Source organism: Strix uralensis, chromosome 19, assembly GCF_047716275.1.
Source record: "Strix uralensis isolate ZFMK-TIS-50842 chromosome 19, bStrUra1, whole genome shotgun sequence".
Classification (NCBI taxonomy): Eukaryota; Metazoa; Chordata; class Aves; order Strigiformes; family Strigidae; genus Strix; species Strix uralensis.
In genome coordinates this window covers 311,276-591,400 of record NC_133990.1, presented here as the reverse complement: position 1 = coordinate 591,400, position 280,125 = coordinate 311,276, and positions in this window count along the sequence as shown.

The window sequence follows — 280,125 nt, the reverse complement described above, 5'->3', positions numbered from 1 at the left end:
CAGGCACAGAGAAGGTGCTAGCAGGGAATTCTCTGCCTGCTTTTCCCCAGTACTCTGCAAGCTCTCCAGCACAACATAAAATATGGGGCTCTGTGCTTTCTTTCCTTCTGAACAAGTGTTACTGTTTTCTGCACAAAAGCGATTCTGCGAAGCAATGTGAACACTTCTGTTTCCCAGGCACAGAGAAGGTGCTAGCAGGGAATTCTCTGCCTGCTTTTCCCCAGTGCTCTGCAAGCTCTCCAGGACAACATAGAATCTGGGGCTCTGTGCTTTCTTTCGTTCTGAACAAGTGTTACTGTTTTCTGCACAAAAGCGATTCTGCCAAGCAATGTGAACACTTCTGCTTCCCAGGCACAGAGAAGGTGCTAGCAGGAAATTCTCTGCCTGCCTTTCCCCAGTGCTCTGCAAGCTCTCCAGGACAACATAAAATCTGGGGCTCTGTGCTTTCTTTCGTCTGAACAAGTGTTACTGTTTTCTGCACAAAAGCGATTCTGCGAAGCAATGTGAACAGGCACAGAGAAGGTGCTAGCAGGGAATTCTCTGCCTGCCTTTCCCCAGTGCTCTGCAAGCTCTCCAGGACAACATAAAATCTGGGGCTCTGTGCTTTCTTTCGTTCTGAACAAGTGTTACTGTTTTCTGCACAAAAGCGATTCTGCGAAGGAATGTGAACAGGCACAGAGAAGGTGCTAGCAGGGAATTCTCTGCCTGCCTTTCCCCAGTGCTCTGCAAGCTCTCCAGGACAACATAAAATCTGGGGCTCTGTGCTTTCTTTCGTCTGAACAGGTGTTACTGTTTTCTGCACAAAAGCGATTCTGCGAAGCAATGTGAACAGGCACAGAGAAGGTGCTAGCAGGGAATTCTCTGCCTGCTTTTCCCCAGTATTCTGCAAGCTCTCCAGCACAACATAAAATATGGGGCTCTGTGCTTTCTTTCCTTCTGAACAAGTGTTACTGTTTTCTGCACAAAAGCGATACTGCGAAGCAATGTGAACACTTCTGTTTCCCAGGCACAGAGAAGGTGCTAGCAGGGAATTCTCTGCTTGCTTTTCCCCAGTGCTCTGCAAGCTCTCCAGGACAACATAAAATCTGAGGCTCTGTGCTTTCTTTTGTTCTGAACAAGTGTTACTGTTTTCTGCACAAAAGCGATTCTGCGAAGCAATGTGAACACTTCTGCTTCCCAGGCACAGAGAAGGTGCTAGCAGGGAATTCTCTGCCTGCCTTTCCCCAGTGCTCTGCAAGCTCTCCAGGACAACATAAAATCTGGGGCTCTGTGCTTTCTTTCGTCTGAACAAGTGTTCCTGTTTTCTGCACAAAAGCTATTCTGCGAAGGAATGTGAACAGGCACAGAGAAGGTGCTAGCAGGGAATTCTCTGCCTGCCTTTCCCCAGTGCTCTGCAAGCTCTCCAGGACAACATAGAATCTGGGGCTCTGTGCTTTCTTTCGTTCTGAACAAGTGTTACTGTTTTCTGCACAAAAGCGATTCTGCCAAGCAATGTGAACACTTCTGCTTCCCAGGCACAGAGAAGGTGCTAGCAGGAAATTCTCTGCCTGCCTTTCCCCAGTGCTCTGCAAGCTCTCCAGGACAACATAAAATCTGGGGCTCTGTGCTTTCTTTCGTCTGAACAAGTGTTACTGTTTTCTGCACAAAAGCGATTCTGCGAAGCAATGTGAACAGGCACAGAGAAGGTGCTAGCAGGGAATTCTCTGCCTGCTTTTCCCCAGTGCTCTGCAAGCTCTCCAGGACAACATAAAATCTGGGGCTCTGTGCTTTCTTTTGTTCTGAACAAGTGTTACTGTTTTCTGCACAAAAGCGATTCTGCCAAGCAATCTGAACACTTCTGCTTCCCAGGCACAGAGAAGGTGCTAGCAGGGAATTCTCTGCCTGCTTTTCCCCAGTACTCTGCAAGCTCTCCAGCACAACATAAAATCTGGGGCTCTGTGCTTTCTTTTGTTCTGAACAAGTGTTACTGTTTTCTGCACAAAAGCGATTCTGCGAAGCAATGTGAACACTTCTGTTTCCCAGGCACAGAGAAGGTGCTAGCAGGGAATTCTCTGCCTGCTTTTCCCCAGTGCTCTGCAAGCTCTCCAGGACAACATAAAATCTGGGGCTCTGTGCTTTCTTTCGTCTGAACAAGTGTTACTGTTTTCTGCACAAAAGCGATTCTGCGATGCAATGTGAACAGGCACAGAGAAGGTGCTAGCAGGGAATTCTCTGCCTGCCTTTCCCCAGTGCTCTGCAAGCTCTCCAGGACAACATAAAATCTGGGGCTCTGTGCTTTCTTTCGTTCTGAACAAGTGTTACTGTTTTCTGCACAAAAGCGATTCTGCGAAGCAATGTGAACTCTTCTGTTTCCCAGGCACAGAGAAGGTGCTAGCAGGGAATTCTCTGCCTGCATTTCCCCAGTACTCTGCAAGCTCTCCAGCACAACATAAAATCTGGGGCTCTGTGCTTTCTTTTGTTCTGAACAAGTGTTACTGTTATCTGCACAAAAGCGATTCTGCGAAGCAATGTGAACACTTCTGTTTCCCAGGCACAGAGAAGGTGCTAGCAGGGAATTCTCTGCCTGCTTTTCCCCAGTGCTCTGCAAGCTCTCCAGGACAACATAGAATCTGGGGCTCTGTGCTTTCTTTCGTTCTGAACAAGTGTTACTGTTTTCTGCACAAAAGCGATTCTGCCAAGCAATGTGAACACTTCTGCTTCCCAGGCACAGAGAAGGTGCTAGCAGGAAATTCTCTGCCTGCCTTTCCCCAGTGCTCTGCAAGCTCTCCAGCACAACATAAAATCTGGGGCTCTGTGCTTTCTTTCGTCTGAACAAGTGTTACTGTTTTCTGCACAAAAGCGATTCTGCGAAGGAATGTGAACAGGCACAGAGAAGGTGCTAGCAGGGCATTCTCTGCCTGCCTTTCCCCAGTGCTCTGCAAGCTCTCCAGGACAACAGCAAATCTGGGGCTCTGTGCTTTCTTTCGTTCTGAACAAGTGTTACTGTTTTCTGCACAAAAGCGTTTCTGCGAAGCAATGTGAACACTTCTGCTTCCCAGGCACAGAGAAGGTGCTAGCAGGGAATTCTCTGCCTGCCTTTCCCCAGTGCTCTGCAAGCTCTCCAGGACAACAGCAAATCTGGGGCTCTGTGCTTTCTTTCGTTCTGAACAAGTGTTACTGTTTTCTGCACAAAAGCGATTCTGCGAAGCAATGTGAACACTTCTGCTTCCCAGGCACAGAGAAGGTGCTAGCAGGGAATTCTCTGCCTGCCTTTCCCCAGTGCTCTGCAAGCTCTCCAGGACAACAGCAAATCTGGGGCTCTGTGCTTTCTTTCGTTCTGAACAAGTGTTACTGTTTTCTGCACAAAAGCGATTCTGCGAAGCAATGTGAACACTTCTGCTTCCCAGGCACAGAGAAAGTGCTAGCACGGAATTCTCTGCCTGCCTTTCCCCAGTGCTCTGCAAGCTCTCCAGGACAACATAAAATCTGGGGCTCTGTGCTTTCTTTCGTTCTGAACAAGTGTTACTGTTTTCTGCACAAAAGCGATTCTGCGAAGCAATGTGAACACTTCTGCTTCCCAGGCACAGAGAAGGTGCTAGCAGTGAATTCTCTGCCTGCCTTTCCCCAGTGCTCTGCAAGCTCTCCAGGACAACAGCAAATCTGGGGCTCTGTGCTTTCTTTCGTTCTGAACAAGTGTTACTGTTTTCTGCACAAAAGCGATTCTGCGAAGCAATGTGAACACTTCTGCTTCCCAGGCACAGAGAAGGTGCTAGCAGGGAATTCTCTGCCTGCCTTTCCCCAGTGCTCTGCAAGCTCTCCAGGACAACAGCAAATCTGGGGCTCTGTGATTCCTTTCGTTCTGAACAAGTGTTAGTGTTTTCTGCACAAAAGCGATTCTGCGAAGCAGTGTGAACAGGCACAGAGAAGGTGCTAGCAGGGAATTCTCTGCCTGCCTTTCCCCAGTGCTCTGCAAGCTCTCCAGGACAACAGCAAATCTGGGGCTCTGTGCTTTCTTTCGTTCTGAACAAGTGTTAGTGTTTTCTGCACAAAAGCGATTCTGCGAAGCAATGTGAACACTTCTGCTTCCCAGGCACAGAGAAGGTGCTAGCAGGGAATTCTCTGCCTGCCTTTCCCCAGTGCTCTGCAAGCTCTCCAGGACAACAGCAAATCTGGGGCTCTGTGCTTTCTTTCGTTCTGAACAAGTGTTACTGTTTTCTGCACAAAAGCGATTCTGCGAAGCAATGTGAACACTTCTGCTTCCCAGGCACAGAGAAGGTGCTAGCAGGGAATTCTCTGCCTGCCTTTCCCCAGTGCTCTGCAAGCTCTCCAGGACAACATAAAATCTGGGGCTCTGTGCTTTCTTTCGTTCTGAACAAGTGTTACTGTTTTCTGCACAAAAGCAATTCTGCGAAGCAATGTGAACACTTCTGCTTCCCAGGCACAGAGAAGGTGCTAGCAGGGAATTCTCTGCCTGCCTTTCCCCAGTGCTCTGCAAGCTCTCCAGGACAACATAAAATCTGGGGCTCTGTGCTTTCTTTCGTTCTGAACAAGTGTTACTGTTTTCTGCACAAAAGCGATTCTGCGAAGCAATGTGAACATTTCTGCTTCCCAGGCACAGAGAAGGTGCTAGCAGGGAATTCTCTGCCTGCCTTTCCCCAGTGCTCTGCAAGCTCTCCAGGACAACATAAAATCTGGGGCTCTGTGCTTTCTTTCGTTCTGAACAAGTGTTAGTGTTTTCTGCACAAAAGCGATTCTGCGAAGCAATGTGAACACTTCTGCTTCCCAGGCACAGAGAAGGTGCTAGCAGGGAATTCTCTGCCTGCCTTTCCCCAGTGCTCTGCAAGCTCTCCAGGACAACATAAAATCTGGGGCTCTGTGCTTTCTTTCGTTCTGAACAAGTGTTAGTGTTTTCTGCACAAAAGCGATTCTGCGAAGCAATGTGAACACTTCTGCTTCCCAGGCACAGAGAAGGTGCTAGCAGGGAATTCTCTGCCTGCCTTTCCCCAGTGCTCTGCAAGCTCTCCAGGACAACATAAAATCTGGGGCTCTGTGCTTTCTTTTGTTCTGAACAAGTGTTACTGTTTTCTGCACAAAAGCGATTCTGCGAAGCAATGTGAACATTTCTGCTTCCCAGGCACAGAGAAGGTGCTAGCAGGGAATTCTCTGCCTGCCTTTCCCCAGTGCTCTGCAAGCTCTCCAGGACAACATAAAATCTGGGGCTCTGTGCTTTCTTTCGTTCTGAACAAGTGTTAGTGTTTTCTGCACAAAAGCGATTCTGCGAAGCAATGTGAACACTTCTGCTTCCCAGGCACAGAGAAGGTGCTAGCAGGGAATTCTCTGCCTGCCTTTCCCCAGTGCTCTGCAAGCTCTCCAGGACAACAGCAAATCTGGGGCTCTGTGCTTTCTTTCGTTCTGAACAAGTGTTACTGTTTTCTGCACAAAAGCGATTCTGCGAAGCAATGTGAACACTTCTGCTTCCCAGGCACAGAGAAAGTGCTAGCACGGAATTCTCTGCCTGCCTTTCCCCAGTGCTCTGCAAGCTCTCCAGGACAACATAAAATCTGGGGCTCTGTGCTTTCTTTCGTTCTGAACAAGTGTTACTGTTTTCTGCACAAAAGCGATTCTGCGAAGCAATGTGAACACTTCTGCTTCCCAGGCACAGAGAAGGTGCTAGCAGTGAATTCTCTGCCTGCCTTTCCCCAGTGCTCTGCAAGCTCTCCAGGACAACAGCAAATCTGGGGCTCTGTGCTTTCTTTCGTTCTGAACAAGTGTTACTGTTTTCTGCACAAAAGCGATTCTGCGAAGCAATGTGAACACTTCTGCTTCCCAGGCACAGAGAAGGTGCTAGCAGGGAATTCTCTGCCTGCCTTTCCCCAGTGCTCTGCAAGCTCTCCAGGACAACAGCAAATCTGGGGCTCTGTGATTCCTTTCGTTCTGAACAAGTGTTAGTGTTTTCTGCACAAAAGCGATTCTGCGAAGCAGTGTGAACAGGCACAGAGAAGGTGCTAGCAGGGAATTCTCTGCCTGCCTTTCCCCAGTGCTCTGCAAGCTCTCCAGGACAACAGCAAATCTGGGGCTCTGTGCTTTCTTTCGTTCTGAACAAGTGTTAGTGTTTTCTGCACAAAAGCGATTCTGCGAAGCAATGTGAACACTTCTGCTTCCCAGGCACAGAGAAGGTGCTAGCAGGGAATTCTCTGCCTGCCTTTCCCCAGTGCTCTGCAAGCTCTCCAGGACAACAGCAAATCTGGGGCTCTGTGCTTTCTTTCGTTCTGAACAAGTGTTACTGTTTTCTGCACAAAAGCGATTCTGCGAAGCAATGTGAACACTTCTGCTTCCCAGGCACAGAGAAGGTGCTAGCAGGGAATTCTCTGCCTGCCTTTCCCCAGTGCTCTGCAAGCTCTCCAGGACAACATAAAATCTGGGGCTCTGTGCTTTCTTTCGTTCTGAACAAGTGTTACTGTTTTCTGCACAAAAGCGATTCTGCGAAGCAATGTGAACACTTCTGCTTCCCAGGCACAGAGAAGGTGCTAGCAGGGAATTCTCTGCCTGCCTTTCCCCAGTGCTCTGCAAGCTCTCCAGGACAACATAAAATCTGGGGCTCTGTGCTTTCTTTCGTTCTGAACAAGTGTTACTGTTTTCTGCACAAAAGCGATTCTGCGAAGCAATGTGAACATTTCTGCTTCCCAGGCACAGAGAAGGTGCTAGCAGGGAATTCTCTGCCTGCCTTTCCCCAGTGCTCTGCAAGCTCTCCAGGACAACATAAAATCTGGGGCTCTGTGCTTTCTTTCGTTCTGAACAAGTGTTAGTGTTTTCTGCACAAAAGCGATTCTGCGAAGCAATGTGAACACTTCTGCTTCCCAGGCACAGAGAAGGTGCTAGCAGGGAATTCTCTGCCTGCCTTTCCCCAGTGCTCTGCAAGCTCTCCAGGACAACATAAAATCTGGGGCTCTGTGCTTTCTTTTGTTCTGAACAAGTGTTACTGTTTTCTGCACAAAAGCGATTCTGCGAAGCAATGTGAACACTTCTGCTTCCCAGGCACAGAGAAGGTGCTAGCAGGGAATTCTCTGCCTGCCTTTCCCCAGTGCTCTGCAAGCTCTCCAGGACAACAGCAAATCTGGGGCTCTGTGCTTTCTTTCGTTCTGAACAAGTGTTACTGTTTTCTGCACAAAAGCGATTCTGCGAAGCAATGTGAACACTTCTGCTTCCCAGGCACAGAGAAGGTGCTAGCAGGGAATTCTCTGCCTGCCTTTCCCCAGTGCTCTGCAAGCTCTCCAGGACAACATAAAATCTGGGGCTCTGTGCTTTCTTTCGTTCTGAACAAGTGTTAGTGTTTTCTGCACAAAAGCGATTCTGCGAAGCAATGTGAACACTTCTGCTTCCCAGGCACAGAGAAGGTGCTAGCAGGGAATTCTCTGCCTGCCTTTCCCCAGTGCTCTGCAAGCTCTCCAGGACAACATAAAATCTGGGGCTCTGTGCTTTCTTTCGTTCTGAACAAGTGTTACTGTTTTCTGCACAAAAGCGATTCTGCGAAGCAATGTGAACATTTCTGCTTCCCAGGCACAGAGAAGGTGCTAGCAGGGAATTCTCTGCCTGCCTTTCCCCAGTGCTCTGCAAGCTCTCCAGGACAACATAAAATCTGGGGCTCTGTGCTTTCTTTCGTTCTGAACAAGTGTTAGTGTTTTCTGCACAAAAGCGATTCTGCGAAGCAATGTGAACACTTCTGCTTCCCAGGCACAGAGAAGGTGCTAGCAGGGAATTCTCTGCCTGCCTTTCCCCAGTGCTCTGCAAGCTCTCCAGGACAACATAAAATCTGGGGCTCTGTGCTTTCTTTTGTTCTGAACAAGTGTTACTGTTTTCTGCACAAAAGCGATTCTGCCAAGCAATCTGAACACTTCTGCTTCCCAGGCACAGAGAAGGTGCTAGCAGGGAATTCTCTGCCTGCCTTTCCCCAGTGCTCTGCAAGCTCTCCAGGACAACATAAAATCTGGGGCTCTGTGCTTTCTTTTGTTCTGAACAAGTGTTACTGTTTTCTGCACAAAAGCGATTCTGCCAAGCAATCTGAACACTTCTGCTTCCCAGGCACAGAGAAGGTGCTAGCAGGGAATTCTCTGCCTGCTTTTCCCCAGTACTCTGCAAGCTCTCCAGCACAACATAAAATCTGGGGCTCTGTGCTTTCTTTTGTTCTGAAAAAGTGTTACTGTTATCTGCACAAAAGCGATTCTGCGAAGCAATGTGAACACTTCTGTTTCCCAGGCACAGAGAAGGTGCTAGCAGGGAATTCTCTGCCTGCTTTTCCCCAGTGCTCTGCAAGCTCTCCAGGACAACATAGAATCTGGGGCTCTGTGCTTTCTTTCGTTCTGAACAAGTGTTACTGTTTTCTGCACAAAAGCGATTCTGCCAAGCAATGTGAACACTTCTGCTTCCCAGGCACAGAGAAGGTGCTAGCAGGAAATTCTCTGCCTGCCTTTCCCCAGTGCTCTGCAAGCTCTCCAGCACAACATAAAATCTGGGGCTCTGTGCTTTCTTTCGTCTGAACAAGTGTTACTGTTTTCTGCACAAAAGCGATTCTGCGAAGGAATGTGAACAGGCACAGAGAAGGTGCTAGCAGGGCATTCTCTGCCTGCCTTTCCCCAGTGCTCTGCAAGCTCTCCAGGACAACATAAAATCTGGGGCTCTGTGCTTTCTTTCGTTCTGAACAAGTGTTACTGTTTTCTGCACAAAAGCGATTCTGCGAAGGAATGTGAACAGGCACAGAGAAGGTGCTAGCAGGGAATTCTCTGCCTGCCTTTCCCCAGTGCTCTGCAAGCTCTCCAGGACAACATAAAATCTGGGGCTCTGTGCTTTCTTTCGTCTGAACAAGTGTTACTGTTTTCTGCACAAAAGCGATTCTGCGAAGCAATGTGAACAGGCACAGAGAAGGTGCTAGCAGTGAATTGTCTGCCTGCCTTTCCCCAGTGCTCTGCAAGCTCTCCAGGACAACATAAAATCTGGGGCTCTGTGCTTTCTTTCGTTCTGAACAAGTGTTACTGTTTTCTGCACAAAAGCGATTCTGCGAAGCAATGTGAACACTTCTGTTTCCCAGGCACAGAGAAGGTGCTAGCAGGGAATTCTCTGCCTGCTTTTCCCCAGTATTCTGCAAGCTCTCCAGCACAACATAAAATATGGGGCTCTGTGCTTTCTTTCCTTCTGAACAAGTGTTACTGTTTTCTGCACAAAAGCGATACTGCGAAGCAATGTGAACACTTCTGTTTCCCAGGCACAGAGAAGGTGCTAGCAGGGAATTCTCTGCCTGCCTTTCCCCAGTGCTCTGCAAGCTCTCCAGGACAACATAAAATCTGAGGCTCTGTGCTTTCTTTTGTTCTGAAAAAGTGTTACTGTTGTCTGCACAAAAGCGGTTCTGCGAAGCAATGTGAAGACTTCTGCTTCCCAGGCACAGAGAAGGTGCTAGCAGGGAATTCTCTGCCTGCTTTTCCCCAGTGCTCTGCAAGCTCTCCAGGACAACATAGAATCTGGGGCTCTGTGCTTTCTTTCGTCTGAACAAGTGTTACTGTTTTCTGCACAAAAGCGATTCTGCGATGCAATGTGAACAGGCACAGAGAAGGTGCTAGCAGGGAATTCTCTGCCTGCCTTTCCCCAGTGCTCTGCAAGCTCTCCAGGACAACATAAAATCTGGGGCTCTGTGCTTTCTTTCGTTCTGAACAAGTGTTACTGTTTTCTGCACAAAAGCGATTCTGCGAAGCAATGTGAACACTTCTGTTTCCCAGGCACAGAGAAGGTGCTAGCAGGGAATTCTCTGCCTGCTTTTCCCCAGTACTCTGCAAGCTCTCCAGCACAACATAAAATATGGGGCTCTGTGCTTTCTTTCCTTCTGAACAAGTGTTACTGTTTTCTGCACAAAAGCGATTCTGCGAAGCAATGTGAACACTTCTGCTTCCCAGGCACAGAGAAGGTGCTAGCAGGGAATTCTCTGCCTGCTTTTCCCCAGTGCTCTGCAAGCTCTCCAGGACAACATAGAATCTGGGGCTCTGTGCTTTCTTTCGTTCTGAACAAGTGTTACTGTTTTCTGCACAAAAGCGATTCTGCCAAGCAATGTGAACACTTCTGCTTCCCAGGCACAGAGAAGGTGCTAGCAGGAAATTCTCTGCCTGCCTTTCCCCAGTGCTCTGCAAGCTCTCCAGGACAACATAAAATCTGGGGCTCTGTGCTTTCTTTCGTCTGAACAAGTGTTACTGTTTTCTGCACAAAAGCGATTCTGCGAAGCAATGTGAACAGGCACAGAGAAGGTGCTAGCAGGGAATTCTCTGCCTGCCTTTCCCCAGTGCTCTGCAAGCTCTCCAGGACAACATAAAATCTGGGGCTCTGTGCTTTCTTTCGTTCTGAACAAGTGTTACTGTTTTCTGCACAAAAGCGATTCTGCGAAGCAATGTGAACAGGCACAGAGAAGGTGCTAGCAGGGAATTCTCTGCCTGCCTTTCCCCAGTGCTCTGCAAGCTCTCCAGGACAACATAAAATCTGGGGCTCTGTGCTTTCTTTCGTCTGAACAGGTGTTACTGTTTTCTGCACAAAAGCGATTCTGCGAAGCAATGTGAACAGGCACAGAGAAGGTGCTAGCAGGGAATTCTCTGCCTGCCTTTCCCCAGTGCTCTGCAAGCTCTCCAGGACAACATAAAATCTGGGGCTCTGTGCTTTCTTTCGTTCTGAACAAGTGTTACTGTTTTCTGCACAAAAGCGATTCTGCGAAGCAATGTGAACACTTCTGTTTCCCAGGCACAGAGAAGGTGCTAGCAGGGAATTCTCTGCCTGCTTTTCCCCAGTGCTCTGCAAGCTCTCCAGGACAACATAAAATCTGGGGCTCTGTGCTTTCTTTTGTTCTGAACAAGTGTTACTGTTTTCTGCACAAAAGCGATTCTGCCAAGCAATCTGAACACTTCTGCTTCCCAGGCACAGAGAAGGTGCTAGCAGGGAATTCTCTGCCTGCTTTTCCCCAGTACTCTGCAAGCTCTCCAGCACAACATAAAATCTGGGGCTCTGTGCTTTCTTTTGTTCTGAACAAGTGTTACTGTTTTCTGCACAAAAGCGATTCTGCGAAGCAATGTGAACACTTCTGTTTCCCAGGCACAGAGAAGGTGCTAGCAGGGAATTCTCTGCCTGCTTTTCCCCAGTGCTCTGCAAGCTCTCCAGGACAACATAAAATCTGGGGCTCTGTGCTTTCTTTCGTCTGAACAAGTGTTACTGTTTTCTGCACAAAAGCGATTCTGCGATGCAATGTGAACAGGCACAGAGAAGGTGCTAGCAGGGAATTCTCTGCCTGCCTTTCCCCAGTGCTCTGCAAGCTCTCCAGGACAACATAAAATCTGGGGCTCTGTGCTTTCTTTCGTTCTGAACAAGTGTTACTGTTTTCTGCACAAAAGCGATTCTGCGAAGCAATGTGAACTCTTCTGTTTCCCAGGCACAGAGAAGGTGCTAGCAGGGAATTCTCTGCCTGCTTTTCCCCAGTACTCTGCAAGCTCTCCAGCACAACATAAAATCTGGGGCTCTGTGCTTTCTTTTGTTCTGAACAAGTGTTACTGTTATCTGCACAAAAGCGATTCTGCGAAGCAATGTGAACACTTCTGTTTCCCAGGCACAGAGAAGGTGCTAGCAGGGAATTCTCTGCCTGCTTTTCCCCAGTGCTCTGCAAGCTCTCCAGGACAACATAGAATCTGGGGCTCTGTGCTTTCTTTCGTTCTGAACAAGTGTTACTGTTTTCTGCACAAAAGCGATTCTGCCAAGCAATGTGAACACTTCTGCTTCCCAGGCACAGAGAAGGTGCTAGCAGGAAATTCTCTGCCTGCCTTTCCCCAGTGCTCTGCAAGCTCTCCAGGACAACATAAAATCTGGGGCTCTGTGCTTTCTTTCGTCTGAACAAGTGTTACTGTTTTCTGCACAAAAGCGATTCTGCGAAGCAATGTGAACAGGCACAGAGAAGGTGCTAGCAGGGAATTCTCTGCCTGCCTTTCCCCAGTGCTCTGCAAGCTCTCCAGGACAACATAAAATCTGGGGCTCTGTGCTTTCTTTCGTTCTGAACAAGTGTTACTGTTTTCTGCACAAAAGCGATTCTGCGAAGCAATGTGAACAGGCACAGAGAAGGTGCTAGCAGGGAATTCTCTGCCTGCCTTTCCCCAGTGCTCTGCAAGCTCTCCAGGACAACATAAAATCTGGGGCTCTGTGCTTTCTTTCGTCTGAACAGGTGTTACTGTTTTCTGCACAAAAGCGATTCTGCGAAGCAATGTGAACAGGCACAGAGAAGGTGCTAGCAGGGAATTCTCTGCCTGCCTTTCCCCAGTGCTCTGCAAGCTCTCCAGGACAACATAAAATCTGGGGCTCTGTGCTTTCTTTCGTTCTGAACAAGTGTTACTGTTTTCTGCACAAAAGCGATTCTGCGAAGCAATGTGAACACTTCTGTTTCCCAGGCACAGAGAAGGTGCTAGCAGGGAATTCTCTGCCTGCTTTTCCCCAGTGCTCTGCAAGCTCTCCAGGACAACATAAAATCTGGGGCTCTGTGCTTTCTTTTGTTCTGAACAAGTGTTACTGTTTTCTGCACAAAAGCGATTCTGCCAAGCAATCTGAACACTTCTGCTTCCCAGGCACAGAGAAGGTGCTAGCAGGGAATTCTCTGCCTGCTTTTCCCCAGTACTCTGCAAGCTCTCCAGCACAACATAAAATCTGGGGCTCTGTGCTTTCTTTTGTTCTGAACAAGTGTTACTGTTTTCTGCACAAAAGCGATTCTGCGAAGCAATGTGAACACTTCTGTTTCCCAGGCACAGAGAAGGTGCTAGCAGGGAATTCTCTGCCTGCTTTTCCCCAGTGCTCTGCAAGCTCTCCAGGACAACATAAAATCTGGGGCTCTGTGCTTTCTTTCGTCTGAACAAGTGTTACTGTTTTCTGCACAAAAGCGATTCTGCGATGCAATGTGAACAGGCACAGAGAAGGTGCTAGCAGGGAATTCTCTGCCTGCCTTTCCCCAGTGCTCTGCAAGCTCTCCAGGACAACATAAAATCTGGGGCTCTGTGCTTTCTTTCGTTCTGAACAAGTGTTACTGTTTTCTGCACAAAAGCGATTCTGCGAAGCAATGTGAACTCTTCTGTTTCCCAGGCACAGAGAAGGTGCTAGCAGGGAATTCTCTGCCTGCTTTTCCCCAGTACTCTGCAAGCTCTCCAGCACAACATAAAATCTGGGGCTCTGTGCTTTCTTTTGTTCTGAACAAGTGTTACTGTTATCTGCACAAAAGCGATTCTGCGAAGCAATGTGAACACTTCTGTTTCCCAGGCACAGAGAAGGTGCTAGCAGGGAATTCTCTGCCTGCTTTTCCCCAGTGCTCTGCAAGCTCTCCAGGACAACATAGAATCTGGGGCTCTGTGCTTTCTTTCGTTCTGAACAAGTGTTACTGTTTTCTGCACAAAAGCGATTCTGCCAAGCAATGTGAACACTTCTGCTTCCCAGGCACAGAGAAGGTGCTAGCAGGAAATTCTCTGCCTGCCTTTCCCCAGTGCTCTGCAAGCTCTCCAGCACAACATAAAATCTGGGGCTCTGTGCTTTCTTTCGTCTGAACAAGTGTTACTGTTTTCTGCACAAAAGCGATTCTGCGAAGGAATGTGAACAGGCACAGAGAAGGTGCTAGCAGGGCATTCTCTGCCTGCCTTTCCCCAGTGCTCTGCAAGCTCTCCAGGACAACATAAAATCTGGGGCTCTGTGCTTTCTTTCGTTCTGAACAAGTGTTACTGTTTTCTGCACAAAAGCGATTCTGCGAAGGAATGTGAACAGGCACAGAGAAGGTGCTAGCAGTGAATTGTCTGCCTGCCTTTCCCCAGTGCTCTGCAAGCTCTCCAGGACAACATAAAATCTGGGGCTCTGTGCTTTCTTTCGTTCTGAACAAGTGTTACTGTTTTCTGCACAAAAGCGATTCTGCGAAGCAATGTGAACACTTCTGTTTCCCAGGCACAGAGAAGGTGCTAGCAGGGAATTCTCTGCCTGCTTTTCCCCAGTATTCTGCAAGCTCTCCAGCACAACATAAAATATGGGGCTCTGTGCTTTCTTTCCTTCTGAACAAGTGTTACTGTTTTCTGCACAAAAGCGATACTGCGAAGCAATGTGAACACTTCTGTTTCCCAGGCACAGAGAAGGTGCTAGCAGGGAATTCTCTGCCTGCCTTTCCCCAGTGCTCTGCAAGCTCTCCAGGACAACATAAAATCTGAGGCTCTGTGCTTTCTTTTGTTCTGAAAAAGTGTTACTGTTGTCTGCACAAAAGCGGTTCTGCGAAGCAATGTGAAGACTTCTGCTTCCCAGGCACAGAGAAGGTGCTAGCAGGGAATTCTCTGCCTGCTTTTCCCCAGTGCTCTGCAAGCTCTCCAGGACAACATAAAATCTGGGGCTCTGTGCTTTCTTTTGTTCTGAACAAGTGTTACTGTTTTCTGCACAAAAGCGATTCTGCCAAGCAATCTGAACACTTCTGCTTCCCAGGCACAGAGAAGGTGCTAGCAGGGAATTCTCTGCCTGCTTTTCCCCAGTACTCTGCAAGCTCTCCAGCACAACATAAAATATGGGGCTCTGTGCTTTCTTTCCTTCTGAACAAGTGTTACTGTTTTCTGCACAAAAGCGATTCTGCGAAGCAATGTGAACACTTCTGTTTCCCAGGCACAGAGAAGGTGCTAGCAGGGAATTCTCTGCCTGCTTTTCCCCAGTGCTCTGCAAGCTCTCCAGGACAACATAGAATCTGGGGCTCTGTGCTTTCTTTCGTCTGAACAAGTGTTACTGTTTTCTGCACAAAAGCGATTCTGCGATGCAATGTGAACAGGCACAGAGAAGGTGCTAGCAGGGAATTCTCTGCCTGCTTTTCCCCAGTATTCTGCAAGCTCTCCAGCACAACATAAAATATGGGGCTCTGTGCTTTCTTTCCTTCTGAACAAGTGTTACTGTTTTCTGCACAAAAGCGATACTGCGAAGCAATGTGAACACTTCTGTTTCCCAGGCACAGAGAAGGTGCTAGCAGGGAATTCTCTGCCTGCCTTTCCCCAGTGCTCTGCAAGCTCTCCAGGACAACATAAAATCTGAGGCTCTGTGCTTTCTTTTGTTCTGAAAAAGTGTTACTGTTGTCTGCACAAAAGCGGTTCTGCGAAGCAATGTGAAGACTTCTGCTTCCCAGGCACAGAGAAGGTGCTAGCAGGGAATTCTCTGCCTGCTTTTCCCCAGTGCTCTGCAAGCTCTCCAGGACAACATAAAATCTGGGGCTCTGTGCTTTCTTTTGTTCTGAACAAGTGTTACTGTTTTCTGCACAAAAGCGATTCTGCCAAGCAATCTGAACACTTCTGCTTCCCAGGCACAGAGAAGGTGCTAGCAGGGAATTCTCTGCCTGCTTTTCCCCAGTACTCTGCAAGCTCTCCAGCACAACATAAAATCTGGGGCTCTGTGCTTTCTTTTGTTCTGAAAAAGTGTTACTGTTATCTGCACAAAAGCGATTCTGCGAAGCAATGTGAACACTTCTGTTTCCCAGGCACAGAGAAGGTGCTAGCAGGGAATTCTCTGCCTGCTTTTCCCCAGTGCTCTGCAAGCTCTCCAGGACAACATAGAATCTGGGGCTCTGTGCTTTCTTTCGTTCTGAACAAGTGTTGCTGTTTTCTGCACAAAAGCGATTCTGCCAAGCAATGTGAACACTTCTGCTTCCCAGGCACAGAGAAGGTGCTAGCAGGAAATTCTCTGCCTGCCTTTCCCCAGTGCTCTGCAAGCTCTCCAGCACAACATAAAATCTGGGGCTCTGTGCTTTCTTTCGTCTGAACAAGTGTTACTGTTTTCTGCACAAAAGCGATTCTGCGAAGGAATGTGAACAGGCACAGAGAAGGTGCTAGCAGGGCATTCTCTGCCTGCCTTTCCCCAGTGCTCTGCAAGCTCTCCAGGACAACATAAAATCTGGGGCTCTGTGCTTTCTTTCGTTCTGAACAAGTGTTACTGTTTTCTGCACAAAAGCGATTCTGCGAAGGAATGTGAACAGGCACAGAGAAGGTGCTAGCAGGGAATTCTCTGCCTGCCTTTCCCCAGTGCTCTGCAAGCTCTCCAGGACAACATAAAATCTGGGGCTCTGTGCTTTCTTTCGTCTGAACAAGTGTTACTGTTTTCTGCACAAAAGCGATTCTGCGAAGCAATGTGAACAGGCACAGAGAAGGTGCTAGCAGTGAATTGTCTGCCTGCCTTTCCCCAGTGCTCTGCAAGCTCTCCAGGACAACATAAAATCTGGGGCTCTGTGCTTTCTTTCGTTCTGAACAAGTGTTACTGTTTTCTGCACAAAAGCGATTCTGCGAAGCAATGTGAACACTTCTGTTTCCCAGGCACAGAGAAGGTGCTAGCAGGGAATTCTCTGCCTGCTTTTCCCCAGTATTCTGCAAGCTCTCCAGCACAACATAAAATATGGGGCTCTGTGCTTTCTTTCCTTCTGAACAAGTGTTACTGTTTTCTGCACAAAAGCGATACTGCGAAGCAATGTGAACACTTCTGTTTCCCAGGCACAGAGAAGGTGCTAGCAGGGAATTCTCTGCCTGCCTTTCCCCAGTGCTCTGCAAGCTCTCCAGGACAACATAAAATCTGAGGCTCTGTGCTTTCTTTTGTTCTGAAAAAGTGTTACTGTTGTCTGCACAAAAGCGGTTCTGCGAAGCAATGTGAAGACTTCTGCTTCCCAGGCACAGAGAAGGTGCTAGCAGGGAATTCTCTGCCTGCTTTTCCCCAGTGCTCTGCAAGCTCTCCAGGACAACATAGAATCTGGGGCTCTGTGCTTTCTTTCGTCTGAACAAGTGTTACTGTTTTCTGCACAAAAGCGATTCTGCGATGCAATGTGAACAGGCACAGAGAAGGTGCTAGCAGGGAATTCTCTGCCTGCCTTTCCCCAGTGCTCTGCAAGCTCTCCAGGACAACATAAAATCTGGGGCTCTGTGCTTTCTTTCGTTCTGAACAAGTGTTACTGTTTTCTGCACAAAAGCGATTCTGCGAAGCAATGTGAACACTTCTGTTTCCCAGGCACAGAGAAGGTGCTAGCAGGGAATTCTCTGCCTGCTTTTCCCCAGTACTCTGCAAGCTCTCCAGCACAACATAAAATATGGGGCTCTGTGCTTTCTTTCCTTCTGAACAAGTGTTACTGTTTTCTGCACAAAAGCGATTCTGCGAAGCAATGTGAACACTTCTGTTTCCCAGGCACAGAGAAGGTGCTAGCAGGGAATTCTCTGCCTGCTTTTCCCCAGTGCTCTGCAAGCTCTCCAGGACAACATAGAATCTGGGGCTCTGTGCTTTCTTTCGTTCTGAACAAGTGTTACTGTTTTCTGCACAAAAGCGATTCTGCCAAGCAATGTGAACACTTCTGCTTCCCAGGCACAGAGAAGGTGCTAGCAGGAAATTCTCTGCCTGCCTTTCCCCAGTGCTCTGCAAGCTCTCCAGGACAACATAAAATCTGGGGCTCTGTGCTTTCTTTCGTCTGAACAAGTGTTACTGTTTTCTGCACAAAAGCGATTCTGCGAAGCAATGTGAACAGGCACAGAGAAGGTGCTAGCAGGGAATTCTCTGCCTGCCTTTCCCCAGTGCTCTGCAAGCTCTCCAGGACAACATAAAATCTGGGGCTCTGTGCTTTCTTTCGTTCTGAACAAGTGTTACTGTTTTCTGCACAAAAGCGATTCTGCGAAGGAATGTGAACAGGCACAGAGAAGGTGCTAGCAGGGAATTCTCTGCCTGCCTTTCCCCAGTGCTCTGCAAGCTCTCCAGGACAACATAAAATCTGGGGCTCTGTGCTTTCTTTCGTCTGAACAGGTGTTACTGTTTTCTGCACAAAAGCGATTCTGCGAAGCAATGTGAACAGGCACAGAGAAGGTGCTAGCAGGGAATTCTCTGCCTGCTTTTCCCCAGTATTCTGCAAGCTCTCCAGCACAACATAAAATATGGGGCTCTGTGCTTTCTTTCCTTCTGAACAAGTGTTACTGTTTTCTGCACAAAAGCGATACTGCGAAGCAATGTGAACACTTCTGTTTCCCAGGCACAGAGAAGGTGCTAGCAGGGAATTCTCTGCTTGCTTTTCCCCAGTGCTCTGCAAGCTCTCCAGGACAACATAAAATCTGAGGCTCTGTGCTTTCTTTTGTTCTGAACAAGTGTTACTGTTTTCTGCACAAAAGCGATTCTGCGAAGCAATGTGAACACTTCTGCTTCCCAGGCACAGAGAAGGTGCTAGCAGGGAATTCTCTGCCTGCCTTTCCCCAGTGCTCTGCAAGCTCTCCAGGACAACATAAAATCTGGGGCTCTGTGCTTTCTTTCGTCTGAACAAGTGTTCCTGTTTTCTGCACAAAAGCTATTCTGCGAAGGAATGTGAACAGGCACAGAGAAGGTGCTAGCAGGGAATTCTCTGCCTGCCTTTCCCCAGTGCTCTGCAAGCTCTCCAGGACAACATAGAATCTGGGGCTCTGTGCTTTCTTTCGTTCTGAACAAGTGTTACTGTTTTCTGCACAAAAGCGATTCTGCCAAGCAATGTGAACACTTCTGCTTCCCAGGCACAGAGAAGGTGCTAGCAGGAAATTCTCTGCCTGCCTTTCCCCAGTGCTCTGCAAGCTCTCCAGGACAACATAAAATCTGGGGCTCTGTGCTTTCTTTCGTCTGAACAAGTGTTACTGTTTTCTGCACAAAAGCGATTCTGCGAAGCAATGTGAACAGGCACAGAGAAGGTGCTAGCAGGGAATTCTCTGCCTGCTTTTCCCCAGTGCTCTGCAAGCTCTCCAGGACAACATAAAATCTGGGGCTCTGTGCTTTCTTTTGTTCTGAACAAGTGTTACTGTTTTCTGCACAAAAGCGATTCTGCCAAGCAATCTGAACACTTCTGCTTCCCAGGCACAGAGAAGGTGCTAGCAGGGAATTCTCTGCCTGCTTTTCCCCAGTACTCTGCAAGCTCTCCAGCACAACATAAAATCTGGGGCTCTGTGCTTTCTTTTGTTCTGAACAAGTGTTACTGTTTTCTGCACAAAAGCGATTCTGCGAAGCAATGTGAACACTTCTGTTTCCCAGGCACAGAGAAGGTGCTAGCAGGGAATTCTCTGCCTGCTTTTCCCCAGTGCTCTGCAAGCTCTCCAGGACAACATAAAATCTGGGGCTCTGTGCTTTCTTTCGTCTGAACAAGTGTTACTGTTTTCTGCACAAAAGCGATTCTGCGATGCAATGTGAACAGGCACAGAGAAGGTGCTAGCAGGGAATTCTCTGCCTGCCTTTCCCCAGTGCTCTGCAAGCTCTCCAGGACAACATAAAATCTGGGGCTCTGTGCTTTCTTTCGTTCTGAACAAGTGTTACTGTTTTCTGCACAAAAGCGATTCTGCGAAGCAATGTGAACTCTTCTGTTTCCCAGGCACAGAGAAGGTGCTAGCAGGGAATTCTCTGCCTGCTTTTCCCCAGTACTCTGCAAGCTCTCCAGCACAACATAAAATCTGGGGCTCTGTGCTTTCTTTTGTTCTGAACAAGTGTTACTGTTATCTGCACAAAAGCGATTCTGCGAAGCAATGTGAACACTTCTGTTTCCCAGGCACAGAGAAGGTGCTAGCAGGGAATTCTCTGCCTGCTTTTCCCCAGTGCTCTGCAAGCTCTCCAGGACAACATAGAATCTGGGGCTCTGTGCTTTCTTTCGTTCTGAACAAGTGTTACTGTTTTCTGCACAAAAGCGATTCTGCCAAGCAATGTGAACACTTCTGCTTCCCAGGCACAGAGAAGGTGCTAGCAGGAAATTCTCTGCCTGCCTTTCCCCAGTGCTCTGCAAGCTCTCCAGCACAACATAAAATCTGGGGCTCTGTGCTTTCTTTCGTCTGAACAAGTGTTACTGTTTTCTGCACAAAAGCGATTCTGCGAAGGAATGTGAACAGGCACAGAGAAGGTGCTAGCAGGGCATTCTCTGCCTGCCTTTCCCCAGTGCTCTGCAAGCTCTCCAGGACAACATAAAATCTGGGGCTCTGTGCTTTCTTTCGTTCTGAACAAGTGTTACTGTTTTCTGCACAAAAGCGATTCTGCGAAGGAATGTGAACAGGCACAGAGAAGGTGCTAGCAGTGAATTGTCTGCCTGCCTTTCCCCAGTGCTCTGCAAGCTCTCCAGGACAACATAAAATCTGGGGCTCTGTGCTTTCTTTCGTTCTGAACAAGTGTTACTGTTTTCTGCACAAAAGCGATTCTGCGAAGCAATGTGAACACTTCTGTTTCCCAGGCACAGAGAAGGTGCTAGCAGGGAATTCTCTGCCTGCTTTTCCCCAGTATTCTGCAAGCTCTCCAGCACAACATAAAATATGGGGCTCTGTGCTTTCTTTCCTTCTGAACAAGTGTTACTGTTTTCTGCACAAAAGCGATACTGCGAAGCAATGTGAACACTTCTGTTTCCCAGGCACAGAGAAGGTGCTAGCAGGGAATTCTCTGCCTGCCTTTCCCCAGTGCTCTGCAAGCTCTCCAGGACAACATAAAATCTGAGGCTCTGTGCTTTCTTTTGTTCTGAAAAAGTGTTACTGTTGTCTGCACAAAAGCGGTTCTGCGAAGCAATGTGAAGACTTCTGCTTCCCAGGCACAGAGAAGGTGCTAGCAGGGAATTCTCTGCCTGCCTTTCCCCAGTGCTCTGCAAGCTCTCCAGGACAACATAAAATCTGGGGCTCTGTGCTTTCTTTCGTTCTGAACAAGTGTTACTGTTTTCTGCACAAAAGCGATTCTGCGAAGCAATGTGAACAGGCACAGAGAAGGTGCTAGCAGGGAATTCTCTGCCTGCCTTTCCCCAGTGCTCTGCAAGCTCTCCAGGACAACATAAAATCTGGGGCTCTGTGCTTTCTTTCGTCTGAACAGGTGTTACTGTTTTCTGCACAAAAGCGATTCTGCGAAGCAATGTGAACAGGCACAGAGAAGGTGCTAGCAGGGAATTCTCTGCCTGCCTTTCCCCAGTGCTCTGCAAGCTCTCCAGGACAACATAAAATCTGGGGCTCTGTGCTTTCTTTCGTTCTGAACAAGTGTTACTGTTTTCTGCACAAAAGCGATTCTGCGAAGCAATGTGAACACTTCTGTTTCCCAGGCACAGAGAAGGTGCTAGCAGGGAATTCTCTGCCTGCTTTTCCCCAGTGCTCTGCAAGCTCTCCAGGACAACATAAAATCTGGGGCTCTGTGCTTTCTTTTGTTCTGAACAAGTGTTACTGTTTTCTGCACAAAAGCGATTCTGCCAAGCAATCTGAACACTTCTGCTTCCCAGGCACAGAGAAGGTGCTAGCAGGGAATTCTCTGCCTGCTTTTCCCCAGTACTCTGCAAGCTCTCCAGCACAACATAAAATCTGGGGCTCTGTGCTTTCTTTTGTTCTGAACAAGTGTTACTGTTTTCTGCACAAAAGCGATTCTGCGAAGCAATGTGAACACTTCTGTTTCCCAGGCACAGAGAAGGTGCTAGCAGGGAATTCTCTGCCTGCTTTTCCCCAGTGCTCTGCAAGCTCTCCAGGACAACATAAAATCTGGGGCTCTGTGCTTTCTTTCGTCTGAACAAGTGTTACTGTTTTCTGCACAAAAGCGATTCTGCGATGCAATGTGAACAGGCACAGAGAAGGTGCTAGCAGGGAATTCTCTGCCTGCCTTTCCCCAGTGCTCTGCAAGCTCTCCAGGACAACATAAAATCTGGGGCTCTGTGCTTTCTTTCGTTCTGAACAAGTGTTACTGTTTTCTGCACAAAAGCGATTCTGCGAAGCAATGTGAACTCTTCTGTTTCCCAGGCACAGAGAAGGTGCTAGCAGGGAATTCTCTGCCTGCTTTTCCCCAGTACTCTGCAAGCTCTCCAGCACAACATAAAATCTGGGGCTCTGTGCTTTCTTTTGTTCTGAACAAGTGTTACTGTTATCTGCACAAAAGCGATTCTGCGAAGCAATGTGAACACTTCTGCTTCCCAGGCACAGAGAAGGTGCTAGCAGGGAATTCTCTGCCTGCTTTTCCCCAGTGCTCTGCAAGCTCTCCAGGACAACATAGAATCTGGGGCTCTGTGCTTTCTTTCGTTCTGAACAAGTGTTACTGTTTTCTGCACAAAAGCGATTCTGCCAAGCAATGTGAACACTTCTGCTTCCCAGGCACAGAGAAGGTGCTAGCAGGAAATTCTCTGCCTGCCTTTCCCCAGTGCTCTGCAAGCTCTCCAGGACAACATAAAATCTGGGGCTCTGTGCTTTCTTTCGTCTGAACAAGTGTTACTGTTTTCTGCACAAAAGCGATTCTGCGAAGCAATGTGAACAGGCACAGAGAAGGTGCTAGCAGGGAATTCTCTGCCTGCCTTTCCCCAGTGCTCTGCAAGCTCTCCAGGACAACATAAAATCTGGGGCTCTGTGCTTTCTTTCGTTCTGAACAAGTGTTACTGTTTTCTGCACAAAAGCGATTCTGCGAAGCAATGTGAACAGGCACAGAGAAGGTGCTAGCAGGGAATTCTCTGCCTGCCTTTCCCCAGTGCTCTGCAAGCTCTCCAGGACAACATAAAATCTGGGGCTCTGTGCTTTCTTTCGTCTGAACAGGTGTTACTGTTTTCTGCACAAAAGCGATTCTGCGAAGCAATGTGAACAGGCACAGAGAAGGTGCTAGCAGGGAATTCTCTGCCTGCCTTTCCCCAGTGCTCTGCAAGCTCTCCAGGACAACATAAAATCTGGGGCTCTGTGCTTTCTTTCGTTCTGAACAAGTGTTACTGTTTTCTGCACAAAAGCGATTCTGCGAAGCAATGTGAACACTTCTGTTTCCCAGGCACAGAGAAGGTGCTAGCAGGGAATTCTCTGCCTGCTTTTCCCCAGTGCTCTGCAAGCTCTCCAGGACAACATAAAATCTGGGGCTCTGTGCTTTCTTTTGTTCTGAACAAGTGTTACTGTTTTCTGCACAAAAGCGATTCTGCCAAGCAATCTGAACACTTCTGCTTCCCAGGCACAGAGAAGGTGCTAGCAGGGAATTCTCTGCCTGCTTTTCCCCAGTACTCTGCAAGCTCTCCAGCACAACATAAAATCTGGGGCTCTGTGCTTTCTTTTGTTCTGAACAAGTGTTACTGTTTTCTGCACAAAAGCGATTCTGCGAAGCAATGTGAACACTTCTGTTTCCCAGGCACAGAGAAGGTGCTAGCAGGGAATTCTCTGCCTGCTTTTCCCCAGTGCTCTGCAAGCTCTCCAGGACAACATAAAATCTGGGGCTCTGTGCTTTCTTTCGTCTGAACAAGTGTTACTGTTTTCTGCACAAAAGCGATTCTGCGATGCAATGTGAACAGGCACAGAGAAGGTGCTAGCAGGGAATTCTCTGCCTGCCTTTCCCCAGTGCTCTGCAAGCTCTCCAGGACAACATAAAATCTGGGGCTCTGTGCTTTCTTTCGTTCTGAACAAGTGTTACTGTTTTCTGCACAAAAGCGATTCTGCGAAGCAATGTGAACTCTTCTGTTTCCCAGGCACAGAGAAGGTGCTAGCAGGGAATTCTCTGCCTGCTTTTCCCCAGTACTCTGCAAGCTCTCCAGCACAACATAAAATCTGGGGCTCTGTGCTTTCTTTTGTTCTGAACAAGTGTTACTGTTATCTGCACAAAAGCGATTCTGCGAAGCAATGTGAACACTTCTGTTTCCCAGGCACAGAGAAGGTGCTAGCAGGGAATTCTCTGCCTGCTTTTCCCCAGTGCTCTGCAAGCTCTCCAGGACAACATAGAATCTGGGGCTCTGTGCTTTCTTTCGTTCTGAACAAGTGTTACTGTTTTCTGCACAAAAGCGATTCTGCCAAGCAATGTGAACACTTCTGCTTCCCAGGCACAGAGAAGGTGCTAGCAGGAAATTCTCTGCCTGCCTTTCCCCAGTGCTCTGCAAGCTCTCCAGGACAACATAAAATCTGGGGCTCTGTGCTTTCTTTCGTCTGAACAAGTGTTACTGTTTTCTGCACAAAAGCGATTCTGCGAAGCAATGTGAACAGGCACAGAGAAGGTGCTAGCAGGGAATTCTCTGCCTGCCTTTCCCCAGTGCTCTGCAAGCTCTCCAGGACAACATAAAATCTGGGGCTCTGTGCTTTCTTTCGTTCTGAACAAGTGTTACTGTTTTCTGCACAAAAGCGATTCTGCGAAGCAATGTGAACAGGCACAGAGAAGGTGCTAGCAGGGAATTCTCTGCCTGCCTTTCCCCAGTGCTCTGCAAGCTCTCCAGGACAACATAAAATCTGGGGCTCTGTGCTTTCTTTCGTCTGAACAGGTGTTACTGTTTTCTGCACAAAAGCGATTCTGCGAAGCAATGTGAACAGGCACAGAGAAGGTGCTAGCAGGGAATTCTCTGCCTGCCTTTCCCCAGTGCTCTGCAAGCTCTCCAGGACAACATAAAATCTGGGGCTCTGTGCTTTCTTTCGTTCTGAACAAGTGTTACTGTTTTCTGCACAAAAGCGATTCTGCGAAGCAATGTGAACACTTCTGTTTCCCAGGCACAGAGAAGGTGCTAGCAGGGAATTCTCTGCCTGCTTTTCCCCAGTGCTCTGCAAGCTCTCCAGGACAACATAAAATCTGGGGCTCTGTGCTTTCTTTTGTTCTGAACAAGTGTTACTGTTTTCTGCACAAAAGCGATTCTGCCAAGCAATCTGAACACTTCTGCTTCCCAGGCACAGAGAAGGTGCTAGCAGGGAATTCTCTGCCTGCTTTTCCCCAGTACTCTGCAAGCTCTCCAGCACAACATAAAATCTGGGGCTCTGTGCTTTCTTTTGTTCTGAACAAGTGTTACTGTTTTCTGCACAAAAGCGATTCTGCGAAGCAATGTGAACACTTCTGTTTCCCAGGCACAGAGAAGGTGCTAGCAGGGAATTCTCTGCCTGCTTTTCCCCAGTGCTCTGCAAGCTCTCCAGGACAACATAAAATCTGGGGCTCTGTGCTTTCTTTCGTCTGAACAAGTGTTACTGTTTTCTGCACAAAAGCGATTCTGCGATGCAATGTGAACAGGCACAGAGAAGGTGCTAGCAGGGAATTCTCTGCCTGCCTTTCCCCAGTGCTCTGCAAGCTCTCCAGGACAACATAAAATCTGGGGCTCTGTGCTTTCTTTCGTTCTGAACAAGTGTTACTGTTTTCTGCACAAAAGCGATTCTGCGAAGCAATGTGAACTCTTCTGTTTCCCAGGCACAGAGAAGGTGCTAGCAGGGAATTCTCTGCCTGCTTTTCCCCAGTACTCTGCAAGCTCTCCAGCACAACATAAAATCTGGGGCTCTGTGCTTTCTTTTGTTCTGAACAAGTGTTACTGTTATCTGCACAAAAGCGATTCTGCGAAGCAATGTGAACACTTCTGTTTCCCAGGCACAGAGAAGGTGCTAGCAGGGAATTCTCTGCCTGCTTTTCCCCAGTGCTCTGCAAGCTCTCCAGGACAACATAGAATCTGGGGCTCTGTGCTTTCTTTCGTTCTGAACAAGTGTTACTGTTTTCTGCACAAAAGCGATTCTGCCAAGCAATGTGAACACTTCTGCTTCCCAGGCACAGAGAAGGTGCTAGCAGGAAATTCTCTGCCTGCCTTTCCCCAGTGCTCTGCAAGCTCTCCAGCACAACATAAAATCTGGGGCTCTGTGCTTTCTTTCGTCTGAACAAGTGTTACTGTTTTCTGCACAAAAGCGATTCTGCGAAGGAATGTGAACAGGCACAGAGAAGGTGCTAGCAGGGCATTCTCTGCCTGCCTTTCCCCAGTGCTCTGCAAGCTCTCCAGGACAACATAAAATCTGGGGCTCTGTGCTTTCTTTCGTTCTGAACAAGTGTTACTGTTTTCTGCACAAAAGCGATTCTGCGAAGGAATGTGAACAGGCACAGAGAAGGTGCTAGCAGTGAATTGTCTGCCTGCCTTTCCCCAGTGCTCTGCAAGCTCTCCAGGACAACATAAAATCTGGGGCTCTGTGCTTTCTTTCGTTCTGAACAAGTGTTACTGTTTTCTGCACAAAAGCGATTCTGCGAAGCAATGTGAACACTTCTGTTTCCCAGGCACAGAGAAGGTGCTAGCAGGGAATTCTCTGCCTGCTTTTCCCCAGTATTCTGCAAGCTCTCCAGCACAACATAAAATATGGGGCTCTGTGCTTTCTTTCCTTCTGAACAAGTGTTACTGTTTTCTGCACAAAAGCGATACTGCGAAGCAATGTGAACACTTCTGTTTCCCAGGCACAGAGAAGGTGCTAGCAGGGAATTCTCTGCCTGCCTTTCCCCAGTGCTCTGCAAGCTCTCCAGGACAACATAAAATCTGAGGCTCTGTGCTTTCTTTTGTTCTGAAAAAGTGTTACTGTTGTCTGCACAAAAGCGGTTCTGCGAAGCAATGTGAAGACTTCTGCTTCCCAGGCACAGAGAAGGTGCTAGCAGGGAATTCTCTGCCTGCTTTTCCCCAGTGCTCTGCAAGCTCTCCAGGACAACATAAAATCTGGGGCTCTGTGCTTTCTTTTGTTCTGAACAAGTGTTACTGTTTTCTGCACAAAAGCGATTCTGCCAAGCAATCTGAACACTTCTGCTTCCCAGGCACAGAGAAGGTGCTAGCAGGGAATTCTCTGCCTGCTTTTCCCCAGTACTCTGCAAGCTCTCCAGCACAACATAAAATATGGGGCTCTGTGCTTTCTTTCCTTCTGAACAAGTGTTACTGTTTTCTGCACAAAAGCGATTCTGCGAAGCAATGTGAACACTTCTGTTTCCCAGGCACAGAGAAGGTGCTAGCAGGGAATTCTCTGCCTGCTTTTCCCCAGTGCTCTGCAAGCTCTCCAGGACAACATAGAATCTGGGGCTCTGTGCTTTCTTTCGTCTGAACAAGTGTTACTGTTTTCTGCACAAAAGCGATTCTGCGATGCAATGTGAACAGGCACAGAGAAGGTGCTAGCAGGGAATTCTCTGCCTGCTTTTCCCCAGTATTCTGCAAGCTCTCCAGCACAACATAAAATATGGGGCTCTGTGCTTTCTTTCCTTCTGAACAAGTGTTACTGTTTTCTGCACAAAAGCGATACTGCGAAGCAATGTGAACACTTCTGTTTCCCAGGCACAGAGAAGGTGCTAGCAGGGAATTCTCTGCCTGCCTTTCCCCAGTGCTCTGCAAGCTCTCCAGGACAACATAAAATCTGAGGCTCTGTGCTTTCTTTTGTTCTGAAAAAGTGTTACTGTTGTCTGCACAAAAGCGGTTCTGCGAAGCAATGTGAAGACTTCTGCTTCCCAGGCACAGAGAAGGTGCTAGCAGGGAATTCTCTGCCTGCTTTTCCCCAGTGCTCTGCAAGCTCTCCAGGACAACATAAAATCTGGGGCTCTGTGCTTTCTTTTGTTCTGAACAAGTGTTACTGTTTTCTGCACAAAAGCGATTCTGCCAAGCAATCTGAACACTTCTGCTTCCCAGGCACAGAGAAGGTGCTAGCAGGGAATTCTCTGCCTGCTTTTCCCCAGTACTCTGCAAGCTCTCCAGCACAACATAAAATCTGGGGCTCTGTGCTTTCTTTTGTTCTGAAAAAGTGTTACTGTTATCTGCACAAAAGCGATTCTGCGAAGCAATGTGAACACTTCTGTTTCCCAGGCACAGAGAAGGTGCTAGCAGGGAATTCTCTGCCTGCTTTTCCCCAGTGCTCTGCAAGCTCTCCAGGACAACATAGAATCTGGGGCTCTGTGCTTTCTTTCGTTCTGAACAAGTGTTACTGTTTTCTGCACAAAAGCGATTCTGCCAAGCAATGTGAACACTTCTGCTTCCCAGGCACAGAGAAGGTGCTAGCAGGAAATTCTCTGCCTGCCTTTCCCCAGTGCTCTGCAAGCTCTCCAGCACAACATAAAATCTGGGGCTCTGTGCTTTCTTTCGTCTGAACAAGTGTTACTGTTTTCTGCACAAAAGCGATTCTGCGAAGGAATGTGAACAGGCACAGAGAAGGTGCTAGCAGGGCATTCTCTGCCTGCCTTTCCCCAGTGCTCTGCAAGCTCTCCAGGACAACATAAAATCTGGGGCTCTGTGCTTTCTTTCGTTCTGAACAAGTGTTACTGTTTTCTGCACAAAAGCGATTCTGCGAAGGAATGTGAACAGGCACAGAGAAGGTGCTAGCAGGGAATTCTCTGCCTGCCTTTCCCCAGTGCTCTGCAAGCTCTCCAGGACAACATAAAATCTGGGGCTCTGTGCTTTCTTTCGTCTGAACAAGTGTTACTGTTTTCTGCACAAAAGCGATTCTGCGAAGCAATGTGAACAGGCACAGAGAAGGTGCTAGCAGTGAATTGTCTGCCTGCCTTTCCCCAGTGCTCTGCAAGCTCTCCAGGACAACATAAAATCTGGGGCTCTGTGCTTTCTTTCGTTCTGAACAAGTGTTACTGTTTTCTGCACAAAAGCGATTCTGCGAAGCAATGTGAACACTTCTGTTTCCCAGGCACAGAGAAGGTGCTAGCAGGGAATTCTCTGCCTGCTTTTCCCCAGTATTCTGCAAGCTCTCCAGCACAACATAAAATATGGGGCTCTGTGCTTTCTTTCCTTCTGAACAAGTGTTACTGTTTTCTGCACAAAAGCGATACTGCGAAGCAATGTGAACACTTCTGTTTCCCAGGCACAGAGAAGGGGCTAGCAGGGAATTCTCTGCCTGCCTTTCCCCAGTGCTCTGCAAGCTCTCCAGGACAACATAAAATCTGAGGCTCTGTGCTTTCTTTTGTTCTGAAAAAGTGTTACTGTTGTCTGCACAAAAGCGGTTCTGCGAAGCAATGTGAAGACTTCTGCTTCCCAGGCACAGAGAAGGTGCTAGCAGGGAATTCTCTGCCTGCTTTTCCCCAGTGCTCTGCAAGCTCTCCAGGACAACATAGAATCTGGGGCTCTGTGCTTTCTTTCGTCTGAACAAGTGTTACTGTTTTCTGCACAAAAGCGATTCTGCGATGCAATGTGAACAGGCACAGAGAAGGTGCTAGCAGGGAATTCTCTGCCTGCCTTTCCCCAGTGCTCTGCAAGCTCTCCAGGACAACATAAAATCTGGGGCTCTGTGCTTTCTTTCGTTCTGAACAAGTGTTACTGTTTTCTGCACAAAAGCGATTCTGCGAAGCAATGTGAACACTTCTGTTTCCCAGGCACAGAGAAGGTGCTAGCAGGGAATTCTCTGCCTGCTTTTCCCCAGTACTCTGCAAGCTCTCCAGCACAACATAAAATATGGGGCTCTGTGCTTTCTTTCCTTCTGAACAAGTGTTACTGTTTTCTGCACAAAAGCGATTCTGCGAAGCAATGTGAACACTTCTGTTTCCCAGGCACAGAGAAGGTGCTAGCAGGGAATTCTCTGCCTGCTTTTCCCCAGTGCTCTGCAAGCTCTCCAGGACAACATAGAATCTGGGGCTCTGTGCTTTCTTTCGTTCTGAACAAGTGTTACTGTTTTCTGCACAAAAGCGATTCTGCCAAGCAATGTGAACACTTCTGCTTCCCAGGCACAGAGAAGGTGCTAGCAGGAAATTCTCTGCCTGCCTTTCCCCAGTGCTCTGCAAGCTCTCCAGGACAACATAAAATCTGGGGCTCTGTGCTTTCTTTCGTCTGAACAAGTGTTACTGTTTTCTGCACAAAAGCGATTCTGCGAAGCAATGTGAACAGGCACAGAGAAGGTGCTAGCAGGGAATTCTCTGCCTGCCTTTCCCCAGTGCTCTGCAAGCTCTCCAGGACAACATAAAATCTGGGGCTCTGTGCTTTCTTTCGTTCTGAACAAGTGTTACTGTTTTCTGCACAAAAGCGATTCTGCGAAGGAATGTGAACAGGCACAGAGAAGGTGCTAGCAGGGAATTCTCTGCCTGCCTTTCCCCAGTGCTCTGCAAGCTCTCCAGGACAACATAAAATCTGGGGCTCTGTGCTTTCTTTCGTCTGAACAGGTGTTACTGTTTTCTGCACAAAAGCGATTCTGCGAAGCAATGTGAACAGGCACAGAGAAGGTGCTAGCAGGGAATTCTCTGCCTGCTTTTCCCCAGTATTCTGCAAGCTCTCCAGCACAACATAAAATATGGGGCTCTGTGCTTTCTTTCCTTCTGAACAAGTGTTACTGTTTTCTGCACAAAAGCGATACTGCGAAGCAATGTGAACACTTCTGTTTCCCAGGCACAGAGAAGGTGCTAGCAGGGAATTCTCTGCTTGCTTTTCCCCAGTGCTCTGCAAGCTCTCCAGGACAACATAAAATCTGAGGCTCTGTGCTTTCTTTTGTTCTGAACAAGTGTTACTGTTTTCTGCACAAAAGCGATTCTGCGAAGCAATGTGAACACTTCTGCTTCCCAGGCACAGAGAAGGTGCTAGCAGGGAATTCTCTGCCTGCCTTTCCCCAGTGCTCTGCAAGCTCTCCAGGACAACATAAAATCTGGGGCTCTGTGCTTTCTTTCGTCTGAACAAGTGTTCCTGTTTTCTGCACAAAAGCTATTCTGCGAAGGAATGTGAACAGGCACAGAGAAGGTGCTAGCAGGGAATTCTCTGCCTGCCTTTCCCCAGTGCTCTGCAAGCTCTCCAGGACAACATAGAATCTGGGGCTCTGTGCTTTCTTTCGTTCTGAACAAGTGTTACTGTTTTCTGCACAAAAGCGATTCTGCCAAGCAATGTGAACACTTCTGCTTCCCAGGCACAGAGAAGGTGCTAGCAGGAAATTCTCTGCCTGCCTTTCCCCAGTGCTCTGCAAGCTCTCCAGGACAACATAAAATCTGGGGCTCTGTGCTTTCTTTCGTCTGAACAAGTGTTACTGTTTTCTGCACAAAAGCGATTCTGCGAAGCAATGTGAACAGGCACAGAGAAGGTGCTAGCAGGGAATTCTCTGCCTGCTTTTCCCCAGTGCTCTGCAAGCTCTCCAGGACAACATAAAATCTGGGGCTCTGTGCTTTCTTTTGTTCTGAACAAGTGTTACTGTTTTCTGCACAAAAGCGATTCTGCCAAGCAATCTGAACACTTCTGCTTCCCAGGCACAGAGAAGGTGCTAGCAGGGAATTCTCTGCCTGCTTTTCCCCAGTACTCTGCAAGCTCTCCAGCACAACATAAAATCTGGGGCTCTGTGCTTTCTTTTGTTCTGAACAAGTGTTACTGTTTTCTGCACAAAAGCGATTCTGCGAAGCAATGTGAACACTTCTGTTTCCCAGGCACAGAGAAGGTGCTAGCAGGGAATTCTCTGCCTGCTTTTCCCCAGTGCTCTGCAAGCTCTCCAGGACAACATAAAATCTGGGGCTCTGTGCTTTCTTTCGTCTGAACAAGTGTTACTGTTTTCTGCACAAAAGCGATTCTGCGATGCAATGTGAACAGGCACAGAGAAGGTGCTAGCAGGGAATTCTCTGCCTGCCTTTCCCCAGTGCTCTGCAAGCTCTCCAGGACAACATAAAATCTGGGGCTCTGTGCTTTCTTTCGTTCTGAACAAGTGTTACTGTTTTCTGCACAAAAGCGATTCTGCGAAGCAATGTGAACTCTTCTGTTTCCCAGGCACAGAGAAGGTGCTAGCAGGGAATTCTCTGCCTGCTTTTCCCCAGTACTCTGCAAGCTCTCCAGCACAACATAAAATCTGGGGCTCTGTGCTTTCTTTTGTTCTGAACAAGTGTTACTGTTATCTGCACAAAAGCGATTCTGCGAAGCAATGTGAACACTTCTGTTTCCCAGGCACAGAGAAGGTGCTAGCAGGGAATTCTCTGCCTGCTTTTCCCCAGTGCTCTGCAAGCTCTCCAGGACAACATAGAATCTGGGGCTCTGTGCTTTCTTTCGTTCTGAACAAGTGTTACTGTTTTCTGCACAAAAGCGATTCTGCCAAGCAATGTGAACACTTCTGCTTCCCAGGCACAGAGAAGGTGCTAGCAGGAAATTCTCTGCCTGCCTTTCCCCAGTGCTCTGCAAGCTCTCCAGCACAACATAAAATCTGGGGCTCTGTGCTTTCTTTCGTCTGAACAAGTGTTACTGTTTTCTGCACAAAAGCGATTCTGCGAAGGAATGTGAACAGGCACAGAGAAGGTGCTAGCAGGGCATTCTCTGCCTGCCTTTCCCCAGTGCTCTGCAAGCTCTCCAGGACAACATAAAATCTGGGGCTCTGTGCTTTCTTTCGTTCTGAACAAGTGTTACTGTTTTCTGCACAAAAGCGATTCTGCGAAGGAATGTGAACAGGCACAGAGAAGGTGCTAGCAGTGAATTGTCTGCCTGCCTTTCCCCAGTGCTCTGCAAGCTCTCCAGGACAACATAAAATCTGGGGCTCTGTGCTTTCTTTCGTTCTGAACAAGTGTTACTGTTTTCTGCACAAAAGCGATTCTGCGAAGCAATGTGAACACTTCTGTTTCCCAGGCACAGAGAAGGTGCTAGCAGGGAATTCTCTGCCTGCTTTTCCCCAGTATTCTGCAAGCTCTCCAGCACAACATAAAATATGGGGCTCTGTGCTTTCTTTCCTTCTGAACAAGTGTTACTGTTTTCTGCACAAAAGCGATACTGCGAAGCAATGTGAACACTTCTGTTTCCCAGGCACAGAGAAGGTGCTAGCAGGGAATTCTCTGCCTGCCTTTCCCCAGTGCTCTGCAAGCTCTCCAGGACAACATAAAATCTGAGGCTCTGTGCTTTCTTTTGTTCTGAAAAAGTGTTACTGTTGTCTGCACAAAAGCGGTTCTGCGAAGCAATGTGAAGACTTCTGCTTCCCAGGCACAGAGAAGGTGCTAGCAGGGAATTCTCTGCCTGCTTTTCCCCAGTGCTCTGCAAGCTCTCCAGGACAACATAAAATCTGGGGCTCTGTGCTTTCTTTTGTTCTGAACAAGTGTTACTGTTTTCTGCACAAAAGCGATTCTGCCAAGCAATCTGAACACTTCTGCTTCCCAGGCACAGAGAAGGTGCTAGCAGGGAATTCTCTGCCTGCTTTTCCCCAGTACTCTGCAAGCTCTCCAGCACAACATAAAATATGGGGCTCTGTGCTTTCTTTCCTTCTGAACAAGTGTTACTGTTTTCTGCACAAAAGCGATTCTGCGAAGCAATGTGAACACTTCTGTTTCCCAGGCACAGAGAAGGTGCTAGCAGGGAATTCTCTGCCTGCTTTTCCCCAGTGCTCTGCAAGCTCTCCAGGACAACATAGAATCTGGGGCTCTGTGCTTTCTTTCGTCTGAACAAGTGTTACTGTTTTCTGCACAAAAGCGATTCTGCGATGCAATGTGAACAGGCACAGAGAAGGTGCTAGCAGGGAATTCTCTGCCTGCTTTTCCCCAGTATTCTGCAAGCTCTCCAGCACAACATAAAATATGGGGCTCTGTGCTTTCTTTCCTTCTGAACAAGTGTTACTGTTTTCTGCACAAAAGCGATACTGCGAAGCAATGTGAACACTTCTGTTTCCCAGGCACAGAGAAGGTGCTAGCAGGGAATTCTCTGCCTGCCTTTCCCCAGTGCTCTGCAAGCTCTCCAGGACAACATAAAATCTGAGGCTCTGTGCTTTCTTTTGTTCTGAAAAAGTGTTACTGTTGTCTGCACAAAAGCGGTTCTGCGAAGCAATGTGAAGACTTCTGCTTCCCAGGCACAGAGAAGGTGCTAGCAGGGAATTCTCTGCCTGCTTTTCCCCAGTGCTCTGCAAGCTCTCCAGGACAACATAAAATCTGGGGCTCTGTGCTTTCTTTTGTTCTGAACAAGTGTTACTGTTTTCTGCACAAAAGCGATTCTGCCAAGCAATCTGAACACTTCTGCTTCCCAGGCACAGAGAAGGTGCTAGCAGGGAATTCTCTGCCTGCTTTTCCCCAGTACTCTGCAAGCTCTCCAGCACAACATAAAATCTGGGGCTCTGTGCTTTCTTTTGTTCTGAAAAAGTGTTACTGTTATCTGCACAAAAGCGATTCTGCGAAGCAATGTGAACACTTCTGTTTCCCAGGCACAGAGAAGGTGCTAGCAGGGAATTCTCTGCCTGCTTTTCCCCAGTGCTCTGCAAGCTCTCCAGGACAACATAGAATCTGGGGCTCTGTGCTTTCTTTCGTTCTGAACAAGTGTTACTGTTTTCTGCACAAAAGCGATTCTGCCAAGCAATGTGAACACTTCTGCTTCCCAGGCACAGAGAAGGTGCTAGCAGGAAATTCTCTGCCTGCCTTTCCCCAGTGCTCTGCAAGCTCTCCAGCACAACATAAAATCTGGGGCTCTGTGCTTTCTTTCGTCTGAACAAGTGTTACTGTTTTCTGCACAAAAGCGATTCTGCGAAGGAATGTGAACAGGCACAGAGAAGGTGCTAGCAGGGAATTCTCTGCCTGCCTTTCCCCAGTGCTCTGCAAGCTCTCCAGGACAACATAAAATCTGGGGCTCTGTGCTTTCTTTCGTCTGAACAAGTGTTACTGTTTTCTGCACAAAAGCGATTCTGCGAAGCAATGTGAACAGGCACAGAGAAGGTGCTAGCAGTGAATTGTCTGCCTGCCTTTCCCCAGTGCTCTGCAAGCTCTCCAGGACAACATAAAATCTGGGGCTCTGTGCTTTCTTTCGTTCTGAACAAGTGTTACTGTTTTCTGCACAAAAGCGATTCTGCGAAGCAATGTGAACACTTCTGTTTCCCAGGCACAGAGAAGGTGCTAGCAGGGAATTCTCTGCCTGCTTTTCCCCAGTATTCTGCAAGCTCTCCAGCACAACATAAAATATGGGGCTCTGTGCTTTCTTTCCTTCTGAACAAGTGTTACTGTTTTCTGCACAAAAGCGATACTGCGAAGCAATGTGAACACTTCTGTTTCCCAGGCACAGAGAAGGTGCTAGCAGGGAATTCTCTGCCTGCCTTTCCCCAGTGCTCTGCAAGCTCTCCAGGACAACATAAAATCTGAGGCTCTGTGCTTTCTTTTGTTCTGAAAAAGTGTTACTGTTGTCTGCACAAAAGCGGTTCTGCGAAGCAATGTGAAGACTTCTGCTTCCCAGGCACAGAGAAGGTGCTAGCAGGGAATTCTCTGCCTGCTTTTCCCCAGTGCTCTGCAAGCTCTCCAGGACAACATAGAATCTGGGGCTCTGTGCTTTCTTTCGTCTGAACAAGTGTTACTGTTTTCTGCACAAAAGCGATTCTGCGATGCAATGTGAACAGGCACAGAGAAGGTGCTAGCAGGGAATTCTCTGCCTGCCTTTCCCCAGTGCTCTGCAAGCTCTCCAGGACAACATAAAATCTGGGGCTCTGTGCTTTCTTTCGTTCTGAACAAGTGTTACTGTTTTCTGCACAAAAGCGATTCTGCGAAGCAATGTGAACACTTCTGTTTCCCAGGCACAGAGAAGGTGCTAGCAGGGAATTCTCTGCCTGCTTTTCCCCAGTACTCTGCAAGCTCTCCAGCACAACATAAAATATGGGGCTCTGTGCTTTCTTTCCTTCTGAACAAGTGTTACTGTTTTCTGCACAAAAGCGATTCTGCGAAGCAATGTGAACACTTCTGCTTCCCAGGCACAGAGAAGGTGCTAGCAGGGAATTCTCTGCCTGCTTTTCCCCAGTGCTCTGCAAGCTCTCCAGGACAACATAGAATCTGGGGCTCTGTGCTTTCTTTCGTTCTGAACAAGTGTTACTGTTTTCTGCACAAAAGCGATTCTGCCAAGCAATGTGAACACTTCTGCTTCCCAGGCACAGAGAAGGTGCTAGCAGGAAATTCTCTGCCTGCCTTTCCCCAGTGCTCTGCAAGCTCTCCAGGACAACATAAAATCTGGGGCTCTGTGCTTTCTTTCGTCTGAACAAGTGTTACTGTTTTCTGCACAAAAGCGATTCTGCGAAGCAATGTGAACAGGCACAGAGAAGGTGCTAGCAGGGAATTCTCTGCCTGCCTTTCCCCAGTGCTCTGCAAGCTCTCCAGGACAACATAAAATCTGGGGCTCTGTGCTTTCTTTCGTTCTGAACAAGTGTTACTGTTTTCTGCACAAAAGCGATTCTGCGAAGCAATGTGAACAGGCACAGAGAAGGTGCTAGCAGGGAATTCTCTGCCTGCCTTTCCCCAGTGCTCTGCAAGCTCTCCAGGACAACATAAAATCTGGGGCTCTGTGCTTTCTTTCGTCTCAACAGGTGTTACTGTTTTCTGCACAAAAGCGATTCTGCGAAGCAATGTGAACAGGCACAGAGAAGGTGCTAGCAGGGAATTCTCTGCCTGCCTTTCCCCAGTGCTCTGCAAGCTCTCCAGGACAACATAAAATCTGGGGCTCTGTGCTTTCTTTCGTTCTGAACAAGTGTTACTGTTTTCTGCACAAAAGCGATTCTGCGAAGCAATGTGAACACTTCTGTTTCCCAGGCACAGAGAAGGTGCTAGCAGGGAATTCTCTGCCTGCTTTTCCCCAGTATTCTGCAAGCTCTCCAGCACAACATAAAATATGGGGCTCTGTGCTTTCTTTCCTTCTGAACAAGTGTTACTGTTTTCTGCACAAAAGCGATACTGCGAAGCAATGTGAACACTTCTGTTTCCCAGGCACAGAGAAGGTGCTAGCAGGGAATTCTCTGCTTGCTTTTCCCCAGTGCTCTGCAAGCTCTCCAGGACAACATAAAATCTGAGGCTCTGTGCTTTCTTTTGTTCTGAAAAAGTGTTACTGTTTTCTGCACAAAAGCGATTCTGCGAAGCAATGTGAACACTTCTGCTTCCCAGGCACAGAGAAGGTGCTAGCAGGGAATTCTCTGCCTGCCTTTCCCCAGTGCTCTGCAAGCTCTCCAGGACAACATAAAATCTGGGGCTCTGTGCTTTCTTTCGTCTGAACAAGTGTTCCTGTTTTCTGCACAAAAGCTATTCTGCGAAGGAATGTGAACAGGCACAGAGAAGGTGCTAGCAGGGAATTCTCTGCCTGCCTTTCCCCAGTGCTCTGCAAGCTCTCCAGGACAACATAGAATCTGGGGCTCTGTGCTTTCTTTCGTTCTGAACAAGTGTTACTGTTTTCTGCACAAAAGCGATTCTGCCAAGCAATGTGAACACTTCTGCTTCCCAGGCACAGAGAAGGTGCTAGCAGGAAATTCTCTGCCTGCCTTTCCCCAGTGCTCTGCAAGCTCTCCAGCACAACATAAAATCTGGGGCTCTGTGCTTTCTTTCGTCTGAACAAGTGTTACTGTTTTCTGCACAAAAGCGATTCTGCGAAGCAATGTGAACAGGCACAGAGAAGGTGCTAGCAGGGAATTCTCTGCCTGCCTTTCCCCAGTGCTCTGCAAGCTCTCCAGGACAACATAAAATCTGGGGCTCTGTGCTTTCTTTCGTTCTGAACAAGTGTTACTGTTTTCTGCACAAAAGCGATTCTGCGAAGGAATGTGAACAGGCACAGAGAAGGTGCTAGCAGGGAATTCTCTGCCTGCCTTTCCCCAGTGCTCTGCAAGCTCTCCAGGACAACATAAAATCTGGGGCTCTGTGCTTTCTTTCGTCTGAACAGGTGTTACTGTTTTCTGCACAAAAGCGATTCTGCGAAGCAATGTGAACAGGCACAGAGAAGGTGCTAGCAGGGAATTCTCTGCCTGCCTTTCCCCAGTGCTCTGCAAGCTCTCCAGGACAACATAAAATCTGGGGCTCTGTGCTTTCTTTCGTTCTGAACAAGTGTTACTGTTTTCTGCACAAAAGCGATTCTGCGAAGCAATGTGAACACTTCTGTTTCCCAGGCACGGAGAAGGTGCTAGCAGGGAATTCTCTGCCTGCTTTTCCCCAGTATTCTGCAAGCTCTCCAGCACAACATAAAATATGGGGCTCTGTGCTTTCTTTCCTTCTGAACAAGTGTTACTGTTTTCTGCACAAAAGCGATACTGCGAAGCAATGTGAACACTTCTGTTTCCCAGGCACAGAGAAGGTGCTAGCAGGGAATTCTCTGCTTGCTTTTCCCCAGTGCTCTGCAAGCTCTCCAGGACAACATAAAATCTGAGGCTCTGTGCTTTCTTTTGTTCTGAAAAAGTGTTACTGTTTTCTGCACAAAAGCGATTCTGCGAAGCAATGTGAACACTTCTGCTTCCCAGGCACAGAGAAGGTGCTAGCAGGGAATTCTCTGCCTGCCTTTCCCCAGTGCTCTGCAAGATCTCCAGGACAACATAAAATCTGGGGCTCTGTGCTTTCTTTCGTCTGAACAAGTGTTACTGTTTTCTGCACAAAAGCTATTCTGCGAAGGAATGTGAACAGGCACAGAGAAGGTGCTAGCAGGGAATTCTCTGCCTGCCTTTCCCCAGTGCTCTGCAAGCTCTCCAGGACAACATAAAATCTGGGGCTCTGTGCTTTCTTTCGTCTGAACAAGTGTTACAGTTTTCTGCACAAAAGCGATTCTGCGAAGGAATGTGAACAGGCACAGAGAAGGTGCTAGCAGGGAATTCTCTGCCTGCCTTTCCCCAGTGCTCTGCAAGCTCTCCAGCACAACATAAAATCTGGGGCTCTGTGCTTTCTTTCCTTCTGAACAAGTGTTACTGTTTTCTGCACAAAAGCGATTCTGCGAAGCAATGTGAACACTTCTGCTTCCCAGGCACAGAGAAGGTGCTAGCAGGGAATTCTCTGCCTGCTTTTCCCCAGTGCTCTGCAAGCTCTCCAGGACAACATAAAATCTGGGGCTCTGTGCTTTCTTTCGTTCTGAACAAGTGTTATTGTTTTCTGCACAAAAGCGATTCTGCGAAGCAATGTGAACACTTCTGCTTCCCAGGCACAGAGAAGGTGCTAGCAGGGAATTCTCTGCCTGCCTTTCCCCAGTGCTCTGCAAGCTCTCCAGGACAACATAAAATCTGGGGCTCTGTGCTTTCTTTCGTCTGAACAAGTGTTACTGTTTTCTGCACAAAAGCGATTCTGCGAAGCAATGTGAACACTTCTGCTTCCCAGGCACAGAGAAGGTGCTAGCAGGGAATTCTCTGCCTGCCTTTCCCCAGTGCTCTGCAAGCTCTCCAGGACAACATAAAATCTGGGGCTCTGTGCTTTCTTTCGTTCTGAACAAGTGTTACAGTTTTCTGCACAAAAGCGATTCTGCGAAGGAATGTGAACAGGCACAGAGAAGGTGCTAGCAGGGAATTCTCTGCCTGCCTTTCCCCAGTGCTCTGCAAGCTCTCCAGCACAACATAAAATCTGGGGCTCTGTGCTTTCTTTCGTTCTGAACAAGTGTTATTGTTTTCTGCACAAAAGCGATTCTGCGAAGCAATGTGAAGACTTCTGCTTCCCAGGCACAGAGAAGGTGCTAGCAGGGAATTCTCTGCCTGCCTTTCCCCAGTGCTCTGCAAGCTCTCCAGGACAACATAAAATCTGGGGCTCTGTGCTTTCTTTCGTTCTGAACAAGTGTTACTGTTTTCTGCACAAAAGCGATTCTGCGAAGCAATGGGAACACTTCTCTTTCCCAGGCACAGGGAAGGTGCTAGCAGGGAATTCTCTGCCTGCTTTTCCCCAGTGCTCTGCAAGCTCTCCAGGACAACATAAAATCTGGGGCTCTGTGCTTTCTTTCATTCTGAACAAGTGTTACTGTTTTCTGCACAAAAGCGATTCTGCGAAGCAATGTGAAGACTTCTGCTTCCCAGGCACAGAGAAGGTGCTAGAAGGGAATTCTCTGCCTGCCTTTCCCCAGTGCTCTGCAAGCTCTCCAGGACAACATAAAATCTGGGGCTCTGTGCTTTCTTTCCTTCTGAACAAGTGTTACTGTTTTCTGCACAAAAGCGATTCTGCGAAGCAATGTGAAGACTTCTGCTTCCCAGGCACAGAGAAGGTGCTAGCAGGGAATTCTCTGCCTGCCTTTCCCCAGTGCTCTGCAAGCTCTCCAGGACAACATAGAATCTGGGGCTCTGTGCTTTCTTTTGTTCTGAACAAGTGTTAGTGTTTTCTGCACAAAAGCGATACTGCTAAGAAATGTGAACACTTCTGCTTCCCAGGCACCGAGAACGTGCTAGCAGGGAATTCTCTGCCTGCTTTTCCCCAGTGCTCTGCAAGCTCTCCAGGACAACATAAAATCTGGGGCTCTGTGCTTTCTTTCCTTCTGAACAAGTGTTACTGTTTTCTGCACAAAAGCGATTCTGCGAAGCAATGGGAACACTTCTGTTTCCCAGGCACAGAGAAGGTGCTAGCAGGGAATTCTCTGCCTGCCTTTCCCCAGTGCTCTGCAAGCTCTCCAGGACAACAGCAAATCTGGGGCTCTGTGCTTTCTTTCGTTCTGAACAAGTGTTACTGTTTTCTGCACAAAAGCGATTCTGCCAAGCAATGGGAACACTTCTGTTTCCCAGGCACAGAGAAGGTGCTACCAGGGAATTCTCTGCCTGCTTTTCCCCAGTGCTCTGCAAGCTCACCAGGACAACAGCAGATCTGGGTATCTGTGCTTTCTTTCGTTCTGAACAAGTGTTACTGTTTTCTGCACAAAAGCGATTCTGCCAAGCAATGTGAACAGGCACAGAGAAGGTGCTAGCAGGGAATTCTCTGCCTGCCTTTCCCCAGTGCTCTGCAAGCTCTCCAGGACAACATAAAATCTGGGGCTCTGTGCTTTCTTTCGTTCTGAACAAGTGTTACTGTTTTCTGCACAAAAGCGATTCTGCGAAGCAATGTGAACACTTCTGCTTCCCAGGCACAGAGAAGGTGCTAGCAGGGAATTCTCTGCCTGCCTTTCCCCAGTGCTCTGCAAGCTCTCCAGCACAACATAAAATCTGGGGCTCTGTGCTTTCTTTCCTTCTGAACAAGTGTTACTGTTTTCTGCACAAAAGCGATTCTGCGAAGCAATGTGAACACTTCTGTTTCCCAGGCACAGAGAAGGTGCTAGCAGGGAATTCTCTGCCTGCTTTTCCCCAGTGCTCTGCAAGCTCTCCAGGACAACATAGAATCTGGGGCTCTGTGCTTTCTTTCGTTCTGAACAAGTGTTACTGTTTTCTGCACAAAAGCGATTCTGCGAAGCAATGTGAACACTTCTGTTTCCCAGGCACAGAGAAGGTGCTAGCAGGGAATTCTCTGCCTGCTTTTCCCCAGTACTCTGCAAGCTCTCCAGCACAACATAAAATATGGGGCTCTGTGCTTTCTTTTGTTCTGAACAAGTGTTACTGTTGTCTGCACAAAAGCAATTCTGCCAAGCAATGTGAACACTTATCCTTCCCAGGCACAGAGAAGGTGCTAGCAGGGAATTGTCTGCCTGCCTTTCCCCAGTGCTCTGCAAGCTCTCCAGGACAACATAAAATCTGGGGCTCTGTGCTTTCTTTCCTTCTGAACAAGTGTTACAGTTTTCTGCACAAAAGCGATTCTGCGAAGGAATGTGAACAGGCACAGAGAAGGTGCTAGCAGGGAATTGTCTGCCTGCCTTTCCCCAGTGCTCTGCAAGCTCTCCAGGACAACATAAAATCTGGGGCTCTGTGCTTTCTTTCGTTCTGAACAAGTGTTATTGTTTTCTGCACAAAAGCGATTCTGCGAAGCAATGTGAAGACTTCTGCTTCCCAGGCACAGAGAAGGTGCTAGAAGGGAATTCTCTGCCTGCTTTTCCCCAGTGCTCTGCAAGCTCTCCAGGACAACATAAAATCTGGGGCTCTGTGCTTTCTTTCCTTCTGAACAAGTGTTACTGTTTTCTGCACAAAAGCGATTCTGCGAAGCAATGGGAACACTTCTGTTTCCCAGGCACAGAGAAGGTGCTAGCAGGGAATTCTCTGCCTGCCTTTCCCCAGTGCTCTGCAAGCTCTACAAGACAACATAAAATCTGGGGCTCTGTGCTTTCTTTCGTTCTGAACAAGTGTTACTGTTTTCTGCACAAAAGCGATTCTGCGAAGCAATGTGAACACTTCTGTTTCCCAGGCACAGAGAAGGTGCTAGCAGGGAATTCTCTGCCTGCTTTTCCCCAGTACTCTGCAAGCTCTCCAGGACAACATAGAATCTGGGGCTCTGTGCTTTCTTTAGTTCTGAACAAGTGTTACTGTTTTCTGCACAAAAGCGATTCTGCGAAGCAATGTGAACACTTCTGTTTCCCAGGCACAGAGAAGGTGCTAGCAGGGAATTCTCTGCCTGCTTTTCCCCAGTACTCTGCAAGCTCTCCAGCACAACATAAAATATGGGGCTCTGTGCTTTCTTTTGTTCTGAACAAGTGTTACTGTTGTCTGCACAAAAGCGATTCTGCCAAGCAATGTGAACACTTCTCCTTCCCAGGCACAGAGAAGGTGCTAGCAGGGAATTGTCTGCCTGTCTTTCCCCAGTGCTCTGCAAGCTCTCCAGGACAACATAAAATCTGGGGCTCTGTGCTTTCTTTTGTTCTGAACAAGTGTTACTGTTTTCTGCACAAAAGCGATTCTGCGAAGCAATGTGAACAGGCACAGAGAAGGTGCTAGCAGGGAATTCTCTGCCTGCTTTTCCCCAGTGCTCTGCAAGCTCTCCAGGACAACATAAAATCTGGGGCTCTGTGCTTTCTTTCATTCTGAACAAGTGTTACTGTTTTCTGCACAAAAGCGATACTGCGAAGCAATGTGAACACTTCTGTTTCCCAGGCACAGAGAAGGTGCTAGCAGGGAATTCTCTGCCTGCTTTTCCCCAGTACTCTGCAAGCTCTCCAGCACAACATAAAATATGGGGCTCTGTGCTTTCTTTCCTTCTGAACAAGTGTTACTGTTTTCTGCACAAAAGCGATTCTGCGAAGCAATGTGAACACTTCTGTTTCCCAGGCACAGAGAAGGTGCTAGCAGGGAATTCTCTGCCTGCTTTTCCCCAGTGCTCTGCAAGCTCTCCAGGACAACATAGAATCTGGGGCTCTGTGCTTTCTTTCGTTCTGAACAAGTGTTACTGTTTTCTGCACAAAAGCGATTCTGCCAAGCAATGTGAACACTTCTGCTTCCCAGGCACAGAGAAGGTGCTAGCAGGAAATTCTCTGCCTGCCTTTCCCCAGTGCTCTGCAAGCTCTCCAGGACAACATAGAATCTGGGGCTCTGTGCTTTCTTTCGTCTGAACAAGTGTTACTGTTTTCTGCACAAAAGCGATTCTGCGAAGCAATGTGAACAGGCACAGAGAAGGTGCTAGCAGGGAATTCTCTGCCTGCCTTTCCCCAGTGCTCTGCAAGCTCTCCAGGACAACATAAAATCTGGGGCTCTGTGCTTTCTTTCGTTCTGAACAAGTGTTACTGTTTTCTGCACAAAAGCGATTCTGCGAAGCAATGTGAACAGGCACAGAGAAGGTGCTAGCAGGGAATTCTCTGCCTGCCTTTCCCCAGTGCTCTGCAAGCTATCCAGGACAACATAAAATCTGGGGCTCTGTGCTTTCTTTCGTCTGAACAGGTGTTACTGTTTTCTGCACAAAAGCGATTCTGCGAAGCAATGTGAACAGGCACAGAGAAGGTGCTAGCAGTGAATTGTCTGCCTGCCTTTCCCCAGTGCTCTGCAAGCTCTCCAGGACAACATAAAATCTGGGGCTCTGTGCTTTCTTTCGTTCTGAACAAGTGTTACTGTTTTCTGCACAAAAGCGATTCTGCGAAGCAATGTGAACACTTCTGTTTCCCAGGCACAGAGAAGGTGCTAGCAGGGAATTCTCTGCTTGCTTTTCCCCAGTGCTCTGCAAGCTCTCCAGGACAACATAAAATCTGAGGCTCTGTGCTTTCTTTTGTTCTGAAAAAGTGTTACTGTTGTCTGCACAAAAGCGATTCTGCGAAGCAATGTGAAGACTTCTGCTTCCCAGGCACAGAGAAGGTGCTAGCAGGGAATTCTCTGCCTGCTTTTCCCCAGTGATCTGCAAGCTCTCCAGGACAACATAAAATCTGGGGCTCTGTGCTTTCTTTCGTTCTGAACAAGTGTTACTGTTTTCTGCACAAAAGCGATTCTGCCAAGCAATCTGAACACTTCTGCTTCCCAGGCACAGAGAAGGTGCTAGCAGGGAATTCTCTGCCTGCTTTTCCCCAGTACTCTGCAAGCTCTCCAGCACAACATAAAATATGGGGCTCTGTGCTTTCTTTCCTTCTGAACAAGTGTTACTGTTTTCTGCACAAAAGCGATTCTGCGAAGCAATGTGAACACTTCTGTTTCCCAGGCACAGAGAAGGTGCTAGCAGGGAATTCTCTGCCTGCCTTTCCCCAGTGCTCTGCAAGCTCTCCAGGACAACATAAAATCTGGGGCTCTGTGCTTTCTTTCGTCTGAACAAGTGTTACTGTTTTCTGCACAAAAGCGATTCTGCGAAGCAATGTGAACAGGCACAGAGAAGGTGCTAGCAGGGAATTCTCTGCCTGCCTTTCCCCAGTGCTCTGCAAGCTCTCCAGGACAACATAAAATCTGGGGCTCTGTGCTTTCTTTCGTTCTGAACAGGTGTTATTGTTTTCTGCACAAAAGCGATTCTGCGAAGCAATGTGAACACTTCTGCTTCCCAGGCACAGAGAAGGTGCTAGCAGGGAATTCTCTGCCTGCCTTTCCCCAGTGCTCTGCAAGCTCTCCAGGACAACATAAAATCTGGGGCTCTGTGCTTTCTTTCCTTCTGAACAAGTGTTACTGTTTTCTGCACAAAAGCGATTCTGCGAAGCAATGTGAACACTTCTGTTTCCCAGGCACAGAGAAGGTGCTAGCAGGGAATTCTCTGCCTGCTTTTCCCCAGTGCTCTGCAAGCTCTCCAGGACAACATAAAATCTGGGGCTCTGTGCTTTCTTTCGTTCTGAACAAGTGTTACTGTTTTCTGCACAAAAGCGATTCTGCGAAGCAATGTGAAGACTTCTGCTTCCCAGGCACAGAGAAGGTGCTAGCAGGGAATTCTCTGCCTGCCTTTCCCCAGTGCTCTGCAAGCTCTCCAGGACAACATAAAATCTGGGGCTCTGTGCTTTCTTTCGTCTGAACAAGTGTTACTGTTATCTGCACAAAAGCGATTCTGCGAAGCAATGTGAACACTTCTGTTTCCCAGGCACAGAGAAGGTGCTAGCAGGGAATTCTCTGCCTGCTTTTCCCCAGTACTCTGCAAGCTCTCCAGCACAACATAAAATATGGGGCTCTGTGCTTTCTTTCCTTCTGAACAAGTGTTACTGTTTTCTGCACAAAAGCGATACTGCTAAGAAATGTGAACACTTCTGCTTCCCAGGCACCGAGAACGTGCTAGCAGGGAATTCTCTGCCTGCCTTTCCCCAGTGCTCTGCAAGCTCTCCAGGACAACATAAAATCTGGGGCTCTGTGCTTTCTTTCGTTCTGAACAAGTGTTACAGTTTTCTGCACAAAAGCGATTCTGCGAAGGAATGTGAACAGGCACAGAGAAGGTGCTAGCAGGGAATTCTCTGCCTGCCTTTCCCCAGTGCTCTGCAAGCTCTCCAGGACAACATAAAATCTGGGGCTCTGTGCTTTCTTTCGTTCTGAACAAGTGTTACTGTTTTCTGCACAAAAGCGATTCTGCGAAGAAATGTGAACACTTCTGTTTCCCAGGCACAGAGAAGGTGCTAGCAGGGAATTCTCTGCCTGCTTTTCCCCAGTGCTCTGCCAAGCTCTCCAGGACAACATAAAATCTGGGGCTCTGTGCTTTCTTTCGTTCTGAAAAGGTGTTATTGTTTTCTGCACAAAACGATTCTGCCAAGCAATGTGAACACTTCTGCTTCCCAGGCACAGAGAAGGTGCTAGCAGGGAATTCTCTGCCTGCCTTTCCCCAGTGCTCTGCAAGCTCTCCAGGACAACATAAAATCTGGGGCTCTGTGCTTTCTTTCGTTCTGAACAAGTGTTACTGTTTTCTGCACAAAAGCGATTCTGCGAAGCAATGTGAACACTTCTGTTTCCCAGGCACAGAGAAGGTGCTAGCAGGGAATTCTCTGCCTGCTTTTCCCCAGTGCTCTGCAAGCTCTCCAGGACAACATAAAATCTGGGGCTCTGTGCTTTCTTTCGTTCTGAACAAGTGTTACTGTTTTCTGCACAAAAGCGATTCTGCGAAGCAATGTGAAGACTTCTGCTTCCCAGGCACAGAGAAGGTGCTAGCAGGGAATTCTCTGCCTGCCTTTCCCCAGTGCTCTGCAAGCTCTCCAGGACAACATAAAATCTGGGGCTCTGTGCTTTCTTTCGTCTGAACAAGTGTTACTGTTTTCTGCACAAAAGCGATTCTGCGAAGCAATGTGAACACTTCTGTTTCCCAGGCACAGAGAAGGTGCTAGCAGGGAATTCTCTGCCTGCTTTTCCCCAGTGCTCTGCAAGCTCTCCAGGACAACATAAAATCTGGGGCTCTGTGCTTTCTTTTGTTCTGAACAAGTGTTACTGTTATCTGCACAAAAGCGATTCTGCGAAGCAATGTGAACACTTCTGTTTCCCAGGCACAGAGAAGGTGCTAGCAGGGAATTCTCTGCCTGCTTTTCCCCAGTACTCTGCAAGCTCTCCAGCACAACATAAAATATGGGGCTCTGTGCTTTCTTTCCTTCTGAACAAGTGTTACTGTTTTCTGCACAAAAGCGATACTGCTAAGAAATGTGAACACTTCTGCTTCCCAGGCACCGAGAACGTGCTAGCAGGGAATTCTCTGCCTGCCTTTCCCCAGTGCTCTGCAAGCTCTCCAGGACAACATAAAATCTGGGGCTCTGTGCTTTCTTTCGTTCTGAACAAGTGTTACAGTTTTCTGCACAAAAGCGATTCTGCGAAGGAATGTGAACAGGCACAGAGAAGGTGCTAGCAGGGAATTCTCTGCCTGCCTTTCCCCAGTGCTCTGCAAGCTCTCCAGGACAACATAAAATCTGGGGCTCTGTGCTTTCTTTCGTTCTGAACAAGTGTTACTGTTTTCTGCACAAAAGCGATTCTGCGAAGAAATGTGAACACTTCTGTTTCCCAGGCACAGAGAAGGTGCTAGCAGGGAATTCTCTGCCTGCTTTTCCCCAGTGCTCTGCCAAGCTCTCCAGGACAACATAAAATCTGGGGCTCTGTGCTTTCTTTCGTTCTGAAAAGGTGTTATTGTTTTCTGCACAAAACGATTCTGCGAAGCAATGTGAACACTTCTGCTTCCCAGGCACAGAGAAGGTGCTAGCAGGGAATTCTCTGCCTGCCTTTCCCCAGTGCTCTGCAAGCTCTCCAGGACAACATAAAATCTGGGGCTCTGTGCTTTCTTTCGTTCTGAACAAGTGTTACTGTTTTCTGCACAAAAGCGATTCTGCGAAGCAATGTGAACACTTCTGTTTCCCAGGCACAGAGAAGGTGCTAGCAGGGAATTCTCTGCCTGCTTTTCCCCAGTGCTCTGCAAGCTCTCCAGGACAACATAAAATCTGGGGCTCTGTGCTTTCTTTCGTTCTGAACAAGTGTTATTGTTTTCTGCACAAAAGCGATTCTGCGAAGCAATGTGAAGACTTCTGCTTCCCAGGCACAGAGAAGGTGCTAGCAGGGAATTCTCTGCCTGCCTTTCCCCAGTGCTCTGCAAGCTCTCCAGGACAACATAAAATCTGGGGCTCTGTGCTTTCTTTCGTCTGAACAAGTGTTACTGTTTTCTGCACAAAAGCGATTCTGCCAAGCAATGTGAACACTTCTGCTTCCCAGGCACAGAGAAGGTGCTAGCAGGGAATTCTCTGCCTGCTTTTCCCCAGTGCTCTGCAAGCTCTCCAGGACAACATAAAATCTGGGGCTCTGTGCTTTCTTTCCTTCTGAACAAGTGTTACTGTTTTCTGCACAAAAGCGATTCTGCGAAGCAATGGGAACACTTCTCTTTCCCAGGCACAGGGAAGGTGCTAGCAGGGAATTCTCTGCCTGCCTTTACCCAGTGCTCTGCAAGCTCTCCAGGACAACATAAAATCTGGGGCTCTGTGCTTTCTTTCGTTCTGAACAAGTGTTACTGTTTTCTGCACAAAAGCGATTCTGCGAAGCAATGTGAACACTTCTGTTTCCCAGGCACAGAGAAGGTGCTACCAGGGAATTCTCTGCCTGCTTTTCCCCAGTACTCTGCAAGCTCTCCAGCACAACATAAAATATGGGGCTCTGTGCTTTCTTTTGTTCTGAACAAGTGTTACTGTTTTCTGCACAAAAGCGATTCTGCGAAGCAATGTGAACACTTCTGTTTCCCAGGCACAGAGAAGGTGCTAGCAGGGAATTCTCTGCCTGCTTTTCCCCAGTGCTCTGCAAGCTCTCCAGGACAACATAGAATCTGGGGCTCTGTGCTTTCTTTCGTTCTGAACAAGTGTTACTGTTTTCTGCACAAAAGCGATTCTGCCAAGCAATGTGAACACTTCTGCTTCCCAGGCACAGAGAAGGTGCTAGCAGGAAATTCTCTGCCTGCCTTTCCCCAGTGCTCTGCAAGCTCTCCAGGACAACATAGAATCTGGGGCTCTGTGCTTTCTTTCGTCTGAACAAGTGTTACTGTTTTCTGCACAAAAGCGATTCTGCGAAGCAATGTGAACAGGCACAGAGAAGGTGCTAGCAGGGAATTCTCTGCCTGCCTTTCCCCAGTGCTCTGCAAGCTCTCCAGGACAACATAAAATCTGGGGCTCTGTGCTTTCTTTCGTTCTGAACAAGTGTTACTGTTTTCTGCACAAAAGCGATTCTGCGAAGGAATGTGAACAGGCACAGAGAAGGTGCTAGCAGGGAATTCTCTGCCTGCCTTTCCCCAGTGCTCTGCAAGCTCTCCAGGACAACATAAAATCTGGGGCTCTGTGCTTTCTTTCGTCTGAACAGGTGTTACTGTTTTCTGCACAAAAGCGATTCTGCGAAGCAATGTGAACAGGCACAGAGAAGGTGCTAGCAGTGAATTGTCTGCCTGCCTTTCCCCAGTGCTCTGCAAGCTCTCCAGGACAACATAAAATCTGGGGCTCTGTGCTTTCTTTCGTTCTGAACAAGCGTTACTGTTTTCTGCACAAAAGCGATTCTGCGAAGCAATGTGAACACTTCTGTTTCCCAGGCACAGAGAAGGTGCTAGCAGGGAATTCTCTGCTTGCTTTTCCCCAGTGCTCTGCAAGCTCTCCAGGACAACATAAAATCTGAGGCTCTGTGCTTTCTTTTGTTCTGAAAAAGTGTTACTGTTGTCTGCACAAAAGCGATTCTGCGAAGCAATGTGAAGACTTCTGCTTCCCAGGCACAGAGAAGGTGCTAGCAGGGAATTCTCTGCCTGCTTTTCCCCAGTGATCTGCAAGCTCTCCAGGACAACATAAAATCTGGGGCTCTGTGCTTTCTTTTGTTCTGAACAAGTGTTACTGTTTTCTGCACAAAAGCGATTCTGCCAAGCAATCTGAACACTTCTGCTTCCCAGGCACAGAGAAGGTGCTAGCAGGGAATTCTCTGCCTGCTTTTCCCCAGTACTCTGCAAGCTCTCCAGCACAACATAAAATATGGGGCTCTGTGCTTTCTTTCCTTCTGAACAAGTGTTACTGTTTTCTGCACAAAAGCGATTCTGCGAAGCAATGTGAACACTTCTGTTTCCCAGGCACGGAGAAGGTGCTAGCAGGGAATTCTCTGCCTGCCTTTCCCCAGTGCTCTGCAAGCTCTCCAGGACAACATAAAATCTGGGGCTCTGTGCTTTCTTTCGTCTGAACAAGTGTTACTGTTTTCTGCACAAAAGCGATTCTGCGAAGCAATGTGAACAGGCACAGAGAAGGTGCTAGCAGGGAATTCTCTGCCTGCCTTTCCCCAGTGCTCTGCAAGCTCTCCAGGACAACATAAAATCTGGGGCTCTGTGCTTTCTTTCGTTCTGAACAAGTGTTACTGTTTTCTGCACAAAAGCGATTCTGCGAAGAAATGTGAACACTTCTGTTTCCCAGGCACAGAGAAGGTGCTAGCAGGGAATTCTCTGCCTGCTTTTCCCCAGTACTCTGCAAGCTCTCCAGGACAACATAAAATCTGGGGCTCTGTGCTTTCTTTCGTTCTGAACAGGTGTTATTGTTTTCTGCACAAAAGCGATTCTGCGAAGCAATGTGAACACTTCTGCTTCCCAGGCACAGAGAAGGTGCTAGCAGGGAATTCTCTGCCTGCCTTTCCCCAGTGCTCTGCAAGCTCTCCAGGACAACATAAAATCTGGGGCTCTGTGCTTTCTTTTGTTCTGAACAAGTGTTACTGTTTTCTGCACAAAAGCGATTCTGCGAAGCAATGTGAACACTTCTGTTTCCCAGGCACAGAGAAGGTGCTAGCAGGGAATTCTCTGCCTGCTTTTCCCCAGTGCTCTGCAAGCTCTCCAGGACAACATAAAATCTGGGGCTCTGTGCTTTCTTTCATTCTGAACAAGTGTTACTGTTTTCTGCACAAAAGCGATTCTGCGAAGCAATGTGAAGACTTCTGCTTCCCAGGCACAGAGAAGGTGCTAGCAGGGAATTCTCTGCCTGCCTTTCCCCAGTGCTCTGCAAGCTCTCCAGGACAACATAAAATCTGGGGCTCTGTGCTTTCTTTCGTCTGAACAAGTGTTACTGTTTTCTGCACAAAAGCGATTCTGCGAAGCAATGTGAACACTTCTGTTTCCCAGGCACAGAGAAGGTGCTAGCAGGGAATTCTCTGCCTGCTTTTCCCCAGTGCTCTGCAAGCTCTCCAGGACAACATAAAATCTGGGGCTCTGTGCTTTCTTTTGTTCTGAACAAGTGTTACTGTTATCTGCACAAAAGCGATTCTGCGAAGCAATGTGAACACTTCTGTTTCCCAGGCACAGAGAAGGTGCTAGCAGGGAATTCTCTGCCTGCTTTTCCCCAGTACTCTGCAAGCTCTCCAGCACAACATAAAATATGGGGCTCTGTGCTTTCTTTCCTTCTGAACAAGTGTTACTGTTTTCTGCACAAAAGCGATACTGCTAAGAAATGTGAACACTTCTGCTTCCCAGGCACCGAGAACGTGCTAGCAGGGAATTCTCTGCCTGCCTTTCCCCAGTGCTCTGCAAGCTCTCCAGGACAACATAGAATCTGGGGCTCTGTGCTTTCTTTCGTTCTGAACAAGTGTTACAGTTTTCTGCACAAAAGCGATTCTGCGAAGGAATGTGAACAGGCACAGAGAAGGTGCTAGCAGGGAATTCTCTGCCTGCCTTTCCCCAGTGCTCTGCAAGCTCTCCAGGACAACATAAAATCTGGGGCTCTGTGCTTTCTTTCGTTCTGAACAAGTGTTACTGTTTTCTGCACAAAAGCGATTCTGCGAAGAAATGTGAACACTTCTGTTTCCCAGGCACAGAGAAGGTGCTAGCAGGGAATTCTCTGCCTGCTTTTCCCCAGTGCTCTGCCAAGCTCTCCAGGACAACATAAAATCTGGGGCTCTGTGCTTTCTTTCGTTCTGAAAAGGTGTTATTGTTTTCTGCACAAAACGATTCTGCGAAGGAATGTGAACACTTCTGCTTCCCAGGCACAGAGAAGGTGCTAGCAGGGAATTCTCTGCCTGCCTTTCCCCAGTGCTCTGCAAGCTCTCCAGGACAACATAAAATCTGGGGCTCTGTGCTTTCTTTCGTTCTGAACAAGTGTTACTGTTTTCTGCACAAAAGCGATTCTGCGAAGCAATGTGAACACTTCTGTTTCCCAGGCACAGAGAAGGTGCTAGCAGGGAATTCTCTGCCTGCTTTTCCCCAGTGCTCTGCAAGCTCTCCAGGACAACATAAAATCTGGGGCTCTGTGCTTTCTTTCGTTCTGAACAAGTGTTATTGTTTTCTGCACAAAAGCGATTCTGCGAAGCAATGTGAAGACTTCTCTTTCCCAGGCACAGGGAAGGTGCTAGCAGGGAATTCTCTGCCTGCCTTTCCCCAGTGCTCTGCAAGCTCTCCAGGACAACATAAAATCTGGGGCTCTGTGCTTTCTTTCGTTCTGAACAAGTGTTACTGTTTTCTGCACAAAAGCGATTCTGCGAAGCAATGTGAACACTTCTGTTTCCCAGGCACAGAGAAGGTGCTAGCAGGGAATTGTCTGCCTGCCTTTCCCCAGTGCTCTGCAAGCTCTCCAGGACAACATAAAATCTGGGGCTCTGTGCTTTCTTTTGTTCTGAACAAGTGTTACTGTTTTCTGCACAAAAGCGATTCTGCGAAGCAATGTGAACAGGCACAGAGAAGGTGCTAGCAGGGAATTCTCTGCCTGCCTTTCCCCAGTGCTCTGCAAGCTCTCCAGGACAACATAAAATCTGGGGCTCTGTGCTTTCTTTCGTTCTGAACAAGTGTTACTGTTTTCTGCACAAAAGCGATTCTGCGAAGCAATGTGAACACTTCTGCTTCCCAGGCACAGAGAAGGTGCTAGCAGGGAATTCTCTGCCTGCTTTTCCCCAGTGCTCTGCAAGCTCTCCAGGACAACATAAAATCTGGGGCTCTGTGCTTTCTTTCGTTCTGAACAAGTGTTATTGTTTTCTGCACAAAAGCGATTCTGCGAAGCAATGTGAAGACTTCTGCTTCCCAGGCACAGAGAAGGTGCTAGAAGGGAATTCTCTGCCTGCCTTTCCCCAGTGCTCTGCAAGCTCTCCAGGACAACATAAAATCTGGGGCTCTGTGCTTTCTTTCGTTCTGAACAAGTGTTACAGTTTTCTGCACAAAAGCGATTCTGCGAAGGAATGTGAACAGGCACAGAGAAGGTGCTAGCAGGGAATTCTCTGCCTGCCTTTCCCCAGTGCTCTGCAAGCTCTCCAGGACAACATAGAATCTGGGGCTCTGTGCTTTCTTTTGTTCTGAACAAGTGTTAGTGTTTTCTGCACAAAAGCGATACTGCTAAGAAATGTGAACACTTCTGCTTCCCAGGCACCGAGAACGTGCTAGCAGGGAATTCTCTGCCTGCTTTTCCCCAGTGCTCTGCAAGCTCTCCAGGACAACATAAAATCTGGGGCTCTGTGCTTTCTTTCCTTCTGAACAAGTGTTACTGTTTTCTGCACAAAAGCGATTCTGCGAAGCAATGGGAACACTTCTGTTTCCCAGGCACAGAGAAGGTGCTAGCAGGGAATTCTCTGCCTGCCTTGCCCCAGTGCTCTGCAAGCTCTACAGGACAACATAAAATCTGGGGCTCTGTGCTTTCTTTCGTTCTGAACAAGTGTTACTGTTGTCTGCACAAAAGCGATTCTGCCAAGCAATGTGAACACTTCTCCTTCCCAGGCACAGAGAAGGTGCTAGCAGGGAATTGTCTGCCTGCCTTTCCCCAGTGCTCTGCAAGCTCTCCAGGACAACATAAAATCTGGGGCTCTGTGCTTTCTTTTGTTCTGAACAAGTGTTACTGTTTTCTGCACAAAAGCGATTCTGCGAAGCAATGTGAACAGGCACAGAGAAGGTGCTAGCAGGGAATTCTCTGCCTGCTTTTCCCCAGTGCTCTGCAAGCTCTCCAGGACAACATAAAATCTGGGGCTCTGTGCTTTCTTTCATTCTGAACAAGTGTTACTGTTTTCTGCACAAAAGCGATTCTGCGAAGCAATGTGAACACTTCTGTTTCCCAGGCACAGAGAAGGTGCTAGCAGGGAATTCTCTGCCTGCTTTTCCCCAGTACTCTGCAAGCTCTCCAGCACAACATAAAATATGGGGCTCTGTGCTTTCTTTCCTTCTGAACAAGTGTTACTGTTTTCTGCACAAAAGCGATTCTGCGAAGCAATGTGAACACTTCTGTTTCCCAGGCACAGAGAAGGTGCTAGCAGGGAATTCTCTGCCTGCTTTTCCCCAGTGCTCTGCAAGCTCTCCAGGACAACATAGAATCTGGGGCTCTGTGCTTTCTTTCGTTCTGAACAAGTGTTACTGTTTTCTGCACAAAAGCTATTCTGCCAAGCAATGTGAACACTTCTGCTTCCCAGGCACAGAGAAGGTGCTAGCAGGAAATTCTCTGCCTGCCTTTCCCCAGTGCTCTGCAAGCTCTCCAGGGCAACATAGAATCTGGGGCTCTGTGCTTTCTTTCGTCTGAACAAGTGTTACTGTTTTCTGCACAAAAGCGATTCTGCGAAGCAATGTGAACAGGCACAGAGAAGGTGCTAGCAGGGAATTCTCTGCCTGCCTTTCCCCAGTGCTCTGCAAGCTCTCCAGGACAACATAAAATCTGGGGCTCTGTGCTTTCTTTCGTTCTGAACAAGTGTTACTGTTTTCTGCACAAAAGCGATTCTGCGAAGGAATGTGAACAGGCACAGAGAAGGTGCTAGCAGGGAATTCTCTGCCTGCCTTTCCCCAGTGCTCTGCAAGCTCTCCAGGACAACATAAAATCTGGGGCTCTGTGCTTTCTTTCGTCTGAACAGGTGTTACTGTTTTCTGCACAAAAGCGATTCTGCGAAGCAATGTGAACAGGCACAGAGAAGGTGCTAGCAGTGAATTGTCTGCCTGCCTTTCCCCAGTGCTCTGCAAGCTCTCCAGGACAACATAAAATCTGGGGCTCTGTGCTTTCTTTCGTTCTGAACAAGTGTTACTGTTTTCTGCACAAAAGCGATTCTGCGAAGAAATGTGAACACTTCTGTTTCCCAGGCACAGAGAAGGTGCTAGCAGGGAATTCTCTGCTTGCTTTTCCCCAGTGCTCTGCAAGCTCTCCAGGACAACATAAAATCTGAGGCTCTGTGCTTTCTTTTGTTCTGAAAAAGTGTTACTGTTGTCTGCACAAAAGCGATTCTGCGAAGCAATGTGAAGACTTCTGCTTCCCAGGCACAGAGAAGGTGCTAGCAGGGAATTCTCTGCCTGCTTTTCCCCAGTGATCTGCAAGCTCTCCAGGACAACATAAAATCTGGGGCTCTGTGCTTTCTTTTGTTCTGAACAAGTGTTACTGTTTTCTGCACAAAAGCGATTCTGCCAAGCAATCTGAACACTTCTGCTTCCCAGGCACAGAGAAGGTGCTAGCAGGGAATTCTCTGCCTGCTTTTCCCCAGTACTCTGCAAGCTCTCCAGCACAACATAAAATATGGGGCTCTGTGCTTTCTTTCCTTCTGAACAAGTGTTACTGTTTTCTGCACAAAAGCGATTCTGCGAAGCAATGTGAACACTTCTGTTTCCCAGGCACAGAGAAGGTGCTAGCAGGGAATTCTCTGCCTGCCTTTCCCCAGTGCTCTGCAAGCTCTCCAGGACAACATAAAATCTGGGGCTCTGTGCTTTCTTTCGTCTGAACAAGTGTTACTGTTTTCTGCACAAAAGCGCTTCTGCGAAGCAATGTGAACAGGCACAGAGAAGGTGCTAGCAGGGAATTCTCTGCCTGCCTTTCCCCAGTGCTCTGCAAGCTCTCCAGGACAACATAAAATCTGGGGCTCTGTGCTTTCTTTCGTTCTGAACAGGTGTTATTGTTTTCTGCACAAAAGCGATTCTGCGAAGCAATGTGAACACTTCTGCTACCCAGGCACAGAGAAGGTGCTAGCAGGGAATTCTCTGCCTGCCTTTCCCCAGTGCTCTGCAAGCTCTCCAGGACAACATAAAATCTGGGGCTCTGTGCTTTCTTTCGTTCTGAACAAGTGTTACTGTTTTCTGCACAAAAGCGATTCTGCGAAGCAATGTGAAGACTTCTGCTTCCCAGGCACAGAGAAAGTGCTAGCAGGGAATTCTCTGCCTGCCTTTCCCCAGTGCTCTGCAAGCTCTCCAGGACAACATAAAATCTGGGGCTCTGTGCTTTCTTTCGTCTGAACAAGTGTTACTGTTTTCTGCACAAAAGCGATTCTGCGAAGCAATGTGAACACTTCTGTTTCCCAGGCACAGAGAAGGTGCTAGCAGGGAATTCTCTGCCTGCTTTTCCCCAGTGCTCTGCAAGCTCTCCAGGACAACATAAAATCTGGGGCTCTGTGCTTTCTTTTGTTCTGAACAAGTGTTACTGTTATCTGCACAAAAGCGATTCTGCGAAGCAATGTGAACACTTCTGTTTCCCAGGCACAGAGAAGGTGCTAGCAGGGAATTCTCTGCCTGCTTTTCCCCAGTACTCTGCAAGCTCACCAGCACAACATAAAATATGGGGCTCTGTGCTTTCTTTCCTTCTGAACAAGTGTTACTGTTTTCTGCACAAAAGCGATACTGCTAAGAAATGTGAACACTTCTGCTTCCCAGGCACCGAGAACGTGCTAGCAGGGAATTCTCTGCCTGCCTTTCCCCAGTGCTCTGCAAGCTCTCCAGGACAACATAAAATCTGGGGCTCTGTGCTTTCTTTCGTTCTGAACAAGTGTTACTGTTGTCTGCACAAAAGCGATTCTGCGAAGCAATGTGAACAGGCACAGAGAAGGTGCTAGCAGGGAATTCTCTGCCTGCCTTTCCCCAGTGCTCTGCAAGCTCTCCAGGACAACATAAAATCTGGGGCTCTGTGCTTTCTTTCGTTCTGAACAAGTGTTACTGTTTTCTGCACAAAAGCGATTCTGCGAAGAAATGTGAACACTTCTGTTTCCCAGGCACAGAGAAGGTGCTAGCAGGGAATTCTCTGCCTGCTTTTCCCCAGTGCTCTGCCAAGCTCTCCAGGACAACATAAAATCTGGGGCTCTGTGCTTTCTTTCGTTCTGAAAAGGTGTTATTGTTTTCTGCACAAAACGATTCTGCCAAGCAATGTGAACACTTCTGCTTCCCAGGCACAGAGAAGGTGCTAGCAGGGAATTCTCTGCCTGCCTTTCCCCAGTGCTCTGCAAGCTCTCCAGGACAACATAAAATCTGGGGCTCTGTGCTTTCTTTCGTTCTGAACAAGTGTTACTGTTTTCTGCACAAAAGCGATTCTGCGAAGCAATGTGAACACTTCTGTTTCCCAGGCACAGAGAAGGTGCTAGCAGGGAATTCTCTGCCTGCTTTTCCCCAGTGCTCTGCAAGCTCTCCAGGACAACATAAAATCTGGGGCTCTGTGCTTTCTTTCGTTCTGAACAAGTGTTATTGTTTTCTGCACAAAAGCGATTCTGCGAAGCAATGTGAAGACTTCTGCTTCCCAGGCACAGAGAAGGTGCTAGCAGGGAATTCTCTGCCTGCCTTTCCCCAGTGCTCTGCAAGCTCTCCAGGACAACATAAAATCTGGGGCTCTGTGCTTTCTTTCGTCTGAACAAGTGTTACTGTTTTCTGCACAAAAGCGATTCTGCCAAGCAATGTGAACACTTCTGCTTCCCAGGCACAGAGAAGGTGCTAGCAGGGAATTCTCTGCCTGCTTTTCCCCAGTGCTCTGCAAGCTCTCCAGGACAACATAAAATCTGGGGCTCTGTGCTTTCTTTCCTTCTGAACAAGTGTTACTGTTTTCTGCACAAAAGCGATTCTGCGAAGCAATGGGAACACTTCTCTTTCCCAGGCACAGGGAAGGTGCTAGCAGGGAATTCTCTGCCTGCCTTTCCCCAGTGCTCTGCAAGCTCTCCAGGACAACATAAAATCTGGGGCTCTGTGCTTTCTTTCGTTCTGAACAAGTGTTACTGTTTTCTGCACAAAAGCGATTCTGCGAAGCAATGTGAAGACTTCTGCTTCCCAGGCACAGAGAAGGTGCTAGCAGGGAATTCTCTGCCTGCCTTTCCCCAGTGCTCTGCAAGCTCTCCAGGACAACATAAAATCTGGGGCTCTGTGCTTTCTTTCCTTCTGAACAAGTGTTACTGTTTTCTGCACAAAAGCGATTCTGCGAAGCAATGTGAACACTTCTGTTTCCCAGGCACAGAGAAGGTGCTAGCAGGGAATTCTCTGCCTGCTTTTCCCCAGTACTCTGCAAGCTCTCCAGCACAACATAAAATATGGGGCTCTGTGCTTTCTTTTGTTCTGAACAAGTGTTACTGTTGTCTGCACAAAAGCGATTCTGCCAAGCAATGTGAACACTTCTCCTTCCCAGGCACAGAGAAGGTGCTAGCAGGGAATTGTCTGCCTGCCTTTCCCCAGTGCTCTGCAAGCTCTCCAGGACAACATAAAATCTGGGGCTCTGTGCTTTCTTTTGTTCTGAACAAGTGTTACTGTTTTCTGCACAAAAGCGATTCTGCGAAGCAATGTGAACAGGCACAGAGAAGGTGCTAGCAGGGAATTCTCTGCCTGCTTTTCCCCAGTGCTCTGCAAGCTCTCCAGGACAACATAAAATCTGGGGCTCTGTGCTTTCTTTCATTCTGAACAAGTGTTACTGTTTTCTGCACAAAAGCGATTCTGCGAAGCAATGTGAACACTTCTGTTTCCCAGGCACAGAGAAGGTGCTAGCAGGGAATTCTCTGCCTGCTTTTCCCCAGTACTCTGCAAGCTCTCCAGCACAACATAAAATATGGGGCTCTGTGCTTTCTTTCCTTCTGAACAAGTGTTACTGTTTTCTGCACAAAAGCGATTCTGCGAAGCAATGTGAACACTTCTGTTTCCCAGGCACAGAGAAGGTGCTAGCAGGGAATTCTCTGCCTGCTTTTCCCCAGTGCTCTGCAAGCTCTCCAGGACAACATAGAATCTGGGGCTCTGTGCTTTCTTTCGTTCTGAACAAGTGTTACTGTTTTCTGCACAAAAGCGATTCTGCCAAGCAATGTGAACACTTCTGCTTCCCAGGCACAGAGAAGGTGCTAGCAGGAAATTCTCTGCCTGCCTTTCCCCAGTGCTCTGCAAGCTCTCCAGGACAACATAGAATCTGGGGCTCTGTGCTTTCTTTCGTCTGAACAAGTGTTACTGTTTTCTGCACAAAAGCGATTCTGCGAAGGAATGTGAACAGGCACAGAGAAGGTGCTAGCAGGGAATTCTCTGCCTGCCTTTCCCCAGTGCTCTGCAAGCTCTCCAGGACAACATAAAATCTGGGGCTCTGTGCTTTCTTTCGTTCTGAACAAGTGTTACTGTTTTCTGCACAAAAGCGATTCTGCGAAGGAATGTGAACAGGCACAGAGAAGGTGCTAGCAGGGAATTCTCTGCCTGCCTTTCCCCAGTGCTCTGCAAGCTCTCCAGGACAACATAAAATCTGGGGCTCTGTGCTTTCTTTCGTCTGAACAGGTGTTACTGTTTTCTGCACAAAAGCGATTCTGCGAAGCAATGTGAACAGGCACAGAGAAGGTGCTAGCAGTGAATTGTCTGCCTGCCTTTCCCCAGTGCTCTGCAAGCTCTCCAGGACAACATAAAATCTGGGGCTCTGTGCTTTCTTTCGTTCTGAACAAGTGTTACTGTTTTCTGCACAAAAGCGATTCTGCGAAGCAATGTGAACACTTCTGTTTCCCAGGCACAGAGAAGGTGCTAGCAGGGAATTCTCTGCTTGCTTTTCCCCAGTGCTCTGCAAGCTCTCCAGGACAACATAAAATCTGAGGCTCTGTGCTTTCTTTTGTTCTGAAAAAGTGTTACTGTTGTCTGCACAAAAGCGATTCTGCGAAGCAATGTGAAGACTTCTGCTTCCCAGGCACAGAGAAGGTGCTAGCAGGGAATTCTCTGCCTGCTTTTCCCCAGTGCTCTGCAAGCTCTCCAGGACAACATAAAATCTGGGGCTCTGTGCTTTCTTTCGTTCTGAACAGGTGTTATTGTTTTCTGCACAAAAGCGATTCTGCGAAGCAATGTGAACACTTCTGCTTCCCAGGCACAGAGAAGGTGCTAGCAGGGAATTCTCTGCCTGCCTTTCCCCAGTGCTCTGCAAGCTCTCCAGGACAACATAAAATCTGGGGCTCTGTGCTTTCTTTCGTCTGAACAAGTGTTACTGTTTTCTGCACAAAAGCGATTCTGCGAAGCAATGTGAACACTTCTGTTTCCCAGGCACAGAGAAGGTGCTAGCAGGGAATTCTCTGCCTGCCTTTCCCCAGTGCTCTGCAAGCTCTCCAGGACAACATAAAATCTGGGGCTCTGTGCTTTCTTTTGTTCTGAACAAGTGTTACTGTTATCTGCACAAAAGCGATTCTGCGAAGCAATGTGAACACTTCTGTTTCCCAGGCACAGAGAAGGTGCTAGCAGGGAATTCTCTGCCTGCTTTTCCCCAGTACTCTGCAAGCTCTCCAGCACAACATAAAATATGGGGCTCTGTGCTTTCTTTCCTTCTGAACAAGTGTTACTGTTTTCTGCACAAAAGCGATACTGCTAAGAAATGTGAACACTTCTGCTTCCCAGGCACCGAGAACGTGCTAGCAGGGAATTCTCTGCCTGCCTTTCCCCAGTGCTCTGCAAGCTCTCCAGGACAACATAAAATCTGGGGCTCTGTGCTTTCTTTCGTTCTGAACAAGTGTTACAGTTTTCTGCACAAAAGCGCTTCTGCGAAGGAATGTGAACAGGCACAGAGAAGGTGCTAGCAGGGAATTCTCTGCCTGCCTTTCCCCAGTGCTCTGCAAGCTCTCCAGGACAACATAAAATCTGGGGCTCTGTGCTTTCTTTCGTTCTGAACAAGTGTTACTGTTTTCTGCACAAAAGCGATTCTGCGAAGAAATGTGAACACTTCTGTTTCCCAGGCACAGAGAAGGTGCTAGCAGGGAATTCTCTGCCTGCTTTTCCCCAGTGCTCTGCCAAGCTCTCCAGGACAACATAAAATCTGGGGCTCTGTGCTTTCTTTCGTTCTGAAAAGGTGTTATTGTTTTCTGCACAAAACGATTCTGCGAAGCAATGTGAACACTTCTGCTTCCCAGGCACAGAGAAGGTGCTAGCAGGGAATTCTCTGCCTGCCTTTCCCCAGTGCTCTGCAAGCTCTCCAGGACAACATAAAATCTGGGGCTCTGTGCTTTCTTTCGTTCTGAACAAGTGTTACTGTTTTCTGCACAAAAGCGATTCTGCGAAGCAATGTGAACACTTCTGTTTACCAGGCACAGAGAAGGTGCTAGCAGGGAATTCTCTGCCTGCTTTTCCCCAGTGCTCTGCAAGCTCTCCAGGACAACATAAAATCTGGGGCTCTGTGCTTTCTTTCGTTCTGAACAAGTGTTATTGTTTTCTGCACAAAAGCGATTCTGCGAAGCAATGTGAAGACTTCTGCTTCCCAGGCACAGAGAAGGTGCTAGCAGGGAATTCTCTGCCTGCCTTTCCCCAGTGCTCTGCAAGCTCTCCAGGACAACATAAAATCTGGGGCTCTGTGCTTTCTTTCGTCTGAACAAGTGTTACTGTTTTCTGCACAAAAGCGATTCTGCCAAGCAATGTGAACACTTCTGCTTCCCAGGCACAGAGAAGGTGCTAGCAGGGAATTCTCTGCCTGCTTTTCCCCAGTGCTCTGCAAGCTCTCCAGGACAACATAAAATCTGGGGCTCTGTGCTTTCTTTCCTTCTGAACAAGTGTTACTGTTTTCTGCACAAAAGCGATTCTGCGAAGCAATGGGAACACTTCTCTTTCCCAGGCACAGGGAAGGTGCTAGCAGGGAATTCTCTGCCTGCCTTTCCCCAGTGCTCTGCAAGCTCTCCAGGACAACATAAAATCTGGGGCTCTGTGCTTTCTTTCGTTCTGAACAAGTGTTACTGTTTTCTGCACAAAAGCGATTCTGCGAAGCAATGTGAAGACTTCTGCTTCCCAGGCACAGAGAAGGTGCTAGCAGGGAATTCTCTGCCTGCCTTTCCCCAGTGCTCTGCAAGCTCTCCAGGACAACATAAAATCTGGGGCTCTGTGCTTTCTTTCCTTCTGAACAAGTGTTACTGTTTTCTGCACAAAAGCGATTCTGCGAAGCAATGTGAACACTTCTGTTTCCCAGGCACAGAGAAGGTGCTAGCAGGGAATTCTCTGCCTGCTTTTCCCCAGTACTCTGCAAGCTCTCCAGCACAACATAAAATATGGGGCTCTGTGCTTTCTTTTGTTCTGAACAAGTGTTACTGTTGTCTGCACAAAAGCGATTCTGCCAAGCAATGTGAACACTTCTCCTTCCCAGGCACAGAGAAGGTGCTAGCAGGGAATTGTCTGCCTGCCTTTCCCCAGTGCTCTGCAAGCTCTCCAGGACAACATAAAATCTGGGGCTCTGTGCTTTCTTTTGTTCTGAACAAGTGTTACTGTTTTCTGCACAAAAGCGATTCTGCGAAGCAATGTGAACAGGCACAGAGAAGGTGCTAGCAGGGAATTCTCTGCCTGCTTTTCCCCAGTGCTCTGCAAGCTCTCCAGGACAACATAAAATCTGGGGCTCTGTGCTTTCTTTCATTCTGAACAAGTGTTACTGTTTTCTGCACAAAAGCGATTCTGCGAAGCAATGTGAACACTTCTGTTTCCCAGGCACAGAGAAGGTGCTAGCAGGGAATTCTCTGCCTGCTTTTCCCCAGTACTCTGCAAGCTCTCCAGCACAACATAAAATATGGGGCTCTGTGCTTTCTTTCCTTCTGAACAAGTGTTACTGTTTTCTGCACAAAAGCGATTCTGCGAAGCAATGTGAACACTTCTGTTTCCCAGGCACAGAGAAGGTGCTAGCAGGGAATTCTCTGCCTGCTTTTCCCCAGTGCTCTGCAAGCTCTCCAGGACAACATAGAATCTGGGGCTCTGTGCTTTCTTTCGTTCTGAACAAGTGTTACTGTTTTCTGCACAAAAGCGATTCTGCCAAGCAATGTGAACACTTCTGCTTCCCAGGCACAGAGAAGGTGCTAGCAGGAAATTCTCTGCCTGCCTTTCCCCAGTGCTCTGCAAGCTCTCCAGGACAACATAGAATCTGGGGCTCTGTGCTTTCTTTCGTCTGAACAAGTGTTACTGTTTTCTGCACAAAAGCGATTCTGCGAAGGAATGTGAACAGGCACAGAGAAGGTGCTAGCAGGGAATTCTCTGCCTGCCTTTCCCCAGTGCTCTGCAAGCTCTCCAGGACAACATAAAATCTGGGGCTCTGTGCTTTCTTTCGTTCTGAACAAGTGTTACTGTTTTCTGCACAAAAGCGATTCTGCGAAGGAATGTGAACAGGCACAGAGAAGGTGCTAGCAGGGAATTCTCTGCCTGCCTTTCCCCAGTGCTCTGCAAGCTCTCCAGGACAACATAAAATCTGGGGCTCTGTGCTTTCTTTCGTCTGAACAGGTGTTACTGTTTTCTGCACAAAAGCGATTCTGCGAAGCAATGTGAACAGGCACAGAGAAGGTGCTAGCAGTGAATTGTCTGCCTGCCTTTCCCCAGTGCTCTGCAAGCTCTCCAGGACAACATAAAATCTGGGGCTCTGTGCTTTCTTTCGTTCTGAACAAGTGTTACTGTTTTCTGCACAAAAGCGATTCTGCGAAGCAATGTGAACACTTCTGTTTCCCAGGCACAGAGAAGGTGCTAGCAGGGAATTCTCTGCTTGCTTTTCCCCAGTGCTCTGCAAGCTCTCCAGGACAACATAAAATCTGAGGCTCTGTGCTTTCTTTTGTTCTGAAAAAGTGTTACTGTTGTCTGCACAAAAGCGATTCTGCGAAGCAATGTGAAGACTTCTGCTTCCCAGGCACAGAGAAGGTGCTAGCAGGGAATTCTCTGCCTGCTTTTCCCCAGTGCTCTGCAAGCTCTCCAGGACAACATAAAATCTGGGGCTCTGTGCTTTCTTTCGTTCTGAACAGGTGTTATTGTTTTCTGCACAAAAGCGATTCTGCGAAGCAATGTGAACACTTCTGCTTCCCAGGCACAGAGAAGGTGCTAGCAGGGAATTCTCTGCCTGCCTTTCCCCAGTGCTCTGCAAGCTCTCCAGGACAACATAAAATCTGGGGCTCTGTGCTTTCTTTCGTCTGAACAAGTGTTACTGTTTTCTGCACAAAAGCGATTCTGCGAAGCAATGTGAACACTTCTGTTTCCCAGGCACAGAGAAGGTGCTAGCAGGGAATTCTCTGCCTGCCTTTCCCCAGTGCTCTGCAAGCTCTCCAGGACAACATAAAATCTGGGGCTCTGTGCTTTCTTTTGTTCTGAACAAGTGTTACTGTTATCTGCACAAAAGCGATTCTGCGAAGCAATGTGAACACTTCTGTTTCCCAGGCACAGAGAAGGTGCTAGCAGGGAATTCTCTGCCTGCTTTTCCCCAGTACTCTGCAAGCTCTCCAGCACAACATAAAATATGGGGCTCTGTGCTTTCTTTCCTTCTGAACAAGTGTTACTGTTTTCTGCACAAAAGCGATACTGCTAAGAAATGTGAACACTTCTGCTTCCCAGGCACCGAGAACGTGCTAGCAGGGAATTCTCTGCCTGCCTTTCCCCAGTGCTCTGCAAGCTCTCCAGGACAACATAAAATCTGGGGCTCTGTGCTTTCTTTCGTTCTGAACAAGTGTTACAGTTTTCTGCACAAAAGCGCTTCTGCGAAGGAATGTGAACAGGCACAGAGAAGGTGCTAGCAGGGAATTCTCTGCCTGCCTTTCCCCAGTGCTCTGCAAGCTCTCCAGGACAACATAAAATCTGGGGCTCTGTGCTTTCTTTCGTTCTGAACAAGTGTTACTGTTTTCTGCACAAAAGCGATTCTGCGAAGAAATGTGAACACTTCTGTTTCCCAGGCACAGAGAAGGTGCTAGCAGGGAATTCTCTGCCTGCTTTTCCCCAGTGCTCTGCCAAGCTCTCCAGGACAACATAAAATCTGGGGCTCTGTGCTTTCTTTCGTTCTGAAAAGGTGTTATTGTTTTCTGCACAAAACGATTCTGCGAAGCAATGTGAACACTTCTGCTTCCCAGGCACAGAGAAGGTGCTAGCAGGGAATTCTCTGCCTGCCTTTCCCCAGTGCTCTGCAAGCTCTCCAGGACAACATAAAATCTGGGGCTCTGTGCTTTCTTTCGTTCTGAACAAGTGTTACTGTTTTCTGCACAAAAGCGATTCTGCGAAGCAATGTGAACACTTCTGTTTACCAGGCACAGAGAAGGTGCTAGCAGGGAATTCTCTGCCTGCTTTTCCCCAGTGCTCTGCAAGCTCTCCAGGACAACATAAAATCTGGGGCTCTGTGCTTTCTTTCGTTCTGAACAAGTGTTATTGTTTTCTGCACAAAAGCGATTCTGCGAAGCAATGTGAAGACTTCTGCTTCCCAGGCACAGAGAAGGTGCTAGCAGGGAATTCTCTGCCTGCCTTTCCCCAGTGCTCTGCAAGCTCTCCAGGACAACATAAAATCTGGGGCTCTGTGCTTTCTTTCGTCTGAACAAGTGTTACTGTTTTCTGCACAAAAGCGATTCTGCCAAGCAATGTGAACACTTCTGCTTCCCAGGCACAGAGAAGGTGCTAGCAGGGAATTCTCTGCCTGCTTTTCCCCAGTGCTCTGCAAGCTCTCCAGGACAACATAAAATCTGGGGCTCTGTGCTTTCTTTCGTCTGAACAAGTGTTACTGTTTTCTGCACAAAAGCGATTCTGCGAAGCAATGGGAACACTTCTCTTTCCCAGGCACAGGGAAGGTGCTAGCAGGGAATTCTCTGCCTGCCTTTCCCCAGTGCTCTGCAAGCTCTCCAGGACAACATAAAATCTGGGGCTCTGTGCTTTCTTTCGTTCTGAACAAGTGTTACTGTTTTCTGCACAAAAGCGATTCTGCGAAGCAATGTGAACACTTCTGTTTCCCAGGCACAGAGAAGGTGCTAGCAGGGAATTCTCTGCCTGCTTTTCCCCAGTACTCTGCAAGCTCTCCAGCACAACATAAAATATGGGGCTCTGTGCTTTCTTTCCTTCTGAACAAGTGTTACTGTTTTCTGCACAAAAGCGATTCTGCGAAGCAATGTGAACACTTCTGTTTCCCAGGCACAGAGAAGGTGCTAGCAGGGAATTCTCTGCCTGCTTTTCCCCAGTGCTCTGCAAGCTCTCCAGGACAACATAGAATCTGGGGCTCTGTGCTTTCTTTCGTTCTGAACAAGTTTTACTGTTTTCTGCACAAAAGCGATTCTGCCAAGCAATGTGAACACTTCTGCTTCCCAGGCACAGAGAAGGTGCTAGCAGGAAATTCTCTGCCTGCCTTTCCCCAGTGCTCTGCAAGCTCTCCAGGACAACATAGAATCTGGGGCTCTGTGCTTTCTTTCGTCTGAACAAGTGTTACTGTTTTCTGCACAAAAGCGATTCTGCGAAGCAATGTGAACAGGCACAGAGAAGGTGCTAGCAGGGAATTCTCTGCCTGCCTTTCCCCAGTGCTCTGCAAGCTCTCCAGGACAACATAAAATCTGGGGCTCTGTGCTTTCTTTCGTCTGAACAGGTGTTACTGTTTTCTGCACAAAAGCGATTCTGCGAAGCAATGTGAACAGGCACAGAGAAGGTGCTAGCAGTGAATTGTCTGCCTGCCTTTCCCCAGTGCTCTGCAAGCTCTCCAGGACAACATAAAATCTGGGGCTCTGTGCTTTCTTTTGTTCTGAAAAAGTGTTACTGTTGTCTGCACAAAAGCGATTCTGCGAAGCAATGTGAAGACTTCTGCTTCCCAGGCACAGAGAAGGTGCTAGCAGGGAATTCTCTGCCTGCTTTTCCCCAGTGATCTGCAAGCTCTCCAGGACAACATAAAATCTGGGGCTCTGTGCTTTCTTTTGTTCTGAACAAGTGTTACTGTTTTCTGCACAAAAGCGATTCTGCCAAGCAATCTGAACACTTCTGCTTCCCAGGCACAGAGAAGGTGCTAGCAGGGAATTCTCTGCCTGCTTTTCCCCAGTACTCTGCAAGCTCTCCAGCACAACATAAAATATGGGGCTCTGTGCTTTCTTTCCTTCTGAACAAGTGTTACTGTTTTCTGCACAAAAGCGATTCTGCGAAGCAATGTGAACACTTCTGTTTCCCAGGCACGGAGAAGGTGCTAGCAGGGAATTCTCTGCCTGCCTTTCCCCAGTGCTCTGCAAGCTCTCCAGGACAACATAAAATCTGGGGCTCTGTGCTTTCTTTCGTCTGAACAAGTGTTACTGTTTTCTGCACAAAAGCGATTCTGCGAAGCAATGTGAACAGGCACACAGAAGGTGCTAGCAGGGAATTCTCTGCCTGCCTTTCCCCAGTGCTCTGCAAGCTCTCCAGGACAACATAAAATCTGGGGCTCTGTGCTTTCTTTCGTTCTGAACAAGTGTTACTGTTTTCTGCACAAAAGCGATTCTGCGAAGAAATGTGAACACTTCTGTTTCCCAGGCACAGAGAAGGTGCTAGCAGGGAATTCTCTGCCTGCTTTTCCCCAGTACTCTGCAAGCTCTCCAGGACAACATAAAATCTGGGGCTCTGTGCTTTCTTTCGTTCTGAACAGGTGTTATTGTTTTCTGCACAAAAGCGATTCTGCGAAGCAATGTGAACACTTCTGCTTCCCAGGCACAGAGAAGGTGCTAGCAGGGAATTCTCTGCCTGCCTTTCCCCAGTGCTCTGCAAGCTCTCCAGGACAACATAAAATCTGGGGCTCTGTGCTTTCTTTCGTTCTGAACAAGTGTTACTGTTTTCTGCACAAAAGCGATTCTGCGAAGCAATGTGAACACTTCTGTTTCCCAGGCACAGAGAAGGTGCTAGCAGGGAATTCTCTGCCTGCTTTTCCCCAGTGCTCTGCAAGCTCTCCAGGACAACATAAAATCTGGGGCTCTGTGCTTTCTTTCGTTCTGAACAAGTGTTACTGTTTTCTGCACAAAAGCGATTCTGCGAAGCAATGTGAAGACTTCTGCTTCCCAGGCACAGAGAAGGTGCTAGCAGGGAATTCTCTGCCTGCCTTTCCCCAGTGCTCTGCAAGCTCTCCAGGACAACATAAAATCTGGGGCTCTGTGCTTTCTTTCGTCTGAACAAGTGTTACTGTTTTCTGCACAAAAGCGATTCTGCGAAGCAATGTGAAGACTTCTGCTTCCCAGGCACAGAGAAGGTGCTAGAAGGGAATTCTCTGCCTGCTTTTCCCCAGTACTCTGCAAGCTCTCCAGCACAACATAAAATATGGGGCTCTGTGCTTTCTTTCCTTCTGAACAAGTGTTACTGTTTTCTGCACAAAAGCGATACTGCTAAGAAATGTGAACACTTCTGCTTCCCAGGCACCGAGAACGTGCTAGCAGGGAATTCTCTGCCTGCCTTTCCCCAGTGCTCTGCAAGCTCTCCAGGACAACATAAAATCTGGGGCTCTGTGCTTTCTTTCGTTCTGAACAAGTGTTACTGTTTTCTGCACAAAAGCGATTCTGCGAAGAAATGTGAACACTTCTGTTTCCCAGGCACAGAGAAGGTGCTAGCAGGGAATTCTCTGCCTGCCTTTCCCCAGTGCTCTGCAAGCTCTCCAGCACAACATAAAATATGGGGCTCTGTGCTTTCTTTCGTCTGAACAGGTGTTACTGTTTTCTGCACAAAAGCGATTCTGCGATGCAATGTGAACAGGCACAGAGAAGGTGCTAGCAGTGAATTGTCTGCCTGCCTTTCCCCAGTGCTCTGCAAGCTCTCCAGGACAACATAAAATCTGGGGCTCTGTGCTTTCTTTCGTTCTGAACAAGTGTTACTGTTTTCTGCACAAAAGCGATTCTGCGAAGCAATGTGAAGACTTCTGCTTCCCAGGCACAGAGAAGGTGCTAGCAGGGAATTCTCTGCCTGCTTTTCCCCAGTGCTCTGCAAGCTCTACAGGACAACATAAAATCTGGGGCTCTGTGCTTTCTTTTGTTCTGAACAAGTGTTACTGTTTTCTGCACAAAAGCAATTCTGCGAAGCAATGTGAACACTTCTGTTTCCCAGGCACAGAGAAGGTGCTAGCAGGGAATTCTCTGCCTGCTTTTCCCCAGTGCTCTGCAAGCTCTCCAGGACAACATAAAATCTGGGGCTCTGTGCTTTCTTTCGTCTGAACAAGTGTTACTGTTTTCTGCACAAAAGCGATTCTGCGATGCAATGTGAACAGGCACAGAGAAGGTGCTAGCAGGGAATTCTCTGCCTGCCTTTCCCCAGTGCTCTGCAAGCTCTCCAGGACAACATAAAATCTGGGGCTCTGTGCTTTCTTTCATTCTGAACAAGTGTTACTGTTTTCTGCACAAAAGCGATTCTGCGAAGCAATGTGAACACTTCTGTTTCCCAGGCACAGAGAAGGTGCTAGCAGGGAATTCTCTGCCTGCCTTTCCCCAGTGCTCTGCAAGCTCTCCAGGACAACATAAAATCTGGGGCTCTGTGCTTTCTTTCATTCTGAACAAGTGTTACTGTTTTCTGCACAAAAGCGATTCTGCGAAGCAATGTGAACACTTCTGTTTCCCAGGCACAGAGAAGGTGCTAGCAGGGAATTCTCTGCCTGCTTTTCCCCAGTGCTCTGCAAGCTCTCCAGGACAACATAGAATCTGGGGCTCTGTGCTTTCTTTCGTTCTGAACAAGTGTTACAGTTTTCTGCACAAAAGCGATTCTGCGAAGGAATGTGAACAGGCACAGAGAAGGTGCTAGCAGGAAATTCTCTGCCTGCCTTTCCCCAGTGCTCTGCAAGCTCTCCAGGACAACATAAAATCTGGGGCTCTGTGCTTTCTTTCGTCTGAACAAGTGTTACTGTTTTCTGCACAAAAGCGATTCTGAGAAGCAATGTGAACAGGCACAGAGAAGGTGCTAGCAGGGAATTCTCTGCCTGCCTTTCCCCAGTGCTCTGCAAGCTCTCCAGGACAACATAAAATCTGGGGCTCTGTGCTTTCTTTCGTTCTGAACAAGTGTTACTGTTTTCTGCACAAAAGCGATTCTGCGAAGGAATGTGAACAGGCACAGAGAAGGTGCTAGCAGGGAATTCTCTGCCTGCCTTTCCCCAGTGCTCTGCAAGCTCTCCAGGACAACATAAAATCTGGGGCTCTGTGCTTTCTTTCGTCTGAACAGGTGTTACTGTTTTCTGCACAAAAGCGATTCTGCGAAGCAATGTGAACAGGCACAGAGAAGGTGCTAGCAGTGAATTGTCTGCCTGCCTTTCCCCAGTGCTCTGCAAGCTCTCCAGGACAACATAAAATCTGGGGCTCTGTGCTTTCTTTCGTTCTGAACAAGTGTTATTGTTTTCTGCACAAAAGCGATTCTGCGAAGCAATGTGAAGACTTCTGCTTCCCAGGCACAGAGAAGGTGCTAGCAGGGAATTCTCTGCCTGCCTTTCCCCAGTGCTCTGCAAGCTCTCCAGGACAACATAAAATCTGGGGCTCTGTGCTTTCTTTCGTCTGAACAAGTGTTACTGTTTTCTGCACAAAAGCGATTCTGCCAAGCAATGTGAACACTTCTGCTTCCCAGGCACAGAGAAGGTGCTAGCAGGGAATTCTCTGCCTGCTTTTCCCCAGTGCTCTGCAAGCTCTCCAGGACAACATAAAATCTGGGGCTCTGTGCTTTCTTTCCTTCTGAACAAGTGTTACTGTTTTCTGCACAAAAGCGATTCTGAGAAGCAATGGGAACACTTCTCTTTCCCAGGCACAGGGAAGGTGCTAGCAGGGAATTCTCTGCCTGCTTTTCCCCAGTGCTCTGTAAGCTCTCCAGGACAACATAAAATCTGGGGCTCTGTGCTTTCTTTCGTTCTGAACAAGTGTTACTGTTTTCTGCACAAAAGCGATTCTGCGAAGCAATGTGAACACTTCTGTTTCCCAGGCACAGAGAAGGTGCTAGCAGGGAATTCTCTGCCTGCTTTTCCCCAGTGCTCTGCAAGCTCTCCAGGACAACATAAAATCTGGGGCTCTGTGCTTTCTTTCGTCTGAACAAGTGTTACTGTTTTCTGCACAAAAGCGATTCTGCGATGCAATGTGAACAGGCACAGAGAAGGTGCTAGCAGGGAATTCTCTGCCTGCCTTTCCCCAGTGCTCTGCAAGCTCTCCAGGACAACATAAAATCTGGGGCTCTGTGCTTTCTTTCATTCTGAACAAGTGTTACTGTTTTCTGCACAAAAGCGATTCTGCGAAGCAATGTGAACACTTCTGTTTCCCAGGCACAGAGAAGGTGCTAGCAGGGAATTCTCTGCCTGCTTTTCCCCAGTGCTCTGCAAGCTCTCCAGGACAACATAGAATCTGGGGCTCTGTGCTTTCTTTCGTTCTGAACAAGTGTTACTGTTTTCTGCACAAAAGCGATTCTGCCAAGCAATGTGAACACTTCTGCTTCCCAGGCACAGAGAAGGTGCTAGCAGGAAATTCTCTGCCTGCCTTTCCCCAGTGCTCTGCAAGCTCTCCAGGACAACATAAAATCTGGGGCTCTGTGCTTTCTTTCGTCTGAACAAGTGTTACTGTTTTCTGCACAAAAGCGATTCTGCGAAGCAATGTGAACAGGCACAGAGAAGGTGCTAGCAGGGAATTCTCTGCCTGCCTTTCCCCAGTGCTCTGCAAGCTCTCCAGGACAACATAAAATCTGGGGCTCTGTGCTTTCTTTCGTTCTGAACAAGTGTTACTGTTTTCTGCACAAAAGCGATTCTGCGAAGGAATGTGAACAGGCACAGAGAAGGTGCTAGCAGGGAATTCTCTGCCTGCCTTTCCCCAGTGCTCTGCAAGCTCTCCAGGACAACATAAAATCTGGGGCTCTGTGCTTTCTTTCGTCTGAACAGGTGTTACTGTTTTCTGCACAAAAGCGATTCTGCGAAGCAATGTGAACAGGCACAGAGAAGGTGCTAGCAGTGAATTGTCTGCCTGCCTTTCCCCAGTGCTCTGCAAGCTCTCCAGGACAACATAAAATCTGGGGCTCTGTGCTTTCTTTCGTTCTGAACAAGTGTTACTGTTTTCTGCACAAAAGCGATTCTGCGAAGCAATGTGAACACTTCTGTTTCCCAGGCACAGAGAAGGTGCTAGCAGGGAATTCTCTGCCTGCTTTTCCCCAGTATTCTGCAAGCTCTCCAGCACAACATAAAATATGGGGCTCTGTGCTTTCTTTCCTTCTGAACAAGTGTTACTGTTTTCTGCACAAAAGCGATTCTGCGAAGCAATGTGAACACTTCTGTTTCCCAGGCACAGAGAAGGTGCTAGCAGGGAATTCTCTGCCTGCTTTTCCCCAGTGCTCTGCAAGCTCTCCAGGACAACATAAAATCTGGGGCTCTGTGCTTTCTTTTGTTCTGAACAAGTGTTACTGTTATCTGCACAAAAGCGATTCTGCGAAGCAATGTGAACACTTCTGTTTCCCAGGCACAGAGAAGGTGCTAGCAGGGAATTCTCTGCCTGCTTTTCCCCAGTACTCTGCAAGCTCTCCAGCACAACATAAAATATGGGGCTCTGTGCTTTCTTTCGTTCTGAACAAGTGTTACAGTTTTCTGCACAAAAGCGATTCTGCGAAGGAATGTGAACAGGCACAGAGAAGGTGCTAGCAGGGAATTCTCTGCCTGCCTTTCCCCAGTGCTCTGCAAGCTCTCCAGGACAACATAAAATCTGGGGCTCTGTGCTTTCTTTCGTTCTGAACAAGTGTTACTGTTTTCTGCACAAAAGCGATTCTGCGAAGCAATGTGAACACTTCTGTTTCCCAGGCACAGAGAAGGTGCTAGCAGGGAATTCTCTGCCTGCTTTTCCCCAGTGCTCTGCAAGCTCTCCAGGACAACATAAAATCTGGGGCTCTGTGCTTTCTTTCCTTCTGAACAAGTGTTACTGTTTTCTGCACAAAAGCGATTCTGCGAAGCAATGTGAACACTTCTGTTTCCCAGGCACGGAGAAGGTGCTAGCAGGGAATTCTCTGCCTGCCTTTCCCCAGTGCTCTGCAAGCTCTCCAGGACAACATAAAATCTGGGGCTCTGTGCTTTCTTTCGTCTGAACAAGTGTTACTGTTTTCTGCACAAAAGCGATACTGCGAAGCAATGTGAACAGGCACACAGAAGGTGCTAGCAGGGAATTCTCTGCCTGCCTTTCCCCAGTGCTCTGCAAGCTCTCCAGGACAACATAAAATCTGGGGCTCTGTGCTTTCTTTCGTTCTGAACAGGTGTTATTGTTTTCTGCACAAAAGCGATTCTGCGAAGCAATGTGAACACTTCTGCTTCCCAGGCACAGAGAAGGTGCTAGCAGGGAATTCTCTGCCTGCCTTTCCCCAGTGCTCTGCAAGCTCTCCAGGACAACATAAAATCTGGGGCTCTGTGCTTTCTTTCGTTCTGAACAAGTGTTACTGTTTTCTGCACAAAAGCGATTCTGCGAAGCAATGTGAACACTTCTGTTTCCCAGGCACAGAGAAGGTGCTAGCAGGGAATTCTCTGCCTGCTTTTCCCCAGTGCTCTGCAAGCTCTCCAGGACAACATAAAATCTGGGGCTCTGTGCTTTCTTTCGTTCTGAACAAGTGTTACTGTTTTCTGCACAAAAGCGATTCTGCCAAGCAATGTGAAGACTTCTGCTTCCCAGGCACAGAGAAGGTGCTAGCAGGGAATTCTCTGCCTGCCTTTCCCCAGTGCTCTGCAAGCTCTCCAGGACAACATAAAATCTGGGGCTCTGTGCTTTCTTTCGTCTGAACAAGTGTTACTGTTTTCTGCACAAAAGCGATTCTGCGAAGCAATGTGAACACTTCTGTTTCCCAGGCACAGAGAAGGTGCTAGCAGGGAATTCTCTGCCTGCTTTTCCCCAGTGCTCTGCAAGCTCTCCAGGACAACATAAAATCTGGGGCTCTGTGCTTTCTTTTGTTCTGAACAAGTGTTACTGTTATCTGCACAAAAGCGATTCTGCGAAGCAATGTGAACACTTCTGTTTCCCAGGCACAGAGAAGGTGCTAGCAGGGAATTCTCTGCCTGCTTTTCCCCAGTACTCTGCAAGCTCTCCAGCACAACATAAAATATGGGGCTCTGTGCTTTCTTTCCTTCTGAACAAGTGTTACTGTTTTCTGCACAAAAGCGATACTGCTAAGAAATGTGAACACTTCTGCTTCCCAGGCACCGAGAACGTGCTAGCAGGGAATTCTCTGCCTGCCTTTCCCCAGTGCTCTGCAAGCTCTCCAGGACAACATAAAATCTGGGGCTCTGTGCTTTCTTTCGTTCTGAACAAGTGTTACAGTTTTCTGCACAAAAGCGATTCTGCGAAGGAATGTGAACAGGCACAGAGAAGGTGCTAGCAGGGAATTCTCTGCCTGCCTTTCCCCAGTGCTCTGCAAGCTCTCCAGGACAACATAAAATCTGGGGCTCTGTGCTTTCTTTCGTTCTGAACAAGTGTTACTGTTTTCTGCACAAAAGCGATTCTGCGAAGAAATGTGAACACTTCTGTTTCCCAGGCACAGAGAAGGTGCTAGCAGGGAATTCTCTGCCTGCTTTTCCCCAGTGCTCTGCCAAGCTCTCCAGGACAACATAAAATCTGGGGCTCTGTGCTTTCTTTCGTTCTGAAAAGGTGTTATTGTTTTCTGCACAAAACGATTCTGCGAAGCAATGTGAACACTTCTGCTTCCCAGGCACAGAGAAGGTGCTAGCAGGGAATTCTCTGCCTGCCTTTCCCCAGTGCTCTGCAAGCTCTCCAGGACAACATAAAATCTGGGGCTCTGTGCTTTCTTTCGTTCTGAACAAGTGTTACTGTTTTCTGCACAAAAGCGATTCTGCGAAGCAATGTGAACACTTCTGTTTCCCAGGCACAGAGAAGGTGCTAGCAGGGAATTCTCTGCCTGCTTTTCCCCAGTGCTCTGCAAGCTCTCCAGGACAACATAAAATCTGGGGCTCTGTGCTTTCTTTCGTTCTGAACAAGTGTTATTGTTTTCTGCACAAAAGCGATTCTGCGAAGCAATGTGAAGACTTCTGCTTCCCAGGCACAGAGAAGGTGCTAGCAGGGAATTCTCTGCCTGCCTTTCCCCAGTGCTCTGCAAGCTCTCCAGGACAACATAAAATCTGGGGCTCTGTGCTTTCTTTCGTCTGAACAAGTGTTACTGTTTTCTGCACAAAAGCGATTCTGCCAAGCAATGTGAACACTTCTGCTTCCCAGGCACAGAGAAGGTGCTAGCAGGGAATTCTCTGCCTGCTTTTCCCCAGTGCTCTGCAAGCTCTCCAGGACAACATAAAATCTGGGGCTCTGTGCTTTCTTTCCTTCTGAACAAGTGTTACTGTTTTCTGCACAAAAGCGATTCTGCGAAGCAATGTGAACACTTCTGTTTCCCAGGCACAGAGAAGGTGCTAGCAGGGAATTCTCTGCCTGCCTTTCCCCAGTGCTCTGCAAGCTCTCCAGGACAACATAAAATCTGGGGCTCTGTGCTTTCTTTCGTTCTGAACAAGTGTTACTGTTTTCTGCACAAAAGCGATTCTGCGAAGCAATGTGAACACTTCTGTTTCCCAGGCACAGAGAAGGTGCTAGCAGGGAATTCTCTGCCTGCTTTTCCCCAGTGCTCTGTAAGCTCTCCAGGACAACATAAAATCTGGGGCTCTGTGCTTTCTTTCGTTCTGAACAAGTGTTACTGTTTTCTGCACAAAAGCGATTCTGCGAAGCAATGTGAACACTTCTGCTTCCCAGGCACAGAGAAGGTGCTAGCAGGGAATTCTCTGCCTGCCTTTCCCCAGTGCTCTGCAAGCTCTCCAGGACAACAGCAAATCTGGGGCTCTGTGCTTTCTTTCGTTCTGAACAAGTGTTACTGTTTTCTGCACAAAAGCGATTCTGCGAAGCAATGTGAAGACTTCTGCTTCCCAGGCACAGAGAAGGTGCTAGCAGGGAATTCTCTGCCTGCCTTTCCCCAGTGCTCTGCAAGCTCTCCAGCACAACATAAAATATGGGGCTCTGTGCTTTCTTTCGTCTGAACAGGTGTTACTGTTTTCTGCACAAAAGCGATTCTGCGAAGCAATGTGAACAGGCACAGAGAAGGTGCTAGCAGTGAATTGTCTGCCTGCCTTTCCCCAGTGCTCTGCAAGCTCTCCAGGACAACATAAAATCTGGGGCTCTGTGCTTTCTTTCGTTCTGAACAAGTGTTACTGTTTTCTGCACAAAAGCGATTCTGCGAAGCAATGTGAAGACTTCTGCTTCCCAGGCACAGAGAAGGTGCTAGCAGGGAATTCTCTGCCTGCTTTTCCCCAGTGCTCTGCAAGCTCTCCAGGACAACATAAAATCTGGGGCTCTGTGCTTTCTTTTGTTCTGAACAAGTGTTACTGTTTTCTGCACAAAAGCGATTCTGCGAAGCAATGTGAACACTTCTGTTTCCCAGGCACAGAGAAGGTGCTAGCAGGGAATTCTCTGCCTGCTTTTCCCCAGTGCTCTGCAAGCTCTCCAGGACAACATAAAATCTGGGGCTCTGTGCTTTCTTTCGTCTGAACAAGTGTTACTGTTTTCTGCACAAAAGCGATTCTGCGATGCAATGTGAACAGGCACAGAGAAGGTGCTAGCAGGGAATTCTCTGCCTGCCTTTCCCCAGTGCTCTGCAAGCTCTCCAGCACAACATAAAATATGGGGCTCTGTGCTTTCTTTCGTCTGAACAGGTGTTACTGTTTTCTGCACAAAAGCGATTCTGCGAAGCAATGTGAACAGGCACAGAGAAGGTGCTAGCAGTGAATTGTCTGCCTGCCTTTCCCCAGTGCTCTGCAAGCTCTCCAGGACAACATAAAATCTGGGGCTCTGTGCTTTCTTTCGTTCTGAACAAGTGTTACTGTTTTCTGCACAAAAGCGATTCTGCGAAGCAATGTGAAGACTTCTGCTTCCCAGGCACAGAGAAGGTGCTAGCAGGGAATTCTCTGCCTGCTTTTCCCCAGTGCTCTGCAAGCTCTCCAGGACAACATAAAATCTGGGGCTCTGTGCTTTCTTTTGTTCTGAACAAGTGTTAGTGTTTTCTGCACAAAAGCGATTCTGCGAAGCAATGTGAACACTTCTGCTTCCCAGGCACAGAGAAGGTGCTAGCAGGGAATTCTCTGCCTGCCTTTCCCCAGTGCTCTGCAAGCTCTCCAGGACAACATAAAATCTGGGGCTCTGTGCTTTCTTTCGTCTGAACAAGTGTTACTGTTTTCTGCACAAAAGCGATTCTGCGAAGCAATGTGAACACTTCTGTTTCCCAGGCACAGAGAAGGTGCTAGCAGGGAATTCTCTGCCTGCTTTTCCCCAGTGCTCTGCAAGCTCTCCAGGACAACATAGAATCTGGGGCTCTGTGCTTTCTTTCGTTCTGAACAAGTGTTACTGTTGTCTGCACAAAAGCGATTCTGCCAAGCAATGTGAACACTTCTGCTTCCCAGGCACAGAGAAGGTGCTAGCAGGAAATTCTCTGCCTGCCTTTCCCCAGTGCTCTGCAAGCTCTCCAGGACAACATAAAATCTGGGGCTCTGTGCTTTCTTTCGTCTGAACAAGTGTTACTGTTTTCTGCACAAAAGCGATTCTGAGAAGCAATGTGAACAGGCACAGAGAAGGTGCTAGCAGGGAATTCTCTGCCTGCCTTTCCCCAGTGCTCTGCAAGCTCTCCAGGACAACATAAAATCTGGGGCTCTGTGCTTTCTTTCGTTCTGAACAAGTGTTACTGTTTTCTGCACAAAAGCGATTCTGCGAAGGAATGTGAACAGGCACAGAGAAGGTGCTAGCAGGGAATTCTCTGCCTGCCTTTCCCCAGTGCTCTGCAAGCTCTCCAGGACAACATAAAATCTGGGGCTCTGTGCTTTCTTTCGTCTGAACAGGTGTTACTGTTTTCTGCACAAAAGCGATTCTGCGAAGCAATGTGAACAGGCACAGAGAAGGTGCTAGCAGTGAATTGTCTGCCTGCCTTTCCCCAGTGCTCTGCAAGCTCTCCAGGACAACATAAAATCTGGGGCTCTGTGCTTTCTTTCGTTCTGAACAAGTGTTACTGTTTTCTGCACAAAAGCGATTCTGCGAAGCAATGTGAACACTTCTGTTTCCCAGGCACAGAGAAGGTGCTAGCAGGGAATTCTCTGCCTGCTTTTCCCCAGTATTCTGCAAGCTCTCCAGCACAACATAAAATATGGGGCTCTGTGCTTTCTTTCCTTCTGAACAAGTGTTACTGTTTTCTGCACAAAAGCGATTCTGCGAAGCAATGTGAACACTTCTGTTTCCCAGGCACAGAGAAGGTGCTAGCAGGGAATTCTCTGCCTGCTTTTCCCCAGTGCTCTGCAAGCTCTCCAGGACAACATAAAATCTGGGGCTCTGTGCTTTCTTTCGTTCTGAACAAGTGTTATTGTTTTCTGCACAAAAGCGATTCTGCGAAGCAATGTGAAGACTTCTGCTTCCCAGGCACAGAGAAGGTGCTAGCAGGGAATTCTCTGCCTGCCTTTCCCCAGTGCTCTGCAAGCTCTCCAGGACAACATAAAATCTGGGGCTCTGTGCTTTCTTTCGTCTGAACAAGTGTTACTGTTTTCTGCACAAAAGCGATTCTGCGAAGCAATGTGAACACTTCTGTTTCCCAGGCACAGAGAAGGTGCTAGCAGGGAATTCTCTGCCTGCTTTTCCCCAGTGCTCTGCAAGCTCTCCAGGACAACATAAAATCTGGGGCTCTGTGCTTTCTTTTGTTCTGAACAAGTGTTACTGTTATCTGCACAAAAGCGATTCTGCGAAGCAATGTGAACACTTCTGTTTCCCAGGCACAGAGAAGGTGCTAGCAGGGAATTCTCTGCCTGCTTTTCCCCAGTGCTCTGCAAGCTCTCCAGGACAACATAAAATATGGGGCTCTGTGCTTTCTTTCGTCTGTACAGGTGTTACTGTTTTCTGCACAAAAGCGATTCTGCGAAGCAATGTGAACAGGCACAGAGAAGGTGCTAGCAGTGAATTGTCTGCCTGCCTTTCCCCAGTGCTCTGCAAGCTCTCCAGGACAACATAAAATCTGGGGCTCTGTGCTTTCTTTCGTTCTGAACAAGTGTTACTGTTTTCTGCACAAAAGCGATTCTGCGAAGCAATGTGAACAGGCACAGAGAAGGTGCTAGCAGGGAATTCTCTGCCTGCCTTTCCCCAGTGCTCTGCAAGCTCTCCAGGACAACATAAAATCTGGGGCTCTGTGCTTTCTTTCGTTCTGAACAAGTGTTACTGTTTTCTGCACAAAAGCGATTCTGCGAAGCAATGTGAACACTTCTGTTTCCCAGGCACAGAGAAGGTGCTAGCAGGGAATTCTCTGCCTGCTTTTCCCCAGTATTCTGCAAGCTCTCCAGCACAACATAAAATATGGGGCTCTGTGCTTTCTTTCCTTCTGAACAAGTGTTACTGTTTTCTGCACAAAAGCGATACTGCGAAGCAATGTGAACACTTCTGTTTCCCAGGCACAGAGAAGGTGCTAGCAGGGAATTCTCTGCTTGCTTTTCCCCAGTGCTCTGCAAGCTCTCCAGGACAACATAAAATCTGGGGCTCTGTGCTTTCTTTTGTTCTGAACAAGTGTTACTGTTGTCTGCACAAAAGCGATTCTGCGAAGCAATGTGAACACTTCTGCTTCCCAGGCACAGAGAAGGTGCTAGCAGGGAATTCTCTGCCTGCTTTTCCCCAGTGCTCTGCAAGCTCTCCAGGACAACATAAAATATGGGGCTCTGTGCTTTCTTTCGTCTGAACAAGTGTTACTGTTTTCTGCACAAAAGCGATTCTGCCAAGCAATGTGAACACTTCTGTTTCCCAGGCACAGAGAAGGTGCTAGCAGGGAATTCTCTGCCTGCTTTTCCCCAGTGCTCTGCAAGCTCTCCAGGACAACATAAAATCTGGGGCTCTGTGCTTTCTTTTGTTCTGAACAAGTGTTACTGTTATCTGCACAAAAGCGATTCTGCGAAGCAATGTGAACACTTCTGTTTCCCAGGCACAGAGAAGGTGCTAGCAGGGAATTCTCTGCCTGCTTTTCCCCAGTACTCTGCAAGCTCTCCAGCACAACATAAAATATGGGGCTCTGTGCTTTCTTTCCTTCTGAACAAGTGTTACTGTTTTCTGCACAAAAGCGATACTGCTAAGAAATGTGAACACTTCTGCTTCCCAGGCACCGAGAACGTGCTAGCAGGGAATTCTCTGCCTGCCTTTCCCCAGTGCTCTGCAAGCTCTCCAGGACAACATAAAATCTGGGGCTCTGTGCTTTCTTTCGTTCTGAACAAGTGTTACTGTTTTCTGCACAAAAGCGATTCTGCGAAGCAATGTGAAGACTTCTGCTTCCCAGGCACAGAGAAGGTGCTAGCAGGGAATTCTCTGCCTGCCTTTCCCCAGTGCTCTGCAAGCTCTCCAGCACAACATAAAATATGGGGCTCTGTGCTTTCTTTCGTCTGAACAGGTGTTACTGTTTTCTGCACAAAAGCGATTCTGCGAAGCAATGTGAACAGGCACAGAGAAGGTGCTAGCAGTGAATTGTCTGCCTGCCTTTCCCCAGTGCTCTGCAAGCTCTCCAGGACAACATAAAATCTGGGGCTCTGTGCTTTCTTTCGTTCTGAACAAGTGTTACTGTTTTCTGCACAAAAGCGATTCTGCGAAGCAATGTGAAGACTTCTGCTTCCCAGGCACAGAGAAGGTGCTAGCAGGGAATTCTCTGCCTGCTTTTCCCCAGTGCTCTGCAAGCTCTCCAGGACAACATAAAATCTGGGGCTCTGTGCTTTCTTTTGTTCTGAACAAGTGTTACTGTTTTCTGCACAAAAGCGATTCTGCGAAGCAATGTGAACACTTCTGTTTCCCAGGCACAGAGAAGGTGCTAGCAGGGAATTCTCTGCCTGCTTTTCCCCAGTGCTCTGCAAGCTCTCCAGGACAACATAAAATCTGGGGCTCTGTGCTTTCTTTCGTCTGAGCAAGTGTTACTGTTTTCTGCACAAAAGCGATTCTGCGATGCAATGTGAACAGGCACAGAGAAGGTGCTAGCAGGGAATTCTCTGCCTGCCTTTCCCCAGTGCTCTGCAAGCTCTCCAGGACAACATAAAATCTGGGGCTCTGTGCTTTCTTTCATTCTGAACAAGTGTTACTGTTTTCTGCACAAAAGCGATTCTGCGAAGCAATGTGAACAGGCACAGAGAAGGTGCTAGCAGGGAATTCTCTGCCTGCCTTTCCCCAGTGCTCTGCAAGCTCTCCAGGACAACATAAAATCTGGGGCTCTGTGCTTTCTTTCGTTCTGAACAAGTGTTACTGTTTTCTGCACAAAAGCGATTCTGCGAAGGAATGTGAACAGGCACAGAGAAGGTGCTAGCAGGGAATTCTCTGCCTGCCTTTCCCCAGTGCTCTGCAAGCTCTCCAGGACAACATAAAATCTGGGGCTCTGTGCTTTCTTTCGTCTGAACAAGTGTTACTGTTTTCTGCACAAAAGCGATTCTGCGAAGCAATGTGAACAGGCACAGAGAAGGTGCTAGCAGTGAATTGTCTGCCTGCCTTTCCCCAGTGCTCTGCAAGCTCTCCAGGACAACATAAAATCTGGGGCTCTGTGCTTTCTTTCGTTCTGAACAAGTGTTACTGTTTTCTGCACAAAAGCGATTCTGCGAAGCAATGTGAACACTTCTGTTTCCCAGGCACAGAGAAGGTGCTAGCAGGGAATTCTCTGCTTGCTTTTCCCCAGTGCTCTGCAAGCTCTCCAGGACAACATAAAATCTGAGGCTCTGTGCTTTCTTTTGTTCTGAAAAAGTGTTACTGTTGTCTGCACAAAAGCGATTCTGCGAAGCAATGTGAAGACTTCTGCTTCCCAGGCACAGAGAAGGTGCTAGCAGGGAATTCTCTGCCTGCTTTTCCCCAGTGATCTGCAAGCTCTCCAGGACAACATAAAATCTGGGGCTCTGTGCTTTCTTTTGTTCTGAACAAGTGTTACTGTTTTCTGCACAAAAGCGATTCTGCCAAGCAATCTGAACACTTCTGCTTCCCAGGCACAGAGAAGGTGCTAGCAGGGAATTCTCTGCCTGCTTTTCCCCAGTACTCTGCAAGCTCTCCAGCACAACATAAAATATGGGGCTCTGTGCTTTCTTTCCTTCTGAACAAGTGTTACTGTTTTCTGCACAAAAGCGATTCTGCGAAGCAATGTGAACACTTCTGTTTCCCAGGCACAGAGAAGGTGCTAGCAGGGAATTCTCTGCCTGCCTTTCCCCAGTGCTCTGCAAGCTCTCCAGGACAACATAAAATCTGGGGCTCTGTGCTTTCTTTCGTCTGAACAAGTGTTACTGTTTTCTGCACAAAAGCGATTCTGCGAAGCAATGTGAACAGGCACAGAGAAGGTGCTAGCAGGGAATTCTCTGCCTGCCTTTCCCCAGTGCTCTGCTAGCTCTCCAGGACAACATAAAATCTGGGGCTCTGTGCTTTCTTTCGTTCTGAACAGGTGTTATTGTTTTCTGCACAAAAGCGATTCTGCGAAGCAATGTGAACACTTCTGCTACCCAGGCACAGAGAAGGTGCTAGCAGGGAATTCTCTGCCTGCCTTTCCCCAGTGCTCTGCAAGCTCTCCAGGACAACATAAAATCTGGGGCTCTGTGCTTTCTTTCGTTCTGAACAAGTGTTACTGTTTTCTGCACAAAAGCGATTCTGCGAAGCAATGTGAAGACTTCTGCTTCCCAGGCACAGAGAAGGTGCTAGCAGGGAATTCTCTGCCTGCCTTTCCCCAGTGCTCTGCAAGCTCTCCAGGACAACATAAAATCTGGGGCTCTGTGCTTTCTTTCATTCTGAACAAGTGTTACTGTTTTCTGCACAAAAGCGATTCTGCGAAGCAATGTGAACACTTCTGTTTCCCAGGCACAGAGAAGGTGCTAGCAGGGAATTCTCTGCCTGCTTTTCCCCAGTGCACTGCAAGCTCTCCAGGACAACATAGAATCTGGGGCTCTGTGCTTTCTTTCGTTCTGAACAAGTGTTACTGTTGTCTGCACAAAAGCGATTCTGCCAAGCAATGTGAACACTTCTGCTTCCCAGGCACAGAGAAGGTGCTAGCAGGAAATTCTCTGCCTGCCTTTCCCCAGTGCTCTGCAAGCTCTCCAGGACAACATAAAATCTGGGGCTCTGTGCTTTCTTTCGTCTGAACAAGTGTTACTGTTTTCTGCACAAAAGCGATTCTGCGAAGCAATGTGAACAGGCACAGAGAAGGTGCTAGCAGGGAATTCTCTGCCTGCCTTTCCCCAGTGCTCTGCAAGCTCTCCAGGACAACATAAAATCTGGGGCTCTGTGCTTTCTTTCGTTCTGAACAAGTGTTACTGTTTTCTGCACAAAAGCGATTCTGCGAAGGAATGTGAACAGGCACAGAGAAGGTGCTAGCAGGGAATTCTCTGCCTGCCTTTCCCCAGTGCTCTGCAAGCTCTCCAGGACAACATAAAATCTGGGGCTCTGTGCTTTCTTTCGTCTGAACAGGTGTTACTGTTTTCTGCACAAAAGCGATTCTGCGAAGCAATGTGAACAGGCACAGAGAAGGTGCTAGCAGTGAATTGTCTGCCTGCCTTTCCCCAGTGCTCTGCAAGCTCTCCAGGACAACATAAAATCTGGGGCTCTGTGCTTTCTTTCGTTCTGAACAAGTGTTACTGTTTTCTGCACAAAAGCGATTCTGCGAAGCAATGTGAACACTTCTGTTTCCCAGGCACAGAGAAGGTGCTAGCAGGGAATTCTCTGCCTGCTTTTCCCCAGTATTCTGCAAGCTCTCCAGCACAACATAAAATATGGGGCTCTGTGCTTTCTTTCCTTCTGAACAAGTGTTACTGTTTTCTGCACAAAAGCGATTCTGCGAAGCAATGTGAACACTTCTGTTTCCCAGGCACAGAGAAGGTGCTAGCAGGGAATTCTCTGCCTGCCTTTCCCCAGTGCTCTGCAAGCTCTCCAGGACAACATAAAATCTGGGGCTCTGTGCTTTCTTTCGTTCTGAACAAGTGTTACTGTTTTCTGCACAAAAGCGATTCTGCGAAGCAATGTGAACACTTCTGTTTCCCAGGCACAGAGAAGGTGCTAGCAGGGAATTCTCTGCCTGCTTTTCCCCAGTGCTCTGCAAGCTCTCCAGGACAACATAAAATCTGGGGCTCTGTGCTTTCTTTCGTTCTGAACAAGTGTTATTGTTTTCTGCACAAAAGCGATTCTGCGAAGCAATGTGAAGACTTCTGCTTCCCAGGCACAGAGAAGGTGCTAGCAGGGAATTCTCTGCCTGCCTTTCCCCAGTGCTCTGCAAGCTCTCCAGGACAACATAAAATCTGGGGCTCTGTGCTTTCTTTCGTCTGAACAAGTGTTACTGTTTTCTGCACAAAAGCGATTCTGCGAAGCAATGTGAACACTTCTGTTTCCCAGGCACAGAGAAGGTGCTAGCAGGGAATTCTCTGCCTGCTTTTCCCCAGTGCTCTGCAAGCTCTCCAGGACAACATAAAATCTGGGGCTCTGTGCTTTCTTTTGTTCTGAACAAGTGTTACTGTTATCTGCACAAAAGCGATTCTGCGAAGCAATGTGAACACTTCTGTTTCCCAGGCACAGAGAAGGTGCTAGCAGGGAATTCTCTGCCTGCTTTTCCCCAGTGCTCTGCAAGCTCTCCAGGACAACATAAAATATGGGGCTCTGTGCTTTCTTTCGTCTGAACAGGTGTTACTGTTTTCTGCACAAAAGCGATTCTGCGAAGCAATGTGAACAGGCACAGAGAAGGTGCTAGCAGTGAATTGTCTGCCTGCCTTTCCCCAGTGCTCTGCAAGCTCTCCAGGACAACATAAAATCTGGGGCTCTGTGCTTTCTTTCGTTCTGAACAAGTGTTACTGTTTTCTGCACAAAAGCGATTCTGCGAAGCAATGTGAACAGGCACAGAGAAGGTGCTAGCAGGGAATTCTCTGCCTGCCTTTCCCCAGTGCTCTGCAAGCTCTCCAGGACAACATAAAATCTGGGGCTCTGTGCTTTCTTTCGTCTGAACAGGTGTTACTGTTTTCTGCACAAAAGCGATTCTGCGAAGCAATGTGAACAGGCACAGAGAAGGTGCTAGCAGTGAATTGTCTACCTGCCTTTCCCCAGTGCTCTGCAAGCTCTCCAGGACAACATAAAATCTGGGGCTCTGTGCTTTCTTTCGTTCTGAACAAGTGTTACTGTTTTCTGCACAAAAGCGATTCTGCGAAGCAATGTGAACACTTCTGTTTCCCAGGCACAGAGAAGGTGCTAGCAGGGAATTCTCTGCCTGCTTTTCCCCAGTATTCTGCAAGCTCTCCAGCACAACATAAAATATGGGGCTCTGTGCTTTCTTTCCTTCTGAACAAGTGTTACTGTTTTCTGCACAAAAGCGATACTGCGAAGCAATGTGAACACTTCTGTTTCCCAGGCACAGAGAAGGTGCTAGCAGGGAATTCTCTGCTTGCTTTTCCCCAGTGCTCTGCAAGCTCTCCAGGACAACATAAAATCTGGGGCTCTGTGCTTTCTTTTGTTCTGAAAAAGTGTTACTGTTGTCTGCACAAAAGCGATTCTGCGAAGCAATGTGAAGACTTCTGCTTCCCAGGCACAGAGAAGGTGCTAGCAGGGAATTCTCTGCCTGCTTTTCCCCAGTGCTCTGCAAGCTCTCCAGGACAACATAAAATCTGGGGCTCTGTGCTTTCTTTCGTCTGAACAAGTGTTACTGTTTTCTGCACAAAAGCGATTCTGCCAAGCAATGTGAACACTTCTGTTTCCCAGGCACAGAGAAGGTGCTAGCAGGGAATTCTCTGCCTGCTTTTCCCCAGTGCTCTGCAAGCTCTCCAGGACAACATAAAATATGGGGCTCTGTGCTTTCTTTTGTTCTGAACAAGTGTTACTGTTATCTGCACAAAAGCGATTCTGCGAAGCAATGTGAACACTTCTGTTTCCCAGGCACAGAGAAGGTGCTAGCAGGGAATTCTCTGCCTGCTTTTCCCCAGTACTCTGCAAGCTCTCCAGCACAACATAAAATATGGGGCTCTGTGCTTTCTTTCCTTCTGAACAAGTGTTACTGTTTTCTGCACAAAAGCGATACTGCTAAGAAATGTGAACACTTCTGCTTCCCAGGCACCGAGAACGTGCTAGCAGGGAATTCTCTGCCTGCCTTTCCCCAGTGCTCTGCAAGCTCTCCAGGACAACATAAAATCTGGGGCTCTGTGCTTTCTTTCGTTCTGAACAAGTGTTACTGTTTTCTGCACAAAAGCGATTCTGCGAAGCAATGTGAAGACTTCTGCTTCCCAGGCACAGAGAAGGTGCTAGCAGGGAATTCTCTGCCTGCCTTTCCCCAGTGCTCTGCAAGCTCTCCAGCACAACATAAAATATGGGGCTCTGTGCTTTCTTTCGTCTGAACAGGTGTTACTGTTTTCTGCACAAAAGCGATTCTGCGAAGCAATGTGAACAGGCACAGAGAAGGTGCTAGCAGTGAATTGTCTGCCTGCCTTTCCCCAGTGCTCTGCAAGCTCTCCAGGACAACATAAAATCTGGGGCTCTGTGCTTTCTTTCGTTCTGAACAAGTGTTACTGTTTTCTGCACAAAAGCGATTCTGCGAAGCAATGTGAAGACTTCTGCTTCCCAGGCACAGAGAAGGTGCTAGCAGGGAATTCTCTGCCTGCTTTTCCCCAGTGCTCTGCAAGCTCTCCAGGACAACATAAAATCTGGGGCTCTGTGCTTTCTTTTGTTCTGAACAAGTGTTACTGTTTTCTGCACAAAAGCGATTCTGCGAAGCAATGTGAACACTTCTGTTTCCCAGGCACAGAGAAGGTGCTAGCAGGGAATTCTCTGCCTGCTTTTCCCCAGTGCTCTGCAAGCTCTCCAGGACAACATAAAATCTGGGGCTCTGTGCTTTCTTTCGTCTGAACAAGTGTTACTGTTTTCTGCACAAAAGCGATTCTGCGATGCAATGTGAACAGGCACAGAGAAGGTGCTAGCAGGGAATTCTCTGCCTGCCTTTCCCCAGTGCTCTGCAAGCTCTCCAGGACAACATAAAATCTGGGGCTCTGTGCTTTCTTTCATTCTGAACAAGTGTTACTGTTTTCTGCACAAAAGCGATTCTGCGAAGCAATGTGAACACTTCTGTTTCCCAGGCACAGAGAAGGTGCTAGCAGGGAATTCTCTGCCTGCTTTTCCCCAGTGCTCTGCAAGCTCTCCAGGACAACATAGAATCTGGGGCTCTGTGCTTTCTTTCGTTCTGAACAAGTGTTACTGTTTTCTGCACAAAAGCGATTCTGCCAAGCAATGTGAACACTTCTGCTTCCCAGGCACAGAGAAGGTGCTAGCAGGAAATTCTCTGCCTGCCTTTCCCCAGTGCTCTGCAAGCTCTCCAGGACAACATAAAATCTGGGGCTCTGTGCTTTCTTTCGTCTGAACAAGTGTTACTGTTTTCTGCACAAAAGCGATTCTGCGAAGCAATGTGAACAGGCACAGAGAAGGTGCTAGCAGGGAATTCTCTGCCTGCCTTTCCCCAGTGCTCTGCAAGCTCTCCAGGACAACATAAAATCTGGGGCTCTGTGCTTTCTTTCGTTCTGAACAAGTGTTACTGTTTTCTGCACAAAAGCGATTCTGCGAAGGAATGTGAACAGGCACAGAGAAGGTGCTAGCAGGGAATTCTCTGCCTGCCTTTCCCCAGTGCTCTGCAAGCTCTCCAGGACAACATAAAATCTGGGGCTCTGTGCTTTCTTTCGTCTGAACAGGTGTTACTGTTTTCTGCACAAAAGCGATTCTGCGAAGCAATGTGAACACTTCTGTTTCCCAGGCACAGAGAAGGTGCTAGCAGGGAATTCTCTGCCTGCTTTTCCCCAGTATTCTGCAAGCTCTGCAGCACAACATAAAATATGGGGCTCTGTGCTTTCTTTCCTTCTGAACAAGTGTTACTGTTTTCTGCACAAAAGCGATTCTGCGAAGCAATGTGAACACTTCTGTTTCCCAGGCACAGAGAAGGTGCTAGCAGGGAATTCTCTGCCTGCTTTTCCCCAGTGCTCTGCAAGCTCTCCAGGACAACATAAAATCTGGGGCTCTGTGCTTTCTTTTGTTCTGAACAAGTGTTACTGTTATCTGCACAAAAGCGATTCTGCGAAGCAATGTGAACACTTCTGTTTCCCAGGCACAGAGAAGGTGCTAGCAGGGAATTCTCTGCCTGCTTTTCCCCAGTACTCTGCAAGCTCTCCAGCACAACATAAAATATGGGGCTCTGTGCTTTCTTTCCTTCTGAACAAGTGTTACTGTTTTCTGCACAAAAGCGATACTGCTAAGAAATGTGAACACTTCTGCTTCCCAGGCACCGAGAAGGTGCTAGCAGGGAATTCTCTGCCTGCCTTTCCCCAGTGCTCTGCAAGCTCTCCAGGACAACATAAAATCTGGGGCTCTGTGCTTTCTTTCGTTCTGAACAAGTGTTACTGTTTTCTGCACAAAAGCGATTCTGCGAAGGAATGTGAACAGGCACAGAGAAGGTGCTAGCAGGGAATTCTCTGCCTGCCTTTCCCCAGTGCTCTGCAAGCTCTCCAGGACAACATAAAATCTGGGGCTCTGTGCTTTCTTTCGTTCTGAACAAGTGTTACTGTTTTCTGCACAAAAGCGATTCTGCGAAGCAATGTGAACACTTCTGTTTCCCAGGCACAGAGAAGGTGCTAGCAGGGAATTCTCTGCCTGCTTTTCCCCAGTGCTCTGCAAGCTCTCCAGGACAACATAAAATCTGGGGCTCTGTGCTTTCTTTCGTTCTGAACAGGTGTTATTGTTTTCTGCACAAAACGATTCTGCGAAGCAATGTGAACACTTCTGCTTCCCAGGCACAGAGAAGGTGCTAGCAGGGAATTCTCTGCCTGCCTTTCCCCAGTGCTCTGCAAGCTCTCCAGGACAACATAAAATCTGGGGCTCTGTGCTTTCTTTCGTTCTGAACAAGTGTTACTGTTTTCTGCACAAAAGCGATTCTGCGAAGCAATGTGAACACTTCTGTTTCCCAGGCACAGAGAAGGTGCTAGCAGGGAATTCTCTGCTTGCTTTTCCCCAGTGCTCTGCAAGCTCTCCAGGACAACATAAAATCTGGGGCTCTGTGCTTTCTTTCGTTCTGAACAAGTGTTATTGTTTTCTGCACAAAAGCGATTCTGCGAAGCAATGTGAAGACTTCTGCTTCCCAGGCACAGAGAAGGTGCTAGCAGGGAATTCTCTGCCTGCCTTTCCCCAGTGCTCTGCAAGCTCTCCAGGACAACATAAAATCTGGGGCTCTGTGCTTTCTTTCGTCTGAACAAGTGTTACTGTTTTCTGCACAAAAGCGATTCTGCGAAGCAATGTGAACACTTCTGTTTCCCAGGCACAGAGAAGGTGCTAGCAGGGAATTCTCTGCCTGCTTTTCCCCAGTGCTCTGCAAGCTCTCCAGGACAACATAAAATCTGGGGCTCTGTGCTTTCTTTTGTTCTGAACAAGTGTTACTGTTATCTGCACAAAAGCGATTCTGCGAAGCAATGTGAACACTTCTGTTTCCCAGGCACAGAGAAGGTGCTAGCAGGGAATTCTCTGCCTGCTTTTCCCCAGTGCTCTGCAAGCTCTCCAGGACAACATAAAATATGGGGCTCTGTGCTTTCTTTCGTCTGAACAGGTGTTACTGTTTTCTGCACAAAAGCGATTCTGCGAAGCAACGTGAACAGGCACAGAGAAGGTGCTAGCAGTGAATTGTCTGCCTGCCTTTCCCCAGTGCTCTGCAAGCTCTCCAGGACAACATAAAATCTGGGGCTCTGTGCTTTCTTTCGTTCTGAACAAGTGTTACTGTTTTCTGCACAAAAGCGATTCTGCGAAGCAATGTGAACAGGCACAGAGAAGGTGCTAGCAGGGAATTCTCTGCCTGCCTTTCCCCAGTGCTCTGCAAGCTCTCCAGGACAACATAAAATCTGGGGCTCTGTGCTTTCTTTCGTCTGAACAGGTGTTACTGTTTTCTGCACAAAAGCGATTCTGCGAAGCAATGTGAACAGGCACAGAGAAGGTGCTAGCAGTGAATTGTCTACCTGCCTTTCCCCAGTGCTCTGCAAGCTCTCCAGGACAACATAAAATCTGGGGCTCTGTGCTTTCTTTCGTTCTGAACAAGTGTTACTGTTTTCTGCACAAAAGCGATTCTGCGAAGCAATGTGAACACTTCTGTTTCCCAGGCACAGAGAAGGTGCTAGCAGGGAATTCTCTGCCTGCTTTTCCCCAGTATTCTGCAAGCTCTCCAGCACAACATAAAATATGGGGCTCTGTGCTTTCTTTCCTTCTGAACAAGTGTTACTGTTTTCTGCACAAAAGCGATACTGCGAAGCAATGTGAACACTTCTGTTTCCCAGGCACAGAGAAGGTGCTAGCAGGGAATTCTCTGCTTGCTTTTCCCCAGTGCTCTGCAAGCTCTCCAGGACAACATAAAATCTGGGGCTCTGTGCTTTCTTTTGTTCTGAAAAAGTGTTACTGTTGTCTGCACAAAAGCGATTCTGCGAAGCAATGTGAAGACTTCTGCTTCCCAGGCACAGAGAAGGTGCTAGCAGGGAATTCTCTGCCTGCTTTTCCCCAGTGCTCTGCAAGCTCTCCAGGACAACATAAAATATGGGGCTCTGTGCTTTCTTTCGTCTGAACAAGTGTTACTGTTTTCTGCACAAAAGCGATTCTGCCAAGCAATGTGAACACTTCTGTTTCCCAGGCACAGAGAAGGTGCTAGCAGGGAATTCTCTGCCTGCTTTCCCCAGTGCTCTGCAAGCTCTCCAGGACAACATAAAATCTGGGGCTCTGTGCTTTCTTTTGTTCTGAACAAGTGTTACTGTTATCTGCACAAAAGCGATTCTGCGAAGCAATGTGAACACTTCTGTTTCCCAGGCACAGAGAAGGTGCTAGCAGGGAATTCTCTGCCTGCTTTTCCCCAGTACTCTGCAAGCTCTCCAGCACAACATAAAATATGGGGCTCTGTGCTTTCTTTCCTTCTGAACAAGTGTTACTGTTTTCTGCACAAAAGCGATACTGCTAAGAAATGTGAACACTTCTGCTTCCCAGGCACCGAGAACGTGCTAGCAGGGAATTCTCTGCCTGCGTTTCCCCAGTGCTCTGCAAGCTCTCCAGGACAACATAAAATCTGGGGCTCTGTGCTTTCTTTCGTTCTGAACAAGTGTTACAGTTTTCTGCACAAAAGCGATTCTGCGAAGGAATGTGAACAGGCACAGAGAAGGTGCTAGCAGGGAATTCTCTGCCTGCCTTTCCCCAGTGCTCTGCAAGCTCTCCAGGACAACATAACATCTGGGGCTCTGTGCTTTCTTTCGTTCTGAACAAGTGTTACTGTTTTCTGCACAAAAGCGATTCTGCGAAGCAATGTGAACACTTCTGTTTCCCAGGCACAGAGAAGGTGCTAGCAGGGAATTCTCTGCCTGCTTTTCCCCAGTGCTCTGCAAGCTCTCCAGGACAACATAAAATCTGGGGCTCTGTGCTTTCTTTTGTTCTGAACAAGTGTTACTGTTATCTGCACAAAAGCGATTCTGCGAAGCAATGTGAACACTTCTGTTTCCCAGGCACAGAGAAGGTGCTAGCAGGGAATTCTCTGCCTGCTTTTCCCCAGTACTCTGCAAGCTCTCCAGGACAACATAAAATCTGGGGCTCTGTGCTTTCTTTCCTTCTGAACAAGTGTTACTGTTTTCTGCACAAAAGCGATTCTGCGAAGCAATGGGAACACTTCTCTTTCCCAGGCACAGGGAAGGTGCTAGCAGGGAATTCTCTGCCTGCCTTTCCCCAGTGCTCTGCAAGCTCTCCAGGACAACATAAAATCTGGGGCTCTGTGCTTTCTTTCGTTCTGAACAAGTGTTACTGTTTTCTGCACAAAAGCGATTCTGCGAAGCAATGTGAACACTTCTGTTTCCCAGGCACAGAGAAGGTGCTAGCAGGGAATTCTCTGCCTGCTTTTCCCCAGTGCTCTGTAAGCTCTCCAGGACAACATAAAATCTGGGGCTCTGTGCTTTCTTTCGTTCTGAACAAGTGTTACTGTTTTCTGCACAAAAGCGATTCTGCGAAGCAATGTGAACACTTCTGCTTCCCAGGCACAGAGAAGGTGCTAGCAGGGAATTCTCTGCCTGCCTTTCCCCAGTGCTCTGCAAGCTCTCCAGGACAACAGCAAATCTGGGGCTCTGTGCTTTCTTTCGTTCTGAACAAGTGTTACTGTTTTCTGCACAAAAGCGATTCTGCGAAGCAATGTGAAGACTTCTGCTTCCCAGGCACAGAGAAGGTGCTAGCAGGGAATTCTCTGCCTGCCTTTCCCCAGTGCTCTGCAAGCTCTCCAGCACAACATAAAATATGGGGCTCTGTGCTTTCTTTCGTCTGAACAGGTGTTACTGTTTTCTGCACAAAAGCGATTCTGCGAAGCAATGTGAACAGGCACAGAGAAGGTGCTAGCAGTGAATTGTCTGCCTGCCTTTCCCCAGTGCTCTGCAAGCTCTCCAGGACAACATAAAATCTGGGGCTCTGTGCTTTCTTTCGTTCTGAACAAGTGTTACTGTTTTCTGCACAAAAGCGATTCTGCGAAGCAATGTGAAGACTTCTGCTTCCCAGGCACAGAGAAGGTGCTAGCAGGGAATTCTCTGCCTGCTTTTCCCCAGTGCTCTGCAAGCTCTCCAGGACAACATAAAATCTGGGGCTCTGTGCTTTCTTTTGTTCTGAACAAGTGTTACTGTTTTCTGCACAAAAGCGATTCTGCGAAGCAATGTGAACACTTCTGTTTCCCAGGCACAGAGAAGGTGCTAGCAGGGAATTCTCTGCCTGCTTTTCCCCAGTGCTCTGCAAGCTCTCCAGGACAACATAAAATCTGTGGCTCTGTGCTTTCTTTCATTCTGAACAAGTGTTACTGTTTTCTGCACAAAAGCGATTCTGCGAAGCAATGTGAACACTTCTGTTTCCCAGGCACAGAGAAGGTGCTAGCAGGGAATTCTCTGCCTGCTTTTCCCCAGTGCTCTGCAAGCTCTCCAGGACAACATAGAATCTGGGGCTCTGTGCTTTCTTTCGTTCTGAACAAGTGTTACTGTTTTCTGCACAAAAGCGATTCTGCCAAGCAATGTGAACACTTCTGCTTCCCAGGCACAGAGAAGGTGCTAGCAGGAAATTCTCTGCCTGCCTTTCCCCAGTGCTCTGCAAGCTCTCCAGGACAACATAAAATCTGGGGCTCTGTGCTTTCTTTCGTCTGAACAAGTGTTACTGTTTTCTGCACAAAAGCGATTCTGCGAAGCAATGTGAACAGGCACAGAGAAGGTGCTAGCAGGGAATTCTCTGCCTGCCTTTCCCCAGTGCTCTGCAAGCTCTCCAGGACAACATAAAATCTGGGGCTCTGTGCTTTCTTTCGTTCTGAACAAGTGTTACTGTTTTCTGCACAAAAGCGATTCTGCGAAGGAATGTGAACAGGCACAGAGAAGGTGCTAGCAGGGAATTCTCTGCCTGCCTTTCCCCAGTGCTCTGCAAGCTCTCCAGGACAACATAAAATCTGGGGCTCTGTGCTTTCTTTCGTCTGAACAGGTGTTACTGTTTTCTGCACAAAAGCGATTCTGCGAAGCAATGTGAACAGGCACAGAGAAGGTGCTAGCAGTGAATTGTCTACCTGCCTTTCCCCAGTGCTCTGCAAGCTCTCCAGGACAACATAAAATCTGGGGCTCTGTGCTTTCTTTCGTTCTGAACAAGTGTTACTGTTTTCTGCACAAAAGCGATTCTGCGAAGCAATGTGAACACTTCTGTTTCCCAGGCACAGAGAAGGTGCTAGCAGGGAATTCTCTGCCTGCTTTTCCCCAGTATTCTGCAAGCTCTCCAGCACAACATAAAATATGGGGCTCTGTGCTTTCTTTCCTTCTGAACAAGTGTTACTGTTTTCTGCACAAAAGCGATTCTGCGAAGCAATGTGAACACTTCTGTTTCCCAGGCACAGAGAAGGTGCTAGCAGGGAATTCTCTGCCTGCTTTTCCCCAGTGCTCTGCAAGCTCTCCAGGACAACATAAAATCTGGGGCTCTGTGCTTTCTTTTGTTCTGAACAAGTGTTACTGTTATCTGCACAAAAGCGATTCTGCGAAGCAATGTGAACACTTCTGTTTCCCAGGCACAGAGAAGGTGCTAGCAGGGAATTCTCTGCCTGCTTTTCCCCAGTACTCTGCAAGCTCTCCAGCACAACATAAAATATGGGGCTCTGTGCTTTCTTTCCTTCTGAACAAGTGTTACTGTTTTCTGCACAAAAGCGATACTGCTAAGAAATGTGAACACTTCTGCTTCCCAGGCACCGAGAACGTGCTAGCAGGGAATTCTCTGCCTGCCTTTCCCCAGTGCTCTGCAAGCTCTCCAGGACAACATAAAATCTGGGGCTCTGTGCTTTCTTTCGTTCTGAACAAGTGTTACAGTTTTCTGCACAAAAGCGATTCTGCGAAGGAATGTGAACAGGCACAGAGAAGGTGCTAGCAGGGAATTCTCTGCCTGCCTTTCCCCAGTGCTCTGCAAGCTCTCCAGGACAACATAAAATCTGGGGCTCTGTGCTTTCTTTCGTTCTGAACAAGTGTTACTGTTTTCTGCACAAAAGCGATTCTGCGAAGCAATGTGAACACTTCTGTTTCCCAGGCACAGAGAAGGTGCTAGCAGGGAATTCTCTGCCTGCTTTTCCCCAGTGCTCTGCAAGCTCTCCAGGACAACATAAAATCTGGGGCTCTGTGCTTTCTTTCGTTCTGAACAGGTGTTATTGTTTTCTGCACAAAACGATTCTGCGAAGCAATGTGAACACTTCTGCTTCCCAGGCACAGAGAAGGTGCTAGCAGGGAATTCTCTGCCTGCCTTTCCCCAGTGCTCTGCAAGCTCTCCAGGACAACATAAAATCTGGGGCTCTGTGCTTTCTTTCGTTCTGAACAAGTGTTACTGTTTTCTGCACAAAAGCGATTCTGCGAAGCAATGTGAACACTTCTGTTTCCCAGGCACAGAGAAGGTGCTAGCAGGGAATTCTCTGCCTGCTTTTCCCCAGTGCTCTGCAAGCTCTCCAGGACAACATAAAATCTGGGGCTCTGTGCTTTCTTTCGTTCTGAACAAGTGTTATTGTTTTCTGCACAAAAGCGATTCTGCGAAGCAATGTGAAGACTTCTGCTTCCCAGGCACAGAGAAGGTGCTAGCAGGGAATTCTCTGCCTGCCTTTCCCCAGTGCTCTGCAAGCTCTCCAGGACAACATAAAATCTGGGGCTCTGTGCTTTCTTTCGTCTGAACAAGTGTTACTGTTTTCTGCACAAAAGCGATTCTGCGAAGCAATGTGAACACTTCTGTTTCCCAGGCACAGAGAAGGTGCTAGCAGGGAATTCTCTGCCTGCTTTTCCCCAGTGCTCTGCAAGCTCTCCAGGACAACATAAAATCTGGGGCTCTGTGCTTTCTTTTGTTCTGAACAAGTGTTACTGTTATCTGCACAAAAGCGATTCTGCGAAGCAATGTGAACACTTCTGTTTCCCAGGCACAGAGAAGGTGCTAGCAGGGAATTCTCTGCCTGCCTTTCCCCAGTGCTCTGCAAGCTCTCCAGGACAACATAAAATATGGGGCTCTGTGCTTTCTTTCGTCTGAACAGGTGTTACTGTTTTCTGCACAAAAGCGATTCTGCGAAGCAATGTGAACAGGCACAGAGAAGGTGCTAGCAGTGAATTGTCTGCCTGCCTTTCCCCAGTGCTCTGCAAGCTCTCCAGGACAACATAAAATCTGGGGCTCTGTGCTTTCTTTCGTTCTGAACAAGTGTTACTGTTTTCTGCACAAAAGCGATTCTGCGATGCAATGTGAACACTTCTATTTCCCAGGCACAGAGAAGGTGCTAGCAGGGAATTCTCTGCCTGCTTTTCCCCAGTGCTCTGCAAGCTCTCCAGGACAACATAAAATCTGGGGCTCTGTGCTTTCTTTTGTTCTGAACAAGTGTTACTGTTTTCTGCACAAAAGCGATTCTGCGAAGCAATGTGAACACTTCTGTTTCCCAGGCACAGAGAAGGTGCTAGCAGGGAATTCTCTGCCTGCTTTTCCCCAGTGCTCTGCAAGCTCTCCAGGACAACATAAAATCTGGGGCTCTGTGCTTTCTTTCGTCTGAACAAGTGTTACTGTTTTCTGCACAAAAGCGATTCTGCGATGCAATGTGAACAGGCACAGAGAAGGTGCTAGCAGGGAATTCTCTGCCTGCCTTTCCCCAGTGCTCTGCAAGCTCTCCAGGACAACATAAAATCTGGGGCTCTGTGCTTTCTTTCATTCTGAACAAGTGTTACTGTTTTCTGCACAAAAGCGATTCTGCGAAGCAATGTGAACACTTCTGTTTCCCAGGCACAGAGAAGGTGCTAGCAGGGAATTCTCTGCCTGCTTTTCCCCAGTACTCTGCAAGCTCTCCAGCACAACATAAAATATGGGGCTCTGTGCTTTCTTTCCTTCTGAACAAGTGTTACTGTTTTCTGCACAAAAGCGATTCTGCCAAGCAATGTGAACACTTCTGCTTCCCAGGCACAGAGAAGGTGCTAGCAGGAAATTCTCTGCCTGCCTTTCCCCAGTGCTCTGCAAGCTCTCCAGGACAACATAAAATCTGGGGCTCTGTGCTTTCTTTCGTCTGAACAAGTGTTACTGTTTTCTGCACAAAAGCGATTCTGCGAAGCAATGTGAACAGGCACAGAGAAGGTGCTAGCAGGGAATTCTCTGCCTGCCTTTCCCCAGTGCTCTGCAAGCTCTCCAGGACAACATAAAATCTGGGGCTCTGTGCTTTCTTTCGTTCTGAACAAGTGTTACTGTTTTCTGCACAAAAGCGATTCTGCGAAGGAATGTGAACAGGCACAGAGAAGGTGCTAGCAGGGAATTCTCTGCCTGCCTTTCCCCAGTGCTCTGCAAGCTCTCCAGGACAACATAAAATCTGGGGCTCTGTGCTTTCTTTCGTCTGAACAAGTGTTACTGTTTTCTGCACAAAAGCGATTCTGCGAAGCAATGTGAACACTTCTGTTTCCCAGGCACAGAGAAGGTGCTAGCAGGGAATTCTCTGCCTGCTTTTCCCCAGTATTCTGCAAGCTCTCCAGCACAACATAAAATATGGGGCTCTGTGCTTTCTTTCCTTCTGAATAAGTGTTACTGTTTTCTGCACAAAAGCGATACTGCGAAGCAATGTGAACACTTCTGTTTCCCAGGCACAGAGAAGGTGCTAGCAGGGAATTCTCTGCCTGCCTTTCCCCAGTGCTCTGCAAGCTCTCCAGGACAACATAAAATCTGGGGCTCTGTGCTTTCTTTCGTTCTGAACAAGTGTTACTGTTTTCTGCACAAAAGCGATTCTGCGAAGCAATGTGAACACTTGTGCTTCCCAGGCACAGAGAAGGTGCTAGCAGGGAATTCTCTGCCTGCCTTTCCCCAGTGCTCTGCAAGCTCTCCAGGACAACATAAAATCTGGGGCTCTGTGCTTTCTTTCGTCTGAACAAGTGTTACTGTTTTCTGCACAAAAGCGATTCTGCGAAGCAATGTGAACACTTCTGTTTCCCAGGCACAGAGAAGGTGCTAGCAGGGAATTCTCTGCCTGCTTTTCCCCAGTACTCTGCAAGCTCTCCAGCACAATATAAAATATGGGGCTCTGTGCTTTCTTTCCTTCTGAACAAGTGTTACTGTTTTCTGCACAAAAGCGATACTGCTAAGAAATGTGAACACTTCTGCTTCCCAGGCACCGAGAACGTGCTAGCAGGGAATTCTCTGCCTGCCTTTCCCCAGTGCTCTGCAAGCTCTCCAGGACAACATAAAATCTGGGGCTCTGTGCTTTCTTTCGTTCTGAACAAGTGTTACAGTTTTCTGCACAAAAGCGATTCTGCGAAGGAATGTGAACAGGCACAGAGAAGGTGCTAGCAGGGAATTCTCTGCCTGCCTTTCCCCAGTGCTCTGCAAGCTCTCCAGGACAACATAAAATCTGGGGCTCTGTGCTTTCTTTCGTTCTGAACAAGTGTTACTGTTTTCTGCACAAAAGCGATTCTGCGAAGAAATGTGAACACTTCTGTTTCCCAGGCACAGAGAAGGTGCTAGCAGGGAATTCTCTGCCTGCTTTTCCCCAGTGCTCTGCAAGCTCTCCAGGACAACATAAAATCTGGGGCTCTGTGCTTTCTTTCGTCTGAACAAGTGTTACTGTTTTCTGCACAAAAGCGATTCTGCGAAGCAATGTGAACACTTCTGTTTCCCAGGCACAGAGAAGGTGCTAGCAGGGAATTCTCTGCCTGCTTTTCCCCAGTGCTCTGCAAGCTCTCCAGGACAACATAAAATATGGGGCTCTGTGCTTTCTTTCGTCTGAACAGGTGTTACTGTTTTCTGCACAAAAGCGATTCTGCGAAGCAATGTGAACAGGCACAGAGAAGGTGCTAGCAGTGAATTGTCTGCCTGCCTTTCCCCAGTGCTCTGCAAGCTCTCCAGGACAACATAAAATCTGGGGCTCTGTGCTTTCTTTCGTTCTGAACAAGTGTTACTGTTTTCTGCACAAAAGCGATTCTGCGAAGCAATGTGAACAGGCACAGAGAAGGTGCTAGCAGGGAATTCTCTGCCTGCCTTTCCCCAGTGCTCTGCAAGCTCTCCAGGACAACATAAAATCTGGGGCTCTGTGCTTTCTTTCGTCTGAACAGGTGTTACTGTTTTCTGCACAAAAGCGATTCTGCGAAGCAATGTGAACAGGCACAGAGAAGGTGCTAGCAGTGAATTGTCTACCTGCCTTTCCCCAGTGCTCTGCAAGCTCTCCAGGACAACATAAAATCTGGGGCTCTGTGCTTTCTTTCGTTCTGAACAAGTGTTACTGTTTTCTGCACAAAAGCGATTCTGCGAAGCAATGTGAACACTTCTGTTTCCCAGGCACAGAGAAGGTGCTAGCAGGGAATTCTCTGCCTGCTTTTCCCCAGTATTCTGCAAGCTCTCCAGCACAACATAAAATATGGGGCTCTGTGCTTTCTTTCCTTCTGAACAAGTGTTACTGTTTTCTGCACAAAAGCGATACTGCGAAGCAATGTGAACACTTCTGTTTCCCAGGCACAGAGAAGGTGCTAGCAGGGAATTCTCTGCTTGCTTTTCCCCAGTGCTCTGCAAGCTCTCCAGGACAACATAAAATCTGGGGCTCTGTGCTTTCTTTTGTTCTGAAAAAGTGTTACTGTTGTCTGCACAAAAGCGATTCTGCGAAGCAATGTGAAGACTTCTGCTTCCCAGGCACAGAGAAGGTGCTAGCAGGGAATTCTCTGCCTGCTTTTCCCCAGTGCTCTGCAAGCTCTCCAGGACAACATAAAATATGGGGCTCTGTGCTTTCTTTCGTCTGAACAAGTGTTACTGTTTTCTGCACAAAAGCGATTCTGCCAAGCAATGTGAACACTTCTGTTTCCCAGGCACAGAGAAGGTGCTAGCAGGGAATTCTCTGCCTGCTTTTCCCCAGTGCTCTGCAAGCTCTCCAGGACAACATAAAATCTGGGGCTCTGTGCTTTCTTTTGTTCTGAACAAGTGTTACTGTTATCTGCACAAAAGCGATTCTGCGAAGCAATGTGAACACTTCTGTTTCCCAGGCACAGAGAAGGTGCTAGCAGGGAATTCTCTGCCTGCTTTTCCCCAGTACTCTGCAAGCTCTCCAGCACAACATAAAATCTGGGGCTCTGTGCTTTCTTTCCTTCTGAACAAGTGTTACTGTTTTCTGCACAAAAGCGATACTGCTAAGAAATGTGAACACTTCTGCTTCCCAGGCACCGAGAACGTGCTAGCAGGGAATTCTCTGCCTGCCTTTCCCCAGTGCTCTGCAAGCTCTCCAGGACAACATAAAATCTGGGGCTCTGTGCTTTCTTTCGTTCTGAACAAGTGTTACAGTTTTCTGCACAAAAGCGATTCTGCCAAGCAATGTGAACACTTCTGTTTCCCAGGCACAGAGAAGGTGCTAGCAGGGAATTCTCTGCCTGCCTTTCCCCAGTGCTCTGCAAGCTCTCCAGGACAACATAAAATCTGGGGCTCTGTGCTTTCTTTCGTTCTGAACAAGTGTTACTGTTTTCTGCACAAAAGCGATTCTGCGAAGCAATGTGAACACTTCTGTTTCCCAGGCACAGAGAAGGTGCTAGCAGGGAATTCTCTGCCTGCTTTTCCCCAGTGCTCTGCAAGCTCTCCAGGACAACATAAAATCTGGGGCTCTGTGCTTTCTTTTGTTCTGAACAAGTGTTACTGTTTTCTGCACAAAAGCGATTCTGCGAAGCAATGTGAACACTTCTGTTTCCCAGGCACAGAGAAGGTGCTAGCAGGGAATTCTCTGCCTGCTTTTCCCCAGTGCTCTGCAAGCTCTCCAGGACAACATAAAATCTGGGGCTCTGTGCTTTCTTTCGTCTGAACAAGTGTTACTGTTTTCTGCACAAAAGCGATTCTGCGATGCAATGTGAACAGGCACAGAGAAGGTGCTAGCAGGGAATTCTCTGCCTGCCTTTCCCCAGTGCTCTGCAAGCTCTCCAGGACAACATAAAATCTGGGGCTCTGTGCTTTCTTTCATTCTGAACAAGTGTTACTGTTTTCTGCACAAAAGCGATTCTGCGAAGCAATGTGAACACTTCTGTTTCCCAGGCACAGAGAAGGTGCTAGCAGGGAATTCTCTGCCTGCTTTTCCCCAGTACTCTGCAAGCTCTCCAGCACAACATAAAATATGGGGCTCTGTGCTTTCTTTCCTTCTGAACAAGTGTTACTGTTTTCTGCACAAAAGCGATTCTGCCAAGCAATGTGAACACTTCTGCTTCCCAGGCACAGAGAAGGTGCTAGCAGGAAATTCTCTGCCTGCCTTTCCCCAGTGCTCTGCAAGCTCTCCAGGACAACATAAAATCTGGGGCTCTGTGCTTTCTTTCGTCTGAACAAGTGTTACTGTTTTCTGCACAAAAGCGATTCTGCGAAGCAATGTGAACAGGCACAGAGAAGGTGCTAGCAGGGAATTCTCTGCCTGCCTTTCCCCAGTGCTCTGCAAGCTCTCCAGGACAACATAAAATCTGGGGCTCTGTGCTTTCTTTCGTTCTGAACAAGTGTTACTGTTTTCTGCACAAAAGCGATTCTGCGAAGGAATGTGAACAGGCACAGAGAAGGTGCTAGCAGGGAATTCTCTGCCTGCCTTTCCCCAGTGCTCTGCAAGCTCTCCAGGACAACATAAAATCTGGGGCTCTGTGCTTTCTTTCGTCTGAACAAGTGTTACTGTTTTCTGCACAAAAGCGATTCTGCGAAGCAATGTGAACACTTCTGTTTCCCAGGCACAGAGAAGGTGCTAGCAGGGAATTCTCTGCCTGCTTTTCCCCAGTATTCTGCAAGCTCTCCAGCACAACATAAAATATGGGGCTCTGTGCTTTCTTTCCTTCTGAATAAGTGTTACTGTTTTCTGCACAAAAGCGATACTGCGAAGCAATGTGAACACTTCTGTTTCCCAGGCACAGAGAAGGTGCTAGCAGGGAATTCTCTGCCTGCCTTTCCCCAGTGCTCTGCAAGCTCTCCAGGACAACATAAAATCTGGGGCTCTGTGCTTTCTTTCGTTCTGAACAAGTGTTACTGTTTTCTGCACAAAAGCGATTCTGCGAAGCAATGTGAACACTTGTGCTTCCCAGGCACAGAGAAGGTGCTAGCAGGGAATTCTCTGCCTGCCTTTCCCCAGTGCTCTGCAAGCTCTCCAGGACAACATAAAATCTGGGGCTCTGTGCTTTCTTTCGTCTGAACAAGTGTTACTGTTTTCTGCACAAAAGCGATTCTGCGAAGCAATGTGAACACTTCTGTTTCCCAGGCACAGAGAAGGTGCTAGCAGGGAATTCTCTGCCTGCTTTTCCCCAGTACTCTGCAAGCTCTCCAGCACAATATAAAATATGGGGCTCTGTGCTTTCTTTCCTTCTGAACAAGTGTTACTGTTTTCTGCACAAAAGCGATACTGCTAAGAAATGTGAACACTTCTGCTTCCCAGGCACCGAGAACGTGCTAGCAGGGAATTCTCTGCCTGCCTTTCCCCAGTGCTCTGCAAGCTCTCCAGGACAACATAAAATCTGGGGCTCTGTGCTTTCTTTCGTTCTGAACAAGTGTTACAGTTTTCTGCACAAAAGCGATTCTGCGAAGGAATGTGAACAGGCACAGAGAAGGTGCTAGCAGGGAATTCTCTGCCTGCCTTTCCCCAGTGCTCTGCAAGCTCTCCAGGACAACATAAAATCTGGGGCTCTGTGCTTTCTTTCGTTCTGAACAAGTGTTACTGTTTTCTGCACAAAAGCGATTCTGCGAAGAAATGTGAACACTTCTGTTTCCCAGGCACAGAGAAGGTGCTAGCAGGGAATTCTCTGCCTGCTTTTCCCCAGTGCTCTGCAAGCTCTCCAGGACAACATAAAATCTGGGGCTCTGTGCTTTCTTTCGTCTGAACAAGTGTTACTGTTTTCTGCACAAAAGCGATTCTGCGAAGCAATGTGAACACTTCTGTTTCCCAGGCACAGAGAAGGTGCTAGCAGGGAATTCTCTGCCTGCTTTTCCCCAGTGCTCTGCAAGCTCTCCAGGACAACATAAAATATGGGGCTCTGTGCTTTCTTTCGTCTGAACAGGTGTTACTGTTTTCTGCACAAAAGCGATTCTGCGAAGCAATGTGAACAGGCACAGAGAAGGTGCTAGCAGTGAATTGTCTGCCTGCCTTTCCCCAGTGCTCTGCAAGCTCTCCAGGACAACATAAAATCTGGGGCTCTGTGCTTTCTTTCGTTCTGAACAAGTGTTACTGTTTTCTGCACAAAAGCGATTCTGCGAAGCAATGTGAACAGGCACAGAGAAGGTGCTAGCAGGGAATTCTCTGCCTGCCTTTCCCCAGTGCTCTGCAAGCTCTCCAGGACAACATAAAATCTGGGGCTCTGTGCTTTCTTTCGTCTGAACAGGTGTTACTGTTTTCTGCACAAAAGCGATTCTGCGAAGCAATGTGAACAGGCACAGAGAAGGTGCTAGCAGTGAATTGTCTACCTGCCTTTCCCCAGTGCTCTGCAAGCTCTCCAGGACAACATAAAATCTGGGGCTCTGTGCTTTCTTTCGTTCTGAACAAGTGTTACTGTTTTCTGCACAAAAGCGATTCTGCGAAGCAATGTGAACACTTCTGTTTCCCAGGCACAGAGAAGGTGCTAGCAGGGAATTCTCTGCCTGCTTTTCCCCAGTATTCTGCAAGCTCTCCAGCACAACATAAAATATGGGGCTCTGTGCTTTCTTTCCTTCTGAACAAGTGTTACTGTTTTCTGCACAAAAGCGATACTGCGAAGCAATGTGAACACTTCTGTTTCCCAGGCACAGAGAAGGTGCTAGCAGGGAATTCTCTGCTTGCTTTTCCCCAGTGCTCTGCAAGCTCTCCAGGACAACATAAAATCTGGGGCTCTGTGCTTTCTTTTGTTCTGAAAAAGTGTTACTGTTGTCTGCACAAAAGCGATTCTGCGAAGCAATGTGAAGACTTCTGCTTCCCAGGCACAGAGAAGGTGCTAGCAGGGAATTCTCTGCCTGCTTTTCCCCAGTGCTCTGCAAGCTCTCCAGGACAACATAAAATATGGGGCTCTGTGCTTTCTTTCGTCTGAACAAGTGTTACTGTTTTCTGCACAAAAGCGATTCTGCCAAGCAATGTGAACACTTCTGTTTCCCAGGCACAGAGAAGGTGCTAGCAGGGAATTCTCTGCCTGCTTTTCCCCAGTGCTCTGCAAGCTCTCCAGGACAACATAAAATCTGGGGCTCTGTGCTTTCTTTTGTTCTGAACAAGTGTTACTGTTATCTGCACAAAAGCGATTCTGCGAAGCAATGTGAACACTTCTGCTTCCCAGGCACAGAGAAGGTGCTAGCAGGGAATTCTCTGCCTGCTTTTCCCCAGTACTCTGCAAGCTCTCCAGCACAACATAAAATCTGGGGCTCTGTGCTTTCTTTCCTTCTGAACAAGTGTTACTGTTTTCTGCACAAAAGCGATACTGCTAAGAAATGTGAACACTTCTGCTTCCCAGGCACCGAGAACGTGCTAGCAGGGAATTCTCTGCCTGCCTTTCCCCAGTGCTCTGCAAGCTCTCCAGGACAACATAAAATCTGGGGCTCTGTGCTTTCTTTCGTTCTGAACAAGTGTTACAGTTTTCTGCACAAAAGCGATTCTGCGAAGGAATGTGAACAGGCACAGAGAAGGTGCTAGCAGGGAATTCTCTGCCTGCCTTTCCCCAGTGCTCTGCAAGCTCTCCAGGACAACATAAAATCTGGGGCTCTGTGCTTTCTTTCGTTCTGAACAAGTGTTACTGTTTTCTGCACAAAAGCGATTCTGCGAAGCAATGTGAACACTTCTGTTTCCCAGGCACAGAGAAGGTGCTAGCAGGGAATTCTCTGCCTGCTTTTCCCCAGTGCTCTGCAAGCTCTCCAGGACAACATAAAATCTGGGGCTCTGTGCTTTCTTTTGTTCTGAACAAGTGTTACTGTTATCTGCACAAAAGCGATTCTGCGAAGCAATGTGAACACTTCTGTTTCCCAGGCACAGAGAAGGTGCTAGCAGGGAATTCTCTGCCTGCTTTTCCCCAGTACTCTGCAAGCTCTCCAGGACAACATAAAATCTGGGGCTCTGTGCTTTCTTTCCTTCTGAACAAGTGTTACTGTTTTCTGCACAAAAGCGATTCTGCGAAGCAATGGGAACACTTCTCTTTCCCAGGCACAGGGAAGGTGCTAGCAGGGAATTCTCTGCCTGCCTTTCCCCAGTGCTCTGCAAGCTCTCCAGGACAACATAAAATCTGGGGCTCTGTGCTTTCTTTCGTTCTGAACAAGTGTTACTGTTTTCTGCACAAAAGCGATTCTGCGAAGCAATGTGAACACTTCTGTTTCCCAGGCACAGAGAAGGTGCTAGCAGGGAATTCTCTGCCTGCTTTTCCCCAGTGCTCTGTAAGCTCTCCAGGACAACATAAAATCTGGGGCTCTGTGCTTTCTTTCGTTCTGAACAAGTGTTACTGTTTTCTGCACAAAAGCGATTCTGCGAAGCAATGTGAACACTTCTGCTTCCCAGGCACAGAGAAGGTGCTAGCAGGGAATTCTCTGCCTGCCTTTCCCCAGTGCTCTGCAAGCTCTCCAGGACAACAGCAAATCTGGGGCTCTGTGCTTTCTTTCGTTCTGAACAAGTGTTACTGTTTTCTGCACAAAAGCGATTCTGCGAAGCAATGTGAAGACTTCTGCTTCCCAGGCACAGAGAAGGTGCTAGCAGGGAATTCTCTGCCTGCCTTTCCCCAGTGCTCTGCAAGCTCTCCAGCACAACATAAAATATGGGGCTCTGTGCTTTCTTTCGTCTGAACAGGTGTTACTGTTTTCTGCACAAAAGCGATTCTGCGAAGCAATGTGAACAGGCACAGAGAAGGTGCTAGCAGTGAATTGTCTGCCTGCCTTTCCCCAGTGCTCTGCAAGCTCTCCAGGACAACATAAAATCTGGGGCTCTGTGCTTTCTTTCGTTCTGAACAAGTGTTACTGTTTTCTGCACAAAAGCGATTCTGCGAAGCAATGTGAAGACTTCTGCTTCCCAGGCACAGAGAAGGTGCTAGCAGGGAATTCTCTGCCTGCTTTTCCCCAGTGCTCTGCAAGCTCTCCAGGACAACATAAAATCTGGGGCTCTGTGCTTTCTTTTGTTCTGAACAAGTGTTACTGTTTTCTGCACAAAAGCGATTCTGCGAAGCAATGTGAACACTTCTGTTTCCCAGGCACAGAGAAGGTGCTAGCAGGGAATTCTCTGCCTGCTTTTCCCCAGTGCTCTGCAAGCTCTCCAGGACAACATAAAATCTGGGGCTCTGTGCTTTCTTTCGTCTGAACAAGTGTTACTGTTTTCTGCACAAAAGCGATTCTGCGATGCAATGTGAACAGGCACAGAGAAGGTGCTAGCAGGGAATTCTCTGCCTGCCTTTCCCCAGTGCTCTGCAAGCTCTCCAGGACAACATAAAATCTGGGGCTCTGTGCTTTCTTTCATTCTGAACAAGTGTTACTGTTTTCTGCACAAAAGCGATTCTGCGAAGCAATGTGAACACTTCTGTTTCCCAGGCACAGAGAAGGTGCTAGCAGGGAATTCTCTGCCTGCTTTTCCCCAGTGCTCTGCAAGCTCTCCAGGACAACATAGAATCTGGGGCTCTGTGCTTTCTTTCGTTCTGAACAAGTGTTACTGTTTTCTGCACAAAAGCGATTCTGCCAAGCAATGTGAACACTTCTGCTTCCCAGGCACAGAGAAGGTGCTAGCAGGAAATTCTCTGCCTGCCTTTCCCCAGTGCTCTGCAAGCTCTCCAGGACAACATAAAATCTGGGGCTCTGTGCTTTCTTTCGTCTGAACAAGTGTTACTGTTTTCTGCACAAAAGCGATTCTGCGAAGCAATGTGAACAGGCACAGAGAAGGTGCTAGCAGGGAATTCTCTGCCTGCCTTTCCCCAGTGCTCTGCAAGCTCTCCAGGACAACATAAAATCTGGGGCTCTGTGCTTTCTTTCGTTCTGAACAAGTGTTACTGTTTTCTGCACAAAAGCGATTCTGCGAAGGAATGTGAACAGGCACAGAGAAGGTGCTAGCAGGGAATTCTCTGCCTGCCTTTCCCCAGTGCTCTGCAAGCTCTCCAGGACAACATAAAATCTGGGGCTCTGTGCTTTCTTTCGTCTGAACAGGTGTTACTGTTTTCTGCACAAAAGCGATTCTGCGAAGCAATGTGAACAGGCACAGAGAAGGTGCTAGCAGTGAATTGTCTGCCTGCCTTTCCCCAGTGCTCTGCAAGCTCTCCAGGACAACATAAAATCTGGGGCTCTGTGCTTTCTTTCGTTCTGAACAAGTGTTACTGTTTTCTGCACAAAAGCGATTCTGCGAAGCAATGTGAACACTTCTGTTTCCCAGGCACAGAGAAGGTGCTAGCAGGGAATTCTCTGCCTGCTTTTCCCCAGTGCTCTGCAAGCTCTCCAGGACAACATAAAATCTGGGGCTCTGTGCTTTCTTTTGTTCTGAACAAGTGTTACTGTTATCTGCACAAAAGCGATTCTGCGAAGCAATGTGAACACTTCTGTTTCCCAGGCACAGAGAAGGTGCTAGCAGGGAATTCTCTGCCTGCTTTTCCCCAGTACTCTGCAAGCTCTCCAGCACAACATAAAATATGGGGCTCTGTGCTTTCTTTCCTTCTGAACAAGTGTTACTGTTTTCTGCACAAAAGCGATACTGCTAAGAAATGTGAACACTTCTGCTTCCCAGGCACCGAGAACGTGCTAGCAGGGAATTCTCTGCCTGCCTTTCCCCAGTGCTCTGCAAGCTCTCCAGGACAACATAAAATCTGGGGCTCTGTGCTTTCTTTCGTTCTGAACAAGTGTTACAGTTTTCTGCACAAAAGCGATTCTGGGAAGGAATGTGAACAGGCACAGAGAAGGTGCTAGCAGGGAATTCTCTGCCTGCCTTTCCCCAGTGCTCTGCAAGCTCTCCAGGACAACATAAAATCTGGGGCTCTGTGCTTTCTTTCGTTCTGAACAAGTGTTACTGTTTTCTGCACAAAAGCGATTCTGCGAAGCAATGTGAACACTTCTGTTTCCCAGGCACAGAGAAGGTGCTAGCAGGGAATTCTCTGCCTGCTTTTCCCCAGTGCTCTGCAAGCTCTCCAGGACAACATAAAATCTGGGGCTCTGTGCTTTCTTTCGTTCTGAACAGGTGTTATTGTTTTCTGCACAAAACGATTCTGCGAAGCAATGTGAACACTTCTGCTTCCCAGGCACAGAGAAGGTGCTAGCAGGGAATTCTCTGCCTGCCTTTCCCCAGTGCTCTGCAAGCTCTCCAGGACAACATAAAATCTGGGGCTCTGTGCTTTCTTTCGTTCTGAACAAGTGTTACTGTTTTCTGCACAAAAGCGATTCTGCGAAGCAATGTGAACACTTCTGTTTCCCAGGCACAGAGAAGGTGCTAGCAGGGAATTCTCTGCCTGCTTTTCCCCAGTGCTCTGCAAGCTCTCCAGGACAACATAAAATCTGGGGCTCTGTGCTTTCTTTCGTTCTGAACAAGTGTTATTGTTTTCTGCACAAAAGCGATTCTGCGAAGCAATGTGAAGACTTCTGCTTCCCAGGCACAGAGAAGGTGCTAGCAGGGAATTCTCTGCCTGCCTTTCCCCAGTGCTCTGCAAGCTCTCCAGGACAACATAAAATCTGGGGCTCTGTGCTTTCTTTCGTCTGAACAAGTGTTACTGTTTTCTGCACAAAAGCGATTCTGCGAAGCAATGTGAAGACTTCTGCTTCCCAGGCACAGAGAAGGTGCTAGCAGGGAATTCTCTGCCTGCCTTTCCCCAGTGCTCTGCAAGCTCTCCAGCACAACATAAAATATGGGGCTCTGTGCTTTCTTTCGTCTGAACAGGTGTTACTGTTTTCTGCACAAAAGCGATTCTGCGAAGCAATGTGAACAGGCACAGAGAAGGTGCTAGCAGTGAATTGTCTGCCTGCCTTTCCCCAGTGCTCTGCAAGCTCTCCAGGACAACATAAAATCTGGGGCTCTGTGCTTTCTTTCGTTCTGAACAAGTGTTACTGTTTTCTGCACAAAAGCGATTCTGCGAAGCAATGTGAAGACTTCTGCTTCCCAGGCACAGAGAAGGTGCTAGCAGGGAATTCTCTGCCTGCTTTTCCCCAGTGCTCTGCAAGCTCTCCAGGACAACATAAAATCTGGGGCTCTGTGCTTTCTTTTGTTCTGAACAAGTGTTACTGTTTTCTGCACAAAAGCGATTCTGCGAAGCAATGTGAACACTTCTGTTTCCCAGGCACAGAGAAGGTGCTAGCAGGGAATTCTCTGCCTGCTTTTCCCCAGTGCTCTGCAAGCTCTCCAGGACAACATAAAATCTGGGGCTCTGTGCTTTCTTTCGTCTGAACAAGTGTTACTGTTTTCTGCACAAAAGCGATTCTGCGATGCAATGTGAACAGGCACAGAGAAGGTGCTAGCAGGGAATTCTCTGCCTGCCTTTCCCCAGTGCTCTGCAAGCTCTCCAGGACAACATAAAATCTGGGGCTCTGTGCTTTCTTTCATTCTGAACAAGTGTTACTGTTTTCTGCACAAAAGCGATTCTGCGAAGCAATGTGAACACTTCTGTTTCCCAGGCACAGAGAAGGTGCTAGCAGGGAATTCTCTGCCTGCTTTTCCCCAGTGCTCTGCAAGCTCTCCAGGACAACATAGAATCTGGGGCTCTGTGCTTTCTTTCGTTCTGAACAAGTGTTACTGTTTTCTGCACAAAAGCGATTCTGCCAAGCAATGTGAACACTTCTGCTTCCCAGGCACAGAGAAGGTGCTAGCAGGAAATTCTCTGCCTGCCTTTCCCCAGTGCTCTGCAAGCTCTCCAGGACAACATAAAATCTGGGGCTCTGTGCTTTCTTTCGTCTGAACAAGTGTTACTGTTTTCTGCACAAAAGCGATTCTGCGAAGCAATGTGAACAGGCACAGAGAAGGTGCTAGCAGGGAATTCTCTGCCTGCCTTTCCCCAGTGCTCTGCAAGCTCTCCAGGACAACATAAAATCTGGGGCTCTGTGCTTTCTTTCGTTCTGAACAAGTGTTACTGTTTTCTGCACAAAAGCGATTCTGCGAAGGAATGTGAACAGGCACAGAGAAGGTGCTAGCAGGGAATTCTCTGCCTGCCTTTCCCCAGTGCTCTGCAAGCTCTCCAGGACAACATAAAATCTGGGGCTCTGTGCTTTCTTTCGTCTGAACAGGTGTTACTGTTTTCTGCACAAAAGCGATTCTGCGAAGCAATGTGAACAGGCACAGAGAAGGTGCTAGCAGTGAATTGTCTGCCTGCCTTTCCCCAGTGCTCTGCAAGCTCTCCAGGACAACATAAAATCTGGGGCTCTGTGCTTTCTTTCGTTCTGAACAAGTGTTACTGTTTTCTGCACAAAAGCGATTCTGCGAAGCAATGTGAACACTTCTGTTTCCCAGGCACAGAGAAGGTGCTAGCAGGGAATTCTCTGCCTGCTTTTCCCCAGTGCTCTGCAAGCTCTCCAGGACAACATAAAATCTGGGGCTCTGTGCTTTCTTTTGTTCTGAACAAGTGTTACTGTTTTCTGCACAAAAGCGATACTGCTAAGAAATGTGAACACTTCTGCTTCCCAGGCACCGAGAACGTGCTAGCAGGGAATTCTCTGCCTGCCTTTCCCCAGTGCTCTGCAAGCTCTCCAGGACAACATAAAATCTGGGGCTCTGTGCTTTCTTTCGTTCTGAACAAGTGTTACAGTTTTCTGCACAAAAGCGATTCTGCGAAGGAATGTGAACAGGCACAGAGAAGGTGCTAGCAGGGAATTCTCTGCCTGCCTTTCCCCAGTGCTCTGCAAGCTCTCCAGGACAACATAAAATCTGGGGCTCTGTGCTTTCTTTCGTTCTGAACAAGTGTTACTGTTTTCTGCACAAAAGCGATTCTGCGAAGCAATGTGAACACTTCTGTTTCCCAGGCACAGAGAAGGTGCTAGCAGGGAATTCTCTGCCTGCTTTTCCCCAGTGCTCTGCAAGCTCTCCAGGACAACATAAAATCTGGGGCTCTGTGCTTTCTTTCGTTCTGAACAGGTGTTATTGTTTTCTGCACAAAAGCGATTCTGCGAAGCAATGTGAACACTTCTGCTTCCCAGGCACAGAGAAGGTGCTAGCAGGGAATTCTCTGCCTGCCTTTCCCCAGTGCTCTGCAAGCTCTCCAGGACAACATAAAATCTGGGGCTCTGTGCTTTCTTTCGTTCTGAACAAGTGTTACTGTTTTCTGCACAAAAGCGATTCTGCGAAGCAATGTGAACACTTCTGTTTCCCAGGCACAGAGAAGGTGCTAGCAGGGAATTCTCTGCCTGCTTTTCCCCAGTGCTCTGCAAGCTCTCCAGGACAACATAAAATCTGGGGCTCTGTGCTTTCTTTCGTTCTGAACAAGTGTTATTGTTTTCTGCACAAAAGCGATTCTGCGAAGCAATGTGAAGACTTCTGCTTCCCAGGCACAGAGAAGGTGCTAGCAGGGAATTCTCTGCCTGCCTTTCCCCAGTGCTCTGCAAGCTCTCCAGGACAACATAAAATCTGGGGCTCTGTGCTTTCTTTCGTCTGAACAAGTGTTACTGTTTTCTGCACAAAAGCGATTCTGCGAAGCAATGTGAACACTTCTGTTTCCCAGGCACAGAGAAGGTGCTAGCAGGGAATTCTCTGCCTGCTTTTCCCCAGTGCTCTGCAAGCTCTCCAGGACAACATAAAATCTGGGGCTCTGTGCTTTCTTTTGTTCTGAACAAGTGTTACTGTTATCTGCACAAAAGCGATTCTGCGAAGCAATGTGAACACTTCTGTTTCCCAGGCACAGAGAAGGTGCTAGCAGGGAATTCTCTGCCTGCTTTTCCCCAGTGCTCTGCAAGCTCTCCAGGACAACATAAAATATGGGGCTCTGTGCTTTCTTTCGTCTGAACAGGTGTTACTGTTTTCTGCACAAAAGCGATTCTGCGAAGCAATGTGAACAGGCACAGAGAAGGTGCTAGCAGTGAATTGTCTGCCTGCCTTTCCCCAGTGCTCTGCAAGCTCTCCAGGACAACATAAAATCTGGGGCTCTGTGCTTTCTTTCGTTCTGAACAAGTGTTACTGTTTTCTGCACAAAAGCGATTCTGCGATGCAATGTGAACACTTCTGTTTCCCAGGCACAGAGAAGGTGCTAGCAGGGAATTCTCTGCCTGCTTTTCCCCAGTGCTCTGCAAGCTCTCCAGGACAACATAAAATCTGGGGCTCTGTGCTTTCTTTTGTTCTGAACAAGTGTTACTGTTTTCTGCACAAAAGCGATTCTGCGAAGCAATGTGAACACTTCTGTTTCCCAGGCACAGAGAAGGTGCTAGCAGGGAATTCTCTGCCTGCTTTTCCCCAGTGCTCTGCAAGCTCTCCAGGACAACATAAAATCTGGGGCTCTGTGCTTTCTTTCGTCTGAACAAGTGTTACTGTTTTCTGCACAAAAGCGATTCTGCGATGCAATGTGAACAGGCACAGAGAAGGTGCTAGCAGGGAATTCTCTGCCTGCCTTTCCCCAGTGCTCTGCAAGCTCTCCAGGACAACATAAAATCTGGGGCTCTGTGCTTTCTTTCATTCTGAACAAGTGTTACTGTTTTCTGCACAAAAGCGATTCTGCGAAGCAATGTGAACACTTCTGTTTCCCAGGCACAGAGAAGGTGCTAGCAGGGAATTCTCTGCCTGCTTTTCCCCAGTACTCTGCAAGCTCTCCAGCACAACATAAAATATGGGGCTCTGTGCTTTCTTTCCTTCTGAACAAGTGTTACTGTTTTCTGCACAAAAGCGATTCTGCCAAGCAATGTGAACACTTCTGCTTCCCAGGCACAGAGAAGGTGCTAGCAGGAAATTCTCTGCCTGCCTTTCCCCAGTGCTCTGCAAGCTCTCCAGGACAACATAAAATCTGGGGCTCTGTGCTTTCTTTCGTCTGAACAAGTGTTACTGTTTTCTGCACAAAAGCGATTCTGCGAAGCAATGTGAACAGGCACAGAGAAGGTGCTAGCAGGGAATTCTCTGCCTGCCTTTCCCCAGTGCTCTGCAAGCTCTCCAGGACAACATAAAATCTGGGGCTCTGTGCTTTCTTTCGTTCTGAACAAGTGTTACTGTTTTCTGCACAAAAGCGATTCTGCGAAGGAATGTGAACAGGCACAGAGAAGGTGCTAGCAGGGAATTCTCTGCCTGCCTTTCCCCAGTGCTCTGCAAGCTCTCCAGGACAACATAAAATCTGGGGCTCTGTGCTTTCTTTCGTCTGAACAAGTGTTACTGTTTTCTGCACAAAAGCGATTCTGCGAAGCAATGTGAACACTTCTGTTTCCCAGGCACAGAGAAGGTGCTAGCAGGGAATTCTCTGCCTGCTTTTCCCCAGTATTCTGCAAGCTCTCCAGCACAACATAAAATATGGGGCTCTGTGCTTTCTTTCCTTCTGAATAAGTGTTACTGTTTTCTGCACAAAAGCGATACTGCGAAGCAATGTGAACACTTCTGTTTCCCAGGCACAGAGAAGGTGCTAGCAGGGAATTCTCTGCCTGCTTTTCCCCAGTGCTCTGCAAGCTCTCCAGGACAACATAAAATCTGGGGCTCTGTGCTTTCTTTCGTTCTGAACAAGTGTTACTGTTTTCTGCACAAAAGCGATTCTGCGAAGCAATGTGAACACTTGTGCTTCCCAGGCACAGAGAAGGTGCTAGCAGGGAATTCTCTGCCTGCCTTTCCCCAGTGCTCTGCAAGCTCTCCAGGACAACATAAAATCTGGGGCTCTGTGCTTTCTTTCGTCTGAACAAGTGTTACTGTTTTCTGCACAAAAGCGATTCTGCGAAGCAATGTGAACACTTCTGTTTCCCAGGCACAGAGAAGGTGCTAGCAGGGAATTCTCTGCCTGCTTTTCCCCAGTACTCTGCAAGCTCTCCAGCACAATATAAAATATGGGGCTCTGTGCTTTCTTTCCTTCTGAACAAGTGTTACTGTTTTCTGCACAAAAGCGATACTGCTAAGAAATGTGAACACTTCTGCTTCCCAGGCACCGAGAACGTGCTAGCAGGGAATTCTCTGCCTGCCTTTCCCCAGTGCTCTGCAAGCTCTCCAGGACAACATAAAATCTGGGGCTCTGTGCTTTCTTTCGTTCTGAACAAGTGTTACAGTTTTCTGCACAAAAGCGATTCTGCGAAGGAATGTGAACAGGCACAGAGAAGGTGCTAGCAGGGAATTCTCTGCCTGCCTTTCCCCAGTGCTCTGCAAGCTCTCCAGGACAACATAAAATCTGGGGCTCTGTGCTTTCTTTCGTTCTGAACAAGTGTTACTGTTTTCTGCACAAAAGCGATTCTGCGAAGAAATGTGAACACTTCTGTTTCCCAGGCACAGAGAAGGTGCTAGCAGGGAATTCTCTGCCTGCTTTTCCCCAGTGCTCTGCAAGCTCTCCAGGACAACATAAAATCTGGGGCTCTGTGCTTTCTTTCGTTCTGAACAGGTGTTATTGTTTTCTGCACAAAACGATTCTGCGAAGCAATGTGAACACTTCTGCTTCCCAGGCACAGAGAAGGTGCTAGCAGGGAATTCTCTGCCTGCCTTTCCCCAGTGCTCTGCAAGCTCTCCAGGACAACATAAAATCTGGGGCTCTGTGCTTTCTTTCGTTCTGAACAAGTGTTACTGTTTTCTGCACAAAAGCGATTCTGCGAAGCAATGTGAACACTTCTGTTTCCCAGGCACAGAGAAGGTGCTAGCAGGGAATTCTCTGCCTGCTTTTCCCCAGTGCTCTGCAAGCTCTCCAGGACAACATAAAATCTGGGGCTCTGTGCTTTCTTTCGTTCTGAACAAGTGTTATTGTTTTCTGCACAAAAGCGATTCTGCGAAGCAATGTGAAGACTTCTGCTTCCCAGGCACAGAGAAGGTGCTAGCAGGGAATTCTCTGCCTGCCTTTCCCCAGTGCTCTGCAAGCTCTCCAGGACAACATAAAATCTGGGGCTCTGTGCTTTCTTTCTTCTGAACAAGTGTTACTGTTTTCTGCACAAAAGCGATTCTGCGAAGCAATGGGAACACTTCTGTTTCCCAGGCACAGAGAAGGTGCTAGCAGGGAATTCTCTGCCTGCTTTTCCCCAGTGCTCTGCAAGCTCTCCAGGACAACATAAAATCTGGGGCTCTGTGCTTTCTTTCGTTCTGAACAAGTGTTACTGTTATCTGCACAAAAGCGATTCTGCGAAGCAATGTGAACACTTCTGTTTCCCAGGCACAGAGAAGGTGCTAGCAGGGAATTCTCTGCCTGCTTTTCCCCAGTACTCTGCAAGATCTCCAGCACAACATAAAATATGGGGCTCTGTGCTTTCTTTCCTTCTGAACAAGTGTTACTGTTTTCTGCACAAAAGCGATACTGCTAAGAAATGTTAACCCTTCTGTTTCCCAGGCACAGAGAAGGTGCTAGCAGGGAATTCTCTGCCTGCCTTTCCCCAGTGCTCTGCAAGCTCTCCAGGACAACATAGAATCTGGGGCTCTGTGCTTTCTTTTGTTCTGAACAAGTGTTAGTGTTTTCTGCACAAAAGCGATACTGCTAAGAAATGTGAACACTTCTGCTTCCCAGGCACCGAGAACGTGCTAGCAGGGAATTCTCTGCCTGCTTTTCCCCAGTGCTCTGCAAGCTCTCCAGGACAACATAAAATCTGGGGCTCTGTGCTTTCTTTCCTTCTGAACAAGTGTTACTGTTTTCTGCACAAAAGCGATTCTGCGAAGCAATGGGAACACTTCTGTTTCCCAGGCACAGAGAAGGTGCTAGCAGGGAATTCTCTGCCTGCCTTTCCCCAGTGCTCTGCAAGCTCTACAGGACAACATAAAATCTGGGGCTCTGTGCTTTCTTTCGTTCTGAACAAGTGTTACTGTTTTCTGCACAAAAGCGATTCTGCGAAGCAATGTGAACACTTCTGTTTCCCAGGCACAGAGAAGGTGCTAGCAGGGAATTCTCTGCCTGCTTTTCCCCAGTACTCTGCAAGCTCTCCAGCACAACATAAAATATGGGGCTCTGTGCTTTCTTTTGTTCTGAACAAGTGTTACTGTTGTCTGCACAAAAGCGATTCTGCCAAGCAATGTGAACACTTCTCCTTCCCAGGCACAGAGAAGGTGCTAGCAGGGAATTGTCTGCCTGCCTTTCCCCAGTGCTCTGCAAGCTCTCCAGGACAACATAAAATCTGGGGCTCTGTGCTTTCTTTTGTTCTGAACAAGTGTTACTGTTTTCTGCACAAAAGCGATTCTGCGAAGCAATGTGAACAGGCACAGAGAAGGTGCTAGCAGGGAATTCTCTGCCTGCTTTTCCCCAGTGCTCTGCAAGCTCTCCAGGACAACATAAAATCTGGGGCTCTGTGCTTTCTTTCCTTCTGAACAAGTGTTACTGTTTTCTGCACAAAAGCGATTCTGCGAAGCAATGTGAACACTTCTGTTTCCCAGGCACAGAGAAGGTGCTAGCAGGGAATTCTCTGCCTGCTTTTCCCCAGTACTCTGCAAGCTCTCCAGCACAACATAAAATATGGGGCTCTGTGCTTTCTTTCCTTCTGAACAAGTGTTACTGTTTTCTGCACAAAAGCGATTCTGCGAAGCAATGTGAACACTTCTGTTTCCCAGGCACAGAGAAGGTGCTAGCAGGGAATTCTCTGCCTGCTTTTCCCCAGTGCTCTGCAAGCTCTCCAGGACAACATAGAATCTGGGGCTCTGTGCTTTCTTTCGTTCTGAACAAGTGTTACTGTTTTCTGCACAAAAGCGATTCTGCCAAGCAATGTGAACACTTCTGCTTCCCAGGCACAGAGAAGGTGCTAGCAGGAAATTCTCTGCCTGCCTTTCCCCAGTGCTCTGCAAGCTCTCCAGGACAACATAGAATCTGGGGCTCTGTGCTTTCTTTCGTCTGAACAAGTGTTAATGTTTTCTGCACAAAAGCGATTCTGCGAAGCAATGTGAACAGGCACAGAGAAGGTGCTAGCAGGGAATTCTCTGCCTGCCTTTCCCCAGTGCTCTGCAAGCTCTCCAGGACAACATAAAATCTGGGGCTCTGTGCTTTCTTTCGTTCTGAACAAGTGTTACTGTTTTCTGCACAAAAGCGATTCTGCGAAGGAATGTGAACAGGCACAGAGAAGGTGCTAGCAGGGAATTCTCTGCCTGCCTTTCCCCAGTGCTCTGCAAGCTCTCCAGGACAACATAAAATCTGGGGCTCTGTGCTTTCTTTCGTCTGAACAGGTGTTACTGTTTTCTGCACAAAAGCGATTCTGCGAAGCAATGTGAACAGGCACAGAGAAGGTGCTAGCAGTGAATTGTCTGCCTGCCTTTCCCCAGTGCTCTGCAAGCTCTCCAGGACAACATAAAATCTGGGGCTCTGTGCTTTCTTTCGTTCTGAACAAGTGTTACTGTTTTCTGCACAAAAGCGATTCTGCGAAGCAATGTGAACACTTCTGTTTCCCAGGCACAGAGAAGGTGCTAGCAGGGAATTCTCTGCTTGCTTTTCCCCAGTGCTCTGCAAGCTCTCCAGGACAACATAAAATCTGAGGCTCTGTGCTTTCTTTTGTTCTGAAAAAGTGTTACTGTTGTCTGCACAAAAGCGATTCTGCGAAGCAATGTGAACACTTCTGCTTCCCAGGCACAGAGAAGGTGCTAGCAGGGAATTCTCTGCCTGCTTTTCCCCAGTGATCTGCAAGCTCTCCAGGACAACATAAAATCTGGGGCTCTGTGCTTTCTTTTGTTCTGAACAAGTGTTACTGTTTTCTGCACAAAAGCGATTCTGCCAAGCAATCTGAACACTTCTGCTTCCCAGGCACAGAGAAGGTGCTAGCAGGGAATTCTCTGCCTGCTTTTCCCCAGTACTCTGCAAGCTCTCCAGCACAACATAAAATATGGGGCTCTGTGCTTTCTTTCCTTCTGAACAAGTGTTACTGTTTTCTGCACAAAAGCGATTCTGCGAAGCAATGTGAACAGGCACAGAGAAGGTGCTAGCAGGGAATTCTCTGCCTGCCTTTCCCCAGTGCTCTGCAAGCTCTCCAGGACAACATAAAATCTGGGGCTCTGTGCTTTCTTTCGTTCTGAACAAGTGTTACTGTTTTCTGCACAAAAGCGATTCTGCGAAGCAATGTGAAGACTTCTGCTTCCCAGGCACAGAGAAGGTGCTAGCAGGGAATTCTCTGCCTGCCTTTCCCCAGTGCTCTGCAAGCTCTCCAGGACAACATAAAATCTGGGGCTCTGTGCTTTCTTTCGTCTGAACAAGTGTTACTGTTTTCTGCACAAAAGCGATTCTGCGAAGCAATGTGAACACTTCTGTTTCCCAGGCACAGAGAAGGTGCTAGCAGGGAATTCTCTGCCTGCTTTTCCCCAGTGCTCTGCAAGCTCTCCAGGACAACATAAAATCTGGGGCTCTGTGCTTTCTTTTGTTCTGAACAAGTGTTACTGTTATCTGCACAAAAGCGATTCTGCGAAGCAATGTGAACACTTCTGTTTCCCAGGCACAGAGAAGGTGCTAGCAGGGAATTCTCTGCCTGCTTTTCCCCAGTACTCTGCAAGCTCTCCAGCACAACATAAAATATGGGGCTCTGTGCTTTCTTTTGTTCTGAACAAGTGTTACTGTTGTCTGCACAAAAGCGATTCTGCCAAGCAATGTGAACACTTCTCCTTCCCAGGCACAGAGAAGGTGCTAGCAGGGAATTGTCTGCCTGCCTTTCCCCAGTGCTCTGCAAGCTCTCCAGGACAACATAAAATCTGGGGCTCTGTGCTTTCTTTCGTTCTGAACAAGTGTTACTGTTTTCTGCACAAAAGCGATTCTGCGAAGGAATGTGAACAGGCACAGAGAAGGTGCTAGCAGGGAATTCTCTGCCTGCCTTTCCCCAGTGCTCTGCAAGCTCTCCAGGACAACATAAAATCTGGGGCTCTGTGCTTTCTTTCGTCTGAACAGGTGTTACTGTTTTCTGCACAAAAGCGATTCTGCGAAGCAATGTGAACAGGCACAGAGAAGGTGCTAGCAGTGAATTGTCTGCCTGCCTTTCCCCAGTGCTCTGCAAGCTCTCCAGGACAACATAAAATCTGGGGCTCTGTGCTTTCTTTCGTTCTGAACAAGTGTTACTGTTTTCTGCACAAAAGCGATTCTGCGAAGCAATGTGAACACTTCTGTTTCCCAGGCACAGAGAAGGTGCTAGCAGGGAATTCTCTGCTTGCTTTTCCCCAGTGCTCTGCAAGCTCTCCAGGACAACATAAAATCTGAGGCTCTGTGCTTTCTTTTGTTCTGAAAAAGTGTTACTGTTGTCTGCACAAAAGCGATTCTGCGAAGCAATGTGAACACTTCTGCTTCCCAGGCACAGAGAAGGTGCTAGCAGGGAATTCTCTGCCTGCTTTTCCCCAGTGATCTGCAAGCTCTCCAGGACAACATAAAATCTGGGGCTCTGTGCTTTCTTTTGTTCTGAACAAGTGTTACTGTTTTCTGCACAAAAGCGATTCTGCCAAGCAATCTGAACACTTCTGCTTCCCAGGCACAGAGAAGGTGCTAGCAGGGAATTCTCTGCCTGCTTTTCCCCAGTACTCTGCAAGCTCTCCAGCACAACATAAAATATGGGGCTCTGTGCTTTCTTTCCTTCTGAACAAGTGTTACTGTTTTCTGCACAAAAGCGATTCTGCGAAGCAATGTGAACAGGCACAGAGAAGGTGCTAGCAGGGAATTCTCTGCCTGCCTTTCCCCAGTGCTCTGCAAGCTCTCCAGGACAACATAAAATCTGGGGCTCTGTGCTTTCTTTCGTTCTGAACAAGTGTTACTGTTTTCTGCACAAAAGCGATTCTGCGAAGCAATGTGAAGACTTCTGCTTCCCAGGCACAGAGAAGGTGCTAGCAGGGAATTCTCTGCCTGCCTTTCCCCAGTGCTCTGCAAGCTCTCCAGGACAACATAAAATCTGGGGCTCTGTGCTTTCTTTCGTCTGAACAAGTGTTACTGTTTTCTGCACAAAAGCGATTCTGCGAAGCAATGTGAACACTTCTGTTTCCCAGGCACAGAGAAGGTGCTAGCAGGGAATTCTCTGCCTGCTTTTCCCCAGTGCTCTGCAAGCTCTCCAGGACAACATAAAATCTGGGGCTCTGTGCTTTCTTTTGTTCTGAACAAGTGTTACTGTTATCTGCACAAAAGCGATTCTGCGAAGCAATGTGAACACTTCTGTTTCCCAGGCACAGAGAAGGTGCTAGCAGGGAATTCTCTGCCTGCTTTTCCCCAGTACTCTGCAAGCTCTCCAGCACAACATAAAATATGGGGCTCTGTGCTTTCTTTTGTTCTGAACAAGTGTTACTGTTGTCTGCACAAAAGCGATTCTGCCAAGCAATGTGAACACTTCTCCTTCCCAGGCACAGAGAAGGTGCTAGCAGGGAATTGTCTGCCTGCCTTTCCCCAGTGCTCTGCAAGCTCTCCAGGACAACATAAAATCTGGGGCTCTGTGCTTTCTTTTGTTCTGAACAAGTGTTACTGTTTTCTGCACAAAAGCGATTCTGCGAAGCAATGTGAACAGGCACAGAGAAGGTGCTAGCAGGGAATTCTCTGCCTGCTTTTCCCCAGTGCTCTGCAAGCTCTCCAGGACAACATAAAATCTGGGGCTCTGTGCTTTCTTTCATTCTGAACAAGTGTTACTGTTTTCTGCACAAAAGCGATTCTGCGAAGCAATGTGAACACTTCTGTTTCCCAGGCACAGAGAAGGTGCTAGCAGGGAATTCTCTGCCTGCTTTTCCCCAGTACTCTGCAAGCTCTCCAGCACAACATAAAATATGGGGCTCTGTGCTTTCTTTCCTTCTGAACAAGTGTTACCGTTTTCTGCACAAAAGCGATTCTGCGAAGCAATGTGAACACTTCTGTTTCCCAGGCACAGAGAAGGTGCTAGCAGGGAATTCTCTGCCTGCTTTTCCCCAGTGCTCTGCAAGCTCTCCAGGACAACATAGAATCTGGGGCTCTGTGCTTTCTTTCGTTCTGAACAAGTGTTACTGTTTTCTGCACAAAAGCGATTCTGCCAAGCAATGTGAACACTTCTGCTTCCCAGGCACAGAGAAGGTGCTAGCAGGAAATTCTCTGCCTGCCTTTCCCCAGTGCTCTGCAAGCTCTCCAGGACAACATAGAATCTGGGGCTCTGTGCTTTCTTTCGTCTGAACAAGTGTTAATGTTTTCTGCACAAAAGCGATTCTGCGAAGCAATGTGAACAGGCACAGAGAAGGTGCTAGCAGGGAATTCTCTGCCTGCCTTTCCCCAGTGCTCTGCAAGCTCTCCAGGACAACATAAAATCTGGGGCTCTGTGCTTTCTTTCGTTCTGAACAAGTGTTACTGTTTTCTGCACAAAAGCGATTCTGCGAAGGAATGTGAACAGGCACAGAGAAGGTGCTAGCAGGGAATTCTCTGCCTGCCTTTCCCCAGTGCTCTGCAAGCTCTCCAGGACAACATAAAATCTGGGGCTCTGTGCTTTCTTTCGTCTGAACAGGTGTTACTGTTTTCTGCACAAAAGCGATTCTGCGAAGCAATGTGAACAGGCACAGAGAAGGTGCTAGCAGTGAATTGTCTGCCTGCCTTTCCCCAGTGCTCTGCAAGCTCTCCAGGACAACATAAAATCTGGGGCTCTGTGCTTTCTTTCGTTCTGAACAAGTGTTACTGTTTTCTGCACAAAAGCGATTCTGCGAAGCAATGTGAACACTTCTGTTTCCCAGGCACAGAGAAGGTGCTAGCAGGGAATTCTCTGCTTGCTTTTCCCCAGTGCTCTGCAAGCTCTCCAGGACAACATAAAATCTGAGGCTCTGTGCTTTCTTTTGTTCTGAAAAAGTGTTACTGTTGTCTGCACAAAAGCGATTCTGCGAAGCAATGTGAACACTTCTGCTTCCCAGGCACAGAGAAGGTGCTAGCAGGGAATTCTCTGCCTGCTTTTCCCCAGTGATCTGCAAGCTCTCCAGGACAACATAAAATCTGGGGCTCTGTGCTTTCTTTTGTTCTGAACAAGTGTTACTGTTTTCTGCACAAAAGCGATTCTGCCAAGCAATCTGAACACTTCTGCTTCCCAGGCACAGAGAAGGTGCTAGCAGGGAATTCTCTGCCTGCTTTTCCCCAGTACTCTGCAAGCTCTCCAGCACAACATAAAATATGGGGCTCTGTGCTTTCTTTCCTTCTGAACAAGTGTTACTGTTTTCTGCACAAAAGCGATTCTGCGAAGCAATGTGAACAGGCACAGAGAAGGTGCTAGCAGGGAATTCTCTGCCTGCCTTTCCCCAGTGCTCTGCAAGCTCTCCAGGACAACATAAAATCTGGGGCTCTGTGCTTTCTTTCGTTCTGAACAAGTGTTACTGTTTTCTGCACAAAAGCGATTCTGCGAAGCAATGTGAAGACTTCTGCTTCCCAGGCACAGAGAAGGTGCTAGCAGGGAATTCTCTGCCTGCCTTTCCCCAGTGCTCTGCAAGCTCTCCAGGACAACATAAAATCTGGGGCTCTGTGCTTTCTTTCGTCTGAACAAGTGTTACTGTTTTCTGCACAAAAGCGATTCTGCGAAGCAATGTGAACACTTCTGTTTCCCAGGCACAGAGAAGGTGCTAGCAGGGAATTCTCTGCCTGCTTTTCCCCAGTGCTCTGCAAGCTCTCCAGGACAACATAAAATCTGGGGCTCTGTGCTTTCTTTTGTTCTGAACAAGTGTTACTGTTATCTGCACAAAAGCGATTCTGCGAAGCAATGTGAACACTTCTGTTTCCCAGGCACAGAGAAGGTGCTAGCAGGGAATTCTCTGCCTGCTTTTCCCCAGTACTCTGCAAGCTCTCCAGCACAACATAAAATATGGGGCTCTGTGCTTTCTTTTGTTCTGAACAAGTGTTACTGTTGTCTGCACAAAAGCGATTCTGCCAAGCAATGTGAACACTTCTCCTTCCCAGGCACAGAGAAGGTGCTAGCAGGGAATTGTCTGCCTGCCTTTCCCCAGTGCTCTGCAAGCTCTCCAGGACAACATAAAATCTGGGGCTCTGTGCTTTCTTTCGTTCTGAACAAGTGTTACTGTTTTCTGCACAAAAGCGATTCTGCGAAGCAATGTGAACAGGCACAGAGAAGGTGCTAGCAGGGAATTCTCTGCCTGCTTTTCCCCAGTGCTCTGCAAGCTCTCCAGGACAACATAAAATCTGGGGCTCTGTGCTTTCTTTCATTCTGAACAAGTGTTACTGTTTTCTGCACAAAAGCGATTCTGCGAAGCAATGTGAACACTTCTGTTTCCCAGGCACAGAGAAGGTGCTAGCAGGGAATTCTCTGCCTGCTTTTCCCCAGTACTCTGCAAGCTCTCCAGCACAACATAAAATATGGGGCTCTGTGCTTTCTTTCCTTCTGAACAAGTGTTACTGTTTTCTGCACAAAAGCGATTCTGCGAAGCAATGTGAACACTTCTGTTTCCCAGGCACAGAGAAGGTGCTAGCAGGGAATTCTCTGCCTGCTTTTCCCCAGTGCTCTGCAAGCTCTCCAGGACAACATAGAATCTGGGGCTCTGTGCTTTCTTTCGTCTGAACAAGTGTTAATGTTTTCTGCACAAAAGCGATTCTGCGAAGCAATGTGAACAGGCACAGAGAAGGTGCTAGCAGGGAATTCTCTGCCTGCCTTTCCCCAGTGCTCTGCAAGCTCTCCAGGACAACATAAAATCTGGGGCTCTGTGCTTTCTTTCGTTCTGAACAAGTGTTACTGTTTTCTGCACAAAAGCGATTCTGCGAAGGAATGTGAACAGGCACAGAGAAGGTGCTAGCAGGGAATTCTCTGCCTGCCTTTCCCCAGTGCTCTGCAAGCTCTCCAGGACAACATAAAATCTGGGGCTCTGTGCTTTCTTTCGTCTGAACAGGTGTTACTGTTTTCTGCACAAAAGCGATTCTGCGAAGCAATGTGAACAGGCACAGAGAAGGTGCTAGCAGTGAATTGTCTGCCTGCCTTTCCCCAGTGCTCTGCAAGCTCTCCAGGACAACATAAAATCTGGGGCTCTGTGCTTTCTTTCGTTCTGAACAAGTGTTACTGTTTTCTGCACAAAAGCGATTCTGCGAAGCAATGTGAACACTTCTGTTTCCCAGGCACAGAGAAGGTGCTAGCAGGGAATTCTCTGCTTGCTTTTCCCCAGTGCTCTGCAAGCTCTCCAGGACAACATAAAATCTGAGGCTCTGTGCTTTCTTTTGTTCTGAAAAAGTGTTACTGTTGTCTGCACAAAAGCGATTCTGCGAAGCAATGTGAACACTTCTGCTTCCCAGGCACAGAGAAGGTGCTAGCAGGGAATTCTCTGCCTGCTTTTCCCCAGTGATCTGCAAGCTCTCCAGGACAACATAAAATCTGGGGCTCTGTGCTTTCTTTTGTTCTGAACAAGTGTTACTGTTTTCTGCACAAAAGCGATTCTGCCAAGCAATCTGAACACTTCTGCTTCCCAGGCACAGAGAAGGTGCTAGCAGGGAATTCTCTGCCTGCTTTTCCCCAGTACTCTGCAAGCTCTCCAGCACAACATAAAATATGGGGCTCTGTGCTTTCTTTCCTTCTGAACAAGTGTTACTGTTTTCTGCACAAAAGCGATTCTGCGAAGCAATGTGAACAGGCACAGAGAAGGTGCTAGCAGGGAATTCTCTGCCTGCCTTTCCCCAGTGCTCTGCAAGCTCTCCAGGACAACATAAAATCTGGGGCTCTGTGCTTTCTTTCGTTCTGAACAAGTGTTACTGTTTTCTGCACAAAAGCGATTCTGCGAAGCAATGTGAAGACTTCTGCTTCCCAGGCACAGAGAAGGTGCTAGCAGGGAATTCTCTGCCTGCCTTTCCCCAGTGCTCTGCAAGCTCTCCAGGACAACATAAAATCTGGGGCTCTGTGCTTTCTTTCGTCTGAACAAGTGTTACTGTTTTCTGCACAAAAGCGATTCTGCGAAGCAATGTGAACACTTCTGTTTCCAGGCACAGAGAAGGTGCTAGCAGGGAATTCTCTGCCTGCTTTTCCCCAGTGCTCTGCAAGCTCTCCAGGACAACATAAAATCTGGGGCTCTGTGCTTTCTTTTGTTCTGAACAAGTGTTACTGTTATCTGCACAAAAGCGATTCTGCGAAGCAATGTGAACACTTCTGTTTCCCAGGCACAGAGAAGGTGCTAGCAGGGAATTCTCTGCCTGCTTTTCCCCAGTACTCTGCAAGCTCTCCAGCACAACATAAAATATGGGGCTCTGTGCTTTCTTTCCTTCTGAACAAGTGTTACTGTTTTCTGCACAAAAGCGATACTGCTAAGAAATGTGAACACTTCTGCTTCCCAGGCACCGAGAACGTGCTAGCAGGGAATTCTCTGCCTGCCTTTCCCCAGTGCTCTGCAAGCTCTCCAGGACAACATAAAATCTGGGGCTCTGTGCTTTCTTTCGTTCTGAACAAGTGTTACTGTTTTCTGCACAAAAGCGATTCTGCGAAGAAATGTGAACACTTCTGTTTCCCAGGCACAGAGAAGGTGCTAGCAGGGAATTCTCTGCCTGCTTTTCCCCAGTGCTCTGCCAAGCTCTCCAGGACAACATAAAATCTGGGGCTCTGTGCTTTCTTTCGTTCTGAAAAGGTGTTATTGTTTTCTGCACAAAACGATTCTGCGAAGCAATGGGAACACTTCTGCTTCCCAGGCACAGAGAAGGTGCTAGCAGGGAATTCTCTGCCTGCCTTTCCCCAGTGCTCTGCAAGCTCTCCAGGACAACATAAAATCTGGGGCTCTGTGCTTTCTTTCGTTCTGAACAAGTGTTACTGTTTTCTGCACAAAAGCGATTCTGCGAAGCAATGTGAACACTTCTGTTTCCCAGGCACAGAGAAGGTGCTAGCAGGGAATTCTCTGCCTGCTTTTCCCCAGTGCTCTGCAAGCTCTCCAGGACAACATAAAATCTGGGGCTCTGTGCTTTCTTTCGTTCTGAACAAGTGTTATTGTTTTCTGCACAAAAGCGATTCTGCGAAGCAATGTGAAGACTTCTGCTTCCCAGGCACAGAGAAGGTGCTAGCAGGGAATTCTCTGCCTGCCTTTCCCCAGTGCTCTGCAAGCTCTCCAGGACAACATAAAATCTGGGGCTCTGTGCTTTCTTTCGTCTGAACAAGTGTTACTGTTTTCTGCACAAAAGCGATTCTGCCAAGCAATGTGAACACTTTTGCTTCCCAGGCACAGAGAAGGTGCTAGCAGGGAATTCTCTGCCTGCTTTTCCCCAGTGCTCTGCAAGCTCTCCAGGACAACATAAAATCTGGGGCTCTGTGCTTTCTTTCGTCTGAACAAGTGTTACTGTTTTCTGCACAAAAGCGATTCTGCGAAGCAATGGGAACACTTCTCTTTCCCAGGCACAGGGAAGGTGCTAGCAGGGAATTCTCTGCCTGCCTTTCCCCAGTGCTCTGCAAGCTCTCCAGGACAACATAAAATCTGGGGCTCTGTGCTTTCTTTCGTTCTGAACAAGTGTTATTGTTTTCTGCACAAAAGCGATTCTGCGAAGCAATGTGAAGACTTCTGCTTCCCAGGCACAGAGAAGGTGCTAGCAGGGAATTCTCTGCCTGCTTTTCCCCAGTACTCTGCAAGCTCTCCAGCACAACATAAAATATGGGGCTCTGTGCTTTCTTTCCTTCTGAACAAGTGTTACTGTTTTCTGCACAAAAGCGATTCTGCCAAGCAATGTGAACACTTCTGTTTCCCAGGCACAGAGAAGGTGCTAGCAGGGAATTCTCTGCCTGCTTTTCCCCAGTGCTCTGCAAGCTCTCCAGGACAACATAGAATCTGGGGCTCTGTGCTTTCTTTCGTTCTGAACAAGTGTTACTGTTTTCTGCACAAAAGCGATTCTGCCAAGCAATGTGAACACTTCTGCTTCCCAGGCACAGAGAAGGTGCTAGCAGGAAATTCTCTGCCTGCCTTTCCCCAGTGCTCTGCAAGCTCTCCAGGACAACATAGAATCTGGGGCTCTGTGCTTTCTTTCGTCTGAACAAGTGTTACTGTTTTCTGCACAAAAGCGATTCTGCGAAGGAATGTGAACAGGCACAGAGAAGGTGCTAGCAGGGAATTCTCTGCCTGCCTTTCCCCAGTGCTCTGCAAGCTCTCCAGGACAACATAAAATCTGGGGCTCTGTGCTTTCTTTCGTTCTGAACAAGTGTTACTGTTTTCTGCACAAAAGCGATTCTGCGAAGGAATGTGAACAGGCACAGAGAAGGTGCTAGCAGGGAATTCTCTGCCTGCTTTTCCCCAGTGCTCTGCAAGCTCTCCAGGACAACATAAAATCTGGGGCTCTGTGCTTTCTTTCGTCTGAACAGGTGTTACTGTTTTCTGCACAAAAGCGATTCTGCGAAGCAATGTGAACAGGCACAGAGAAGGTGCTAGCAGTGAATTGTCTGCCTGCCTTTCCCCAGTGCTCTGCAAGCTCTCCAGGACAACATAAAATCTGGGGCTCTGTGCTTTCTTTCGTTCTGAACAAGTGTTACTGTTTTCTGCACAAAAGCGATTCTGCGAAGCAATGTGAACACTTCTGTTTCCCAGGCACAGAGAAGGTGCTAGCAGGGAATTCTCTGCTTGCTTTTCCCCAGTGCTCTGCAAGCTCTCCAGGACAACATAAAATCTGAGGCTCTGTGCTTTCTTTTGTTCTGAAAAAGTGTTACTGTTGTCTGCACAAAAGCGATTCTGCGAAGCAATGTGAAGACTTCTGCTTCCCAGGCACAGAGAAGGTGCTAGCAGGGAATTCTCTGCCTGCTTTTCCCCAGTGATCTGCAAGCTCTCCAGGACAACATAAAATCTGGGGCTCTGTGCTTTCTTTTGTTCTGAACAAGTGTTACTGTTTTCTGCACAAAAGCGATTCTGCCAAGCAATCTGAACACTTCTGCTTCCCAGGCACAGAGAAGGTGCTAGCAGGGAATTCTCTGCCTGCCTTTCCCCAGTGCTCTGCAAGCTCTCCAGGACAACATAAAATCTGGGGCTCTGTGCTTTCTTTCATTCTGAACAAGTGTTACTGTTTTCTGCACAAAAGCGATTCTGCGAAGCAATGTGAACACTTCTGTTTCCCAGGCACAGAGAAGGTGCTAGCAGGGAATTCTCTGCCTGCTTTTCCCCAGTGCTCTGCAAGCTCTCCAGGACAACATAGAATCTGGGGCTCTGTGCTTTCTTTCGTTCTGAACAAGTGTTACTGTTTTCTGCACAAAAGCGATTCTGCCAAGCAATGTGAACACTTCTGCTTCCCAGGCACAGAGAAGGTGCTAGCAGGAAATTCTCTGCCTGCCTTTCCCCAGTGCTCTGCAAGCTCTCCAGGACAACATAAAATCTGGGGCTCTGTGCTTTCTTTCGTCTGAACAAGTGTTACTGTTTTCTGCACAAAAGCGATTCTGCGAAGCAATGTGAACAGGCACAGAGAAGGTGCTAGCAGGGAATTCTCTGCCTGCCTTTCCCCAGTGCTCTGCAAGCTCTCCAGGACAACATAAAATCTGGGGCTCTGTGCTTTCTTTCGTTCTGAACAAGTGTTACTGTTTTCTGCACAAAAGCGATTCTGCGAAGGAATGTGAACAGGCACAGAGAAGGTGCTAGCAGGGAATTCTCTGCCTGCCTTTCCCCAGTGCTCTGCAAGCTCTCCAGGACAACATAAAATCTGGGGCTCTGTGCTTTCTTTCGTCTGAACAGGTGTTACTGTTTTCTGCACAAAAGCGATTCTGCGAAGCAATGTGAACAGGCACAGAGAAGGTGCTAGCAGTGAATTGTCTGCCTGCCTTTCCCCAGTGCTCTGCAAGCTCTCCAGGACAACATAAAATCTGGGGCTCTGTGCTTTCTTTCGTTCTGAACAAGTGTTACTGTTTTCTGCACAAAAGCGATTCTGCGAAGCAATGTGAACACTTCTGTTTCCCAGGCACAGAGAAGGTGCTAGCAGGGAATTCTCTGCCTGCTTTTCCCCAGTATTCTGCAAGCTCTCCAGCACAACATAAAATATGGGGCTCTGTGCTTTCTTTCCTTCTGAACAAGTGTTACTGTTTTCTGCACAAAAGCGATTCTGCGAAGCAATGTGAACACTTCTGTTTCCCAGGCACAGAGAAGGTGCTAGCAGGGAATTCTCTGCCTGCTTTTCCCCAGTGCTCTGCAAGCTCTCCAGGACAACATAAAATCTGGGGCTCTGTGCTTTCTTTTGTTCTGAACAAGTGTTACTGTTATCTGCACAAAAGCGATTCTGCGAAGCAATGTGAACACTTCTGTTTCCCAGGCACAGAGAAGGTGCTAGCAGGGAATTCTCTGCCTGCTTTTCCCCAGTACTCTGCAAGCTCTCCAGCACAACATAAAATATGGGGCTCTGTGCTTTCTTTCCTTCTGAACAAGTGTTACTGTTTTCTGCACAAAAGCGATAATGCTAAGAAATGTGAACACTTCTGCTTCCCAGGCACCGAGAACGTGCTAGCAGGGAATTCTCTGCCTGCCTTTCCCCAGTGCTCTGCAAGCTCTCCAGGACAACATAAAATCTGGGGCTCTGTGCTTTCTTTCGTTCTGAACAAGTGTTACAGTTTTCTGCACAAAAGCGATTCTGCGAAGGAATGTGAACAGGCACAGAGAAGGTGCTAGCAGGGAATTCTCTGCCTGCCTTTCCCCAGTGCTCTGCAAGCTCTCCAGGACAACATAAAATCTGGGGCTCTGTGCTTTCTTTCGTCTGAACAAGTGTTACTGTTTTCTGCACAAAAGCGATACTGCTAAGAAATGTGAACACTTCTGCTTCCCAGGCACCGAGAACGTGCTAGCAGGGAATTCTCTGCCTGCCTTTCCCCAGTGCTCTGCAAGCTCTCCAGGACAACATAAAATCTGGGGCTCTGTGCTTTCTTTCGTTCTGAACAAGTGTTACAGTTTTCTGCACAAAAGCGATTCTGCGAAGGAATGTGAACAGGCACAGAGAAGGTGCTAGCAGGGAATTCTCTGCCTGCCTTTCCCCAGTGCTCTGCAAGCTCTCCAGGACAACATAAAATCTGGGGCTCTGTGCTTTCTTTCGTTCTGAACAAGTGTTACTGTTTTCTGCACAAAAGCGATTCTGCGAAGAAATGTGAACACTTCTGTTTCCCAGGCACAGAGAAGGTGCTAGCAGGGAATTCTCTGCCTGCTTTTCCCCAGTGCTCTGCCAAGCTCTCCAGGACAACATAAAATCTGGGGCTCTGTGCTTTCTTTCGTTCTGAACAAGTGTTACTGTTTTCTGCACAAAAGCGATTCTGCCAAGCAATGTGAACACTTCTGCTTCCCAGGCACAGAGAAGGTGCTAGCAGGAAATTCTCTGCCTGCCTTTCCCCAGTGCTCTGCAAGCTCTCCAGGACAACATAAAATCTGGGGCTCTGTGCTTTCTTTCGTCTGAACAAGTGTTACTGTTTTCTGCACAAAAGCGATTCTGCGAAGCAATGTGAACAGGCACAGAGAAGGTGCTAGCAGGGAATTCTCTGCCTGCCTTTCCCCAGTGCTCTGCAAGCTCTCCAGGACAACATAAAATCTGGGGCTCTGTGCTTTCTTTCGTTCTGAACAAGTGTTACTGTTTTCTGCACAAAAGCGATTCTGCGAAGGAATGTGAACAGGCACAGAGAAGGTGCTAGCAGTGAATTCTCTGCCTGCCTTTCCCCAGTGCTCTGCAAGCTCTCCAGGACAACATAAAATCTGGGGCTCTGTGCTTTCTTTCGTCTGAACAGGTGTTACTGTTTTCTGCACAAAAGCGATTCTGCGAAGCAATGTGAACAGGCACAGAGAAGGTGCTAGCAGTGAATTGTCTGCCTGCCTTTCCCCAGTGCTCTGCAAGCTCTCCAGGACAACATAAAATCTGGGGCTCTGTGCTTTCTTTCGTTCTGAACAAGTGTTACTGTTTTCTGCACAAAAGCGATTCTGCGAAGCAATGTGAACACTTCTGTTTCCCAGGCACAGAGAAGGTGCTAGCAGGGAATTCTCTGCCTGCTTTTCCCCAGTATTCTGCAAGCTCTCCAGCACAACATAAAATATGGGGCTCTGTGCTTTCTTTCCTTCTGAACAAGTGTTACTGTTTTCTGCACAAAAGCGATTCTGCGAAGCAATGTGAACACTTCTGTTTCCCAGGCACAGAGAAGGTGCTAGCAGGGAATTCTCTGCCTGCTTTTCCCCAGTGCTCTGCAAGCTCTCCAGGACAACATAAAATCTGGGGCTCTGTGCTTTCTTTTGTTCTGAACAAGTGTTACTGTTATCTGCACAAAAGCGATTCTGCGAAGCAATGTGAACACTTCTGTTTCCCAGGCACAGAGAAGGTGCTAGCAGGGAATTCTCTGCCTGCCTTTCCCCAGTGCTCTGCAAGCTCTCCAGGACAACATAAAATCTGGGGCTCTGTGCTTTCTTTCGTTCTGAACAAGTGTTACAGTTTTCTGCACAAAAGCGATTCTGCGAAGGAATGTGAACAGGCACAGAGAAGGTGCTAGCAGGGAATTCTCTGCCTGCCTTTCCCCAGTGCTCTGCAAGCTCTCCAGGACAACATAAAATCTGGGGCTCTGTGCTTTCTTTCGTCTGAACAAGTGTTACTGTTTTCTGCACAAAAGCGATACTGCTAAGAAATGTGAACACTTCTGCTTCCCAGGCACCGAGAACGTGCTAGCAGGGAATTCTCTGCCTGCCTTTCCCCAGTGCTCTGCAAGCTCTCCAGGACAACATAAAATCTGGGGCTCTGTGCTTTCTTTCGTTCTGAACAAGTGTTACAGTTTTCTGCACAAAAGCGATTCTGCGAAGGAATGTGAACAGGCACAGAGAAGGTGCTAGCAGGGAATTCTCTGCCTGCCTTTCCCCAGTGCTCTGCAAGCTCTCCAGGACAACATAAAATCTGGGGCTCTGTGCTTTCTTTCGTTCTGAAAAGGTGTTATTGTTTTCTGCACAAAACGATTCTGCGAAGCAATGTGAACACTTCTGCTTCCCAGGCACAGAGAAGGTGCTAGCAGGGAATTCTCTGCCTGCTTTTCCCCAGTGCTCTGCAAGCTCTCCAGGACAACATAAAATCTGGGGCTCTGTGCTTTCTTTCGTTCTGAACAAGTGTTATTGTTTTCTGCACAAAAGCGATTCTGCGAAGCAATGTGAAGACTTCTGCTTCCCAGGCACAGAGAAGGTGCTAGCAGGGAATTCTCTGCCTGCCTTTCCCCAGTGCTCTGCAAGCTCTCCAGGACAACATAAAATCTGGGGCTCTGTGCTTTCTTTCGTCTGAACAAGTGTTACTGTTTTCTGCACAAAAGCGATTCTGCGAAGCAATGTGAACACTTCTGTTTCCCAGGCACAGAGAAGGTGCTAGCAGGGAATTCTCTGCCTGCTTTTCCCCAGTGCTCTGCAAGCTCTCCAGGACAACATAAAATCTGGGGCTCTGTGCTTTCTTTCGTCTGAACAAGTGTTACTGTTTTCTGCACAAAAGCGATTCTGCGATGCAATGTGAACAGGCACAGAGAAGGTGCTAGCAGGGAATTCTCTGCCTGCCTTTCCCCAGTGCTCTGCAAGCTCTCCAGGACAACATAAAATCTGGGGCTCTGTGCTTTCTTTCATTCTGAACAAGTGTTACTGTTTTCTGCACAAAAGCGATTCTGCGAAGCAATGTGAACACTTCTGTTTCCCAGGCACAGAGAAGGTGCTAGCAGGGAATTCTCTGCCTGCTTTTCCCCAGTGCTCTGCAAGCTCTCCAGGACAACATAGAATCTGGGGCTCTGTGCTTTCTTTCGTTCTGAACAAGTGTTACTGTTTTCTGCACAAAAGCGATTCTGCCAAGCAATGTGAACACTTCTGCTTCCCAGGCACAGAGAAGGTGCTAGCAGGAAATTCTCTGCCTGCCTTTCCCCAGTGCTCTGCAAGCTCTCCAGGACAACATAAAATCTGGGGCTCTGTGCTTTCTTTCGTCTGAACAAGCGTTACTGTTTTCTGCACAAAAGCGATTCTGCGAAGCAATGTGAACAGGCACAGAGAAGGTGCTAGCAGGGAATTCTCTGCCTGCCTTTCCCCAGTGCTCTGCAAGCTCTCCAGGACAACATAAAATCTGGGGCTCTGTGCTTTCTTTCGTTCTGAACAAGTGTTACTGTTTTCTGCACAAAAGCGATTCTGCGAAGGAATGTGAACAGGCACAGAGAAGGTGCTAGCAGGGAATTCTCTGCCTGCCTTTCCCCAGTGCTCTGCAAGCTCTCCAGGACAACATAAAATCTGGGGCTCTGTGCTTTCTTTCGTCTGAACAGGTGTTACTGTTTTCTGCACAAAAGCGATTCTGCGAAGCAATGTGAACAGGCACAGAGAAGGTGCTAGCAGTGAATTGTCTGCCTGCCTTTCCCCAGTGCTCTGCAAGCTCTCCAGGACAACATAAAATCTGGGGCTCTGTGCTTTCTTTCGTTCTGAACAAGTGTTACTGTTTTCTGCACAAAAGCGATTCTGCGAAGCAATGTGAACACTTCTGTTTCCCAGGCACAGAGAAGGTGCTAGCAGGGAATTCTCTGCCTGCTTTTCCCCAGTATTCTGCAAGCTCTCCAGCACAACATAAAATATGGGGCTCTGTGCTTTCTTTCCTTCTGAACAAGTGTTACTGTTTTCTGCACAAAAGCGATTCTGCGAAGCAATGTGAACACTTCTGTTTCCCAGGCACAGAGAAGGTGCTAGCAGGGAATTCTCTGCCTGCTTTTCCCCAGTGCTCTGCAAGCTCTCCAGGACAACATAAAATCTGGGGCTCTGTGCTTTCTTTTGTTCTGAACAAGTGTTACTGTTATCTGCACAAAAGCGATTCTGCGAAGCAATGTGAACACTTCTGTTTCCCAGGCACAGAGAAGGTGCTAGCAGGGAATTCTCTGCCTGCTTTTCCCCAGTACTCTGCAAGCTCTCCAGCACAACATAAAATATGGTGCTCTGTGCTTTCTTTCCTTCTGAACAAGTGTTACTGTTTTCTGCACAAAAGCGATACTGCTAAGAAATGTGAACACTTCTGCTTCCCAGGCACCGAGAACGTGCTAGCAGGGAATTCTCTGCCTGCCTTTCCCCAGTGCTCTGCAAGCTCTCCAGGACAACATAAAATCTGGGGCTCTGTGCTTTCTTTCGTTCTGAACAAGTGTTACAGTTTTCTGCACAAAAGCGATTCTGCGAAGGAATGTGAACAGGCACAGAGAAGGTGCTAGCAGGGAATTCTCTGCCTGCCTTTCCCCAGTGCTCTGCAAGCTCTCCAGGACAACATAAAATCTGGGGCTCTGTGCTTTCTTTCGTTCTGAACAAGTGTTACTGTTTTCTGCACAAAAGCGATTCTGCGAAGCAATGTGAACACTTCTGTTTCCCAGGCACAGAGAAGGTGCTAGCAGGGAATTCTCTGCCTGCTTTTCCCCAGTGCTCTGCAAGCTCTCCAGGACAACATAAAATCTGGGGCTCTGTGCTTTCTTTCGTTCTGAACAGGTGTTATTGTTTTCTGCACAAAACGATTCTGCGAAGCAATGTGAACACTTCTGCTTCCCAGGCACAGAGAAGGTGCTAGCAGGGAATTCTCTGCCTGCCTTTCCCCAGTGCTCTGCAAGCTCTCCAGGACAACATAAAATCTGGGGCTCTGTGCTTTCTTTCGTTCTGAACAAGTGTTACTGTTTTCTGCACAAAAGCGATTCTGCGAAGCAATGTGAACACTTCTGTTTCCCAGGCACAGAGAAGGTGCTAGCAGGGAATTCTCTGCCTGCTTTTCCCCAGTGCTCTGCAAGCTCTCCAGGACAACATAAAATCTGGGGCTCTGTGCTTTCTTTCGTTCTGAACAAGTGTTATTGTTTTCTGCACAAAAGCGATTCTGCGAAGCAATGTGAAGACTTCTGCTTCCCAGGCACAGAGAAGGTGCTAGCAGGGAATTCTCTGCCTGCCTTTCCCCAGTGCTCTGCAAGCTCTCCAGGACAACATAAAATCTGGGGCTCTGTGCTTTCTTTCGTCTGAACAAGTGTTACTGTTTTCTGCACAAAAGCGATTCTGCGAAGCAATGTGAACACTTCTGTTTCCCAGGCACAGAGAAGGTGCTAGCAGGGTATTCTCTGCCTGCTTTTCCCCAGTGCTCTGCAAGCTCTCCAGGACAACATAAAATCTGGGGCTCTGTGCTTTCTTTTGTTCTGAACAAGTGTTACTGTTATCTGCACAAAAGCGATTCTGCGAAGCAATGTGAACACTTCTGTTTCCCAGGCACAGAGAAGGTGCTAGCAGGGAATTCTCTGCCTGCTTTTCCCCAGTGCTCTGCAAGCTCTCCAGGACAACATAAAATCTGGGGCTCTGTGCTTTCTTTCGTCTGAACAGGTGTTACTGTTTTCTGCACAAAAGCGATTCTGCGAAGCAATGTGAACAGGCACAGAGAAGGTGCTAGCAGGGAATTCTCTGCCTGCCTTTCCCCAGTGCTCTGCAAGCTCTCCAGGACAACATAAAATCTGGGGCTCTGTGCTTTCTTTCGTTCTGAACAAGTGTTACTGTTTTCTGCACAAAAGCGATTCTGCGATGCAATGTGAACACTTCTGTTTCCCAGGCACAGAGAAGGTGCTAGCAGGGAATTCTCTGCCTGCTTTTCCCCAGTGCTCTGCAAGCTCTCCAGGACAACATAAAATCTGGGGCTCTGTGCTTTCTTTCGTCTGAACAAGTGTTACTGTTTTCTGCACAAAAGCGATTCTGCGATGCAATGTGAACAGGCACAGAGAAGGTGCTAGCAGGGAATTCTCTGCCTGCCTTTCCCCAGTGCTCTGCAAGCTCTCCAGGACAACATAAAATCTGGGGCTCTGTGCTTTCTTTCATTCTGAACAAGTGTTACTGTTTTCTGCACAAAAGCGATTCTGCGAAGCAATGTGAACACTTCTGCTTCCCAGGCACAGAGAAGGTGCTAGCAGGGAATTCTCTGCCTGCTTTTCCCCAGTGCTCTGCAAGCTCTCCAGGACAACATAGAATCTGGGGCTCTGTGCTTTCTTTCGTTCTGAACAAGTGTTACTGTTTTCTGCACAAAAGCGATTCTGCCAAGCAATGTGAACACTTCTGCTTCCCAGGCACAGAGAAGGTGCTAGCAGGAAATTCTCTGCCTGCCTTTCCCCAGTGCTCTGCAAGCTCTCCAGGACAACATAAAATCTGGGGCTCTGTGCTTTCTTTCGTCTGAACAAGCGTTACTGTTTTCTGCACAAAAGCGATTCTGCGAAGCAATGTGAACAGGCACAGAGAAGGTGCTAGCAGGGAATTCTCTGCCTGCCTTTCCCCAGTGCTCTGCAAGCTCTCCAGGACAACATAAAATCTGGGGCTCTGTGCTTTCTTTCGTTCTGAACAAGTGTTACTGTTTTCTGCACAAAAGCGATTCTGCGAAGGAATGTGAACAGGCACAGAGAAGGTGCTAGCAGGGAATTCTCTGCCTGCCTTTCCCCAGTGCTCTGCAAGCTCTCCAGGACAACATAAAATCTGGGGCTCTGTGCTTTCTTTCGTCTGAACAGGTGTTACTGTTTTCTGCACAAAAGCGATTCTGCGAAGCAATGTGAACAGGCACAGAGAAGGTGCTAGCAGGGAATTCTCTGCCTGCCTTTCCCCAGTGCTCTGCAAGCTCTCCAGGACAACATAAAATCTGGGGCTCTGTGCTTTCTTTCGTTCTGAACAAGTGTTACTGTTTTCTGCACAAAAGCGATTCTGCGATGCAATGTGAACACTTCTGTTTCCCAGGCACAGAGAAGATGCTAGCAGGGAATTCTCTGCCTGCTTTTCCCCAGTGCTCTGCAAGCTCTCCAGGACAACATAAAATCTGGGGCTCTGTGCTTTCTTTCGTCTGAACAAGTGTTACTGTTTTCTGCACAAAAGCGATTCTGCGATGCAATGTGAACAGGCACAGAGAAGGTGCTAGCAGGGAATTCTCTGCCTGCCTTTCCCCAGTGCTCTGCAAGCTCTCCAGGACAACATAAAATCTGGGGCTCTGTGCTTTCTTTCATTCTGAACAAGTGTTACTGTTTTCTGCACAAAAGCGATTCTGCGAAGCAATGTGAACACTTCTGCTTCCCAGGCACAGAGAAGGTGCTAGCAGGGAATTCTCTGCCTGCTTTTCCCCAGTGCTCTGCAAGCTCTCCAGGACAACATAGAATCTGGGGCTCTGTGCTTTCTTTCGTTCTGAACAAGTGTTACTGTTTTCTGCACAAAAGCGATTCTGCCAAGCAATGTGAACACTTCTGCTTCCCAGGCACAGAGAAGGTGCTAGCAGGAAATTCTCTGCCTGCCTTTCCCCAGTGCTCTGCAAGCTCTCCAGGACAACATAAAATCTGGGGCTCTGTGCTTTCTTTCGTCTGAACAAGCGTTACTGTTTTCTGCACAAAAGCGATTCTGCGAAGCAATGTGAACAGGCACAGAGAAGGTGCTAGCAGGGAATTCTCTGCCTGCCTTTCCCCAGTGCTCTGCAAGCTCTCCAGGACAACATAAAATCTGGGGCTCTGTGCTTTCTTTCGTTCTGAACAAGTGTTACTGTTTTCTGCACAAAAGCGATTCTGCGAAGGAATGTGAACAGGCACAGAGAAGGTGCTAGCAGGGAATTCTCTGCCTGCCTTTCCCCAGTGCTCTGCAAGCTCTCCAGGACAACATAAAATCTGGGGCTCTGTGCTTTCTTTCGTCTGAACAGGTGTTACTGTTTTCTGCACAAAAGCGATTCTGCGAAGCAATGTGAACAGGCACAGAGAAGGTGCTAGCAGTGAATTGTCTGCCTGCCTTTCCCCAGTGCTCTGCAAGCTCTCCAGGACAACATAAAATCTGGGGCTCTGTGCTTTCTTTCGTTCTGAACAAGTGTTACTGTTTTCTGCACAAAAGCGATTCTGCGAAGCAATGTGAACACTTCTGTTTCCCAGGCACAGAGAAGGTGCTAGCAGGGAATTCTCTGCCTGCTTTTCCCCAGTATTCTGCAAGCTCTCCAGCACAACATAAAATATGGGGCTCTGTGCTTTCTTTCCTTCTGAACAAGTGTTACTGTTTTCTGCACAAAAGCGATTCTGCGAAGCAATGTGAACACTTCTGTTTCCCAGGCACAGAGAAGGTGCTAGCAGGGAATTCTCTGCCTGCTTTTCCCCAGTGCTCTGCAAGCTCTCCAGGACAACATAAAATCTGGGGCTCTGTGCTTTCTTTTGTTCTGAACAAGTGTTACTGTTATCTGCACAAAAGCGATTCTGCGAAGCAATGTGAACACTTCTGTTTCCCAGGCACAGAGAAGGTGCTAGCAGGGAATTCTCTGCCTGCTTTTCCCCAGTACTCTGCAAGCTCTCCAGCACAACATAAAATATGGGGCTCTGTGCTTTCTTTCCTTCTGAACAAGTGTTACTGTTTTCTGCACAAAAGCGATACTGCTAAGAAATGTGAACACTTCTGCTTCCCAGGCACCGAGAACGTGCTAGCAGGGAATTCTCTGCCTGCCTTTCCCCAGTGCTCTGCAAGCTCTCCAGGACAACATAAAATCTGGGGCTCTGTGCTTTCTTTCGTTCTGAACAAGTGTTACAGTTTTCTGCACAAAAGCGATTCTGCGAAGGAATGTGAACAGGCACAGAGAAGGTGCTAGCAGGGAATTCTCTGCCTGCCTTTCCCCAGTGCTCTGCAAGCTCTCCAGGACAACATAAAATCTGGGGCTCTGTGCTTTCTTTCGTTCTGAACAAGTGTTACTGTTTTCTGCACAAAAGCGATTCTGCGAAGCAATGTGAACACTTCTGTTTCCCAGGCACAGAGAAGGTGCTAGCAGGGAATTCTCTGCCTGCTTTTCCCCAGTGCTCTGCAAGCTCTCCAGGACAACATAAAATCTGGGGCTCTGTGCTTTCTTTCGTTCTGAACAGGTGTTATTGTTTTCTGCACAAAACGATTCTGCGAAGCAATGTGAACACTTCTGCTTCCCAGGCACAGAGAAGGTGCTAGCAGGGAATTCTCTGCCTGCCTTTCCCCAGTGCTCTGCAAGCTCTCCAGGACAACATAAAATCTGGGGCTCTGTGCTTTCTTTCGTTCTGAACAAGTGTTACTGTTTTCTGCACAAAAGCGATTCTGCGAAGCAATGTGAACACTTCTGTTTCCCAGGCACAGAGAAGGTGCTAGCAGGGAATTCTCTGCCTGCTTTTCCCCAGTGCTCTGCAAGCTCTCCAGGACAACATAAAATCTGGGGCTCTGTGCTTTCTTTCGTTCTGAACAAGTGTTATTGTTTTCTGCACAAAAGCGATTCTGCGAAGCAATGTGAAGACTTCTGCTTCCCAGGCACAGAGAAGGTGCTAGCAGGGAATTCTCTGCCTGCCTTTCCCCAGTGCTCTGCAAGCTCTCCAGGACAACATAAAATCTGGGGCTCTGTGCTTTCTTTCGTCTGAACAAGTGTTACTGTTTTCTGCACAAAAGCGATTCTGCGAAGCAATGTGAACACTTCTGTTTCCCAGGCACAGAGAAGGTGCTAGCAGGGAATTCTCTGCCTGCTTTTCCCCAGTGCTCTGCAAGCTCTCCAGGACAACATAAAATATGGGGCTCTGTGCTTTCTTTCGTCTGAACAGGTGTTACTGTTTTCTGCACAAAAGCGATTCTGCGAAGCAATGTGAACAGGCACAGAGAAGGTGCTAGCAGGGAATTCTCTGCCTGCCTTTCCCCAGTGCTCTGCAAGCTCTCCAGGACAACATAAAATCTGGGGCTCTGTGCTTTCTTTCGTTCTGAACAAGTGTTACTGTTTTCTGCACAAAAGCGATTCTGCGATGCAATGTGAACACTTCTGTTTCCCAGGCACAGAGAAGGTGCTAGCAGGGAATTCTCTGCCTGCTTTTCCCCAGTGCTCTGCAAGCTCTCCAGGACAACATAAAATCTGGGGCTCTGTGCTTTCTTTTGTTCTGAACAAGTGTTACTGTTTTCTGCACAAAAGCGATTCTGCGAAGCAATGTGAACACTTCTGTTTCCCAGGCACAGAGAAGGTGCTAGCAGGGAATTCTCTGCCTGCCTTTCCCCAGTGCTCTGCAAGCTCTCCAGGACAACATAAAATCTGGGGCTCTGTGCTTTCTTTCGTCTGAACAAGTGTTACTGTTTTCTGCACAAAAGCGATTCTGCGATGCAATGTGAACAGGCACAGAGAAGGTGCTAGCAGGGAATTCTCTGCCTGCCTTTCCCCAGTGCTCTGCAAGCTCTCCAGGACAACATAAAATCTGGGGCTCTGTGCTTTCTTTCATTCTGAACAAGTGTTACTGTTTTCTGCACAAAAGCGATTCTGCGAAGCAATGGGAACACTTCTGTTTCCCAGGCACAGAGAAGGTGCTAGCAGGGAATTCTCTGCCTGCTTTTCCCCAGTACTCTGCAAGCTCTCCAGCACAACATAAAATATGGGGCTCTGTGCTTTCTTTCCTTCTGAACAAGTGTTACTGTTTTCTGCACAAAAGCGATTCTGCCAAGCAATGTGAACACTTCTGCTTCCCAGGCACAGAGAAGGTGCTAGCAGGAAATTCTCTGCCTGCCTTTCCCCAGTGCTCTGCAAGCTCTCCAGGACAACATAAAATCTGGGGCTCTGTGCTTTCTTTCGTCTGAACAAGTGTTACTGTTTTCTGCACAAAAGCGATTCTGCGAAGCAATGTGAACAGGCACAGAGAAGGTGCTAGCAGGGAATTCTCTGCCTGCCTTTCCCCAGTGCTCTGCAAGCTCTCCAGGACAACATAAAATCTGGGGCTCTGTGCTTTCTTTCGTTCTGAACAAGTGTTACTGTTTTCTGCACAAAAGCGATTCTGCGAAGGAATGTGAACAGGCACAGAGAAGGTGCTAGCAGGGAATTCTCTGCCTGCCTTTCCCCAGTGCTCTGCAAGCTCTCCAGGACAACATAAAATCTGGGGCTCTGTGCTTTCTTTCGTCTGAACAAGTGTTACTGTTTTCTGCACAAAAGCGATTCTGCGAAGCAATGTGAACACTTCTGTTTCCCAGGCACAGAGAAGGTGCTAGCAGGGAATTCTCTGCCTGCTTTTCCCCAGTATTCTGCAAGCTCTCCAGCACAACATAAAATATGGGGCTCTGTGCTTTCTTTCCTTCTGAACAAGTGTTACTGTTTTCTGCACAAAAGCGATACTGCGAAGCAATGTGAACACTTCTGTTTCCCAGGCACAGAGAAGGTGCTAGCAGGGAATTCTCTGCCTGCCTTTCCCCAGTGCTCTGCAAGCTCTCCAGGACAACATAAAATCTGGGGCTCTGTGCTTTCTTTCGTTCTGAACAAGTGTTACTGTTTTCTGCACAAAAGCGATTCTGCGAAGCAATGTGAACACTTGTGCTTCCCAGGCACAGAGAAGGTGCTAGCAGGGAATTCTCTGCCTGCCTTTCCCCAGTGCTCTGCAAGCTCTCCAGGACAACATAAAATCTGGGGCTCTGTGCTTTCTTTCGTCTGAACAAGTGTTACTGTTTTCTGCACAAAAGCGATTCTGCGAAGCAATGTGAACACTTCTGTTTCCCAGGCACAGAGAAGGTGCTAGCAGGGAATTCTCTGCCTGCTTTTCCCCAGTGCTCTGCAAGCTCTCCAGGACAACATAAAATCTGGGGCTCTGTGCTTTCTTTTGTTCTGAACAAGTGTTACTGTTATCTGCACAAAAGCGATTCTGCGAAGCAATGTGAACACTTCTGTTTCCCAGGCACAGAGAAGGTGCTAGCAGAGAATTCTCTGCCTGCTTTTCCCCAGTACTCTGCAAGCTCTCCAGCACAATATAAAATATGGGGCTCTGTGCTTTCTTTCCTTCTGAACAAGTGTTACTGTTTTCTGCACAAAAGCGATACTGCTAAGAAATGTGAACACTTCTGCTTCCCAGGCACCGAGAACGTGCTAGCAGGGAATTCTCTGCCTGCCTTTCCCCAGTGCTCTGCAAGCTCTCCAGGACAACATAAAATCTGGGGCTCTGTGCTTTCTTTCGTCTGAACAAGTGTTACTGTTTTCTGCACAAAAGCGATTCTGCGATGCAATGTGAACAGGCACAGAGAAGGTGCTAGCAGGGAATTCTCTGCCTGCCTTTCCCCAGTGCTCTGCAAGCTCTCCAGGACAACATAAAATCTGGGGCTCTGTGCTTTCTTTCATTCTGAACAAGTGTTACTGTTTTCTGCACAAAAGCGATTCTGCGAAGCAATGTGAACACTTCTGCTTCCCAGGCACAGAGAAGGTGCTAGCAGGGAATTCTCTGCCTGCTTTTCCCCAGTGCTCTGCAAGCTCTCCAGGACAACATAGAATCTGGGGCTCTGTGCTTTCTTTCGTTCTGAACAAGTGTTACTGTTTTCTGCACAAAAGCGATTCTGCCAAGCAATGTGAACACTTCTGCTTCCCAGGCACAGAGAAGGTGCTAGCAGGAAATTCTCTGCCTGCCTTTCCCCAGTGCTCTGCAAGCTCTCCAGGACAACATAAAATCTGGGGCTCTGTGCTTTCTTTCGTCTGAACAAGCGTTACTGTTTTCTGCACAAAAGCGATTCTGCGAAGCAATGTGAACAGGCACAGAGAAGGTGCTAGCAGGGAATTCTCTGCCTGCCTTTCCCCAGTGCTCTGCAAGCTCTCCAGGACAACATAAAATCTGGGGCTCTGTGCTTTCTTTCGTTCTGAACAAGTGTTACTGTTTTCTGCACAAAAGCGATTCTGCGAAGGAATGTGAACAGGCACAGAGAAGGTGCTAGCAGGGAATTCTCTGCCTGCCTTTCCCCAGTGCTCTGCAAGCTCTCCAGGACAACATAAAATCTGGGGCTCTGTGCTTTCTTTCGTCTGAACAGGTGTTACTGTTTTCTGCACAAAAGCGATTCTGCGAAGCAATGTGAACAGGCACAGAGAAGGTGCTAGCAGTGAATTGTCTGCCTGCCTTTCCCCAGTGCTCTGCAAGCTCTCCAGGACAACATAAAATCTGGGGCTCTGTGCTTTCTTTCGTTCTGAACAAGTGTTACTGTTTTCTGCACAAAAGCGATTCTGCGAAGCAATGTGAACACTTCTGTTTCCCAGGCACAGAGAAGGTGCTAGCAGGGAATTCTCTGCCTGCTTTTCCCCAGTATTCTGCAAGCTCTCCAGCACAACATAAAATATGGGGCTCTGTGCTTTCTTTCCTTCTGAACAAGTGTTACTGTTTTCTGCACAAAAGCGATTCTGCGAAGCAATGTGAACACTTCTGTTTCCCAGGCACAGAGAAGGTGCTAGCAGGGAATTCTCTGCCTGCTTTTCCCCAGTGCTCTGCAAGCTCTCCAGGACAACATAAAATCTGGGGCTCTGTGCTTTCTTTTGTTCTGAACAAGTGTTACTGTTATCTGCACAAAAGCGATTCTGCGAAGCAATGTGAACACTTCTGTTTCCCAGGCACAGAGAAGGTGCTAGCAGGGAATTCTCTGCCTGCTTTTCCCCAGTACTCTGCAAGCTCTCCAGCACAACATAAAATATGGGGCTCTGTGCTTTCTTTCCTTCTGAACAAGTGTTACTGTTTTCTGCACAAAAGCGATACTGCTAAGAAATGTGAACACTTCTGCTTCCCAGGCACCGAGAACGTGCTAGCAGGGAATTCTCTGCCTGCCTTTCCCCAGTGCTCTGCAAGCTCTCCAGGACAACATAAAATCTGGGGCTCTGTGCTTTCTTTCGTTCTGAACAAGTGTTACAGTTTTCTGCACAAAAGCGATTCTGCGAAGGAATGTGAACAGGCACAGAGAAGGTGCTAGCAGGGAATTCTCTGCCTGCCTTTCCCCAGTGCTCTGCAAGCTCTCCAGGACAACATAAAATCTGGGGCTCTGTGCTTTCTTTCGTTCTGAACAAGTGTTACTGTTTTCTGCACAAAAGCGATTCTGCGAAGCAATGTGAACACTTCTGTTTCCCAGGCACAGAGAAGGTGCTAGCAGGGAATTCTCTGCCTGCTTTTCCCCAGTGCTCTGCAAGCTCTCCAGGACAACATAAAATCTGGGGCTCTGTGCTTTCTTTCGTTCTGAACAGGTGTTATTGTTTTCTGCACAAAACGATTCTGCGAAGCAATGTGAACACTTCTGCTTCCCAGGCACAGAGAAGGTGCTAGCAGGGAATTCTCTGCCTGCCTTTCCCCAGTGCTCTGCAAGCTCTCCAGGACAACATAAAATCTGGGGCTCTGTGCTTTCTTTCGTTCTGAACAAGTGTTACTGTTTTCTGCACAAAAGCGATTCTGCGAAGCAATGTGAACACTTCTGTTTCCCAGGCACAGAGAAGGTGCTAGCAGGGAATTCTCTGCCTGCTTTTCCCCAGTGCTCTGCAAGCTCTCCAGGACAACATAAAATCTGGGGCTCTGTGCTTTCTTTCGTTCTGAACAAGTGTTATTGTTTTCTGCACAAAAGCGATTCTGCGAAGCAATGTGAAGACTTCTGCTTCCCAGGCACAGAGAAGGTGCTAGCAGGGAATTCTCTGCCTGCCTTTCCCCAGTGCTCTGCAAGCTCTCCAGGACAACATAAAATCTGGGGCTCTGTGCTTTCTTTCGTCTGAACAAGTGTTACTGTTTTCTGCACAAAAGCGATTCTGCGAAGCAATGTGAACACTTCTGTTTCCCAGGCACAGAGAAGGTGCTAGCAGGGAATTCTCTGCCTGCTTTTCCCCAGTACTCTGCAAGCTCTCCAGCACAACATAAAATATGGGGCTCTGTGCTTTCTTTCCTTCTGAACAAGTGTTACTGTTTTCTGCACAAAAGCGATACTGCTAAGAAATGTGAACACTTCTGCTTCCCAGGCACCGAGAACGTGCTAGCAGGGAATTCTCTGCCTGCCTTTCCCCAGTGCTCTGCAAGCTCTCCAGGACAACATAAAATCTGGGGCTCTGTGCTTTCTTTCGTTCTGAACAAGTGTTACAGTTTTCTGCACAAAAGCGATTCTGCGAAGGAATGTGAACAGGCACAGAGAAGGTGCTAGCAGGGAATTCTCTGCCTGCCTTTCCCCAGTGCTCTGCAAGCTCTCCAGGACAACATAAAATCTGGGGCTCTGTGCTTTCTTTCGTTCTGAACAAGTGTTACTGTTTTCTGCACAAAAGCGATTCTGCGAAGCAATGTGAACACTTCTGTTTCCCAGGCACAGAGAAGGTGCTAGCAGGGAATTCTCTGCCTGCTTTTCCCCAGTGCTCTGCAAGCTCTCCAGGACAACATAAAATCTGGGGCTCTGTGCTTTCTTTCGTTCTGAACAGGTGTTATTGTTTTCTGCACAAAACGATTCTGCGAAGCAATGTGAACACTTCTGCTTCCCAGGCACAGAGAAGGTGCTAGCAGGGAATTCTCTGCCTGCCTTTCCCCAGTGCTCTGCAAGCTCTCCAGGACAACATAAAATCTGGGGCTCTGTGCTTTCTTTCATTCTGAACAAGTGTTACTGTTTTCTGCACAAAAGCGATTCTGCGAAGCAATGTGAACACTTCTGCTTCCCAGGCACAGAGAAGGTGCTAGCAGGGAATTCTCTGCCTGCTTTTCCCCAGTGCTCTGCAAGCTCTCCAGGACAACATAGAATCTGGGGCTCTGTGCTTTCTTTCGTTCTGAACAAGTGTTACTGTTTTCTGCACAAAAGCGATTCTGCCAAGCAATGTGAACACTTCTGCTTCCCAGGCACAGAGAAGGTGCTAGCAGGAAATTCTCTGCCTGCCTTTCCCCAGTGCTCTGCAAGCTCTCCAGGACAACATAAAATCTGGGGCTCTGTGCTTTCTTTCGTCTGAACAAGCGTTACTGTTTTCTGCACAAAAGCGATTCTGCGAAGCAATGTGAACAGGCACAGAGAAGGTGCTAGCAGGGAATTCTCTGCCTGCCTTTCCCCAGTGCTCTGCAAGCTCTCCAGGACAACATAAAATCTGGGGCTCTGTGCTTTCTTTCGTTCTGAACAAGTGTTACTGTTTTCTGCACAAAAGCGATTCTGCGAAGGAATGTGAACAGGCACAGAGAAGGTGCTAGCAGGGAATTCTCTGCCTGCCTTTCCCCAGTGCTCTGCAAGCTCTCCAGGACAACATAAAATCTGGGGCTCTGTGCTTTCTTTCGTCTGAACAGGTGTTACTGTTTTCTGCACAAAAGCGATTCTGCGAAGCAATGTGAACAGGCACAGAGAAGGTGCTAGCAGTGAATTGTCTGCCTGCCTTTCCCCAGTGCTCTGCAAGCTCTCCAGGACAACATAAAATCTGGGGCTCTGTGCTTTCTTTCGTTCTGAACAAGTGTTACTGTTTTCTGCACAAAAGCGATTCTGCGAAGCAATGTGAACACTTCTGTTTCCCAGGCACAGAGAAGGTGCTAGCAGGGAATTCTCTGCCTGCTTTTCCCCAGTATTCTGCAAGCTCTCCAGCACAACATAAAATATGGGGCTCTGTGCTTTCTTTCCTTCTGAACAAGTGTTACTGTTTTCTGCACAAAAGCGATTCTGCGAAGCAATGTGAACACTTCTGTTTCCCAGGCACAGAGAAGGTGCTAGCAGGGAATTCTCTGCCTGCTTTTCCCCAGTGCTCTGCAAGCTCTCCAGGACAACATAAAATCTGGGGCTCTGTGCTTTCTTTTGTTCTGAACAAGTGTTACTGTTATCTGCACAAAAGCGATTCTGCGAAGCAATGTGAACACTTCTGTTTCCCAGGCACAGAGAAGGTGCTAGCAGGGAATTCTCTGCCTGCTTTTCCCCAGTACTCTGCAAGCTCTCCAGCACAACATAAAATATGGGGCTCTGTGCTTTCTTTCCTTCTGAACAAGTGTTACTGTTTTCTGCACAAAAGCGATACTGCTAAGAAATGTGAACACTTCTGCTTCCCAGGCACCGAGAACGTGCTAGCAGGGAATTCTCTGCCTGCCTTTCCCCAGTGCTCTGCAAGCTCTCCAGGACAACATAAAATCTGGGGCTCTGTGCTTTCTTTCGTTCTGAACAAGTGTTACAGTTTTCTGCACAAAAGCGATTCTGCGAAGGAATGTGAACAGGCACAGAGAAGGTGCTAGCAGGGAATTCTCTGCCTGCCTTTCCCCAGTGCTCTGCAAGCTCTCCAGGACAACATAAAATCTGGGGCTCTGTGCTTTCTTTCGTTCTGAACAAGTGTTACTGTTTTCTGCACAAAAGCGATTCTGCGAAGCAATGTGAACACTTCTGTTTCCCAGGCACAGAGAAGGTGCTAGCAGGGAATTCTCTGCCTGCTTTTCCCCAGTGCTCTGCAAGCTCTCCAGGACAACATAAAATCTGGGGCTCTGTGCTTTCTTTCGTTCTGAACAGGTGTTATTGTTTTCTGCACAAAACGATTCTGCGAAGCAATGTGAACACTTCTGCTTCCCAGGCACAGAGAAGGTGCTAGCAGGGAATTCTCTGCCTGCCTTTCCCCAGTGCTCTGCAAGCTCTCCAGGACAACATAAAATCTGGGGCTCTGTGCTTTCTTTCGTTCTGAACAAGTGTTACTGTTTTCTGCACAAAAGCGATTCTGCGAAGCAATGTGAACACTTCTGTTTCCCAGGCACAGAGAAGGTGCTAGCAGGGAATTCTCTGCCTGCTTTTCCCCAGTGCTCTGCAAGCTCTCCAGGACAACATAAAATCTGGGGCTCTGTGCTTTCTTTCGTTCTGAACAAGTGTTATTGTTTTCTGCACAAAAGCGATTCTGCGAAGCAATGTGAAGACTTCTGCTTCCCAGGCACAGAGAAGGTGCTAGCAGGGAATTCTCTGCCTGCCTTTCCCCAGTGCTCTGCAAGCTCTCCAGGACAACATAAAATCTGGGGCTCTGTGCTTTCTTTCGTCTGAACAAGTGTTACTGTTTTCTGCACAAAAGCGATTCTGCGAAGCAATGTGAACACTTCTGTTTCCCAGGCACAGAGAAGGTGCTAGCAGGGAATTCTCTGCCTGCTTTTCCCCAGTACTCTGCAAGCTCTCCAGCACAACATAAAATATGGGGCTCTGTGCTTTCTTTCCTTCTGAACAAGTGTTACTGTTTTCTGCACAAAAGCGATACTGCTAAGAAATGTGAACACTTCTGCTTCCCAGGCACCGAGAACGTGCTAGCAGGGAATTCTCTGCCTGCCTTTCCCCAGTGCTCTGCAAGCTCTCCAGGACAACATAAAATCTGGGGCTCTGTGCTTTCTTTCGTTCTGAACAAGTGTTACAGTTTTCTGCACAAAAGCGATTCTGCGAAGGAATGTGAACAGGCACAGAGAAGGTGCTAGCAGGGAATTCTCTGCCTGCCTTTCCCCAGTGCTCTGCAAGCTCTCCAGGACAACATAAAATCTGGGGCTCTGTGCTTTCTTTCGTTCTGAACAAGTGTTACTGTTTTCTGCACAAAAGCGATTCTGCGAAGCAATGTGAACACTTCTGTTTCCCAGGCACAGAGAAGGTGCTAGCAGGGAATTCTCTGCCTGCTTTTCCCCAGTGCTCTGCAAGCTCTCCAGGACAACATAAAATCTGGGGCTCTGTGCTTTCTTTCGTTCTGAACAGGTGTTATTGTTTTCTGCACAAAACGATTCTGCGAAGCAATGTGAACACTTCTGCTTCCCAGGCACAGAGAAGGTGCTAGCAGGGAATTCTCTGCCTGCCTTTCCCCAGTGCTCTGCAAGCTCTCCAGGACAACATAAAATCTGGGGCTCTGTGCTTTCTTTCGTTCTGAACAAGTGTTACTGTTTTCTGCACAAAAGCGATTCTGCGAAGCAATGTGAACACTTCTGTTTCCCAGGCACAGAGAAGGTGCTAGCAGGGAATTCTCTGCCTGCTTTTCCCCAGTGCTCTGCAAGCTCTCCAGGACAACATAAAATCTGGGGCTCTGTGCTTTCTTTCGTTCTGAACAAGTGTTATTGTTTTCTGCACAAAAGCGATTCTGCGAAGCAATGTGAAGACTTCTGCTTCCCAGGCACAGAGAAGGTGCTAGCAGGGAATTCTCTGCCTGCCTTTCCCCAGTGCTCTGCAAGCTCTCCAGGACAACATAAAATCTGGGGCTCTGTGCTTTCTTTCGTCTGAACAAGTGTTACTGTTTTCTGCACAAAAGCGATTCTGCGAAGCAATGTGAACAGGCACAGAGAAGGTGCTAGCAGGGAATTCTCTGCCTGCTTTTCCCCAGTGCTCTGCAAGCTCTCCAGGACAACATAGAATCTGGGGCTCTGTGCTTTCTTTCGTTCTGAACAAGTGTTACTGTTTTCTGCACAAAAGCGATTCTGCCAAGCAATGTGAACACTTCTGCTTCCCAGGCACAGAGAAGGTGCTAGCAGGAAATTCTCTGCCTGCCTTTCTCCAGTGCTCTGCAAGCTCTCCAGGACAACATAGAATCTGGGGCTCTGTGCTTTCTTTCGTCTGAACAAGTGTTACTGTTTTCTGCACAAAAGCGATTCTGCGAAGGAATGTGAACAGGCACAGAGAAGGTGCTAGCAGGGAATTCTCTGCCTGCCTTTCCCCAGTGCTCTGCAAGCTCTCCAGGACAACATAAAATCTGGGGCTCTGTGCTTTCTTTCGTTCTGAACAAGTGTTACTGTTTTCTGCACAAAAGCGATTCTGCGAAGGAATGTGAACAGGCACAGAGAAGGTGCTAGCAGGGAATTCTCTGCCTGCTTTTCCCCAGTGCTCTGCAAGCTCTCCAGGACAACATAAAATCTGGGGCTCTGTGCTTTCTTTCGTCTGAACAGGTGTTACTGTTTTCTGCACAAAAGCGATTCTGCGAAGCAATGTGAACAGGCACAGAGAAGGTGCTAGCAGTGAATTGTCTGCCTGCCTTTCCCCAGTGCTCTGCAAGCTCTCCAGGACAACATAAAATCTGGGGCTCTGTGCTTTCTTTCGTTCTGAACAAGTGTTACTGTTTTCTGCACAAAAGCGATTCTGCGAAGCAATGTGAACACTTCTGTTTCCCAGGCACAGAGAAGGTGCTAGCAGGGAATTCTCTGCTTGCTTTTCCCCAGTGCTCTGCAAGCTCTCCAGGACAACATAAAATCTGAGGCTCTGTGCTTTCTTTTGTTCTGAAAAAGTGTTACTGTTGTCTGCACAAAAGCGATTCTGCGAAGCAATGTGAAGACTTCTGCTTCCCAGGCACAGAGAAGGTGCTAGCAGGGAATTCTCTGCCTGCTTTTCCCCAGTGATCTGCAAGCTCTCCAGGACAACATAAAATCTGGGGCTCTGTGCTTTCTTTTGTTCTGAACAAGTGTTACTGTTTTCTGCACAAAAGCGATTCTGCCAAGCAATCTGAACACTTCTGCTTCCCAGGCACAGAGAAGGTGCTAGCAGGGAATTCTCTGCCTGCCTTTCCCCAGTGCTCTGCAAGCTCTCCAGGACAACATAAAATCTGGGGCTCTGTGCTTTCTTTCATTCTGAACAAGTGTTACTGTTTTCTGCACAAAAGCGATTCTGCGAAGCAATGTGAACACTTCTGTTTCCCAGGCACAGAGAAGGTGCTAGCAGGGAATTCTCTGCCTGCTTTTCCCCAGTGCTCTGCAAGCTCTCCAGGACAACATAGAATCTGGGGCTCTGTGCTTTCTTTCGTTCTGAACAAGTGTTACTGTTTTCTGCACAAAAGCGATTCTGCCAAGCAATGTGAACACTTCTGCTTCCCAGGCACAGAGAAGGTGCTAGCAGGAAATTCTCTGCCTGCCTTTCCCCAGTGCTCTGCAAGCTCTCCAGGACAACATAAAATCTGGGGCTCTGTGCTTTCTTTCGTCTGAACAAGTGTTACTGTTTTCTGCACAAAAGCGATTCTGCGAAGCAATGTGAACAGGCACAGAGAAGGTGCTAGCAGGGAATTCTCTGCCTGCCTTTCCCCAGTGCTCTGCAAGCTCTCCAGGACAACATAAAATCTGGGGCTCTGTGCTTTCTTTCGTTCTGAACAAGTGTTACTGTTTTCTGCACAAAAGCGATTCTGCGAAGGAATGTGAACAGGCACAGAGAAGGTGCTAGCAGGGAATTCTCTGCCTGCCTTTCCCCAGTGCTCTGCAAGCTCTCCAGGACAACATAAAATCTGGGGCTCTGTGCTTTCTTTCGTCTGAACAGGTGTTACTGTTTTCTGCACAAAAGCGATTCTGCGAAGCAATGTGAACAGGCACAGAGAAGGTGCTAGCAGTGAATTGTCTGCCTGCCTTTCCCCAGTGCTCTGCAAGCTCTCCAGGACAACATAAAATCTGGGGCTCTGTGCTTTCTTTCGTTCTGAACAAGTGTTACTGTTTTCTGCACAAAAGCGATTCTGCGAAGCAATGTGAACACTTCTGTTTCCCAGGCACAGAGAAGGTGCTAGCAGGGAATTCTCTGCCTGCTTTTCCCCAGTATTCTGCAAGCTCTCCAGCACAACATAAAATATGGGGCTCTGTGCTTTCTTTCCTTCTGAACAAGTGTTACTGTTTTCTGCACAAAAGCGATTCTGCGAAGCAATGTGAACACTTCTGTTTCCCAGGCACAGAGAAGGTGCTAGCAGGGAATTCTCTGCCTGCTTTTCCCCAGTGCTCTGCAAGCTCTCCAGGACAACATAAAATCTGGGGCTCTGTGCTTTCTTTTGTTCTGAACAAGTGTTACTGTTATCTGCACAAAAGCGATTCTGCGAAGCAATGTGAACACTTCTGTTTCCCAGGCACAGAGAAGGTGCTAGCAGGGAATTCTCTGCCTGCTTTTCCCCAGTACTCTGCAAGCTCTCCAGCACAACATAAAATATGGGGCTCTGTGCTTTCTTTCCTTCTGAACAAGTGTTACTGTTTTCTGCACAAAAGCGATAATGCTAAGAAATGTGAACACTTCTGCTTCCCAGGCACCGAGAACGTGCTAGCAGGGAATTCTCTGCCTGCCTTTCCCCAGTGCTCTGCAAGCTCTCCAGGACAACATAAAATCTGGGGCTCTGTGCTTTCTTTCGTTCTGAACAAGTGTTACAGTTTTCTGCACAAAAGCGATTCTGCGAAGGAATGTGAACAGGCACAGAGAAGGTGCTAGCAGGGAATTCTCTGCCTGCCTTTCCCCAGTGCTCTGCAAGCTCTCCAGGACAACATAAAATCTGGGGCTCTGTGCTTTCTTTCGTCTGAACAAGTGTTACTGTTTTCTGCACAAAAGCGATACTGCTAAGAAATGTGAACACTTCTGCTTCCCAGGCACCGAGAACGTGCTAGCAGGGAATTCTCTGCCTGCCTTTCCCCAGTGCTCTGCAAGCTCTCCAGGACAACATAAAATCTGGGGCTCTGTGCTTTCTTTCGTTCTGAACAAGTGTTACAGTTTTCTGCACAAAAGCGATTCTGCGAAGGAATGTGAACAGGCACAGAGAAGGTGCTAGCAGGGAATTCTCTGCCTGCCTTTCCCCAGTGCTCTGCAAGCTCTCCAGGACAACATAAAATCTGGGGCTCTGTGCTTTCTTTCGTTCTGAACAAGTGTTACTGTTTTCTGCACAAAAGCGATTCTGCGAAGAAATGTGAACACTTCTGTTTCCCAGGCACAGAGAAGGTGCTAGCAGGGAATTCTCTGCCTGCTTTTCCCCAGTGCTCTGCCAAGCTCTCCAGGACAACATAAAATCTGGGGCTCTGTGCTTTCTTTCGTTCTGAACAAGTGTTACAGTTTTCTGCACAAAAGCGATTCTGCCAAGCAATGTGAACACTTCTGCTTCCCAGGCACAGAGAAGGTGCTAGCAGGAAATTCTCTGCCTGCCTTTCCCCAGTGCTCTGCAAGCTCTCCAGGACAACATAAAATCTGGGGCTCTGTGCTTTCTTTCGTCTGAACAAGTGTTACTGTTTTCTGCACAAAAGCGATTCTGCGAAGCAATGTGAACAGGCACAGAGAAGGTGCTAGCAGGGAATTCTCTGCCTGCCTTTCCCCAGTGCTCTGCAAGCTCTCCAGGACAACATAAAATCTGGGGCTCTGTGCTTTCTTTCGTTCTGAACAAGTGTTACTGTTTTCTGCACAAAAGCGATTCTGCGAAGGAATGTGAACAGGCACAGAGAAGGTGCTAGCAGTGAATTCTCTGCCTGCCTTTCCCCAGTGCTCTGCAAGCTCTCCAGGACAACATAAAATCTGGGGCTCTGTGCTTTCTTTCGTCTGAACAGGTGTTACTGTTTTCTGCACAAAAGCGATTCTGCGAAGCAATGTGAACAGGCACAGAGAAGGTGCTAGCAGTGAATTGTCTGCCTGCCTTTCCCCAGTGCTCTGCAAGCTCTCCAGGACAACATAAAATCTGGGGCTCTGTGCTTTCTTTCGTTCTGAACAAGTGTTACTGTTTTCTGCACAAAAGCGATTCTGCGAAGCAATGTGAACACTTCTGTTTCCCAGGCACAGAGAAGGTGCTAGCAGGGAATTCTCTGCCTGCTTTTCCCCAGTATTCTGCAAGCTCTCCAGCACAACATAAAATATGGGGCTCTGTGCTTTCTTTCCTTCTGAACAAGTGTTACTGTTTTCTGCACAAAAGCGATTCTGCGAAGCAATGTGAACACTTCTGTTTCCCAGGCACAGAGAAGGTGCTAGCAGGGAATTCTCTGCCTGCTTTTCCCCAGTGCTCTGCAAGCTCTCCAGGACAACATAAAATCTGGGGCTCTGTGCTTTCTTTTGTTCTGAACAAGTGTTACTGTTATCTGCACAAAAGCGATTCTGCGAAGCAATGTGAACACTTCTGTTTCCCAGGCACAGAGAAGGTGCTAGCAGGGAATTCTCTGCCTGCCTTTCCCCAGTGCTCTGCAAGCTCTCCAGGACAACATAAAATATGGGGCTCTGTGCTTTCTTTCCTTCTGAACAAGTGTTACTGTTTTCTGCACAAAAGCGATTCTGCGAAGCAATGTGAACACTTCTGTTTCCCAGGCACAGAGAAGGTGCTAGCAGGGAATTCTCTGCCTGCTTTTCCCCAGTGCTCTGCAAGCTCTCCAGGACAACATAAAATCTGGGGCTCTGTGCTTTCTTTTGTTCTGAACAAGTGTTACTGTTATCTGCACAAAAGCGATTCTGCGAAGCAATGTGAACACTTCTGTTTCCCAGGCACAGAGAAGGTGCTAGCAGGGAATTCTCTGCCTGCTTTTCCCCAGTACTCTGCAAGCTCTCCAGCACAACATAAAATATGGGGCTCTGTGCTTTCTTTCCTTCTGAACAAGTGTTACTGTTTTCTGCACAAAAGCGATAATGCTAAGAAATGTGAACACTTCTGCTTCCCAGGCACCGAGAACGTGCTAGCAGGGAATTCTCTGCCTGCCTTTCCCCAGTGCTCTGCAAGCTCTCCAGGACAACATAAAATCTGGGGCTCTGTGCTTTCTTTCGTTCTGAACAAGTGTTACAGTTTTCTGCACAAAAGCGATTCTGCGAAGGAATGTGAACAGGCACAGAGAAGGTGCTAGCAGGGAATTCTCTGCCTGCCTTTCCCCAGTGCTCTGCAAGCTCTCCAGGACAACATAAAATCTGGGGCTCTGTGCTTTCTTTCGTCTGAACAAGTGTTACTGTTTTCTGCACAAAAGCGATACTGCTAAGAAATGTGAACACTTCTGCTTCCCAGGCACCGAGAACGTGCTAGCAGGGAATTCTCTGCCTGCCTTTCCCCAGTGCTCTGCAAGCTCTCCAGGACAACATAAAATCTGGGGCTCTGTGCTTTCTTTCGTTCTGAACAAGTGTTACAGTTTTCTGCACAAAAGCGATTCTGCGAAGGAATGTGAACAGGCACAGAGAAGGTGCTAGCAGGGAATTCTCTGCCTGCCTTTCCCCAGTGCTCTGCAAGCTCTCCAGGACAACATAAAATCTGGGGCTCTGTGCTTTCTTTCGTTCTGAACAAGTGTTACTGTTTTCTGCACAAAAGCGATTCTGCGAAGAAATGTGAACACTTCTGTTTCCCAGGCACAGAGAAGGTGCTAGCAGGGAATTCTCTGCCTGCTTTTCCCCAGTGCTCTGCCAAGCTCTCCAGGACAACATAAAATCTGGGGCTCTGTGCTTTCTTTCGTTCTGAACAAGTGTTACAGTTTTCTGCACAAAAGCGATTCTGCCAAGCAATGTGAACACTTCTGCTTCCCAGGCACAGAGAAGGTGCTAGCAGGAAATTCTCTGCCTGCCTTTCCCCAGTGCTCTGCAAGCTCTCCAGGACAACATAAAATCTGGGGCTCTGTGCTTTCTTTCGTCTGAACAAGTGTTACTGTTTTCTGCACAAAAGCGATTCTGCGAAGCAATGTGAACAGGCACAGAGAAGGTGCTAGCAGGGAATTCTCTGCCTGCCTTTCCCCAGTGCTCTGCAAGCTCTCCAGGACAACATAAAATCTGGGGCTCTGTGCTTTCTTTCGTTCTGAACAAGTGTTACTGTTTTCTGCACAAAAGCGATTCTGCGAAGGAATGTGAACAGGCACAGAGAAGGTGCTAGCAGTGAATTCTCTGCCTGCCTTTCCCCAGTGCTCTGCAAGCTCTCCAGGACAACATAAAATCTGGGGCTCTGTGCTTTCTTTCGTCTGAACAGGTGTTACTGTTTTCTGCACAAAAGCGATTCTGCGAAGCAATGTGAACAGGCACAGAGAAGGTGCTAGCAGTGAATTGTCTGCCTGCCTTTCCCCAGTGCTCTGCAAGCTCTCCAGGACAACATAAAATCTGGGGCTCTGTGCTTTCTTTCGTTCTGAACAAGTGTTACTGTTTTCTGCACAAAAGCGATTCTGCGAAGCAATGTGAACACTTCTGTTTCCCAGGCACAGAGAAGGTGCTAGCAGGGAATTCTCTGCCTGCTTTTCCCCAGTATTCTGCAAGCTCTCCAGCACAACATAAAATATGGGGCTCTGTGCTTTCTTTCCTTCTGAACAAGTGTTACTGTTTTCTGCACAAAAGCGATTCTGCGAAGCAATGTGAACACTTCTGTTTCCCAGGCACAGAGAAGGTGCTAGCAGGGAATTCTCTGCCTGCTTTTCCCCAGTGCTCTGCAAGCTCTCCAGGACAACATAAAATCTGGGGCTCTGTGCTTTCTTTTGTTCTGAACAAGTGTTACTGTTATCTGCACAAAAGCGATTCTGCGAAGCAATGTGAACACTTCTGTTTCCCAGGCACAGAGAAGGTGCTAGCAGGGAATTCTCTGCCTGCCTTTCCCCAGTGCTCTGCAAGCTCTCCAGGACAACATAAAATCTGGGGCTCTGTGCTTTCTTTCGTTCTGAACAAGTGTTACAGTTTTCTGCACAAAAGCGATTCTGCGAAGGAATGTGAACAGGCACAGAGAAGGTGCTAGCAGGGAATTCTCTGCCTGCCTTTCCCCAGTGCTCTGCAAGCTCTCCAGGACAACATAAAATCTGGGGCTCTGTGCTTTCTTTCGTCTGAACAAGTGTTACTGTTTTCTGCACAAAAGCGATACTGCTAAGAAATGTGAACACTTCTGCTTCCCAGGCACCGAGAACGTGCTAGCAGGGAATTCTCTGCCTGCCTTTCCCCAGTGCTCTGCAAGCTCTCCAGGACAACATAAAATCTGGGGCTCTGTGCTTTCTTTCGTTCTGAACAAGTGTTACAGTTTTCTGCACAAAAGCGATTCTGCGAAGGAATGTGAACAGGCACAGAGAAGGTGCTAGCAGGGAATTCTCTGCCTGCCTTTCCCCAGTGCTCTGCAAGCTCTCCAGGACAACATAAAATCTGGGGCTCTGTGCTTTCTTTCGTTCTGAACAAGTGTTACTGTTTTCTGCACAAAAGCGATTCTGCGAAGAAATGTGAACACTTCTGTTTCCCAGGCACAGAGAAGGTGCTAGCAGGGAATTCTCTGCCTGCTTTTCCCCAGTGCTCTGCCAAGCTCTCCAGGACAACATAAAATCTGGGGCTCTGTGCTTTCTTTCGTTCTGAAAAGGTGTTATTGTTTTCTGCACAAAACGATTCTGCGAAGCAATGTGAACACTTCTGCTTCCCAGGCACAGAGAAGGTGCTAGCAGGGAATTCTCTGCCTGCCTTTCCCCAGTGCTCTGCAAGCTCTCCAGGACAACATAAAATCTGGGGCTCTGTGCTTTCTTTCGTTCTGAACAAGTGTTACTGTTTTCTGCACAAAAGCGATTCTGCGAAGCAATGTGAACACTTCTGTTTCCCAGGCACAGAGAAGGTGCTAGCAGGGAATTCTCTGCCTGCTTTTCCCCAGTGCTCTGCAAGCTCTCCAGGACAACATAAAATCTGGGGCTCTGTGCTTTCTTTCGTTCTGAACAAGTGTTATTGTTTTCTGCACAAAAGCGATTCTGCGAAGCAATGTGAAGACTTCTGCTTCCCAGGCACAGAGAAGGTGCTAGCAGGGAATTCTCTGCCTGCCTTTCCCCAGTGCTCTGCAAGCTCTCCAGGACAACATAAAATCTGGGGCTCTGTGCTTTCTTTCGTCTGAACAAGTGTTACTGTTTTCTGCACAAAAGCGATTCTGCGAAGCAATGTGAACACTTCTGTTTCCCAGGCACAGAGAAGGTGCTAGCAGGGAATTCTCTGCCTGCTTTTCCCCAGTGCTCTGCAAGCTCTCCAGGACAACATAAAATCTGGGGCTCTGTGCTTTCTTTCCTTCTGAACAAGTGTTACTGTTTTCTGCACAAAAGCGATTCTGCGAAGCAATGGGAACACTTCTCTTTCCCAGGCACAGGGAAGGTGCTAGCAGGGAATTCTCTGCCTGCCTTTCCCCAGTGCTCTGCAAGCTCTCCAGGACAACATAAAATCTGGGGCTCTGTGCTTTCTTTCGTTCTGAACAAGTGTTACTGTTTTCTGCACAAAAGCGATTCTGCGAAGCAATGTGAACACTTCTGTTTCCCAGGCACAGAGAAGGTGCTAGCAGGGAATTCTCTGCCTGCTTTTCCCCAGTGCTCTGTAAGCTCTCCAGGACAACATAAAATCTGGGGCTCTGTGCTTTCTTTCGTTCTGAACAAGTGTTACTGTTTTCTGCACAAAAGCGATTCTGCGAAGCAATGTGAACACTTCTGCTTCCCAGGCACAGAGAAGGTGCTAGCAGGGAATTCTCTGCCTGCCTTTCCCCAGTGCTCTGCAAGCTCTCCAGGACAACAGCAAATCTGGGGCTCTGTGCTTTCTTTCGTTCTGAACAAGTGTTACTGTTTTCTGCACAAAAGCGATTCTGCGAAGCAATGTGAAGACTTCTGCTTCCCAGGCACAGAGAAGGTGCTAGCAGGGAATTCTCTGCCTGCCTTTCCCCAGTGCTCTGCAAGCTCTCCAGCACAACATAAAATATGGGGCTCTGTGCTTTCTTTCGTCTGAACAGGTGTTACTGTTTTCTGCACAAAAGCGATTCTGCGAAGCAATGTGAACAGGCACAGAGAAGGTGCTAGCAGGGAATTCTCTGCCTGCCTTTCCCCAGTGCTCTGCAAGCTCTCCAGGACAACATAAAATCTGGGGCTCTGTGCTTTCTTTCATTCTGAACAAGTGTTACTGTTTTCTGCACAAAAGCGATTCTGCGAAGCAATGTGAACACTTCTGTTTCCCAGGCACAGAGAAGGTGCTAGCAGGGAATTCTCTGCCTGCTTTTCCCCAGTGCTCTGCAAGCTCTCCAGGACAACATAGAATCTGGGGCTCTGTGCTTTCTTTCGTTCTGAACAAGTGTTACTGTTTTCTGCACAAAAGCGATTCTGCCAAGCAATGTGAACACTTCTGCTTCCCAGGCACAGAGAAGGTGCTAGCAGGAAATTCTCTGCCTGCCTTTCCCCAGTGCTCTGCAAGCTCTCCAGGACAACATAAAATCTGGGGCTCTGTGCTTTCTTTCGTCTGAACAAGCGTTACTGTTTTCTGCACAAAAGCGATTATGCGAAGCAATGTGAACAGGCACAGAGAAGGTGCTAGCAGGGAATTCTCTGCCTGCCTTTCCCCAGTGCTCTGCAAGCTCTCCAGGACAACATAAAATCTGGGGCTCTGTGCTTTCTTTCGTTCTGAACAAGTGTTACTGTTTTCTGCACAAAAGCGATTCTGCGAAGGAATGTGAACAGGCACAGAGAAGGTGCTAGCAGGGAATTCTCTGCCTGCCTTTCCCCAGTGCTCTGCAAGCTCTCCAGGACAACATAAAATCTGGGGCTCTGTGCTTTCTTTCGTCTGAACAGGTGTTACTGTTTTCTGCACAAAAGCGATTCTGCGAAGCAATGTGAACAGGCACAGAGAAGGTGCTAGCAGGGAATTCTCTGCCTGCCTTTCCCCAGTGCTCTGCAAGCTCTCCAGGACAACATAAAATCTGGGGCTCTGTGCTTTCTTTCGTTCTGAACAAGTGTTACTGTTTTCTGCACAAAAGCGATTCTGCGAAGCAATGTGAACACTTCTGTTTCCCAGGCACAGAGAAGGTGCTAGCAGGGAATTCTCTGCCTGCTTTTCCCCAGTATTCTGCAAGCTCTCCAGCACAACATAAAATATGGGGCTCTGTGCTTTCTTTCCTTCTGAACAAGTGTTACTGTTTTCTGCACAAAAGCGATTCTGCGAAGCAATGTGAACACTTCTGTTTCCCAGGCACAGAGAAGGTGCTAGCAGGGAATTCTCTGCCTGCTTTTCCCCAGTGCTCTGCAAGCTCTCCAGGACAACATAAAATCTGGGGCTCTGTGCTTTCTTTCGTTCTGAACAAGTGTTACAGTTTTCTGCACAAAAGCGATTCTGCGAAGGAATGTGAACACTTCTGTTTCCCAGGCACAGAGAAGGTGCTAGCAGGGAATTCTCTGCCTGCTTTTCCCCAGTGCTCTGCAAGCTCTCCAGGACAACATAAAATCTGGGGCTCTGTGCTTTCTTTCGTTCTGAACAGGTGTTATTGTTTTCTGCACAAAACGATTCTGCGAAGCAATGTGAACACTTCTGCTTCCCAGGCACAGAGAAGGTGCTAGCAGGGAATTCTCTGCCTGCCTTTCCCCAGTGCTCTGCAAGCTCTCCAGGACAACATAAAATCTGGGGCTCTGTGCTTTCTTTCGTTCTGAACAAGTGTTACTGTTTTCTGCACAAAAGCGATTCTGCGAAGCAATGTGAACACTTCTGTTTCCCAGGCACAGAGAAGGTGCTAGCAGGGAATTCTCTGCCTGCTTTTCCCCAGTGCTCTGCAAGCTCTCCAGGACAACATAAAATCTGGGGCTCTGTGCTTTCTTTCGTTCTGAACAAGTGTTATTGTTTTCTGCACAAAAGCGATTCTGCGAAGCAATGTGAAGACTTCTGCTTCCCAGGCACAGAGAAGGTGCTAGCAGGGAATTCTCTGCCTGCCTTTCCCCAGTGCTCTGCAAGCTCTCCAGGACAACATAAAATCTGGGGCTCTGTGCTTTCTTTCGTCTGAACAAGTGTTACTGTTTTCTGCACAAAAGCGATTCTGCGAAGCAATGTGAACACTTCTGTTTCCCAGGCACAGAGAAGGTGCTAGCAGGGTATTCTCTGCCTGCTTTTCCCCAGTGCTCTGCAAGCTCTCCAGGACAACATAAAATCTGGGGCTCTGTGCTTTCTTTTGTTCTGAACAAGTGTTACTGTTATCTGCACAAAAGCGATTCTGCGAAGCAATGTGAACACTTCTGTTTCCCAGGCACAGAGAAGGTGCTAGCAGGGAATTCTCTGCCTGCTTTTCCCCAGTGCTCTGCAAGCTCTCCAGGACAACATAAAATATGGGGCTCTGTGCTTTCTTTCGTCTGAACAGGTGTTACTGTTTTCTGCACAAAAGCGATTCTGCGAAGCAATGTGAACAGGCACAGAGAAGGTGCTAGCAGGGAATTCTCTGCCTGCCTTTCCCCAGTGCTCTGCAAGCTCTCCAGGACAACATAAAATCTGGGGCTCTGTGCTTTCTTTCGTTCTGAACAAGTGTTACTGTTTTCTGCACAAAAGCGATTCTGCGATGCAATGTGAACACTTCTGTTTCCCAGGCACAGAGAAGGTGCTAGCAGGGAATTCTCTGCCTGCTTTTCCCCAGTGCTCTGCAAGCTCTCCAGGACAACATAAAATCTGGGGCTCTGTGCTTTCTTTCGTCTGAACAAGTGTTACTGTTTTCTGCACAAAAGCGATTCTGCGATGCAATGTGAACAGGCACAGAGAAGGTGCTAGCAGGGAATTCTCTGCCTGCCTTTCCCCAGTGCTCTGCAAGCTCTCCAGGACAACATAAAATCTGGGGCTCTGTGCTTTCTTTCATTCTGAACAAGTGTTACTGTTTTCTGCACAAAAGCGATTCTGCGAAGCAATGTGAACACTTCTGCTTCCCAGGCACAGAGAAGGTGCTAGCAGGGAATTCTCTGCCTGCTTTTCCCCAGTGCTCTGCAAGCTCTCCAGGACAACATAGAATCTGGGGCTCTGTGCTTTCTTTCGTTCTGAACAAGTGTTACTGTTTTCTGCACAAAAGCGATTCTGCCAAGCAATGTGAACACTTCTGCTTCCCAGGCACAGAGAAGGTGCTAGCAGGAAATTCTCTGCCTGCCTTTCCCCAGTGCTCTGCAAGCTCTCCAGGACAACATAAAATCTGGGGCTCTGTGCTTTCTTTCGTCTGAACAAGCGTTACTGTTTTCTGCACAAAAGCGATTCTGCGAAGCAATGTGAACAGGCACAGAGAAGGTGCTAGCAGGGAATTCTCTGCCTGCCTTTCCCCAGTGCTCTGCAAGCTCTCCAGGACAACATAAAATCTGGGGCTCTGTGCTTTCTTTCGTTCTGAACAAGTGTTACTGTTTTCTGCACAAAAGCGATTCTGCGAAGGAATGTGAACAGGCACAGAGAAGGTGCTAGCAGGGAATTCTCTGCCTGCCTTTCCCCAGTGCTCTGCAAGCTCTCCAGGACAACATAAAATCTGGGGCTCTGTGCTTTCTTTCGTCTGAACAGGTGTTACTGTTTTCTGCACAAAAGCGATTCTGCGAAGCAATGTGAACAGGCACAGAGAAGGTGCTAGCAGTGAATTGTCTGCCTGCCTTTCCCCAGTGCTCTGCAAGCTCTCCAGGACAACATAAAATCTGGGGCTCTGTGCTTTCTTTCGTTCTGAACAAGTGTTACTGTTTTCTGCACAAAAGCGATTCTGCGAAGCAATGTGAACACTTCTGTTTCCCAGGCACAGAGAAGGTGCTAGCAGGGAATTCTCTGCCTGCTTTTCCCCAGTATTCTGCAAGCTCTCCAGCACAACATAAAATATGGGGCTCTGTGCTTTCTTTCCTTCTGAACAAGTGTTACTGTTTTCTGCACAAAAGCGATTCTGCGAAGCAATGTGAACACTTCTGTTTCCCAGGCACAGAGAAGGTGCTAGCAGGGAATTCTCTGCCTGCTTTTCCCCAGTGCTCTGCAAGCTCTCCAGGACAACATAAAATCTGGGGCTCTGTGCTTTCTTTTGTTCTGAACAAGTGTTACTGTTATCTGCACAAAAGCGATTCTGCGAAGCAATGTGAACACTTCTGTTTCCCAGGCACAGAGAAGGTGCTAGCAGGGAATTCTCTGCCTGCTTTTCCCCAGTACTCTGCAAGCTCTCCAGCACAACATAAAATATGGGGCTCTGTGCTTTCTTTCCTTCTGAACAAGTGTTACTGTTTTCTGCACAAAAGCGATACTGCTAAGAAATGTGAACACTTCTGCTTCCCAGGCACCGAGAACGTGCTAGCAGGGAATTCTCTGCCTGCCTTTCCCCAGTGCTCTGCAAGCTCTCCAGGACAACATAAAATCTGGGGCTCTGTGCTTTCTTTCGTTCTGAACAAGTGTTACAGTTTTCTGCACAAAAGCGATTCTGCGAAGGAATGTGAACAGGCACAGAGAAGGTGCTAGCAGGGAATTCTCTGCCTGCCTTTCCCCAGTGCTCTGCAAGCTCTCCAGGACAACATAAAATCTGGGGCTCTGTGCTTTCTTTCGTTCTGAACAAGTGTTACTGTTTTCTGCACAAAAGCGATTCTGCGAAGCAATGTGAACACTTCTGTTTCCCAGGCACAGAGAAGGTGCTAGCAGGGAATTCTCTGCCTGCTTTTCCCCAGTGCTCTGCAAGCTCTCCAGGACAACATAAAATCTGGGGCTCTGTGCTTTCTTTCGTTCTGAACAGGTGTTATTGTTTTCTGCACAAAACGATTCTGCGAAGCAATGTGAACACTTCTGCTTCCCAGGCACAGAGAAGGTGCTAGCAGGGAATTCTCTGCCTGCCTTTCCCCAGTGCTCTGCAAGCTCTCCAGGACAACATAAAATCTGGGGCTCTGTGCTTTCTTTCGTTCTGAACAAGTGTTACTGTTTTCTGCACAAAAGCGATTCTGCGAAGCAATGTGAACACTTCTGTTTCCCAGGCACAGAGAAGGTGCTAGCAGGGAATTCTCTGCCTGCTTTTCCCCAGTGCTCTGCAAGCTCTCCAGGACAACATAAAATATGGGGCTCTGTGCTTTCTTTCGTCTGAACAGGTGTTACTGTTTTCTGCACAAAAGCGATTCTGCGAAGCAATGTGAACAGGCACAGAGAAGGTGCTAGCAGGGAATTCTCTGCCTGCCTTTCCCCAGTGCTCTGCAAGCTCTCCAGGACAACATAAAATCTGGGGCTCTGTGCTTTCTTTCGTTCTGAACAAGTGTTACTGTTTTCTGCACAAAAGCGATTCTGCGATGCAATGTGAACACTTCTGTTTCCCAGGCACAGAGAAGGTGCTAGCAGGGAATTCTCTGCCTGCTTTTCCCCAGTGCTCTGCAAGCTCTCCAGGACAACATAAAATCTGGGGCTCTGTGCTTTCTTTTGTTCTGAACAAGTGTTACTGTTTTCTGCACAAAAGCGATTCTGCGAAGCAATGTGAACACTTCTGTTTCCCAGGCACAGAGAAGGTGCTAGCAGGGAATTCTCTGCCTGCTTTTCCCCAGTGCTCTGCAAGCTCTCCAGGACAACATAAAATCTGGGGCTCTGTGCTTTCTTTCGTCTGAACAAGTGTTACTGTTTTCTGCACAAAAGCGATTCTGCGATGCAATGTGAACAGGCACAGAGAAGGTGCTAGCAGGGAATTCTCTGCCTGCCTTTCCCCAGTGCTCTGCAAGCTCTCCAGGACAACATAAAATCTGGGGCTCTGTGCTTTCTTTCATTCTGAACAAGTGTTACTGTTTTCTGCACAAAAGCGATTCTGCGAAGCAATGGGAACACTTCTGTTTCCCAGGCACAGAGAAGGTGCTAGCAGGGAATTCTCTGCCTGCTTTTCCCCAGTACTCTGCAAGCTCTCCAGCACAACATAAAATATGGGGCTCTGTGCTTTCTTTCCTTCTGAACAAGTGTTACTGTTTTCTGCACAAAAGCGATTCTGCCAAGCAATGTGAACACTTCTGCTTCCCAGGCACAGAGAAGGTGCTAGCAGGAAATTCTCTGCCTGCCTTTCCCCAGTGCTCTGCAAGCTCTCCAGGACAACATAAAATCTGGGGCTCTGTGCTTTCTTTCGTCTGAACAAGTGTTACTGTTTTCTGCACAAAAGCGATTCTGCGAAGCAATGTGAACAGGCACAGAGAAGGTGCTAGCAGGGAATTCTCTGCCTGCCTTTCCCCAGTGCTCTGCAAGCTCTCCAGGACAACATAAAATCTGGGGCTCTGTGCTTTCTTTCGTTCTGAACAAGTGTTACTGTTTTCTGCACAAAAGCGATTCTGCGAAGGAATGTGAACAGGCACAGAGAAGGTGCTAGCAGGGAATTCTCTGCCTGCCTTTCCCCAGTGCTCTGCAAGCTCTCCAGGACAACATAAAATCTGGGGCTCTGTGCTTTCTTTCGTCTGAACAAGTGTTACTGTTTTCTGCACAAAAGCGATTCTGCGAAGCAATGTGAACACTTCTGTTTCCCAGGCACAGAGAAGGTGCTAGCAGGGAATTCTCTGCCTGCTTTTCCCCAGTATTCTGCAAGCTCTCCAGCACAACATAAAATATGGGGCTCTGTGCTTTCTTTCCTTCTGAACAAGTGTTACTGTTTTCTGCACAAAAGCGATACTGCGAAGCAATGTGAACACTTCTGTTTCCCAGGCACAGAGAAGGTGCTAGCAGGGAATTCTCTGCCTGCCTTTCCCCAGTGCTCTGCAAGCTCTCCAGGACAACATAAAATCTGGGGCTCTGTGCTTTCTTTCGTTCTGAACAAGTGTTACTGTTTTCTGCACAAAAGCGATTCTGCGAAGCAATGTGAACACTTGTGCTTCCCAGGCACAGAGAAGGTGCTAGCAGGGAATTCTCTGCCTGCCTTTCCCCAGTGCTCTGCAAGCTCTCCAGGACAACATAAAATCTGGGGCTCTGTGCTTTCTTTCGTCTGAACAAGTGTTACTGTTTTCTGCACAAAAGCGATTCTGCGAAGCAATGTGAACACTTCTGTTTCCCAGGCACAGAGAAGGTGCTAGCAGGGAATTCTCTGCCTGCTTTTCCCCAGTGCTCTGCAAGCTCTCCAGGACAACATAAAATCTGGGGCTCTGTGCTTTCTTTTGTTCTGAACAAGTGTTACTGTTATCTGCACAAAAGCGATTCTGCGAAGCAATGTGAACACTTCTGTTTCCCAGGCACAGAGAAGGTGCTAGCAGAGAATTCTCTGCCTGCTTTTCCCCAGTACTCTGCAAGCTCTCCAGCACAATATAAAATATGGGGCTCTGTGCTTTCTTTCCTTCTGAACAAGTGTTACTGTTTTCTGCACAAAAGCGATACTGCTAAGAAATGTGAACACTTCTGCTTCCCAGGCACCGAGAACGTGCTAGCAGGGAATTCTCTGCCTGCCTTTCCCCAGTGCTCTGCAAGCTCTCCAGGACAACATAAAATCTGGGGCTCTGTGCTTTCTTTCGTTCTGAACAAGTGTTACAGTTTTCTGCACAAAAGCGATTCTGCGAAGGAATGTGAACAGGCACAGAGAAGGTGCTAGCAGGGAATTCTCTGCCTGCCTTTCCCCAGTGCTCTGCAAGCTCTCCAGGACAACATAAAATCTGGGGCTCTGTGCTTTCTTTCGTTCTGAACAAGTGTTACTGTTTTCTGCACAAAAGCGATTCTGCGAAGAAATGTGAACACTTCTGTTTCCCAGGCACAGAGAAGGTGCTAGCAGGGAATTCTCTGCCTGCTTTTCCCCAGTGCTCTGCAAGCTCTCCAGGACAACATAAAATCTGGGGCTCTGTGCTTTCTTTCGTTCTGAACAGGTGTTATTGTTTTCTGCACAAAACGATTCTGCGAAGCAATGTGAACACTTCTGCTTCCCAGGCACAGAGAAGGTGCTAGCAGGGAATTCTCTGCCTGCCTTTCCCCAGTGCTCTGCAAGCTCTCCAGGACAACATAAAATCTGGGGCTCTGTGCTTTCTTTCGTTCTGAACAAGTGTTACTGTTTTCTGCACAAAAGCGATTCTGCGAAGCAATGTGAACACTTCTGTTTCCCAGGCACAGAGAAGGTGCTAGCAGGGAATTCTCTGCCTGCTTTTCCCCAGTGCTCTGCAAGCTCTCCAGGACAACATAAAATCTGGGGCTCTGTGCTTTCTTTCGTTCTGAACAAGTGTTATTGTTTTCTGCACAAAAGCGATTCTGCGAAGCAATGTGAAGACTTCTGCTTCCCAGGCACAGAGAAGGTGCTAGCAGGGAATTCTCTGCCTGCCTTTCCCCAGTGCTCTGCAAGCTCTCCAGGACAACATAAAATCTGGGGCTCTGTGCTTTCTTTCGTTCTGAACAAGTGTTACTGTTTTCTGCACAAAAGCGATTCTGCGAAGCAATGGGAACACTTCTGTTTCCCAGGCACAGAGAAGGTGCTAGCAGGGAATTCTCTGCCTGCTTTTCCCCAGTGCTCTGCAAGCTCTCCAGGACAACATAAAATCTGGGGCTCTGTGCTTTCTTTTGTTCTGAAAAAGTGTTACTGTTATCTGCACAAAAGCGATTCTGCCAAGCAATGTGAACACTTCTGCTTCCCAGGCACAGAGAAGGTGCTAGCAGGGAATTCTCTGCCTGCTTTTCCCCAGTGCTCTGCAAGCTCTCCAGGACAACATAAAATCTGGGGCTCTGTGCTTTCTTTCCTTCTGAACAAGTGTTACTGTTTTCTGCACAAAAGCGATTCTGCGAAGCAATGGGAACACTTCTCTTTCCCAGGCACAGGGAAGGTGCTAGCAGGGAATTCTCTGCCTGCCTTTCCCCAGTGCTCTGCAAGCTCTCCAGGACAACATAAAATCTGGGGCTCTGTGCTTTCTTTCGTTCTGAACAAGTGTTACTGTTTTCTGCACAAAAGCGATTCTGCGAAGCAATGTGAACACTTCTGTTTCCCAGGCACAGAGAAGGTGCTAGCAGGGAATTCTCTGCCTGCTTTTCCCCAGTGCTCTGCAAGCTCTCCAGGACAACATAAAATCTGAGGCTCTGTGCTTTCTTTTGTTCTGAAAAAGTGTTACTGTTGTCTGCACAAAAGCGATTCTGCGAAGCAATGTGAAGACTTCTTCTTCCCAGGCACAGAGAAGGTGCTAGCAGGGAATTCTCTGCCTGCTTTTCCCCAGTGCTCTGCAAGCTCTCCAGGACAACATAAAATCTGGGGCTCTGTGCTTTCTTTTGTTCTGAACAAGTGTTACTGTTTTCTGCACAAAAGCGATTCTGCCAAGCAATCTGAACACTTCTGCTTCCCAGGCACAGAGAAGGTGCTAGCAGGGAATTCTCTGCCTGCTTTTCCCCAGTACTCTGCAAGCTCTCCAGCACAACATAAAATATGGGGCTCTGTGCTTTCTTTCCTTCTGAACAAGTGTTACTGTTTTCTGCACAAAAGCGATTCTGCGAAGCAATGTGAACACTTCTGTTTCCCAGGCACAGAGAAGGTGCTAGCAGGGAATTCTCTGCCTGCCTTTCCCCAGTGCTCTGCAAGCTCTCCAGGACAACATAAAATCTGGGGCTCTGTGCTTTCTTTCGTCTGAACAAGTGTTACTGTTTTCTGCACAAAAGCGATTCTGCGAAGCAATGTGAACAGGCACAGAGAAGGTGCTAGCAGGGAATTCTCTGCCTGCCTTTCCCCAGTGCTCTGCAAGCTCTCCAGGACAACATAAAATCTGGGGCTCTGTGCTTTCTTTCGTTCTGAACAGGTGTTATTGTTTTCTGCACAAAAGCGATTCTGCGAAGCAATGTGAACACTTCTGCTTCCCAGGCACAGAGAAGGTGCTAGCAGGGAATTCTCTGCCTGCCTTTCCCCAGTGCTCTGCAAGCTCTCCAGGACAACATAAAATCTGGGGCTCTGTGCTTTCTTTCGTTCTGAACAAGTGTTACTGTTTTCTGCACAAAAGCGATTCTGCGAAGCAATGTGAACACTTCTGCTTCCCAGGCACAGAGAAGGTGCTAGCAGGGAATTCTCTGCCTGCCTTTCCCCAGTGCTCTGCAAGCTCTCCAGGACAACATAAAATCTGGGGCTCTGTGCTTTCTTTCGTTCTGAACAAGTGTTACTGTTTTCTGCACAAAAGCGATTCTGCGAAGAAATGTGAACACTTCTGTTTCCCAGGCACAGAGAAGGTGCTAGCAGGGAATTCTCTGCCTGCTTTTCCCCAGTGCTCTGCAAGCTCTCCAGGACAACATAAAATCTGGGGCTCTGTGCTTTCTTTCGTTCTGAACAAGTGTTATTGTTTTCTGCACAAAAGCGATTCTGCGAAGCAATGTGAAGACTTCTGCTTCCCAGGCACAGAGAAGGTGCTAGCAGGGAATTGTCTGCCTGCCTTTCCCCAGTGCTCTGCAAACTCTCCAGGACAACATAAAATCTGGGGCTCTGTGCTTTCTTTCGTTCTGAACAAGTGTTACTGTTTTCTGCACAAAAGCGATTCTGCGATGCAATGTGAACACTTCTGTTTCCCAGGCACAGAGAAGGTGCTAGCAGGGAATTCTCTGCCTGCTTTTCCCCAGTGCTCTGCAAGCTCTCCAGGACAACATAAAATCTGGGGCTCTGTGCTTTCTTTCATTCTGAACAAGTGTTACTGTTTTCTGCACAAAAGCGATTCTGCGAAGCAATGTGAACACTTCTGTTTCCCAGGCACAGAGAAGGTGCTAGCAGGGAATTCTCTGCCTGCTTTTCCCCAGTACTCTGCAAGCTCTCCAGCACAACATAAAATATGGGGCTCTGTGCTTTCTTTCCTTCTGAACAAGTGTTACTGTTTTCTGCACAAAAGCGATTCTGCCAAGCAATGTGAACACTTCTGCTTCCCAGGCACAGAGAAGGTGCTAGCAGGAAATTCTCTGCCTGCCTTTCCCCAGTGCTCTGCAAGCTCTCCAGGACAACATAAAATCTGGGGCTCTGTGCTTTCTTTCGTCTGAACAAGTGTTACTGTTTTCTGCACAAAAGCGATTCTGCGAAGCAATGTGAACAGGCACAGAGAAGGTGCTAGCAGGGAATTCTCTGCCTGCCTTTCCCCAGTGCTCTGCAAGCTCTCCAGGACAACATAAAATCTGGGGCTCTGTGCTTTCTTTCGTTCTGAACAAGTGTTACTGTTTTCTGCACAAAAGCGATTCTGCGAAGGAATGTGAACAGGCACAGAGAAGGTGCTAGCAGGGAATTCTCTGCCTGCCTTTCCCCAGTGCTCTGCAAGCTCTCCAGGACAACATAAAATCTGGGGCTCTGTGCTTTCTTTCGTCTGAACAGGTGTTACTGTTTTCTGCACAAAAGCGATTCTGCGAAGCAATGTGAACAGGCACAGAGAAGGTGCTAGCAGTGAATTGTCTGCCTGCCTTTCCCCAGTGCTCTGCAAGCTCTCCAGGACAACATAAAATCTGGGGCTCTGTGCTTTCTTTCGTTCTGAACAAGTGTTACTGTTTTCTGCACAAAAGCGATTCTGCGAAGCAATGTGAACACTTCTGTTTCCCAGGCACAGAGAAGGTGCTAGCAGGGAATTCTCTGCCTGCTTTTCCCCAGTATTCTGCAAGCTCTCCAGCACAACATAAAATATGGGGCTCTGTGCTTTCTTTCCTTCTGAACAAGTGTTACTGTTTTCTGCACAAAAGCGATACTGCGAAGCAATGTGAACACTTCTGTTTCCCAGGCACAGAGAAGGTGCTAGCAGGGAATGCTCTGCCTGCTTTTCCCCAGTGCTCTGCAAGCTCTCCAGGACAACATAAAATCTGGGGCTCTGTGCTTTCTTTCGTTCTGAACAAGTGTTACTGTTTTCTGCACAAAAGCGATTCTGCGAAGCAATGTGAAGACTTCTGCTTCCCAGGCACAGAGAAGGTGCTAGCAGGGAATTCTCTGCCTGCCTTTCCCCAGTGCTCTGCAAGCTCTCCAGCACAACATAAAATCTGGGGCTCTGTGCTTTCTTTCGTCTGAACAAGTGTTACTGTTTTCTGCACAAAAGCGATACTGCTAAGAAATGTGAACACTTCTGCTTCCCAGGCACCGAGAACGTGCTAGCAGGGAATTCTCTGCCTGCCTTTCCCCAGTGCTCTGCAAGCTCTCCAGGACAACATAAAATCTGGGGCTCTGTGCTTTCTTTCGTTCTGAACAAGTGTTACAGTTTTCTGCACAAAAGCGATTCTGCGAAGGAATGTGAAAAGGCACAGAGAAGGTGCTAGCAGGGAATTCTCTGCCTGCCTTTCCCCAGTGCTCTGCAAGCTCTCCAGGACAACATAAAATCTGGGGCTCTGTGCTTTCTTTCGTTCTGAACAAGTGTTACTGTTTTCTGCACAAAAGCGATTCTGCGAAGAAATGTGAACACTTCTGTTTCCCAGGCACAGAGAAGGTGCTAGCAGGGAATTCTCTGCCTGCTTTTCCCCAGTGCTCTGCAAGCTCTCCAGGACAACATAAAATCTGGGGCTCTGTGCTTTCTTTCGTTCTGAACAGGTGTTATTGTTTTCTGCACAAAAGCGATTCTGCGAAGCAATGTGAACACTTCTGCTTCCCAGGCACAGAGAAGGTGCTAGCAGGGAATTCTCTGCCTGCCTTTCCCCAGTGCTCTGCAAGCTCTCCAGGACAACATAAAATCTGGGGCTCTGTGCTTTCTTTCGTTCTGAACAAGTGTTACTGTTTTCTGCACAAAAGCGATTCTGCGAAGCAATGTGAACACTTCTGTTTCCCAGGCACAGAGAAGGTGCTAGCAGGGAATTCTCTGCCTGCTTTTCCCCAGTGCTCTGCAAGCTCTCCAGGACAACATAAAATCTGGGGCTCTGTGCTTTCTTTCGTTCTGAACAAGTGTTATTGTTTTCTGCACAAAAGCGATTCTGCGAAGCAATGTGAAGACTTCTGCTTCCCAGGCACAGAGAAGGTGCTAGCAGGGAATTCTCTGCCTGCCTTTCCCCAGTGCTCTGCAAGCTCTCCAGGACAACATAAAATCTGGGGCTCTGTGCTTTCTTTCGTTCTGAACAAGTGTTACTGTTTTCTGCACAAAAGCGATTCTGCGAAGCAATGTGAACACTTCTGTTTCCCAGGCACAGAGAAGGTGCTAGCAGGGAATTCTCTGCCTGCTTTTCCCCAGTGCTCTGCAAGCTCTCCAGGACAGCATAAAATCTGGGGCTCTGTGCTTTCTTTCGTTCTGAACAAGTGTTACTGTTATCTGCACAAAAGCGATTCTGCGAAGCAATGTGAACACTTCTGTTTCCCAGGCACAGAGAAGGTGCTAGCAGGGAATTCTCTGCCTGCTTTTCCCCAGTACTCTGCAAGCTCTCCAGCACAACATAAAATATGGGGCTCTGTGCTTTCTTTCCTTCTGAACAAGTGTTACTGTTTTCTGCACAAAAGCGATACTGCTAAGAAATGTTAACCCTTCTGTTTCCCAGGCACAGAGAAGGTGCTAGCAGGGAATTCTCTGCCTGCCTTTCCCCAGTGCTCTGCAAGCTCTCCAGGACAACATAAAATCTGGGGCTCTGTGCTTTCTTTTGTTCTGAAAAAGTGTTACTGTTATCTGCACAAAAGCGATTCTGCCAAGCAATGTGAACACTTCTGCTTCCCAGGCACAGAGAAGGTGCTAGCAGGGAATTCTCTGCCTGCTTTTCCCCAGTGCTCTGCAAGCTCTCCAGGACAACATAAAATCTGGGGCTCTGTGCTTTCTTTCGTTCTGAACAGGTGTTATTGTTTTCTGCACAAAAGCGATTCTGCGAAGCAATGTGAACACTTCTGCTTCCCAGGCACAGGGAAGGTGCTAGCAGGGAATTCTCTGCCTGCCTTTCCCCAGTGCTCTGCAAGCTCTCCAGGACAACATAAAATCTGGGGCTCTGTGCTTTCTTTCGTTCTGAACAAGTGTTACTGTTTTCTGCACAAAAGCGATTCTGCGAAGAAATGTGAACACTTCTGTTTCCCAGGCACAGAGAAGGTGCTAGCAGGGAATTCTCTGCCTGCTTTTCCCCAGTGCTCTGCAAGCTCTCCAGGACAACATAAAATCTGGGGCTCTGTGCTTTCTTTCGTTCTGAACAAGTGTTACTGTTTTCTGCACAAAAGCGATTCTGCGAAGCAATGTGAACACTTCTGTTTCCCAGGCACAGAGAAGGTGCTAGCAGGGAATTCTCTGCCTGCTTTTCCCCAGTGCTCTGCAAGCTCTCCAGGACAACATAAAATCTGGGGCTCTGTGCTTTCTTTCGTTCTGAACAAGTGTTACTGTTTTCTGCACAAAAGCGATTCTGCGAAGCAATGTGAACACTTCTGCTTCCCAGGCACAGAGAAGGTGCTAGCAGGGAATTCTCTGCCTGCCTTTCCCCAGTGCTCTGCAAGCTCTCCAGGACAACATAAAATCTGGGGCTCTGTGCTTTCTTTCGTTCTGAACAAGTGTTACTGTTTTCTGCACAAAAGCGATTCTGCGAAGCAATGTGAACACTTCTGTTTCCCAGGCACAGAGAAGGTGCTAGCAGGGAATTCTCTGCCTGCTTTTCCCCAGTGCTCTGCAAGCTCTCCAGGACAACATAAAATCTGGGGCTCTGTGCTTTCTTTCCTTCTGAACAAGTGTTATTGTTTTCTGCACAAAAGCGATTCTGCGAAGCAATGTGAAGACTTCTGCTTCCCAGGCACAGAGAAGGTGCTAGCAGGGAATTCTCTGCCTGCCTTTCCCCAGTGCTCTGCAAGCTCTCCAGGACAACATAAAATCTGGGGCTCTGTGCTTTCTTTCGTCTGAACAAGTGTTACTGTTTTCTGCACAAAAGCGATTCTGCGAAGCAATGTGAACATGCACAAAGAAGGTGCTAGCAGTGAATTGTCTGCCTGCCTTTCCCCAGTGCTCTGCAAACTCTCCAGGACAACATAAAATCTGGGGCTCTGTGCTTTCTTTCGTTCTGAACAAGTGTTACTGTTTTCTGCACAAAAGCGATTCTGCGATGCAATGTGAACACTTCTGTTTCCCAGGCACAGAGAAGGTGCTAGCAGGGAATTCTCTGCCTGCTTTTCCCCAGTGCTCTGCAAGCTCTCCAGGACAACATAAAATCTGGGGCTCTGTGCTTTCTTTCATTCTGAACAAGTGTTACTGTTTTCTGCACAAAAGCGATTCTGCGAAGCAATGTGAACACTTCTGTTTCCCAGGCACAGAGAAGGTGCTAGCAGGGAATTCTCTGCCTGCTTTTCCCCAGTACTCTGCAAGCTCTCCAGCACAACATAAAATATGGGGCTCTGTGCTTTCTTTCCTTCTGAACAAGTGTTACTGTTTTCTGCACAAAAGCGATTCTGCCAAGCAATGTGAACACTTCTGCTTCCCAGGCACAGAGAAGGTGCTAGCAGGAAATTCTCTGCCTGCCTTTCCCCAGTGCTCTGCAAGCTCTCCAGGACAACATAAAATCTGGGGCTCTGTGCTTTCTTTCGTCTGAACAAGTGTTACTGTTTTCTGCACAAAAGCGATTCTGCGAAGCAATGTGAACAGGCACAGAGAAGGTGCTAGCAGGGAATTCTCTGCCTGCCTTTCCCCAGTGCTCTGCAAGCTCTCCAGGACAACATAAAATCTGGGGCTCTGTGCTTTCTTTCGTTCTGAACAAGTGTTACTGTTTTCTGCACAAAAGCGATTCTGCGAAGGAATGTGAACAGGCACAGAGAAGGTGCTAGCAGGGAATTCTCTGCCTGCCTTTCCCCAGTGCTCTGCAAGCTCTCCAGGACAACATAAAATCTGGGGCTCTGTGCTTTCTTTCGTCTGAACAGGTGTTACTGTTTTTTGCACAAAAGCGATTCTGCGAAGCAATGTGAACAGGCACAGAGAAGGTGCTAGCAGTGAATTGTCTGCCTGCCTTTCCCCAGTGCTCTGCAAGCTCTCCAGGACAACATAAAATCTGGGGCTCTGTGCTTTCTTTCGTTCTGAACAAGTGTTACTGTTTTCTGCACAAAAGCGATTCTGCGAAGCAATGTGAACACTTCTGTTTCCCAGGCACAGAGAAGGTGCTAGCAGGGAATTCTCTGCCTGCTTTTCCCCAGTATTCTGCAAGCTCTCCAGCACAACATAAAATATGGGGCTCTGTGCTTTCTTTCCTTCTGAACAAGTGTTACTGTTTTCTGCACAAAAGCGATACTGCGAAGCAATGTGAACACTTCTGTTTCCCAGGCACAGAGAAGGTGCTAGCAGGGAATTCTCTGCCTGCTTTTCCCCAGTGCTCTGCAAGCTCTCCAGGACAACATAAAATCTGGGGCTCTGTGCTTTCTTTCGTTCTGAACAAGTGTTACTGTTTTCTGCACAAAAGCGATTCTGCGAAGCAATGTGAAGACTTCTGCTTCCCAGGCACAGAGAAGGTGCTAGCAGGGAATTCTCTGCCTGCCTTTCCCCAGTGCTCTGCAAGCTCTCCAGCACAACATAAAATCTGGGGCTCTGTGCTTTCTTTCGTCTGAACAAGTGTTACTGTTTTCTGCACAAAAGCGATACTGCTAAGAAATGTGAACACTTCTGCTTCCCAGGCACCGAGAACGTGCTAGCAGGGAATTCTCTGCCTGCCTTTCCCCAGTGCTCTGCAAGCTCTCCAGGACAACATAAAATCTGGGGCTCTGTGCTTTCTTTCGTTCTGAACAAGTGTTACAGTTTTCTGCACAAAAGCGATTCTGCGAAGGAATGTGAAAAGGCACAGAGAAGGTGCTAGCAGGGAATTCTCTGCCTGCCTTTCCCCAGTGCTCTGCAAGCTCTCCAGGACAACATAAAATCTGGGGCTCTGTGCTTTCTTTCGTTCTGAACAAGTGTTACTGTTTTCTGCACAAAAGCGATTCTGCGAAGAAATGTGAACACTTCTGTTTCCCAGGCACAGAGAAGGTGCTAGCAGGGAATTCTCTGCCTGCTTTTCCCCAGTGCTCTGCAAGCTCTCCAGGACAACATAAAATCTGGGGCTCTGTGCTTTCTTTCGTTCTGAACAGGTGTTATTGTTTTCTGCACAAAAGCGATTCTGCGAAGCAATGTGAACACTTCTGCTTCCCAGGCACAGAGAAGGTGCTAGCAGGGAATTCTCTGCCTGCCTTTCCCCAGTGCTCTGCAAGCTCTCCAGGACAACATAAAATCTGGGGCTCTGTGCTTTCTTTCGTTCTGAACAAGTGTTACTGTTTTCTGCACAAAAGCGATTCTGCGAAGCAATGTGAACACTTCTGTTTCCCAGGCACAGAGAAGGTGCTAGCAGGGAATTCTCTGCCTGCTTTTCCCCAGTGCTCTGCAAGCTCTCCAGGACAACATAAAATCTGGGGCTCTGTGCTTTCTTTCGTTCTGAACAAGTGTTATTGTTTTCTGCACAAAAGCGATTCTGCGAAGCAATGTGAAGACTTCTGCTTCCCAGGCACAGAGAAGGTGCTAGCAGGGAATTCTCTGCCTGCCTTTCCCCAGTGCTCTGCAAGCTCTCCAGGACAACATAAAATCTGGGGCTCTGTGCTTTCTTTCGTTCTGAACAAGTGTTACTGTTTTCTGCACAAAAGCGATTCTGCGAAGCAATGTGAACACTTCTGTTTCCCAGGCACAGAGAAGGTGCTAGCAGGGAATTCTCTGCCTGCTTTTCCCCAGTGCTCTGCAAGCTCTCCAGGACAGCATAAAATCTGGGGCTCTGTGCTTTCTTTCGTTCTGAACAAGTGTTACTGTTATCTGCACAAAAGCGATTCTGCGAAGCAATGTGAACACTTCTGTTTCCCAGGCACAGAGAAGGTGCTAGCAGGGAATTCTCTGCCTGCTTTTCCCCAGTACTCTGCAAGCTCTCCAGCACAACATAAAATATGGGGCTCTGTGCTTTCTTTCCTTCTGAACAAGTGTTACTGTTTTCTGCACAAAAGCGATACTGCTAAGAAATGTTAACCCTTCTGTTTCCCAGGCACAGAGAAGGTGCTAGCAGGGAATTCTCTGCCTGCCTTTCCCCAGTGCTCTGCAAGCTCTCCAGGACAACATAAAATCTGGGGCTCTGTGCTTTCTTTTGTTCTGAAAAAGTGTTACTGTTATCTGCACAAAAGCGATTCTGCCAAGCAATGTGAACACTTCTGCTTCCCAGGCACAGAGAAGGTGCTAGCAGGGAATTCTCTGCCTGCTTTTCCCCAGTGCTCTGCAAGCTCTCCAGGACAACATAAAATCTGGGGCTCTGTGCTTTCTTTCCTTCTGAACAAGTGTTACTGTTTTCTGCACAAAAGCGATTCTGCGAAGCAATGGGAACACTTCTCTTTCCCAGGCACAGGGAAGGTGCTAGCAGGGAATTCTCTGCCTGCCTTTCCCCAGTGCTCTGCAAGCTCTCCAGGACAACATAAAATCTGGGGCTCTGTGCTTTCTTTCGTTCTGAACAAGTGTTACTGTTTTCTGCACAAAAGCGATTCTGCGAAGAAATGTGAACACTTCTGTTTCCCAGGCACAGAGAAGTTGCTAGCAGGGAATTCTCTGCCTGCTTTTCCCCAGTGCTCTGCAAGCTCTCCAGGACAACATAAAATCTGGGGCTCTGTGCTTTCTTTTGTTCTGAAAAAGTGTTACTGTTGTCTGCACAAAAGCGATTCTGCGAAGCAATGAGAAGACTTCTGCTTCCCAGGCACAGAGAAGGTGCTAGCAGGGAATTCTCTGCCTGCTTTTCCCCAGTGCTCTGCAAGCTCTCCAGGACAACATAAAATCTGGGGCTCTGTGCTTTCTTTCGTTCTGAACAAGTGTTACTGTTTTCTGCACAAAAGCGATTCTGCGAAGCAATGTGAAGACTTCTGCTTCCCAGGCACAGAGAAGGTGCTAGCAGGGAATTCTCTGCCTGCCTTTCCCCAGTGCTCTGCAAGCTCTCCAGCACAACATAAAATCTGGGGCTCTGTGCTTTCTTTCGTCTGAACAAGTGTTACTGTTTTCTGCACAAAAGCGATACTGCTAAGAAATGTGAACACTTCTGCTTCCCAGGCACCGAGAACGTGCTAGCAGGGAATTCTCTGCCTGCCTTTCCCCAGTGCTCTGCAAGCTCTCCAGGACAACATAAAATCTGGGGCTCTGTGCTTTCTTTCGTTCTGAACAAGTGTTACAGTTTTCTGCACAAAAGCGATTCTGCGAAGGAATGTGAAAAGGCACAGAGAAGGTGCTAGCAGGGAATTCTCTGCCTGCCTTTCCCCAGTGCTCTGCAAGCTCTCCAGGACAACATAAAATCTGGGGCTCTGTGCTTTCTTTCGTTCTGAACAAGTGTTACTGTTTTCTGCACAAAAGCGATTCTGCGAAGAAATGTGAACACTTCTGTTTCCCAGGCACAGAGAAGGTGCTAGCAGGGAATTCTCTGCCTGCTTTTCCCCAGTGCTCTGCAAGCTCTCCAGGACAACATAAAATCTGGGGCTCTGTGCTTTCTTTCGTTCTGAACAGGTGTTATTGTTTTCTGCACAAAAGCGATTCTGCGAAGCAATGTGAACACTTCTGCTTCCCAGGCACAGAGAAGGTGCTAGCAGGGAATTCTCTGCCTGCCTTTCCCCAGTGCTCTGCAAGCTCTCCAGGACAACATAAAATCTGGGGCTCTGTGCTTTCTTTCGTTCTGAACAAGTGTTACTGTTTTCTGCACAAAAGCGATTCTGCGAAGCAATGTGAACACTTCTGTTTCCCAGGCACAGAGAAGGTGCTAGCAGGGAATTCTCTGCCTGCTTTTCCCCAGTGCTCTGCAAGCTCTCCAGGACAACATAAAATCTGGGGCTCTGTGCTTTCTTTCGTTCTGAACAAGTGTTATTGTTTTCTGCACAAAAGCGATTCTGCGAAGCAATGTGAAGACTTCTGCTTCCCAGGCACAGAGAAGGTGCTAGCAGGGAATTCTCTGCCTGCCTTTCCCCAGTGCTCTGCAAGCTCTCCAGGACAACATAAAATCTGGGGCTCTGTGCTTTCTTTCGTTCTGAACAAGTGTTACTGTTTTCTGCACAAAAGCGATTCTGCGAAGCAATGTGAACACTTCTGTTTCCCAGGCACAGAGAAGGTGCTAGCAGGGAATTCTCTGCCTGCTTTTCCCCAGTGCTCTGCAAGCTCTCCAGGACAGCATAAAATCTGGGGCTCTGTGCTTTCTTTCGTTCTGAACAAGTGTTACTGTTATCTGCACAAAAGCGATTCTGCGAAGCAATGTGAACACTTCTGTTTCCCAGGCACAGAGAAGGTGCTAGCAGGGAATTCTCTGCCTGCTTTTCCCCAGTACTCTGCAAGCTCTCCAGCACAACATAAAATATGGGGCTCTGTGCTTTCTTTCCTTCTGAACAAGTGTTACTGTTTTCTGCACAAAAGCGATACTGCTAAGAAATGTTAACCCTTCTGTTTCCCAGGCACAGAGAAGGTGCTAGCAGGGAATTCTCTGCCTGCCTTTCCCCAGTGCTCTGCAAGCTCTCCAGGACAACATAAAATCTGGGGCTCTGTGCTTTCTTTTGTTCTGAAAAAGTGTTACTGTTATCTGCACAAAAGCGATTCTGCCAAGCAATGTGAACACTTCTGCTTCCCAGGCACAGAGAAGGTGCTAGCAGGGAATTCTCTGCCTGCTTTTCCCCAGTGCTCTGCAAGCTCTCCAGGACAACATAAAATCTGGGGCTCTGTGCTTTCTTTCCTTCTGAACAAGTGTTACTGTTTTCTGCACAAAAGCGATTCTGCGAAGCAATGGGAACACTTCTCTTTCCCAGGCACAGGGAAGGTGCTAGCAGGGAATTCTCTGCCTGCCTTTCCCCAGTGCTCTGCAAGCTCTCCAGGACAACATAAAATCTGGGGCTCTGTGCTTTCTTTCGTTCTGAACAAGTGTTACTGTTTTCTGCACAAAAGCGATTCTGCGAAGAAATGTGAACACTTCTGTTTCCCAGGCACAGAGAAGGTGCTAGCAGGGAATTCTCTGCCTGCTTTTCCCCAGTGCTCTGCAAGCTCTCCAGGACAACATAAAATCTGGGGCTCTGTGCTTTCTTTTGTTCTGAAAAAGTGTTACTGTTGTCTGCACAAAAGCGATTCTGCGAAGCAATGAGAAGACTTCTGCTTCCCAGGCACAGAGAAGGTGCTAGCAGGGAATTCTCTGCCTGCTTTTCCCCAGTGCTCTGCAAGCTCTCCAGGACAACATAAAATCTGGGGCTCTGTGCTTTCTTTCGTTCTGAACAAGTGTTACTGTTTTCTGCACAAAAGCGATTCTGCGAAGCAATGTGAACACTTCTGTTTCCCAGGCACAGAGAAGGTGCTAGCAGGGAATTCTCTGCCTGCCTTTCCCCAGTGCTCTGCAAGCTCTCCAGGACAACATAAAATCTGGGGCTCTGTGCTTTCTTTCGTCTGAACAAGTGTTACTGTTTTCTGCACAAAAGCGATTCTGCGAAGAAATGTGAACACTTCTGTTTCCCAGGCACAGAGAAGGTGCTAGCAGGGAATTCTCTGCCTGCTTTTCCCCAGTACTCTGCAAGCTCTCCAGGACAACATAAAATCTGGGGCTCTGTGCTTTCTTTCGTTCTGAACAGGTGTTATTGTTTTCTGCACAAAAGCGATTCTGCGAAGCAATGTGAACACTTCTGCTTCCCAGGCACAGAGAAGGTGCTAGCAGGGAATTCTCTGCCTGCCTTTCCCCAGTGCTCTGCAAGCTCTCCAGCACAACATAAAATCTGGGGCTCTGTGCTTTCTTTCGTTCTGAACAAGTGTTACTGTTTTCTGCACAAAAGCGATTCTGCGAAGCAATGTGAACACTTCTGTTTCCCAGGCACAGAGAAGGTGCTAGCAGGGAATTCTCTGCCTGCTTTTCCCCAGTGCTCTGCAAGCTCTCCAGGACAACATAAAATCTGGGGCTCTGTGCTTTCTTTCGTTCTGAACAAGTGTTACTGTTTTCTGCACAAAAGCGATTCTGCGAAGCAATGTGAAGACTTCTGCTTCCCAGGCACAGAGAAGGTGCTAGCAGGGAATTCTCTGCCTGCCTTTCCCCAGTGCTCTGCAAGCTCTCCAGCACAACATAAAATCTGGGGCTCTGTGCTTTCTTTCGTCTGAACAAGTGTTACTGTTTTCTGCACAAAAGCGATTCTGCGAAGCAATGTGAACACTTCTGTTTCCCAGGCACAGAGAAGGTGCTAGCAGGGAATTCTCTGCCTGCTTTTCCCCAGTGCTCTGCAAGCTCTCCAGGACAACATAAAATCTGGGGCTCTGTGCTTTCTTTTGTTCTGAACAAGTGTTACTGTTATCTGCACAAAAGCGATTCTGCGAAGCAATGTGAACACTTCTGTTTCCCAGGCACAGAGAAGGTGCTAGCAGGGAATTCTCTGCCTGCTTTTCCCCAGTACTCTGCAAGCTCTCCAGCACAACATAAAATATGGGGCTCTGTGCTTTCTTTCCTTCTGAACAAGTGTTACTGTTTTCTGCACAAAAGCGATACTGCTAAGAAATGTGAACACTTCTGCTTCCCAGGCACCGAGAACGTGCTAGCAGGGAATTCTCTGCCTGCCTTTCCCCAGTGCTCTGCAAGCTCTCCAGGACAACATAAAATCTGGGGCTCTGTGCTTTCTTTCGTTCTGAACAAGTGTTACAGTTTTCTGCACAAAAGCGATTCTGCGAAGGAATGTGAACAGGCACAGAGAAGGTGCTAGCAGGGAATTCTCTGCCTGCCTTTCCCCAGTGCTCTGCAAGCTCTCCAGGACAACATAAAATCTGGGGCTCTGTGCTTTCTTTCCTTCTGAACAAGTGTTACTGTTTTCTGCACAAAAGCGATACTGCTAAGAAATGTGAACACTTCTGCTTCCCAGGCACCGAGAACGTGCTAGCAGGGAATTCTCTGCCTGCCTTTCCCCAGTGCTCTGCAAGCTCTCCAGGACAACATAAAATCTGGGGCTCTGTGCTTTCTTTCCTTCTGAACAAGTGTTACAGTTTTCTGCACAAAAGCGATTCTGCGAAGGAATGTGAACAGGCACAGAGAAGGTGCTAGCAGGGAATTCTCTGCCTGCCTTTCCCCAGTGCTCTGCAAGCTCTCCAGGACAACATAAAATCTGGGGCTCTGTGCTTTCTTTCGTTCTGAACAAGTGTTACTGTTTTCTGCACAAAAGCGATTCTGCGAAGCAATGTGAACACTTCTGTTTCCCAGGCACAGAGAAGGTGCTAGCAGGGAATTCTCTGCCTGCTTTTCCCCAGTACTCTGCAAGCTCTCCAGCACAACATAAAATCTGGGGCTCTGTGCTTTCTTTCGTTCTGAACAGGTGTTATTGTTTTCTGCACAAAACGATTCTGCGAAGCAATGTGAACACTTCTGCTTCCCAGGCACAGAGAAGGTGCTAGCAGGGAATTCTCTGCCTGCCTTTCCCCAGTGCTCTGCAAGCTCTCCAGGACAACATAAAATCTGGGGCTCTGTGCTTTCTTTCGTTCTGAACAAGTGTTACTGTTTTCTGCACAAAAGCGATTCTGCGAAGCAATGTGAACAGGCACAGAGAAGGTGCTAGCAGGGAATTCTCTGCCTGCCTTTCCCCAGTGCTCTGCAAGCTCTCCAGGACAACATAAAATCTGGGGCTCTGTGCTTTCTTTCGTTCTGAACAAGTGTTACTGTTTTCTGCACAAAAGCGATTCTGCGAAGAAATGTGAACACTTCTGTTTCCCAGGCACAGAGAAGGTGCTAGCAGGGAATTCTCTGCCTGCTTTTCCCCAGTACTCTGCAAGCTCTCCAGGACAACATAAAATCTGGGGCTCTGTGCTTTCTTTCGTTCTGAACAGGTGTTATTGTTTTCTGCACAAAAGCGATTCTGCGAAGCAATGTGAACACTTCTGCTTCCCAGGCACAGAGAAGGTGCTAGCAGGGAATTCTCTGCCTGCCTTTCCCCAGTGCTCTGCAAGCTCTCCAGGACAACATAAAATCTGGGGCTCTGTGCTTTCTTTCGTTCTGAACAAGTGTTACTGTTTTCTGCACAAAAGCGATTCTGCGAAGCAATGTGAACACTTCTGTTTCCCAGGCACAGAGAAGGTGCTAGCAGGGAATTCTCTGCCTGCTTTTCCCCAGTGCTCTGCAAGCTCTCCAGCACAACATAAAATCTGGGGCTCTGTGCTTTCTTTCGTTCTGAACAAGTGTTACTGTTTTCTGCACAAAAGCGATTCTGCGAAGCAATGTGAAGACTTCTGTTTCCCAGGCACAGAGAAGGTGCTAGCAGGGAATTCTCTGCCTGCCTTTCCCCAGTGCTCTGCAAGCTCTCCAGCACAACATAAAATCTGGGGCTCTGTGCTTTCTTTCGTCTGAACAAGTGTTACTGTTTTCTGGACAAAAGCGATTCTGCGAAGCAATGTGAACACTTCTGTTTCCCAGACACAGAGAAGGTGCTAGCAGGGAATTCTCTGCCTGCTTTTCCCCAGTGCTCTGCAAGCTCTCCAGGACAACATAAAATCTGGGGCTCTGTGCTTTCTTTCGTTCTGAACAAGTGTTACTGTTATCTGCACAAAAGCGATTCTGCGAAGCAATGTGAACACTTCTGTTTCCCAGGCACAGAGAAGGTGCTAGCAGGGAATTCTCTGCCTGCTTTTCCCCAGTACTCTGCAAGCTCTCCAGCACAACATAAAATATGGGGCTCTGTGCTTTCTTTGCTTCTGAACAAGTGTTACTGTTTTCTGCACAAAAGCGATACTGCTAAGAAATGTTAACCCTTCTGTTTCCCAGGCACAGAGAAGGTGCTAGCAGGGAATTCTCTGCCTGCTTTTCCCCAGTGCTCTGCAAGCTCTCCAGGACAACATAAAATCTGGGGCTCTGTGCTTTCTTTTGTTCTGAAAAAGTGTTACTGTTATCTGCACAAAAGCGATTCTGCCAAGCAATGTGAACACTTCTGCTTCCCAGGCACAGAGAAGGTGCTAGCAGGGAATTCTCTGCCTGCTTTTCCCCAGTGCTCTGCAAGCTCTCCAGGACAACATAAAATCTGGGGCTCTGTGCTTTCTTTCCTTCTGAACAAGTGTTACTGTTTTCTGCACAAAAGCGATTCTGCGAAGCAATGGGAACACTTCTCTTTCCCAGGCACAGGGAAGGTGCTAGCAGGGAATTCTCTGCCTGCCTTTCCCCAGTGCTCTGCAAGCTCTCCAGGACAACATAAAATCTGGGGCTCTGTGCTTTCTTTCGTTCTGAACAAGTGTTACTGTTTTCTGCACAAAAGCGATTCTGCGAAGCAATGTGAACACTTCTGTTTCCCAGGCACAGAGAAGGTGCTAGCAGGGAATTCTCTGCCTGCTTTTCCCCAGTGCTCTGTAAGCTCTCCAGGACAACATAAAATCTGGGGCTCTGTGCTTTCTTTCGTTCTGAACAAGTGTTACTGTTTTCTGCACAAAAGCGATTCTGCGAAGCAATGTGAAGACTTCTGCTTCCCAGGCACAGAGAAGGTGCTAGCAGGGAATTCTCTGCCTGCCTTTCCCCAGTGCTCTGCAAGCTCTCCAGGACAACAGCAAATCTGGGGCTCTGTGCTTTCTTTCGTTCTGAACAAGTGTTACTGTTTTCTGCACAAAAGCGATTCTGCGAAGCAATGTGAAGACTTCTGCTTCCCAGGCACAGAGAAGGTGCTAGCAGGGAATTCTCTGCCTGCCTTTCCCCAGTGCTCTGCAAGCTCTCCAGGACAACATAAAATCTGGGGCTCTGTGCTTTCTTTCGTCTGAACAAGTGTTACTGTTTTCTGCACAAAAGCGATTCTGCGAAGCAATGTGAACACTTCTGTTTCCCAGGCACAGAGAAGGTGCTAGCAGGGAATTCTCTGCCTGCTTTTCCCCAGTGCTCTGCAAGCTCTCCAGGACAACATAAAATCTGGGGCTCTGTGCTTTCTTTCTTTCTGAACAAGTGTTACTGTTTTCTGCACAAAAGCGATTCTGCGAAGCAATGTGAACACTTCTGTTTCCCAGGCACAGAGAAGGTGCTAGCAGGGAATTCTCTGCCTGCTTTTCCCCAGTGCTCTGCAAGCTCTCCAGGACAACATAAAATCTGGGGCTCTGTGCTTTCTTTCTTTCTGAACAAGTGTTACTGTTTTCTGCACAAAAGCGATTCTGCGAAGCAATGTGAACACTTCTGCTTCCCAGGCACAGAGAAGGTGCTAGCAGGAAATTCTCTGCCTGCCTTTCCCCAGTGCTCTGCAAGCTCTCCAGGACAACATAGAATCTGGGGCTCTGTGCTTTCTTTTGTTCTGAACAAGTGTTAGTGTTTTCTGCACAAAAGCGATTCTGCGAAGCAATGTGAAGACTTCTGCTTCCCAGGCACAGAGAAGGTGCTAGCAGGGAATTCTCTGCCTGCCTTTCCCCAGTGCTCTGCAAGCTCTCCAGGACAACATAAAATCTGGGGCTCTGTGCTTTCTTTCGTTCTGAACAAGTGTTACTGTTTTCTGCACAAAAGCGATTCTGCGAAGCAATGTGAACAGGCACAGAGAAGGTGCTAGCAGGGAATTCTCTGCCTGCCTTTCCCCAGTGCTCTGCGAGCTCTCCAGGACAACATAAAATCTGGGGCTCTGTGCTTTCTTTCGTTCTGAACAAGTGTTATTGTTTTCTGCACAAAAGCGATTCTGCGAAGCAATGTGAAGACTTCTGCTTCCCAGGCACAGAGAAGGTGCTAGCAGGGAATTCTCTGCCTGCTTTTCCCCAGTACTCTGCAAGCTCTCCAGCACAACATAAAATATGGGGCTCTGTGCTTTCTTTCCTTCTGAACAAGTGTTACTGTTTTCTGCACAAAAGCGATACTGCTAAGAAATGTTAACCCTTCTGTTTCCCAGGCAAAGAGAAGGTGCTAGCAGGGAATTCTCTGCCTGCTTTTCCCCAGTGCTCTGCAAGCTCTCCAGGACAACATAAAATCTGCGGATCTGTGCTTTCTTTTGTTCTGAAAAAGTGTTACTGTTATCTGCACAAAAGCGATTCTGCCAAGCAATGTGAACACTTCTGCTTCCCAGGCACAGAGAAGGTGCTAGCAGGGAATTCTCTGCCTGCTTTTCCCCAGTGCTCTGCAAGCTCTCCAGCACAACATAAAATATGGGGCTCTGTGCTTTCTTTCCTTCTGAACAAGTGTTACTGTTTTCTGCACAAAAGCGATTCTGCGAAGCAATGGGAACACTTCTCTTTCCCAGGCACAGGGAAGGTGCTAGCAGGGAATTCTCTGCCTGCCTTTCCCCAGTGCTCTGCAAGCTCTCCAGGACAACATAAAATCTGGGGCTCTGTGCTTTCTTTCCTTCTGAACAAGTGTTACTGTTTTCTGCACAAAAGCGATTCTGCGAAGCAATGTGAACACTTCTGTTTCCCAGGCACAGAGAAGGTGCTAGCAGGGAATTCTCTGCCTGCTTTTCCCCAGTGCTCTGTAAGCTCTCCAGGACAACATAAAATCTGGGGCTCTGTGCTTTCTTTCGTTCTGAACAAGTGTTACTGTTTTCTGCACAAAAGCGATTCTGCGAAGCAATGTGAACACTTCTGCTTCCCAGGCACAGAGAAGGTGCTAGCAGGGAATTCTCTGCCTGCCTTTCCCCAGTGCTCTGCAAGCTCTCCAGGACAACAGCAAATCTGGGGCTCTGTGCTTTCTTTCGTTCTGAACAAGTGTTACTGTTTTCTGCACAAAAGCGATTCTGCGAAGCAATGTGAAGACTTCTGCTTCCCAGGCACAGAGAAGGTGCTAGCAGGGAATTCTCTGCCTGCCTTTCCCCAGTGCTCTGCAAGCTCTCCAGGACAACATAAAATCTGCGGCTCTGTGCTTTCTTTCGTCTGAACAAGTGTTACTGTTTTCTGCACAAAAGCGATTCTGCGAAGCAATGTGAACACTTCTGTTTCCCAGGCACAGAGAAGGTGCTAGCAGGGAATTCTCTGCCTGCTTTTCCCCAGTGCTCTGCAAGCTCTCCAGGACAACATAAAATCTGGGGCTCTGTGCTTTCTTTCTTTCTGAACAAGTGTTACTGTTTTCTGCACAAAAGCGATTCTGCGAAGCAATGTGAACACTTCTGTTTCCCAGGCACAGAGAAGGTGCTAGCAGGGAATTCTCTGCCTGCCTTTCCCCAGTGCTCTGCAAGCTCTCCAGGACAACATAAAATCTGGGGCTCTGTGCTTTCTTTCGTTCTGAACAAGTGTTACTGTTTTCTGCACAAAAGCGATTCTGCGAAGCAATGTGAACACTTCTGTTTCCCAGGCACAGAGAAGGTGCTAGCAGGGAATTCTCTGCCTGCCTTTCCCCAGTGCTCTGCAAGCTCTCCAGGACAACATAAAATCTGGGGCTCTGTGCTTTCTTTCGTCTGAACAAGTGTTACTGTTTTCTGCACAAAAGCGATTCTGCGAAGAAATGTGAACACTTCTGTTTCCCAGGCACAGAGAAGGTGCTAGCAGGGAATTCTCTGCCTGCTTTTCCCCAGTACTCTGCAAGCTCTCCAGGACAACATAAAATCTGGGGCTCTGTGCTTTCTTTCGTTCTGAACAGGTGTTATTGTTTTCTGCACAAAAGCGATTCTGCGAAGCAATGTGAACACTTCTGCTTCCCAGGCACAGAGAAGGTGCTAGCAGGGAATTCTCTGCCTGCCTTTCCCCAGTGCTCTGCAAGCTCTCCAGCACAACATAAAATCTGGGGCTCTGTGCTTTCTTTCGTTCTGAACAAGTGTTACTGTTTTCTGCACAAAAGCGATTCTGCGAAGCAATGTGAACACTTCTGTTTCCCAGGCACAGAGAAGGTGCTAGCAGGGAATTCTCTGCCTGCTTTTCCCCAGTGCTCTGCAAGCTCTCCAGGACAACATAAAATCTGGGGCTCTGTGCTTTCTTTCGTTCTGAACAAGTGTTACTGTTTTCTGCACAAAAGCGATTCTGCGAAGCAATGTGAAGACTTCTGCTTCCCAGGCACAGAGAAGGTGCTAGCAGGGAATTCTCTGCCTGCCTTTCCCCAGTGCTCTGCAAGCTCTCCAGCACAACATAAAATCTGGGGCTCTGTGCTTTCTTTCGTCTGAACAAGTGTTACTGTTTTCTGCACAAAAGCGATTCTGCGAAGCAATGTGAACACTTCTGTTTCCCAGGCACAGAGAAGGTGCTAGCAGGGAATTCTCTGCCTGCTTTTCCCCAGTGCTCTGCAAGCTCTCCAGGACAACATAAAATCTGGGGCTCTGTGCTTTCTTTTGTTCTGAACAAGTGTTACTGTTATCTGCACAAAAGCGATTCTGCAAAGCAATGTGAACACTTCTGTTTCCCAGGCACAGAGAAGGTGCTAGCAGGGAATTCTCTGCCTGCTTTTCCCCAGTACTCTGCAAGCTCTCCAGCACAACATAAAATATGGGGCTCTGTGCTTTCTTTCCTTCTGAACAAGTGTTACTGTTTTCTGCACAAAAGCGATTCTGCGAAGCAATGGGAACACTTCTCTTTCCCAGGCACAGGGAAGGTGCTAGCAGGGAATTCTCTGCCTGCCTTTCCCCAGTGCTCTGCAAGCTCTCCAGGACAACATAAAATCTGGGGCTCTGTGCTTTCTTTCGTTCTGAACAAGTGTTACTGTTTTCTGCACAAAAGCGATTCTGCGAAGCAATGTGAACACTTCTGTTTCCCAGGCACAGAGAAGGTGCTAGCAGGGAATTCTCTGCCTGCTTTTCCCCAGTGCTCTGTAAGCTCTCCAGGACAACATAAAATCTGGGGCTCTGTGCTTTCTTTCGTTCTGAACAAGTGTTACTGTTTTCTGCACAAAAGCGATTCTGCGAAGCAATGTGAAGACTTCTGCTTCCCAGGCACAGAGAAGGTGCTAGCAGGGAATTCTCTGCCTGCCTTTCCCCAGTGCTCTGCAAGCTCTCCAGGACAACAGCAAATCTGGGGCTCTGTGCTTTCTTTCGTTCTGAACAAGTGTTACTGTTTTCTGCACAAAAGCGATTCTGCGAAGCAATGTGAAGACTTCTGCTTCCCAGGCACAGAGAAGGTGCTAGCAGGGAATTCTCTGCCTGCCTTTCCCCAGTGCTCTGCAAGCTCTCCAGGACAACATAAAATCTGGGGCTCTGTGCTTTCTTTCGTCTGAACAAGTGTTACTGTTTTCTGCACAAAAGCGATTCTGCGAAGCAATGTGAACACTTCTGTTTCCCAGGCACAGAGAAGGTGCTAGCAGGGAATTCTCTGCCTGCTTTTCCCCAGTGCTCTGCAAGCTCTCCAGGACAACATAAAATCTGGGGCTCTGTGCTTTCTTTCTTTCTGAACAAGTGTTACTGTTTTCTGCACAAAAGCGATTCTGCGAAGCAATGTGAACACTTCTGTTTCCCAGGCACAGAGAAGGTGCTAGCAGGGAATTCTCTGCCTGCTTTTCCCCAGTGCTCTGCAAGCTCTCCAGGACAACATAAAATCTGGGGCTCTGTGCTTTCTTTCTTTCTGAACAAGTGTTACTGTTTTCTGCACAAAAGCGATTCTGCGAAGCAATGTGAACACTTCTGCTTCCCAGGCACAGAGAAGGTGCTAGCAGGAAATTCTCTGCCTGCCTTTCCCCAGTGCTCTGCAAGCTCTCCAGGACAACATAGAATCTGGGGCTCTGTGCTTTCTTTTGTTCTGAACAAGTGTTAGTGTTTTCTGCACAAAAGCGATTCTGCGAAGCAATGTGAAGACTTCTGCTTCCCAGGCACAGAGAAGGTGCTAGCAGGGAATTCTCTGCCTGCCTTTCCCCAGTGCTCTGCAAGCTCTCCAGGACAACATAAAATCTGGGGCTCTGTGCTTTCTTTCGTTCTGAACAAGTGTTACTGTTTTCTGCACAAAAGCGATTCTGCGAAGCAATGTGAACAGGCACAGAGAAGGTGCTAGCAGGGAATTCTCTGCCTGCCTTTCCCCAGTGCTCTGCGAGCTCTCCAGGACAACATAAAATCTGGGGCTCTGTGCTTTCTTTCGTTCTGAACAAGTGTTATTGTTTTCTGCACAAAAGCGATTCTGCGAAGCAATGTGAAGACTTCTGCTTCCCAGGCACAGAGAAGGTGCTAGCAGGGAATTCTCTGCCTGCTTTTCCCCAGTACTCTGCAAGCTCTCCAGCACAACATAAAATATGGGGCTCTGTGCTTTCTTTCCTTCTGAACAAGTGTTACTGTTTTCTGCACAAAAGCGATACTGCTAAGAAATGTTAACCCTTCTGTTTCCCAGGCAAAGAGAAGGTGCTAGCAGGGAATTCTCTGCCTGCTTTTCCCCAGTGCTCTGCAAGCTCTCCAGGACAACATAAAATCTGCGGATCTGTGCTTTCTTTTGTTCTGAAAAAGTGTTACTGTTATCTGCACAAAAGCGATTCTGCCAAGCAATGTGAACACTTCTGCTTCCCAGGCACAGAGAAGGTGCTAGCAGGGAATTCTCTGCCTGCTTTTCCCCAGTGCTCTGCAAGCTCTCCAGCACAACATAAAATATGGGGCTCTGTGCTTTCTTTCCTTCTGAACAAGTGTTACTGTTTTCTGCACAAAAGCGATTCTGCGAAGCAATGGGAACACTTCTCTTTCCCAGGCACAGGGAAGGTGCTAGCAGGGAATTCTCTGCCTGCCTTTCCCCAGTGCTCTGCAAGCTCTCCAGGACAACATAAAATCTGGGGCTCTGTGCTTTCTTTCGTTCTGAACAAGTGTTACTGTTTTCTGCACAAAAGCGATTCTGCGAAGCAATGTGAACACTTCTGTTTCCCAGGCACAGAGAAGGTGCTAGCAGGGAATTCTCTGCCTGCTTTTCCCCAGTGCTCTGTAAGCTCTCCAGGACAACATAAAATCTGGGGCTCTGTGCTTTCTTTCGTTCTGAACAAGTGTTACTGTTTTCTGCACAAAAGCGATTCTGCGAAGCAATGTGAACACTTCTGCTTCCCAGGCACAGAGAAGGTGCTAGCAGGGAATTCTCTGCCTGCCTTTCCCCAGTGCTCTGCAAGCTCTCCAGGACAACAGCAAATCTGGGGCTCTGTGCTTTCTTTCGTTCTGAACAAGTGTTACTGTTTTCTGCACAAAAGCGATTCTGCGAAGCAATGTGAAGACTTCTGCTTCCCAGGCACAGAGAAGGTGCTAGCAGGGAATTCTCTGCCTGCCTTTCCCCAGTGCTCTGCAAGCTCTCCAGGACAACATAAAATCTGCGGCTCTGTGCTTTCTTTCGTCTGAACAAGTGTTACTGTTTTCTGCACAAAAGCGATTCTGCGAAGCAATGTGAACACTTCTGTTTCCCAGGCACAGAGAAGGTGCTAGCAGGGAATTCTCTGCCTGCTTTTCCCCAGTGCTCTGCAAGCTCTCCAGGACAACATAAAATCTGGGGCTCTGTGCTTTCTTTCTTTCTGAACAAGTGTTACTGTTTTCTGCACAAAAGCGATTCTGTGAAGCAATGTGAACACTTCTGTTTCCCAGGCACAGAGAAGGTGCTAGCAGGGAATTCTCTGCCTGCCTTTCCCCAGTGCTCTGCAAGCTCTCCAGGACAACATAAAATCTGGGGCTCTGTGCTTTCTTTCGTTCTGAACAAGTGTTACTGTTTTCTGCACAAAAGCGATTCTGCGAAGCAATGTGAACACTTCTGTTTCCCAGGCACAGAGAAGGTGCTAGCAGGGAATTCTCTGCCTGCCTTTCCCCAGTGCTCTGCAAGCTCTCCAGGACAACATAAAATCTGGGGCTCTGTGCTTTCTTTCGTCTGAACAAGTGTTACTGTTTTCTGCACAAAAGCGATTCTGCGAAGAAATGTGAACACTTCTGTTTCCCAGGCACAGAGAAGGTGCTAGCAGGGAATTCTCTGCCTGCTTTTCCCCAGTACTCTGCAAGCTCTCCAGGACAACATAAAATCTGGGGCTCTGTGCTTTCTTTCGTTCTGAACAGGTGTTATTGTTTTCTGCACAAAAGCGATTCTGCGAAGCAATGTGAACACTTCTGCTTCCCAGGCACAGAGAAGGTGCTAGCAGGGAATTCTCTGCCTGCCTTTCCCCAGTGCTCTGCAAGCTCTCCAGCACAACATAAAATCTGGGGCTCTGTGCTTTCTTTCGTTCTGAACAAGTGTTACTGTTTTCTGCACAAAAGCGATTCTGCGAAGCAATGTGAACACTTCTGTTTCCCAGGCACAGAGAAGGTGCTAGCAGGGAATTCTCTGCCTGCTTTTCCCCAGTGCTCTGCAAGCTCTCCAGGACAACATAAAATCTGGGGCTCTGTGCTTTCTTTCGTTCTGAACAAGTGTTACTGTTTTCTGCACAAAAGCGATTCTGCGAAGCAATGTGAAGACTTCTGCTTCCCAGGCACAGAGAAGGTGCTAGCAGGGAATTCTCTGCCTGCCTTTCCCCAGTGCTCTGCAAGCTCTCCAGCACAACATAAAATCTGGGGCTCTGTGCTTTCTTTCGTCTGAACAAGTGTTACTGTTTTCTGCACAAAAGCGATTCTGCGAAGCAATGTGAACACTTCTGTTTCCCAGGCACAGAGAAGGTGCTAGCAGGGAATTCTCTGCCTGCTTTTCCCCAGTGCTCTGCAAGCTCTCCAGGACAACATAAAATCTGGGGCTCTGTGCTTTCTTTTGTTCTGAACAAGTGTTACTGTTATCTGCACAAAAGCGATTCTGCGAAGCAATGTGAACACTTCTGTTTCCCAGGCACAGAGAAGGTGCTAGCAGGGAATTCTCTGCCTGCTTTTCCCCAGTACTCTGCAAGCTCTCCAGCACAACATAAAATATGGGGCTCTGTGCTTTCTTTCCTTCTGAACAAGTGTTACTGTTTTCTGCACAAAAGCGATACTGCTAAGAAATGTGAACACTTCTGCTTCCCAGGCACCGAGAACGTGCTAGCAGGGAATTCTCTGCCTGCCTTTCCCCAGTGCTCTGCAAGCTCTCCAGGACAACATAAAATCTGGGGCTCTGTGCTTTCTTTCGTTCTGAACAAGTGTTACAGTTTTCTGCACAAAAGCGATTCTGCGAAGGAATGTGAACAGGCACAGAGAAGGTGCTAGCAGGGAATTCTCTGCCTGCCTTTCCCCAGTGCTCTGCAAGCTCTCCAGGACAACATAAAATCTGGGGCTCTGTGCTTTCTTTCCTTCTGAACAAGTGTTACTGTTTTCTGCACAAAAGCGATACTGCTAAGAAATGTGAACACTTCTGCTTCCCAGGCACCGAGAACGTGCTAGCAGGGAATTCTCTGCCTGCCTTTCCCCAGTGCTCTGCAAGCTCTCCAGGACAACATAAAATCTGGGGCTCTGTGCTTTCTTTCCTTCTGAACAAGTGTTACAGTTTTCTGCACAAAAGCGATTCTGCGAAGGAATGTGAACAGGCACAGAGAAGGTGCTAGCAGGGAATTCTCTGCCTGCCTTTCCCCAGTGCTCTGCAAGCTCTCCAGGACAACATAAAATCTGGGGCTCTGTGCTTTCTTTCGTTCTGAACAAGTGTTACTGTTTTCTGCACAAAAGCGATTCTGCGAAGCAATGTGAACACTTCTGTTTCCCAGGCACAGAGAAGGTGCTAGCAGGGAATTCTCTGCCTGCTTTTCCCCAGTACTCTGCAAGCTCTCCAGCACAACATAAAATCTGGGGCTCTGTGCTTTCTTTCGTTCTGAACAGGTGTTATTGTTTTCTGCACAAAACGATTCTGCGAAGCAATGTGAACACTTCTGCTTCCCAGGCACAGAGAAGGTGCTAGCAGGGAATTCTCTGCCTGCCTTTCCCCAGTGCTCTGCAAGCTCTCCAGGACAACATAAAATCTGGGGCTCTGTGCTTTCTTTCGTTCTGAACAAGTGTTACTGTTTTCTGCACAAAAGCGATTCTGCGAAGCAATGTGAACAGGCACAGAGAAGGTGCTAGCAGGGAATTCTCTGCCTGCCTTTCCCCAGTGCTCTGCAAGCTCTCCAGGACAACATAAAATCTGGGGCTCTGTGCTTTCTTTCGTTCTGAACAAGTGTTACTGTTTTCTGCACAAAAGCGATTCTGCGAAGAAATGTGAACACTTCTGTTTCCCAGGCACAGAGAAGGTGCTAGCAGGGAATTCTCTGCCTGCTTTTCCCCAGTACTCTGCAAGCTCTCCAGGACAACATAAAATCTGGGGCTCTGTGCTTTCTTTCGTTCTGAACAGGTGTTATTGTTTTCTGCACAAAAGCGATTCTGCGAAGCAATGTGAACACTTCTGCTTCCCAGGCACAGAGAAGGTGCTAGCAGGGAATTCTCTGCCTGCCTTTCCCCAGTGCTCTGCAAGCTCTCCAGGACAACATAAAATCTGGGGCTCTGTGCTTTCTTTCGTTCTGAACAAGTGTTACTGTTTTCTGCACAAAAGCGATTCTGCGAAGCAATGTGAACACTTCTGTTTCCCAGGCACAGAGAAGGTGCTAGCAGGGAATTCTCTGCCTGCTTTTCCCCAGTGCTCTGCAAGCTCTCCAGCACAACATAAAATCTGGGGCTCTGTGCTTTCTTTCGTTCTGAACAAGTGTTACTGTTTTCTGCACAAAAGCGATTCTGCGAAGCAATGTGAAGACTTCTGTTTCCCAGGCACAGAGAAGGTGCTAGCAGGGAATTCTCTGCCTGCCTTTCCCCAGTGCTCTGCAAGCTCTCCAGCACAACATAAAATCTGGGGCTCTGTGCTTTCTTTCGTCTGAACAAGTGTTACTGTTTTCTGCACAAAAGCGATTCTGCGAAGCAATGTGAACACTTCTGTTTCCCAGACACAGAGAAGGTGCTAGCAGGGAATTCTCTGCCTGCTTTTCCCCAGTGCTCTGCAAGCTCTCCAGGACAACATAAAATCTGGGGCTCTGTGCTTTCTTTCGTTCTGAACAAGTGTTACAGTTTTCTGCACAAAAGCGATTCTGCGAAGGAATGTGAACAGGCACAGAGAAGGTGCTAGCAGGGAATTCTCTGCCTGCCTTTCCCCAGTGCTCTGCAAGCTCTCCAGGACAACATAAAATCTGGGGCTCTGTGCTTTCTTTCCTTCTGAACAAGTGTTACTGTTTTCTGCACAAAAGCGATACTGCTAAGAAATGTGAACACTTCTGCTTCCCAGGCACCGAGAACGTGCTAGCAGGGAATTCTCTGCCTGCCTTTCCCCAGTGCTCTGCAAGCTCTCCAGGACAACATAAAATCTGGGGCTCTGTGCTTTCTTTCGTTCTGAACAAGTGTTACAGTTTTCTGCACAAAAGCGATTCTGCGAAGGAATGTGAACAGGCACAGAGAAGGTGCTAGCAGGGAATTCTCTGCCTGCCTTTCCCCAGTGCTCTGCAAGCTCTCCAGGACAACATAAAATCTGGGGCTCTGTGCTTTCTTTCGTTCTGAACAAGTGTTACTGTTTTCTGCACAAAAGCGATTCTGCGAAGCAATGTGAACACTTCTGTTTCCCAGGCACAGAGAAGGTGCTAGCAGGGAATTCTCTGCCTGCTTTTCCCCAGTGCTCTGCAAGCTCTCCAGGACAACATAAAATCTGGGGCTCTGTGCTTTCTTTCGTTCTGAACAAGTGTTATTGTTTTCTGCACAAAAGCGATTCTGCGAAGCAATGTGAAGACTTCTGCTTCCCAGGCACAGAGAAGGTGCTAGCAGGGAATTCTCTGCCTGCCTTTCCCCAGTGCTCTGCAAGCTCTCCAGGACAACATAAAATCTGGGGCTCTGTGCTTTCTTTCGTCTGAACAAGTGTTACTGTTTTCTGGACAAAAGCGATTCTGCGAAGCAATGTGAACACTTCTGTTTCCCAGGCACAGAGAAGGTGCTAGCAGGGAATTCTCTGCCTGCTTTTCCCCAGTGCTCTGCAAGCTCTCCAGGACAACATAAAATCTGGGGCTCTGTGCTTTCTTTTGTTCTGAACAAGTGTTACTGTTATCTGCACAAAAGCGATTCTGCGAAGCAATGTGAACACTTCTGTTTCCCAGGCACAGAGAAGGTGCTAGCAGGGAATTCTCTGCCTGCTTTTCCCCAGTACTCTGCAAGCTCTCCAGCACAACATAAAATATGGGGCTCTGTGCTTTCTTTGCTTCTGAACAAGTGTTACTGTTTTCTGCACAAAAGCGATTCTGCGAAGCAATGGGAACACTTCTCTTTCCCAGGCACAGGGAAGGTGCTAGCAGGGAATTCTCTGCCTGCCTTTCCCCAGTGCTCTGCAAGCTCTCCAGGACAACATAAAATCTGGGGCTCTGTGCTTTCTTTCGTTCTGAACAAGTGTTACTGTTTTCTGCACAAAAGCGATTCTGCGAAGCAATGTGAACACTTCTGTTTCCCAGGCACAGAGAAGGTGCTAGCAGGGAATTCTCTGCCTGCTTTTCCCCAGTGCTCTGTAAGCTCTCCAGGACAACATAAAATCTGGGGCTCTGTGCTTTCTTTCGTTCTGAACAAGTGTTACTGTTTTCTGCACAAAAGCGATTCTGCGAAGCAATGTGAAGACTTCTGCTTCCCAGGCACAGAGAAGGTGCTAGCAGGGAATTCTCTGCCTGCCTTTCCCCAGTGCTCTGCAAGCTCTCCAGGACAACAGCAAATCTGGGGCTCTGTGCTTTCTTTCGTTCTGAACAAGTGTTACTGTTTTCTGCACAAAAGCGATTCTGCGAAGCAATGTGAAGACTTCTGCTTCCCAGGCACAGAGAAGGTGCTAGCAGGGAATTCTCTGCCTGCCTTTCCCCAGTGCTCTGCAAGCTCTCCAGGACAACATAAAATCTGGGGCTCTGTGCTTTCTTTCGTCTGAACAAGTGTTACTGTTTTCTGCACAAAAGCGATTCTGCGAAGCAATGTGAACACTTCTGTTTCCCAGGCACAGAGAAGGTGCTAGCAGGGAATTCTCTGCCTGCTTTTCCCCAGTGCTCTGCAAGCTCTCCAGGACAACATAAAATCTGGGGCTCTGTGCTTTCTTTCTTTCTGAACAAGTGTTACTGTTTTCTGCACAAAAGCGATTCTGCGAAGCAATGTGAACACTTCTGTTTCCCAGGCACAGAGAAGGTGCTAGCAGGGAATTCTCTGCCTGCTTTTCCCCAGTGCTCTGCAAGCTCTCCAGGACAACATAAAATCTGGGGCTCTGTGCTTTCTTTCTTTCTGAACAAGTGTTACTGTTTTCTGCACAAAAGCGATTCTGCGAAGCAATGTGAACACTTCTGCTTCCCAGGCACAGAGAAGGTGCTAGCAGGAAATTCTCTGCCTGCCTTTCCCCAGTGCTCTGCAAGCTCTCCAGGACAACATAGAATCTGGGGCTCTGTGCTTTCTTTTGTTCTGAACAAGTGTTAGTGTTTTCTGCACAAAAGCGATTCTGCGAAGCAATGTGAAGACTTCTGCTTCCCAGGCACAGAGAAGGTGCTAGCAGGGAATTCTCTGCCTGCCTTTCCCCAGTGCTCTGCAAGCTCTCCAGGACAACATAAAATCTGGGGCTCTGTGCTTTCTTTCGTTCTGAACAAGTGTTACTGTTTTCTGCACAAAAGCGATTCTGCGAAGCAATGTGAACAGGCACAGAGAAGGTGCTAGCAGGGAATTCTCTGCCTGCCTTTCCCCAGTGCTCTGCGAGCTCTCCAGGACAACATAAAATCTGGGGCTCTGTGCTTTCTTTCGTTCTGAACAAGTGTTATTGTTTTCTGCACAAAAGCGATTCTGCGAAGCAATGTGAAGACTTCTGCTTCCCAGGCACAGAGAAGGTGCTAGCAGGGAATTCTCTGCCTGCTTTTCCCCAGTACTCTGCAAGCTCTCCAGCACAACATAAAATATGGGGCTCTGTGCTTTCTTTCCTTCTGAACAAGTGTTACTGTTTTCTGCACAAAAGCGATACTGCTAAGAAATGTTAACCCTTCTGTTTCCCAGGCAAAGAGAAGGTGCTAGCAGGGAATTCTCTGCCTGCTTTTCCCCAGTGCTCTGCAAGCTCTCCAGGACAACATAAAATCTGCGGATCTGTGCTTTCTTTTGTTCTGAAAAAGTGTTACTGTTATCTGCACAAAAGCGATTCTGCCAAGCAATGTGAACACTTCTGCTTCCCAGGCACAGAGAAGGTGCTAGCAGGGAATTCTCTGCCTGCTTTTCCCCAGTGCTCTGCAAGCTCTCCAGCACAACATAAAATATGGGGCTCTGTGCTTTCTTTCCTTCTGAACAAGTGTTACTGTTTTCTGCACAAAAGCGATTCTGCGAAGCAATGGGAACACTTCTCTTTCCCAGGCACAGGGAAGGTGCTAGCAGGGAATTCTCTGCCTGCCTTTCCCCAGTGCTCTGCAAGCTCTCCAGGACAACATAAAATCTGGGGCTCTGTGCTTTCTTTCGTTCTGAACAAGTGTTACTGTTTTCTGCACAAAAGCGATTCTGCGAAGCAATGTGAACACTTCTGTTTCCCAGGCACAGAGAAGGTGCTAGCAGGGAATTCTCTGCCTGCTTTTCCCCAGTGCTCTGTAAGCTCTCCAGGACAACATAAAATCTGGGGCTCTGTGCTTTCTTTCGTTCTGAACAAGTGTTACTGTTTTCTGCACAAAAGCGATTCTGCGAAGCAATGTGAACACTTCTGCTTCCCAGGCACAGAGAAGGTGCTAGCAGGGAATTCTCTGCCTGCCTTTCCCCAGTGCTCTGCAAGCTCTCCAGGACAACAGCAAATCTGGGGCTCTGTGCTTTCTTTCGTTCTGAACAAGTGTTACTGTTTTCTGCACAAAAGCGATTCTGCGAAGCAATGTGAACACTTCTGCTTCCCAGGCACAGAGAAGGTGCTAGCAGGGAATTCTCTGCCTGCCTTTCCCCAGTGCTCTGCAAGCTCTCCAGGACAACATAAAATCTGCGGCTCTGTGCTTTCTTTCGTCTGAACAAGTGTTACTGTTTTCTGCACAAAAGCGATTCTGCGAAGCAATGTGAACACTTCTGTTTCCCAGGCACAGAGAAGGTGCTAGCAGGGAATTCTCTGCCTGCTTTTCCCCAGTGCTCTGCAAGCTCTCCAGGACAACATAAAATCTGGGGCTCTGTGCTTTCTTTCTTTCTGAACAAGTGTTACTGTTTTCTGCACAAAAGCGATTCTGCGAAGCAATGTGAACACTTCTGTTTCCCAGGCACAGAGAAGGTGCTAGCAGGGAATTCTCTGCCTGCTTTTCTCCAGTGCTCTGCAAGCTCTCCAGGACAACATAGAATCTGGGGCTCTGTGCTTTCTTTTGTTCTGAACAAGTGTTAGTGTTTTCTGCACAAAAGCGATTCTGCCAAGCAATGTGAACACTTCTGCTTCCCAGGCACAGAGAAGGTGCTAGCAGGGAATTCTCTGCCTGCCTTTCCCCAGTGCTCTGCAAGCTCTCCAGGACAACATAAAATCTGGGGCTCTGTGCTTTCTTTCGTTCTGAACAAGTGTTACTGTTTTCTGCACAAAAGCGATTCTGCGAAGCAATGTGAACAGGCACAGAGAAGGTGCTAGCAGGGAATTCTCTGCCTGCCTTTCCCCAGTGCTCTGCAAGCTCTCCAGGACAACATAAAATCTGGGGCTCTGTGCTTTCTTTCGTTCTGAACAAGTGTTACTGTATTCTGCACAAAAGCGATTCTGCGAAGCAATGGGAACACTTCTGTTTCCCAGGCACAGAGAAGGTGCTAGCAGGGAATTCTCTGCCTGCTTTTTCCCAGTGCTCTGCAAGCTCTCCAGGACAACATAAAATCTGGGGCTCTGTGCTTTCTTTCGTTCTGAACAAGTGTTATTGTTTTCTGCACAAAAGCGATTCTGCGAAGCAATGTGAAGACTTCTGCTTCCCAGGCACAGAGAAGGTGCTAGCAGGGAATTGTCTGCCTGCCTTTCCCCAGTGCTCTGCAAGCTCTCCAGGACAACATAAAATCTGGGGCTCTGTGCTTTCTTTCGTTCTGAACAAGTGTTATTGTTTTCTGCACAAAAGCGATTCTGCGAAGCAATGTGAACACTTCTGTTTCCCAGGCACAGAGAAGGTGCTAGCAGGGAATTCTCTGCCTGCCTTTCCCCAGTGCTCTGCAAGCTCTCCAGGACAACATAAAATCTGGGGCTCTGTGCTTTCTTTCGTTCTGAACAAGTGTTACTGTTTTCTGCACAAAAGCGATTCTGCGAAGCAATGTGAACACTTCTGTTTCCCAGGCACAGAGAAGGTGCTAGCAGGGAATTCTCTGCCTGCTTTTCCCCAGTACTCTGCAAGCTCTCCAGGACAACATAAAATCTGGGGCTCTGTGCTTTCTTTCGTTCTGAACAAGTGTTATTGTTTTCTGCACAAAAGCGATTCTGCGAAGCAATGTGAACAGGCACAGAGAAGGTGCTAGCAGGGAATTCTCTGCCTGCCTTTCCCCAGTGCTCTGCAAGCTCTCCAGGACAACATAAAATCTGGGGCTCTGTGCTTTCTTTCGTTCTGAACAAGTGTTACTGTTTTCTGCACAAAAGCGATACTGCGAAGCAATGTGAACACTTCTGTTTCCCAGGCACAGAGAAGGTGCTAGCAGGGAATTCTCTGCCTGCTTTTCCCCAGTACTCTGCAAGCTCTCCAGCACAACATAAAATATGGGGCTCTGTGCTTTCTTTCCTTCTGAACAAGTGTTACTGTTTTCTGCACAAAAGCGATTCTGCGAAGCAATGTGAACACTTCTGTTTCCCAGGCACAGAGAAGGTGCTAGCAGGGAATTCTCTGCCTGCTTTTCCCCAGTGCTCTGCAAGCTCTCCAGGACAACATAAAATCTGGGGCTCTGTGCTTTCTTTCGTTCTGAACAAGTGTTACTGTTTTCTGCACAAAAGCGATTCTGCCAAGCAATGTGAACACTTCTGCTTCCCAGGCACAGAGAAGGTGCTAGCAGGAAATTCTCTGCCTGCCTTTCCCCAGTGCTCTGCAAGCTCTCCAGGACAACATAAAATCTGGGGCTCTGTTCTTTCTTTCGTTCTGAACAAGTGTTACTGTTTTCTGCACAAAAGCGATTCTGCGAAGCAATGTGAACAGGCACAGAGAAGGTGGTAGCAGTGAATTGTCTGCCTGCCTTTCCCCAGTGCTCTGCAAGCTCTCCAGGACAACATAAAATCTGGGGCTCTGTACTTTCTTTCGTTCTGAACAAGTGTTACTGTTTTCTGCACAAAAGCGATTCTGCGAAGCAATGTGAACACTTCTGTTTCCCAGGCGCAGAGAAGGTGCTAGCAGGAAATTCTCTGCCTGCTTTTCCCCAGTATTCTGCAAGCTCTCCAGCACAACATAAAATATGGGGCTCTGTGCTTTCTTTTGTTCTGAACAAGTGTTACTGTTTTCTGCACAAAAGCGATACTGCGAAGCAATGTGAACACTTCTGTTTCCCAGGCACAGAGAAGGTGCTAGCAGGGTATTCTCTGCCTGCTTTTCCCCAGTGCTCTGCAAGCTCTCCAGGACAACATAAAATCTGGGGCTCTGTGCTTTCTTTTGTTCTGAAAAAGTGTTACTGTTGTCTGCACAAAAGCGATTCTGCGAAGCAATGTGAAGACTTCTGCTTCCCAGGCACAGAGAAGGTGCTAGCAGGGAATTCTCTGCCTGCTTTTCCCCAGTGCTCTGCAAGCTCTCCAGGACAACATAAAATATGGGGCTCTGTGCTTTCTTTCGTCTGAACAAGTGTTACTGTTTTCTGCACAAAAGCGATTCTGCGAAGCAGTGTGAACACTTCTGTTTCCCAGGCACAGAGAGGTGCTAGCAGGGAATTCTCTGCCTGCTTTTCCCCAGTACTCTGCAAGCTCTCCAGCACAACATAAAATATGGGGCTCTGTGCTTTCTTTCGTTCTGAACAAATGTTACTGTTTTCTGCACAAAAGCGATTCTGCGAAGCAATGTGAAGACTTCTGCTTCCCAGGCACAGAGAAGGTGCTAGCAGGGAATTCTCTGCCTGCCTTTCCCCAGTGCTCTGCAAGCTCTCCAGGACAACATAAAATCTGGGGCTCTGTGCTTTCTTTCGTTCTGAACAAGTGTTACTGTTTTCTGCACAAAAGCGATTCTGCGAAGCAATGTGAACAGGCACAGAGAAGGTGCTAGCAGGGAATTCTCTGCCTGCCTTTCCCCAGTGCTCTGCAAGCTCTCCAGGACAACATAAAATCTGGGGCTCTGTGCTTTCTTTCGTTCTGAACAAGTGTTACTGTTTTCTGCACAAAAGCGATTCTGCGAAGAAATGTGAACACTTCTGTTTCCCAGGCACAGAGAAGGTGCTAGCAGGGAATTCTCTGCCTGCTTTTCCCCAGTGCTCTGCAAGCTCTCCAGGACAACATAAAATCTGGGGCTCTGTGCTTTCTTTCGTTCTGAACAGCTGTTATTGTTTTCTGCACAAAACGATTCTGCGAAGCAATGTGAACACTTCTGCTTCCCAGGCACAGAGAAGGTGCTAGCAGGGAATTCTCTGCCTGCCTTTCCCCAGTGCTCTGCAAGCTCTCCAGGACAACATAAAATCTGGGGCTCTGTGCTTTCTTTCGTTCTGAACAAGTGTTACTGTTTTCTGCACAAAAGCGATTCTGCGAAGCAATGTGAACACTTCTGTTTCCCAGGCACAGAGAAGGTGCTAGCAGGGAATTCTCTGCCTGCTTTTCCCCAGTGCTCTGCAAGCTCTCCAGGACAACATAAAATCTGGGGCTCTGTGCTTTCTTTCGTTCTGAACAAGTGTTGCTGTTTTCTGCACAAAAGCGATTCTGCGAAGCAATGTGAACACTTCTGCTTCCCAGGCACAGAGAAGGTGCTAGCAGGGAATTCTCAGCCTGCCTTTCCCCAGTGCTCTGCAAGCTCTCCAGGACAACATAAAATCTGGGGCTCTGTGCTTTCTTTCGTCTGAACAAGTGTTACTGTTTTCTGCACAAAAGCGATTCTGCGAAGCAATGTGAACACTTCTGTTTCCCAGGCACAGAGAAGGTGCTAGCAGGGAATTCTCTGCCTGCTTTTCCCCAGTGCTCTGCAAGCTCTCCAGGACAACATAAAATCTGGGGCTCTGTGCTTTCTTTTGTTCTGAACAAGTGTTACTGTTATCTGCACAAAAGCGATTCTGCGAAGCAATGTGAACACTTCTGTTTCCCAGGCACAGAGAAGGTGCTAGCAGGGAATTCTCTGCCTGCTTTTCCCCAGTACTCTGCAAGCTCTCCAGCACAACATAAAATATGGGGCTCTGTGCTTTCTTTCCTTCTGAACAAGTGTTACTGTTTTCTGTACAAAAGCGATACTCCTAAGAAATGTTAACCCTTCTGTTTCCCAGGCACAGAGAAGGTGCTAGCAGGGAATTCTCTGCCTGCTTTTCCCCAGTGCTCTGCAAGCTCTCCAGGACAACATAAAATCTGGGGCTCTGTGCTTTCTTTCCTTCTGAACAAGTGTTACTGTTTTCTGCACAAAAGCGATTCTGCGAAGCAATGGGAACACTTCTCTTTCCGAGGCACAGGGAAGGTGCTAGCAGGGAATTCTCTGCCTGCCTTTCCCCAGTGCTCTGCAAGCTCTCCAGGACAACATAAAATCTGGGGCTCTGTGCTTTCTTTCGTTCTGAACAAGTGTTACTGTTTTCTGCACAAAAGCGATTCTGCGAAGCAATGTGAAGACTTCTGCTTCCCAGGCACAGAGAAGGTGCTAGCAGGGAATTCTCTGCCTGCCTTTCCCCAGTGCTCTGCAAGCTCTCCAGGACAACATAAAATCTGGGGCTCTGTGCTTTCTTTCGTTCTGAACAAGTGTTACTGTTTTCTGCAAAAAAGCGATTCTGCGAAGCAATGTGAACACTTCTGTTTCCCAGGCACAGAGAAGGTGCTAGCAGGGAATTCTCTGCCTGCTTTTCCCCAGTGCTCTGCAAGCTCTCCAGGACAACATAAAATCTGGGGCTCTGTGCTTTCTTTCGTTCTGAACAAGTGTTACTGTTTTCTGCACAAAAGCGATTCTGCGAAGCAATGTGAACAGGCACAGAGAAGGTGCTAGCAGGGAATTCTCTGCCTGCTTTTCCCCAGTACTCTGCAAGCTCTCCAGCACAACATAAAATATGGGGCTCTGTGCTTTCTTTCGTTCTGAACAAGTGTTACTGTTTTCTGCACAAAAGCGATTCTGCGAAGCAATGTGAAGACTTCTGCTTCCCAGGCACAGAGAAGGTGCTAGCAGGGAATTCTCTGCCTGCCTTTCCCCAGTGCTCTGCAAGCTCTCCAGGACAACATAAAATCTGGGGCTCTGTGCTTTCTTTCGTTCTGAACAAGTGTTACTGTTTTCTGCACAAAAGCGATTCTGCGAAGCAATGTGAAGACTTCTGCTTCCCAGGCACAGAGAAGGTGCTAGCAGGGAATTCTCTGCCTGCCTTTCCCCAGTGCTCTGCAAGCTCTCCAGGACAACATAAAATCTGGGGCTCTGTGCTTTCTTTCGTTCTGAACAAGTGTTACTGTTTTCTGCACAAAAGCGATTCTGCGAAGCAATGTGAACAGGCACAGAGAAGGTGCTAGCAGGGAATTCTCTGCCTGCCTTTCCCCAGTGCTCTGCAAGCTCTCCAGGACAACATAAAATCTGGGGCTCTGTGCTTTCTTTCGTTCTGAACAAGTGTTACTGTTTTCTGCACAAAAGCGATTCTGCGAAGAAATGTGAACACTTCTGTTTCCCAGGCACAGAGAAGGTGCTAGCAGGGAATTCTCTGCCTGCTTTTCCCCAGTGCTCTGCAAGCTCTCCAGGACAACATAAAATCTGGGGCTCTGTGCTTTCTTTCGTTCTGAACAGCTGTTATTGTTTTCTGCACAAAACGATTCTGCGAAGCAATGTGAACACTTCTGCTTCCCAGGCACAGAGAAGGTGCTAGCAGGGAATTCTCTGCCTGCTTTTCCCCAGTGCTCTGCAAGCTCTCCAGGACAACATAAAATCTGGGGCTCTGTGCTTTCTTTCGTTCTGAACAAGTGTTACTGTTTTCTGCACAAAAGCGATTCTGCGAAGCAATGTGAACACTTCTGTTTCCCAGGCACAGAGAAGGTGCTAGCAGGGAATTCTCTGCCTGCTTTTCCCCAGTGCTCTGCAAGCTCTCCAGCACAACATAAAATCTGGGGCTCTGTGCTTTCTTTCCTTCTGAACAAGTGTTACTGTTTTCTGCACAAAAGCGATACTGCTAAGAAATGTTAACCCTTCTGTTTCCCAGGCACAGAGAAGGTGCTAGCAGGGAATTCTCTGCCTGCTTTTCCCCAGTGCTCTGCAAGCTCTCCAGGACAACATAAAATCTGGGGCTCTGTGCTTTCTTTTGTTCTGAAAAAGTGTTACTGTTATCTGCACAAAAGCGATTCTGCGAAGCAATGTGAACACTTCTGCTTCCCAGGCACAGAGAAGGTGCTAGCAGGGAATTCTCTGCCTGCTTTTCCCCAGTGCTCTGCAAGCTATCCAGGACAACATAAAATCTGGGGCTCTGTGCTTTCTTTCCTTCTGAACAAGTGTTACTGTTTTCTGCACAAAAGCGATTCTGCGAAGCAATGGGAACACTTCTCTTTCCCAGGCACAGGGAAGGTGCTAGCAGGGAATTCTCTGCCTGCCTTTCCCCAGTGCTCTGCAAGCTCTCCAGGACAACATAAAATCTGGGGCTCTGTGCTTTCTTTCGTTCTGAACAAGTGTTACTGTTTTCTGCACAAAAGCGATTCTGCGAAGCAATGTGAACACTTCTGTTTCCCAGGCACAGAGAAGGTGCTAGCAGGGAATTCTCTGCCTGCTTTTCCCCAGTGCTCTGTAAGCTCTCCAGGACAACATAAAATCTGGGGCTCTGTGCTTTCTTTCGTTCTGAACAAGTGTTACTGTTTTCTGCACAAAAGCGATTCTGCGAAGCAATGTGAAGACTTCTGCTTCCCAGGCACAGAGAAGGTGCTAGCAGGGAATTCTCTGCCTGCCTTTCCCCAGTGCTCTGCAAGCTCTCCAGGACAACATAAAATCTGGGGCTCTGTGCTTTCTTTCGTTCTGAACAAGTGTTACAGTTTTCTGCACAAAAGCGATTCTGCGAAGCAATGTGAACAGGCACAGAGAAGGTGCTAGCAGGGAATTCTCTGCCTGCCTTTCCCCAGTGCTCTGCAAGCTCTCCAGGACAACATAAAATCTGGGGCTCTGTGCTTTCTTTCGTTCTGAACAAGTGTTACTGTATTCTGCACAAAAGCGATTCTGCGAAGCAATGGGAACACTTCTGTTTCCCAGGCACAGAGAAGGTGCTAGCAGGGAATTCTCTGCCTGCTTTTCCCCAGTGCTCTGCAAGCTCTCCAGGACAACATAAAATCTGGGGCTCTGTGCTTTCTTTCGTTCTGAACAGGTGTTATTGTTTTCTGCTCAAAACGATTCTGCGAAGCAATGGGAACACTTCTGCTTCCCAGGCACAGAGAAGGTGCTAGCAGGGAATTCTCTGCCTGCCTTTCCCCAGTGCTCTGCAAGCTCTCCAGGACAACATAAAATCTGGGGCTCTGTGCTTTCTTTCGTTCTGAAGAAGTGTTGCTGTTTTCTGCACAAAAGCGATTCTGCGAAGCAATGTGAAGACTTCTGCTTCCCAGGCACAGAGAAGGTGCTAGCAGGGAATTCTCAGCCTGCCTTTCCCCAGTGCTCTGCAAGCTCTCCAGGACAACATAAAATCTGGGGCTCTGTGCTTTCTTTCGTCTGAACAAGTGTTACTGTTTTCTGCACAAAAGCGATTCTGCGAAGCAATGTGAACACTTCTGTTTCCCAGGCACAGAGAAGGTGCTAGCAGGGAATTCTCTGCCTGCTTTTCCCCAGTGCTCTGCAAGCTCTCCAGGACAACATAAAATCTGGGGCTCTGTGCTTTCTTTTGTTCTGAACAAGTGTTACTGTTATCTGCACAAAAGCGATTCTGCGAAGCAATGTGAACACTTCTGTTTCCCAGGCACAGAGAAGGTGCTAGCAGGGAATTCTCTGCCTGCTTTTCCCCAGTACTCTGCAAGCTCTCCAGCACAACATAAAATATGGGGCTCTGTGCTTTCTTTCCTTCTGAACAAGTGTTACTGTTTTCTGCACAAAAGCGATACTGCTAAGAAATGTTAACCCTTCTGTTTCCCAGGCACAGAGAAGGTGCTAGCAGGGAATTCTCTGCCTGCTTTTCCCCAGTGCTCTGCAAGCTCTCCAGGACAACATAAAATCTGGGGCTCTGTGCTTTCTTTCCTTCTGAACAAGTGTTACTGTTTTCTGCACAAAAGCGATTCTGCGAAGCAATGGGAACACTTCTCTTTCCCAGGCACAGGGAAGGTGCTAGCAGGGAATTCTCTGCCTGCCTTTCCCCAGTGCTCTGCAAGCTCTCCAGGACAACATAAAATCTGGGGCTCTGTGCTTTCTTTCGTTCTGAACAAGTGTTACTGTTTTCTGCACAAAAGCGATTCTGCGAAGCAATGTGAACACTTCTGCTTCCCAGGCACAGAGAAGGTGCTAGCAGGGAATTCTCTGCCTGCCTTTCCCCAGTGCTCTGCAAGCTCTCCAGGACAACAGCAAATCTGGGGCTCTGTGCTTTCTTTCGTTCTGAACAAGTGTTACTGTTTTCTGCACAAAAGCGATTCTGCGAAGCAATGTGAAGACTTCTGCTTCCCAGGCACAGAGAAGGTGCTGGCAGGGAATTCTCTGCCTGCCTTTCCCCAGTGCTCTGCAAGCTCTCCAGGACAACATAAAATCTGGGGCTCTGTGCTTTCTTTCGTTCTGAACAAGTGTTACTGTTTTCTGCACAAAAGCGATTCTGCCAAGCAATGTGAACACTTCTCTTTCCCAGGCACAGAGAAGGTGCTAGCAGGGAATTCTCTGCTTGCTTTTCCCCAGTGCTCTGCAAGCTCTCCAGGACAACATAAAATCTGGGGCTCTGTGCTTTCTTTTGTTCTGAACAAGTGTTACTGTTATCTGCACAAAAGCGATTCTGCGAAGCAATGTGAACACTTCTGTTTCCCAGGCACAGAGAAGGTGCTAGCAGGGAATTCTCTGCCTGCATTTCCCCAGTACTCTGCAAGCTCTCCAGCACAACATAAAATATGGGGCTCTGTGCTTTCTTTCCTTCTGAACAAGTGTTACTGTTTTCTGCACAAAAGCGATACTGCTAAGAAATGTTAACCCTTCTGTTTCCCAGGCACAGAGAAGGTGCTAGCAGGGAATTCTCTGCCTGCTTTTCCCCAGTGCTCTGCAAGCTCTCCAGGACAACATAAAATCTGGGGCTCTGTGCTTTCTTTTGTTCTGAACAAGTGTTACTGTTTTCTGCACAAAAGCGATTCTGCGAAGCAATGTGAAGACTTCTGCTTCCCAGGCACAGAGAAGGTGCTAGCAGGGAATTCTCTGCCTGCCTTTCCCCAGTGCTCTGCAAGCTCTCCAGGACAACATAAAATCTGGGGCTCTGTGCTTTCTTTCCTTCTGAACAAGTGTTACTGTTTTCTGCACAAAAGCGATTCTGCGAAGCAATGTGAACACTTCTGTTTCCCAGGCACAGAGAAGGTGCTAGCAGGGAATTCTCTGCCTGCTTTTCCCCAGTGCTCTGCAAGCTCTCCAGGACAACATAAAATCTGGGGCTCTGTGCTTTCTTTCGTTCTGAACAAGTGTTACTGTTTTCTGCACAAAAGCGATTCTGCGAAGAAATGTGAACACTTCTGTTTCCCAGGCACAGAGAAGGTGCTAGCAGGGAATTCTCTGCCTGCTTTTCCCCAGTGCTCTGCAAGCTCTCCAGGACAACATAAAATCTGGGGCTCTGTGCTTTCTTTCGTACTGAACAAGTGTTACTGTTTTCTGCACAAAAGCGATTCTGCGAAGCAATGTGAACACTTCTGCTTCCCAGGCACAGAGAAGGTGCTAGCAGGGAATTCTCTGCCTGCCTTTCCCCAGTGCTCTGCAAGCTCTCCAGGACAACATAAAATCTGGGGCTCTGTGCTTTCTTTCGTTCTGAACAAGTGTTACTGTTTTCTGCACAAAAGCGATTCTGCGAAGCAATGTGAACAGGCACAGAGAAGGTGCTAGCAGGGAATTCTCTGCCTGCCTTTCCCCAGTGCTCTGCAAGCTCTCCAGGACAACATAAAATCTGGGGCTCTGTGCTTTCTTTCGTTCTGAACAAGTGTTACTGTATTCTGCACAAAAGCGATTCTGCGAAGCAATGGGAACACTTCTGTTTCCCAGGCACAGAGAAGGTGCTAGCAGGGAATTCTCTGCCTGCTTTTCCCCAGTGCTCTGCAAGCTCTCCAGGACAACATAAAATCTGGGGCTCTGTGCTTTCTTTCGTTCTGAACAAGTGTTACTGTTTTCTGCACAAAAGCGATTCTGCGAAGCAATGTGAAGACTTCTGCTTCCCAGGCACAGAGAAGGTGCTAGCAGGGAATTCTCTGCCTGCCTTTCCCCAGTGCTCTGCAAGCTCTCCAGGACAACATAAAATCTGGGGCTCTGTGCTTTCTTTCGTTCTGAACAAGTGTTACTGTTTTCTGCACAAAAGCGATTCTGCGAAGCAATGTGAACACTTCTGTTTCCCAGGCACAGAGAAGGTGCTAGCAGGGAATTCTCTGCCTGCTTTTCCCCAGTGCTCTGCAAGCTCTCCAGGACAACATAAAATCTGGGGCTCTGTGCTTTCTTTCGTTCTGAACAAGTGTTACTGTTTTCTGCACAAAAGCGATTCTGCGAAGCAATGTGAACAGGCACAGAGAAGGTGCTAGCAGGGAATTCTCTGCCTGCTTTTCCCCAGTACTCTGCAAGCTCTCCAGCACAACATAAAATATGGGGCTCTGTGCTTTCTTTCGTTCTGAACAAGTGTTACTGTTTTCTGCACAAAAGCGATTCTGCGAAGCAATGTGAAGACTTCTGCTTCCCAGGCACAGAGAAGGTGCTAGCAGGGAATTCTCTGCCTGCCTTTCCCCAGTGCTCTGCAAGCTCTCCAGGACAACATAAAATCTGGGGCTCTGTGCTTTCTTTCGTTCTGAACAAGTGTTACTGTTTTCTGCACAAAAGCGATTCTGCGAAGCAATGTGAAGACTTCTGCTTCCCAGGCACAGAGAAGGTGCTAGCAGGGAATTCTCTGCCTGCCTTTCCCCAGTGCTCTGCAAGCTCTCCAGGACAACATAAAATCTGGGGCTCTGTGCTTTCTTTCGTTCTGAACAAGTGTTACTGTTTTCTGCACAAAAGCGATTCTGCGAAGCAATGTGAACAGGCACAGAGAAGGTGCTAGCAGGGAATTCTCTGCCTGCCTTTCCCCAGTGCTCTGCAAGCTCTCCAGGACAACATAAAATCTGGGGCTCTGTGCTTTCTTTCGTTCTGAACAAGTGTTACTGTTTTCTGCACAAAAGCGATTCTGCGAAGAAATGTGAACACTTCTGTTTCCCAGGCACAGAGAAGGTGCTAGCAGGGAATTCTCTGCCTGCTTTTCCCCAGTGCTCTGCAAGCTCTCCAGGACAACATAAAATCTGGGGCTCTGTGCTTTCTTTCGTTCTGAACAGCTGTTATTGTTTTCTGCACAAAACGATTCTGCGAAGCAATGTGAACACTTCTGCTTCCCAGGCACAGAGAAGGTGCTAGCAGGGAATTCTCTGCCTGCTTTTCCCCAGTGCTCTGCAAGCTCTCCAGGACAACATAAAATCTGGGGCTCTGTGCTTTCTTTCGTTCTGAACAAGTGTTACTGTTTTCTGCACAAAAGCGATTCTGCGAAGCAATGTGAACACTTCTGTTTCCCAGGCACAGAGAAGGTGCTAGCAGGGAATTCTCTGCCTGCTTTTCCCCAGTGCTCTGCAAGCTCTCCAGCACAACATAAAATCTGGGGCTCTGTGCTTTCTTTCCTTCTGAACAAGTGTTACTGTTTTCTGCACAAAAGCGATACTGCTAAGAAATGTTAACCCTTCTGTTTCCCAGGCACAGAGAAGGTGCTAGCAGGGAATTCTCTGCCTGCTTTTCCCCAGTGCTCTGCAAGCTCTCCAGGACAACATAAAATCTGGGGCTCTGTGCTTTCTTTTGTTCTGAAAAAGTGTTACTGTTATCTGCACAAAAGCGATTCTGCGAAGCAATGTGAACACTTCTGCTTCCCAGGCACAGAGAAGGTGCTAGCAGGGAATTCTCTGCCTGCTTTTCCCCAGTGCTCTGCAAGCTATCCAGGACAACATAAAATCTGGGGCTCTGTGCTTTCTTTCCTTCTGAACAAGTGTTACTGTTTTCTGCACAAAAGCGATTCTGCGAAGCAATGGGAACACTTCTCTTTCCCAGGCACAGGGAAGGTGCTAGCAGGGAATTCTCTGCCTGCCTTTCCCCAGTGCTCTGCAAGCTCTCCAGGACAACATAAAATCTGGGGCTCTGTGCTTTCTTTCGTTCTGAACAAGTGTTACTGTTTTCTGCACAAAAGCGATTCTGCGAAGCAATGTGAACACTTCTGTTTCCCAGGCACAGAGAAGGTGCTAGCAGGGAATTCTCTGCCTGCTTTTCCCCAGTGCTCTGTAAGCTCTCCAGGACAACATAAAATCTGGGGCTCTGTGCTTTCTTTCGTTCTGAACAAGTGTTACTGTTTTCTGCACAAAAGCGATTCTGCGAAGCAATGTGAAGACTTCTGCTTCCCAGGCACAGAGAAGGTGCTAGCAGGGAATTCTCTGCCTGCCTTTCCCCAGTGCTCTGCAAGCTCTCCAGGACAACATAAAATCTGGGGCTCTGTGCTTTCTTTCGTTCTGAACAAGTGTTACAGTTTTCTGCACAAAAGCGATTCTGCGAAGCAATGTGAACAGGCACAGAGAAGGTGCTAGCAGGGAATTCTCTGCCTGCCTTTCCCCAGTGCTCTGCAAGCTCTCCAGGACAACATAAAATCTGGGGCTCTGTGCTTTCTTTCGTTCTGAACAAGTGTTACTGTATTCTGCACAAAAGCGATTCTGCGAAGCAATGGGAACACTTCTGTTTCCCAGGCACAGAGAAGGTGCTAGCAGGGAATTCTCTGCCTGCTTTTCCCCAGTGCTCTGCAAGCTCTCCAGGACAACATAAAATCTGGGGCTCTGTGCTTTCTTTCGTTCTGAACAGGTGTTATTGTTTTCTGCTCAAAACGATTCTGCGAAGCAATGGGAACACTTCTGCTTCCCAGGCACAGAGAAGGTGCTAGCAGGGAATTCTCTGCCTGCCTTTCCCCAGTGCTCTGCAAGCTCTCCAGGACAACATAAAATCTGGGGCTCTGTGCTTTCTTTCGTTCTGAAGAAGTGTTGCTGTTTTCTGCACAAAAGCGATTCTGCGAAGCAATGTGAAGACTTCTGCTTCCCAGGCACAGAGAAGGTGCTAGCAGGGAATTCTCAGCCTGCCTTTCCCCAGTGCTCTGCAAGCTCTCCAGGACAACATAAAATCTGGGGCTCTGTGCTTTCTTTCGTCTGAACAAGTGTTACTGTTTTCTGCACAAAAGCGATTCTGCGAAGCAATGTGAACACTTCTGTTTCCCAGGCACAGAGAAGGTGCTAGCAGGGAATTCTCTGCCTGCTTTTCCCCAGTGCTCTGCAAGCTCTCCAGGACAACATAAAATCTGGGGCTCTGTGCTTTCTTTTGTTCTGAACAAGTGTTACTGTTATCTGCACAAAAGCGATTCTGCGAAGCAATGTGAACACTTCTGTTTCCCAGGCACAGAGAAGGTGCTAGCAGGGAATTCTCTGCCTGCTTTTCCCCAGTACTCTGCAAGCTCTCCAGCACAACATAAAATATGGGGCTCTGTGCTTTCTTTCCTTCTGAACAAGTGTTACTGTTTTCTGCACAAAAGCGATACTGCTAAGAAATGTTAACCCTTCTGTTTCCCAGGCACAGAGAAGGTGCTAGCAGGGAATTCTCTGCCTGCTTTTCCCCAGTGCTCTGCAAGCTCTCCAGGACAACATAAAATCTGGGGCTCTGTGCTTTCTTTCCTTCTGAACAAGTGTTACTGTTTTCTGCACAAAAGCGATTCTGCGAAGCAATGGGAACACTTCTCTTTCCCAGGCACAGGGAAGGTGCTAGCAGGGAATTCTCTGCCTGCCTTTCCCCAGTGCTCTGCAAGCTCTCCAGGACAACATAAAATCTGGGGCTCTGTGCTTTCTTTCGTTCTGAACAAGTGTTACTGTATTCTGCACAAAAGCGATTCTGCGAAGCAATGGGAACACTTCTGTTTCCCAGGCACAGAGAAGGTGCTAGCAGGGAATTCTCTGCCTGCTTTTCCCCAGTGCTCTGCAAGCTCTCCAGGACAACATAAAATCTGGGGCTCTGTGCTTTCTTTCGTTCTGAACAGGTGTTATTGTTTTCTGCTCAAAACGATTCTGCGAAGCAATGGGAACACTTCTGCTTCCCAGGCACAGAGAAGGTGCTAGCAGGGAATTCTCTGCCTGCCTTTCCCCAGTGCTCTGCAAGCTCTCCAGGACAACATAAAATCTGGGGCTCTGTGCTTTCTTTCGTTCTGAAGAAGTGTTGCTGTTTTCTGCACAAAAGCGATTCTGCGAAGCAATGTGAAGACTTCTGCTTCCCAGGCACAGAGAAGGTGCTAGCAGGGAATTCTCAGCCTGCCTTTCCCCAGTGCTCTGCAAGCTCTCCAGGACAACATAAAATCTGGGGCTCTGTGCTTTCTTTCGTCTGAACAAGTGTTACTGTTTTCTGCACAAAAGCGATTCTGCGAAGCAATGTGAACACTTCTGTTTCCCAGGCACAGAGAAGGTGCTAGCAGGGAATTCTCTGCCTGCTTTTCCCCAGTGCTCTGCAAGCTCTCCAGGACAACATAAAATCTGGGGCTCTGTGCTTTCTTTTGTTCTGAACAAGTGTTACTGTTATCTGCACAAAAGCGATTCTGCGAAGCAATGTGAACACTTCTGTTTCCCAGGCACAGAGAAGGTGCTAGCAGGGAATTCTCTGCCTGCTTTTCCCCAGTACTCTGCAAGCTCTCCAGCACAACATAAAATATGGGGCTCTGTGCTTTCTTTCCTTCTGAACAAGTGTTACTGTTTTCTGCACAAAAGCGATACTGCTAAGAAATGTTAACCCTTCTGTTTCCCAGGCACAGAGAAGGTGCTAGCAGGGAATTCTCTGCCTGCTTTTCCCCAGTGCTCTGCAAGCTCTCCAGGACAACATAAAATCTGGGGCTCTGTGCTTTCTTTCCTTCTGAACAAGTGTTACTGTTTTCTGCACAAAAGCGATTCTGCGAAGCAATGGGAACACTTCTCTTTCCCAGGCACAGGGAAGGTGCTAGCAGGGAATTCTCTGCCTGCCTTTCCCCAGTGCTCTGCAAGCTCTCCAGGACAACATAAAATCTGGGGCTCTGTGCTTTCTTTCGTTCTGAACAAGTGTTACTGTTTTCTGCACAAAAGCGATTCTGCGAAGCAATGTGAACACTTCTGCTTCCCAGGCACAGAGAAGGTGCTAGCAGGGAATTCTCTGCCTGCCTTTCCCCAGTGCTCTGCAAGCTCTCCAGGACAACAGCAAATCTGGGGCTCTGTGCTTTCTTTCGTTCTGAACAAGTGTTACTGTTTTCTGCACAAAAGCGATTCTGCGAAGCAATGTGAAGACTTCTGCTTCCCAGGCACAGAGAAGGTGCTGGCAGGGAATTCTCTGCCTGCCTTTCCCCAGTGCTCTGCAAGCTCTCCAGGACAACATAAAATCTGGGGCTCTGTGCTTTCTTTCGTTCTGAACAAGTGTTACTGTTTTCTGCACAAAAGCGATTATGCCAAGCAATGTGAACACTTCTGTTTCCCAGGCACAGAGAAGGTGCTAGCAGGGAATTCTCTGCTTGCTTTTCCCCAGTGCTCTGCAAGCTCTCCAGGACAACATAAAATCTGGGGCTCTGTGCTTTCTTTTGTTCTGAACAAGTGTTACTGTTATCTGCACAAAAGCGATTCTGCGAAGCAATGTGAACACTTCTGTTTCCCAGGCACAGAGAAGGTGCTAGCAGGGAATTCTCTGCCTGCTTTTCCCCAGTACTCTGCAAGCTCTCCAGCACAACATAAAATATGGGGCTCTGTGCTTTCTTTCCTTCTGAACAAGTGTTACTGTTTTCTGCACAAAAGCGATACTGCTAAGAAATGTTAACCCTTCTGTTTCCCAGGCACAGAGAAGGTGCTAGCAGGGAATTCTCTGCCTGCTTTTCCCCAGTGCTCTGCAAGCTCTCCAGGACAACATAAAATCTGGGGCTCTGTGCTTTCTTTTGTTCTGAACAAGTGTTACTGTTTTCTGCACAAAAGCGATTCTGCGAAGCAATGTGAAGACTTCTGCTTCCCAGGCACAGAGAAGGTGCTAGCAGGGAATTCTCTGCCTGCCTTTCCCCAGTGCTCTGCAAGCTCTCCAGGACAACATAAAATCTGGGGCTCTGTGCTTTCTTTCGTTCTGAACAAGTGTTACTGTTTTCTGCACAAAAGCGATTCTGCGAAGCAATGTGAACACTTCTGTTTCCCAGGCACAGAGAAGGTGCTAGCAGGGAATTCTCTGCCTGCTTTTCCCCAGTGCTCTGCAAGCTCTCCAGGACAACATAAAATCTGGGGCTCTGTGCTTTCTTTCGTTCTGAACAAGTGTTACTGTTTTCTGCACAAAAGCGATTCTGCGAAGCAATGTGAACACTTCTGTTTCCCAGGCACAGAGAAGGTGCTAGCAGGGAATTCTCTGCCTGCTTTTCCCCAGTGCTCTGCAAGCTCTCCAGGACAACATAAAATCTGGGGCTCTGTGCTTTCTTTCGTACTGAACAAGTGTTACTGTTTTCTGCACAAAAGCGATTCTGCGAAGCAATGTGAACACTTCTGCTTCCCAGGCACAGAGAAGGTGCTAGCAGGGAATTCTCTGCCTGCCTTTCCCCAGTGCTCTGCAAGCTCTCCAGGACAACATAAAATCTGGGGCTCTGTGCTTTCTTTCGTTCTGAACAAGTGTTACTGTTTTCTGCACAAAAGCGATTCTGCGAAGCAATGTGAACAGGCACAGAGAAGGTGCTAGCAGGGAATTCTCTGCCTGCCTTTCCCCAGTGCTCTGCAAGCTCTCCAGGACAACATAAAATCTGGGGCTCTGTGCTTTCTTTCGTTCTGAACAAGTGTTACTGTATTCTGCACAAAAGCGATTCTGCGAAGCAATGGGAACACTTCTGTTTCCCAGGCACAGAGAAGGTGCTAGCAGGGAATTCTCTGCCTGCTTTTCCCCAGTGCTCTGCAAGCTCTCCAGGACAACATAAAATCTGGGGCTCTGTGCTTTCTTTCGTTCTGAACAAGTGTTATTGTTTTCTGCACAAAAGCGATTCTGCGAAGCAATGTGAAGACTTCTGCTTCCCAGGCACAGAGAAGGTGCTAGCAGGGAATTGTCTGCCTGCCTTTCCCCAGTGCTCTGCAAGCTCTCCAGGACAACATAAAATCTGGGGCTCTGTGCTTTCTTTCGTTCTGAACAAGTGTTATTGTTTTCTGCACAAAAGCGATTCTGCGAAGCAATGTGAACAGGCACAGAGAAGGTGCTAGCAGGGAATTCTCTGCCTGCCTTTCCCCAGTGCTCTGCAAGCTCTCCAGGACAACATAAAATCTGGGGCTCTGTGCTTTCTTTCGTTCTGAACAAGTGTTACTGTTTTCTGCACAAAAGCGATTCTGCGAAGCAATGTGAACACTTCTGCTTCCCAGGCACAGAGAAGGTGCTAGCAGGGAATTCTCTGCCTGCCTTTCCCCAGTGCTCTGCAAGCTCTCCAGGACAACAGCAAATCTGGGGCTCTGTGCTTTCTTTCGTTCTGAACAAGTGTTACTGTTTTCTGCACAAAAGCGATTCTGCGAAGCAATGGGAACACTTCTGTTTCCCAGGCACAGAGAAGGTGCTAGCAGGGAATTCTCTGCCTGCTTTTCCCCAGTGCTCTGTAAGCTCTCCAGGACAACATAAAATCTGGGGCTCTGTGCTTTCTTTCGTTCTGAACAAGTGTTACTGTTTTCTGCACAAAAGCGATTCTGCGAAGCAATGTGAAGACTTCTGCTTCCCAGGCACAGAGAAGGTGCTAGCAGGGAATTCTCTGCCTGCCTTTCCCCAGTGCTCTGCAAGCTCTCCAGGACAACATAAAATCTGGGGCTCTGTGCTTTCTTTCGTTCTGAACAAGTGTTACTGTTTTCTGCACAAAAGCGATTCTGCGAAGCAATGTGAAGACTTCTGCTTCCCAGGCACAGAGAAGGTGCTAGCAGGGAATTCTCTGCCTGCCTTTCCCCAGTGCTCTGCAAGCTCTCCAGGACAACATAAAATCTGGGGCTCTGTGCTTTCTTTCGTTCTGAACAAGTGTTACTGTTTTCTGCACAAAAGCGATTCTGCGAAGCAATGTGAACACTTCTGTTTCCCAGGCACAGAGAAGGTGCTAGCAGGGAATTCTCTGCCTGCTTTTCCCCAGTGCTCTGCAAGCTCTCCAGGACAACATAAAATCTGGGGCTCTGTGCTTTCTTTCGTTCTGAACAAGTGTTACTGTTTTCTGCACAAAAGCGATTCTGCGAAGCAATGTGAACAGGCACAGAGAAGGTGCTAGCAGGGAATTCTCTGCCTGCCTTTCCCCAGTGCTCTGCAAGCTCTCCAGGACAACATAAAATCTGGGGCTCTGTGCTTTCTTTCGTTCTGAACAAGTGTTACTGTATTCTGCACAAAAGCGATTCTGCGAAGCAATGGGAACACTTCTGTTTCCCAGGCACAGAGAAGGTGCTAGCAGGGAATTCTCTGCCTGCTTTTCCCCAGTGCTCTGCAAGCTCTCCAGGACAACATAAAATCTGGGGCTCTGTGCTTTCTTTCGTTCTGAACAGGTGTTATTGTTTTCTGCTCAAAACGATTCTGCCAAGCAATGTGAACACTTCTGTTTCCCAGGAACAGAGAAGGTGCTAGCAGGGAATTCTCTGCCTGCTTTTCCCCAGTGCTCTGCAAGCTCTCCAGGACAACATAAAATCTGGGGCTCTGTGCTTTCTTTTGTTCTGAACAAGTGTTACTGTTATCTGCACAAAAGCGATTCTGCGAAGCAATGTGAACACTTCTGTTTCCCAGGCACAGAGAAGGTGCTAGCAGGGAATTCTCTGCCTGCTTTTCCCCAGTGCTCTGCAAGCTCTCCAGGACAACATAAAATCTGGGGCTCTGTGCTTTCTTTCCTTCTGAACAAGTGTTACTGTTTTCTGCACAAAAGCGATTCTGCGAAGCAATGGGAACACTTCTCTTTCCCAGGCACAGGGAAGGTGCTAGCAGGGAATTCTCTGCCTGCCTTTCCCCAGTGCTCTGCAAGCTCTCCAGGACAACATAAAATCTGGGGCTCTGTGCTTTCTTTCGTTCTGAACAAGTGTTACTGTTTTCTGCACAAAAGCGATTCTGCGAAGCAATGTGAACACTTCTGCTTCCCAGGCACAGAGAAGGTGCTAGCAGGGAATTCTCTGCCTGCCTTTCCCCAGTGCTCTGCAAGCTCTCCAGGACAACAGCAAATCTGGGGCTCTGTGCTTTCTTTCGTTCTGAACAAGTGTTACTGTTTTCTGCACAAAAGCGATTCTGCGAAGCAATGTGAAGACTTCTGCTTCCCAGGCACAGAGAAGGTGCTAGCAGGGAATTCTCTGCCTGCCTTTCCCCAGTGCTCTGCAAGCTCTCCAGGACAACATAAAATCTGGGGCTCTGTGCTTTCTTTCGTTCTGAACAAGTGTTACTGTTTTCTGCACAAAAGCGATTCTGCGAAGCAATGTGAACACTTCTGTTTCCCAGGCACAGAGAAGGTGCTAGCAGGGAATTCTCTGCTTGCTTTTCCCCAGTGCTCTGCAAGCTCTCCAGGACAACATAAAATCTGGGGCTCTGTGCTTTCTTTTGTTCTGAACAAGTGTTACTGTTATCTGCACAAAAGCGATTCTGCGAAGCAATGTGAACACTTCTGTTTCCCAGGCACAGAGAAGGTGCTAGCAGGGAATTCTCTGCCTGCTTTTCCCCAGTACTCTGCAAGCTCTCCAGCACAACATAAAATATGGGGCTCTGTGCTTTCTTTCCTTCTGAACAAGTGTTACTGTTTTCTGCACAAAAGCGATACTGCTAAGAAATGTTAACCCTTCTGTTTCCCAGGCACAGAGAAGGTGCTAGCAGGGAATTCTCTGCCTGCTTTTCCCCAGTGCTCTGCAAGCTCTCCAGGACAACATAAAATCTGGGGCTCTGTGCTTTCTTTTGTTCTGAAAAAGTGTTACTGTTATCTGCACAAAAGCGATTCTGCGAAGCAATGGGAACACTTCTGCTTCCCAGGCACAGAGAAGGTGCTAGCAGGGAATTCTCTGCCTGCTTTTCCCCAGTGCTCTGCAAGCTCTCCAGGACAACATAAAATCTGGGGCTCTGTGCTTTCTTTCCTTCTGAACAAGTGTTACTGTTTTCTGCACAAAAGCGATTCTGCGAAGCAATGGGAACACTTCTCTTTCCCAGGCACAGGGAAGGTGCTAGCAGGGAATTCTCTGCCTGCCTTTCCCCAGTGCTCTGCAAGCTCTCCAGGACAACATAAAATCTGGGGCTCTGTGCTTTCTTTCGTTCTGAACAAGTGTTACTGTTTTCTGCACAAAAGCGATTCTGCGAAGCAATGTGAACACTTCTGCTTCCCAGGCACAGAGAAGGTGCTAGCAGGGAATTCTCTGCCTGCCTTTCCCCAGTGCTCTGCAAGCTCTCCAGGACAACAGCAAATCTGGGGCTCTGTGCTTTCTTTCGTTCTGAACAAGTGTTACTGTTTTCTGCACAAAAGCGATTCTGCGAAGCAATGTGAAGACTTCTGCTTCCCAGGCACAGAGAAGGTGCTAGCAGGGAATTCTCTGCCTGCCTTTCCCCAGTGCTCTGCAAGCTCTCCAGGACAACATAAAATCTGGGGCTCTGTGCTTTCTTTCGTTCTGAACAAGTGTTACTGTTTTCTGCACAAAAGCGATTCTGCGAAGCAATGTGAACACTTCTGTTTCCCAGGCACAGAGAAGGTGCTAGCAGGGAATTCTCTGCCTGCTTTTCCCCAGTGCTCTGCAAGCTCTCCAGGACAACATAAAATCTGGGGCTCTGTGCTTTCTTTCGTTCTGAACAAGTGTTACTGTTTTCTGCACAAAAGCGATTCTGCGAAGCAATGTGAACACTTCTGTTTCCCAGGCACAGAGAAGGTGCTAGCAGGGAATTCTCTGCCTGCTTTTCCCCAGTGCTCTGCAAGCTCTCCAGGACAACATAAAATCTGGGGCTCTGTGCTTTCTTTCGTACTGAACAAGTGTTACTGTTTTCTGCACAAAAGCGATTCTGCGAAGCAATGTGAACACTTCTGCTTCCCAGGCACAGAGAAGGTGCTAGCAGGAAATTCTCTGCCTGCCTTTCCCCAGTGCTCTGCAAGCTCTCCAGGACAACAGAGAATCTGGGGCTCTGTGCTTTCTTTTGTTCTGAACAAGTGTTAGTGTTTTCTGCACAAAAGCGATTCTGCGAAGCAATGTGAAGACTTCTGCTTCCCAGGCACAGAGAAGGTGCTAGCAGGGAATTCTCTGCCTGCCTTTCCCCAGTGCTCTGCAAGCTCTCCAGGACAACATAAAATCTGGGGCTCTGTGCTTTCTTTCGTTCTGAACAAGTGTTACTGTTTTCTGCACAAAAGCGATTCTGCGAAGCAATGTGAACAGGCACAGAGAAGGTGCTAGCAGTGAATTGTCTGCCTGCCTTTCCCCAGTGCTCTGCAAGCTCTCCAGGACAACATAAAATCTGGGGCTCTGTGCTTTCTTTCGTTCTGAACAAGTGTTACTGTATTCTGCACAAAAGCGATTCTGCGAAGCAATGGGAACACTTCTGTTTCCCAGGCACAGAGAAGGTGCTAGCAGGGAATTCTCTGCCTGCTTTTCCCCAGTGCTCTGCAAGCTCTCCAGGACAACATAAAATCTGGGGCTCTGTGCTTTCTTTCGTTCTGAACAAGTGTTATTGTTTTCTGCACAAAAGCGATTCTGCGAAGCAATGTGAAGACTTCTGCTTCCCAGGCACAGAGAAGGTGCTAGCAGGGAATTGTCTACCTGCCTTTCCCCAGTGCTCTGCAAGCTCTCCAGGACAACATAAAATCTGGGGCTCTGTGCTTTCTTTCGTTCTGAACAAGTGTTATTGTTTTCTGCACAAAAGCGATTCTACGAAGCAATGTGAACACTTCTGTTTCCCAGGCACAGAGAAGGTGCTAGCAGGGAATTCTCTGCCTGCCTTTCCCCAGTGCTCTGCAAGCTCTCCAGGACAACATAAAATCTGGGGCTCTGTGCTTTCTTTCGTTCTGAACAAGTGTTACTGTTATCTGCACAAAAGCGATTCTGCCAAGCAATGTGTACACTTCTGTTTCCCAGGCACAGACAACGTGCTAGCAGGGAATTCTCTGCCTGCTTTTCCCCAGTGCTCTGCAAGCTCTCCAGGACAACATAAAATCTGGGGCTCTGTGCTTTCTTTCGTTCTGAACAAGTGTTACTGTTTTCTGCACAAAAGCGATTCTGCGAAGCAATGTGAACAGGCACAGAGAAGGTGCTAGCAGGGAATTCTCTGCCTGCCTTTCCCCAGTGCTCTGCAAGCTCTCCAGGACAACATAAAATCTGGGGTTCTGTGCTTTCTTTCCTTCTGAACAAGTGTTACTGTTTTCTGCACAAAAGCGATTCTGCGAAGCAATGGGAACACTTCTCTTTCCCAGGCACAGGGAAGGTGCTAGCAGGGAATTCTCTGCCTGCCTTTCCCCAGTGCTCTGCAAGCTCTCCAGGACAACATAAAATCTGGGGCTCTGTGCTTTCTTTCGTTCTGAACAAGTGTTACTGTTTTCTGCACAAAAGCGATTCTGCGAAGCAATGTGAACACTTCTGCTTCCCAGGCACAGAGAAGGTGCTAGCAGGGAATTGTCTGCCTGCCTTTCCCCAGTGCTCTGCAAGCTCTCCAGGACAACATAAAATCTGGGGCTCTGTGCTTTCTTTCGTTCTGAACAAGTGTTAGTGTTTTCTGCACAAAAGCGATTCTGCGAAGCAATGTGAACACTTCTGTTTCCCAGGCACAGAGAAGGTGCTAGCAGGGAATTCTCTGCTTGCTTTTCCCCAGTGCTCTGCAAGCTCTCCAGGACAACATAAAATCTGGGGCTCTGTGCTTTCTTTTGTTCTGAACAAGTGTTACTGTTATCTGCACAAAAGCGATTCTGCGAAGCAATTTGAACACTTCTGTTTCCCAGGCACAGAGAAGGTGCTAGCAGGGAATTCTCTGCCTGCTTTTCCCCAGTACTCTGCAAGCTCTCCAGCACAACATAAAATATGGGGCTCTGTGCTTTCTTTCCTTCTGAACAAGTGTTACTGTTTTCTGCACAAAAGCGATACTGCTAAGAAATGTTAACCCTTCTGTTTCCCAGGCACAGAGAAGGTGCTAGCAGGGAATTCTCTGCCTGCTTTTCCCCAGTGCTCTGCAAGCTCTCCAGGACAACATAAAATCTGGGGCTCTGTGCTTTCTTTTGTTCTGAAAAAGTGTTACTGTTATCTGCACAAAAGCGATTCTGCGAAGCAATGTGAACACTTCTGCTTCCCAGGCACAGAGAAGGTGCTAGCAGGGAATTCTCTGCCTGCTTTTCCCCAGTGCTCTGCAAGCTCTCCAGGACAACATAAAATCTGGGGCTCTGTGCTTTCTTTCCTTCTGAACAAGTGTTACTGTTTTCTGCACAAAAGCGATTCTGCGAAGCAATGGGAACACTTCTGTTTCCCAGGCACAGGGAAGGTGCTAGCAGGGAATTCTCTGCCTGCCTTTCCCCAGTGCTCTGCAAGCTCTCCAGGACAACATAAAATCTGGGGCTCTGTGCTTTCTTTCGTTCTGAACAAGTGTTATTGTTTTCTGCACAAAAGCGATTCTGCGAAGCAATGTGAACACTTCTGCTTCCCAGGCACAGAGAAGGTGCTAGCAGGGAATTCTCTGCCTGCCTTTCCCCAGTGCTCTGCAAGCTCTCCAGGACAACAGCAAATCTGGGGCTCTGTGCTTTCTTTCGTTCTGAACAAGTGTTACTGTTTTCTGCACAAAAGCGATTCTGCGAAGCAATGTGAAGACTTCTGCTTCCCAGGCACAGAGAAGGTGCTAGCAGGGAATTCTCTGCCTGCTTTTCCCCAGTGCTCTGCAAGCTCTCCAGGACAACATAAAATCTGGGGCTCTGTGCTTTCTTTCGTTCTGAACAAGTGTTACTGTTTTCTGCACAAAAGCGATTCTGCGAAGCAATGTGAACACTTCTGTTTCCCAGGCACAGAGAAGGTGCTAGCAGGGAATTCTCTGCCTGCTTTTCCCCAGTACTCTGCAAGCTCTCCAGGACAACATAAAATCTGGGGCTCTGTGCTTTCTTTCGTACTGAACAAGTGTTACTGTTTTCTGCACAAAAGCGATTCTGCGAAGCAATGTGAACACTTCTGCTTCCCAGGCACAGAGAAGGTGCTAGCAGGAAATTCTCTGCCTGCCTTTCCCCAGTGCTCTGCAAGCTCTCCAGGACAACAGAGAATCTGGGGCTCTGTGCTTTCTTTTGTTCTGAACAAGTGTTAGTGTTTTCTGCACAAAAGCGATTCTGCGAAGCAATGTGAAGACTTCTGCTTCCCAGGCACAGAGAAGGTGCTAGCAGGGAATTCTCTGCCTGCCTTTCCCCAGTGCTCTGCAAGCTCTCCAGGACAACATAAAATCTGGGGCTCTGTGCTTTCTTTCGTTCTGAACAAGTGTTACTGTTTTCTGCACAAAAGCGATTCTGCGAAGCAATGTGAACAGGCACAGAGAAGGTGCTAGCAGGGAATTCTCTGCCTGCCTTTCCCCAGTGCTCTGCAAGCTCTCCAGGACAACATAAAATCTGGGGCTCTGTGCTTTCTTTCGTTCTGAACAAGTGTTACTGTATTCTGCACAAAAGCGATTCTGCGAAGCAATGGGAACACTTCTGTTTCCCAGGCACAGAGAAGGTGCTAGCAGGGAATTCTCTGCCTGCTTTTCCCCAGTGCTCTGCAAGCTCTCCAGGACAACAGCAAATCTGGGGCTCTGTGCTTTCTTTCGTTCTGAACAAGTGTTATTGTTTTCTGCACAAAAGCGATTCTGCGAAGCAATGTGAAGACTTCTGCTTCCCAGGCACAGAGAAGGTGCTAGCAGGGAATTGTCTGCCTGCCTTTCCCCAGTGCTCTGCAAGCTCTCCAGGACAACATAAAATCTGGGGCTCTGTGCTTTCTTTCGTTCTGAACAAGTGTTATTGTTTTCTGCACAAAAGCGATTCTACGAAGCAATGTGAACACTTCTGTTTCCCAGGCACAGAGAAGGTGCTAGCAGGGAATTCTCTGCCTGCCTTTCCCCAGTGCTCTGCAAGCTCTCCAGGACAACATAAAATCTGGGGCTCTGTGCTTTCTTTCGTTCTGAACAAGTGTTACTGTTTTCTGCACAAAAGCGATTCTGCGAAGCAATGTGAACACTTCTGTTTCCCAGGCACAGAGAAGGTGCTAGCAGGGAATTCTCTGCTTGCTTTTCCCCAGTGCTCTGCAAGCTCTCCAGGACAACATAAAATCTGGGGCTCTGTGCTTTCTTTTGTTCTGAACAAGTGTTACTGTTATCTGCACAAAAGCGATTCTGCGAAGCAATTTGAACACTTCTGTTTCCCAGGCACAGAGAAGGTGCTAGCAGGGAATTCTCTGCCTGCTTTTCCCCAGTACTCTGCAAGCTCTCCAGCACAACATAAAATATGGGGCTCTGTGCTTTCTTTCCTTCTGAACAAGTGTTACTGTTTTCTGCACAAAAGCGATACTGCTAAGAAATGTTAACCCTTCTGTTTCCCAGGCACAGAGAAGGTGCTAGCAGGGAATTCTCTGCCTGCTTTTCCCCAGTGCTCTGCAAGCTCTCCAGGACAACATAAAATCTGGGGCTCTGTGCTTTCTTTTGTTCTGAAAAAGTGTTACTGTTATCTGCACAAAAGCGATTCTGCGAAGCAATGTGAACACTTCTGCTTCCCAGGCACAGAGAAGGTGCTAGCAGGGAATTCTCTGCCTGCTTTTCCCCAGTGCTCTGCAAGCTCTCCAGGACAACATAAAATCTGGGGCTCTGTGCTTTCTTTCCTTCTGAACAAGTGTTACTGTTTTCTGCACAAAAGCGATTCTGCGAAGCAATGGGAACACTTCTGTTTCCCAGGCACAGGGAAGGTGCTAGCAGGGAATTCTCTGCCTGCCTTTCCCCAGTGCTCTGCAAGCTCTCCAGGACAACATAAAATCTGGGGCTCTGTGCTTTCTTTCGTTCTGAACAAGTGTTATTGTTTTCTGCACAAAAGCGATTCTGCGAAGCAATGTGAACACTTCTGCTTCCCAGGCACAGAGAAGGTGCTAGCAGGGAATTCTCTGCCTGCCTTTCCCCAGTGCTCTGCAAGCTCTCCAGGACAACAGCAAATCTGGGGCTCTGTGCTTTCTTTCGTTCTGAACAAGTGTTACTGTTTTCTGCACAAAAGCGATTCTGCGAAGCAATGTGAAGACTTCTGCTTCCCAGGCACAGAGAAGGTGCTAGCAGGGAATTCTCTGCCTGCTTTTCCCCAGTGCTCTGCAAGCTCTCCAGGACAACATAAAATCTGGGGCTCTGTGCTTTCTTTCGTTCTGAACAAGTGTTACTGTTTTCTGCACAAAAGCGATTCTGCGAAGCAATGTGAACACTTCTGTTTCCCAGGCACAGAGAAGGTGCTAGCAGGGAATTCTCTGCCTGCTTTTCCCCAGTGCTCTGCAAGCTCTCCAGGACAACATAAAATCTGGGGCTCTGTGCTTTCTTTCGTACTGAACAAGTGTTACTGTTTTCTGCACAAAAGCGATTCTGCGAAGCAATGTGAACACTTCTGCTTCCCAGGCACAGAGAAGGTGCTAGCAGGAAATTCTCTGCCTGCCTTTCCCCAGTGCTCTGCAAGCTCTCCAGGACAACAGAGAATCTGGGGCTCTGTGCTTTCTTTTGTTCTGAACAAGTGTTAGTGTTTTCTGCACAAAAGCGATTCTGCCAAGCAATGTGAAGACTTCTGCTTCCCAGGCACAGAGAAGGTGCTAGCAGGGAATTCTCTGCCTGCCTTTCCCCAGTGCTCTGCAAGCTCTCCAGGACAACATAAAATCTGGGGCTCTGTGCTTTCTTTCGTTCTGAACAAGTGTTACTGTTTTCTGCACAAAAGCGATTCTGCGAAGCAATGTGAACAGGCACAGAGAAGGTGCTAGCAGGGAATTCTCTGCCTGCCTTTCCCCAGTGCTCTGCAAGCTCTCCAGGACAACATAAAATCTGGGGCTCTGTGCTTTCTTTCGTTCTGAACAAGTGTTACTGTATTCTGCACAAAAGCGATTCTGCGAAGCAATGGGAACACTTCTGTTTCCCAGGCACAGAGAAGGTGCTAGCAGGGAATTCTCTGCCTGCTTTTCCCCAGTGCTCTGCAAGCTCTCCAGGACAACATAAAATCTGGGGCTCTGTGCTTTCTTTCGTTCTGAACAAGTGTTATTGTTTTCTGCACAAAAGCGATTCTGCGAAGCAATGTGAAGACTTCTGCTTCCCAGGCACAGAGAAGGTGCTAGCAGGGAATTGTCTGCCTGCCTTTCCCCAGTGCTCTGCAAGCTCTCCAGGACAACATAAAATCTGGGGCTCTGTGCTTTCTTTCGTTCTGAACAAGTGTTATTGTTTTCTGCACAAAAGCGATTCTACGAAGCAATGTGAACACTTCTGTTTCCCAGGCACAGAGAAGGTGCTAGCAGGGAATTCTCTGCCTGCCTTTCCCCAGTGCTCTGCAAGCTCTCCAGGACAACATAAAATCTGGGGCTCTGTGCTTTCTTTCGTTCTGAACAAGTGTTACTGTTTTCTGCACAAAAGCGATTCTGCGAAGCAATGTGAACAGGCACAGAGAAGGTGCTAGCAGGGAATTCTCTGCCTGCCTTTCCCCAGTGCTCTGCAAGCTCTCCAGGACAACATAAAATCTGGGGCTCTGTGCTTTCTTTCGTTCTGAACAAGTGTTAGTGTTTTCTGCACAAAAGCGATTCTGCGAAGCAATGTGAACACTTCTGTTTCCCAGGCACAGAGAAGGTGCTAGCAGGGAATTCTCTGCCTGCTTTTCCCCAGTACTCTGCAAGCTCTCCAGCACAACATAAAATATGGGGCTCTGTGCTTTCTTTCCTTCTGAACAAGTGTTACTGTTTTCTGCACAAAAGCGATTCTGCGAAGCAATGGGAACACTTCTGTTTCCCAGGCACAGAGAAGGTGCTAGCAGGGATTTCTCTGCCTGCTTTTCCCCAGTGCTCTGCAAGCTCTCCAGGACAACATAGAATCTGGGGCTCTGTGCTTTCTTTCGTTCTGAACAAGTGTTACTGTTTTCTGCACAAAAGCGATTCTGCCAAGCAATGTGAACACTTCTGCTTCCCAGGCACAGAGAAGGTGCTAGCAGGAAATTCTCTGCCTGCCTTTCCCCAGTGCTCTGCAAGCTCTCCAGGACAACAGAGAATCTGGGGCTCTGTGCTTTCTTTTGTTCTGAACAAGTGTTAGTGTTTTCTGCACAAAAGCGATTCTGCGAAGCAATGTGAAGACTTCTGCTTCCCAGGCACAGAGAAGGTGCTAGCAGGGAATTCTCTGCCTGCCTTTCCCCAGTGCTCTGCAAGCTCTCCAGGACAACATAAAATCTGGGGCTCTGTGCTTTCTTTCGTTCTGAACAAGTGTTACTGTTTTCTGCACAAAAGCGATTCTGCGAAGCAATGTGAACAGGCACAGAGAAGGTGCTAGCAGGGAATTCTCTGCCTGCCTTTCCCCAGTGCTCTGCAAGCTCTCCAGGACAACATAAAATCTGGGGCTCTGTGCTTTCTTTCGTTCTGAACAAGTGTTACTGTATTCTGCACAAAAGCGATTCTGCGAAGCAATGGGAACACTTCTGTTTCCCAGGCACAGAGAAGGTGCTAGCAGGGAATTCTCTGCCTGCTTTTCCCCAGTGCTCTGCAAGCTCTCCAGGACAACATAAAATCTGGGGCTCTGTGCTTTCTTTCGTTCTGAACAAGTGTTATTGTTTTCTGCACAAAAGCGATTCTGCGAAGCAATGTGAAGACTTCTGCTTCCCAGGCACAGAGAAGGTGCTAGCAGGGAATTGTCTGCCTGCCTTTCCCCAGTGCTCTGCAAGCTCTCCAGGACAACATAAAATCTGGGGCTCTGTGCTTTCTTTCGTTCTGAACAAGTGTTATTGTTTTCTGCACAAAAGCGATTCTACGAAGCAATGTGAACACTTCTGTTTCCCAGGCACAGGGAAGGTGCTAGCAGGGAATTCTCTGCCTGCCTTTCCCCAGTGCTCTGCAAGCTCTCCAGGACAACATAAAATCTGGGGCTCTGTGCTTTCTTTCGTTCTGAACAAGTGTTACTGTTTTCTGCACAAAAGCGATTCTGCGAAGCAATGTGAACAGGCACAGAGAAGGTGCTAGCAGGGAATTCTCTGCCTGCCTTTCCCCAGTGCTCTGCAAGCTCTCCAGGACAACATAAAATCTGGGGCTCTGTGCTTTCTTTCGTTCTGAACAAGTGTTAGTGTTTTCTGCACAAAAGCGATTCTGCGAAGCAATGTGAACACTTCTGTTTCCCAGGCACAGAGAAGGTGCTAGCAGGGAATTCTCTGCCTGCTTTTCCCCAGTACTCTGCAAGCTCTCCAGCACAACATAAAATATGGGGCTCTGTGCTTTCTTTCCTTCTGAACAAGTGTTACTGTTTTCTGCACAAAAGCGATTCTGCGAAGCAATGGGAACACTTCTGTTTCCCAGGCACAGAGAAGGTGCTAGCAGGGATTTCTCTGCCTGCTTTTCCCCAGTGCTCTGCAAGCTCTCCAGGACAACATAGAATCTGGGGCTCTGTGCTTTCTTTCGTTCTGAACAAGTGTTACTGTTTTCTGCACAAAAGCGATTCTGCCAAGCAATGTGAACACTTCTGCTTCCCAGGCACAGAGAAGGTGCTAGCAGGAAATTCTCTGCCTGCCTTTCCCCAGTGCTCTGCAAGCTCTCCAGGACAACATAAAATCTGGGGCTCTGTGCTTTCTTTCGTTCTGAACAAGTGTTACTGTTTTCTGCACAAAAGCGATTCTGCGAAGCAATGGGAACACTTCTGTTTCCCAGGCACAGAGAAGGTGCTAGCAGGGAATTCTCTGCCTGCTTTTCCCCAGTGCTCTGCAAGCTCTCCAGGACAACATAGAATCTGGGGCTCTGTGCTTTCTTTCGTTCTGAACAAGTGTTACTGTTTTCTGCACAAAAGCGATTCTGCGAAGCAATGTGAACACTTCTGCTTCCCAGGCACAGAGAAGGTGCTAGCAGGAAATTCTCTGCCTGCCTTTCCCCAGTGCTCTGCAAGCTCTCCAGGACAACATAGAATCTGGGGCTCTGTGCTTTCTTTTGTTCTGAACAAGTGTTAGTGTTTTCTGCACAAAAGCGATTCTGCGAAGCAATGTGAAGACTTCTGCTTCCCAGGCACAGAGAAGGTGCTAGCAGGGAATTCTCTGCCTGCCTTTCCCCAGTGCTCTGCAAGCTCTCCAGGACAACATAAAATCTGGGGCTCTGTGCTTTCTTTCGTTCTGAACAAGTGTTACTGTTTTCTGCACAAAAGCGATTCTGCGAAGCAATGTGAACAGGCACAGAGAAGGTGCTAGCAGGGAATTCTCTGCCTGCCTTTCCCCAGTGCTCTGCAAGCTCTCCAGGACAACATAAAATCTGGGGCTCTGTGCTTTCTTTCGTTCTGAACAAGTGTTATTGTTTTCTGCACAAAAGCGATTCTGCGAAGCAATGTGAAGACTTCTGCTTCCCAGGCACAGAGAAGGTGCTAGCAGGGAATTGTCTGCCTGCCTTTCCCCAGTGCTCTGCAAGCTCTCCAGGACAACATAAAATCTGGGGCTCTGTGCTTTCTTTCGTTCTGAACAAGTGTTACTGTTTCCTGCACAAAAGCGATTCTGCGAAGCAATGTGAACACTTCTGTTTCCCAGGCACAGAGAAGGTGCTAGCAGGGAATTCTCTGCCTGCCTTTCCCCAGTGCTCTGCAAGCTCTCCAGGACAACATAAAATCTGGGGCTCTGTGCTTTCTTTCCTTCTGAACAAGTGTTACTGTTTTCTGCACAAAAGCGATTCTGCGAAGCAATGGGAACACTTCTGTTTCCCAGGCACAGACAACGTGCTAGCAGGGAATTCTCTGCCTGCCTTTCCCCAGTGCTCTGCAAGCTCTCCAGGACAACATAAAATCTGGGGCTCTGTGCTTTCTTTCGTTCTGAACAAGTGTTATTGTTTTCTGCACAAAAGCGATTCTGCGAAGCAATGTGAACAGGCACAGAGAAGGTGCTAGCAGGGAATTCTCTGCCTGCTTTTCCCCAGTGCTCTGCAAGCTCTCCAGGACAACATAAAATCTGGGGCTCTGTGCTTTCTTTCGTTCTGAACAAGTGTTACTGTTTTCTGCACAAAAGCGATTCTGCGAAGCAATGGGAACACTTCTGTTTCCCAGGCACAGAGAAGGTGCTAGCAGGGAATTCTCTGCCTGCTTTTCCCCAGTATTCTGCAAGCTCTCCAGCACAACATAAAATATGGGGCTCTGTGCTTTCTTTCCTTCTGAACAAGTGTTACTGTTTTCTGCACAAAAGCGATACTGCGAAGCAATGTGAACACTTCTGTTTCCCAGGCACAGAGAAGGTGCTAGCAGGGAATTCTCTGCTTGCTTTTCCCCAGTGCTCTGCAAGCTCTCCAGGACAACATAAAATCTGGGGCTCTGTGCTTTCTTTTGTTCTGAAAAAGTGTTACTGTTGTCTGCACAAAAGCGATTCTGCGAAGCAATGTGAAGACTTCTGCTTCCCAGGCACAGAGAAGGTGCTAGCAGGGAATTCTCTGCCTGCTTTTCCCCAGTGCTCTGCAAGCTCTCCAGGACAACATAAAATCTGGGGCTCTGTGCTTTCTTTCGTCTGATCAAGTGTTACTGTTTTCTGCACAAAAGCGATTCTGCGAAGCAATGTGAACACTTCTGTTTCCCAGGCACAGAGAAGGTGCTAGCAGGGAATTCTCTGCCTGCTTTTCCCCAGTGCTCTGCAAGCTCTCCAGGACAACATAGAATCTGGGGCTCTGTGCTTTCTTTCGTTCTGAACAAGTGTTACTGTTTTCTGCACAAAAGCGATTCTGCCAAGCAATGTGAACACTTCTGCTTCCCAGGCACAGAGAAGGTGCTAGCAGGGAATTCTCTGCCTGCCTTTCCCCAGTGCTCTGCAAGCTCTCCAGGACAACATAAAATCTGGGGCTCTGTGCTTTCTTTCGTTCTGAACAAGTGTTACTGTTTTCTGCACAAAAGCGATTCTGCGAAGCAATGGGAACACTTCTGTTTCCCAGGCACAGAGAAGGTGCTAGCAGGGAATTCTCTGCCTGCTTTTCCCCAGTGCTCTGCAAGCTCTCCAGGACAACATAGAATCTGGGGCTCTGTGCTTTCTTTCGTTCTGAACAAGTGTTACTGTTTTCTGCACAAAAGCGATTCTGCGAAGCAATGTGAACACTTCTGCTTCCCAGGCACAGAGAAGGTGCTAGCAGGGAATTCTCTGCCTGCCTTTCCCCAGTGCTCTGCAAGCTCTCCAGGACAACATAGAATCTGGGGCTCTGTGCTTTCTTTTGTTCTGAACAAGTGTTAGTGTTTTCTGCACAAAAGCGATTCTGCGAAGCAATGTGAAGACTTCTGCTTCCCAGGCACAGAGAAGGTGCTAGCAGGGAATTCTCTGCCTGCCTTTCCCCAGTGCTCTGCAAGCTCTCCAGGACAACATAAAATCTGGGGCTCTGTGCTTTCTTTCGTTCTGAACAAGTGTTACTGTTTTCTGCACAAAAGCGATTCTGCGAAGCAATGTGAACAGGCACAGAGAAGGTGCTAGCAGGGAATTCTCTGCCTGCCTTTCCCCAGTGCTCTGCAAGCTCTCCAGGACAACATAAAATCTGGGGCTCTGTGCTTTCTTTCGTTCTGAACAAGTGTTATTGTTTTCTGCACAAAAGCGATTCTGCGAAGCAATGTGAAGACTTCTGCTTCCCAGGCACAGAGAAGGTGCTAGCAGGGAATTGTCTGCCTGCCTTTCCCCAGTGCTCTGCAAGCTCTCCAGGACAACATAAAATCTGGGGCTCTGTGCTTTCTTTCGTTCTGAACAAGTGTTACTGTTTTCTGCACAAAAGCGATTCTGCGAAGCAATGTGAACACTTCTGTTTCCCAGGCACAGAGAAGGTGCTAGCAGGGAATTCTCTGCCTGCCTTTCCCCAGTGCTCTGCAAGCTCTCTAGGACAACATAAAATCTGGGGCTCTGTGCTTTCTTTCGTTCTGAACAAGTGTTACTGTTTTCTGCACAAAAGCGATTCTGCGAAGCAATGGGAACACTTCTGTTTCCCAGGCACAGACAACGTGCTAGCAGGGAATTCTCTGCCTGCCTTTCCCCAGTGCTCTGCAAGCTCTCCAGGACAACATAAAATCTGGGGCTCTGTGCTTTCTTTCGTTCTGAACAAGTGTTACTGTTTTCTGCACAAAAGCGATTCTGCGAAGCAATGTGAACAGGCACAGAGAAGGTGCTAGCAGGGAATTCTCTGCCTGCTTTTCCCCAGTGCTCTGCAAGCTCTCCAGGACAACATAAAATCTGGGGCTCTGTGCTTTCTTTCGTTCTGAACAAGTGTTACTGTTTTCTGCACAAAAGCGATTCTGCGAAGCAATGGGAACACTTCTGTTTCCCAGGCACAGAGAAGGTGCTAGCAGGGAATTCTCTGCCTGCTTTTCCCCAGTATTCTGCAAGCTCTCCAGCACAACATAAAATATGGGGCTCTGTGCTTTCTTTCCTTCTGAACAAGTGTTACTGTTTTCTGCACAAAAGCGATACTGCGAAGCAATGTGAACACTTCTGTTTCCCATGCACAGAGAAGGTGCTAGCAGGGAATTCTCTGCTTGCTTTTCCCCAGTGCTCTGCAAGCTCTCCAGGACAACATAAAATCTGGGGCTCTGTGCTTTCTTTTGTTCTGAAAAAGTGTTACTGTTGTCTGCACAAAAGCGATTCTGCGAAGCAATGTGAAGACTTCTGCTTCCCAGGCACAGAGAAGGTGCTAGCAGGGAATTCTCTGCCTGCTTTTCCCCAGTGCTCTGCAAGCTCTCCAGGACAACATAAAATCTGGGGCTCTGTGCTTTCTTTCGTCTGATCAAGTGTTACTGTTTTCTGCACAAAAGCGATTCTGCGAAGCAATGTGAACACTTCTGTTTCCCAGGCACAGAGAAGGTGCTAGCAGGGAATTCTCTGCCTGCTTTTCCCCAGTACTCTGCAAGCTCTCCAGCACAACATAAAATATGGGGCTCTGTGCTCTCTTTCCTTCTGAACAAGTGTTACTGTTTTCTGCACAAAAGCGATACTGCTAAGAAATGTGACCACTTCTGCTTCCCAGGCACCGAGAACGTGCTAGCAGGGAATTCTCTGCCTGCCTTTCCCCAGTGCTCTGCAAGCTCTCCAGGACAACATAAAATCTGGGGCTCTGTGCTTTCTTTCGTTCTGAACAAGTGTTACAGTTTTCTGCACAAAAGCGATTCTGCGAAGGAATGTGAACAGGCACAGAGAAGGTGCTAGCAGGGAATTCTCTGCCTGCCTTTCCCCAGTGCTCTGCAAGCTCTCCAGGACAACATAAAATCTGGGGCTCTGTGCTTTCTTTCGTTCTGAACAAGTGTTACTGTTTTCTGCACAAAAGCGATTCTGCGAAGGAATGTGAACAGGCACAGAGAAGGTGCTAGCAGGGAATTCTCTGCCTGCCTTTCCGCAGTGCTCTGCAAGCTCTCCAGGACAACATAAAATCTGGGGCTCTGTGCTTTCTTTCGTCTGAACAGGTGTTACTGTTTTCTGCACAAAAGCGATTCTGCGAAGCAATGTGAACAGGCACAGAGAAGGTGCTAGCAGGGAATTCTCTGCCTGCCTTTCCCCAGTGCTCTGCAAGCTCTCCAGGACAACAGCAAATCTGGGGCTCTGTGCTTTCTTTCGTTCTGAACAAGTGTTACTGTTTTCTGCACAAAAGCGATTCTGCGAAGCAATGTGAACACTTCTGTTTCCCAGGCACAGAGAAGGTGCTAGCAGGGAATTCTCTGCTTGCTTTTCCCCAGTGCTCTGCAAGCTCTCCAGGACAACATAAAATCTGAGGCTCTGTGCTTTCTTTTGTTCTGAAAAAGTGTTACTGTTGTCTGCACAAAAGCGATTCTGCGAAGCAATGTGAACACTTCTGCTTCCCAGGCACAGAGAAGGTGCTAGCAGGGAATTCTCTGCCTGCTTTTCCCCAGTGCTCTGCAAGCTCTCCAGGACAACATAAAATCTGGGGCTCTGTGCTTTCTTTTGTTCTGAACAAGTGTTACTGTTTTCTGCACAAAAGCGATTCTGCCAAGCAATCTGAACACTTCTGCTTCCCAGGCACAGAGAAGGTGCTAGCAGGGAATTCTCTGCCTGCTTTTCCCCAGTACTCTGCAAGCTCTCCAGCACAACATAAAATATGGGGCTCTGTGCTTTCTTTCGTTCTGAACAAGTGTTACTGTTTTCTGCACAAAAGCGATTCTGCGAAGCAATGGGAACACTTCTGTTTCCCAGGCACAGAGAAGGTGCTAGCAGGGAATTCTCTGCCTGCCTTTCCCCAGTGCTCTGCAAGCTCTCCAGGACAACATAAAATCTGGGGCTCTGTGCTTTCTTTCGTCTGAACAAGTGTTACTGTTTTCTGCACAAAAGCGATTCTGCGAAGCAATGTGAACAGGCACAGAGAAGGTGCTAGCAGGGAATTCTCTGCCTGCCTTTCCCCAGTGCTCTGCAAGCTCTCCAGGACAACATAAAATCTGGGGCTCTGTGCTTTCTTTCGTTCTGAACAAGTGTTACTGTTAACTGCACAAAAGCGATTCTGCGAAGAAATGTGAACACTTCTGTTTCCCAGGCACAGAGAAGGTGCTAGCAGGGAATTCTCTGCCTGCTTTTCCCCAGTACTCTGCAAGCTCTCCAGGACAACATAAAATCTGGGGCTCTGTGCTTTCTTTCGTTCTGAACAGGTGTTATTGTTTTCTGCACAAAAGCGATTCTGCGAAGCAATGTGAACACTTCTGCTTCCCAGGCACAGAGAAGGTGCTAGCAGGGAATTCTCTGCCTGCCTTTCCCCAGTGCTCTGCAAGCTCTCCAGGACAACATAAAATCTGGGGCTCTGTGCTTTCTTTCGTACTGAACAAGTGTTACTGTTTTCTGCACAAAAGCGATTCTGCGAAGCAATGTGAAGACTTCTGCTTCCCAGGCACAGAGAAAGTGCTAGCAGAGAATTCTCTGCCTGCCTTTCCCCAGTGCTCTGCAAGCTCTCCAGGACAACATAAAATCTGGGGCTCTGTGCTTTCTTTCGTCTGAACAAGTGTTACTGTTTTCTGCACAAAAGCGATTCTGCGAAGCAATGTGAACACTTCTGTTTCCCAGGCACAGAGAAGGTGCTAGCAGGGAATTCTCTGCCTGCTTTTCCCCAGTGCTCTGCAAGCTCTCCAGGACAACATAAAATCTGGGGCTCTGTGCTTTCTTTTGTTCTGAACAAGTGTTACTGTTATCTGCACAAAAGCGATTCTGCGAAGCAATGTGAACACTTCTGTTTCCCAGGCACAGAGAAGGTGCTAGCAGGGAATTCTCTGCCTGCTTTTCCCCAGTACTCTGCAAGCTCTCCAGCACAACATAAAATATGGGGCTCTGTGCTTTCTTTCCTTCTGAACAAGTGTTACTGTTTTCTGCACAAAAGCGATACTGCTAAGAAATGTGAACACTTCTGCTTCCCAGGCACCGAGAACGTGCTAGCAGGGAATTCTCTGCCTGCCTTTCCCCAGTGCTCTGCAAGCTCTCCAGGACAACATAAAATCTGGGGCTCTGTGCTTTCTTTCATTCTGAACAAGTGTTACAGTTTTCTGCACAAAAGCGATTCTGCGAAGGAATGTGAACAGGCACAGAGAAGGTGCTAGCAGGGAATTCTCTGCCTGCCTTTCCCCAGTGCTCTGCAAGCTCTCCAGGACAACATAAAATCTGGGGCTCTGTGCTTTCTTTCGTTCTGAACAAGTGTTACTGTTTTCTGCACAAAAGCGATTCTGCCAAGCAATGTGAACACTTCTGCTTCCCAGGCACAGAGAAGGTGCTAGCAGGGAATTCTCTGCCTGCCTTTCCCCAGTGCTCTGCAAGCTCTCCAGGACAACATAAAATCTGGGGCTCTGTGCTTTCTTTCGTTCTGAACAAGTGTTACTGTTTTCTGCACAAAAGCGATTCTGCGAAGCAATGTGAACACTTCTGTTTCCCAGGCACAGAGAAGGTGCTAGCAGGGAATTCTCTGCCTGCTTTTCCCCAGTGCTCTGCAAGCTCTCCAGCACAACATAAAATATGGGGCTCTGTGCTTTCTTTCCTTCTGAACAAGTGTTACTGTTTTCTGCACAAAAGCGATACTGCTAAGAAATGTTAACCCTTCTGTTTCCCAGGCACAGAGAAGGTGCTAGCAGGGAATTCTCTGCCTGCTTTTCCCCAGTGCTCTGCAAGCTCTCCAGGACAACATAAAATCTGGGGCTCTGTGCTTTCTTTTGTTCTGAACAAGTGTTACTGTTTTCTGCACAAAAGCGATTCTGCCAAGCAATCTGAACACTTCTGCTTCCCAGGCACAGAGAAGGTGCTAGCAGGGAATTCTCTGCCTGCTTTTCCCCAGTACTCTGCAAGCTCTCCAGCACAACATAAAATATGGGGCTCTGTGCTTTCTTTCCTTCTGAACAAGTGTTACTTTTTTCTGCACAAAAGCGATTCTGCGAAGCAATGTGAACACTTCTGTTTCCCAGGCACAGAGAAGGTGCTAGCAGGGAATTCTCTGCCTGCCTTTCCCCAGTGCTCTGCAAGCTCTCCAGGACAACATAAAATCTGGGGCTCTGTGCTTTCTTTCGTCTGAACAAGTGTTACTGTTTTCTGCACAAAAGCGATTCTGCGAAGCAATGTGAACAGGCACAGAGAAGGTGCTAGCAGGGAATTGTCTGCCTGCCTTTCCCCAGTGCTCTGCAAGCTCTCCAGGACAACATAAAATCTGAGGCTCTGTGCTTTCTTTTGTTCTGAAAAAGTGTTACTGTTGTCTGCACAAAAGCGATTCTGCGAAGCAATGTGAAGACTTCTGCTTCCCAGGCACAGAGAAGGTGCTAGCAGGGAATTCTCTGCCTGCTTTTCCCCAGTGCTCTGCAAGCTCTCCAGGACAACATAAAATCTGGGGCTCTGTGCTTTCTTTTGTTCTGAACAAGTGTTACTGTTTTCTGCACAAAAGCGATTCTGCCAAGCAATCTGAACACTTCTGCTTCCCAGGCACAGAGAAGGTGCTAGCAGGGAATTCTCTGCCTGCTTTTCCCCAGTACTCTGCAAGCTCTCCAGCACAACATAAAATATGGGGCTCTGTGCTTTCTTTCGTTCTGAACAAGTGTTACTGTTTTCTGCACAAAAGCGATTCTGCGAAGCAATGGGAACACTTCTGTTTCCCAGGCACAGAGAAGGTGCTAGCAGGGAATTCTCTGCCTGCCTTTCCCCAGTGCTCTGCAAGCTCTCCAGGACAACATAAAATCTGGGGCTCTGTGCTTTCTTTCGTCTGAACAAGTGTTACTGTTTTCTGCACAAAAGCGATTCTGCGAAGCAATGTGAACAGGCACAGAGAAGGTGCTAGCAGGGAATTCTCTGCCTGCCTTTCCCCAGTGCTCTGCAAGCTCTCCAGGACAACATAAAATCTGGGGCTCTGTGCTTTCTTTCGTTCTGAACAAGTGTTACTGTTAACTGCACAAAAGCGATTCTGCGAAGAAATGTGAACACTTCTGTTTCCCAGGCACAGAGAAGGTGCTAGCAGGGAATTCTCTGCCTGCTTTTCCCCAGTACTCTGCAAGCTCTCCAGGACAACATAAAATCTGGGGCTCTGTGCTTTCTTTCGTTCTGAACAGGTGTTATTGTTTTCTGCACAAAAGCGATTCTGCGAAGCAATGTGAACACTTCTGCTTCCCAGGCACAGAGAAGGTGCTAGCAGGGAATTCTCTGCCTGCCTTTCCCCAGTGCTCTGCAAGCTCTCCAGGACAACATAAAATCTGGGGCTCTGTGCTTTCTTTCGTCTGAACAAGTGTTACTGTTTTCTGCACAAAAGCGATTCTGCGAAGCAATGTGAACACTTCTGTTTCCCAGGCACAGAGAAGGTGCTAGCAGGGAATTCTCTGCCTGCTTTTCCCCAGTGCTCTGCAAGCTCTCCAGGACAACATAAAATCTGGGGCTCTGTGCTTTCTTTTGTTCTGAACAAGTGTTACTGTTATCTGCACAAAAGCGATTCTGCGAAGCAATGTGAACACTTCTGTTTCCCAGGCACAGAGAAGGTGCTAGCAGGGAATTCTCTGCCTGCTTTTCCCCAGTACTCTGCAAGCTCTCCAGCACAACATAAAATATGGGGCTCTGTGCTTTCTTTCCTTCTGAACAAGTGTTACTGTTTTCTGCACAAAAGCGATACTGCTAAGAAATGTGAACACTTCTGCTTCCCAGGCACCGAGAACGTGCTAGCAGGGAATTCTCTGCCTGCCTTTCCCCAGTGCTCTGCAAGCTCTCCAGGACAACATAAAATCTGGGGCTCTGTGCTTTCTTTCATTCTGAACAAGTGTTACAGTTTTCTGCACAAAAGCGATTCTGCGAAGGAATGTGAACAGGCACAGAGAAGGTGCTAGCAGGGAATTCTCTGCCTGCCTTTCCCCAGTGCTCTGCAAGCTCTCCAGGACAACATAAAATCTGGGGCTCTGTGCTTTCTTTCGTTCTGAACAAGTGTTACTGTTTTCTGCACAAAAGCGATTCTGCCAAGCAATGTGAACACTTCTGCTTCCCAGGCACAGAGAAGGTGCTAGCAGGGAATTCTCTGCCTGCTTTTCCCCAGTGCTCTGCAAGCTCTCCAGGACAACATAAAATCTGGGGCTCTGTGCTTTCTTTCGTTCTGAACAGGTGTTATTGTTTTCTGCACAAAACGATTCTGCGAAGCAATGTGAACACTTCTGCTTCCCAGGCACAGAGAAGGTGCTAGCAGGGAATTCTCTGCCTGCCTTTCCCCAGTGCTCTGCAAGCTCTCCAGGACAACATAAAATCTGGGGCTCTGTGCTTTCTTTCGTTCTGAACAAGTGTTACTGTTTTCTGCACAAAAGCGATTCTGCGAAGCAATGTGAACACTTCTGTTTCCCAGGCACAGAGAAGGTGCTAGCAGGGAATTCTCTGCCTGCTTTTCCCCAGTGCTCTGCAAGCTCTCCAGCACAACATAAAATATGGGGCTCTGTGCTTTCTTTCCTTCTGAACAAGTGTTACTGTTTTCTGCACAAAAGCGATACTGCTAAGAAATGTTAACCCTTCTGTTTCCCAGGCACAGAGAAGGTGCTAGCAGGGAATTCTCTGCCTGCTTTTCCCCAGTGCTCTGCAAGCTCTCCAGGACAACATAAAATCTGGGGCTCTGTGCTTTCTTTTGTTCTGAACAAGTGTTACTGTTTTCTGCACAAAAGCGATTCTGCCAAGCAATCTGAACACTTCTGCTTCCCAGGCACAGAGAAGGTGCTAGCAGGGAATTCTCTGCCTGCTTTTCCCCAGTACTCTGCAAGCTCTCCAGCACAACATAAAATATGGGGCTCTGTGCTTTCTTTCCTTCTGAACAAGTGTTACTTTTTTCTGCACAAAAGCGATTCTGCGAAGCAATGTGAACACTTCTGTTTCCCAGGCACAGAGAAGGTGCTAGCAGGGAATTCTCTGCCTGCCTTTCCCCAGTGCTCTGCAAGCTCTCCAGGACAACATAAAATCTGGGGCTCTGTGCTTTCTTTCGTCTGAACAAGTGTTACTGTTTTCTGCACAAAAGCGATTCTGCGAAGCAATGTGAACAGGCACAGAGAAGGTGCTAGCAGGGAATTCTCTGCCTGCCTTTCCCCAGTGCTCTGCAAGCTCTCCAGGACAACATAAAATCTGGGGCTCTGTGCTTTCTTTCGTTCTGAACAAGTGTTACTGTTTTCTGCAGAAAAGCGATTCTGCGAAGAAATGTGAACACTTCTGTTTCCCAGGCACAGAGAAGGTGCTAGCAGGGAATTCTCTGCCTGCTTTTCCCCAGTACTCTGCAAGCTCTCCAGGACAACATAAAATCTGGGGCTCTGTGCTTTCTTTCCTTCTGAACAGGTGTTATTGTTTTCTGCACAAAAGCGATTCTGCGAAGCAATGTGAACACTTCTGTTTCCCAGGCACAGAGAAGGTGCTAGCAGGGAATTCTCTGCCTGCCTTTCCCCAGTGCTCTGCAAGCTCTCCAGGACAACATAAAATCTGGGGCTCTGTGCTTTCTTTCGTTCTGAACAAGTGTTACTGTTTTCTGCACAAAAGCGATTCTGCGAAGCAATGTGAAGACTTCTGCTTCCCAGGCACAGAGAAGGTGCTAGCAGGGAATTCTCTGCCTGCCTTTCCCCAGTGCTCTGCAAGCTCTCCAGGACAACATAAAATCTGGGGCTCTGTGCTTTCTTTCGTCTGAACAAGTGTTACTGTTTTCTGCACAAAAGCGATTCTGCGAAGCAATGTGAACACTTCTGTTTCCCAGGCACAGAGAAGGTGCTAGCAGGGAATTCTCTGCCTGCTTTTCCCCAGTACTCTGCAAGCTCTCCAGCACAACATAAAATATGGGGCTCTGTGCTTTCTTTCCTTCTGCACAAGTGTTACTGTTTTCTGCACAAAAGCGATACTGCTAAGAAATGTGAACACTTCTGCTTCCCAGGCACCGAGAACGTGCTAGCAGGGAATTCTCTGCCTGCCTTTCCCCAGTGCTCTGCAAGCTCTCCAGGACAACATAGAATCTGGGGCTCTGTGCTTTCTTTTGTTCTGAACAAGTGTTAGTGTTTTCTGCACAAAAGCGATTCTGCGAAGCAATGTGAAGACTTCTGCTTCCCAGGCACAGAGAAGGTGCTAGCAGGGAATTCTCTGCCTGCCTTTCCCCAGTGCTCTGCAAGCTCTCCAGGACAACATAAAATCTGGGGCTCTGTGCTTTCTTTCGTTCTGAACAAGTGTTACTGTTTTCTGCACAAAAGCGATTCTGCGAAGCAATGTGAACAGGCACAGACAACGTGCTAGCAGGGAATTCTCTGCCTGCCTTTCCCCAGTGCTCTGCAAGCTCTCCAGGACAACATAAAATCTGGGGCTCTGTGCTTTCTTTCGTTCTGAACAAGTGTTATTGTTTTCTGCACAAAAGCGATTCTGCGAAGCAATGTGAAGACTTCTGCTTCCCAGGCACAGAGAAGGTGCTAGCAGGGAATTGTCTGCCTGCCTTTCCCCAGTGCTCTGCAAGCTCTCCAGGACAACATAAAATCTGGGGCTCTGTGCTTTCTTTCGTTCTGAACAAGTGTTACTGTTTTCTGCACAAAAGCGATTCTGCGAAGCAATGTGAACACTTCTGTTTCCCAGGCACAGAGAAGGTGCTAGCAGGGAATTCTCTGCCTGCCTTTCCCCAGTGCTCTGCAAGCTCTCTAGGACAACATAAAATCTGGGGCTCTGTGCTTTCTTTCGTTCTGAACAAGTGTTACTGTTTTCTGCACAAAAGCGATTCTGCGAAGCAATGGGAACACTTCTGTTTCCCAGGCACAGACAACGTGCTAGCAGGGAATTCTCTGCCTGCCTTTCCCCAGTGCTCTGCAAGCTCTCCAGGACAACATAAAATCTGGGGCTCTGTGCTTTCTTTCGTTCTGAACAAGTGTTACTGTTAACTGCACAAAAGCGATTCTGCGAAGCAATGTGAACAGGCACAGAGAAGGTGCTAGCAGGGAATTCTCTGCCTGCTTTTCCCCAGTGCTCTGCAAGCTCTCCAGGACAACATAAAATCTGGGGCTCTGTGCTTTCTTTCGTTCTGAACAAGTGTTACTGTTTTCTGCACAAAAGCGATTCTGCGAAGCAATGGGAACACTTCTGTTTCCCAGGCACAGAGAAGGTGCTAGCAGGGAATTCTCTGCCTGCTTTTCCCCAGTATTCTGCAAGCTCTCCAGCACAACATAAAATATGGGGCTCTGTGCTTTCTTTCCTTCTGAACAAGTGTTACTGTTTTCTGCACAAAAGCGATACTGCGAAGCAATGTGAACACTTCTGTTTCCCAGGCACAGAGAAGGTGCTAGCAGGGAATTCTCTGCTTGCTTTTCCCCAGTGCTCTGCAAGCTCTCCAGGACAACATAAAATCTGGGGCTCTGTGCTTTCTTTTGTTCTGAAAAAGTGTTACTGTTGTCTGCACAAAAGCGATTCTGCGAAGCAATGTGAAGACTTCTGCTTCCCAGGCACAGAGAAGGTGCTAGCAGGGAATTCTCTGCCTGCTTTTCCCCAGTGCTCTGCAAGCTCTCCAGGACAACATAAAATCTGGGGCTCTGTGCTTTCTTTCGTCTGATCAAGTGTTACTGTTTTCTGCACAAAAGCGATTCTGCGAAGCAATGTGAACACTTCTGTTTCCCAGGCACAGAGAAGGTGCTAGCAGGGAATTCTCTGCCTGCTTTTCCCCAGTACTCTGCAAGCTCTCCAGCACAACATAAAATATGGGGCTCTGTGCTCTCTTTCCTTCTGAACAAGTGTTACTGTTTTCTGCACAAAAGCGATACTGCTAAGAAATGTGACCACTTCTGCTTCCCAGGCACCGAGAACGTGCTAGCAGGGAATTCTCTGCCTGCCTTTCCCCAGTGCTCTGCAAGCTCTCCAGGACAACATAAAATCTGGGGCTCTGTGCTTTCTTTCGTTCTGAACAAGTGTTACAGTTTTCTGCACAAAAGCGATTCTGCGAAGGAATGTGAACAGGCACAGAGAAGGTGCTAGCAGGGAATTCTCTGCCTGCCTTTCCCCAGTGCTCTGCAAGCTCTCCAGGACAACATAAAATCTGGGGCTCTGTGCTTTCTTTCGTTCTGAACAAGTGTTACTGTTTTCTGCACAAAAGCGATTCTGCGAAGGAATGTGAACAGGCACAGAGAAGGTGCTAGCAGGGAATTCTCTGCCTGCCTTTCCGCAGTGCTCTGCAAGCTCTCCAGGACAACATAAAATCTGGGGCTCTGTGCTTTCTTTCGTCTGAACAGGTGTTACTGTTTTCTGCACAAAAGCGATTCTGCGAAGCAATGTGAACAGGCACAGAGAAGGTGCTAGCAGGGAATTCTCTGCCTGCTTTTCCCCAGTGCTCTGCAAGCTCTCCAGGACAACATAAAATCTGGGGCTCTGTGCTTTCTTTTGTTCTGAACAAGTGTTACTGTTATCTGCACAAAAGCGATTCTGCGAAGCAATGTGAACACTTCTGTTTCCCAGGCACAGAGAAGGTGCTAGCAGGGAATTCTCTGCCTGCTTTTCCCCAGTACTCTGCAAGCTCTCCAGCACAACATAAAATATGGGGCTCTGTGCTTTCTTTCCTTCTGAACAAGTGTTACTGTTTTCTGCACAAAAGCGATACTGCTAAGAAATGTGAACACTTCTGCTTCCCAGGCACCGAGAACGTGCTAGCAGGGAATTCTCTGCCTGCCTTTCCCCAGTGCTCTGCAAGCTCTCCAGGACAACATAAAATCTGGGGCTCTGTGCTTTCTTTCATTCTGAACAAGTGTTACAGTTTTCTGCACAAAAGCGATTCTGCGAAGGAATGTGAACAGGCACAGAGAAGGTGCTAGCAGGGAATTCTCTGCCTGCCTTTCCCCAGTGCTCTGCAAGCTCTCCAGGACAACATAAAATCTGGGGCTCTGTGCTTTCTTTCGTTCTGAACAAGTGTTACTGTTTTCTGCACAAAAGCGATTCTGCCAAGCAATGTGAACACTTCTGCTTCCCAGGCACAGAGAAGGTGCTAGCAGGGAATTCTCTGCCTGCTTTTCCCCAGTGCTCTGCAAGCTCTCCAGGACAACATAAAATCTGGGGCTCTGTGCTTTCTTTCGTTCTGAACAGGTGTTATTGTTTTCTGCACAAAACGATTCTGCGAAGCAATGTGAACACTTCTGCTTCCCAGGCACAGAGAAGGTGCTAGCAGGGAATTCTCTGCCTGCCTTTCCCCAGTGCTCTGCAAGCTCTCCAGGACAACATAAAATCTGGGGCTCTGTGCTTTCTTTCGTTCTGAACAAGTGTTACTGTTTTCTGCACAAAAGCGATTCTGCGAAGCAATGTGAACACTTCTGTTTCCCAGGCACAGAGAAGGTGCTAGCAGGGAATTCTCTGCCTGCTTTTCCCCAGTGCTCTGCAAGCTCTCCAGCACAACATAAAATATGGGGCTCTGTGCTTTCTTTCCTTCTGAACAAGTGTTACTGTTTTCTGCACAAAAGCGATACTGCTAAGAAATGTTAACCCTTCTGTTTCCCAGGCACAGAGAAGGTGCTAGCAGGGAATTCTCTGCCTGCTTTTCCCCAGTGCTCTGCAAGCTCTCCAGCACAACATAAAATATGGGGCTCTGTGCTTTCTTTCCTTCTGAACAAGTGTTACTTTTTTCTGCACAAAAGCGATTCTGCGAAGCAATGTGAACACTTCTGTTTCCCAGGCACAGAGAAGGTGCTAGCAGGGAATTCTCTGCCTGCCTTTCCCCAGTGCTCTGCAAGCTCTCCAGGACAACATAAAATCTGGGGCTCTGTGCTTTCTTTCGTCTGAACAAGTGTTACTGTTTTCTGCACAAAAGCGATTCTGCGAAGCAATGTGAACAGGCACAGAGAAGGTGCTAGCAGGGAATTGTCTGCCTGCCTTTCCCCAGTGCTCTGCAAGCTCTCCAGGACAACATAAAATCTGGGGCTCTGTGCTTTCTTTCGTTCTGAACAAGTGTTACTGTTTTCTGCACAAAAGCGATTCTGCGAAGCAATGTGAACACTTCTGTTTCCCAGGCACAGAGAAGGTGCTAGCAGGGAATTCTCTGCTTGCTTTTCCCCAGTGCTCTGCAAGCTCTCCAGGACAACATAAAATCTGAGGCTCTGTGCTTTCTTTTGTTCTGAAAAAGTGTTACTGTTGTCTGCACAAAAGCGATTCTGCGAAGCAATGTGAAGACTTCTGCTTCCCAGGCACAGAGAAGGTGCTAGCAGGGAATTCTCTGCCTGCTTTTCCCCAGTGCTCTGCAAGCTCTCCAGGACAACATAAAATCTGGGGCTCTGTGCTTTCTTTTGTTCTGAACAAGTGTTACTGTTTTCTGCACAAAAGCGATTCTGCCAAGCAATCTGAACACTTCTGCTTCCCAGGCACAGAGAAGGTGCTAGCAGGGAATTCTCTGCCTGCTTTTCCCCAGTACTCTGCAAGCTCTCCAGCACAACATAAAATATGGGGCTCTGTGCTTTCTTTCGTTCTGAACAAGTGTTACTGTTTTCTGCACAAAAGCGATTCTGCGAAGCAATGGGAACACTTCTGTTTCCCAGGCACAGAGAAGGTGCTAGCAGGGAATTCTCTGCCTGCCTTTCCCCAGTGCTCTGCAAGCTCTCCAGGACAACATAAAATCTGGGGCTCTGTGCTTTCTTTCGTCTGAACAAGTGTTACTGTTTTCTGCACAAAAGCGATTCTGCGAAGCAATGTGAACAGGCACAGAGAAGGTGCTAGCAGGGAATTCTCTGCCTGCCTTTCCCCAGTGCTCTGCAAGCTCTCCAGGACAACATAAAATCTGGGGCTCTGTGCTTTCTTTCGTTCTGAACAAGTGTTACTGTTAACTGCACAAAAGCGATTCTGCGAAGAAATGTGAACACTTCTGTTTCCCAGGCACAGAGAAGGTGCTAGCAGGGAATTCTCTGCCTGCTTTTCCCCAGTACTCTGCAAGCTCTCCAGGACAACATAAAATCTGGGGCTCTGTGCTTTCTTTCGTTCTGAACAGGTGTTATTGTTTTCTGCACAAAAGCGATTCTGCGAAGCAATGTGAACACTTCTGCTTCCCAGGCACAGAGAAGGTGCTAGCAGGGAATTCTCTGCCTGCCTTTCCCCAGTGCTCTGCAAGCTCTCCAGGACAACATAAAATCTGGGGCTCTGTGCTTTCTTTCGTACTGAACAAGTGTTACTGTTTTCTGCACAAAAGCGATTCTGCGAAGCAATGTGAAGACTTCTGCTTCCCAGGCACAGAGAAGGTGCTAGCAGGGAATTCTCTGCCTGCCTTTCCCCAGTGCTCTGCAAGCTCTCCAGGACAACATAAAATCTGGGGCTCTGTGCTTTCTTTCGTCTGAACAAGTGTTACTGTTTTCTGCACAAAAGCGATTCTGCGAAGCAATGTGAACACTTCTGTTTCCCAGGCACAGAGAAGGTGCTAGCAGGGAATTCTCTGCCTGCTTTTCCCCAGTGCTCTGCAAGCTCTCCAGGACAACATAAAATCTGGGGCTCTGTGCTTTCTTTTGTTCTGAACAAGTGTTACTGTTATCTGCACAAAAGCGATTCTGCGAAGCAATGTGAACACTTCTGTTTCCCAGGCACAGAGAAGGTGCTAGCAGGGAATTCTCTGCCTGCTTTTCCCCAGTACTCTGCAAGCTCTCCAGCACAACATAAAATATGGGGCTCTGTGCTTTCTTTCCTTCTGAACAAGTGTTACTGTTTTCTGCACAAAAGCGATACTGCTAAGAAATGTGAACACTTCTGCTTCCCAGGCACAGAGAACGTGCTAGCAGGGAATTCTCTGCCTGCCTTTCCCCAGTGCTCTGCAAGCTCTCCAGGACAACATAAAATCTGGGGCTCTGTGCTTTCTTTCATTCTGAACAAGTGTTACAGTTTTCTGCACAAAAGCGATTCTGCGAAGGAATGTGAACAGGCACAGAGAAGGTGCTAGCAGGGAATTCTCTGCCTGCCTTTCCCCAGTGCTCTGCAAGCTCTCCAGGACAACATAAAATCTGGGGCTCTGTGCTTTCTTTCGTTCTGAACAAGTGTTACTGTTTTCTGCACAAAAGCGATTCTGCCAAGCATGTGAACACTTCTGCTTCCCAGGCACAGAGAAGGTGCTAGCAGGGAATTCTCTGCCTGCTTTTCCCCAGTGCTCTGCAAGCTCTCCAGGACAACATAAAATCTGGGGCTCTGTGCTTTCTTTCGTTCTGAACAGGTGTTATTGTTTTCTGCACAAAACGATTCTGCGAAGCAATGTGAACACTTCTGCTTCCCAGGCACAGAGAAGGTGCTAGCAGGGAATTCTCTGCCTGCCTTTCCCCAGTGCTCTGCAAGCTCTCCAGGACAACATAAAATCTGGGGCTCTGTGCTTTCTTTCGTTCTGAACAAGTGTTACTGTTTTCTGCACAAAAGCGATTCTGCGAAGCAATGTGAACACTTCTGTTTCCCAGGCACAGAGAAGGTGCTAGCAGGGAATTCTCTGCCTGCTTTTCCCCAGTGCTCTGCAAGCTCTCCAGCACAACATAAAATATGGGGCTCTGTGCTTTCTTTCCTTCTGAACAAGTGTTACTGTTTTCTGCACAAAAGCGATACTGCTAAGAAATGTTAACCCTTCTGTTTCCCAGGCACAGAGAAGGTGCTAGCAGGGAATTCTCTGCCTGCTTTTCCCCAGTGCTCTGCAAGCTCTCCAGGACAACATAAAATCTGGGGCTCTGTGCTTTCTTTTGTTCTGAACAAGTGTTACTGTTTTCTGCACAAAAGCGATTCTGCCAAGCAATCTGAACACTTCTGCTTCCCAGGCACAGAGAAGGTGCTAGCAGGGAATTCTCTGCCTGCTTTTCCCCAGTACTCTGCAAGCTCTCCAGCACAACATAAAATATGGGGCTCTGTGCTTTCTTTCCTTCTGAACAAGTGTTACTTTTTTCTGCACAAAAGCGATTCTGCGAAGCAATGTGAACACTTCTGTTTCCCAGGCACAGAGGAGGTGCTAGCAGGGAATTCTCTGCCTGCCTTTCCCCAGTGCTCTGCAAGCTCTCCAGGACAACATAAAATCTGGGGCTCTGTGCTTTCTTTCGTCTGAACAAGTGTTACTGTTTTCTGCACAAAAGCGATTCTGCGAAGCAATGTGAACAGGCACAGAGAAGGTGCTAGCAGGGAATTCTCTGCCTGCCTTTCCCCAGTGCTCTGCAAGCTCTCCAGGACAACATAAAATCTGGGGCTCTGTGCTTTCTTTCGTTCTGAACAAGTGTTACTGTTTTCTGCAGAAAAGCGATTCTGCGAAGAAATGTGAACACTTCTGTTTCCCAGGCACAGAGAAGGTGCTAGCAGGGAATTCTCTGCCTGCTCTTCCCCAGTACTCTGCAAGCTCTCCAGGACAACATAAAATCTGGGGCTCTGTGCTTTCTTTCCTTCTGAACAGGTGTTATTGTTTTCTGCACAAAAGCGATTCTGCGAAGCAATGTGAACACTTCTGTTTCCCAGGCACAGAGAAGGTGCTAGCAGGGAATTCTCTGCCTGCCTTTCCCCAGTGCTCTGCAAGCTCTCCAGGACAACATAAAATCTGGGGCTCTGTGCTTTCTTTCGTTCTGAACAAGTGTTACTGTTTTCTGCACAAAAGCGATTCTGCGAAGCAATGTGAAGACTTCTGCTTCCCAGGCACAGAGAAGGTGCTAGCAGGGAATTCTCTGCCTGCCTTTCCCCAGTGCTCTGCAAGCTCTCCAGGACAACAGCAAATCTGGGGCTCTGTGCTTTCTTTCGTCTGAACAAGTGTTACTGTTTTCTGCACAAAAGCGATTCTGCGAAGCAATGTGAACACTTTGTTTCCCAGGCACAGAGAAGGTGCTAGCAGGGAATTCTCTGCCTGCTTTTCCCCAGTACTCTGCAAGCTCTCCAGCACAACATAAAATATGGGGCTCTGTGCTTTCTTTCCTTCTGCACAAGTGTTACTGTTTTCTGCACAAAAGCGATACTGCTAAGAAATGTGAACACTTCTGCTTCCCAGGCACCGAGAACGTGCTAGCAGGGAATTCTCTGCCTGCCTTTCCCCAGTGCTCTGCAAGCTCTCCAGGACAACATAAAATCTGGGGCTCTGTGCTTTCTTTCGTTCTGAACAAGTGTTACAGTTTTCTGCACAAAAGCGATTCTGCGAAGGAATGTGAACAGGCACAGAGAAGGTGCTAGCAGGGAATTCTCTGCCTGCTTTTCCCCAGTGCTCTGCAAGCTCTCCAGGACAACATAAAATCTGGGGCTCTGTGCTTTCTTTCGTTCTGAACAGGTGTTATTGTTTTCTGCACAAAACGATTCTGCGAAGCAATGTGAACACTTCTGTTTCCCAGGCACAGAGAAGGTGCTAGCAGGGAATTCTCTGCCTGCCTTTCCCCAGTGCTCTGCAAGCTCTCCAGGACAACATAAAATCTGGGGCTCTGTGCTTTCTTTCGTTCTGAACAAGTGTTACTGTTTTCTGCACAAAAGCGATTCTGCGAAGCAATGTGAACACTTCTGTTTCCCAGGCACAGAGAAGGTGCTAGCAGGGAATTCTCTGCCTGCTTTTCCCCAGTGCTCTGCAAGCTCTCCAGGACAACATAAAATCTGGGGCTCTGTGCTTTCTTTCCTTCTGAACAAGTGTTACTGTTTTCTGCACAAAAGCGATTCTGCGAAGCAATGTGAAGACTTCTGCTTCCCAGGCACAGAGAAGGTGCTAGCAGGGAATTCTCTGCCTGCCTTTCCCCAGTGCTCTGCAAGCTCTCCAGGACAACATAAAATCTGGGGCTCTGTGCTTTCTTTCGTCTGAACAAGTGTTACTGTTTTCTGCAAAAAAGCGATTCTGCGAAGCAATGTGAACACTTCTGTTTCCCAGGCACAGAGAAGGTGCTAGCAGGGAATTCTCTGCCTGCTTTTCCCCAGTACTCTGCAAGCTCTCCAGCACAACATAAAATCTGGGGCTCTGTGCTTTCTTTCCTTCTGAACAAGTGTTACTGTTTTCTGCACAAAAGCGATTCTGCGAAGGAATGTGAACAGGCACAGAGAAGGTGCTAGCAGGGAATTCTCTGCCTGCTTTTCCCCAGTGCTCTGCAAGCTCTCCAGGACAACATAAAATCTGGGGCTCTGTGCTTTCTTTCGTCTGAACAGGTGTTACTGTTTTCTGCACAAAAGCGATTCTGCGAAGCAATGTGAACAGGCACAGAGAAGGTGCTAGCAGTGAATTGTCTGCCTGCCTTTCCCCAGTGCTCTGCAAGCTCTCCAGGACAACATAAAATCTGGGGCTCTGTGCTTTCTTTCGTTCTGAACAAGTGTTACTGTTTTCTGCACAAAAGCGATTCTGCGAAGCAATGTGAACACTTCTGTTTCCCAGGCACAGAGAAGGTGCTAGCAGGGAATTCTCTGCTTGCTTTTCCCCAGTGCTCTGCAAGCTCTCCAGGACAACATAAAATCTGAGGCTCTGTGCTTTCTTTCGTTCTGAAAAAGTGTTACTGTTGTCTGCACAAAAGCGATTCTGCGAAGCAATGTGAAGACTTCTGCTTCCCAGGCACAGAGAAGGTGCTAGCAGGGAATTCTCTGCCTGCCTTTCCCCAGTGCTCTGCAAGCTCTCCAGGACAACATAAAATCTGGGGCTCTGTGCTTTCTTTTGTTCTGAACAAGTGTTACTGTTTTCTGCACAAAAGCGATTCTGCCAAGCAATCTGAACACTTCTGCTTCCCAGGCACAGAGAAGGTGCTAGCAGGGAATTCTCTGCCTGCTTTTCCCCAGTACTCTGCAAGCTCTCCAGCACAACATAAAATATGGGGCTCTGTGCTTTCTTTCCTTCTGAACAAGTGTTACTGTTTTCTGCACAAAAGCGATTCTGCGAAGCAATGTGAACACTTCTGTTTCCCAGGCACAGAGAAGGTGCTAGCAGGGAATTCTCTGCCTGCCTTTCCCCAGTGCTCTGCAAGCTCTCCAGGACAACATAAAATCTGGGGCTCTGTGCTTTCTTTCGTCTGAACAAGTGTTACTGTTTTCTGCACAAAAGCGATTCTGCGAAGCAATGTGAACAGGCACAGAGAAGGTGCTAGCAGGGAATTCTCTGCCTGCCTTTCCCCAGTGCTCTGCAAGCTCTCCAGGACAACATAAAATCTGGGGCTCTGTGCTTTCTTTCGTTCTGAACAAGTGTTACTGTTTTCTGCAGAAAAGCGATTCTGCGAAGAAATGTGAACACTTCTGTTTCCCAGGCACAGAGAAGGTGCTAGCAGGGAATTCTCTGCCTGCTTTTCCCCAGTACTCTGCAAGCTCTCCAGGACAACATAAAATCTGGGGCTCTGTGCTTTCTTTCGTTCTGAACAGGTGTTATTGTTTTCTGCACAAAAGCGATTCTGCGAAGCAATGTGAACACTTCTGTTTCCCAGGCACAGAGAAGGTGCTAGCAGGGAATTCTCTGCCTGCCTTTCCCCAGTGCTCTGCAAGCTCTCCAGGACAACAGCAAATCTGGGGCTCTGTGCTTTCTTTCGTTCTGAACAAGTGTTACTGTTTTCTGCACAAAAGCGATTCTGCGAAGCAATGGGAACACTTCTGTTTCCCAGGCACAGAGAAGGTGCTAGCAGGGAATTCTCTGCCTGCTTTTCCCCAGTGCTCTGCAAGCTCTCCAGGACAACATAAAATCTGGGGCTCTGTGCTTTCTTTCGTTCTGAGCAAGTGTTACTGTTTTCTGCACAAAAGCGATTCTGCGAAGCAATGTGAAGACTTCTGCTTCCCAGGCACAGAGAAGGTGCTAGCAGGGAATTCTCTGCCTGCCTTTCCCCAGTGCTCTTCAAGCTCTCCAGGACAACATAAAATCTGGGGCTCTGTGCTTTCTTTCGTCTGAACAAGTGTTACTGTTTTCTGCACAAAAGCGATTCTGCGAAGCAATGTGAACACTTCTGTTTCCCAGGCACAGAGAAGGTGCTAGCAGGGAATTCTCTGCCTGCTTTTCCCCAGTGCTCTGCAAGCTCTCCAGGACAACATAAAATCTGGGGCTCTGTGCTTTCTTTTGTTCTGAACAAGTGTTACTGTTATCTGCACAAAAGCGATTCTGCGAAGCAATGTGAACACTTCTGTTTCCCAGGCACAGAGAAGGTGCTAGCAGGGAATTCTCTGCCTGCTTTTCCCCAGTACTCTGCAAGCTCTCCAGCACAACATAAAATATGGGGCTCTGTGCTTTCTTTCCTTCTGAACAAGTGTTACTGTTTTCTGCACAAAAGCGATACTGCTAAGAAATGTGAACACTTCTGCTTCCCAGGCACCGAGAACGTGCTAGCAGGGAATTCTCTGCCTGCCTTTCCCCAGTGCTCTGCAAGCTCTCCAGGACAACATAAAATCTGGGGCTCTGTGCTTTCTTTCGTTCTGAACAAGTGTTACAGTTTTCTGCACAAAAGCGATTCTGCGAAGGAATGTGAACAGGAACAGAGAAGGTGCTAGCAGGGAATTCTCTGCCTGCCTTTCCCCAGTGCTCTGCAAGCTCTCCAGGACAACATAAAATCTGGGGCTCTGTGCTTTCTTTCGTTCTGAACAAGTGTTACTGTTTTCTGCACAAAAGCGATTCTGCGAAGCAATGTGAACACTTCTGCTTCCCAGGCACAGAGAAGGTGCTAGCAGGGAATTCTCTGCCTGCTTTTCCCCAGTGCTCTGCAAGCTCTCCAGGACAACATAAAATCTGGGGCTCTGTGCTTTCTTTCGTTCTGAACAGGTGTTATTGTTTTCTGCACAAAACGATTCTGCGAAGCAATGTGAACACTTCTGCTTCCCAGGCACAGAGAAGGTGCTAGCAGGGAATTCTCTGCCTGCCTTTCCCCAGTGCTCTGCAAGCTCTCCAGGACAACATAAAATCTGGGGCTCTGTGCTTTCTTTCGTTCTGAACAAGTGTTACTGTTTTCTGCACAAAAGCGATTCTGCGAAGCAATGTGAACACTTCTGTTTCCCAGGCACAGAGAAGGTGCTAGCAGGGAATTCTCTGCCTGCTTTTCCCCAGTGCTCTGCAAGCTCTCCAGGACAACATAAAATCTGGGGCTCTGTGCTTTCTTTCGTTCTGAACAAGTGTTATTGTTTTCTGCACAAAAGCGATTCTGCGAAGCAATGTGAAGACTTCTGCTTCCCAGGCACAGAGAAGGTGCTAGCAGGGAATTCTCTGCCTGCCTTTCCCCAGTGCTCTGCAAGCTCTCCAGGACAACATAAAATCTGGGGCTCTGTGCTTTCTTTCGTCTGAACAAGTGTTACTGTTTTCTGCACAAAAGCGATTCTGCGAAGCAATGTGAACACTTCTGTTTCCCAGGCACAGAGAAGGTGCTAGCAGGGAATTCTCTGCCTGCTTTTCCCCAGTGCTCTGCAAGCTCTCCAGGACAACATAAAATCTGGGGCTCTGTGCTTTCTTTCGTTCTGAACAAGTGTTACTGTTTTCTGCACAAAAGCGATTCTGCGAAGCAATGTGAACACTTCTGTTTCCCAGGCACAGAGAAGGTGCTAGCAGGGAATTCTCTGCCTGCCTTTCCCCAGTGCTCTGCAAGCTCTCCAGGACAACATAAAATCTGGGGCTCTGTGCTTTCTTTCGTCTGAACAGGTGTTACTGTTTTCTGCACAAAAGCGATTCTGCGAAGCAATGTGAACAGGCACAGAGAAGGTGCTAGCAGTGAATTGTCTGCCTGCCTTTCCCCAGTGCTCTGCAAGCTCTCCAGGACAACATAAAATCTGGGGCTCTGTGCTTTCTTTCGTCTGAACAAGTGTTACTGTTTTCTGCACAAAAGCGATTCTGCGAAGCAATGTGAACACTTCTGTTTCCCAGGCACAGAGAAGGTGCTAGCAGGGAATTCTCTGCCTGCTTTTCCCCAGTATTCTGCAAGCTCTCCAGCACAACATAAAATATGGGGCTCTGTGCTTTCTTTCCTTCTGAACAAGTGTTACTGTTTTCTGCACAAAAGCGATACTGCGAAGCAATGTGAACACTTCTGTTTCCCAGGCACAGAGAAGGTGCTAGCAGGGAATTCTCTGCTTGCTTTTCCCCAGTGCTCTGCAAGCTCTCCAGGACAACATAAAATCTGAGGCTCTGTGCTTTCTTTTGTTCTGAAAAAGTGTTACTGTTGTCTGCACAAAAGCGATTCTGCGAAGCAATGTGAAGACTTCTGCTTCCCAGGCACAGAGAAGGTGCTAGCAGGGAATTCTCTGCCTGCTTTTCCCCAGTGCTCTGCAAGCTCTCCAGGACAACATAAAATCTGGGGCTCTGTGCTTTCTTTTGTTCTGAACAAGTGTTACTGTTTTCTGCACAAAAGCGATTCTGCCAAGCAATCTGAACACTTCTGCTTCCCAGGCACAGAGAAGGTGCTAGCAGGGAATTCTCTGCCTGCTTTTCCCCAGTACTCTGCAAGCTCTCCAGCACAACATAAAATATGGGGCTCTGTGCTTTCTTTCCTTCTGAACAAGTGTTACTGTTTTCTGCACAAAAGCGATTCTGCGAAGCAATGTGAACACTTCTGTTTCCCAGGCACAGAGAAGGTGCTAGCAGGGAATTCTCTGCCTGCCTTTCCCCAGTGCTCTGCAAGCTCTCCAGGACAACATAAAATCTGGGGCTCTGTGCTTTCTTTCGTCTGAACAAGTGTTACTGTTTTCTGCACAAAAGCGATTCTGCGAAGCAATGTGAACAGGCACAGAGAAGGTGCTAGCAGGGAATTCTCTGCCTGCCTTTCCCCAGTGCTCTGCAAGCTCTCCAGGACAACATAAAATCTGGGGCTCTGTGCTTTCTTTCGTTCTGAACAAGTGTTACTGTTTTCTGCAGAAAAGCGATTCTGCGAAGAAATGTGAACACTTCTGTTTCCCAGGCACAGAGAAGGTGCTAGCAGGGAATTCTCTGCCTGCTTTTCCCCAGTACTCTGCAAGCTCTCCAGGACAACATAAAATCTGGGGCTCTGTGCTTTCTTTCCTTCTGAACAGGTGTTATTGTTTTCTGCACAAAAGCGATTCTGCGAAGCAATGTGAACACTTCTGCTTCCCAGGCACAGAGAAGGTGCTAGCAGGGAATTCTCTGCCTGCCTTTCCCCAGTGCTCTGCAAGCTCTCCAGGACAACATAAAATCTGGGGCTCTGTGCTTTCTTTCGTTCTGAACAAGTGTTACTGTTTTCTGCACAAAAGCGATTCTGCGAAGCAATGTGAACACTTCTGTTTCCCAGGCACAGAGAAGGTGCTAGCAGGGAATTCTCTGCCTGCTTTTCCCCAGTGCTCTGCAAGCTCTCCAGCACAACATAAAATCTGGGGCTCTGTGCTTTCTTTCGTTCTGAACAAGTGTTACTGTTTTCTGCACAAAAGCGATTCTGCGAAGCAATGTGAAGACTTCTGCTTCCCAGGCACAGAGAAGGTGCTAGCAGGGAATTCTCTGCCTGCTTTTCCCCAGTGCTCTGCAAGCTCTCCAGGACAACATAAAATCTGGGGCTCTGTGCTTTCTTTTGTTCTGAACAAGTGTTACTGTTATCTGCACAAAAGCGATTCTGCGAAGCAATGTGAACACTTCTGTTTCCCAGGCACAGAGAAGGTGCTAGCAGGGAATTCTCTGCCTGCTTTTCCCCAGTACTCTGCAAGCTCTCCAGCACAACATAAAATATGGGGCTCTGTGCTTTCTTTCCTTCTGAACAAGTGTTACTGTTTTCTGCACAAAAGCGATACTGCTAAGAAATGTGACCACTTCTGCTTCCCAGGCACCGAGAACGTGCTAGCAGGGAATTCTCTGCCTGCCTTTCCCCAGTGCTCTGCAAGCTCTCCAGGACAACATAAAATCTGGGGCTCTGTGCTTTCTTTCGTTCTGAACAAGTGTTACAGTTTTCTGCACAAAAGCGATTCTGCGAAGGAATGTGAACAGGCACAGAGAAGGTGCTAGCAGGGAATTGTCTGCCTGCCTTTCCCCAGTGCTCTGCAAGCTCTCCAGGACAACATAAAATATGGGGCTCTGTGCTTTCTTTCGTTCTGAACAAGTGTTACTGTTTTCTGCACAAAAGCGATTCTGCGAAGAAATGTGAACACTTCTGTTTCCCAGGCACAGAGAAGGTGCTAGCAGGGAATTCTCTGCCTGCTTTTCCCCAGTGCTCTGCAAGCTCTCCAGGACAACATAAAATCTGGGGCTCTGTGCTTTCTTTCGTTCTGAACAGGTGTTATTGTTTTCTGCACAAAACGATTCTGCGAAGCAATGTGAACACTTCTGCTTCCCAGGCACAGAGAAGGTGCTAGCAGGGAATTCTCTGCCTGCCTTTCCCCAGTGCTCTGCAAGCTCTCCAGGACAACATAAAATCTGGGGCTCTGTGCTTTCTTTCGTTCTGAACAAGTGTTACTGTTTTCTGCACAAAAGCGATTCTGCGAAGCAATGTGAACACTTCTGTTTCCCAGGCACAGAGAAGGTGCTAGCAGGGAATTCTCTGCCTGCTTTTCCCCAGTGCTCTGCAAGCTCTCCAGGACAACATAAAATCTGGGGCTCTGTGCTTTCTTTCGTTCTGAACAAGTGTTATTGTTTTCTGCACAAAAGCGATTCTGCGAAGCAATGTGAAGACTTCTGCTTCCCAGGCACAGAGAAGGTGCTAGCAGGGAATTCTCTGCCTGCCTTTCCCCAGTGCTCTGCAAGCTCTCCAGGACAACATAAAATCTGGGGCTCTGTGCTTTCTTTTGTCTGAACAAGTGTTACTGTTTTCTGCACAAAAGCGATTCTGCGAAGCAATGTGAACACTTCTGTTTCCCAGGCACAGAGAAGGTGCTAGCAGGGAATTCTCTGCCTGCTTTTCCCCAGTACTCTGCAAGCTCTCCAGGACAACATAAAATCTGGGGCTCTGTGCTTTCTTTCCTTCTGAACAAGTGTTACTGTTTTCTGCACAAAAGCGATTCTGCGAAGCAATGTGAACACTTCTGTTTCCCAGGCACAGAGAAGGTGCTAGCAGGGAATTCTCTGCCTGCTTTTCCCCAGTGCTCTGCAAGCTCTCCAGGACAACATAAAATCTGGGGCTCTGTGCTTTCTTTCGTTCTGAACAAGTGTTATTGTTTTCTGCACAAAAGCGATTCTGCGAAGCAATGTGAAGACTTCTGCTTCCCAGGCACAGAGAAGGTGCTAGCAGGGAATTCTCTGCCTGCCTTTCCCCAGTGCTCTGCAAGCTCTCCAGGACAACATAAAATCTGGGGCTCTGTGCTTTCTTTCGTCTGAACAAGTGTTACTGTTTTCTGCACAAAAGCGATTCTGCGAAGCAATGTGAACACTTCTGTTTCCCAGGCACAGAGAAGGTGCTAGCAGGGAATTCTCTGCCTGCTTTTCCCCAGTGCTCTGCAAGCTCTCCAGGACAACATAAAATCTGGGGCTCTGTGCTTTCTTTCCTTCTGAACAAGTGTTACTGTTATCTGCACAAAAGCGATTCTGCGAAGCAATGTGAACACTTCTGTTTCCCAGGCACAGAGAAGGTGCTAGCAGGGAATTCTCTGCCTGCTTTTCCCCAGTACTCTGCAAGCTCTCCAGCACAACATAAAATATGGGGCTCTGTGCTTTCTTTCCTTCTGAACAAGTGTTACTGTTTTCTGCACAAAAGCGATACTGCTAAGAAATGTGAACACTTCTGCTTCCCAGGCACCGAGAACGTGCTAGCAGGGAATTCTCTGCCTGCCTTTCCCCAGTGCTCTGCAAGCTCTCCAGGACAACATAAAATCTGGGGCTCTGTGCTTTCTTTCGTTCTGAACAAGTGTTACAGTTTTCTGCACAAAAGCGATTCTGCGAAGGAATGTGAACAGGCACAGAGAAGGTGCTAGCAGGGAATTCTCTGCCTGCCTTTCCCCAGTGCTCTGCAAGCTCTCCAGGACAACATAAAATCTGGGGCTCTGTGCTTTCTTTCGTTCTGAACAAGTGTTACTGTTTTCTGCACAAAAGCGATTCTGCGAAGAAATGTGAACACTTCTGTTTCCCAGGCACAGAGAAGGTGCTAGCAGGGAATTCTCTGCCTGCTTTTCCCCAGTGCTCTGCAAGCTCTCCAGGACAACATAAAATCTGGGGCTCTGTGCTTTCTTTCGTTCTGAACAGCTGTTATTGTTTTCTGCTCAAAACGATTCTGCGAAGCAATGTGAACACTTCTGCTTCCCAGGCACAGAGAAGGTGCTAGCAGGGAATTCTCTGCCTGCCTTTCCCCAGTGCTCTGCAAGCTCTCCAGGACAACATAAAATCTGGGGCTCTGTGCTTTCTTTCCTTCTGAACAAGTGTTACTGTTTTCTGCACAAAAGCGATTCTGCGAAGCAATGGGAACACTTCTGCTTCCCAGGCACAGAGAAGGTGCTAGCAGGGAATTCTCTGCCTGCTTTTCCCCAGTGCTCTGCAAGCTCTCCAGGACAACATAAAATCTGGGGCTCTGTGCTTTCTTTCCTTCTGAACAAGTGTTATTGTTTTCTGCACAAAAGCGATTCTGCGAAGCAATGTGAAGACTTCTGCTTCCCAGGCACAGAGAAGGTGCTAGCAGGGAATTATCTGCCTGCCTTTCCCCAGTGCTCTGCAAGCTCTCCAGGACAACATAAAATCTGGGGCTCTGTGCTTTCTTTCGTCTGAACAAGTGTTACTGTTTTCTGCACAAAAGCGATTCTGCGAAGCAATGTGAACACTTCTGTTTCCCAGGCACAGAGAAGGTGCTAGCAGGGAATTCTCTGCCTGCTTTTCCCCAGTGCTCTGCAAGCTCTCCAGGACAACATAAAATCTGGGGCTCTGTGCTTTCTTTTGTTCTGAACAAGTGATACTGTTATCTGCACAAAAGCGATTCTGCCAAGCAATGTGAACACTTCTGTTTCCCAGGCACAGAGAAGGTGCTAGCAGGGAATTCTCTGCCTGCTTTTCCCCAGTACTCTGCAAGCTCTCCAGCACAACATAAAATATGGGGCTCTGTGCTTTCTTTCGTTCTGAACAAGTGTTACTGTTTTCTGCACAAAAGCGATTCTGCGAAGCAATGGGAAGACTTCTCTTTCCCAGGCACAGGGAAGGTGCTAGCAGGGAATTCTCTGCCTGCCTTTCCCCAGTGCTCTGCAAGCTCTCCAGGACAACATAAAATCTGGGGCTCTGTGCTTTCTTTCCTTCTGAACAAGTGTTGCTGTTTTCTGCACAAAAGCGATTCTGCGAAGCAATGTGAACACTTCTGTTTCCCAGGCACAGAGAAGGTGCTAGCAGGGAATTCTCTGCCTGCTTTTCCCCAGTGCTCTGCAAGCTCTCCAGGACAACATAAAATCTGGGGCTCTGTGCTTTCTTTCGTTCTGAACAAGTGTTACTGTTTTCTGCACAAAAGCGATTCTGCGAAGCAATGTGAACACTTCTGTTTCCCAGGCACAGAGAAGGTGCTAGCAGGGAATTCTCTGCCTGCTTTTCCCCAGTGCTCTGCAAGCTCTCCAGGACAACATAAAATCTGGGGCTCTGTGCTTTCTTTCGTACTGAACAAGTGTTACTGTTTTCTGCACAAAAGCGATTCTGCGAAGCAATGTGAACACTTCTGCTTCCCAGGCACAGAGAAGGTGCTAGCAGGAAATTCTCTGCCTGCCTTTCCCCAGTGCTCTGCAAGCTCTCCAGGACAACATAGAATCTGGGGCTCTGTGCTTTCTTTCCTTCTGAACAAGTGTTAGTGTTTTCTGCACAAAAGCGATTCTGCGAAGCAATGTGAAGACTTCTGCTTCCCAGGCACAGAGAAGGTGCTAGCAGGGAATTCTCTGCCTGCCTTTCCCCAGTGCTCTGCAAGCTCTCCAGGACAACATAAAATCTGGGGCTCTGTGCTTTCTTTCGTTCTGAACAAGTGTTACTGTTTTCTGCACAAAAGCGATTCTGCGAAGCAATGTGAACAGGCACAGAGAAGGTGCTAGCAGGGAATTCTCTGCCTGCCTTTCCCCAGTGCTCTGCAAGCTCTCCAGGACAACATAAAATCTGGGGCTCTGTGCTTTCTTTCGTTCTGAACAAGTGTTACTGTTTTCTGCACAAAAGCGATTCTGCGAAGCAATGTGAACACTTCTGTTTCCCAGGCACAGAGAAGGTGCTAGCAGGGAATTCTCTGCCTGCCTTTCCCCAGTGCTCTGCAAGCTCTCCAGGACAACATAAAATCTGGGGCTCTGTGCTTTCTTTCGTTCTGAACAAGTGTTAATGTTTTCTGCACAAAAGCGATTCTGCGAAGCAATGGGAACACTTCTGTTTCCCAGGCACAGAGAAGGTGCTAGCAGGGAATTCTCTGCCTGCTTTTCCCCAGTGCTCTGCAAGCTCTCCAGGACAACATAAAATCTGGGGCTCTGTGCTTTCTTTCGTTCTGAACAAGTGTTATTGTTTTCTGCACAAAAGCGATTCTGCGAAGCAATGTGAACAGGCACAGAGAAGGTGCTAGCAGGGAATTCTCTGCCTGCCTTTCCCCAGTGCTCTGCAAGCTCTCCAGGACAACATAAAATCTGGGGCTCTGTGCTTTCTTTCGTTCTGAACAAGTGTTACTGTTTTCTGCACAAAAGCGATTCTGCGAAGCAATGTGAACACTTCTGTTTCCCAGGCACAGAGAAGGTGCTAGCAGGGAATTCTCTGCCTGCTTTTCCCCAGTACTCTGCAAGCTCTCCAGCACAACATAAAATCTGGGGCTCTGTGCTTTCTTTCGTTCTGAACAAGTGTTACTGTTTTCTGCACAAAAGCGATTCTGCGAAGCAATGTGAACACTTCTGTTTCCCAGGCACAGAGAAGGTGCTAGCAGGGAATTCTCTGCCTGCTTTTCCCCAGTGCTCTGCAAGCTCTCCAGGACAACATAAAATCTGGGGCTCTGTGCTTTCTTTCGTACTGAACAAGTGTTACTGTTTTCTGCACAAAAGCGATTCTGCGAAGCAATGTGAACACTTCTGCTTCCCAGGCACAGAGAAGGTGCTAGCAGGAAATTCTCTGCCTGCCTTTCCCCAGTGCTCTGCAAGCTCTCCAGGACAACATAGAATCTGGGGCTCTGTGCTTTCTTTTGTTCTGAACAAGTGTTAGTGTTTTCTGCACAAAAGCGATTCTGCGAAGCAATGTGAAGACTTCTGCTTCCCAGGCACAGAGAAGGTGCTAGCAGGGAATTCTCTGCCTGCCTTTCCCCAGTGCTCTGCAAGCTCTCCAGGACAACATAAAATCTGGGGCTCTGTGCTTTCTTTCGTTCTGAACAAGTGTTACTGTTTTCTGCACAAAAGCGATTCTGCAAAGCAATGTGAACAGGCACAGAGAAGGTGCTAGCAGGGAATTCTCTGCCTGCCTTTCCCCAGTGCTCTGCAAGCTCTCCAGCACAACATAAAATCTGGGGCTCTGTGCTTTCTTTCGTTCTGAACAAGTGTTATTGTTTTCTGCACAAAAGCGATTCTGCGAAGCAATGTGAACACTTCTGTTTCCCAGGCACAGAGAAGGTGCTAGCAGGGAATTCTCTGCCTGCCTTTCCCCAGTGCTCTGCAAGCTCTCCAGGACAACATAAAATCTGGGGCTCTGTGCTTTCTTTCGTTCTGAACAAGTGTTACTGTTTTCTGCACAAAAGCGATTCTGCGAAGCAATGGGAACACTTCTGTTTCCCAGGCACAGAGAAGGTGCTAGCAGGGAATTCTCTGCCTGCTTTTCCCCAGTGCTCTGCAAGCTCTCCAGGACAACATAAAATCTGGGGCTCTGTGCTTTCTTTCGTTCTGAACAAGTGTTACAGTTTTCTGCACAAAAGCGATTCTGCGAAGGAATGTGAACAGGCACAGAGAAGGTGCTAGCAGGGAATTCTCTGCCTGCCTTTCCCCAGTGCTCTGCAAGCTCTCCAGGACAACATAAAATCTGGGGCTCTGTGCTTTCTTTCGTTCTGAACAAGTGTTACTGTTTTCTGCACAAAAGCGATTCTGCGAAGAAATGTGAACACTTCTGTTTCCCAGGCACAGAGAAGGTGCTAGCAGGGAATTCTCTGCCTGCTTTTCCCCAGTGCTCTGCAAGCTCTCCAGGACAACATAAAATCTGGGGCTCTGTGCTTTCTTTCGTTCTGAACAGCTGTTATTGTTTTCTGCACAAAACGATTCTGCGAAGCAATGTGAACACTTCTGCTTCCCAGGCACAGAGAAGGTGCTAGCAGGGAATTCTCTGCCTGCCTTTCCCCAGTGCTCTGCAAGCTCTCCAGGACAACATAAAATCTGGGGCTCTGTGCTTTCTTTCCTTCTGAACAAGTGTTACTGTTTTCTGCACAAAAGCGATTCTGCGAAGCAATGGGAACACTTCTGCTTCCCAGGCACAGAGAAGGTGCTAGCAGGGAATTCTCTGCCTGCTTTTCCCCAGTGCTCTGCAAGCTCTCCAGGACAACATAAAATCTGGGGCTCTGTGCTTTCTTTCCTTCTGAACAAGTGTTATTGTTTTCTGCACAAAAGCGATTCTGCGAAGCAATGTGAAGACTTCTGCTTCCCAGGCACAGAGAAGGTGCTAGCAGGGAATTATCTGCCTGCCTTTCCCCAGTGCTCTGCAAGCTCTCCAGGACAACATAAAATCTGGGGCTCTGTGCTTTCTTTCGTCTGAACAAGTGTTACTGTTTTCTGCACAAAAGCGATTCTGCGAAGCAATGTGAACACTTCTGTTTCCCAGGCACAGAGAAGGTGCTAGCAGGGAATTCTCTGCCTGCTTTTCCCCAGTGCTCTGCAAGCTCTCCAGGACAACATAAAATCTGGGGCTCTGTGCTTTCTTTTGTTCTGAACAAGTGATACTGTTATCTGCACAAAAGCGATTCTGCCAAGCAATGTGAACACTTCTGTTTCCCAGGCACAGAGAAGGTGCTAGCAGGGAATTCTCTGCCTGCTTTTCCCCAGTACTCTGCAAGCTCTCCAGCACAACATAAAATATGGGGCTCTGTGCTTTCTTTCGTTCTGAACAAGTGTTACTGTTTTCTGCACAAAAGCGATTCTGCGAAGCAATGGGAAGACTTCTCTTTCCCAGGCACAGGGAAGGTGCTAGCAGGGAATTCTCTGCCTGCCTTTCCCCAGTGCTCTGCAAGCTCTCCAGGACAACATAAAATCTGGGGCTCTGTGCTTTCTTTCCTTCTGAACAAGTGTTGCTGTTTTCTGCACAAAAGCGATTCTGCGAAGCAATGTGAACACTTCTGTTTCCCAGGCACAGAGAAGGTGCTAGCAGGGAATTCTCTGCCTGCTTTTCCCCAGTGCTCTGCAAGCTCTCCAGGACAACATAAAATCTGGGGCTCTGTGCTTTCTTTCGTTCTGAACAAGTGTTACTGTTTTCTGCACAAAAGCGATTCTGCGAAGCAATGTGAACACTTCTGTTTCCCAGGCACAGAGAAGGTGCTAGCAGGGAATTCTCTGCCTGCTTTTCCCCAGTGCTCTGCAAGCTCTCCAGGACAACATAAAATCTGGGGCTCTGTGCTTTCTTTCGTACTGAACAAGTGTTACTGTTTTCTGCACAAAAGCGATTCTGCGAAGCAATGTGAACACTTCTGCTTCCCAGGCACAGAGAAGGTGCTAGCAGGAAATTCTCTGCCTGCCTTTCCCCAGTGCTCTGCAAGCTCTCCAGGACAACATAGAATCTGGGGCTCTGTGCTTTCTTTTGTTCTGAACAAGTGTTAGTGTTTTCTGCACAAAAGCGATTCTGCGAAGCAATGTGAAGACTTCTGCTTCCCAGGCACAGAGAAGGTGCTAGCAGGGAATTCTCTGCCTGCCTTTCCCCAGTGCTCTGCAAGCTCTCCAGGACAACATAAAATCTGGGGCTCTGTGCTTTCTTTCGTTCTGAACAAGTGTTACTGTTTTCTGCACAAAAGCGATTCTGCGAAGCAATGTGAACAGGCACAGAGAAGGTGCTAGCAGGGAATTCTCTGCCTGCCTTTCCCCAGTGCTCTGCAAGCTCTCCAGGACAACATAAAATCTGGGGCTCTGTGCTTTCTTTCGTTCTGAACAAGTGTTACTGTTTTCTGCACAAAAGCGATTCTGCGAAGCAATGTGAACACTTCTGTTTCCCAGGCACAGAGAAGGTGCTAGCAGGGAATTCTCTGCCTGCCTTTCCCCAGTGCTCTGCAAGCTCTCCAGGACAACATAAAATCTGGGGCTCTGTGCTTTCTTTCGTTCTGAACAAGTGTTAATGTTTTCTGCACAAAAGCGATTCTGCGAAGCAATGGGAACACTTCTGTTTCCCAGGCACAGAGAAGGTGCTAGCAGGGAATTCTCTGCCTGCTTTTCCCCAGTGCTCTGCAAGCTCTCCAGGACAACATAAAATCTGGGGCTCTGTGCTTTCTTTCGTTCTGAACAAGTGTTACTGTTTTCTGCACAAAAGCGATTCTGCGAAGCAATGTGAACACTTCTGTTTCCCAGGCACAGAGAAGGTGCTAGCAGGGAATTCTCTGCCTGCTTTTCCCCAGTGCTCTGCAAGCTCTCCAGGACAACATAAAATCTGGGGCTCTGTGCTTTCTTTCGTACTGAACAAGTGTTACTGTTTTCTGCACAAAAGCGATTCTGCGAAGCAATGTGAACACTTCTGCTTCCCAGGCACAGAGAAGGTGCTAGCAGGAAATTCTCTGCCTGCCTTTCCCCAGTGCTCTGCAAGCTCTCCAGGACAACATAGAATCTGGGGCTCTGTGCTTTCTTTTGTTCTGAACAAGTGTTAGTGTTTTCTGCACAAAAGCGATTCTGCGAAGCAATGTGAAGACTTCTGCTTCCCAGGCACAGAGAAGGTGCTAGCAGGGAATTCTCTGCCTGCCTTTCCCCAGTGCTCTGCAAGCTCTCCAGGACAACATAAAATCTGGGGCTCTGTGCTTTCTTTCGTTCTGAACAAGTGTTACTGTTTTCTGCACAAAAGCGATTCTGCGAAGCAATGTGAACAGGCACAGAGAAGGTGCTAGCAGGGAATTCTCTGCCTGCCTTTCCCCAGTGCTCTGCAAGCTCTCCAGGACAACATAAAATCTGGGGCTCTGTGCTTTCTTTCGTTCTGAACAAGTGTTACTGTTTTCTGCACAAAAGCGATTCTGCGAAGCAATGTGAACACTTCTGTTTCCCAGGCACAGAGAAGGTGCTAGCAGGGAATTCTCTGCCTGCCTTTCCCCAGTGCTCTGCAAGCTCTCCAGGACAACATAAAATCTGGGGCTCTGTGCTTTCTTTCGTTCTGAACAAGTGTTAATGTTTTCTGCACAAAAGCGATTCTGCGAAGCAATGGGAACACTTCTGTTTCCCAGGCACAGAGAAGGTGCTAGCAGGGAATTCTCTGCCTGCTTTTCCCCAGTGCTCTGCAAGCTCTCCAGGACAACATAAAATCTGGGGCTCTGTGCTTTCTTTCGTTCTGAACAAGTGTTATTGTTTTCTGCACAAAAGCGATTCTGCGAAGCAATGTGAACAGGCACAGAGAAGGTGCTAGCAGGGAATTCTCTGCCTGCCTTTCCCCAGTGCTCTGCAAGCTCTCCAGGACAACATAAAATCTGGGGCTCTGTGCTTTCTTTCGTTCTGAACAAGTGTTACTGTTTTCTGCACAAAAGCGATTCTGCGAAGCAATGTGAACACTTCTGTTTCCCAGGCACAGAGAAGGTGCTAGCAGGGAATTCTCTGCCTGCTTTTCCCCAGTACTCTGCAAGCTCTCCAGCACAACATAAAATCTGGGGCTCTGTGCTTTCTTTCGTTCTGAACAAGTGTTACTGTTTTCTGCACAAAAGCGATTCTGCGAAGCAATGTGAACACTTCTGTTTCCCAGGCACAGAGAAGGTGCTAGCAGGGAATTCTCTGCCTGCTTTTCCCCAGTGCTCTGCAAGCTCTCCAGGACAACATAAAATCTGGGGCTCTGTGCTTTCTTTCGTACTGAACAAGTGTTACTGTTTTCTGCACAAAAGCGATTCTGCGAAGCAATGTGAACACTTCTGCTTCCCAGGCACAGAGAAGGTGCTAGCAGGAAATTCTCTGCCTGCCTTTCCCCAGTGCTCTGCAAGCTCTCCAGGACAACATAGAATCTGGGGCTCTGTGCTTTCTTTTGTTCTGAACAAGTGTTAGTGTTTTCTGCACAAAAGCGATTCTGCGAAGCAATGTGAAGACTTCTGCTTCCCAGGCACAGAGAAGGTGCTAGCAGGGAATTCTCTGCCTGCCTTTCCCCAGTGCTCTGCAAGCTCTCCAGGACAACATAAAATCTGGGGCTCTGTGCTTTCTTTCGTTCTGAACAAGTGTTACTGTTTTCTGCACAAAAGCGATTCTGCGAAGGAATGTGAACAGGCACAGAGAAGGTGCTAGCAGGGAATTCTCTGCCTGCCTTTCCCCAGTGCTCTGCAAGCTCTCCAGGACAACATAAAATCTGGGGCTCTGTGCTTTCTTTCGTTCTGAACAAGTGTTACTGTTTTCTGCACAAAAGCGATTCTGCGAAGCAATGGGAACACTTCTGTTTCCCAGGCACAGACAACGTGCTAGCAGGGAATTCTCTGCCTGCTTTTCCCCAGTGCTCTGCAAGCTCTCCAGGACAACATAAAATCTGGGGCTCTGTGCTTTCTTTCGTTCTGAACAAGTGTTATTGTTTTCTGCACAAAAGCGATTCTGCGAAGCAATGTGAACAGGCACAGAGAAGGTGCTAGCAGGGAATTCTCTGCCTGCTTTTCCTCAGTACTCTGCAAGCTCTCCAGCACAACATAAAATATGGGGCTCTGTGCTTTCTTTCCTTCTGAACAAGTGTTACTGTTTTCTGCACAAAAGCGATTCTGCAAAGCAATGTGAACACTTCTGTTTCCCAGGCACAGAGAAGGTGCTAGCAGGGAATTCTCTGCCTGCTTTTCCCCAGTGCTCTGCAAGCTCTCCAGGACAACATAGAATCTGGGGCTCTGTGCTTTCTTTCGTTCTGAACAAGTGTTACTGTTTTCTGCACAAAAGCGATTCTGCCAAGCAATGTGAAGACTTCTGCTTCCCAGGCACAGAGAAGGTGCTAGCAGGGAATTCTCTGCCTGCCTTTCCCCAGTGCTCTGCAAGCTCTCCAGGACAACATAAAATCTGGGGCTCTGTGCTTTCTTTCGTTCTGAACAAGTGTTACTGTTTTCTGCACAAAAGCGATTCTGCGAAGCAATGTGAACACTTCTGTTTCCCAGGCACAGAGAAGGTGCTAGCAGGGAATTCTCTGCCTGCTTTTCCCCAGTGCTCTGCAAGCTCTCCAGGACAACATAAAATCTGGGGCTCTGTGCTTTCTTTCGTACTGAACAAGTGTTACTGTTTTCTGCACAAAAGCGATTCTGCGAAGCAATGTGAACACTTCTGCTTCCCAGGCACAGAGAAGGTGCTAGCAGGAAATTCTCTGCCTGCCTTTCCCCAGTGCTCTGCAAGCTCTCCAGGACAACATAGAATCTGGGGCTCTGTGCTTTCTTTTGTTCTGAACAAGTGTTAGTGTTTTCTGCACAAAAGCGATTCTGCGAAGCAATGTGAAGACTTCTGCTTCCCAGGCACAGAGAAGGTGCTAGCAGGGAATTCTCTGCCTGCCTTTCCCCAGTACTCTGCAAGCTCTCCAGGACAACATAAAATCTGGGGCTCTGTGCTTTCTTTCGTTCTGAACAAGTGTTACTGTTTTCTGCACAAAAGCGATTCTGCCAAGCAATGTGAACAGGCACAGAGAAGGTGCTAGCAGGGAATTCTCTGCCTGCCTTTCCCCAGTGCTCTGCAAGCTCTCCAGGACAACATAAAATCTGGGGCTCTGTGCTTTCTTTCGTTCTGAACAAGTGTTATTGTTTTCTGCACAAAAGCGATTCTGCGAAGCAATGTGAAGACTTCTGCTTCCCAGGCACAGAGAAGGTGCTAGCAGGGAATTGTCTGCCTGCCTTTCCCCAGTGCTCTGCAAGCTCTCCAGGACAACATAAAATCTGGGGCTCTGTGCTTTCTTTCGTTCTGAACAAGTGTTAGTGTTTTCTGCACAAAAGCGATTCTGCGAAGCAATGTGAACACTTCTGTTTCCCAGGCACAGAGAAGGTGCTAGCAGGGAATTCTCTGCCTGCCTTTCCCCAGTGCTCTGCAAGCTCTCCAGGACAACATAAAATCTGGGGCTCTGTGCTTTCTTTCGTTCTGAACAAGTGTTACTGTTTTCTGCACAAAAGCGATTCTGCGAAGCAATGGGAACACTTCTGTTTCCCAGGCACAGACAACGTGCTAGCAGGGAATTCTCTGCCTGCCTTTCCCCAGTGCTCTGCAAGCTCTCCAGGACAACATAAAATCTGGGGCTCTGTGCTTTCTTTCGTTCTGAACAAGTGTTACTGTTTTCTGCACAAAAGCGATTCTGCGAAGCAATGTGAACACTTCTGTTTCCCAGGCACAGAGAAGGTGCTAGCAGGGAATTCTCTGCCTGCTTTTCCCCAGTACTCTGCAAGCTCTCCAGCACAACATAAAATATGGGGCTCTGTGCTTTCTTTCCTCCTGAACAAGTGTTACTGTTTTCTGCACAAAAGCGATTCTGCGAAGCAATGTGAACACTTCTGTTTCCCAGGCACAGAGAAGGTGCTAGCAGGGAATTCTCTGCCTGCTTTTCCCCAGTGCTCTGCAAGCTCTCCAGGACAACATAAAATCTGGGGCTCTGTGCTTTCTTTCGTTCTGAACAAGTGTTACTGTTTTCTGCACAAAAGCGATTCTGCCAAGCAATGTGAACACTTCTGCTTCCCAGGCACAGAGAAGGTGCTAGCAGGAAATTCTCTGCCTGCCTTTCCCCAGTGCTCTGCAAGCTCTCCAGGACAACATAAAATCTGGGGCTCTGTGCTTTCTTTCGTCTAAACAAGTGTTACTGTTTTCTGCACAAAAGCGATTCTGCGAAGGAATGTGAACAGGCACAGAGAAGGTGCTAGCAGGGAATTCTCTGCCTGCCTTTCCCCAGTGCTCTGCAAGCTCTCCAGGACAACATAACATCTGGGGCTCTGTGCTTTCTTTCGTCTGAACAGGTGTTACTGTTTTCTGCACAAAAGCGATTCTGCGAAGCAATGTGAACAGGCACAGAGAAGGTGCTAGCAGTGAATTGTCTGCCTGCCTTACCCCAGTGCTCTGCAAGCTCTCCAGGACAACATAAAATCTGGGGCTCTGTGCTTTCTTTCGTTCTGAACAAGTGTTACTGTTTTCTGCACAAAAGCGATTCTGCGAAGCAATGGGAACACTTCTGTTTCCCAGGCACAGAGAAGGTGCTAGCAGGGAATTCTCTGCCTACTTTTCCCCAGTATTCTGCAAGCTCTCCAGCACAACATAAAATATGGGGCTCTGTGCTTTCTTTCCTTCTGAACAAGTGTTACTGTTTTCTGCACAAAAGCGATACTGCGAAGCAATGTGAACACTTCTGTTTCCCAGGCACAGAGAAGGTGCTAGCAGGGAATTCTCTGCTTGCTTTTCCCCAGTGCTCTGCAAGCTCTCCAGGACAACATAAAATCTGGGGCTCTGTGCTTTCTTTTGTTCTGAAAAAGTGTTACTGTTGTCTGCACAAAAACGATTCTGCCAAGCAATGTGAAGACTTCTGCTTCCCAGGCACAGAGAAGGTGCTAGCAGGGAATTCTCTGCCTGCTTTTCCCCAGTGCTCTGCAAGCTCTCCAGGACAACATAAAATCTGGGGCTCTGTGCTTTCTTTTGTTCTGAACAAGTGTTACTGTTTTCTGCACAAAAGCGATTCTGCCAAGCAATCTGAACACTTCTGCTTCCCAGGCACAGAGAAGGTGCTAGCAGGGAATTCTCTGCCTGCTTTTCCCCAGTATTCTGCAAGCTCTCCAGCACAACATAAAATATGGGGCTCTGTGCTTTCTTTCGTCTGAACAAGTGTTACTGTTTTCTGCACAAAAGCGATTCTGCGATGCAATGTGAACAGGCACAGAGAAGGTGCTAGCAGGGAATTCTCTGCCTGCCTTTCCCCAGTGCTCTGCAAGCTCTCCAGGACAACATAAAATCTGGGGCTCTGTGCTTTCTTTCGTTCTGAACAAGTGTTACTGTTATCTGCACAAAAGCGATTCTGCGAAGCAATGTGAACACTTCTGTTTCCCAGGCACAGAGAAGGTGCTAGCAGGGAATTCTCTGCCTGCTTTTCCCCAGTACTCTGCAAGCTCTCCAGCACAACATAAAATATGGGGCTCTGTGCTTTCTTTCCTTCTGAACAAGTGTTACTGTTTTCTGCACAAAAGCGATTCTGCGAAGCAATGTGAACACTTCTGTTTCCCAGGCACAGAGAAGGTGCTAGCAGGGAATTCTCTGCCTGCTTTTCCCCAGTGCTCTGCAAGCTCTCCAGCACAACATAAAATCTGGGGCTCTGTGCTTTCTTTCGTTCTGAACAAGTGTTAGTGTTTTCTGCACAAAAGCGATTCTGCGAATCAATGTGAACACTTCTGTTTCCCAGGCACAGAGAAGGTGCTAGCAGGGAATTCTCTGCCTGCCTTTCCCCAGTGCTCTGCAAGCTCTCCAGGACAACATAAAATCTGGGGCTCTGTGCTTTCTTTCGTTCTGAACAAGTGTTACTGTTTTCTGCACAAAAGCGATTCTGCGAAGCAATGGGAACACTTCTGTTTCCCAGGCACAGAGAAGGTGCTAGCAGGGAATTCTCTGCCTGCCTTTCCCCAGTGCTCTGCAAGCTCTCCAGGACAACATAAAATCTGGGGCTCTGTGCTTTCTTTTGTTCTGAACAAGTGTTACTGTTTTCTGCACAAAAGCGATTCTGCCAAGCAATGTGAACACTTCTGTTTCCCAGGCACAGAGAACGTGCTAGCAGGGAATTCTCTGCCTGCTTTTCCCCAGTACTCTGCAAGCTCTCCAGCACAACATAAAATATGGGGCTCTGTGCTTTCTTTCGTTCTGAACAAGTGTTACTGTTTTCTGCACTAAAACGATACTGCTAAGAAATCTGAACACTTCTGTTTCCCAGGCACAGAGAAGGTGCTAGCAGGGAATTCTCTGCCTGCCTTTCCCCAGTGCTCTGCAAGCTCTCCAGGACAACATAAAATCTGGGGCTCTGTGCTTTCTTTCGTTCTGAACAAGTGTTACTGTTTTCTGCAGAAAAGTGATTCTGCGAAGCAATGTGAACACTTCTGCTTCCCAGGCACAGAGAAGGTGCTAGCAGGGAATTCTCTGCCTGCCTTTCCCCAGTGCTCTGCAAGCTCTCCAGGACAACATAGAATCTGGGGCTCTGTGCTTTCTTTCGTCTGAACAAGTGTTACTGTTTTCTGCACAAAAGCGATTCTGCGAAGCAATGTGAACAGGCACAGAGAAGGTGCTAGCAGGGAATTCTCTGCCTGCCTTTCCCCAGTGCTCTGCAAGCTCTCCAGGACAACATAAAATCTGGGGCTCTGTGCTTTCTTTCGTTCTGAACAAGTGTTACTGTTTTCTGCACAAAAGCGATTCTGCGAAGCAATGGGAACACTTCTGCTTCCCAGGCACAGAGAAGGTGCTAGCAGGGAATTCTCTGCCTGCCTTTCCCCAGTGCTCTGCAAGCTCTCCAGGACAACATAAAATCTGGGGCTCTGTGCTTTCTTTCGTTCTGAACAGGTGTTATTGTTTTCTGCACAAAAGCGATTCTGCGAAGCAATGTGAACACTTCTGCTTCCCAGGCACAGAGAAGGTGCTAGCAGGGAATTCTCTGCCTGCCTTTCCCCAGTGCTCTGCAAGCTCTCCAGGACAACATAAAATCTGGGGCTCTGTCCTTTCTTTCGTTCTGAACAAGTGTTACTGTTTTCTGCACAAAAGCGATTCTGCGAAGCAATGTGAACACTTCTGTTTCCCAGGCACAGAGAAGGTGCTAGCAGGGAATTCTCTGCCTGCTTTTCCCCAGTGCTCTGCAAGCTCTCCAGGACAACATAAAATCTGGGGCTCTGTGCTTTCTTTCGTTCTGAACAAGTGTTACTGTTTTCTGCACAAAAGCGATTCTGCGAAGCAATGTGAAGACTTCTGCTTCCCAGGCACAGAGAAGGTGCTAGCAGGGAATTCTCTGCCTGCCTTTCCCCAGTGCTCTGCAAGCTCTCCAGGACAACATAAAATCTGGGGCTCTGTGCTTTCTTTCGTTCTGAACAAGTGTTACTGTTTTCTGCACAAAAGCGATTCTGCGAAGCAATGTGAACACTTCTGTTTCCCAGGCACAGAGAAGGTGCTAGCAGGGAATTCTCTGCCTGCTTTTCCCCAGAGCTCTGCAAGCTCTCCAGGACAACATAAAATCTGGGGCTCTGTGCTTTCTTTTGTTCTGAACAAGTGTTACTGTTTTCTGCACAAAAGCGATTCTGCGAAGCAATGGGAACACTTCTGTTTCCCAGGCACAGAGAAGGTGCTAGCAGGGAATTCTCTGCCTGCTTTTCCCCAGTGCTCTGCAAGCTCTCCAGGACAACATAAAATCTGGGGCTCTGTGCTTTCTTTTGTTCTGAACAAGTGTTACTGTTATCTGCACAAAAGCGATTCTGCGAAGCAATGTGAACACTTCTGTTTCCCAGGCACAGAGAAGGTGCTAGCAGGGAATTCTCTGCCTGCTTTTCCCCAGTGCTCTGCAAGCTCTCCAGCACAACATAAAATATGGGGCTCTGTGCTTTCTTTCCTTCTGAACAAGTGTTACTGTTTTCTGCACAAAAGCGATACTGCTAAGAAATGTGAACACTTCCGCTTCCCAGGCACCGAGAACGTGCTAGCAGGGAATTCTCTGCCTGCCTTTCCCCAGTGCTCTGCAAGCTCTCCAGGACAACATAAAATCTGGGGCTCTGTGCTTTCTTTCGTTCTGAACAAGTGTTACTGTTTTCTGCACAAAAGCGATTCTGCGAAGGAATGTGAACAGGCACAGAGAAGGTGCTAGCAGGGAATTCTCTGCCTGCCTTTCCCCAGTGCTCTGCAAGCTCTCCAGGACAACATAAAATCTGGGGCTGTGTGCTTTCTTTCGTTCTGAACAAGTGTTACTGTTTTCTGCACAAAAGCGATTCTGCGAAGCAATGTGAACACTTCTGTTTCCCAGGCACAGAGAAGGTGCTAGCAGGGAATTCTCTGCCTGCTTTTCCCCAGTGCTCTGCAAGCTCTCCAGGACAACATAAAATCTGGGGCTCTGTGCTTTCTTTCGTTCTGAACAGGTGTTATTGTTTTCTGCACAAAACGATTCTGCGAAGCAATGTGAACACTTCTGCTTCCCAGGCACAGAGAAGGTGCTAGCAGGGAATTCTCTGCCTGCCTTTCCCCAGTGCTCTGCAAGCTCTCCAGGACAACATAAAATCTGGGGCTCTGTGCTTTCTTTCGTTCTGAACAAGTGTTACTGTTTTCTGCACAAAAGCGATTCTGCGAAGCAATGTGAAGACTTCTGCTTCCCAGGCACAGAGAAGGTGCTAGCAGGGAATTCTCTGCCTGCCTTTCCCCAGTGCTCTGCAAGCTCTCCAGGACAACATAAAATCTGGGGCTCTGTGCTTTCTTTCGTCTGAACAAGTGTTACTGTTTTCTGCACAAAAGCGATTCTGCGAAGCAATGTGAACACTTCTGTTTCCCAGGCACAGAGAAGGTGCTAGCAGGGAATTCTCTGCTTGCTTTTCCCCAGTGCTCTGCAAGCTCTCTAGGACAACATAAAATCTGAGGCTCTGTGCTTTCTTTCCTTCTGAACAAGTGTTACTGTTTTCTGCACAAAAGCGATTCTGCGAAGGAATGTGAACAGGCACAGAGAAGGTGCTAGCAGGGAATTCTCTGCCTGCCTTTCCCCAGTGCTCTGCAAGCTCTCCAGGACAACATAAAATCTGGGGCTCTGTGCTTTCTTTCGTTCTGAACAAGTGTTACTGTTTTCTGCACAAAAGCGATTCTGCCAAGCAATCTGAACACTTCTGCTTCCCAGGCACAGAGAAGGTGCTAGCAGGGAATTCTCTGCCTGCTTTTCCCCAGTACTCTGCAAGCTCTCCAGCACAACATAAAATATGGGGCTCTGTGCTTTCTTTCCTTCTGAACAAGTGTTACTGTTTTCTGCACAAAAGCGATTCTGCCAAGCAATGTGAACACTTCTGTTTCCCAGGCACAGAGAATGTGCTAGCAGGGAATTCTCTGCCTGCCTTTCCCCAGTGCTCTGCAAGCTCTCCAGGACAACATAAAATCTGGGGCTCTGTGCTTTCTTTCGTCTGAACAAGTGTTACTGTTTTCTGCACAAAAGCGATTCTGCGAAGCAATGTGAACAGGCACAGAGAAGGTGCTAGCAGGGAATTCTCTGCCTGCCTTTCCCCAGTGCTCTGCAAGCTCTCCAGGACAACATAAAATCTGGGGCTCTGTGCTTTCTTTCGTTCTGAACAAGTGTTACTGTTTTCTGCACAAAAGCGATTCTGCAAAGAAATGTGAACACTTCTGTTTCCCAGGCACAGAGAAGGTGCTAGCAGGGAATTCTCTGCCTGCTTTTCCCCAGTACTCTGCAAGCTCTCCAGGACAACATAAAATCTGGGGCTCTGTGCTTTCTTTCGTTCTGAACAGGTGTTATTGTTTTCTGCACAAAAGCGATTCTGCGAAGCAATGTGAACACTTCTGTTTCCCAGGCACAGAGAAGGTGCTAGCAGGGAATTCTCTGCCTGCCTTTCCCCAGTGCTCTGCAAGCTCTCCAGGACAACATAAAATCTGGGGCTCTGTGCTTTCTTTCGTTCTGAACAAGTGTTACTGTTTTCTGCACAAAAGCGATTCTGCGAAGCAATGTGAACACTTCTGTTTCCCAGGCACAGAGAAGGTGCTAGCAGGGAATTCTCTGCCTGCTTTTCCCCAGTGCTCTGCAAGCTCTCCAGGACAACATAAAATCTGGGGCTCTGTGCTTTCTTTCGTTCTGAACAAGTGTTACTGTTTTCTGCACAAAAGCGATTCTGCGAAGCAATGTGAAGACTTCTGCTTCCCAGGCACAGAGAAGGTGCTAGCAGGGAATTCTCTGCCTGCCTTTCCCCAGTGCTCTGCAAGCTCTCCAGGACAACATAAAATCTGGGGCTCTGTGCTTTCTTTCGTCTGAACAAGTGTTACTGTTGTCTGCACAAAAGCGATTCTGCGAAGCAATGTGAACACTTCTGTTTCCCAGGCACAGAGAAGGTGCTAGCAGGGAATTCTCTGCCTGCCTTTCCCCAGTGCTCTGCAAGCTCTCCAGGACAACATAAAATCTGGGGCTCTGTGCTTTCTTTCGTCTGAACAAGTGTTACTGTTTTCTGCACAAAAGCGATTCTGCGAAGCAATGTGAACACTTCTGTTTCCCAGGCACAGAGAAGGTGCTAGCAGGGAATTCTCTGCCTGCTTTTCCCCAGTACTCTGCAAGCTCTCCAGCACAACATAAAATATGGGGCTCTGTGCTTTCTTTCCTTCTGAACAAGTGTTACTGTTTTCTGCACAAAAGCGATACTGCGAAGCAATGTGAACACTTCTGTTTCCCAGGCACAGAGAAGGTGCTAGCAGGGAATTCTCTGCTTGCTTTTCCCCAGTGCTCTGCAAGCTCTCTAGGACAACATAAAATCTGAGGCTCTGTGCTTTCTTTCCTTCTGAAAAAGTGTTACTGTTTTCTGCACAAAAGCGATTCTGCGAAGGAATGTGAACAGGCACAGAGAAGGTGCTAGCAGGGAATTCTCTGCCTGCCTTTCCCCAGTGCTCTGCAAGCTCTCCAGGACAACATAAAATCTGGGGCTCTGTGCTTTCTTTCGTTCTGAACAAGTGTTACTGTTTTCTGCACAAAAGCGATTCTGCCAAGCAATCTGAACACTTCTGCTTCCCAGGCACAGAGAAGGTGCTAGCAGGGAATTCTCTGCTTTTCCCCAGTACTCTGCAAGCTCTCCAGCACAACATAAAATATGGGGCTCTGTGCTTTCTTTCCTTCTGAACAAGTGTTACTGTTTTCTGCACAAAAGCGATTCTGCCAAGCAATGTGAACACTTCTGTTTCCCAGGCACAGAGAATGTGCTAGCAGGGAATTCTCTGCCTGCCTTTCCCCAGTGCTCTGCAAGCTCTCCAGGACAACATAAAATCTGGGGCTCTGTGCTTTCTTTCGTCTGAACAAGTGTTACTGTTTTCTGCACAAAAGCGATTCTGCGAAGCAATGTGAACAGGCACAGAGAAGGTGCTAGCAGGGAATTCTCTGCCTGCCTTTCCCCAGTGCTCTGCAAGCTCTCCAGGACAACATAAAATCTGGGGCTCTGTGCTTTCTTTCGTTCTGAACAAGTGTTACTGTTTTCTGCACAAAAGCGATTCTGCAAAGAAATGTGAACACTTCTGTTTCCCAGGCACAGAGAAGGTGCTAGCAGGGAATTCTCTGCCTGCTTTTCCCCAGTACTCTGCAAGCTCTCCAGGACAACATAAAATCTGGGGCTCTGTGCTTTCTTTCGTTCTGAACAGGTGTTATTGTTTTCTGCACAAAAGCGATTCTGCGAAGCAATGTGAACACTTCTGTTTCCCAGGCACAGAGAGGTGCTAGCAGGGAATTCTCTGCCTGCCTTTCCCCAGTGCTCTGCAAGCTCTCCAGGACAACATAAAATCTGGGGCTCTGTGCTTTCTTTCGTTCTGAACAAGTGTTACTGTTTTCTGCACAAAAGCGATTCTGCGAAGCAATGTGAACACTTCTGTTTCCCAGGCACAGAGAAGGTGCTAGCAGGGAATTCTCTGCCTGCTTTTCCCCAGTGCTCTGCAAGCTCTCCAGGACAACATAAAATCTGGGGCTCTGTGCTTTCTTTCGTTCTGAACAAGTGTTACTGTTTTCTGCACAAAAGCGATTCTGCGAAGCAATGTGAAGACTTCTGCTTCCCAGGCACAGAGAAGGTGCTAGCAGGGAATTCTCTGCCTGCCTTTCCCCAGTGCTCTGCAAGCTCTCCAGGACAACATAAAATCTGGGGCTCTGTGCTTTCTTTCCTTCTGAACAAGTGTTACTGTTATCTGCACAAAAGCGATTCTGCGAAGCAATGTGAACACTTCTGTTTCCCAGGCACAGAGAAGGTGCTAGCAGGGAATTCTCTGCCTGCTTTTCCCCAGTACTCTGCAAGCTCTCCAGCACAACATAAAATATGGGGCTCTGTGCTTTCTTTCCTTCTGAACAAGTGTTACTGTTTTCTGCACAAAAGCGATACTGCGAAGCAATGTGAACACTTCTGTTTCCCAGGCACAGAGAAGGTGCTAGCAGGGAATTCTCTGCTTGCTTTTCCCCAGTGCTCTGCAAGCTCTCTAGGACAACATAAAATCTGAGGCTCTGTGCTTTCTTTTGTTCTGAAAAAGTGTTACTGTTGTCTGCACAAAAGCGATTCTGCGAAGCAATGTGAACACTTCTGTTTCCCAGGCACAGAGAAGGTGCTAGCAGGGAATTCTCTGCCTGCTTTTCCCCAGTACTCTGCAAGCTCTCCAGGACAACATAAAATCTGGGGCTCTGTGCTTTCTTTCGTTCTGAACAGGTGTTATTGTTTTCTGCACAAAAGCGATTCTGCGAAGCAATGTGAACACTTCTGCTTCCCAGACACAGAGAAGGTGCTAGCAGGGAATTCTCTGCCTGCCTTTCCCCAGTGCTCTGCAAGCTCTCCAGGACAACATAAAATCTGGGGCTCTGTGCTTTCTTTCGTTCTGAACAAGTGTTACTGTTTTCTGCACAAAAGCGATTCTGCGAAGCAATAGGAACACTTCTGTTTCCCAGGCACAGAGAAGGTGCTAGCAGGGAATTCTCTGCCTGCTTTTCCCCAGTGCTCTGCAAGCTCTCCAGGACAACATAGAATCTGGGGCTCTGTGCTTTCTTTCGTTCTGAGCAAGTGTTACTGTTTTCTGCACAAAAGCGATTCTGCGAAGCAATGTGAAGACTTCTGCTTCCCAGGCACAGAGAAGGTGCTAGCAGGGAATTCTCTGCCTGCCTTTCCCCAGTGCTCTGCAAGCTCTCCAGGACAACATAAAATCTGGGGCTCTGTGCTTTCTTTCGTCTGAACAAGTGTTACTGTTTTCTGCACAAAAGCGATTCTGCGAAGCAATGTGAACACTTCTGTTTCCCAGGCACAGAGAAGGTGCTAGCAGGGAATTCTCTGCCTGCTTTTCCCCAGTGCTCTGCAAGCTCTCCATGACAACATAAAATCTGGGGCTCTGTGCTTTCTTTTGTTCTGAACAAGTGTTACTGTTATCTGCACAAAAGCGATTCTGCGAAGCAATGTGAACACTTCTGTTTCCCAGGCACAGAGAAGGTGCTAGCAGGGAATTCTCTGCCTGCTTTTCACCAGTACTCTGCAAGCTCTCCAGCACAACATAAAATATGGGGCTCTGTGCTTTCTTTCCTTCTGAACAAGTGTTACTGTTTTCTGCACAAAAGCGATACTGCTAAGAAATGTTAACCCTTCTGTTTCCCAGGCACAGAGAAGGTGCTAGCAGGGAATTCTCTGCCTGCTTTTCCCCAGTGCTCTGCAAGCTCTCCAGGACAACATAAAATCTGGGGCTCTGTGCTTTCTTTTGTTCTGAAAAAGTGTTACTGTTATCTGCACAAAAGCGATTCTGCCAAGCAATGTGAACACTTCTGCTTCCCAGGCACAGAGAAGGTGCTAGCAGGGAATTCTCTGCCTGCTTTTCCCCAGTGCTCTGCAAGCTCTCCAGGACAACATAAAATCTGGGGCTCTGTGCTTTCTTTCCTTCTGAACAAGTGTTACTGTTTTCTGCACAAAAGCGATTCTGCGAAGCAATGGGAACACTTCTCTTTCCCAGGCACAGGGAAGGTGCTAGCAGGGAATTCTCTGCCTGCCTTTCCCCAGTGCTCTGCAAGCTCTCCAGGACAACATAAAATCTGGGGCTCTGTGCTTTCTTTCGTTCTGAACAAGTGTTACTGTTTTCTGCACAAAAGCGATTCTGCGAAGCAATGTGAACACTTCTGTTTGCCAGGCACAGAGAAGGTGCTAGCAGGGAATTCTCTGCCTGCCTTTCCCCAGTGCTCTGCAAGCTCTCGAGGACAACATAAAATCTGAGGCTCTGTGCTTTCTTTTGTTCTGAAAAAGTGTTACTGTTGTCTGCACAAAAGCGATTCTGCGAAGCAATGTGAAGACTTCTGCTTCCCAGGCACAGAGAAGGTGCTAGCAGGGAATTCTCTGCCTGCTTTTCCCCAGTGCTCTGCAAGCTCTCCAGGACAACATAAAATCTGGGGCTCTGTGCTTTCTTTTGTTCTGAACAAGTGTTACTGTTTTCTGCACAAAAGCGATTCTGCGAAGCAATGTGAACACTTCTGTTTCCCAGGCACAGAGAAGGTGCTAGCAGGGAATTCTCTGCCTGCCTTTCCCCAGTGCTCTGCAAGCTCTCCAGGACAACATAAAATCTGGGGCTCTGTGCTTTCTTTCGTCTGAACAAGTGTTACTGTTTTCTGCACAAAAGCGATTCTGCGAAGCAATGTGAACAGGCACAGAGAAGGTGCTAGCAGGGAATTCTCTGCCTGCCTTTCCCCAGTGCTCTGCAAGCTCTCCAGGACAACATAAAATCTGGGGCTCTGTGCTTTCTTTCGTTCTGAACAAGTGTTACTGTTTTCTGCACAAAAGCGATTCTGCGAAGCAATGTGAACACTTCTGTTTCCCAGGCACAGAGAAGGTGCTAGCAGGGAATTCTCTGCCTGCTTTTCCCCAGTGCTCTGCAAGCTCTCCAGGACAACATAAAATCTGGGGCTCTGTGCTTTCTTTCGTTCTGAACAAGTGTTACTGTTTTCTGCACAAAAGCGATTCTGCGAAGCAATGTGAACACTTCTGCTTCCCAGGCACAGAGAAGGTGCTAGCAGGGAATTCTCTGCCTGCTTTTCCACAGTGCTCTGCAAGCTCTCCAGGACAACATAAAATCTGGGGCTCTGTGCTTTCTTTCCTTCTGAACAAGTGTTACTGTTTTCTGCACAAAAGCGATTCTGCGAAGCAATGGGAACACTTCTCTTTCCCAGGCACAGGGAAGGTGCTAGCAGGGAATTCTCTGCCTGCCTTTCCCCAGTGCTCTGCAAGCTCTCCAGGACAACATAAAATCTGGGGCTCTGTGCTTTCTTTCGTTCTGAACAAGTGTTACTGTTTTCTGCACAAAAGCGATTCTGCGAAGCAATGTGAACACTTCTGTTTCCCAGGCACAGAGAAGGTGCTAGCAGGGAATTCTCTGCTTGCTTTTCCCCAGTGCTCTGCAAGCTCTCGAGGACAACATAAAATCTGAGGCTCTGTGCTTTCTTTTGTTCTGAAAAAGTGTTACTGTTGTCTGCACAAAAGCGATTCTGCGAAGCAATGTGAAGACTTCTGCTTCCCAGGCACAGAGAAGGTGCTAGCAGGGAATTCTCTGCCTGCTTTTCCCCAGTGCTCTGCAAGCTCTCCAGGACAACATAAAATCTGGGGCTCTGTGCTTTCTTTTGTTCTGAACAAGTGTTACTGTTTTCTGCACAAAAGCGATTCTGCCAAGCAATCTGAACACTTCTGCTTCCCAGGCACAGAGAAGGTGCTAGCAGGGAATTCTCTGCCTGCTTTTCCCCAGTACTCTGCAAGCTCTCCAGCACAACATAAAATATGGGGCTCTGTGCTTTCTTTCCTTCTGAACAAGTGTTACTGTTTTCTGCACAAAAGCGATTCTGCGAAGCAATGTGAACACTTCTGTTTCCCAGGCACAGAGAAGGTGCTAGCAGGGAATTCTCTGCCTGCCTTTCCCCAGTGCTCTGCAAGCTCTCCAGGACAACATAAAATCTGGGGCTCTGTGCTTTCTTTCGTCTGAACAAGTGTTACTGTTTTCTGCACAAAAGCGATTCTGCGAAGCAATGTGAACAGGCACAGAGAAGGTGCTAGCAGGGAATTCTCTGCCTGCCTTTCCCCAGTGCTCTGCAAGCTCTCCAGGACAACATAAAATATGGGGCTCTGTGCTTTCTTTCGTTCTGAACAAGTGTTACTGTTTTCTGCACAAAAGCGATTCTGCGAAGCAATGTGAACACTTCTGTTTCCCAGGCACAGAGAAGGTGCTAGCAGGGAATTCTCTGCCTGCTTTTCCCCAGTGCTCTGCAAGCTCTCCAGGACAACATAAAATCTGGGGCTCTGTGCTTTCTTTCGTTCTGAACAAGTGTTACTGTTTTCTGCACAAAAGCGATTCTGCGAAGCAATGTGAAGACTTCTGCTTCCCAGGCACAGAGAAGGTGCTAGCAGGGAATTCTCTGCCTGCCTTTCCCCAGTGCTCTGCAAGCTCTCCAGCACAACATAAAATCTGGGGCTCTGTGCTTTCTTTCGTCTGAACAAGTGTTACTGTTTTCTGCACAAAAGCGATTCTGCGAAGCAATGTGAACACTTCTGTTTCCCAGGCACAGAGAAGGTGCTAGCAGGGAATTCTCTGCCTGCTTTTCCCCAGTGCTCTGCAAGCTCTCCAGGACAACATAAAATCTGGGGCTCTGTGCTTTCTTTTGTTCTGAACAAGTGTTACTGTTATCTGCACAAAAGCGATTCTGCGAAGCAAAGTGAACACTTCTGTTTCCCAGGCACAGAGAAGGTGCTAGCAGGGAATTCTCTGCCTGCTTTTCCCCAGTACTCTGCAAGCTCTCCAGCACAACATAAAATATGGGGCTCTGTGCTTTCTTTCCTTCTGAACAAGTGTTACTGTTTTCTGCACAAAAGCGATACTGATAAGAAATGTGAACACTTCTGCTTCCCAGGCACCGAGAACGTGCTAGCAGGGAATTCTCTGCCTGCCTTTCCCCAGTGCTCTGCAAGCTCTCCAGGACAACATAAAATCTGGGGCTCTGTGCTTTCTTTCCTTCTGAACAAGTGTTACAGTTTTCTGCACAAAAGCGATTCTGCGAAGGAATGTGAACAGGCACAGAGAAGGTGCTAGCAGGGAATTCTCTGCCTGCCTTTCCCCAGTGCTCTGCAAGCTCTCCAGGACAACATAAAATCTGGGGCTCTGTGCTTTCTTTCGTTCTGAACAAGTGTTACTGTTTTCTGCACAAAAGCGATTCTGCGAAGAAATGTGAACACTTCTGTTTCCCAGGCACAGAGAAGGTGCTAGCAGGGAATTCTCTGCCTGCTTTTCCCCAGTGCTCTGCAAGCTCTCCAGGACAACATAAAATCTGGGGCTCTGTGCTTTCTTTCGTTCTGAACAGGTGTTATTGTTTTCTGCACAAAACGATTCTGCGAAGCAATGTGAACACTTCTGCTTCCCAGGCACAGAGAAGGTGCTAGCAGGGAATTCTCTGCCTGCCTTTCCCCAGTGCTCTGAAAGCTCTCCAGGACAACATAAAATCTGGGGCTCTGTGCTTTCTTTCGTTCTGAACAAGTGTTACTGTTTTCTGCACAAAAGCGATTCTGCGAAGCAATGTGAACACTTCTGTTTCCCAGGCACAGAGAAGGTGCTAGCAGGGAATTCTCTGCCTGCTTTTCCCCAGTGCTCTGCAAGCTCTCCAGGACAACATAAAATCTGGGGCTCTGTGCTTTCTTTTGTTCTGAACAAGTGTTATTGTTTTCTGCACAAAAGCGATTCTGCGAAGCAATGTGAAGACTTCTGCTTCCCAGGCACAGAGAAGGTGCTAGCAGGGAATTCTCTGCCTGCCTTTCCCCAGTGCTCTGCAAGCTCTCCAGGACAACATAAAATCTGGGGCTCTGTGCTTTCTTTCGTCTGAACAAGTGTTACTGTTATCTGCACAAAAGCGATTCTGCGAAGCAATGTGAACACTTCTGTTTCCCAGGCACAGAGAAGGTGCTAGCAGGGAATTCTCTGCCTGCTTTTCCCCAGTGCTCTGCAAGCTCTCCAGCACAACATAAAATATGGGGCTCTGTGCTTTCTTTCCTTCTGAACAAGTGTTACTGTTTTCTGCACAAAAGCGATTCTGCGAAGCAATGTGAACACTTCTGTTTCCCAGGCACAGAGCAGGTGCTAGCAGGGAATTCTCTGCCTGCTTTTCCCCAGTGCTCTGCAAGCTCTCCAGGACAACATAAAATCTGGGGCTCTGTGCTTTCTTTCGTTCTGAACAAGTGTTACTGTTTTCTGCACAAAAGCGATTCTGCGAAGCAATGTGAACACTTCTGCTTCCCAGGCACAGAGAAGGTGCTAGCAGGGAATTCTCTGCCTGCCTTTCCCCAGTGCTCTGCAAGCTCTCCAGGACAACATAAAATCTGGGGCTCTGTGCTTTCTTTCGTCTGAACAAGTGTTACTGTTTTCTGCACAAAAGCGATTCTGCGAAGCAATGTGAACACTTCTGTTTCCCAGGCACAGAGAAGGTGCTAGCAGGGAATTCTCTGCCTGCTTTTCCCCAGTGCTCTGCAAGCTCTCTAGGACAACATAAAATCTGAGGCTCTGTGCTTTCTTTCCTTCTGAACAAGTGTTACTGTTTTCTGCACAAAAGCGATTCTGCGAAGGAATGTGAACAGGCACAGAGAAGGTGCTAGCAGGGAATTCTCTGCCTGCCTTTCCCCAGTGCTCTGCAAGCTCTCCAGGACAACATAAAATCTGGGGCTCTGTGCTTTCTTTCGTTCTGAACAAGTGTTACTGTTTTCTGCACAAAAGCGATTCTGCCAAGCAATCTGAACACTTCTGCTTCCCAGGCACAGAGAAGGTGCTAGCAGGGAATTCTCTGCCTGCTTTTCCCCAGTACTCTGCAAGCTCTCCAGCACAACATAAAATATGGGGCTCTGTGCTTTCTTTCCTTCTGAACAAGTGTTACTGTTTTCTGCACAAAAGCGATTCTGCGAAGCAATGTGAACACTTCTGTTTCCCAGGCACAGAGAATGTGCTAGCAGGGAATTCTCTGCCTGCCTTTCCCCAGTGCTCTGCAAGCTCTCCAGGACAACATAAAATCTGGGGCTCTGTGCTTTCTTTCGTCTGAACAAGTGTTACTGTTTTCTGCACAAAAGCGATTCTGCGAAGCAATGTGAACAGGCACAGAGAAGGTGCTAGCAGGGAATTCTCTGCCTGCCTTTCCCCAGTGCTCTGCAAGCTCTCCAGGACAACATAAAATCTGGGGCTCTGTGCTTTCTTTCGTTCTGAACAAG